Consider the following 288,358-nt stretch of genomic DNA (forward strand, 5'->3'; position numbering starts at 1 on the left):
CGGCGTTGTGGCGGGCGCCTGTAGTCCCAGCTACTCGGGAGGCTGAGGCAAGAGAATCGCTTAAGCCCAGGAGTTGGAGGTTGCTGTGAGCCGTGTGAGGCCACGGCACTCTACCAAGGGCCATAAAGTGAGACTCTGTCTCTACAAAAAAAAAAAAAAAAAATGCATCCATCACGGAGTCCTTCACGGTGGCTTCCACCCAGACAGTGACAACACACTCACATCATCCATGAGTGTCCCCAGCAATTTTCTGACAAGCCCAGAGGAGGGTGGGAAGAGGGCAATCAAGGGAGGACTTCCGGGGGGCTGGCTGCCTCACTTTCAAGACCAACACATTTTACCTCCTTTTTTTTTTTTTTTCTTTTGAGACAGAGCCTCAAGCTGTCGCCCTGGGTAGAGTGCTGTGGCATCACAGCTCACAGCAACCTCCAACTCCTGGGCTCAAGTGATTCTCCTGCCTCAGCCTCCCAAGTAGCTGGGACTACAGGCGCCCACCACAACCCCCCGGCTATTTTTTGGTTGCAGCCGTCATTGTTGTTTGGCATGCCTGGGCTGGATTTGAACCCATCAGCTCAGGTGTATGTGGCTGGCGCCTTAGCTGCTTGAGCCACAGGTGCCGAGCCCATTTTACCTCTTAAATGGACTGGTTGAAACTCTAAAAAGAGTGAGAAAAGAAAAAAATTCCTCTTAACTGTGGAGTAGAAAGAAAAATCCAGATATTTATATAATCCAGAATTCTAGAGATACAATTTCTATCAGTAGAATCTTCCTGCAAACAATAACAGAATAATCAAAATAATCAAAAATAATTCTAAAAAGTTTATGCGTGTGTGTTCCCTGGTGTGTGTGTGCACATGTGTGTGGAAGGCATAGGCCGAAGTCAGGAGTATGGTGGTAACAGTGACAGCAGTGCTAAGCTCTCCCCTACCAGGCCTGTTCTGGGCACTTTATGGTCCCATCAGGTGGGTTATCATTGTGATATCCAGTGCACAGAGGCAGGTACTGGCCATAGGTCTTACCTAAGTTGACAGCTGAAGCCAGGCAGCCTGGATTCAAACCCACGACAGAAGTGTTTGTTCTACAGACCACTACAGCACAGGGGCGTGCAGCACTTTAGGTGGGGAATGGGGAGTTATGCCTTTTACTACTTCTTATTATTATTCTTTTTTTTATCTTTAAAGTTATTACTTTATGAAATGAAAGAACTTAGGTTTTTTCCTTAAGGTAAGACAGTGCTTTGGGCTTTCCCTTCTCCAGATGAGATGGGCTCATTGAAGAAACGCCACCTGTAACTAGGTGGTGACGCAACCCAGCGCACCTGAGATCCTGATGTAATCCCAACAGCCTGGAGCTGTCAAACGTGGTTTTAAAACATAAAAGGAATACACCCAGCCCACACCCTGACTATGCAACCTATAATTAATTAGGGGAAAGAAAGAGAGATCTGTCTGTCTGCATGACTTCAACTTTCCACCCAGCATATGCTCTAAGAATTCCAGGCAGCTTCCCTACCCACTCCGTTTTCCTCTTGTCCCCCCCAACCATCATTTCTCTCTCAAGCTTTTGATTTCTATTTTCAGTTCTGCTGCTCCTAAAATAAGAATGCAAATACATTCCACATAACTCCTAGGACGCACTATGCATGTAAGAGTGTCTTTCTTGTATTACAGTCACAACGCACAGGCGGACTCCATCCACCACTCTGTCTCCCTCGAGTTCCTGAGCCAGCTGAGGGTGTGTGAAGTTAGACTTGCACTGTCTTCCTGTTGACCTTTTATTCTCAAATCTTTTATTTCATTAATTAGAGAAGTCTGTGATGTGCTACATTCAGGTGTGTCTTTTCCCAGGGAGCCTGGCCAGTTTGTCGGCAGGACACGTGACTGGGGACTCCCACAGGCTGGCAGTAAGCTCTGGACACCTCCGCGTCCTGGGAACCCAGCACCTTCCTGTCTGTAGTTGGGCTTTTAGAAAGTGTTAGCTGACTAAAATTTTAACACACTTTCATTCACTGAATCAATGACTCTTACCAGTCATGGTCACTGGCTGTACCATGACAATCACTTGGGAGGTTAAAAATACCCACTTAAGGGGCTAGAGCTGGTTTAGGAGGCCTGGGTGGGGGTATGTGCAGAAACTTCCCCGGGGGGCTGCACTGTGCAGCCAGGGGTGAGGTGTTCTGCATGAGGGTCTCCTTGAACAAACCTCCTTTCCCTCAGAAGCTGCCCCCTCAACTGGGTGCCCACCCCAATCAGCTGTGGGCAGATCCTCTTCCTCCTGTAGCCACCCTGACTTTCCCAGCTGGGTGAGCAACTCCAGAGGTGACCTGCTTGTGGTGTTGCTAGCAGCTGCCAGAAGCCCTCTGGGGGGAGCAGGAAGTACCCAGATAAGCCCTAAGAAATAAGAGTGTAGAGAAAGGGCTGGAGGGTGAGTGTCACGTCTTAAGGCAACAAGAAGAAGGATGAACTACTCTGCTCAGAACATCAGTGGCCCTGGGAGGGGAGCAAAGGGAAGGGAAGGACCAGGTGGTCATGAGCAGGTGTGAGGCTGTCCCGTGGGGCAGCCCCGGTGGCCCAAGAGTCATGAAGAACAGGGATGTAAAGGGGCCCATGTGAGTTTATTGCTCGGTCTGCCATCTCAGCCTCAGCCTCCATGCCACTCAGGGCCGTTTCATTCTCTTCCATCCAGGTAAGCCCAGTGAGGTGATGTGACACCCCCACCTAGGCCAAGCACCCTTCCCCCTGCCTGGGGTGAGGCTGGGCCACAGGTCCTGGGCCAAGACCATGTAGGATGAAGACAACAAATGCATGCAGAAGGGCCCAGCACCATTTGTAGGATTGCAGAACTTTGGGCCAGGATCTGCCCTTCTTCTGCATGTGGGGCGTGGAGCTGCAAGACATTGTTTCTAGATCTAAAGTGACCAAGAAGTACCACTGATGTTGGGCCCTGTCCACCTTCCACAGCCTGTTCCCTAGAAGTGAGTGCACCAGGAGCATTAGCTAACGACTGAAGGGGCACAGCGAGGCCAACAGCTGCCATGCACGGGACATTTCCTAATGCGAGGCTCAGTGCATCGTGCTTTGTTTATACAGCATCTCATTTAACCCTCTGCTCTGGCTCTGGGGATCTAGCATCTCCCCTGCTTCTCTTTGTCCAATAGAATGTGGTAGAAGTGGCCTTCTGAGCCTTTTGAGCCTAATCCTTCAGAGGCTTTGAGCTTCCACTTTCTCTCAGTTACAGCCACGCCACAGGCAGCCAGCCTAGACCTCTGAGTGACCAAGGTCATGTGGAGGGGCCCCGGAGGATGGGAAACTTGGACATTCCAGCCAGGTAGAGCCCCCAGATGAATACAGCCATGGGAGCAGCCCCCACCAACACCAAGCAGAACACTGGAAATGCCCAGCCGAGCCCTGTCCAAATTCTGATCCACAGAATCTCAAGAAAAAAGAAGTTCTGCTGTTGCGAGCACTGTGTTTTGGGATGTTTGTTACACAGCAATGACTGAAATGCCGCCAGGCTCCTCTGTGCCTGAAGGCTCTCTGCTGACCCCAAGCACTCAGAGAAATAGACACACACATCCCTGAGGGACTCCTGCGAGGTGGCTTCCATCCCAATGATGACAATGAACTCACATCACCAACCACATGTCCCCAGTGATGCCCCAGTGAGCCCAGCAGGGGGGCAGGAAAAGGCAGTCCGGGGGGTCTGACTGCTTCGCCCTCAAAACTAAATCATAAAAAACCAAATTGCACTTCTTAATAGGACTGGCTGAAGCTCTAAGGAAAATTCTGCTGAACTCTAGGGTGGAAAGAGTAAAATCCAGAGATATTTAGCTAATCCAGCGTTTGAGAGATACCATTTCAAAAATTCCGTAACAGAACTCAACCCTCTTCCAAATGATTCATAAAACCATTTAAAAGATAGAATCATTCACACTCTTAAACGTCATACATGAGAGCCTTGGTTACATGCAGCCCCCTGTGCCCCGATGAGTGATTTTCACCATGGTCCCAACAGTGCTCACTGCTTGCCAACACCTACAGCTCCCGCCTTCCCACCTTCCAGACAGCCAAGATGCCCCAGAAGCCACTTTCTCATAGCAACACCGTGGAAGGCCTGCAGGTTTAAGCCACCCATGCCTCTGGCAGCCTTTACCAAGAATGAAGTCCTGGCCCAAAGAATCAGACATGTATCTGGCAAGCCAGAAGGAGAGGGGCTTCCTACCCCTTTGCTGAAAGCCCATGTCTGGCCCAGCAACTCCTTATACTGTTATTTAACATCTTTAAGGCTCCCAGTGTCTCCAGAGAAAAGTCACTTTTTTCTCTCTAGAAGGAAGGCTTCCTATTAGTAAAAGTTTAAAATGAGGCTGGGTACAGTGGCTCACAACTGTAATCCCAGCACTCAGGAGCACCTTGGCAGGTGGGTGGATTGCTTGAGCTCAGGAGTTCAAGACCAGCCTAAGCAAGAGCAAGACCCCCATCTCTGCTAAAAACAGAAAAACTTGCCGGGCATTGTGGTGGGTGCCTGTAGTCCCAGCTACTCAGAAGGCTGAGCAGGGAGGATCACTTGAGCCTAGGAGTTTGAGGTTGCCGTGAGCTGTGACGCTACAGCACTCCACTGAGGATGACAGATTGAGCCCCTGTCTCAAAAAAAATAAAAATAAAAAAAATTGAAATGACTTTAGGAAAGGTCTTGCACCCCCACCCCCAAGAAGTAAAATGTTAAGGAATAGCGTCCTATGGATGAAGTGAAAAAACGAGAAAATGCGGCTTTGGGTTGAAAAGATGATCTGGGTGCACCATCAATGTCCAGGCTCACACAGCAGCACTGGGCCCAGCCAGCCACGGGGACTTTATTGCGTTGGTAGCTCTTTAGATGACAGCTCTTCAGTGGCCTCGGCTGCCATTGAGTCAGCACCCCTTCCCAGGTGAGAAGCCTAAGGACCAGAATCGGGGTCGGGGGAAAGAAGCAGGCGTGCTGGCTGCCTTGATCCCAGACCTGCCTTCTGTCCCAACACCATGGGCTGCACAGCCTGGGCTCCGGTGCTCTCTGCCCTCCAGCCAAGGCACAGACTGGATCAGAGGAGACTGGAGGGAGTGAGGAGGGCTCAGGGCATTTGCTCCCTACTTTGGTGGCACCATCCTGGGAGCCGCCATGCCTACCACAGGCCCAGGGTTGCTATCAGCCCCTCCCTGTTTGTCAGGGTGTTGAGTGTGCCACCAGGATCCCCCTTCAGGACGGATTTATTTATTCCTCAGTGTGAGAGGTTGCTGGCCTCAGGTGTCAGCCATCCTCTCTCTGGGAGTTGCCTGTGCGAGAAGCACATGTCCCCATAAAGTCCCCTTACTCAAACTTGGAGCCCTCTGAAAAGCCAGTCTGCTCAGACCTCCCAAGGAGGTCAGTGGCAGCCCCATGTGACTACACCACAGGCCCTCTAACTCCCTCCCCAGATGCTGACACCAGGGGTGCTCCCAGTCTCAGGACACAGCTCCTGTGCACTGCAACCACGAGGCCCTATTATTACCACCTCTTTTTTGTTAAATCAAAAAAAAAAAAAAAATTGTAGTGTAGGGACACAAGACACTGGCTGAGCCATCAGTTGATAAATGGCAGAGACAGGTTGAATTCCCATCCTAGGATTCCACAACCTCTGTGTAATGCGGTTTATCTGCTTGTATAGAGGATGTGCCCTGATCAGCCTGCTTGCTGGGGGATGGGGCTGTAAACACTTCAGGTGAAGTTCATTCCTAAAAGCTAGAGGAAACGGAAACAATTTTAAATCTTCCCTTCAAGGTATTAGAAATACATCTTCTGTCTCACAAGAGGAAGAAACAGGAGGAAATACAAAGTAAACGTGGCCTGCACAGAAGGCTGGAAAGACGGAGTTTCTGGGAAGATGCAGGAAGGAAGAATTAAACCCCCGGGGGAAATGCCGAGCTCACCCTTCACCTTCCCAGATGTGGATTTTCCCAGATGCTCCGACCCCCTCCTTGGAAACTTAAAACTGAGCTCTCCTTTCCTGTGCTCTGGGAGTTGACAAAAATTTCTTCCCCAAAACCTTACAAGTTAAATTCCCACAAAAGAGCAACAACAGAAAAATAAAATACCAACCGTGCTCAGAGTAAGAAGGTGGCTCAACTGGCACCCTATGTTCAGAGAGAGACATGCCCTAATCCATAACACACCCCTTGCATTTCAGCCACCCAGGGAGATACCTCGGGGGGGGGGGGAGCCCCTCGCCCCAGGGCAGACTTGTCTTGGAGGGAAGGATAGCTGAAAGCTGACCACCCCAGGACGCTCCCCCAACAACCCCCCACCCTCGCCCATCTTGAGCACAAACAGATTTTGCCACAGGAAACAATAAAGATAATAAAAAAGAAAGAAGACAAGGCCTGACCCGGAGATGGCCTGGGAGTAGGACACCTTGGGCATCTTGTTTTAAGGGTCCCCTGCACCACGGATGAGTCATATTTGGGCTAAACCCCAGAGGGCTGCCCTGGCCTTTCCCTCCTTGGGCTGGGAAGGGAGTGGAGCAGTGGCTGGAGCAGTGGACGGAGCTGGAGTCCACTCCAGACTGGGAGCTTAGGAGGAAGGGCCTGTGGGTGTGACTGAAATACCTCAAACCTATGTGGAATGTGGCTAGGTTTGGGGTATCCCCAGAACTGGCCATCACCAACATGGCCGGATCAGTTTTCTGCTGTGACAAAAATTTAGTGGCTTCCAATCAAGGATTCTGTGCACAACTGACATCTTACCAGCAATGCGTAACACTAGTAGAATCAGTCACCAGAGAGGGAAAAAGAGTGCTGAGAACTTGATAATCAGTTACGTCATCGCTCTAGTTAAAGACAATAGACATGTATTCTCAAAACTGCCAGATTTCAAGAAATACAGAAGCTTCTAGGAAAACTAAAATCAAATTGCCTGATCAATCAAGAGCATACAAATGGAAAAGCCATGATATGAAATGAATAAGATTGAATTCATTTAAATGTTAAACTAGAGCTGAGAACGATAGGAATTACAGCGACAGAAATGAAAATGAATGTTTCTAGCTGGAATGAAAATCATTTCGAAGTGACCAGAGCTTTCCTAGCCCTTCTTGGCTAATTATTAATAAAATAAGGTGTACACATAAGCAAGTGCTCACCCCCAAAGATGTCCACGCCCTCATCCTTGAAACCTGTGAATATGTTAGGTTGCATGCAAAAGGGGATTTAGGTTGCTAATCCACTGACCTTAAAATAGGGAGATTATTCTGGATCACCTGGGTGCGTCCAGTGGGATCACAGGGCCCTAAACTGTGGGTGAGGAAGAGGAGGGAAGTTCCACCTCCCGCTGCTACTTTAAGGGGAAGCTGGACAGGTGAAGGAAGGGTCCTTCCCAGCCCTGCCCACACCTTCCTGTCAGTCCAATGAGGACCCTTCCAGACTTCTGAGCGGTACAACTGTCCAGTATGTGTTGGGAAGCCACTTAAGTGTGTGGTTACTTGTTTCAGCAGCTATCGAAAGATAATACAATTGTACAAACAAGAGAATAAGTACATGTATTTTGTTATATACATATGTGTAATACAGTGGTTCTCAACCTTCCTAATGACGCGACCCTTTAATACAGTTCCTCATGTTGTGGAGACCCCCAACCATAAAATTATTTTTGTGAAGTAGCAACGAAAATAATTTTACGGTTGGGGTCACCACAACATGAGGAACTGTATTAAAGGGTCGCAGCATTCAAAAGGTTGAGAACCGCTGATGTAATACATAGACCTATTTTGTGTGTGTGTGTGTGTGTGTAAACAAAACATCTCTCCAGCCCCCAAGCCTCCAGTGCCTTTTACAAACAGGTCAAATTAAATGAGCTCGCCATCTAAAAAAGAACCTTCTGATGGGTGGGCAGTTCCGCAGGAGACTGAAAAGGTAATATCTTCTATCCAGGCCTAACTTATCACCCTGTGACAGTGACAGTGACGGCCACCTGACCTCACAGCTCCTTGGCCTTGGCCTTCTTGGTGACTCAATAGAACTGCTGGTTCTTAGAGCCCCAGACATCTGCAACTGCTGAGCTGGCCAGGTCTAGATCCCTGAAGGCCTCACAGCCCCTGATCATCTCTTTTCTTCCTTTTTGTCCTCAGGCATGTTCCCATCCTCAGCTCCTCTCCTCAGCACACAGTGTATACGTGTGTGTGCCTCTGTGTACACACTCGTGGGCTTGGGAGGTGGGAACTGGGAGCTATTTCCATTCTTTCCAGAGAGCACAGGAAGGTTCAAACACAGTCAGAGCTGAGTGGAGAAAGTTTCTAAGCAGCAGAACCCCAAATCTCCCTGATGACAATCTGGTTTCGGGGGAGAGATAGCTAGATTGGAAGTGCTGCTCAGAGGTGGAGAAGGCATGCTGGAGTAAAGACGCAGGGTGAGAGGGACTCTCTCGGGGACACCTGCAGGCCCGGGCTTTGCTGAGCTCAGCAACACTCAGTCGCTTTGTTTCCCAGGCCAGACCGGTTGCTCTCACCTGGACACCCAGAACCAGCAAGTTCTGGATCAGGCGGGCAGCCCAGGGGCAAGCCTGGCCTGCTCAGGCCTGGGTCATTGGAGCTCGAAAGGGGCCTGCGTCTGGGGCCTGGTCTGCTCATCCCTCTTCACCCAGAGGGGCACCACTTCTGTCTTCATTTGGTTTCTCATTCAAGGGAGCCCCTCTGCAGCATGAAACAATAGGTCCATTCCACATCCGACTTCCCTTCAGGTCGTACGCCGCTCCGCTCCGTTAGCGTGGGGGATCATTTTCCAAAAAAAAAAAAAAAAATGATGTTGATGGACCAGGCTGGGAGGACCATTGTTACCCGCCACAAAGGCTACACAACACGCCTCAAAGAGAAGGGCTGAGTCTGGGCCAGGCCCATCCTCAGAGGGCACATCATGGTTCCCCAGCAGTGAGTAGGGAGTGGGGGCATCCATCTGAGAGTCTCTAGAACAACAGATGGTAATTTGTTGACACTTAAAGATGTAAGGGGACTCAATTACAGTCCTGCTGAAAGGCTTCTCTAAAATAAGAAAGTATACAGATTCCTCCACATGAAGAAATTTGCTGACAGCTTTGTTTTCAACCCAGCAGGATAAAAAGAAGCTGACAACTTATTTTTGCAGGTTATGCTTATTCAAGTCTATTTTTAGATCTTTTTCCTAAATAAGTGCACCAGAATAGCACTCGGTGTGCAAATCGCCATCTGTTCTGAGCGAGGTGGTCCCTGGTCCCGGGCTGCATACCTACCTCGCGAGGAGAAAAAGGGGGCCTTTCCATGTCTTCCTAACTGGCGCTTAGGGAATGTACTAAAAACAGTCACAGGCAGTTGGCATTTTAAATGCCCATTAAACAACTATTAAAATATTTTATTTACGAATTGAGAACCACACCAAAAAAATGCCTTTGGCTTTAAAAAAAAGTTCAAATAATCCCTAGTATTGAAATAGCTTTCTTATAAAAGGGCCATCCAACCTTATCTTGGTTGTTAAGGTAAAAATTAACCTATGGAAAAGACAGCCAGCTCAGAACTCTATAAAAAGGCACTGTCCCCACCTCTTTTTCCGGTTTATGGCAGCCGCTCCCTCCCTTAAGTTTACGGCCACTGAGTAGTGACTCACACTTTTCTATGGAAAAGCAGTTGTTGCATGAAACACAAGAGAATGGGAATCAGACATATGAGTAACTGAGCTGAGACACCTCTTAGAAATGACATTTGCACACTGGTTAGAATTACATACTGGGCCCTCTGAGAGTGTGGGCTGCTGGCGTGAGCCGGAGGAGGAGGGAGGTCCCAGCCCCCAAGGCCAGTGCTGGGTCTATTTTTAGCCTCAACTAAACTTAGCTCACTCCACCCTCTTGAATAACCCAGATCTTAAATACCATTTTTCCCCTACAGGTCAAAAGACTTCTGCAAGAAGGCGCTTAGAGGAAGCTGCATTTAAGTTTTACAGCTTAGGTGATTAACCTATTCTCGTGGGCACCTCCTTGGTGGCAGGTGTCTCTGGGGGAGCCCTGGGTCACGTAGTGGTCAGTTGCAGTTTCTCAGCACACACACCCCCTGCCCCCCTGTGTGCCCAGAGACACCAGGAACCCATGGAGCATAGCAGGAGCCTCTGAGCTTGTCACCATTTTTGGCCTCTGAACATTTTCCAAAATAATTACCAAAAAGAGGCGCCCAAAACACAGAACGTCCCTTTGGGGGAAGCCAGTGCTAGAAAAAATGCTAAGTGAAATTATGACACAGGATTTTGTAACCCGCAGTGGAGTTCTGAAACCCAGCAGGCGGCTTCTTATCTGCGTGGCTTCCAGGAAGCAGCTCCGGGTGTCGTCAGCGCCAGGCCACCAGGCACGTAGGTGCAGGCTGCAAGGAACTGGAATGCGGGAACACAGGTTCCTGGGGTGACACGGTTCAAAAGCCAATGTTTAACCACTGTACGTGAGAAGGGAGCCCGGATCAGAGGAGCCTTGGGTTTGCAAACACCTAGCCCGCACACGGAGGCCAAGCAGAGCACATGCAAGTGTGCCTCAGTGAGGGGGAAAGAAAGTCACAGCAGCCACCTCTGCCTGAATTTCACACTGGCCGGCCACTCGGCCATTAACAACCCCGCTGCTGTCACATGAAGCAATGAAAAGTACCAAGAAAACAAGGCTACTGTAAAGTCTGTTCTTGGAAGGGAAGAGCTGGGGTTCAGAGCTTTGGAAAGGAGGGGCTGGCTTCCACCTCCGCTTTCTTCCATCTTTTCTCATACAAGAACTGGGTGGCAGCGCTGGGAGGTAACCGATCTTGCACATAAATTGTCCAAAAGAAAAAAACCCAAGTGCTCTCTTCTTTAGAAGCTGCATTTAGGAAACAGTCTATGTTATTTAGGAAAAGGTCCCTTTTGTGATCATCTTGCAGCAGAAAATGATACAACTGCTCCCAACCAGTAGAAAACAGGGGCTCCCATTTTAGGGGCTCCCGTTGTTCTACATGTGAACATCAAAATTTTTGAGAAGCCCAACATGAGAGTAATGGGACATTTATCATGTTCCGAGAAAACAAAATGACAAACCACCAGCATGAGCTGAGTGATGACATAGGGTGAATGGTGCTTCACTAACACAACGCCTCTCACAGCATTGGGAGCACAGGGGACACTGGGAAAACAGCTGACCGGAGCATATTCATTTACTTAGTTGGTAGCGGCAGGGATTTAGAGAACTGTGGGACACCCAAGTGGCATCCTGGAGCCCGGGGGCCACACACTGGGTGTTCCGAGGCAAAAAGACACAGGACATGGACAGGCCCCACAACACTACCTGCTGTAGCCTCAATAACCCCCTCCGCGGGCCTTTCTCTTTTCCCAAACTTCTCCATGCAGGTGGCAGTAAGGGCACCCTGCTCTCTGGTGGGAGGCGGAGAGCTAGGGAACATCCTCTCCTGCAGAGAAGCCCAGTGGCAGGGAGGGGAAGGGATGGAGCTCTGGGAACTCCTGAGACTGCAGGTCTGGGGGCCCCGGAACCTGGCCAGGCCCTGGAGTCGCTTTCTCCAATTGCCCCTGAAGAGTTGCAACACAGGCATCAACGCCTTCTCAATCCCTTACCCACTTCCCTGACAGTGGCCAGCCCAGGTCCTTGCTGGGGACACATGCTGGAGCAGCCTCAGCCCTTCTCCCTCACCGGCCTTGTGCTCCCCAGTAGAGAGAGGGCAGAACCAAGGTTGCAGCTGAGATTCAGCCTCATCTTTTGCCCCACCAGTCTCAAAAACTGGAATTGGATGAGAATCGCATTATTGGCTGTTAGAGTATGGCCTCCCTCTCTGCTTTAAATCTAAGAAAGCCAAGTAAGGTTTAAGAGGTCCACTCTCAGCCAACGACAACATCCAGAGCACTCTGAAACCGCCCAAATGAAAATGAGGTGGTACATGGACCTGTGTGGTGATAAAGACCGCAGGGGAGGAATTCTCTCCGCTATTCCTTTTGGAGGGCAGGAATCCCTGAGGGCAGAACCTCAGTAGTGAAATTAACTAAGAGACCGATGGACTGTCAGGGAAAAGGGTCAACAAACAGATGTCTGAGACCTGCCAGCAGGGTCAAGTCCTCTCCCCACATGTGGAATACAGTGTGGACGGAAACCGCAATGTGCTTTCTCCCCATTTGCACACGGTTCCCTGGCCCACTGTCTGCCAGGAGGACTCAATAGCACTGAGGCCGCCGGCTGACTCCTTCTGTGAAGCCACACTGGCCTCAAGAGGAGTGGACATGTCCTAGATCTGGACTCAGAGCTGGGCAGAACTCTTGGTGGTCTTACTGGGCCGGAGGCCAGCAGAGGAGATGCCCTAAGCGGGGCATCTTGGGGAAATGATGGCGGACTGAGTCACAGTTGGCCCTCGGTGGCTGCTTCAACTTTGGGGCAGGACAGCAGCCCTCTCTTCTCTTGAAGAGGTCCCTGTCCTCCGATTATAGCACCCCACCTCCCTGGCAACAGATCTTAGCGAGGCCTGTCAGAGGCTTGTCCTGGAAATTTCTTAGTTGAGAGTGCAAGAGAGATGCCCTTAGTCACCGGTGCCGAGGCACACATCTGGGAGCTGCAATTAGGGGGAGCTGGTCTGCAGGGACAGACATAGTGGGTGCAGCTACCCACAGAGACCATGTGCAGTGGAAAGTGGAGAGTGTCCCCACAGCTCTGTGACCCAGTTCCCTCCTCCCTGAGGACCCCTGTCCTCCCAAAGCTCAGGGCCACGTTGGTTGAGTGTCTGCCACTCACAACAAAGAGTCTACACACACCCAGCATTTCAGACCGAACTCAGCTGATAAGATTCAAAAATCTGCAGAAAATGCAAAATAGAAGTAACAGAAGTAATAGAAGTAACTTCAGTACCAGAAGTTATCACCATTGTGTGTGGGGATATGAAAGTGGTATCTTTGTGACTCTGAAAATGCTTAGTAAAAAAGCAATGTATATTCCATACTTGGCTGACAAGATGGAGCATTGTAAAATAGAGCTGACATTTTCAACAACAAACTAGAATAAAGAAAGGCAAAATTACAATAAGGTAGAAGGGTGTTCACATATGAACCCATCAGACATAAAACCTCTATTCGAAAAAAAAAAATTCCCAAATAGGTTTCTCAATTTCACTCGACAGCTTTGAAACAGTTAACCATGTACATGTTAGGAAGCCAAACACATTTGGGTACTTCTGAAGCACATTATGTTGGAGCTCCGTTTGAATCGCCCTTCTCTGTGTGATGAGAATTATGTCACAATGTTAATCATTCCCAGGATGTTTGCAGTTAGGGTAATGAAAAACTTCTTGTGCAAGTGACCATTAATCAGCCGCGTGACATTGCGTAACGTGCCCCAAAGCACGTGTCGCGGGATCAGAGTACTCGGCTGCACAGTACAGGCTGTGTCGGGGCCTCCTGCTGACCTTTCTGAGGCAGAACTGGAACCATGTGACACATGCCTCTTGCCAAAAGTTACTTATTGCCAATGATTACGTTGGATGATATGGAAAAACATAAATTTCAGTTCCTTTAGAGTTCTAAAAGGAAGCTCTTTGAAGTCTCTGGTTTCTGGCACAGTGGTATGGCTGGCTTGGATCTATTACTCTTAATCATTATATAAACTCTCCCCATTAAAATGACAATCAAATATTTTACTCAAGGAGTTCCTGGCATTTGTCTTAGAAACAATAGACATACCCCCACAATAAGATTATTTTACACATAAGAAAAGCAAAGGTTAAAGATGCCAGGATCCAAAGACTTACGTATTAGACTACATCAAACCTCAATCCATCAAGTTAGATGTTCTTGAGCAATAATGTGAGTGAGAAACTATTACTTAACCTTGCCAGTATTATCCACAGAGAACACTTGCGAAATACTTAAGACAAATACGCTGTAATTATTACATGAATAAGGAGCTTGGGTAGCATAAACAGTTTTTGTAACAGCAACACAAATTCTGTGGAGTGGACTAATAATTGGCCACGGTAACAACAACAGCCACAGAGTTGGAGAAGCTCTGAGGGGGAACAGTGTTGCAGGACTGAGTTGAATCACACAAGCCTTCCACCCTCGGCGCTGCCCCATATACAGTGGCTGTTCTCCGTAACAGAAGATTCTTCTGAAATGTGACCAAGGGTTCATTATATACTCTAGTCATCAACTAGAATATACCTGAATCTCCAACATATACTGGAAATAATAAATCATCAAATTTCATCTCTCTCTTTTTTTTTTTTTTTTTAGAAAAGGACTCTTGGATTTCATTACTAGAAAACTCTCACTGTACTTTGAAAGCCTATCCAAGGTCTGAAAGTTCAAATTAACACACGGTTTTATCATCAGAGTCTAAATGTCCAGTGATGGAACATGAATTTAACAGCATGGAAGAGAAGTTTTCCTACAACAGAAAACAGTGCTGGGATCTCAATAACTAAGTTTTTATTTTTACTACTACCCTGTTTCCCCGAAAATAAGACAGTGTCTTATTTTAAGGTGTGCTCCCATGAGCTAGGTCTTATTTTCAGGGGACGTCTTATCTTTCCTGTAAGTAGGTCTTATTTTCGGAGGATGTCTTGTTTTCGGGGAAACAGGGTAGAATGCTGCCTTTATGCGTTGATTTATTTGCTTTGGTTTCGTCACCGAGGGCTGAATGAACACAAATCCCTCCCAGACTATCCAAGTTCATGGCCAAGGAGGGGAATCTGCTGGAACAGCACATTTGTGTTTCCTGGGTCTATCTTCAGAGCACACATTTAAAAGACAACACAGCAGCACTTCCTGTCCTTCCTAGACTAAACTAAGCTTGACATTTGGGAAGTGAGAAATATTAAATATTTGGGACTGTGACAATAATAATTCAATAAACGTCAGTTTTAAGGTACTAGAAGTCAGACAGCTACTCTGCACACCTATTTGTCAGTCAAAGTCCATGGTATAGATGGTCGCCTTCAACTCCGCTGGGAGGGGGTGACGTCCGTGAGTGAAGTGCAAAGAGAACCTCCCAAAATCCACTCCTTCCTATGAGCAGTGAGAACCAAAGATTGTGTTTTTTAAAAAACTGTCAAAATTTTATCAGAACCCTCGAAATGAGCCTTTGGACTTGCAAAAATCTGAGGCGCATTTAAGAAAAATGGTTGAATCTCAGTAAGAACAACGTGCTTCGTGGTACTTTAACTCACCCCATTCCCTGCCCTCTTCCCAGAGCCACGTACACCTTAAAAACCAATAACCATATAACCACCATAGCCATGAAAACCAGCAGCCACCAGAGAAGAATGGATGTGTTTACAGCTTCTCCAAAGCGCTATTCCTAGAAATCTGTCATTCATTATCTGATGTGTCTGGCAGTTCTTTGGAGATTTAAATAATGGGGAAAATCCCCACTCACAGGGCTTGTCTTTATTTGACCTTACTCACTGGGAGCAACTTTTTCCTGCAGGGAGTCTAAGGGAAATAATCCGTGACAATTGTTTAGCATCTGAAGCTGCCTGAGGTGGTGATAGCAGTTGAGACAAATAAGACAAATAAGAAGCTGAGCAAAAAACTCAAAAGGAGAATGATATGTCCATAAGGGGCTACAAAAAGCTCTAACATATCCGCACGAGTCTGGAGGTTTCTGTGCACATGCAGGGCTGGAGGGGGCTCAGGAAAGACCTGAGAAGGCCCTAGCTGTCACCTCTGGCTGACCTTGAAACTTTGCACAAGAAAGAAGTGAAGGATAAGGCAGAGTTGTCAACTGTCCGCCACAGCACTGAACATATGCCCACCACACACACAGAGCCCTGCAGTGAGAAACTTACAGGCTCCCGACATTTAAGGAAATCTCAGTCTGGTTACTAGCTGACCATTAAGATATCCAAGCAAAGACTTCAGTAACCTCATGCAACAAAGCATACAGAATTAGCCCAAAAAAGTCAACATATAAACAAATTGTAACAACAGCCAACAACAACCGCGAGCCTATGTCCAGAGGGTAGGAATCTCATTTCTAGAGTTGCCACATTACATTATTTAAAATGTCCATTATTTTACAAAGCATTAAAGACATGCAAAAAGATAAGAAAGTATGACTCATAAAGGAAAAGAAACACTCAATAGAAACTGTCTCTGAGAATGCCCAAATGGTGAGCTTACTAAAACTTATTTTATTTATTTATTTTGGGGTGGGGGGGGTACAATGTGCTGGTTTTACATACCATTTGACACATTTTCATCACACTGGTTAACATAGCCTTCATGGCATTTTCTTAGTTATTGTGTTAAGACATTTATATTCTATATTTACTAAGTTTCACATGTACCCTTATAAGATGCACCACAGGTGTAATCCCACCAATTACCCTCCCTCCAACCTAAAAATGATTTTAAATCAGCCATTTTAAATATGGCGAAAGAACTATAAAAATGATAATCTCACCAAACAAGGAATATTGACAAAGAGAAGTTCAATAAAGAGAAACTATAAAATTAACAAAAAATTGTTTATAAGACCACAGAATAATTCTAACATTGAAAATACAATAACTATAATGAAAAAATCAGGAGGTCTCAAAAGTGTATTTGAGATGGCAAAGAAGCAGTAAATGAGCAGACTTATTAATAGAAATGATCAGATCAGAGCAGAGAGACATTAGATGGAAGCTAATGTCAGCTTCAAGGGACTTATGGAAAACCATCAAGTATACTAACATGCACAGAGGGGAGAGAGAAAAGAATACTCAGGAAAGAAAATTGGGAAAGATAATGGCCATCAAGTTCCAAATTTGACAAGAGACACAAATGTTTACATCCACGAAAGCTGACAACACAGGGTAAACCCAAAGAGCTCCACACTGAGACCTACCTGCATTATACATAATCGTCAAAAGACAAGAGAATGAAACCATGTAGGCCACAGGGTAGTGAAATGACATTCTCAGAGCACTGAAGGGAAAAGAACCCCATACCTAGCAAAGTTATCCTTCAAAAATGAAAGAAAGATCAAGACATTTCCAGTTAAACAAGAACTGAGAATTTGTCACTAGCAGACCTGCCCTACAAGAAATACTGCGGGGAATCCTTCAGGTTAAAATGAAGGACAGGAAAAGTTACTCAAATCCACATGAAAAAGAGCAAGAGCGCTGGTCAAGGTATCTACATATACAAAAGTATATTTTTCATTTGTAACTTCTTTTTCTCAGACCAGAATTAAAAGACAACCTCATAAAGAAATAATTATAAGGCTGTTCTGATGCACTTGGGATGCATAAAGATTTCATTTGTAAAACACTAGTACAGAGGAAGGGGAAGTGCAAAGCTATGTAGAAGGGAAGATTTTCACAGGCTGCTGAAATTAAGTTGGTTTTATCCAAAATAGATTTTATAAGTCAAGATAGTAATTTTAATTCTCAGGAAACCCATTAAGAAAACAAGACAGGCTTGGTGCCTATAGCTCAGTGGTTAGGACACCGGACACATACACTGAGGCAGGCGGGTTTGAACCTGGCCCAGGCCTGCTAAAACAACAATGACAACGGCAACAAAAAAAATAGCCAAGCATTGTGGAGAGTGCCTATAGTCCCAGCTACTTGGGAGGCTGAGGCAAGAGAATTGTTTAACCCCAAGAGTTTGAAGTTGCTGTGAGCTGTGACACCATGGCACTCTACTGAGGGTGACATAGTGAGACTCTGTCTTAAAAAAAAAAAAAAGAAAACAAGACAAAACAATAGGCATCCAAGGAAATAATAAAGGAATTGAAATGGTACACTAGAAAATAGCTATTAAACACAGAGGGCAGTAACAGAGAAAAAAAGAACAAAACTGACATGGCATATAGAAAACAAATAGCAAATGGCAGATACGAAGTCTATCTCATCAATAATTACATTAAACAGGGCGGCGCCTGTGGCTCAGTGAGTAGGGCGCCGGCCCCATATACCGAGGGTGGCGGGTTCGAGCCCAGCCCCGGCCAAACTGCAACAAAAAATGGCCGGGCGTTGTGGCGGGCGCCTGTGGTCCCAGCTGCTCGGGAGGCTGAGGCAGGAGAATCGTGTAAGCCCAAGAGTTAAGAGGTTGCTGTGAGCCGTATGACACCACGGCACTCTACCCGAGGGCGGTACAGTGAGACTCTGTCTCTACAAAAAAAAAAAAAAAATAGTTAAAAAAAATAATTACATTAAACATAAATGGTAAAACACTCTCAGGAAAAGGCAGAATGGGCAGAATGGATTTTTAAAATGACACAATGTTACGCTGTCTACAAGAGAAACCTTCAGATTCAAAGCCACAAATAGGTTGAACGTAAAAATATGGAAAATATATACTTTGTAAAAAGTAATCAAAAGGGGACTGGAATAGCTATGCTAATATTAGACAAAATAGATTTTAAGATAGAGTGGTTACCAGAGAAAAAGCAGCTTATTTTGTAATGATAAAAGGGTTAATCCATCAAGAAGACATAATAATTATGAACACGTATGCAGCTCTACCAAAGCTGCCAAATACATGAAGCAAAAACTGACAGAATTAAAAGGAGAAACAAAAGACTATTATTGTTGAATGATTAAAAAGTCAAAGGGCGGCACCTGTGGCTCAAAGGGATAGGGCGCCGGTCCCATATGCCAGAGGTGGTGGGTTTAAACCCAGCCCTGGCCAAAAAACACACACACACAAAAAAAAGGTATGGGATTAAAAAGTCAAAAATAATAGTTGCCTACCTTACTATGTCCCTTTTAACAATGGAGAGAACTAGACAGAAGATCAATAAGGAAATAAAAGAATGAAATAACACTATCAACCAACTAGACCTAAGACATTTACCGAACATTCCAACAACAGCAGAATTCACATTTCTCCCAAGTGCACATAGAGCCTTCTCCAAGATAGACCATATGTTAGGTCATAAAACAAGTCTCAATAAAATGAAAAAGACTTAAGTCATACAAAGTATGCTTGCCAACTACAATGAAATGAAATTTAAAATCAATAAGAAGAGGAAATTTAAGAAACACACAATTGTGTGGATTGAAGAATACAGTCCTAAAGTAACAAAGGGTCAAAGAAAAAAGTTTCACAAGGGACATTTAAAAACACTCTGAGATGAATGAAAGAAAGACCACATGTGCTGGAGGTTTGGTAATTCACTAGGAGGACACACAGGATGCGGCTGTGATTTATTACAGCAAAGGGTACCAAGTAGAAGCAGCAAAGGGAAGAGACGGGGGGCAAAGATCAGGGGGTCCAGTTGCAAGATTCCAACAGGGTAGTCACACGGATGCACTTAATTCCCCCAGCAACGATTTACAGCAACACATGTGAAGTGTTGCCAATGTCTTGTCAAAGCCCGGGGTTTTTCCTGGAGGCTAGCCATGTCGGCATGTTCCACCTTGCAAACACCTGAATTCCATATTCCTAAAAGGAAAGCACAGGTTTGGCACGAGCCATATTTTGTAGTTTAGGCACGACTCTTATCAGGTCTGGAAATAAAGGAAATCTCTTCAAATCCAAGTTCCCAATGCCAGCCAGGGACCAGCCCTACAATCAGTCCTTCCTGGGGATGGACATTCAGGCCTGCTATGTTAACTCTTGTCTGCAAATGACATACCAAAATTTATTGGATGCCACCAATGCAGTGTTTAGAAGGAAATGTATGGGTGCAAAAGCCTATGTTAAAAGGAGGAAAGATCTGAAATCAATAACCTAAAATTCTGTATTAAGAAATTAGAAAAGTAAGAGTAAACTAAACCCAAGGCAAGCAGAATGAAGGGTATGATAAAGATTAGAATGGAACGAAATTAAAATAGAGAGTAAGAAAAACGGCAAAGAAAATCAATGACATGAAAAGTTGGTTCTTTGAAAAGATCAACAAAACTGATAAACCTACCTAGACTAAGAAAGAGAAAACTAAACTCAGGAGTGGAAGTGGAAACACTACCATTGACCTTATAGAAATAAGCATCATAAGGAAATACTATGAACAAATTAGATAAGATAGATGAAACGGAAACATTCCTAAAAAAGACACAAACTTTTATTTTTTTTTTTGAGACAGCATTTCAGTCTGTGTCCTGGTGACATCATAGCTCACACCAACCTCAATCTCTTAGGTTTAAGAGATCCTCTTGCCACAGCCTCCCGAAAGACTACCGGCGCCTGCCACACGCCTGGCTAATTTTTCTATTTTTAGTAGAGACAGGTCCTCGCTCTTGCTCAGGCTGGTCTCAAAACAATCCACCCACCTAGGATTATAGGCATGAACCACCACAGCCAGCCCCTAACACAAACTCTTGAAACTAACTCAAAAAGAACTTTAACAATTCTGAATAGGGTTATAACAGACTGAGTTAGTATTCAAGTATTTCCAACAAAGAAAAGATCCAGGTCCACATAATTTCACCAGTGAATTCTACCAAGTGTTTAAGGTAAAATTAGGATCAATCTTTCAGAAACTCTTCTAAAAATAAAAGAGAAAGAAATACTTCCCCCCCCCAAAAAAAACTTTCTAAATCATTTTGTGAAGTCAAAGACATCACAAGAAAATCACAGACTAATATTTCTTATGAACACAGACACCCAAATTGTGAACAAAATACTATCAAGGCACACCCAGCAGCATAAAAAGGAGGATATATCATAAACAAGCGAATCATTCTAGGAATAAAAATTAGCTTAATATCTGAAAATAAATCAATGTAATAGACATACCAATAGAATGAAAAACAATCACCACACAATCATCTCCACAGGTGCAGAAAAAAGCATTTTTACAAAATCCAACACCCATTCATGATTAAAAAAACAAACAAACCAAACTCAACAAACTAAGAACAGAAAGGAACTTTCTCAACCTGATAAAGGCGTCTATGACAAATTCCATAGCTAACATCCTACCAGGGAAATACTGAATGCTTTCCCCATAAGATTAGGAATAAGACAAGAGTCTACTCTTGCCACTTCTGTTCAACATTACACTGGAGGTTTTATCAGGGAAATAACACAAGAGAAAGAAATAAAGGCATCCAGATTGGAAAGCAAGACTTAAAACTACCTCTTTGCAGATGACAGGATCTTATACATAAAAAAAATCCTAAGGAAGCCACTAAAAAACTATCAGAACTAATAAATTAGTTCAAAGGAAAGGACACCACTCCTGCTAGGCATCATGATGTAAAAATCGATTGTATTTCTATGAATTGATATTAGACAATTCAAAAAAGAAGAAAGCAATTCCATTTGTAACAGCATCAAAGAGAATAAAATACTCAGGGATGAATTTAGCAGAATTAGTTAAAGATATACACTGGCAACTACAAAATGCAGTTGAAAGAAATTAAAAACTTCTTCAGGAAGCAGGGCAAAACAGGAATAAAAGAAGGCAGTGGTCCCTAAGTTAACCTACAGATTTAACAATGCCTTTCAAAATCCTAGATGCCTTTAGGGGGGCAGAAATCGACATGCTGATCCCACTATCCATATAGAAACACGAGGGAAACAGAGTAGCCAAAAAATCTTCAAAAAGTTGAAAGGCTTGCATTTTATAATTTCAAAACTTGCTTCAAAATTACGGTAATCAAGGCCATGTAGTACCGGCATAAGGACAAACAAAACGTGAATAAAGTAAACTTTAGAGTTTAGAAATAAACCTTTACATTTTGGGTTGATTCTTTTGTTTGTTTGCTTTTTGAGGGGGGGGTTGATTTTTGACAAGCGTATTAAGACAACCCAATGTGGGGTAAATAGTCTTTTCAACAAATGGTGCTGAGACAACTGGATAACAACATGGAAAAGAACAAAATTGGACCCCTACCTCACACCATATACAAAAATTAAGCTAAAATTGATCAAATCAAAAACATAAATATAAAAGTTAAAATCGTAAAACCTTTGGATGAAAACACAAGTTTTTGTCACCTGGATGAGGCATTAGTTTACTTTTTACTTTAGGTAAAGAGTACAAGCAACAAAGGAAACAATAAATGCCCCAGACTTCACCAAAATGGAACACTTTCATGCTTCAAACAATAGCATCAAGATCAGGAAAAGACAACCTATACAATGGGGAAAAACGATTTGCAAATCATATATCTAACGAGGGACTTGTTTCCAGGATAAAGAACACTTAAAACTCCACAATACAAATAACTTCATTAAAAACGAGGAAAGGTTTTGAATAGACATTTCTCCAAAGAGTATATACAAATGGCCAACAAGGAAATGAGAATCTGTTCGACATCTTTAGTCGTTAGTGAACTGGAAATCAAAAGCACAGAGACATCTCTTCATACTCACTGGAATGGCTATAATCAAATAGTCAATCACCAGTATTGGTGAAGATGTGGATAAATTGAAACTCCCATACGTTGGCGGTGGGATTGTAAAATGGTGCAGCTGGTTAGCTTTGCAGTTTCTCAAAAAGTTCAACAAGGTTGTCATATGATGCAGTGATTCTACTTGTAGGTAAACCCAAGAGAAATGATAACATATAGCCATACAAATACTTGTACACACACGTTCCTGTTGGCATTATTAACAGCCTCCAAATGGAAACAACCCAAATGATTGGTCAATGGATAAACAAATGTGATATGTACACACAATGAATGATTTTTAGTCATTAAGAAGAAAGAAGTGCTGATACATGCTACTCTGTGGACAACCTTTGAAATTTTTATGTGAAATTAAAAGAAAAGCCAGACACAAAAGGCTACATATTATAGATACACATCATTCATTCATTCATTTGGAATGTCCAGAATAGGCAAATACATAGAGAAGCAAAGTAGATTAGTGGTTGCCAGGCTCTGGTGGGTGAACGGGAAGCGGCTGCTGATGATACAGGGCTTTTTTGGGGGACAATGAAAATATTCTGCGATTAGATAGCCATCATGGTTATACAACTCTACATATACTAAAAAAGTAATGATTATATAAAGAATGATTTTTATGATAAGTGAAATATCTCTAAAAAACTATCATCACCAAGGTGCTTTTTGATCGGAAATTATGAAATAGAGTCCAAGAATGGGATCCCTTTTCCAGGTGCCAGAGGCTCTGGGCGTCCCCGCAGTCAGGCCTGCTGCAGAGACAGAGGCCTCTCACAGACGGGGTCCTCCACTTGGCACCCGCTGCAGGTCACAGAGCAAGAGAAGCCAGGCTGGGCCAGGCCAGGGCAGAGATCCAGCTCTTTTTTCTGGTACCATAACCTCTATGCTACTCATCATGTTTACTTTTGAAGACTTGACTTATTTCTGGGTGAAAATGGATACAGTTTTAAATGTCAGATCTGTGAAATTTTTCAGGAAATTCAACATACATCTCCCTATCTACACATGCAAACTTTTTTTAGTACACAGGAAGCATAAATGTGTGTATATAAACTGCAAGTCAAGGCCAACTACAGCAAGCACAGGGGGCTTGGAGTTGGAGGTAACCTGTCCATTCTAAGTCTGGACTGATGGCAAGTACACTGACGTCACACACCGTCTCTGAACTCAGAAGTTCCAGCACCGTGGATGAGCCAGCACAGAAGATCTCCTGTCGATCTTTCTAGAAGAGTGGTTTAACAATCTCAAGTCACACTACATATTCCCACAAAGACTAAAGGAAAAGCAAGGACGTTTTCCATGTTATGGGCACGCCACTGACAGGTGTTAAAAATAAACATTCCATACTGGTTGATGTTGGTATATATATTGGGAGAAAGATCAGAGATTTTTTTTTTTTTTTTTGTAGAGACAGAGTCTCACTGTACCGCCCTCGGTAGAGTGCCGTGGCGTCACACAGCTCACACAACCTCCAAATCCTTGGGCTCAGGCGATTCTCTTGACTCAGCCTCCCAAGCAGCTGGGACTACAGGCGCCGGCCATAACGCCCGGCTATTTTTTTGTTGCAGTTTGGCCGGGGCCGGGTTTGAACCCGCCACCCTCGGCATATGGGGCCGGCGCCCTACCCGCTGAGCCTCAGGCACCGCCCAAGATCAGAGATTTTTATATAAAAACCTTATATATCATTATTATCTTATATCATCAAAGGAAGATGATTATGAGTTTTTTGTTTTTTGTTTTTTTTTGGTAGAGACAGAGTCTCACTTTATGGCACTTGGTAGAGTACCATGGCATCACACAGCTCACAGCAACCTCCAACTCCCGGGCTTAAGCGATTCTCTTGCCTCAGCCTCCCGAGTAGCTCCGGGACTACAGGCGCCCGCCACAACGCCCAGCTATTTTTTGGTTGCAGTTCAGCTGGGGCCGGGTTTGAACTCGCCACCCTCGGTATATGGGGCCGGCGCCTTACCGACTGAGCCACAGGCGCTGCCCCTGATTATGAGGAGAACAAAATTATTAACTTTTGGAAAAAAAAAATAAACATTCCAGGCCTGGTGTGGTGTCTTTCACCTGTAATCCCAGCACTCTGGGAGGCTGAGGTGGGAGGATTGCTTGAACTCAGGAGTTTGAGACCAGCCTAAGCAAGAGCAAGATCCCATCTCTACTAAAAATAGAAAAATTAGCAGGGTGTCCTGGGGGGCACTTGTTGGGAGCTGAGGAGGGAAGATCACATTAACCCAAGAGTTTGAGGTTACTGTTAGATAGGCTGAGGCCATGGCACTCTAGCCTGGGCAACAGAGGGAGACTTTCTGAAACATTAAATAAATAAATAAATAAATATTCCAATTATGCCTCTCCAATAATTAGAATTTCCTTCACCACATCAGTTATGGCCTGCCATTTCCTGTCTCTCCTTGCATGTTACACTTTTCTTGTACTTACTTTTTTTTTTTTGGCGACAGAGTCTTACTATGTTGCCCTCTGTAGATTGCTATGGCGTCACAGCTCACAGCAACTTCCAACTCTTGGGCTTAAGCGATTCTCTTGCCTTAGCCTCCCAAGTAGCTGGGGCTGCAGGCATCCGCCACAACACCTGGCTTTTTTTTGTTGCAGTTGTCATGGTTGTTTTTGTTAGCCCAGGCTGGGTTCGAACCCTCCAGTCTCAGTGTATGTGGCTGGCACTGTAACCACTGTGCTATGGGCACTGAGCCTGTACTTACATTTTTAAAGCACTCAAATAATGGTTGCTCTCAAGCAAGTTCTAGCCATCATAAGAAGTGTATTTCAGGAAAGTGTTAATAGACAACTCAAAAGAAATGTTACTCAATGCAGGAGAGGCTATTAGGAATTTGAACTTGTCTGCCAAACAGTTCTTCACTTTCTGTAAATTGCACAAAAGACTCATTCAGCACAGTTTGGAGGCTGAAAGCGAAAGTGACTCAGACTCTTTCTGAAAAGGTCGAGAAAGTGCACTTGCCAATTTTCAAATCTCTCTGAAACCCTTTCCTGTGAACATTGCCACTAAAACTATGTCGTCCCTGAGCTACAACTTGATGACATGGTGATTGTACCACTTCTCTCTGAAGCTTTCGGGATGGACTTGGTGCACTGGGTTCCTGAGAGACTGCATTCAGAGAACATTCTATGCGTCAGTCTTTCTAATGCCTTATGAGACCAAACCATCACGGGCACCTTGGCAGCAAGATGTGGGAATGGGCTGAAGCCCAGGCAGGAAGCCTGCCCTAGTCTGGGCCTGGCCACGGCCCAGAGGGACTGGCATCCTCTGATGTGGGGTTGGCAGCTGGGCGACCATGGGAAATCCAACAGTGATGAGAACGTGGTTGCCTTCCTCAGGGCAATCTTTCACCCTGGCCTCCCAAATTGGAAATTGGTACTATAAACATGGCATTCAAACATGGTGATAATTTTTTCCTAAAATAGTGAAGAAATTAAAATTCTTTAAACTGTAAAATTAGTTTTTGCCCTAAAATAGTTAACCAGACCTTACAGATATTTGCTTTCTTTGCCTCTTAAGACCCAGCCTCCAGCAAGCAGTGTTTGTAACCAGACCCCATATTTCACATTCTCCCAAGTTTGTGCCAGTGCCAGGGGGACACTACCTGGTTCCACTCCACAGACAAGGGCCGTCCACATTGGAAGACCTGTTCCCTAACCCCACCCCTACACTTCCCCCGGCTGTGGCCCTGATAAAAAGACAGCCGCCTTCTGCTGCCACACAGGCAGTGGCAGGTGTGGACCTAGTCCTGACCCTTGTGTCTCTGGACAACTGAAGAGTGACAAGTAGAGGCTGGGAGTCCTGCATGGCTTCCTCCCCTCCAGTGGCAGCTCTGAAAATCCTGGCTGCAAACTGCGGCTCCTTGGAGGCAGCTGCTGTGTCTTCCTGGACTTCTCCTCTCCAGGGTGAATAGTCCACATGCTTATACCTGCCTCTGACCCGGCCATCACTGTGAGAATCACATCCCTGTCCAAATGGTCTCTTCAGAAACAAAACACCACCACCGCATTTGCATAAAACTTTACAGACTTTAAAGTACTTTTATATAGACCACATCTGCTCTGACTGGGTCCCTGCTGTGCTCACCAGCAGCCCTTTTACAAGGAAGAAACAGGCTGGGAGGGATGTGATGCTTCACCCACAGTCTGATCACAGTTTGGGTGGAGCTGAAACTTGGCTGAAGAGCCTGTGTGTGCTTTCCAGAAAACAGGAGTGAATCAATGGTCATCTAAAATCATGAAGCTGAACACAATACTCCAGGAGATCTCTGAAGGTACCCGGGATGCTCTTGACTCAGATGGAGCTCACCTTGCCTTTTTTTGTTGAGTACCTGTGTCACACAGATGGCACTCAGGGAGCTGGTTTGAGGTGGAGCCACGCTGCAAGGTTCTACACTGATCACTACCAGCACCTCGACAGTCCCAGGGTGACGGCTCCCTGTACTCAACAGCAGTCATTAACATCAGAACACAGAGGGCCAGGCTCAAATCCCACTGCATCAGTGTTTTAAACCTGTGTCCCCACTCCCTGGGCTCCGGACCAGTACTGAGCAAGGGCTTGTACCAGTCTGTGTCCTGTTAGGAAACAGGCTGTTCATCGGGGGGTGAGCAGTAGGGGAGCAGGCACAGCTTTGTCTCTGTTCACAGCCACTCCTCATCCCTGGCATCGCCACCTGAGCTCTGACTCCTGTCAGTGGTGTTAGATTCTCGTAGGAGCGAGAATCCTGCCATAAACCACACAGGGGCGGAGCTAGATTTTGTGCTTCTCACCACGATCTGCTGCCTGGAGCACAGGTAATGTGCTTGGATCATTTCGAAACCATGCCCCACAACCCCTGGTCTGTGCAAAAATTCTTTCATGAAACCAGTCCCTGGTGCCAAGAAGGTTGGGGACCGCTGTTTTAAACATAAGCTGCCAAACCCATCTCTAAAGGTTTTTGTTGAGTATTAGGTGTGAAAAAGCACATGAAGCACAGAGAGGTGCTGGTTGGGCATGAGCTCCAGCAGCACACCACCTGCCAGTGTCACCAGGTCGCTGGATAAGCACACTGTCGGTGTCTATCCAAGTCACGAGAAGACTGATCCCAACAGGGCAAAGGAGAAGCACGCTACTCCCTCTGATTGACAGAAACACACCTCTCAGCAGCTCCGCTTGTGCTGTTGGGCTGTTTTCCAGCTCAACAGTGACTAAAAGGTCAGGAGCTCTAGGTCCAATCTCTGTCTCCCCCACACACAACCACCCTGGGACTCGGTCCCCTCCCTGGGTCGTGAACAGCCTTGGTGCCTGTTCTTTCCAGATGTAGTGAGAGTACATAAAACCGTCTTTCAAGGCACCTGGTAGGCATTAAGGGCTTCGCAAATGTTAGTAATCATTATTGTGACAACACACAGCCTTATTCTCTCATCTTATTCACAGGGTAAACAGGCCTTTAAAGTTTAAATCAAAACATATATATAATGCTGTGTTTTCTCCACTAGGACTTGACAAGGGGACTGATGCGCTGCTTCCTAGGAGCTCACCTTGCTGCCTGCCACGGAAGTGTCGGCTCTCTGAGGGGCCATCTCCCCACCTGGTTGCCTTTCGGCGCACACGGGTGATCCCCAGGGCTGGTCCTGAGCCCCACAGGGGGGCATGTCTCAGCCTTTCCTTGGCATCTCTTATTTTCCCTGTCAGGCCTCCATTTCTCTCACGTTGTCCTGCCAATTATTTTGAAAAACACTGCACACCACGTTGAGGATTAGGCCATCCTTCTAAGGAGTAGCTGAATTTTGGAAGGTTCCCAAAGAGGAGGACTATGAAAAAGCACGGGAAGACGCTCGGAACAGTGACTTTGAGGCCCTGAGGCACACAGACATATTTCCAGCAGAGGGTTTGAAGCACCTCTACCCAAATTTTAATCCGTATCCTGCATCATCTATGCAGAAAAGTGGCAGTTATGTTGCCAAAATATTAGTAACAACTTTAAAATGCTTCCTGTATTATTTCCTTTGTGACATATATGCCATATATCGTTATTCTCTTAATGTGAGAAAATCTTTATTGCCCTTTTGATAAAACCCAATAAATAGTAACATACATACATATTAATTCGTATTTAACCAAGTTGGTAGATACATAATGGCATGATTATTTTTAAATATCTGCCTGCCAGGATCTTTGAGCCCCCAATAAAAATAAATGTAGAGCATATCATTAAGAGTGGAAGTCAAGGTTGAATGAGAAAAGTGCCAGCAACACACCCAGATGAAAATGTGTGCATGTTCCCTAAGGGGGCGTGCCAGTGCTGAGACACCCTGACTGTGGGCCACACCCAAGGCACTCTTGTCAGGGCTGCTGGAGCAGTAACACCTGTGACAAGCCAGTTTTTTGATAGGAGAGAATAAAAAAAGACGACTTGATGGATGGGAAAACCAGATCCATTATTACTGAAACCAGACCAAACTAGACCAGGACGCTCCAAAGCACAGAAAATCTTTACTTTGGTCATTACTAGAACGTTTCTCTTGCCTCAGAACTTTAATACCTTAGAGACTTCTTTTCCATTTACAGATAAGTTACAAACAACGAGCATCAAACTACTTCACAGTTACTTTATCGCTAAGATAAAGCAAGATGTGTTTCCCTCTTTGTTTTCACTCTCTGAATTACAGCTGTGCCAGACTAGTCAGCCTTTCCAAGAGCTGTCTTTGACCTCATATAATGTAAGGGCGCACCCACGGCACCTCCACCAGGAAGCACAAACACGTGCCACAGGAGTGAGAGGCAGGGAGGTGGCCCTTCCCGAGGGGCATGGCCCTGAGAGCACTGGCCAGGACACCAGACTTTGGAGTACGGGGGCTGCTCTGGGGAAGAGAAAAATCAGGAGAACGGCGGACACTGGTACAGAGAACTGGACAGATCCTTTTGCTATAACACACGAAGTCTGCGATTCCTATCTATTTGAAGTCACTGCAAGACTTTGCTTTCAGGCACATTCTGGTGACTTTCTCAGAACTTGTCAGGAAATTAAATGATGCTCATTCAGAACAACGAACCAGACTATGAATCCACATTAAGAGACAAATCATTTAGCACATGCTTCAAATGTTTTTCCTGTTAACGTAATTATTTTCTTCTCAGTCAAAAAGGAAGTGGCACTTGGCCTGTCAAGGACAGGACAAAATGAACTCTTTAAAAAAACAAGGAAAACAAGTACCAGCACTCTGTGCACAAAGTATCATGCATGACACGAACAGCTCAGCAATGTGACGGGTAAACAGGTGTGCAAGCCACCAGAGATGAATTTTAGTAAGCCCCTTGATATTACGCTCACCAGCTGGGCAATCATACATCCACCAGGCCTCAGCATCTCAGGCGGCAAAGAGACCACTGGCCTCAGCGGACAGCCTTTAACAAAGCCGACCCCCTCTGTCAGGATCAACGCCAAATGATGTCCATGTTTGCCTCTTTAAAAATTTCAGAATAGAGGTTAAGTTCAAATTCCCAAAATAAAAAAATAAGTTTCAGATTTTAAAAATCACAAGTCTATATTCTTTCAAACGGCAGTGAAATTACTGTGACGAGGAGTTAAATCCATGGTAAAACACACAGTCATCCAGCATGCTGCATCAGGGGAGTACGCTGGGGATGCAGCTGGACTGCGCTATAACTAGGCAGGGCTGCAGAGCGCTCAGGGCAGTGTCAGGGCTGCCCGGTCTCTGGCACAGCAGGCTCAGACCCAGAAACAACCTTGAAGGAAGTCTGGTTTGATAAAATGAATGGAAACTGAAGCTATCTCAAGTTATTTCAGAGTTCTATAGTGTTCTCCTTCCTTTTCCCCAGTGAATTCTACAGTCCCGATTTCCCACCTATGCCACCCTCCAGAGACCCTCCATGGGCAGCCGCCTTGCCTGGTGTGGGTGGGAAGGTCGGATGTGTGTGTGAGAAGAGGAGAAAGGGTTGTTGTGTTGCCTCTTCCCCTTACAGAAATCAGATGCAAGTGGGTGGGGTCAGGAAGCAAAGAAGTTCCCACTCCACTCTCCACCTGCCCTCCTCTTGGCTGCACCATTTTCTCCTTTGTGAAAGGCCAGGAGGCCCCCAGTGGCTGGGAGGTGCTCTCGGAAGTGCCACAGCGCCAGACCTCCACTGGCTTCACCAGCAATTTGGCCCCAGCCTCTGACTGGATTCACCCTTTGCCTTTGATGCTGTGCTATAGGACTTTGTAAAGAGGTCTCCTGATAGAATCCGCAAGGATAGGTCACTTCTTCCAAAAGCCAACAGGTAATGATAGTCAATTCAAAAAACAATGGGGTAAGAGAAAATTCCCAAGTTTTCTTTTCACTGATTTTATTTATATTAGGTAATTTTCACTCAGAATATTTATCAATTCGTTTTCAAGTTGAGATGTATGTATATGTGTCTGTTCATATGTACAGAATACTTAGAAACTTTATTTGGTATAACGTCACATTTTTGGTATATAGAAATAATTTTACTAATGCAGCACAGTAGACATACAATCATTATTATTCCTAGAGTGTGCAATATATAAATTATTCACATTAAAAAATTAAGAACAAAAAGCCTCATATGCAGGAAATATTTAAAAACGTATACCTAATTCTGAATCCATTTCTGACAATATACACTACTAGCTTTATATAAATCTGAATGATTATGACATTTACACATTTGAATGAAGTACATATGGGTCCATTCCAGATGCTTAATACATTATATGAATAATTCATTCTTCACTTTGGTCATTGAAATTCCATGTGCTGAGGCATATAGTGTATCTGAAAGATACTTCCATAAGTACATTTATTACACCGGCATTTCAAGAATTTCTGCTCCTTCTATTCTCCTTTATAGCGAGGGGGCCTTTTCTCTTTAAAAGCAAGAAGACCTTCAAGCCTGTCTTTTGTTGGAATGGTCTAAGAAACAAAATATTACATATGTCAAAAATTAAGAAACAATTATAAAAGTTTATCATGTGTCATCCAAGAAAACTACTTAGAAGCATTTCCTTTTTTTTTTTTTTTTTTTTTTTGAGACACAGTCTCACTGTGCTGCCCAGCTAGAGTGCCATGGCATTAGCTACCTAGCTCACAGCACCCTCACACTCCTGTGTTCAAGTGATCCTCTTGCCTCAGCATCCCCAGCAGCTGGGACTATAGGAACCACCACAACGCTTGGCTAATTGTTCTATTTTTAGTAGAGTCAGGGTCTCACTCACGCTCTCTTCAGATTGATCTTGAACTCCTGAGCTCCAGGGATCCTCCCACCTCAGCCTCTCAGAGTGCTAGGATTACAGGCATGAGCCACCGCACTGGACAAGAAATATTCTAATACTTTAAAATCTACTAATCACTTAAACAATTCTTCTAATTGTATAACCAAATTGATCATTTTATTCCAAATGTTTTTTTAATTTCAAATGTATTTAAAAAAATTAAGCCTATTTTTAAGAGTAATTTAGGTTTATTAAAAAATGGAGCAGAAAGCAGAATTCCCATATGCTCCCTCAAACTTGGCCCAGTGTCCCTGTGATGAACATCTTACATTAGTGTGACACGTCTGTTACACATGATGAACCAGTACTGAGACCTTCACGCAAATCCACAGTTTCAGTAGTGCTCACTTTCGTGTTGTATGTTCTACGGGTTTTGACAAATAGGGAATGTCATGCCTCCACCATTACAGCATCAGATAGATGGTTTCACTGCCCTAAACATCCCTCGCGTGCCACCTACTCATCCCTGACACCACCAAAACAGACACAGCTTTGTCTTTCCACTTCACTGACAGTGAAGTGAAATCATATCACATGTGGCCTTTTTAGATTGAATTCTTTCACTAAATGATAGGCATTAAAGGTTCCTTCACACTTTTTGTGGCTTGACAGGGCTCTATGCTTTTACCACTAAATAATATTCCACTATATTTCTATACACAATAGATATACACCTACTGACGGACATCTCGGTTGCTTCCACGTTTTGGAAATTATGAATAAAGTTTGGTGTTCAGGTTTCTGTGTGGAAATAAGTTTTCAACTCATTTGGGTAGATACCATGTCCACACCACGAAAGATAAGATAAGCCTAGAGAGACAGCCACAGCACAAATGCTACCAGTGCAGATTCTAAGAGTTTTCTAAGCAATGTAGACAAGGCCCTTTTGTCTATGGAATAGAATCAGTCATAAGAGCTGGTAACAGTCAAATAGCAGAAACAACAAATAAACCCATTTGTATGTCTTGGGATGGGCACAAGGATAATTACACTCAGTGATACAGAATTCATTTGAATTATGCAGAATGTAAACACAATTTGTAAAGTGCATCCCCACTGCATTTGTGATTATATTACATACCTGAGCATAACAAGCTTCTTCTATGGCTAACCCTGTCACTAAATCGACCTGAGGATAAAAACATAATTCATTTCAATAGAAATTGCGTTTTAAAATATGAACTATTTAATATCAATTTAAATTCAATCGTTCTATCCCCAAAGCACAGAATCCTTTGATATAAGTAGGTCACTAGATCGACTAGCATGAGAGACTTGGAACCAGGCTTCCTTGATTCAAATCCTGATTCCTCCACTTCCGAGCTCTGTAACCTTGGGAAAGTTACTTAACCTCTTTGTGCTTCAGAGAGGCGTGTCTGAACAAAGGGTTAATTAATTACAATGTTCACCAAATGGGGTACTGTGAGTAGCAAATAAATTAATCTGGGTGCAGCATTTATAAAACATGTAAACATATAAAAAGCGTAGTACTTAGTAAGGGCTATAAGGTGTCTGCAATTAGTATTATTGCTATTATTTAACTAAGCCAACCAAATACATTTGGAAATTTATAAAACTGCATTTATTGCTAATAAATTCATTCTCTTTTTACAGCTGTGAAGCCCAGGAAGCTATAGTAGCTCCTAGGTCTGCAAGAAAAGAGGTATTTTTCTTCAAACTATGCATAATTTAACCAAAATGTAACAGCTGTAATTAAAAAGTTCAAAGTACATGGGTGCCTGCACCATTCCCTCCTTGCCCCCGGGTCTCACTCCTTTGGCGTCCTCTCCCAGGGCAACCTGGGACACTCTGCAGTTCACCAGCTTACACGTGTCTCCCTGCAGAAAGCACAGTGAGATGCCAAAGATGGAGAGCCAGACTCAGCTCTGCGCTAGGAGTTCTCCTCGGAATGTTATGTACAATATGACACTGATGCTAAGAATATGTCCTTTTTTTGTTGTTTTCTGTCAACTACCAGACAATAAATCTGTCTACTAACTCAATGGGAAAAATAATGAACACGTCATAAGCTGTAGGGCATGAACAAAATTACTGAGTTCTATGATTTCGACACTAAGTCACCAATAACCATAAGAAGAATGAATGAAGCAGCTGAAAGAAAGCTCAGCTGCATTCAGTAATGACAGCCTTCAAACAGTGGTATTTTAGAACAGTGGTTCTCAACTTTCCTAATGCCGCAGCCCTTTAATACAGTTCCTATGGGCTGAGAACCGCTGTTTTAGAACGTTAAGAAACAATATAGACATCTAAACACGGTCATTTAAATTGAATCTCTCCATTCCCAAAACAAATCTAAGCATTAAGGAACTTACCTCCATCCCTTGATTAATTGCTAATTTTGCCACTCTCATTGCAACAGGTCCCTAAAATTCAAATTAAAGAAACACTGACTTTACTTATATGCAAATTCGTTTGTAAGTCTCAGTAAGATTCAGATATTCCTATTGCTGGATCTGTGGGTACAGCCAACAATAGCTGTGAGACACTGATGGTAACAGCTGTATGGCATCGACAAGTGACTGGGATGCCACAGCGTTCTGTTACACTGCAAAGTGGTTCCTCCAGGCGCGACAGGCAAGTCACGTTTACATTCTGGCTTCCTACTCTCCAACAACCCTCCCTGGAAGGTTAAGTAGGGGAAAGAAAAGGAGGCAGCCTTTGGATCAATGCCACACGAATTAGGGCTCACTGAAAAAGCTAAGGCTGCTGCTTCAGGTCAAGGTGGGGTCCAGACATCATCCATTTCAGACACGGGCTCTCCAGCTTTTCTCCCTCACCATCACTAACTAAACACAGTGACAGTGGATTAATAAAAATGTGTCCTCTAGGCAGTGCTCCCACATCACAAATACGGTAGAACCTCTGTAAGTTGACCACCCGAAGGACTGTAACAACCTGGTCGGCATATGGAGGTGGTCACCGTCAGGAACTAGGCCTGCTGTACTGACGTGTACATGTGGTACATGTCCTGTCTATGAACATTATTTTAATGTAAGGAGGCGGTTGGTGCAGGGAGGTGGTCAGCTGGGGAGGTGCTGCTGTGTAAAGTCTATATAAGTCCTTCAGGATGTGGGAGGGTCAGAGGGAAGAACTGGATATCCTCTGGGAGAAGGAAAATGACTTGTATCTTGTGGAAGCCAAACTCTTACCAAGGTACCCTACAGAAAACCACAATCCCCGGGATGGAATTTAGTTACTTGGTGTTTTAAATTCCTGATGAATGTGAATTCAATGGCTTATTTCAAATTGAATGGTCTTTGAATGAAATACAAGGTAGGCTCTAAAGAGCAGGCTCAGCAAAGGACTCTAATAAGTGAATGGAGAAATAAATGAATGTATGGAAAATGCCACTTTTTCCTATCTAGGGCTTTCAATGATCAGAATCTAACCTATCTTAATTCTCTTCCTAAGTGACGTGCTCAATCTTTTTCAGATGCCAAAATTTTCCAAGACTATAATCTCAATTGTAAGTCTTCCAAAGTAATTTGCATGAGGGTGACACATACTAGTATCTTTATTTATTATTTTTTTTAATAAACATCAATCTGTTTTTACAACAGTGTGCTCTTCTCTGGGAGAATCTATTCTGTTTTTATCACCAGCTGATGAAGACGAGGTGCTTGTCCAGCTCCTGGAGGCTCACAAATCCCCAGACCCTGTTAAACTGCGGGTGTGGAGTCGGTGAGTCTGGGACGGACCTGAGATTCCGCATGTCTAACAAGCTCCCAGGAAGTGCCCAGACACCACACTTTGCAAAGCAAAATTTAGATTACCATGGGGAAAAAAAAAAAACAGAAACATTTTATATGTTAGTAGAGATAACACTTGATGCAATTAGTTTTCCCTTTAAAACATAACACCAATGCCTCGTCTTTTTTTTTTTTTTTTTTTTTTTTTTTTTAAGAGATAGAGTCTCACTTTATCACCCTCGGTAGAGTGCCGTGGCCTCACACAGCTCACAGCAACCTCCAGCTCTTGGGCTTAGGCGATTCTCTTGCCTCAGCCTCCTGAGTAGCTGGGACTTACAGGTATCCACCACAAGGCCCAGCTATTTTTTTGTTGCAGTTTGGCAGAGGCGGGCTTTGAACCCGCCACCCCCATTATATGGGGCCGGCACCCTACCCACTGAGCCATGGGTGCCGCCCGCCTCGTCTTCTTTATAAGCCTTTTTTCTCAGAGAAATTGAAGAAATATATCATACCCCCCCCAAACCCCCCCGCAAAATACTAAATTTACAGAAGCTTTCTGATTATCTGGAAGAGTAATCATTCAGTAACAAAGCAACAAATGTAAAAATGAAAATTATTCCACTCGAACTTCATTTGATAACTCCTGCATACATTACAGTACCATATTTTCTGAAGTCATTCAGTATCTCTTTATGTATTTGTGTGACCTGGAGAAAAATTAATTTTAACAATTAATGTTCTTCTCAGGAGTGTCCTTCAGAGGAAAGGTGAAGAAAGCATGTGCAGAGATGGAGATGATGGTGCTGACCACCTGATGGAACGGGAAAGGTGTAAACGATGGCGCCCAGGAGGCCAGGTTTATTGAAAGGGGAATGTGACCTGCCTGGACAGTGCAAAGGTGGCATCTGTGCCAGGGGGTTAGTTAGAGAACCCTTTTATATGGGGTTTTGAGGGGTGGGCACATTCCACAGCTTCCCTGGCAGGTTAGGCTCTTTTGGGAGAACTTCTGGGGGGTGGACAAAGATCCTTTGTGTGTTTGTCTAGGGAGGACAGGAAGAGGAGTGGAAGGGGAAAGGGTTTGTGTGTGGCTGCGTTAGGCCCCCACCAGAATGCAGTTCCATGTTACATCAGTAGTGGAGGCCGCAGAGGAGAGGACAGTGCCACACGTTCTCAGTGGACCGCGATGGCAACCATTGCCTAGAAGATTACAGGAGGGAGATATATGTATATCTATATATTTATCTGAGAGACAGATTTCACGACCTTTCCAAAGGGATCCATGGCCCCCAAACAACTGATGAGTGCTGTTTGAGTAAAGTGACCCTGAGTTAGAGAGAACATTATTTTGACTCTAGAAATGGTTAGGGGGTTATAAAACGTTAAATTCTATTAGGGATAAAGAGATATTACTAATTGCTTACATGGCAAAAGCCTCTCCCTCTTAAGTTAAAGTCCTTTAATCTGCGATTTCAGACCAAAGGGACACATGAAAAATGTATCTGAGTGGCAGAACAAAGAGTCCCTTGAAACAGTACTGTCAATGCACTGTCACTAATATTACTCATGACTGCAGTCACACTTGAATAAACGTGTCATGTGTTTTGGATTTTCAAAGTGTATTTGTAAAGTACAAAGGAGTTTTCAAAAAAAGCCTACCACACATGCACACACACACAAAGACAAACAACTCCTGCTTTATAAGGAGGTCATCTCAAATGAAGTCATCTCAATGAAAGCCCACTTTGGCACAACAGACTGTGGTCTCCTTTATTATAAGAAAAGTGTGTATTTCAATGTGTTTTGACTCGGGGGCGGCCCAGTGTGACAGCCGCCCATCTCTCTTCCTCTCTATGGCCATGACTTAGGTTAGGGCACTCAGTTGGTGAACAGATTAAAACAACTTGTTAGAAGGTTGTGCCACACATGAAACACTGTTCAGGTGATACATTATCAAAGTGTGGACACAGCACGTCCCTCCTAGTACTTCCAAATCTTAATTTCCTGCAGGATCTTATGTTTATCTGGTGTATTTCTAGTTTCACAGGCCCCATGCATCCCTTCACTTGAAAGCAAGCAAAGATCCTCTCAGGTAGTCCAGACAACTGTTATTTTAGTCAATGTGTCACAAAGTAATTTAAAATGAGAAAAAAGGAACTCTAATTAGAAATACCTGAGGTAAAAACTCTCTGGCCAGGTCCAGAGCCTTTCTGTAGGCAGCATCCCCCTCCTGGTTCTGTTCCAGAACGTGGCTGATCAAGCCCACTGCTTTGGCTTCTTGGCCATCGAGGACTCGTGCAGAGAAGATGAGCTCCTTGGCAAGGGACATTCCAATGGCACGTGGCAATCGCTGCGTGCCCCCTGAGGGGTGGAGGAGAGAGAAAAGGCAGGCAATGATTAGAAACCTTCTACTCGTTTGAAGATGCTCTCTCACACACAGACATGTTCTCTTCCTAGCTGCTGGGGGAAGTCCACTCAGTGCAGTCGGAAGCCATGCATTTGGTTTTGATTTTGCCACTTACTACTCTGGGGGCTTTGGGAGTTGATCAACTTTTCAACTCTCAGGGATGCAGTGGTATAATAGCACGTTTTGGGTAAACTTAGAACAGAATAGTTGTATTTTGCTGAAGACCACCTAACTAGTTATATCCACCTGTCCATTCACTAGTGTCTTCTAATGAAGAGGCCGGGATCTCATTATATAAAAGGTAAAGAGTCCAGCCTCAATTTCTCCCAATAAGAATATATATGAAAACAGATGCAATGTTAGAAGGATTTGCCTAAATCTTACCCTTAAATAATGCCTGCTGGACTCCCTCGTGGCCACAAGTGCCCTGGAGAGTCCAGCAGGTGTTGTTTAAGGATAAGACAGGAGGACTGCCAAGTTTCAGAGGAGAAAATGCAAACTGATGGTGCGCTGTCCATACAAGCTCACTGGGATTCAGTTGGCTCACAAGGTTTAAACTTGTTCTTTCTGTATTAGTTAGCAACATTTAAAAGTAGATGGGTGGGGTGGTGCCCGTAACTCAGTGAGCAGAGCGCTGGCCACATACACCGAGGCTGGTGGGTCTGAACCTTGCTTAGGCCGGCTAAAACAACGACAACTGAAACAAACAAACAAAAAATAGCCGGGCATTGTGGCAGGCACCTGTAGTCCCAGCTACTTGGGAGGCTGAGACAAGAGAATCTCTTAAGCCCAAGAGTTTGAGGTTGCTATGAGCTGTGACACCACAGCACTCCGAGGCCAACAGCTTGAGACTCTGTCTCAAAAAAATAAAAAAATAAAACATAAATAAAATAAAAATAAAAGTAGATAGGTGATATTATCCAAACACCAATTTCCACCTAAAATTTAACTACCACTGTGACGTTCAGCCCAAATGCTCTAGCCTGCCACTCTGTTTACTGCAATAGCACAGACTGTAAAGCTCTGCTTTCCAAGGAAATCAATTTTTGTTCACATCTCTATGAAAAATAATACAAAAATAAAGACCACAAACATCAAGAAAGCGTATTTCCCTTCAGTAATGGACTACATTCCTACGTATTTAACAAAGCATGCCAGAGTTGGAAGACTGGAGTTTAAGATGCTATTATGAAGCAAACCACATTCAGACCCATGAATGGTATTTAGAAAATATGAGAAACCAAAAAAAAAAAAAAAAAAAACCTCACTGAATTGTAAAAGGACTTCTATTTTTCAATACATTGTTTTCAAAAATAAATAAAATGGGTGATGCTTCTGAAAATGCAGTTAAGTAACTAAACTGCCCAAGTAGTTAGAAATGCCAAGTTTGTAAGAGTGTATACTACTTGATACAGCAGAAAAAGTATCTGAAAAGAATGGAGCGTTTTGACAAATTTAAATGTAATCGTAAACAGTGAAGCTGCTCAGTGTAGTAAAGATAGGTCTGTCAAATTACAGGAGAAGCTATGTGGAAAACATAAGTTATTTGTGGTATTTCCAATGACTGTTAATTAGAACATAAATATAACCCAGATAACTTTACTTACTCATGGAGCTAACGAGAATTTTGACATGAGAGATTGAAGAACTTTATGAGTATAGTATTTATAACAAGCACGTTTAGAAAATGGTTCTTTTTTTCCATTCTGTGAAAAGTTTAATGTAGATTGCTCAAAATAATACATGTAATTCACATTGTTAATTTCATACTCATTCAACTGAAACGTTTTGCAAGTCCATGAAGCTCTTGTTCCTTGATCACCTCACTCCATTACACCATAATTCTCCAGGAATGAGGATTTTGCAAAAACTTAAAGTATCTGTCAGTAGGTGGTAACCAACATTATGAAACAGATCTACCCCTTGAAGCTGAATACCATTTAATTGGCTGATTTTGCTCCATGAACTGGATGTACAAGGAAAGACTGCTGGAGGGCTGGGTGTGAGCCTGAGGCAGGGGGCTGAAGACAGTTCTGATCCTTGAAAACTACGCATCACAGGACCCAGGGAAAATTCCTTAACCTGGCTCATCAATTAGCACTGCAGCAAGTACTTGGCATTCTGTGGTGACATCACAAGCCATCTACTCAAGCACCTCACATAATGGAAACTGCACAGTATTTGTCTTGTTTATGACTATCTAGTCTTACGTATAATGTCTTCACATTCACCCCCATTGTAGCATGAGTCAGAAACGCATGGCTTTTTAAAGCTGAGTAACATTCCACTGTACAATACAGACCACATTTTGCTTACCCATTCATCCATCCATGGACACTTGGGTTGGTTCCACCTCTGGGCTATTATGAATAATGCTGCTGTGAACATGGATGTACAAATAACTCTTCAAGACCAAGCTTTCAAGTTTTTTTGGTATATATACCATAAGTACACTGTGGGATCACACAATAATTCTAGATGTTTAAGAAATCACCATAGTGTTTTCCACAGTGGCTAAACCATTCTACATTCACACCAACGGAGAACAAGGGCTCCTATCTCTCCGCATCCTCACCAACATTTATTTTCTGGTTTTCTTTTTTCCTTTTTCAGATAGTAGCCACCTCAATGGCCATAAATTGGTATCTCATAGTTACTCCGATGCCGAACATCTTTTTCCCTGATGACCAGTGACAATGAGCAACTTTCCATGTGTTTATTGATTATCCATATATCTTCTTTGGAAAATGTCTATTTAAAATTCTTTGTCATTTTTTGTGCTGTCTGAGTTTTGTTTGTTGGTATTATTCTTAATATATTCTGGACACTAATCCCTTAGCAGATATATGATTTGAAAACATTATCTTCCACTCCATGGGCTGCCTTTTCACTATCTTGATACTTTCTGATGCACAAAAGTTTTTAATTTTGACGAAGTCCAAATTACCTATTCTTTTTCTCTTGTTGCTTGTGTTTCTGGTGTCATGTCCAAGAAAACATCTCCAAATCCAATGTCATGTATTTCCATATATTTTCTTCTAAGAGTTTTATAGTTTTGGCTCTTACATTAAGAGCCATTCTGTGTTAATTTTTATATAAGGTATAAAGTATTCTCAATACTATTTGCTGAAAGGGACATTAAACAGTTACACAACTACATGATTTCCCTCATTTATTCCTACTGAAATTTTACCTTCAGAAAACTTGTTTGGTAATAAACTATCTCAGTTTACAGAAATCATAGACTGATGGCCTGAAGTACACAGTGTATTTTTATATTTGTGGAACTCAAGGTAACCTTCCTCTACTACCCCTACTCATACAAAATTTGTAATTTCGAAAGTTGTAAAAATGATAACAATCGGTTCAGTTTGCCCTTGTCAATTAATAATAACAAGCAAAGAGCTTTGCAAATGAAGTTACAATACAAAATCACACACACACACACAAATGAATATGATTGGTATAGAATCTCAGATTTTTACAAATATGTCTGGAATAGTCACCCTAAATAGCAAACATTCTTACATTAACATTGTCCTCCACTTTGGAAGTATGCATGCTTATAAACATCTATTTCCTATTATTAAATTAAATAAAACTCAACAGTCCTGCTGAGTAGAGGAGTCAAGGTTCAGTGCAGCACTACACCCCAATCCGAAAGAAAAGATGCACCACTGAAACCGTGGTGTGGACAAAAAGAGATCAGACTGTAAGCTCCAAATGGAAAGAGGAGTACCACAGAACATTTATTTCTTAATTCTGAGTATCAAACTCCAACGTTGACTTAGAGCAGGTAAAATGAAGATAGTGTTTCATGTTTGTCAGCTGGTTTCTGTACCAGGCTTGCTTCCCTAGATCCCATACCCTGATAGGTCCCCGTTGGCATTTGAGTTCAGGATTCCTAAAGTGCCATTTCTGGAAACAGTCTTGGTGACTGATGAAATTAAATAGCAAAATTAAAAATAGGGTTGTCTTCAATGGAATTAAAGTTCTTCTAGGCTGACAGCAGCCCTATGTATCCAAGAGCACAGAGGTCTGTAAAACCCTGTCCAAACTCACTCCACTGTCCATCCCATAGCTTTCAAGTCAGAGCCTGGCTCCTGGTCAGGCCTGCTCTGAGGCTCCTGGGGCTGTAGCCACATTTGCAGGGATCATGACATTTGCAGGGATCACGAGATCAGCAAGTAACACTTCCAGGACATTCCTGCGGGCACTCAAGGAGAAATGGGGACCAGAGCCAAGGACTTTCAGGATAGCTCACAAGGCTTCTGCTAAAAACTAAGAACCTTGTGGTGACCACGGTTAATAACAATGTACCATGTATTTCAAAATTGTTAAAAGAATAGGTTTAATAACCAGAATCCACAGAGGACTCAAACGTATAAGCAAGAAAAGAACAAGTGATCCCATCGCAGGTTGGGCAAGGGACTTGAAGAGAAACTTCTCTGAAGAAGACAGGCGCACAGCCTACAGACATGAAAAAATGCTCATCATCCTTAATCATCAGAGAAATGCAAATCAAAACTACTTTGACATATCATCTAACTCTAGTAAGATTAGCCCATATCACAAAATCCCAAGACCAGAGATGTTGGCGTGGATGTGGAGAAAAGGGAACACTTCTACACTGCTGGTGGGAATGCAAATTAATACATTCATTTTGAAAAGATTTTTGGAGAACATTTAGAGACCTAAAAATAGATCTGCCATTCAATCCTATAATTCCTCTACTAGGCATATACCCAAAAAACCAAAAATCACATCATAACAAAGATATTTGTACCAGAATGTTTACTGCAGCCCAATTCATAATTGCTAAGTCATGGAAAAAGCCCAAGTGCCCATTGATCCACGAATGGATTAATAAATTGTGGTATATGTACACCATGGAATATTATGCAGCCTTAAAGAAAGATGGAGACTTTACCTCTTTCATGTTTACATGGATGGAACTGGAACATATTCTTCTTAGTAAAATATCTCAAGAATGGAAGAAAAAGTATCCAATGTACTCAGCCCTACATGAATCAAATTTATGGCTTTCATATGAAAGCTATAACCCAGTTATAACCTAAGAATGGGGGAAGGGGAAAAGGGAGAGGAGGGAGGTGGTGGGTGTTTGGTGGGATTACACCTGCGGTGCATCTTACAAGGGTACATGTGAAACTTAGTAAATGTAGAATATAAATGTCTTAACACAATAACTAAGAAAATGCCAGGAAGGCTATGTTAACCAGTGTGATGAAAATGTGTCAAACGGTCTATAAAACCAGTGTATGGTGCCCCATGATCGCATTAATGTACACAGCTATGATTTAATAATAAAAAAAAAGAATAGATTTTTGATGTTCTCATCACACACACACACATAAAAACTATGTTGGTGAGGTGATACATTAACTAGCTTGACTGAATATTTTTACAATGTATATACATAGAGAAAACATCATATTCTACCCTGGAAATATACAATTATTATTTGTCGTTTAAAAATAAACTTAGGCCATGTAGCGGTTCTATAATCTTAGCACTCTGGAAGGTCTGAGGCAGCTGGACCCCATGAGCCCAGGGTTTCAAGGCTGCAGTGAGCTAAAATCGCACCACTGCACTCCAGCCTAGGTGACAGAGCAAGACCCTGTCTCTGAAAAAAAGAAAACAAAAATAAATTAAAAAACAAACTTAAACAATTACTTCAAACTTTCCTAGGGATGGTTTATAGCAACTATCTTTGAGTCACCTCATGACTTACCAAAGGCATTTTGTGCTATTACATAAACCTGCATGGGGTATGTCTAGATTAGTGAGCAGAAACAGAGTTCCAAAGCCACATTACTTTCACATGAGGCAACGAAGCACCTGGCTACTGACCTTTTCCTTTCTAATGTGTGAGTGCTTAGAAAACACCAGTGACTACTAAGGCTTTTTTTTAGCTTGGTTCTGTCAACTTGGAGACTCTGCTTCAGTGGGCGGAGGTGGCACCTAAGACTGCACTGGGATCTACTGACCCACTGCTCTAAAGCAGGAGATGGGTGATGATTCTTCTTAAATGAAGCCACAGAATTCACACTGCCATTTGGGTAATTGCAGTCAATACCTCCAATGCATATACTCGTTATTCAAGACCATTTTGGAATTCCTCCTTTAGAAACAATTTCAGAGATGGCAACACACTTGCTCATTCATTCAAGTATGTACTGAAGCGTCACTATGGAGGGGCCCTGCTCTCAACTGTCAACAAAACAAAGCCCCTATCCCCTGGAGCTTAACACTGTCATAGGGAAGCCCATAATAAGTAAACAAATACCTACTGTCAGAGAGTGAGAGAGACACTGGGCAAGGGGTGGGCACAGTCCAGACAGGACGGTCAGGGCCAGGGCCAGATTCTGAGCAGGTCACACTGGAGCAGGGGCCAGGAGGAAGTGAGGAACCCCATTAGTTGGGGAATGGGGAGCACATGGCACACAGGTCCATGGGGAGAAGCACAGCACAGTGAAGCCAGCATGGCTGAGGCACAGGACAATGCCAGATCCTGTGGGTCTGCTGGACTGAGAAGAAGCTGGGGTTACTCTAAGGCAGTGGTTCTCAACCTTCCTAATGCTGCGACCCTTTAATACAGTTCCTCATATTGAGGTGACCCCCAACCACAAAATCATTTTCATTGCTACTTCATAACTGTAATGAATCGTAATATAAATATCTGATATGCAGGATGTATTTAGGCAACCCCTGTGAAAGGGTCGTTCGACCCCCAAAGAGGTCGCAACCCACAGGTTGAGAACCACTGCCCTAAGGGGATGGAGAAACATTGCTGTGACAGTGTCATTCTCTAATGATAATGTGGGTTTGTCAACCTTAGTAACAGAAAGGGAGAAGCTCTCTGAAAGAGTATTTGGCAGCAAGGCACTCCAGTGGGGACATGCGTGCCATGACACATCACACGCATTCAGAGGTAAAGGAAGGCAAAGGGTTTTAGAGGAAAAATGAAGGGGATTACATAACTGTTTTGAAATAATTACCCTTGGCTACAAAGATCAATAACAAGGGTGACGCGAGCCTGAGGTGAGACAGGCAGCTGCTGGGCAGATGTCCTTGCAGCAGTGTTTTTGTGTAAGATTGCAATGGCCTTTGTGCAAGGTTGTGGCTTTTGTAGTCTTTTGTGATTTTTTTTTTAGCATATAAGCATGAAAACCCTGTCCTGGCTCTATTTGGCAGGGATTTTTAAAGTTTTTTTTTTTTTTAAAAACACTAGTGACTACATTTTGCTTCTGACATCTTTCATGGACTTGAGGAACAGTTGTGGTCCCTGGGAGCCAAAAGGATGAAAGGGGGCAGGCAGATGTCCATACTACTTATGGTAGGGTTCCAACAAGCTCAAAGAGAAACTTCAAAAACACTCTGAAGATGCTCTGAATGTTTGTCATGTTTTGGCTGCTCAATATCCACTGTCATGTTTTGGCTGCGCAATATCCACTTAAGTGGGGCCCAAGTCTTGCTTTCGGACACACCTTCCCTCCACCTTACATAACCCAGACAACAGAGGATCCATGCAACTGAGCCTCAGGAGGGACCTTCCTCCTCTCTGCCCAGCCTGGCTGGGCAGGCACCTCCACCAGGCCTGGCTTATTAGGTGCTATTTCCCAGGATGGAGAGGCTTAAGGGGCAACCTTGTAGCATGGAGACTTGCCCAGGTCACAGGCAGCTTGGGGTCCGCAATGCACAGACCTACCACAGGAAGACTGTCTAAAGCCGGGCTTTGGGCTCCAGTTTGTGCTCTAAGCCTTGTTCTCTATCCAGCTATTGACTCCAGAAGCTTCACAATAAATTTAGCCAGAGTCAACGTGCTTGCTCTCCAAAAACACAAATGGTACAATAACATAGCTGTTTTCTCTCTCTCTTAAAAATGGTCAGATAAAGCTGAGTCAGGGATTATCTGTTTTACTGTCTGCAAATACAATTTCTTTGTTCAATTATTAATTGGTTGAGTGGGCTCATACATGACAGACACTGTCCTAGGTGCTGAACACATAGTGGTGAACAAGACAAACCCACCTCTGCCCCCACGCCCAGCCCCCAGCTGATCTTACAGAACTTACTATGCTACAGAGGGGAGCAGAGAACAAAGGCAGTAAGCAAGCACATGGACACAAGAGAAGGGAGATTGCGAGAAGTGTTATGAAGGTAATTTCCAGCAAAGGAAAAGGTTCCGAAGCAGTACACTCACTTAGCTTGGACGGTCAGGGAAGGCCTGCTGGATAAAGGTGAGGCCAGTGACTGAACAACAACCAGGCACACCAAGAGCAAGCAGGAGATGAGTGATGAGCCCAGGGTGTGAAGGCCTGGTGGTAAGGCTGAGTTTGGCAGATTCTAGAAGCAGGAGGCCCCTGTGGCTCACAGGAAGAGATGTGAGGGAGTGGTAGGACACGAGGTTGGATGGGCAAGGTCAAAGTTACATTTTACTCTATATAAGGTGATGCAAAAACACTGGAGGCTGTTGAGCAGTTAATGACATAATTTGACTTCAATTTTAAAAAGACCCTTTTTAAGCTTGTTAGAATACAGGCTATAGGGGCACTCTAGGAGGCTTTGGCTATGGTCCAAGTGCAATAATAATGGTGGGTTGGGCTGAAATAGGCCAAGGTAGAGAGAGATGTGGACGAACTCGGGATAGGTGTTATCTGAAATTGCTAGTCAAATGGATGTGGAGGGGAAAGAAAATCCCTCTGATAGCTGGATTTTTGGCTTGAGTGTGTGTGTGTTCCGTGTTGCTGACAATGACAAGACTGGAGGAGGAGGTGTGCTCTGGCTGTAGTAACTGTCTTTTACACACGTAGTGGAGTGGTCATGCTGAGACTGGAAGGTCAGCATCACAGAGATGACATTTAAAGCCAGGGGCCTGGGAAAAATCAGTTAGGGGGACTGTTTAGACAGAAGAGTCAGCAAGCCCTTGAGAAGTGCTCCCAGAGGCAGGAGAAATGCAGAGGGCACGGCCACGCAGCTAAACCCAGCCTCGTGTTATGGGTTACCCTGCCCACCACCACTCGCCCCACCCTTTCTCCAGTGAAGTTTAAGTCCACAGGGGTCTTCCAGGGAAGATTTTCTTCACTGAAATAAAGACATCCAGGAATCAGCAGGTCTTCCTCTGGGATGCTGTCATTTCTCCATGTGACGTCTGGAGCTACGATGCCACTTTCTAACCAGAATGGAAGCCAGCAAGGGCAAAGTTTCCACTCAAGATGGCGCAGCAGAAAGACGTCACCACACTGCTGAATTTACCAGACCCAAAGACGCCTTACCCTGTGACTTCTTGTGATATTATTATAGGATATCTTGTTAATGAAGTCCCCTAAAATAGGATTTCCTATTATTTGTGCCTGAGAATGTTTGGAAAGAGAGCTGAACACATTTTGGGAAGTGGAAAAGCAAACATACTAGAGTTTTGTAGTGTCACTGGGTAAAATTAATCACACATTTGAGATAATGTGGTCAGGAAGGAGATGAGTTAGTACGGTTATCTATTTGTTTCAAGCAGACAGAATAGGCAGATAAGCTGGAACTTAGCCAGGCAAGAACAAGAAGAGAATGGAGAGCTAGTAAGAGCAATAGTTGACATCTACTGGGCAGACAGTATGTGATAATACTACACAAATGTAGTACTTTAATCTTTACAATTAATCCTTATAATTCTCCCGTAAGGCTGGTGGCAAGGTTGTTAGGGTAATTTGCAAGGAAGTGATTATCACAAAGGACCATGAAATCTAAACTGGATGAGGGGGACAGAAAGGACAAAGATGACTGAGTGAAAGTGTCCCTTGATGTGACAACTCAGTGAGGTCTGAGAAGTGGAAGGTTAGGACACTGCCGAGACAGATCCAGGAAATCAAGATTCAGAATGGAGTAGCTGGCCCTGTCATGGCCACAAGGTCACTGGGCTGGAGTGGGAAGGAGGAAGAGCCCTGCAGGTGTACTCACAGACAGCTGAGACTCAGCTCAGAAAGTGCCTGTCACAGTTTCTCCCAACAAATTCTCTGTGGTTTAAAAGTCACTGAATAGCAAAATATCTGAATACTGGGAATCTAAGTGGAAAAAATAATGTTTTATTCTTGGCTCACCCAAAAGCTTCAACATCTTCCCCCCAAAATCAAAAAATAGCTGGAGAAAAAATGTTGTTAAACTACTATGTAATAGTTTACCACAATTTCTGCATAAGATTTAGCATTTTAAACACCAATCACCTTATTACTTTTTTTTTTTTGAGTATTTTTTCAAATTAATGTCAGGGCACAATTTTTAGGTTACATTGTTCTCACTTCCAGGGTAAAGTTCCATCTGTAGAAGAGCCCCTCACCCAGGGGTAATTACCTAATTACTGAACACATGATGAATTCAGCATATTCACACATATTCAGATATGTGTGTGTGCAGAAAACAAATCCATCAGGTATGAATTATGTTTCCTTCTATGTGGCACCAAACAAATAATGTAATGAAAATAAACAATAAGCGATGTCAAAGTTAACGATGGAAACACGTAATGCTCAGCAAAATGACCAGAGACTTCTAACACTGTTCACTTATCAAATGAAGAATCTAGTGGTGCCAGCCAGGGGAGGGAGAAAGGTGAAGTCACTGCTGCTCCTGAGGATGGGACAAAGGGAAGTGGCTATGAGCTGGGGCAGGTGTGAGCAGAACTGTAAATAGCCAAGTTTTATTCATACTCATTCTGAATTCACTCAAGATTCTGGAAGTGGGTGATTGTGAAACATTGTCTGAAGCTACAGATAAAATAAGAGAATGAAAACACCCAAAATGGATATCTTTGTTTCCTTTGCTGGTGTGATCTACAAATAACATAGAAATGAGTATGTAATTGTAGTTTATAAATGGTTGATTCTTCTCATTCAACAGCTTTTAAAATCACAGTGTGAATCCCTAGCATCCTCTAAAGGTGAGTAAGTTTTTAATTTTGGAAAATCATCACCTTACAGATTTTAGCCTATTTGATGTATGACAACCCACTGCAGGTATTACCTTTATTGATGCTCAAACCGCCCCATCTTTGGGCAGTGGAAACACACTTAGATTGACTCTGAAGTCCTTTTCACATTACCCAAATAATCTTTGAAAACGTCCTATTACCTGTTGCCACAAAATGTTCTGAGCACATCTCGTACATTTGCTCCCCACATCCTGGTTCCTTTCAGTGGACTTACATTTTTATACACAACACTCCTGCTCAGATTGTGGTCAAGTTTACTTATAATAGCCAGGATTTCATATGCATGTTCTGAATTGTAAGATTCTGCATTGCTTTTCAAGGATTCAGCTTTCCTCCAATGGAGGATGAGCATTAATTAACAAATGATGGGCCAGGTGTGGTGGTTCACGCCTGTAATCCCAGCCAGCACTCTGGGAGGCCAAGGTGGGTAGATTGTTTGAGCTCAGGAGTTCTAGACCACCCTAAGCAAGAGCAAGACCTCATCTCTAAAAACAGTCAGGCACTGTGGTGGGTGCCTATATAGTCCCAGGTACTTGGGAAGCCAAGGCAAGAGAATCACTTGAGCCCAACAGTTGGAGATTCCTGTGAGCTATGACACCACAGCACTCTACCAAAGGCAACAGAGTAAGACTCTGTCTCAATAAATAAATATATAAAAATTTAATAATAAGTGATGAGCAAGGGGAGCAAGTCTCTTGGCAGCCAGTACTTCACTATGTGAGCTGTCAGATCGTCGAGCTTTTCACTATCCACTATATTCTAATTTTACTTGCTTTGATCTAACCATGTCCTTGAAACTTTGGAAGCTAGTTTTCCCAGGGTGGCACAAAGATCACATATACCAGAAAACAGGCTCCCTCACTCAATGTTCCTTCTTTGCTATCCTCAGACTACATCTTCTTTACTCCAGGTTACCTCATAGTCCAGAAAGGTTGCTTAAGTCTTACAATTGTGCCTGCAAACCAAGCAGAGGGAAGGAACAAAAGGAAAATGGGAAGAGGATGCCCCATTTTCAGAGTCACTGCCTGAACTGGCCAACAACTTCTTGCATCTTACTGGCTAGGAATTGTATAGTCATGTGTAGTTGTAGGAGGAGGAGAAATGAGTCTCTTTGCTGAGTGTTTTGCCACAACATGGAGATTAAAATTTCTAAGAGGAAATGAAAATGGTAGGCATCTAGCAGTCACTACTGCAAGTGGCAAAATAGTTTCAGTCATGTAACAAAATGTCTTTATGTTTATGTATTATTTGAATGGAGTGAAAATATATTTGAAATGTCATATTCCTGTTCAAATTTGTTTCATCATTTAATCTAATATTTTGAAAAAAAAAATCTAATATTTTGAGGAGGCATCAAGATTTTTTTCATCTAGTCTCCTGATACGACTTAAAACAAACTTACATTCAAGTAACAACCTGTACTAGTAAAGGCTTTAGAATAGCAAGCTTTTGCTAGACAAGGCAAGAAATATAAGTTTTTAAACACATGGTGATCTCCCCCACCATCTGCATTCCCTGGTGCCTCTTGGGAGCTACGGGACCCTTCAATGCCAGGGGGAGATGCTGGCAGCAATCTGAGACCACCAGCTCTTCTGCTTCCAGACAGAATTCCTAAACTCAAAGTGTAAAATAATACCAAATACAGATGCTACTTTCCTCCTTTATATTTACATATATTAAATAACTTAAAGCAAACATTGACATTTCACAATCAATTATAATATGTAAATAACTCAACATAATCTATGATTTGGGATTATAAGGCACATTTCACTAACATTTAAAGGTGGGAAAGGACACGCTTTGTTTTTTACCCTTCATCTTTTCCTTCTTTTATGACTTCATGGAGAAAGAAGCCATATTAAGAAAGGCGGAAGGGGGACACTTACCACAAAGGCTTCAAGTGGAAAGTCACACAGATACCACACTGTGGGCATCTGCTGGTGTGATTAGAAGTGATCTCTGACTTCTAGAATTTTATCACTTTTGAATTACTTATAAATTCTCTCCCATAAATAGAAAGGCCCACTTAAGCTCGTTTTTTCCTTGAACTGTGGGAGGAAACAATGTGGTAAAATGTTAGCTTTGGATTAGAATGTCCATTGCAGCAGATTCCTGTGGAACTCTGTGTCAGAGGGCTTAGGCAAGAGCTTTCTTCACAGATCAGAGGTCCATGCTTACCAAAATGACTTCCTCTCATTTTTACAATGCCAGCGTCAGGGTCAGAGAGGAGTGAGCGGTGTGAACAAACATGGCATATTTACTGCTCTCATAACAGACCATGTCACAATCGTACAAAACCCATAAAAATATTTATTCTTCAATTTGTGATCAATGTTTAAAACGTTGTAACATTTCCTATTCCCTGAGGTTTCAGCATATTATAAAGCAATGAAAACATACACACACGTGCACATACATACACACACACACACAGACAAGGCAGGGGAATGTGTGAAGTAAGACACCTAGTCGGTTCAACCCCAATAGAACTCACCTGAAATGTATTAGTTTGCGTTCTATGTGGGTCAGGCTAAAGAGGCACTTAGCAAAAACTTTAAAACTTTTAAGGATTAGGGTAAGGGAAGAAAGGCTGGGCATTCCCCCCAAAAAAAAGTTTCTTCAGAACAAATTAAAACATTTATGATATAGCTTTCATTAATATTGATTATAGAAAACTTTTAAAACTACCATCTTATATGCTGTTAGAGAAATAGGCACATCTAAGTTTTATTCATTAACAAATTATTCTTATTTTTAAATGTTTACTTTTTTAATGTTTGCTTTTTACAACAAATATTTACTAAAGCATTGTTTACTTTTTTTTAGCGTTTGGAAAAAAGTATAGGTATATACCAAATGAACACAAAATCTTGCATTTAGAAACTACTGTCATGATGAACATCTGTGCATTCTGGGTCACCAGCGCCAATAGCACTGCACACTCCTCTGCTGCTGGGAGCTGCCTGGGGGGCTGTGGACTCAGGTGCTTGCCCTGATACTTCTAAGGGTCTCTTGCCCAACCTTTTCCGCCACCCAGGAGAGCCAAGAGGTGGGCAAATGACTTTAGTCAGACCAGTCAATTCTCTCTTCCACGCTGGATCCTGAATGGAGCAAAAGGAGGAAGGGTTGGGCTCATAAATTCAGGTGAAGGCCTCCATGTAAGGTGGTCTACAGGTGCTGCCAGAGAGAACTTTGTGTGATGTGGAAATGGCCTGTATCTGCACTTTTTAATGTTATGGCCATCAGCCACACACAACTACGGAGCACCTGAAATGTGACTAGTGTGGCTCAAGTTCTTAGTTTCTTTTGATCAACTTACATTTAAACAGCCATGTGTAGTTAGAGGCTATGGTACAAGATAGCACTGGCCTAGAGTCTCCTGCCACTGAGAGTCTCTGGTGGCTCCTTCAGCCTTCCATGAGCTCCCTTTTGTAACTTTGGTTTCTGTTCAAAACCAAGGAAACTCTGACATATCTTCCAGCTCATTTCAACATGCCTGATGTCTTAGACACTGACGCAGCCGAGGTGAGGTCTGCATGACATCTGCATAGTCCACCTGCCAGGGTAAGAGGATGCCGCACGGCACAAAGGTGGACAGTGACAGTTGTTGCTAGTGACGGCCGTGTGTTTTACCGTTTAGGCGATCTTTGTCACGCAGAAATGACCCATGGGAGGCAGACACCTAGAAACCAGAAGATTACCTTAGACTACAGCTGCCCCACCATCTGCAGGAAAAGTGATATCAGCAAACCTGATCTCAACTGAGATCTTTCTAACATCTGAACAAACCTATCCTAGGTTTACATGAAGTTAAACCTGGCAATTGCCCAGAGAAGTAACACCTAGAGAAAGAAGTGATCCAACGGACCCATCTGTAGCTGCTACGTGCATCAGGCACATTACTACTGCTACAACAACAGAATTTCCTGCCCATAACAAAAATATTGTAACATGATATGCCCTACGATTATGTCTGTTCATATATGCATTGCATTTTCCCATTTCATATTATAATTGATTTACAGTCATATTAGCATCTATATTACTAGGATAATGACTAGGCTGGATATTTTCTCCTTTTGAGATTACTAGGTTTTGTGGTATATATGAAATATGTATCATGTATGTATAACTTACTTGTGGTGTCAATGAATATGAATACATAAATCAGCCTTTCAAAAAAATTTTTGATTAAATTATTTTAGCATAGTGATGTTTGCTAGGAATGCAATGTTTCATGTTTACCTATTGGATAAATCGTCTAACTAGTAAAATGAGTTGTCAAACTTAACATTTTGATATCTACAGATTCTACCCCTTTATAAGCTGTGTTTAACATTTTACACTTTAAAAAATTGTATCTCCCTCAAATATTAAAAACAATCTGATCATGCAAAAATGTTTCCTAATCCAGCTGGATAGTGAATATAGTAAAGTATAAACCATGTAGCCTGTCCTGAATGAAGAAATAGTTTCATCATCTAAGGAAATGATTAAATCATTAGAATTATATTAGTCATGTATTGCGTGTTGCAAATTACCCTGAAACTTAGTAGTTTAAAACAACAAACATTTACCTTTCAAAGGTTCTATGGGCCAGGAATTCAGGCAGCGCCTGGCTGGCTCCTCCAGCCAGAGTCTCTCGAGAGGATGTGGCCCTGGCGCCCAGGTCCCCTCCCCATGGTCCTGCCCACATGAGCCACACCACAGGGTGCTTCTTGACATGGCATTGCCAGGGCAAGAGAGTCAAGAGAAACAAAGCATATGACAGAAGCCACAGTCTCTCTAACATCCCATCCCTTCTGAGTCACGACCCTCAGTCCCTGGAGCAGATACAGTGTGAGCAGCAGCAGCCCTGTTGCAGGCTGCCTGCCACAAGGACAGAGACGCATCAAATAACACACCAAAAAGCAGGTTTTTCTATGGAGCATTCAGGGACTATTTCCCAAAAGTTCAAAATCATCTGTCTTTCAAAATCAAGGATAAGGAACAGAACATGTTAACTGCTTAACTTTAAATAATAACAGAGGAAAAGTGGGGACAAGAATAATGGGGAAAATATTCCTTTTGGAAAGCTCATGAAAAAAATACTGTATCTGCCAAGTCTAATCCAGTATAAAATAAACAGTGACACCCACACATCCATGGTTTTTCTTGCCTTTCTAAACTTCATTGGTTTAATTGTAACAATTCAGAGTAGACACTCAGTGTATCTCATAACAATGGACCTTCGTGCCTTCATGAAGTAACAGCTCTAATGAAGGGCTTTACTTTAGGTGAAGTGGAAAATCCTCAATATCCAGATGTCTCTCCTGCTATAAACACAAAACATCTGGGTAAGCACTTTTCAGCATTTATCAGGTGTTACTCTTTTGGACAGATAATAAGATATCGGTGATAGAGACCATGTGTGAAAATATTTAATGTTACCTAAACATGACCAAACAATGGAGTAAACATGAAGACATGAGTACTTTTGATTTTCCTCATCCAAAGAAGCTCAGAAGATAAAAATCTGAAGATTCCAGCTTGGCAACACCATTATTAATAGATATTTAATCACCATTTACCGAAAACTTACTATGTACTATGTATTTAACACACTTTTGCTTATAAGGTTTGAAAGAATCCTATGAGGCCACTATTATTATGTTCATCTCACAAATCAAAACAGGAGGCTCTCTAGGCTCAGTGGCTCAGGCCAGTAATCTCAGCACTGTGGGACACAGGAGGACTGCCTGAGCTCAGGAGTGCAAGACCAGCTTGAGTAAGAGCAAGATCACATCTCTACTAAAAATAGAAAAACTAGCGAGGCATCTGCAGTCCCAGCTACTTGGGAGGCTGAGGCAGGAGGATTGCTTGAGCCCAGGAGTTTGAGGTTGCTGTGAGCTGTGACGCCACTGCACTCTACCTAGGGTGACAGAATGAGACTCTGTCTCAAGAAAAAAATAAACAAAAAAATCAGCAGGCTCAGAGAGGTTAGGTCACTGAGTCCTCCCTGTGCACTAGTATATCAGTGGTGGATGAGCTGAGTGATTCTGCAGCTCGCCCGCTTCTCCTAATGGCCAGCTACTCCCACTAGCAGAGACCAGAGACCGTTTGACAGGGCAAAGCCTCACTGAGAGTTGGTCAGCATTCAGATTGTAACTGGATAACCAGAACAAAAGGAAAAATGAATTATTACCTATCTTATCTGGTACTGGAGGCAGTGACAATGGCAGAAACCTTCAACATAAAACACCCAGAAGTCGGCTCCCATTATGCAAGTGGTGCTGGAGCGAAATGATCCGACAGCAAGGCCCACGGATGGAAGGATGCACAACCTGCCAGCGCCTTTACACTGGGCTGCAGATCCTCCGCCTCTCAATCTCGTTCTCTGCTGCTGGCCCACCTGCACCCTACCCTACAGTTTTGAGGACTAGTACTATAGGGAAAGGTCTGAAGTGTGGACGACAGGGAGCTGACCCAGGCAGGAAACCTGGCAGAGGTGCCCAGGCGATGCGTCATGTGCCCTGCCCTGCACCCTCTGAGGTCTCCTACTCAAGTGGCCCACTTTTTTTTTTTTAACCTTCAAACAGAAAATAAACAGCAAAATGAACAGATTTTTAAAAAAGCATGGTATTTAATGGTGACTAAAACTATGCAGGTGAACTAATTAGCATTACTGCTCATTGAGCAAATCATCAAACGTTTTGTAAAAGGACAGTACTCGAAAATTTTGTTATTTAGAGAACTTGTCTACAACTGTTTCATATTAAGAAAGTGGGACGAGCCATTCTTCAGTGCCAAGCAAGATGAAGCAACTCCAACTTACTGGAAATAAACTATTTTTGTAAAGTAAATCCAACATCTAGTCAGTTTTTCAAAACTGTAAGCCATATCTCAAGAAAAATAAAACCCACATAACCTTCTCCTCTCACCCAAAACAAAAGTAAAAACAAAGCATACCAAAAACAGCTAAAATCCATATCTAACCCGGCAAGACACACTACCCACAGCATTTAGCAGCAGAAATGAATAAATTCCCCCACACCTATTGCTTTTTCAGGTTCAGCTGGCTAATCACTAGACATGTACCTGTAAGGTGCTCACTGTATAGTAGTAAAACAACACCAGTTAAAATAACATTGGCAAAACTGCACTCGTAAAATGTACAGGGAACCTCACGACACTGGCCAGCTGTAGGCTTCCGCTACTCATGTATGAATATAAACTTAGGCACAGGCTTAATAAACCTGCTTTTATATATTCTTTAGAGTTTCATATTTCCAACCACTTTAAGGCACAACTGGAAATAAAGAATATTTGAAGTTAATCTGTTTACATGTTGGCAGTGTTTTCTCCCGGTTCGCAGCTCACAACTGGCTCCTATGCTCACGGTTGAGTGTGTGGGTAACAAACACGGCAGGACAGATTAGTCACTTCCCTTGACCAGCTCACCACTGTCCTGAGGATTATACTCGTACACCCACAAGTGGAAGGCTCCACAGGGGCAATCACTGTCCTCCCACCCTGCTACAGGAGAACGTGTGAAGGGAAGCTCGGGACGTAAGTATGTGTAACTCTTATCTTAGCAAATATGTATGTGTAAGTACGTGTAACTCCTTAGTAAGTATGTGTAACTCCTATCTTAGCAAGAGCCATCAAAGTTCTTTTACCATCATTATGTAAAATAGGGCCTACAGCAACAATGGACTTACCAATGTGTACCTCTGAAAAACTGCTTGAAATGCAGAAATTAAAATTGAGCAGTATTTTAAATAGAGAACTCTTCAAACATTGAAAACATAATGTGCACCAATTACAAATTTGAAGTGTATATTGTAGATTTTTAAAGGATATTTAGCTACCTCAACCAACTCCTTAGCTCTTTCTTTAAACCTAATAAAAGCAACAAAAATTAGCTGAAAAACCAATGATGGAGGGAATAGGGGGTGGGGACAGAAAGAGCAATGAGGAAGAAAAAGTGACAATCTTACAGCACGATTGATCATGGAAAGCAGGAGCCAGGGAAGGTGCACAGTGTGGTGGGACCCTGGAACCACAGCCCAGCCTCAGAGGCCCCCTGGGGCAAAGATGGCAAATGGGCAAAACTTTGAAAAGTTTTAATACTGCTGCAACATCTCTTCCCATTTGAAGAAAAAGAGGTGCAAAGGATGCCCAAAGAAAAATTCAAAACTTGAAACACCTTTTGAGAAACAAAGCTTCTCATCAGATGAATGGCAAGAGAGCCATTTTGGTTTTTATCGGGTAAGAGGAAAGCTGGAGAAAAAAGAAAAAAATACCATAATCATCAAATCACTAATCATTCCCAACAATCAGGCAAGGATTTAGTGCAACGTAAGACAAAAGTGAAAATAAATGAAACACGATCAGCAAGACCAAAATGACTGAGTAGGAAAAGTGTCTGAGTGAGAGGTCTGTGAAAAATCAATCACTGGAGCTGACATCTGTTGAGAGCAGCAGACTGTGTGCCAAGTGACGCACACGCATTATCTCATTCAAGCCTTCCATCTACCCTAGGATGCAGGGACTCTGATTCACCTCCACACAGACAGGGAAGTGGAAGCCTGGAGTCAGGGCCTGCAAGGCTATGCTGGCCCCTGTGCTCCTTCCTACCTTGCACCTTGGAGGGAGGGCAGCCTTCACCACTGCCCTGTCCCCTCACACACGTGTGCACTCACAGACTGCACCCATCCCTCCTATCTGCAGTGTAAAAAGCTGTGCCAGGTGGGGATGGGAACAGAAGCAAGGCGAGTAAACACCAGAGACCCACTGTCCTAAGGTGGGGAACGATGTCGAGCAAAGAGTGTGTCTCCAGGGAAACAGGTACAACCTGCGTGGGTGGAGGAGCCCTGGGAGAGGACTCTGTGGAGCTTGTGTAGTACAGGGAGCACCTCTCGTTCTTGGACACAAGACAAAAAGCTACACTGAGTTCTCAACCCAAAGTGTATTCAGTGTGTCAGAGAACAATGGTCCTAACAGAGGCCCAAGCCAAGAACATGTGGGAGACAAAGGATAGCACGATAACTCCACCAAAACACACCAGCTTCCCCACTCCTCGCAGCAAACCAAAGGAGCCCCCCACGGCGAAGGCACACACGGGGCACGCCAAAGACAGCACTTTATTCAAGGAAGCCCCATGCAGTAACTGAAGGAGAGTTCCCAGAAGTGCTTTTACCATGAAATAATTCAGAGATGACATGAAATCAATACACACAGTTCAAAGAGGCGATGATACATAACTGGAAGGAAAACGAGACTGCAGAGCTGTGGAAACACTGGGAACCAAAATAGCATTACTACAGCACTAACAAATGAATTAGAAATAGCACCATGAAAGAAATAAACCTACAATAAGGCAAAATAGTGTACGCAAAAAAAAAGAAGCTATACAAATAAACCTAAGGCAATAGGGGTGGGGGGTAAAGAACTATTTAATAAGAAAAAGTGCCATTCCTAAATACAAAATCCAAGCACTGGCACTTAAGACGGGAAGGCTATGGGTGAAGAGCCACATGACGAGGGTGGCAAAGCAGCAGGCTGGAAAGGGACTGGGCACGTCTGCGTCATCCCTGAGCAGCTGAACCATGCCAGTAACTGCTCCCCAGAGGTCTTAGGAGAACATGCCCAACCTCCCGGGCAGCGACAGTAGGCAGAGTCTTCGATTTCACCTGCAGCTGGCTCCTCTCCCCACCGTCCCTCAGCCTGCTCACACTTTCGCTTCTCTTCCATCCAACTTGTTCTTCCCACTCCTGCAACTTCTCAGCCACATTCTTACCAGTATCCTTCGTTGTTCATCACACACAGCTGGCAAACTCCCTCCCCCCAACCCCCAACCCCCACCACAAGTACCACACTGTCCCTTTTCCCTCTCTGAATCCACACTTGGACAGTGCCACACTGCTGCAGAAAAATCACTAGTTCCATCGGACAGTGTCACTCTGAATCCAACCCAGGCAAGGGAAGCCTGGAGAACAGCTCACTCTCTCCCTCCCCTGCCAGCCCCTCTCAGTTACACACCCCAAGGCAGAACATCTCTCCTGCCACCCACACCCTGTTTGGCTGGCTCTCATGTGTGCCTATGAAACATCTCAGTTCCCAGACTCTCCATCTCCTCAGATCATACCTTGTCTGCCCTGTTCCACGGGCTCAGAGGGAGAATCCCTTCGCGGATTTAAAAATGAATCCCATCTGTATCCTCTAGGACTAGAGTCCTTGGGTCACGATACTGTTATCATTCTCTATGTTTTACTATTTTCTTCGTTAGAGACAGTAACTCGCTCTATCACCCAGTAAGGATGGTCAGTCTTTACAGTGAAATAATAGAGAAATTATTAACTCAGAGTTTTTCAATGAGGGCAAAAATCAATCTCACTCTCCATCTGCTTTCTTTCTCTGCCCTCTCTGGCAAGCAGGCACCCTGTGGATTTGTTTTCACAAACCAAACAGAAGCCCAGCAGACAGAAAGGAAGCGTAGTAAATTTTCTTTACCATTGCTAGACTTAGCGACTAAATCTGCCTTTTAGAATCTGTTCTATGGCCTCAAGGGTTCCTAAATTGCCTCTGAATGAACAATAGGAAGTGAGTTGAACGTCTGGCCTCAGAGTCTGGCTGAGATGATATCTCAGGGCAGAATCAACAACAGGATCAGAAACACCTGTGAAAAGTCTCTCCAACAGCAAAGACCACTGCTTATCACCCTCCAAGAGGGAAAGTAGATGGACCAGTTTCACAACATCAAGACTCTGGCTGCAATTACCTTTGTTTTCTTTGCCCTCCTTAAATTCAGTCACTGCTTGATCTGGATATGGTCATTCTTCCTTTCTTTCTTTGGGATGCCACACCGTTTCCCTGCTCTATTTTCTCTCTCTTTTCCTCTTTCACTCCCTCTCTCCTTCTGAGAAGATAAAATAAACTTTATACTTTTCTATCCTAATCTTGGTCTAGAGAACTTTTCTTCTCCCATGTGGAGCACCTACTAAGCTTTCCACTCTAACAAGGGACTTACTCTGTTGCCCAGATTGGGAAACAGTGGAGTGACCATAGTTTACTTCAGCCTCAAATCCCAAGGCTCAAGCACTCTTCCTGCCTCAGCCTCTCCAGCAGCTGAACAATAGGCACATACCACCACCAGATATTTTTATTTTTGTAGATGCTGGGGTCTTGCTATGTTGCCCAGGCTGTTCTCTAACTTCTGGCCTCAAGAGATCCTCCCACCTCAGCCTCCCATAGGGTTTGGGATCACAGGTATGAGTCACTGTGCCTGGCCTCCCTCTGACTGGCAGTTTTTCCTCTGACTGCTCCCCTCACTTTCAAAGTTAAAACAGTCACTATCCTGGGCATGCTGGCTCACACCTGTAATACTAGCACTCTGGGAGGCCAAGACAGATGGATTGCCTGAGCTTAGAAGTTCAAGACCAGCCTGGGCCAGAGTGAGACCTATCTCTACTAAAAATAGAAAAACTAGCTGGGTGTTGTGGTAGGTGCCTATAGTCCCAGCTACTTGGGAGGCTGTAGCAAGAGGATCACTTGAGCCCAAGAGTTTGAGGTTCCTGTGTGTTAGTTATGATGAGCCCCAGCACTCTACCCAGGGCCACTGAGACTCTGTCTCAAAAATAAAATTTACTAGGGCGGCACCTGTGGCTCTGTCGGTAAGGCGCCGGCCCCATATACTGAGGGTGGCGGGTTCAAACCCGGCCCCGGCCAAACTGCAACCAAAAAATAGCCGGGCGTTGTGGCGGGCGCCTGTAGTCCCAGCTACTCAGGAGGCTGAGGCAAGAGAATTGCTTAAGCCCAGGAGTTGGAGGTTGCTGTGAGCCGTGTGAGGCCACGGCACTCTACCGAGGGCCATAAAGTGAGACCCTGTCTCTACAAAAAAAAAAAATAAAATAAAATAAAATTCACTAAACCCTGTTCGCCAGTGTTTTTACACAAAATCTAGCAAGACCTTAAAATATAATGGTATAAATCAGCATTTTAAGAATGATTTATGCTTGTTTACGTGGCAGCAATATCATATATTCTGATTCAAGTGGGCTGATTTCATAAAAACTAAATTTATATGTTTTGTTATTTTGATTTTAGGAAATGACTTGTCAGAATAAAAGGACATATGAAAAACTTCAGGTTGAAAAAAGTATCTGTTTGGGGGAAAGAAAAATATTGGATAGAAAATAACTATTATATTTTCCCTGTTCTATTTTTCATACTTATTTTGAAGTAATTCTTAGAAGCTTTCCCTCAAAATAAAGAGGTATAATAACAGCCAATTCTATATTAAAAACTAAGAATGGTGTAGAAAAAAACTTTTGATGAAATGGATCTAAGTCTACACCTGTCACTGGCCCTGCTAGTGGTTTAGCCATAACTGTTCCCTCAGCAGTCACAGGGTGCCTCACAGACTGCCATGGGAGTGTTTTCCAAGCTATATTGCTTTAGTTAAGCCACACAACTTCAAAAAGCGGTCCTTTACTGTTACTATTTTTTCTTCTATTTCAGCTCGGTATAGAAGAAATTGCACTTCTTTGAAAACTTGAATCTTGGAAATACCTTCGAAATATAAGTACTCAGGAATAAGAAGAAAGAAGGAAGAGGGAAAAAAGGAGAAAAAGAAAAGTAACCACAATAAACTGAGAACATTTATTTCTATGTACCTGAGGTCAAAGGAAGAAAGAAAAACAGAAGTGAAGAAAGGGAAGGATGCAAATAAGAAAAAGAAACACAGCAGAAAGCTGCCTTTAAAACACAATTAATACCATCAGAGTCTGCCTTGACAGACCCAACACCCCACCCCACCCCCACCCCCGCCAGGCCTAAGGCAGGTGGTGCAGAAAGCAGGGTGTATCTAGCACTCACAGGCTTCTGACCCCACCTGGAGCACAAGCTAACCCAGCCTGCAGCAGGGCAGAGGGCAAACAGCACAGGCCCCCAGGTGTCCATCCCACATGCACCAGCCAAGCTGGCCAGCTACCAGGCCTGCCTGATGGGCACTCACCCACAGGGAATCAAAGACTAATAAATTTTTATGCACTAAATAACTCTTAAAAGCCAAATAAAGAAACAAGAAAGAAAAAAGAGGCAAAGTTAAATGACAGGCAAATAGAAAAATATTTATAACTACAAAAAAAAAATCACAGATCACAGATAAAGAATTCTTACTATGTAAGACATTCTTAGTATATAGTCTTTAATTTTAGCCATACTAATAGGTATTTTGTAGTCTCCTAGGGTTTTAATTTGTATTTCCTAAAGACTCAGGATGCTGAGCATCTTTTTATGTGCTTATTTACCATCTTTAGTGAAATGTCTGCTCAAATCTCTTGACTTTTTTTTAATTAAGTTGCTTTGTTTTCTTACCATTGAATTTTGAGAATTCTTTACATATTTTGGATATAAGTCTTTTATCAGATATATAATAGGCACGTATTTCCTCTTAGTCTGGGGCTTGTCTTTCCAGTCTCCTAATGGTGTTTTGTTTTTTTTTTTTTTTGTAGAGACAGAGTCTCACTTTATGGCCCTCGGTAGAGTGCCGTGGCGTCACACAGCTCACAGCAACCTCCAACTCCTGGGCTCAAGCGATTCTCTTGCCTCAGCCTCTGGAGTAGCTGGGACTACAGGCGCCCGCCACAACACCCGGCTATTTTTTGGTTGCAGTTTGGCCGGGGCCGGGTTTGAACCCGTCACCCTCGGTATATGGGGCCGGCACCTTACCGACTGAGCCACAAGTGCCGCCCTCCTAATGGTGTTTTTTGAGAAAAGTCATTCTTAATTTCTATAAAGTCCAATGTTTCCACTTTTTTCTCTTGTGAATCATGCTTTTGGTGTCTCATCTAAGAAAATTTCAATTTCTAACCCAAGATCACATCATAAAAGATTTTCTTCTCTAAATTTTGTTGTAGGAATTTCTGTTTTTAGGTTTTATATTTAGGACTGTGATCCATTTTTGTTAACTTTACATGTTGTAATGGATATGCATTGAAGTTTTGCGTATGGAAACCCTATAACTGAAAAGACTATTCTTTCCCCCAATAAACTGCTTCTGTACCAAATTTTATTTTTAAATTTTTAAATGTGTATCATTTATTATTTTTATCTTTAAGGAGCCTACTAAAAATGCCTCAAAATAAAGTACATACTTTCTTCCTTAAAATGCCTACAATTATTAGAAATATAAGAGGAAAAAAGCAATGTTGGATGTCTAAGGAAACCTGCAGAAAGACAGGAGTGGCCCCGGGTGGTAGAAATGTAGCTTAGCTGTAAATACAGGCTCTGAGTTGGGACAGGAGAAAATTAAATTGTTGTCAGGTATACCTTAAGCTTACAATACTAGTTTTTGTTCACATTAAAATACAGTTAAAATATATACAGAAGTACTCACTTCAAGTTTCTGATAGGTTCTTGGAAACTGGACTTCAAGGGAAACATCCAAGAAAACCATTTTCCCCCCGCTCATTAATGTTATCAGGAAATGATGCTGAACAACAGGACATTGTTTCTCATAAAGTCGCAGTTTCTGAAAACCAATGGACGAGATTAAGTGAGGACTTACTGCGCGTACATGTTATGAGGAGCAGGCTAGCACGATGGCATGTTTTTGCTCATGGAGAAGTATAACCAAGATTCTGTTTTTACAGTGGATAGCTCTACATAAATAATGAAAGAAGAGAAAAACAGAAATAAGTAGACTAAAATATTTCTGAAGACTGATGTGGAGTTTTCTAAGAGGGGCCTCTGGGCCCACAAGGGCCACGGTGGCTCTGTGACACTACCAAGGACAAAAATCTCAAAGCATCTCGTTAAGTCCCCTTTTCCTGTAACCTCACCCCTAGAACTGACCTTTCAGCTGATGACACAAAAGTTGTTTGTTTAGTAGATACATTTCTAGTGACATGAAATCAGTCACATAAGGAACACGTTAAAATCATATTGAATGCTCAATCTTATATATCTTTGCCCATGAATACGAATATAAGAGACAAAAGTATACCTAAAGACTATATTAAAAAAAAATTTTGTATTAATTTTTTAAATGCTTTTTAATTACTTACTTAATTTTTATTTAAATTTTTTTTTTTTTAGACAGAGCCTCACTGCATCGCCCTGGGTAGAGTGCCACAGCAACCTCAAACTCTTGGGCTTAAGCGACTGATTCTCTTTCCTCAGCGTCCCAAGTAGCTGGGACTACAGGCACCCACCACAACACACGGCTATTTTTTATTGCAGTTGTCACTGTTGTTTAGGTGGCCTGGGCCGGGTTCTAACTCGCCACCCTGGGTGTATGTGGCTGGCTCCCTACCCACTGAGCTATGGGCGCCATCAAATGCTTTTTAATTTAAAAAATTCATGAGTTCTTTAAAAGTTGTATTCTACTCTAATCTCTTCTTTTAGAAAGAAGGAAACAGCCGGGCACAGTGGCTCACACCTGTAATCCAAGCACTCTGAGAGGCTCCAGCGAGTGAACTGCTTGAGCTCAGGAGTTGGGAGACCAGACTAAGAGTGAGACCCACCTCTGCTAAGAAATTAGAAAAAACTAGCCAGGTGTTGTGGTGCATGACTGTAGTCTCAGCCGCTCAGGAGGCTGAGGCAGGAGGATCTCTTGAACCCAGATTATAGATTGCTGTGAGCTATGACGCCACTGGCATTCTACCCTGGGTGACAGAGTGAGACTCTGTGTCAAAAAAAAAAAAGAAAAGAAAGAAGGAAAGAAGAAAAACATTGAAAATATTTAGAAAGTTATCTTCATGTCAAAGAAGTTGTCAGGGAGTTGGCTTCTACCTGTGAGGGTGAGCTTGGAAATCAGGAGTTCTGAGGCTGCACGTCTCCCCATCATGTGGGAACTGTACCTGGACACACACCTTACACCTCATAACTCACCCATCCCAGCTTGTTACGATGCACAGGGTTTTCTTACTCCTCTGAAAAATTCTTTCAATACCACAGTCATGTCAAACCGCCCAGCAAAGGGCCTTAACAGCCACTATATTACTCAGCAAGCACAACATTTATTTATCAAATGTTTACGGTTCTTGTTCTCCCCATGACCTAAGTGAGGATCCCTGATGACAGGAGAACTTGCCCCACACCTGTCCACACATGCATGTAGGTGAGTCTCCTGTATCTCCAAGGAGCTGCCAGATGTCCGACCCATCAACTTCAGTAGTGTGTTTGCTAACAAATCAGCACAGACTCACTATAGAAGATTTGTGCCACTACTATGTATTGGTAGCAACTAGTTAATATAAACACTCTTTCTATTCTACTGCTAAAGCAACCAATTAAAAACCTAAAAAAAAAGTTAAGGATATATTCATTATATTTCTTCTCTCTGGAAAATAGCACCCATAATTTAAAATTCATTAAATAGGAAATTGCGAGTCTTTCATAATAGCTAAGGAATCACTGATATTCTCTCTTTTTGAATAGCAGATGGACAGTCACCCCCAAGACAAGCCCCTATCAAACTGTAGACAGCCAGGTTGGGAGCTCTTTGCTTCCTTCAACTTCTAAAGCAGTGGTTCTCAACCTTCCTAATGCCACGACCCTTTAATACAGTTCCTGTGGGTCGACCCACAGGTTGAGAACTGCTGTTCTAAAGGATTTAGACTTCTGTTTCCAAAGACTTCTAATACTATATTAATATATACATCAGCACCCCTCTGGGTGTTGTGAAGGCAAAGAAGTACTTGACAAAGAGTAGAAATCCCTCAGGAGCAGACTGGCGACCTCCTCGCACTCAGGGAAGCTGTGGGCCTACCAGCACACTGCCAGGCAAAGAAAGGCACCAGCCAGGGAGCCAGACCCCAGGCTGCCAGGGCGTCACAGGGCAGTGTTGTACATCTGTGAATCTTAGTTCTGTCATGACCTTCCATGTAAATATTCTGGGTAATCACCCACCTCCTTTCCTGGCCAGTACCCTCTGGGGGGCAGCAGCAGTGCTGCGAGGCCCCACAATGACAGGAAGGACCTCCCAACATTTGGGGTGCACTGACACTGTCAAGGTGCTGAGCTCTCATCAAAACATGAAACCTATCTCTCTCCAGTAAAGAAGTGTCACCTCCTCTCACAGGTCTTTCTAGAATGCAGAGGCTGCCAAGGTTGAGTCATGCCTGTGCCTGTGCCTTCCCAGTGTGAATACTCATAGGAGATTTACTTGTGATGGGTCTTTACTACTTACAAAGTAGCTGGCTTTCTGAGAGGAGTCACTGGAGGAGGGTAAATACAAGTCAATCATTGGCTGATCATGTATTCATTATAAAAGCCAGAAGCTGTGGTTTCCACTGATATAAGCTCCCAAAGAGCCTGTAAAAGAAAAAGGGAAAGGGAGCCAAGTGTCGAGAACATGCCAGGACAGAGTAAACTTTCCACGTATTCCGGCTGCTCCTGAAGCCTCTCTTCTCCCTGATACCACTGCCGCTGGGCGTTCCATTCAGCAACTCTTGGGATAAATTAATTCTTACATAGATGAAGCAAGGAATAATTCACATTGCCTCTCTAAGCTCTGTAACTATACAATTATAAGGTGGTGAGGGTCAGGTAAACACTTTCTTTTTCTTTGAGACAGTCTCACTTTCTTGCCCCTGGGAGAGTACCCTGGTGTCATAGCTCACAGCAACCTCAAATTCCTGGGCTCAAGTGATTCTCTTGCCTCAGCCTCCCAAGTAAGCTGGGACTACAGGCGCCCGCCACAACGCCTGGCTGCTTTTTTGAGACAGGGTCTGGCTCTTGGCTCAGGCTGGTCTTGAACTTGTGAGCTCAAGCAATCCACCTGCCTCAGCCTACATTCCAGTTCCTTTAAAGTCCTTTCTAATGTCAAATGCCTTTTAAAAATGTGTAACTAAGCTACAAAAGCTGTTGAGGAAATCTATTCATCTACCAGCTGTTCTACTACTCTTTTTTTCACTTTATTTTTAGCAGAAAAAGCAGAAGTCTTTTTTTTTTTTTGAGACATAGTTTTACTATGTCACCCTCGGTAGGGTGCCGTGTGGCATCACAGCTCACAGCCACCTCAAACTCTTGGGCTTAAGCAATTCTCTTGCCTCAGCCTCCCAAGTATCTGGGACTAGAGGCGCCTGCCACAACGTCTGGCTATTTTTTGTTGTTGTTGTTGCAGCTGTCATTATTGTTTAGCTGGCCCAGGCTGGGTTCGAACCCGCCAGCCTTGGTGCATATGGCCAGCCCTGTAACCACTGTGCTACGGGTGCCGAGCCGCGGAAGTCATTTTTAAAAATATTTACATATGATCAAGAAACGGCCACACGACAATTTGGTGCCGTGGAAAAAAGCACAGCAGGAAGTTGGGAACTGTCCTGGGGAAGCACAATGGATAAGCCATACCTGTATTACCAAGGAGTCAGACATTGGAAATCAAACGCAAGCGTACTTAAGTACACCACTAAGATAAGATAGCACTGGATGTGAATATAATACATATTTGGGCTAAACTGCAATAAAGGTATCGCGAAAGCCTTAAGGCAAACAAAGCCAGTAACACTGGCCTTTTACACAGAGGTACCAAAACAATCTTTTACTTTTCATCTTCTTACTGTTAAGACTATAATCATGTACAGTACAGCTGTATATTTAATGAGAATAGACAAACATTTTGCTTCTGTATTAGTTGTTACTACCAGTGTTTTTTATTCTTTATCTTTTTCTTTAAATCCAATGTATTATTTTCTAATTTTAGAAAGTGCACTAGGGTCCATTACTCTTCAGAAAATAATTCATCATATGGTTCCTCCAACAAGGTCATTTTGTTATATGAAATGATTAAGCTCACCAAGACTCTATAATCTTTCATAGACACAGAATGAAAAGCAAGCTCGTCCTTAATAAACATTTCAAACTCAGACGACATATGATAAATGACTTCTTACTCAAAGGAAAGTTGAAAAAATTAATTTGGCCATTACTAGTCTAATGTTTAATATGAGGCACAGATTAGTGCTTTCTACACGGTGAGCAAATAAATAGAACTTGGGAAACTGATCAGATACTCTGATTTCAGAGACTCATATTCATCAATAAATCATGACTTGTACCCTAAATACTAACCCTGTAAATACTATTTTTCTTTGTATTACATTATGTTTATAAACACATTCCACAGAACCTCTGCAAAAACAGAAAATAAATTACAGGGTATAATTAAAAACCAAAGAGGAGACAAACCGACAAAGTCACTTCACAATACCAAAGCCGCACTGCGCACGCGCTCATCACAGCATACCTCCTTGCCCAGAATAAGCACCTGTTTATTTTTATTTATTTATTTAGAGACAGAGTCTCATTCTGTCGCCCTGGGTAGAGTACCATCAAGTCGTTATAGCTTACAGCAGCCTCAAAATCTTGGCCTTGAGCAATCCTCTTGCCTCAGCCTCCCAAGTAGCTGGAACTACAAATGTGCACCACCACGTCAGGCTAGTTCTTAGTAGGGACGGGGTCTTGGTTTGGTCAGGCTGGTCTGGAACTCCCGAACTCAGGCGATCCGCCCTCTTCAGCCTTCCAGGGTGCTAGGATTACATGAGTGAGCCACACGCCTGCCCCTCCACATACATACAAACTATTAAAACTGTTTAAACTGCATCAGTTTTTCCGTCAAGAGTAGTGAGAAGCTGACTCTCATGGATTTGTGGCCCTCCTGTAATCCCATGTCTTGGCATCTCAAGGCTGGGAAGGATGTGCTGGCAGCAGTGGCTTTCCCCGCTGCTCCCTGCAACGGCTTCCTTCCCCCTTCCAGTGACCCCTTGTAACTGACACGTAGAACCTCTTTTCAGATTAGTCCATCAAGGTTATCTACATCTATCTATGCAGTAGATAATTTTTATATACGAGTGTTAAGACAAGTAATTCTGCATACAAATTGTATTTTAACAGTATGAAATACAGCATAATTTAAGAGGCCAAACCATATATATGTGAGAAGAAATTAACATAAGAAGTCAAGTAAACAAGCTAAGTAAAGAGTGAAAATAATTACATTTCCAACTAATTAAAATGGAAATAAAACTAACCGTCTTTTCTGGCGTACTTAAGATTCTTCCATAAACAAAATAGCAGAAAAAATGTTAGCAAAGTAAATTTGGATCATCTTGTGCACATGAGGCCTATATCAGAAACCAGACGAAGGAAGGACGGCCAGTGTGTGAAGAAGGTCATCTCCTCGCACTCTGGGAGGCCGAGGCGGGTGGATTGCCTGAGCTTTGGAGTTTGAGACCAGCAAGAGTGAGACCCTGTCTCTAAAAAAAGCTGGGTATTGTGGCAATTGCCTGCAGTCCCAGCTACTTAGTAGGCTAAGACAAGAGGACTACTTAAGCCCAAGAGTTTGAGGTTGCTGTGAGCTATGACGTCATAGCACTCTACACAGGGCAACAGAGTGAGACTCTGTCTCCAAAAAACAAAAGAAGGTTATCTCTGGATGGTGTATACAAACTTACTCCGTTTACCTATATTTTCTACATTTTGTGGTTCAGGGATAAACTATTAGGTAGCAAAAGAAAGAGAGAAACAAAGGGCTATAGGAGGAAGCAGGGAAAGTGATCCCTGAAGAGGGGCATCTGGGACAAGCATAGTCCTCCTCACAACAGCAGCGGATCTCAGACAAGGCAGGCACAGGGGATGGGAAGGGCAAACTGGGAAGCAAACTCTTGAGTTTGCAATGCCAGGATGACTTTATGCTCTCTCTGGGGTAAGCAATGTGAACCACTGGAGGTTTGGGAATAAAATTAACCTGGCAATCATATGGACATAAACATACTGATGATAAAATTCCAGAGTCTATTTACAAGATGCTAAATTAGTTCAAGTGGCAGGCAACAGAAATCTGAATTAAGAGGATAGTAGTAGAAATAAAAATGAATGCTAAACATATGAGATGGTTGATCTAAAATAGCAAACTGTCCATATAGCTTCAGTTAATTAAAAATGTCAAGGACTGTCTACATCAGCAACCATTTATGTACCATCAGTACACCAGAATGTTTACACTGTGAAGATAATTTTCAGAGCATTTTTCTTAACAAAAATCTGGAATGATAGAATGGGAATCAATATATCTAGGCTCAAATATCCTTAATCACCTATGTGATCCTAGAAAGGTTTCAGGACTCAGCGTCCACATCTTTGACATAGAGTAACCTACCTTTTAACCTTGCTGTAGAAATAAGAGGCAACAGAATCATCTCTGCCCCAGGACCTACCCTCCTTTAGCACAAACTCAGAGGCCAACTGAATCTGCTGTTCACAGCCTGGAATTGAAAGTGTTTCAAACCCTCTGTCACACAAGAGCTTGAATAAAGTGTAAGTTTATGCTTACAAAAAGGTTTATATATTCAAAAAATTCCCATTAGGGCCAGAAGCTTGGGGTTTTAGACTTCTGATAACCTTATGAAGTCACGAAATATATATTTTACGTGTATATATTTCTCACATTGAACTAGGGAAATGTTGGCATGGTATTAACCCTCAGAATAATAACAAGAGTACTCCACTAAGAAGTTTCATGTTCAAAATAACCTAAAAGTGATAATCTATATTACAGACTGTATCTTTGGATATAATTTTTAAAAAATGAACATTCATTTTAAATAGTCCCAAAATAGGAGTTGTTTTGTGACAGTATTGTGAAATGTAGTGACGTCAAGCATTTCATCTAGTTCTACTGTTTATTTGCTTTTGATTTGCTGCCCAAATGTGTAACATGTGAGTGATGGCAGCACTACAAAAGAACGTAGTTTTTAAGGGGAAAGGCTTTACACAGCTGCTTGTAATATTAATAAAATAACCAAACCTCACAGCAAAGGCTGATTAAGATAAGATAAATATAGTAACAAATGCGTAGGTCTGAACCAGATCTGGAGAAAACTGTTACAAAGAGACATTTCCATGCTGTCTTAATGAGCTATTTTTAATGATGACACACGCCTATGCATGTACATGTTTTCTATATAAAAGCAATTTATGATGCTTCCTTACAACCTAACAGTCATAAAACAGAATTTTTATTTTAAACTATCAAATGCTAACTTGGTACACAACAAAGTTATTATTTAGAAACGACTTTTATTATTTAAAACCAAAAGGGTAATGTGAATTAACTTGAGAGCTGCCTTTTTCATTTTCAAAAACAATGTAATTGTTAATGAAGCGAGGTCCCATAAGTTATGTAGTTCTATTTTAAAATTGGATAGATAATTAAAGCATAAGCACTAAGTTCTGGCATTTTATCTTCCATTTTATAAGAATCGAATATAATCAAATTTAAATAATGTCACACAAACATTTCAGTCAGCTTAGAAACAACAAAGATTGATCATTTCTAATAAATGGAAGTATCTGAAATTGCTTTTGGCTTCTCTATTAAATAAATCAGTTCAGTGAGGCTTAAACTATAAAACAGACTTCTACCCTGCCTGCAGCAATTAAGCTTATGGTTTATTTAGTGGCATAAAATAATCCTTCATGAATTTTGTCCTAAAATAACATTGTTAATAAAACTATGACCCAAGATTATTCTGAAACTCTACTTCTTGTACTAAGATGACAAGCGGGACTGCACAGTTGGCCCAACCTGGAGACAGAGATTCAACCTGAGGGCAAAGAGAAGGTCTGAGCCCAGCCCCCTCCAGCTGCACTGGCTTTGCTGCCTCAACCATCAGCCAGTCACCTACTTCCACTCTGGGCATTACAGGCTGGAAAGGAGAGGGGGTGGGAAATTCATTGTGGAGAGCAGGCCTTTTCTCTTCCCTTCTCACCTTACCCTCCAGCTGCACTGGCTTTGCTGCCTCAACCATCAGCCAGTCACCTACTTCCACTCTGGGCATTACAGGCTGGAAAGGAGAGGGGGTGGGAAATTCATTGTGGAGAGCAGGCCTTTTCTCTTCCCTCCTCACCTTACCGCAGCAGGTGGGGAGGGGTGGGTTCAAGGGAAGAGGCTGAGGAGACTGGGATGCCTGCAAGAAGGCACATGAGCCCTGCTGTCACAGCTGTCACGCAGACGACTTGCTGCAGAGCCCCTTGTCCACACAAGCAGGGAAAAGAAAAGTGGGGTGGGGAGTGGGGGTGGGGTTGGGAACGCTGGTGGCAACCTGCACCCTGCTCTCTGGTAAGGACAGGAAAGTCTCTTCTCAACACCAGGGAATGTGCCTGGACCTCTACACAAGGAGACAGCCTGTTAGGCAAAGACACATGAGTTATGATTATTCAGCTGATGAAATAACAATGACGCTTATTTCTCCTTTTAAAAAAATCCCAAACTTGTGAGGCAAGAGAATCGCCTAAGCCCTGGAGTTGGAGGTTGCTGTGAGCTGTGTGACGGCCATGGCACTCTACCAAGGGCGATAAAGTGAGACTCTGTCTCTATAAAAAAAAAAAAAAAAATCCCAAACCTGTAAGTATTCCTGAATTCTCGTTGTTGTTTGGCCACCCACACCCCAACAGGGCGTTGCCCTCATCTGTGGGGTTGACAGGAAATGTTCCCCACCAATTCCCACTGCAGCCAGCAGAAACTGTGTCACAGGGCCACCTCTACGCTATGTGGGAGACTAACAGGGTTGTGCTGAGCTAGCTGGATCCCAGCCAGGTAGAACTTAGCAACATTATTACAGGCAGTTCCTGACTTACACACAATTCACATTTATGACAGAGGCTATTACAGTAAGTCAGATATTGCGAACATCTGACTAATGTACGACTTGCACTTACAAACAGGGGCAATGTTGAGTAGGAACGGGAAATGGGCATTCTTGTTTTGTTTTCATTTTTAGCAGTAAAGTGTTTGGCTTTTCATCATTAAATATGATATCTAGGTGGTCAGGGAGAAAGAACCCCCCCTAGAAGGCGCATCCTGTGGGCCATGAGGCTGCAGAAGGAGGGAGCAGCGGCCGGAGCTGCCCTTCCAGACCACCTTGTTGGCTCCTGAAATCCCCTGCTGCTTCACTGTGCCCCTGGAGAGATGTTTCTGGATATACTCCTCCAGCCAGCGGTTGCTAAGTCCACGTTTCCCATCTCACCATAACTAGTTGAGTGAGTCTCTTGACTGATGAACTAGGAGTGAGGAACTAGGGTTGTATCAGCTCTAACCTTCCAAACTACAGTTGGCACAAACTGCTCCTAGGAAGCCCAAATTCACTCTGTTACTCCAGTGCTCCACTCTGGGAAGAGCAGATTTTTTTGCAAGGAAAGCCTACCCTTGTGCCACATGGGCTGGGAATAGGAGTTGACACAATCGGCGCCCGCCTGGACCTCTGGAAGAGCTGCACCGCGACCTGCGACCCTCCATCAGCGCCCACCTGGACCTCTGCAGTGTGATTGCAACCCGCAATCAGTGCCCACCTGGACCCCGGTAAGACCTGCACCGTGACTGGACACCGGCGCATGCCCGGACTTCTGTACAAGCGAGGCCATGACCCACGACCCGCGCCCTGACCAGGAACACCGGAGCCGTGCAACCCTGCATCCTCCCTCCTGTACTGTCCCTGCCTCCACACCGCCTGCTCGCCTGGCCAGGAATTCTGGTAGCCGCGTGCCCTCTGGCTCTGCGCAGAGCCCTTCTCCTGGCCAGAGACTGCTGGAGCCTTCGGCACTCTGTGCCAAATTCACTGGGTGCCTGGCACTCCCAGAACTGTGTGCACCACCACCCGCCCTGTTGCTGGATCCAGGTGTGTCACACTCTGGAGCTGCCCCCGCAACCAGAACACCCTGGCTGGGGCAGCCCCAGAGGAGCTACACAGGGTCACTCCCTACAAAGATCCAGCAACAACAGAGTGATCCCGCTGGGGTCTACTCTTGGAGAAACACCTCCCCAACTCTGAGGACGGCCAGAGGCAATGCTGAAAAACAATCATGAGGCGAAATCAATGGAAAAACTCTAGCAATATGAATGATCAGAGTAGATCAACTCCCCCAAGGAACAATGGGGCAGACATAGCACAAAATCCTATGCACAAACAAACAGCTGAGATGTCAGAAATCGAATTCAGAATCTGGATAGCAAATAAGATCAAATTAGAATTCCAAGCAGTAACCCAAAAGATGTGTTAAGAATTCAACAAATTCAAAGACCAAATGACCAAATATTTTGACACATTGAGACAAGAAGGTGCAGCCCTCAAAAATCTGAGAAACACAGTAGAATCCCTCAGTAACAGAATGGAGCAAGCAGAAGAAAGGATTTCTGACATTGAAGACAAAGCTTTTGAACACTCCCAAACTCTAAAAGAGGAAGAGAAATGGAGGGCAAAAACAGATCACTCCTCAGAGAGCTCCGAGATAATTCGAAAAAAAAAACAATATTCGTCGTATAGAGATCCCCGAATGCGATGAAGTGGCTTCACAAGGCACAGAGTCTCTTCTCCATGAGATTATGAAAGAGAACTTTCCAGACATGCCAAGAGATTCTGAAATTCAGATAGCAGACAGTTTCAGAACTCACACGACTCAACCCAAATAAGACATCCCCCAGACACATCATAATCAATTTCACTAAAGTTAATATGAAGGAGAAAATTCTGAAAGTAGCCAGATGAAAGAAAACTGTTACCTACAAGGGGAAGAATAGTAGAACAACTGCAGATCTCTCTGCTGAAACCATTCAAGCTAGAAGAGGATGGTCATTGACTTTTAATCTCCTAAAACAAAATAACTTTCAACCCAGGATCCTGTACCCAGGTAAACTGAGTTTCATTTATGATGGAGAAATTGAATACTTCAATGACATTCACATGTTGAAGAAATTTGCCATAACTAAACCAGCTCTCCAGGATATTCTCAGACCTATCCTATCCATAAAGACCAGCATAATCCTCTACCACAAAAGTAAACCCACCCAGAAAATTTTGATCAAATTCCAACTTCCACAGTCGCAAAAGGATTAACAATGTCCACTGGACTCTCAATAGGCTTATCAATATTCTCAATTAATGTGAATGGTTTAAATTGTCCTCTAAAGAGGCACAGGTTGGCTGACTGGATACAAAAACTCAAGCCAAATATCTGCTGCATACAAGAATCGCATCTTACATTAAAAGACAAATATAGACTCAAGGTGAACGGATGGTCATCTATACTCCAGACAAATGGAAAGCAGAAAAAAGCAGGCGTTACAATCCTATTTGCAGATGCAATAGGCTTTAAACCAACTAAAATAAGGAAGGATAACGATGGACACTTCGTATTTGTTAAAGGTAATTCTCACTATGATGAGATTTCAATTATTAATATTTATGCACCCAACCAGAAGGTACCTCAATTTATAAGAGAAACTCTAACAGACATGAGCAACTTGATTTCCTCCAGTTCCGTAGTAGTTGGAGATTTTAACATCCCTCTAGCAGTGCTGGATAGATCCTCCAAAAAGAAGCTAAGCAAAAAAATTTTAGATTTAAACTTAATCATTCAACATCTGGACTTCACAGACATCTGCAGAACATTTCATCCCAACAAAACTGAATACACATTCTTCTCATCAGAACATACCACTCTCACCACGAAACATACTCCAAAATCGACCACATCCTAGGCCAAAAATCTAACCTCAGCAAATTAAAAAAAAAAAATAGAAATTATTCCTTGCATCTTCTCAGACCATCATGGAATAAAAGTTGAACTCAATAACAACAGGAATCTGCATACCCATTCAAAAACATGGAAGCTAAATAACCTTATGCTGAAGGATAGATGGGTTATAGATGAGATTAAGAAGGAAATCACCAAATTTTTTGAACAAAACAACAATCAAGACATGAATTATCAGAACTTCTGGGATACTGCAAAGGCAGTCCTAAGAGGAAAATTTATAGCACTGCAAGCCTTCCACAAGAAACGGAAAGAGAGGAAGTTAATAAATTAATGGGACATCTCAAGCAACTGAAGAAGGAAGAACACTCCAACCCCAAACCCAGAAGAAAAGAAATAACCAAAATCAGAGCAGAATTAAATGAAATTGAAAACAAAAGAATTATACAACAGGTCAATAAATCCAAAAGTTGGTTTTTTGAAAAGGTCAATAAAATAGATAAACCTTTGGCCAACCTAACCAGGAAAAAAAGAATAAAATCTCTAATTTCATCAATCAGAAATGACAAAGACGAAATAACAACAGACCCCTCAGAAATTCAAAAAATCCTTAATGAATATTACAAGAAACTTTACTCTCAGAAATACGAAATTGACCAATACTTGGAAGCACACCACCTACCAAGACTTAGCCAGAATGAAATGGAAATGTTGAACAGGCCTATATCAAGTTCGGAAATAGCGTCAACTATACAAAATCTACCTAAAAAGAAAAACCCTGGACCAGATGGCTTTATGTCAGAATTCTACCAAACCTTAAAAGAAGAACTAGTACCTATATTACTAAACCTCTTCCAAAATATAGAAAAAGAAGGAATACTAACCAACACATTCTACGAAGCAAACATCGCCTTGATCCCTAAACCAGGGAAAGACCCAACAAGAAAAGAAAATTATAGACCGATATCACTAATTAATATTGATGCTAAAATACTAAATAAGATCCTAACAAACAGAATCCAACAACACATCAAAAATATTATACACCATGACCAAGTGGGATTTATCCCAGGGTCTCAAGGCTGGTTCAATATACGTAAATCTATAAATGTAATTCAGCACATAAACAAACTCAAAAACAAAGACTGTATGATTCTCTCAATTGATGCAGAAAAAGCTTTTGATAATATTCAGCATCCCTTCATGATCAGAACCCTTAAGAAAATTGGTATAGAAGGGACATTTCTTAAGCTGATAGAGGCCATCTATAGCAAACCCACAGCCAATACCATATTGAATGGAATTAAATCGAAATCATTTCCACTTAGATCAGGAACCAGGCAACATTTCCCATTGTCTCCATTGCTCTTTAAGATTGTAATGGGAGTTTTAGCCATTGTACTTAGGGAAGAAAAGGCAATCAAGGGTATCCACATAGGGTTAGAAGAGATTAAACTGTCACTCTTTGCAGATGACATGATCGTATATCTGGAAAACACTACGGATTCTACTACAAAACTTTTAGAAGTGATCAGGAATACAGCAATGTCTCAGGCTACAAAATCAAGACCCATAAATCTGTACCTTTTATATATACCAACAATAGCCAAACCAAAAAAAAAAAAAGTCAAGGACTCTATTCCTTTCACAGTAGTGCCAAAGAAGATGAAACATTTGGAAGTTTATCTAACAAAGGACGTGAAAGATCTCTATTAAGAGAACTATGAAACTTTAAGAAAAGACATAGCTGAAAATGTTAACAAATGGAAAAACGTACCATGCTCATGGCTGGGAAGAATCAACATCGTTAAAATGTCTATACTACCCAAAGCAATATATAATTTTCATGCAATTCCTACCAAAGCTCCATTGTCATATTTTAAAGATCTTGAAAAAATAATACTTCATTTTATATGGAATCAGAAAAAACCTCAAATAGCCAAAACATTACTCAGAAATAAAAACAAAGCAGGTGAATCACGCTACCAGACCTGAGACTGTACTATAAATCCATAGTGATCAAAACATCATGGTACTGGCACAAAAGCAGAGAAGTAGATGTTTGGAACAGAATAGAGAACTAAGAGATGAATCCAACTACTTACCGTTATTTGATCTTTGACAAGCCAATTAAAAACATTCAGCGGGGAAAAATACTTGAAGAAAAGTGCAGGGAAAACTCTTGAAGGAATCGGCTTGGGTGAGTATTTTATGAGGAGGACTCCCCAGGCAATTGAAGCAGTATCCAAACTACATTACTGGGACCTGATCAAACTAAAAAGCCTCTGCACAGTCAAGAACATAGTAAGTAAAGCAAGCAGACAGCCCTCAGAATGGGAGAATATATTTGCAGGTTATACCTCTGAAAAAGATCTAATAACTAGAATCCACAGAAAACTCAAACGTATTAGCAAGAAAAGAACATGTGATCCCATCTCAGGGTGGGCAAGGGACTTGAAGAGAAACTCCCCTAAAGAAGACAGACGCACGATCTACAAACACGTGAAAAAAAGCTCATCATCCTTAATCATTAGAGAAATGCAAATCAAAACTACTTTGAGATATCACCTAACCCCTATAGGATAAGCTCACATAACAAAATCCCAAAACCAGAGATGTTGGCGTGGATGTGGAGAAAAGGGCACACTTCTACACTGCTGGTGGGAATGCACACTAATATGTTCCTTTTGGAAGGATGCTTGGAGAATACTTAGAGATCTAAAATAGACCTGCCATTCGATCTTATAATTCCTTTACTAGGTATATACCCAGAAAACCAAAAATCACAATACAACAAAGACATCTGTACCAGAATGTTTATTGCAGCCCAATTCATAATCGCTAACTCATGGAAGAAGCACAAGTGCCCGTTGACCCACGAATGGACTAGCAAATTGTGGTACATGTACACCATGGAATATCATGCAGCCTTAAAGAAAGATGGAGACTTTACCTCTTTCATGTTTACGTGGATGGAGCTGGAACATATTCTTCTTAGCAAAGTATCTCAAGAATGGAAGAAAAAGTATCCAATGTACTCAGCCCTACTATGAAGCTAATTTATAGCTTTCATATGAAGGCTATAACCCAACTATAGCACAAGACTATGGGGAAAGGGCCAAGGAAGGGGAAGGGGGGGGGAGGGGAGGGGGGAGGGAGGGTAATGGGTGGGGCCACATCTACAGTGCATCTTAGAATGGGTACAGGTGAAACTACTAAATGCAGAATACAAATGTCTACTTACAATAACTAAGAAAATGCCATGAAGACTACGTTGAACAGTTTGATGAGAATATTTCAGATTGTATATGAAACCAGCACATTGTACCCCTTGATTGCACTAACGTACACAGCTATGATTTAACAATAAAAATAAAAATAAAATTGTGAGGAAAAAAAGCAAAAAAAATATATCTATAAGTATCTTATAAAGACTCTTTTTCAAGTTGAGGAAGTACCCTTCTGTTTCTAGTTAAGTTTTTTTTCTATCATGAATCGATATTTAATTCTACCAAATGCTTTTTCTGCAAATATTCAGATAGCCATGCATTTTTTCATATGGTGGATTACATTAATTGGTTTATAAATGAGATAAATCACACTTAGTTATGATATATTATCTGTTCATGTATCATTGGATTTGATATGCTAAAGTTTTGTTAGGACCTTATATCTACTTTCATGAGGGGTATTTGTCTATATATATTTTTCCTTACAATATTTTCATATGCTTCTAGTAGGAAGGTAATGCTGGGTTCAAAACACGAGCCTGGAAGTATATACTCCCTTCTATTTCCTTGAGTAGGACTGGCAATATTCCTTCCACAAACAGCTGATAGAATTTACCAGTGACATCATCTGGGCCCAGAGTTTCCTTATTGGAAAATTTTTACTTACAAATTCAATTTCTTAAAAAAGTGCTGCGGGGGCAGCGCCTGTGGCTCAAAGGAGTAGGGCACTGACCCCATATGCCAGAGGTGGCAGGTTCAAACCCAGCCCCAGCCAAAAACTGAAAAAAAAAAAAAAAAAAAAAAAAAAAAAAAAACAGTACTGCGGTATTCATATTTCTTATTTTTTCTTGTGTCACATTTTCGTAATCATACATCTTGCAAGTTGGTAAATATGTTCATAATATTCTCTTGCTCTTTAAATGTGTATAGGGTTTATAATAACCTTTCAATCTTGTTACTGGTAATCCTTCTCATCTCCCTCCATCTCTGTCTTTTGTTTCCTTGATCTGGTTGACCAGCAGTGCTTTTTGTTTGAACATTTTCCAAGAATCAGCTTTAGTTCTAATTTTTCTGTATGGTTTGTGCAAAACCTAATTCACTAGTTTCTGCTCTTAAGGTACATTAGATTGTTGATTCTAGACCTTTCTTTTTTTCTAATGTAAATTTTTATTTTATTTTGAGACAAGAGCCTCACTTTCTCACCCTCGGTAGAGCACTGTGGTCACATAGCTCATAGAAACCTCAAACTCTTGGGCTCAAGTGAACTCTTACCTCAGCCTCCTGATTACCTGGGACTACTGGTGTGCCATGACACTCGGCTACTTTTTTTATTTTTTAAGAGATGAAGTCTTGCTCTGGCTCAGGCTGGTCTTCAACTCGTGAGCTCAAGCAATCCACCCACCTCAGCCTGCCAGAGTGCTAGGATTACAGGCATGAGCCACCGCACCCAACCTAAGTTTTTAAAGCTATAATTTCCCTTCAAGCCCTGCTTTAGCTATATTTCACAACCTTTAATGTTTTCATTTTTGCTAAATTCAAGTATTTTCTAATTTGTGATTCCTTCTTCGATCCACAGCCTAATTAGAAATGCATTATTTTAATTTCCAACTTTATTGGAAGGGAGAGGGTCCACATACTTCTCTTGTTATTTAATTCTGTTGAGGTTGGAGAATATATTTTGTATTATTTCAACTTTTTAAAACTTGAAATTTAATTTACAGCCCATTATTCTACTGTGATGAATATTCCATGTGCAACTTGAAAAGAATGTGAATTCTGTTGTTGTTGTTGTTGTTGTGTAGAGTTCTCTGAAACATCAGGTCAACCAAAATAGTGGGTTTATTCATTTCGGTGTTGGAAATTTTCCTGATGAATTCACTCTATAAGCACGAAACATCTCTCTTTATCAGGCAACCCTGTGATAGTCTGGTACTAAAGTAGTTAAGTCTAGCTTTCTTTTCTATTGTTAATGTTTCATGTTTTCTTCCATCCTTTCAATTTTAAACTATATTGTACGTTTATATAATAAAATCTGTCTTTTATAAACAGTATATAATTGAGTCTTACTTGTTTAATCAATCTGACAATCTCTTCCTTAATTTTACTGTATAGGAAATTTACATGCAATGTAACTATCAATATGGTTGGGTTTTAACTTACCAGCTTGCTATTTTTTTCCCATTTGTACACATCTGTCCTTTGCCTTCCTTGGATTGAGCATCTTTAATATTCCATTCTATTTTCAGTCCTGGTTTATTAAATGTATTTCTTTAAATATTTAGTGGTTGTTCTACATTAGCCTTTCTTACCTAGGGTTTTGTGAGAGAATACAAATTACATGAAAGAATATTTTAAAATCTCCCAATGACAGCGCATACGTCTTCATGGGACAGATGTTAATTCATCATGTACAAGAGATGTCTTAGGTTATTAAAACTGAATTAGTTTTCACTAAATTGTGGAAAATTTTGGCCATTATTTTTTCAAATATTCTTTCCATCCCCTAACATCCACTGTTATTGTTGGAACTTTAATTACAAATGTTAGACCGTTTAATACAGCACCCCCACTTAGGTCACTGAGTCTCTCAGTTATCCTTTTTAAGTCTTTTTGTGTGCTCTGATTTTGATGGTTTCTATTTCTGTATCTTCAAGTTCACTTAACTTTTCTTCTACAGTATCTAGCCTGGTGTTAATTCTAGCCAGCAAATTATTTACTTGTGAGACTGTAAATTTTAACCCTAGACAGTCCACACAGTTTTGTTTTACATTTTCCATTCCTCTCCTTAGGTTCATTTCTTCTTTTAAAACTTTTCTTCTTCTCATTAGGTTCTTATTTTCTTTTAAACCTTCTTTGAAATCCACAGCAGTTTTGAGGTCCTTTTCTATACTACAAATTCCATCACTTCTGTTGTATCTGTTTCTAGTGATTGCATTTTCTACTGGTTTGTATTTTCCTGCTTCATAGCGTCTACTAATTTTTTATTGGTTACTAGACATAACGAGGTTTAGTTGTGTGCTAAGATTACACTGCATTCCTTCAAAGCATATTGGATGCTGTACCACAAGCAGTTCTTTACTAAGCAGGTGGATCCTTTTGAGGCTTGTTTTTAAGCTTTGTTAAGATAGTCTAGAGAACTCTTTAAGGACAGTTTGGCCCTACTAACACATAATCCTGGATTTCTACTTAATTCACAGTGAGTCCTATAAAGCCTTTTTAGTCTGCTATTTGGAATGTTTTCCAGTTCGGGTCTATGCGAACTCTGGGAACTATTCTGCTTAAGGTTCTCTGGTCCTTCTTCGTCTGGCCTTATGGTGTTTTACCATATGAAAGTATAGCTTTGCACTCAACAACAAACTCAATGTCACCCCTGGAACATTCTCCTGTGTAGCTACTTCCTCTCCTTTGCTACATCCAACATATTTGATCCACTTCAGCCTCCTCAGAGATACTTCTATGGACTGTGAAGGCTTCTCTTTCTTCACTGTCATCTGGGAAAGTGCCTCTAGGTGGAAAGCGACAGCGATTTCAGTACTTCCCTTGTTGGATTCTTTTCTCTTTTTTCTCTTCGGATTACAGACCTGTAATTCAATGTCTGAAAATAGCTGTTTCAAATATTTATCCAATTTTCTAGTGACTTAAGATAGATGGGCAAAAATGGTCTCTGTGACTCCAACATGGCTGGAACTAGAACAAGGGTACACTTCTGAATTGAACATGACATCACAGTTTTTAACAGAGCTAAACCAAGGGGCTATTTTTCTCTCTTGAACCACCAAAAGTGACTAGAAAGTTATTGGGTCTGTCAGTAACACATGAATGAATTAAAAAGATTTTAATGTCAGTTAAAAGCAGTAACTGGAGAAAAATAAAAGCATCTCATGTTTATAGTCCACTTAGTTCATACTGTTCAACAAACTGCTTAGTTCTCTAAATATCATTTCTGCAAAATGTCACCAAGATAAATTAGAGTTATCTAACATTTTTAAAAGGTGGTTTGTATATTCATTACTTCCTAACCATAAATTTACATTAGCTATTTTTCTGTAAAATTTGGTGTAACTTGTGATGACCTATTTTCTAATGCAAATATTTTAATACAGTATCATATTCCTAATCATGAAGAGGTTACCTAACAAGGGCAGGATCATTTACAAGAGGTAGCAAAGACCTGGCCCAACTACCATGGTCTTTCCTCCACCCCAAACACAGCTAAGCAGCAGCCTTATTTCCACAGAACGTGACCATGGCTGAACACTTCCAGGCTGAGTTAGCATCTGAGAGTAAACGTTAACAGCCACCTGTGCCCCATTTCAATCACAGCTCAAACTTAAGAGAGCAATTGGTGGTGTCCGATATTGCTCTGAGTACTCTGCATACTCCACTCCATTTAATCCTCACAAAACTCCATGGAACTGGCACTTCTGTGCCTTCATTCTAAAGATTAGAAAACTAAGTCCCACAATTAATTAATAGGGGAGCTGAGATCTATATATAGGTGGTCTCGGTCCAGACTGCATGTTCTTAACTACTACACAAAGGACCAGCAAACTATGGCCAGTGAGCCAGTTGCTTCTTTTATAAATAAGTTGTTTCCGTCAGATAAAAGAATTAGAACTTCTGGATACAGTTGCACAGTAGAAATTTGCTTGGGAAAAATAAATAGGAATTATTAATCCCACTTAAAGCTATAAAAGTAGGCCAAGCACAGGGGCTCCTGCCTTTAATCCCAGCATTCTGGGAGGCCAAGATGGGAGGATCACTTGTGGCCAGGAGGTCGAGACCTGCCTGGGCAACACAGTGAGACGCTGTCTCTGTAAAAAATTTAAGAAATAGCCGAGTGTGGTGGCCTGTGCCTGTAGTCCTAGCTACTCAAGAGGCACAAAAGTGATGTGTGGCCTCAGCAACAGGTACTTTTCTTGAATGTGGGAGACACTTTGGTTTTGCTGAAGTTACCACAGTGTTTCTGTGTTTTTTGAGGTAGTTCTTACCAGCTCACTCTCCTTTGGGCTTATCTTTAGAGAAGAAACAATGTTACCAAGATTACAAATTAGATTTTTGCTTTTTAGCCAACTCCAAAGGATGATCAAATGTTTATTTATACATTTTACACATGGACTACAGTGTTGGAAAGAATTCTGAAGCCCCATCCTCACTCCTATACCCCACACCACGGTTTACAACGTAAGGTATCAATTGTGTTATCAATGACATGGTTTACGTGACTCAGGACTAAATTGCAAATCTATTAAAAGTGAGCTAGATTCACTTATACTCTGTATCCATACAACTGATAGTGTAAAAGCACTAGTGTTTTCAGGAAAAGAAAGTGTTAGGTTTAATAACAGGAGAAAGAATTGTTCATGTGACTTTTTGTTGTTGTCAAAGAACAACTCAGTTATAAAAGCCAAGATCCAAGGAATAGTTTTGTATTACTTTATTTCCTAAAGTCACTCTCTAATAATTCAAACAGATAATTACTTCAATTAACCTTCTTTAATAACACTTCATTATAGGTCTGCCTTAGCAAAACACTAGATCAGAACATACTTTCAGTGTTTGTTTTCTCAAAATATGAGAACATAGGAAAAAATTCTAATAATACATAAGAATTTATGTGCTTCCACTTTTCCTCCCCAAACCGTGTCTCATTCCCCGGAATAAAGTTTCTGACTATTCTTATTTTTCATTCTTCTGGTAGTTATCTCTATATTTCTTTTTTTTAAAAAAAAAAAAAGTATATCTAGGTTTCTGGAATTATTAACTATATATGTCTATTGATTCTCCTAAATTTAAAAATTATACATTAGCACTTCTACACCTATCTTTGACTGCCTCTCCCACTTTCAGCTTGTACTGGTTACGAGTATATAGAATATACCAATTAAATTTCCTGTCTCACTAAGTCAACCACATATGTCACTTCCTTGCTGATATTGGAGCCACAATACTCTTTTTCCCTTGAGCTTCCATAACCCACCTTGGTCAGCTATCCTTTTTCCTTTAACAGCATTGAGACTGTAACCAGTCATCTCTGCAAGACTTATTCATCACAGACCAGTTCTACAAGTTGAAAATCAATAATTAGCATCTACATTATGATATATAAATAATGCTGGGCTGAAGGTGTGCTAAAATTCCATTTCATTCTTTACAAATCTAATGTCTCTTGACAACCCTGAATAATTATAAAATTCTTTTAAGATAAATGGATCCCACTTTTCTTGCTGTTTGCCTAAAAGCATGGCCTTCCCCTACAAACTGACACACCACTGGAGGTTTTCTTGGGGTTACCAACTGCTTTCTTTCTGGGAGCACAGGGTTGTGGAGAGACACAGGTGATCCCCAAGTTGTCAGTTCTTACTTTGTTTCAACATTCTTTGTGCTCCTGGTGCCACTTGGAATGGCTGTTATCTGGATCTATTTTACAATCATTATTCCTGAAAAGATTTACTTTCACTGTCCATTTAGGTTGATTCTATATTTCGTGAACACCTAGACTCTCTTTCTTGGTTATTCCTTGTTTTACTGATGTACAAGCTCAACTATCTTCTTAGTAGGGGTATTAAAAGGATAAGTCTTCTTGGCCTTATACATACAAAAACATTTTTATTATGTTACATGTCAGGTACAAAATACCAGATCAAAGAAGTATTTGGGCATCTAGTATTGTAGATGAAGCATCTGACGCCAGTTTGATACTTCTTTTTAAACAGGCATCTTGTTTTTTTTTTTCTCTCTTCTGTCTTCCCTTAATCCTTGGAGCACAAATACCCACAGTGACTCTTTTTAATACCCAGTGACTCTTTTTCATTAATTGCTCTTGCTTTAAGCAGGTCCTTTTAATATAAAGATGTATATATCTTTTCCATCTCTGGGAATTATTTTCCCTCACTGTTTTGATAATTTCCTTTCCTCAATCTTCTTCTAACTTCTCTAAGTCAAATGTTGAATCTCCTGTACTTTTTTGGTCTTTGCTCTATATTTTTAGAAGACTACTTCAATTTCATTTTCTTATTTATACTTAAATTTTTTCACTTCAGCAGTCTTTTGAAATAAACCTAATCGCTCTTTCTTGTAATATCACTGTTTGTGCACTAGCTCCTTCCTTTCAGCTGTTTCTCTTTCTTTTTTTTTTTTTTGTAGAGACAGAGTTTCACTTTATTGCCCTCGGTAGAGTGCCGTGGCGTCACACGGCTCACAGCAACCTCCAACTCCTGGGCTTAGGCGATTCTCCTGCCTCAGCCTCCCAAGTAGCTGGGACTACAGGCGGCCGCCACAACGCCCAGCTATTTTTTTTTTTTGTTGTTGTTGTTGCAGTTTGGCCGGGGCTGGGTTTGAACCCGCCACCCTCGGCATATGGGGCCCACGCCCTACTCACTGAGCCACAGGCGCCGCCCACAGCTGTTTCTCTTTCATGCTGCCAATCCGTAGGTGCTCAGTGACCCCTGCCTGGTGTTCATTTAAGACAGTAACACAGGAGAGCGGGAGGTGCTCTCCCCTGCTCCCGCGTCAGCTGGTGTATTCCAGGGGAAGGCCTGTCTCTTGAGTGGGAATTCTGAACTCTGTTTGCCCAGAATAGGCAGACTTGACTTGACATGAACAGAACAAAGCATGGGTATTGATTGGTGGACTCACAGAATGGGGAACATTTTATTCTTCAGCACCAAGATTCACATCAGAAGTCTTAGTTTTTGTCTGTTTTGCCTGAGAATACACGCCAGCTGCCTGCATTTCGGGAGTGTGCGCACACATGCTGGGAGAGTGAGGAGAGGGCACTGAGCCTACTACAATGTAGTAAACAGTTCTTCAGTTATACCGTTTTGGAAACCTCACTTCTAAATTGTGCCCTCTAAAACTACTGCTGACTCTGAGCCCCTCCAGGACAGTGCTCCCAGAGAGACCAGCTTGCGCTGACTGGAAGCCCCATGCAGTCTGTTAAGACAGCCTTCTGACTTGCCTCATCTGTAAAACCAATCTGACCTTCCAAAACAGCATTACATCCTACTTGTCAAAGCCTCCATTCCCCACTTTCCTTGGTCTTTATTGGTTTATGTTATACTTCTGCCGCCCGCCCTTTTTAGTCTATGCTTTCATCCTGGTGAAGCCTTCAAGTGGGAAAGAGGCCAGTGGCAATGCTTAGTGCCCAGTCTGCCTTCTTGACCCAGAAGCTTTAATGATATTTAAGGTTATAAAGGAAAGTAGAGCAGAAACCATAATGAAATGTCATGTATGGATGGCTAACCATCAAGAATATTTTAAGCAAATAAAATCTGTTAATTTGTGGCCTCTACAATAATAAACCCTGAGCAAAGCCCTCTCTGGCTGGCTTCTATGGATAAGGATTACACACTATGTAGAAACCGGCTTGTAAAAATGAGCGTTTCATACAATTTAATTTTGTAATCAGGTCAAGAGTTCCTTGCAATGTCTGTTACACAGCATTTCAAAGAACAATTTCTCAGAAGGGGTCACCAGGTCTTCTAGAGTAAAAAGAGTTCAAGAGTTGGGTGTGTGCGCCCCTTAAGATGAGTGAAACCACAGGCTTGGGCAAACTCTATCCTGCCCACAGGCAAGGCCCCATCCAGCTTGTTAGTATCTTAACCATAAGTAAATTAAAAGGTACACATAGTATAATAGAAACGTATATTATATAGACTGGATGGCAAACTTTATGTAAAATTACTAAATAAACTGAAACTTTAGAGAAACTATGAACAAAGTGCATTCTGTGTTCATGTTTTAAACTAGTCTACTTTGGTGGTAAGTTTGAGAAGCAGAGCTAGTTAGGAGCAAATCCATATCTCAGTTTCATAATCCAGCCTCTTGCTTATCAGTCTAGAGAGCAGAAGAGGAAGTGTCAGCTTAACCCACTGATGCATCACCAAAACTCAGAACTAGCCACGCACGTGCTGGAAAGGTGCCTGTGTACAAACGTGAAACCCCATGAGATAACTGGCATGTATATGGTGTTTTACAGTTTTTACTATACAAAGCAGCTTTTAAAAGGTAACAAATACAATAAACCTTAAAATAACTTTGTAATCACTTTCATTTTACAAAGAAAGGAAAGCCCAGAGACCTAAGCAACCTGCCACACAATTAGTAAATGGCTTATACCCAGTGGCCTTAACTCCAAACCTTGACAATGTGGGATGAGTCCTGTCTTGCACTCTGACTGTTCACTCACTCTCTTTCAAGGTGTCTTATTCTTGTTTAATGGCTATAATAGCCAAGTGAATTAATTCAAGCTTCTCATATTTATATTTTCAGATGCCTACGTTTTCTGATTCCTTTGGGCATCATCAGTTTGCCCCTCAGGTTGCTCCGCGAGTAGAAAGCACATGTGACATTACCATGAGGAGGCTGTGCCCTTCTCCCTCAGTAGCGGCTGCACTTGAAGGGGTAAGAGCACTCCACTGCAAGGCCCCACCCACTGTCAGTGGTTAAAGGAGTCAGGTCTTCTCTGGTGCCCTGGGTACCCTAGACAGAGAAGACAGAAGGGTGATGGCATTTGTCTCCCCTCTCTACTCTCCCTTCCCCTCCCTGTGAATGCCTTTGTTCACCTACAGCTACTATTACCCTTTGCTGGCTACTATCACCCTTTGCAGATGGGTCCTTGAAAACAGAAAATGGTGTGGATTTCCTTTTCCAGCCCCTCCATCTAAACAAATATTGCACTCCTGCCCAGAACCCTACTCCTGGACTCACAGATCTTCCTCTTAGCTTCCAGCTTCAGCTGTGAGCTGCTCTGGTTTCAACCATTAACTTCAGATAACTATGGAGATGCCCTCAAGCAAGGAAAATGGAAGCCCATCTAAAAATCCATGGAGTTGGGGGGGGGGCATGGTGGCTCACGCCTGTAATCCTAGCCCTGTGGGAGGCAAGGCGGGTGGACTGCCTGAGCTCAGAAGTTTGAGACCATCCTGAGCTGGAGCAAGCCAGAGTGAGACCCTGTCTCTACCAAAAAAGGCCAGATGTTATGGCAGGCGCCTATTAGTCCCAGCTACTTGGGAGGCTTAAGGACAAGAGAATTGCTAAAGGAAGAAGAGGGAAGAAAAAAAAAAAAAAAACCCTCACACTAAGATGAGTGAAAGCCAGTTGAAATCAAAATTCAAAAAAAAAAAAATCCATGGAGTCAACCTCCCCTCAAGGACCAACAGTTTACAGTCATGATGTCATTCCAAATTCAAGTTGCTATTGTCCATTAAAAGTTCATTTACACAGAGTCACTGTTTTTCTTTTATATTTGAGAGCAAAAAGTATATCATCTAAACTTTGAGTTAACACCTGTGATCCTGGCACTCCGGGAGGCCAAGGTGGGTGGATTACTTGAGCTCAGGAGTTTCAAAACAGCCTGAGCAAGAGTGAGACCCCGTCTCTACTAAAAATAGAAAAACTAGCAGGGCACGGAGTCCCAGCTACTCAGGAGGCTGAGGCAAAAGGATCTCGAGTTCAAGAGTTTGTGAGTTACAATAAAGCCATAGCACTCTACTCAGGGAACAGGGTGAAATTTGTTTTAAAAACAAAAACAAAAAACAGAAAAACAACTTAGGCTTTAGTTAAATTAGGCTTTAGCCCTATCCTATCAGTGTCCTCATCCAAGACGACATTTCTATATTGAGAATAAACTTATTCCCACCTAACTCATTTCTATGACGGGAGGGGGCAGAATTGAAAATGTCTGCAAACCCTATCTCTGAATGTGCAAAGAACACACACACTGAGAAAAACATGAACCTTTCTAGCTTTATGTTAATAAACCAATTGCAACTATTTCAAGGTCTTCTTTTGAGGTAAATCCATACATATTCAATTGTGATCTCTAAATATATTCAAGGATATTATGCATAATACAGCATCTAAGCATACACTTAATAGACAAGAATATAAAACAAGGTGTGTGACTACTCTATCGAGGCTTATCCTACTGAGGTGATTTGATTCAGATAATTAATGTTTTCTATATATCTGAGAAACCATTTTTCATGAACTATCTCATAAAAGATTGATGAATTTACAGAAATACATACCTGTCTAGAAGGCCTAAGATAAAAAGATATGATAGACAGTAGTCTAATACAAAGGCTATGCAGTGACAAATCTAAATATAAATGCTCAAATTTTCCCTTTCATTAGTTCATAGTCAGATTGAAAAAAAAAGTTTAAAATCCTTTCAATACATAATTTTCCCAGCAATAGTCTAATTTCAGTAGGAAACAGATACCTTCAAATATAAAGGTACATTTTATTCAGTATTAAAGAATTTCAAAATGTAATCCTCCAAGTTTAGTAATCTTATAGGTCCTTTAACTTTAATAATGTCATTTTAAAATTACAAAAGGGAAAAGAAGGACTTATTTATTTTAATAAAACCACATTATACAGAAGCTCAGTTTAGCTGGGTGCAGTGGCTTATGACTATAATTCCAGCTACTCGGGAGGCTGAGGTGGAAGGATTGCTTGAGCCTAGGAGTTTGAGAACAGCCTGGCCAACATAGTAAAATCATGTCTCAAAAACAGAAACACCTCTGTTGAAGAAATGTTTTAGTTTGGCTACCCCTTCATGATACACGGCATCCAGTGATCAGCAATGACTTTAAACACATGGGTATAAGAAATATTCCTAACATTTTAAATGCAATTCAGCAAAACACTGACAAATTTCTTCATGGCATACTATTCAGATTTGTACAAACTATAATCATCAAAATCTAATGACAAAGAGAAACAAAGCATTCACCTGGCTGGGCATAAAGGGCCAGGATAAGAGCTGTCTCCCAGTCATGGGGTTTTAAATGGCATCAAACTCTATCATGTAAGCCAGAATAACACTTTTACTAAAACAAGGCCTCACTTTAGATTTTAAAAGGATATGCTTCTTGAGTCAATTAAAGTTGCTGTGAAGGTTGTAAGCAACTAAAATTGACTGTGGTTCCCATAAAGAAAAGGGATTTTTGGAAGATTCACAGAGCATCGAACAACGGCTCTGGAAGATAACAGGCAGGGACAAGAAAGCCCATTTGGCAATGTTCAGGGAAAGGTCAGAGCATCTCCATGGAGACCTCTACTGTGGCCACTGCTCTTTGCCTCCACTAGAAAACCCTGTGGAAGAGCCCCAGATTGCAGAAACTCAAGATTTCACATCCAAAGGTAGCAGTGGTGGGGGGGAGGCTCTGATTTCCCTTCCTACTGGGAACAGGCCCTGTATTTTCCTCACAGAAACGGATGCTTTCAGGAGGAGGGACAGATTCTGGGCAGCCAAAAAGCAACAAATGTCTACTTCAGATTCCCACCAGTCTAACTCTATTGAAACATTTCTTGGTGTAAGTATTTAGATGAATTTAAGCAATAGTCACACTGTTTTGGTTCCTGCAGGACTCAAAATAATGCTCCCTATAGAGCCATAAAAGGAATAAACACCTTCTGTCTGGGGTCTACCTAGAATCTTTGTTCAATTCAGATTGTAATCAATATGAATAAAGAATCAATCAATACTTGACAGTCTGTAGCGTAGCCTGCCTGGGCCATATGTGGTATCTGTCAAATCAAACACTGTAGTTATTCATCCTCCAAAATACACTTGTATGCAATCCAAATAAACTCCAAACTGGTATTCATCACTTTGACATAGAAAATAATGTTTGTCTCAATGCTTTTTAAAATACTTACATTTTATGAAGACTAATATTTTTCCTAGAAAAATTTCATTTGGCGATTGCTACCTTCCAATTAAAAAGAATAAAAAAGTGAATATTCTGTTATGATCAAACTGCTTTATTTTTTTTTTTTTTTTTTTTTTTGGCCGGGGCTGGGTTTGAACCCACCACCTCCGACATATGGGACCAGCGCCCTACTCCTTGAGCCACAGGCGCCACCCGATCAAACTGCTTTATTAAAAATGTACTAATGTATAAATTAGAATTCATGTCTAGAATAAGTCAAATATTAACAGTACAAAAAAAGACATAAAAAACCTTTATTAGACCATGTTTCAAAACACTTCTTTAAAGTAATATTTATAAGTTCCTCTCCCTCAAATGCTCAGTTATTACAAAATTTGGAAGTACTTCTTATATGCAGGTACTTAGGATTTAGCTAAAGGGACTTTTGTTTATTTGCAGGAATTGAAGCAAAAGATAAATCTGAACTCACAGCAGCATTCATCCAAACCCAATCATAAAATGCTTTACAACAAATTAAACAGAAAAGAGCAAGCTTCCAAATGGTATGTGCATTTGCTTGCAGAGACAATTAATGCGTGCAGCTGGTGTCAACCTTCAGTAAGTTTCAATCAAAGCCTGACAGCTACCAGTTATATTTCACACCGGGTAATTATAGCAAATGGTGTTCAAGCTTAATGTTCTGCCATTTCTTTTCTTTTTGTTCCTATAATGTAATCAATAAGATACTAAGATTGCTTCTACTTAGCCTTTTCTTCACTATTCATATTGACAAAAATAAATATTCCATCATAAGTCACTTAGTGAAAAGCACAGAGGTGAGGAAGTAGGATGTTTTCCTATGACAATTACTTCAGTGAAAATATATATACATACACATAGCCTTTCTGCATAATAAAATATTATATTAATCCTTTTACAATAAAATACAAAATCTTCGATATGCTTCAAGTTTTCTACAGTTCCTAGATTTTTCTACATTTGAATGTATCAGGTGTCCAAATTCTTTTGTATGTTAAATAAGGAAACACAACAGCAGCTCCCCTGATCATGCTATTCTAAAAGCTGGCAGTCCTCACATTCTTTGTATGTGGTGGGACAAACTAAAATAGACATTAGGATAACGAGCATATGGTCCAGATTTAATAGACCATGTGCTTACATTTTCATAGTAAAGTGTTTAAAATGTTAATTCTTATATATCTGAATGTACTTTTAAAACTACACTCTATAGTAAGTACATGTTTACTCTCTTCGCACCTATACTTGCACAGTTTAAATTCAGGGCTGCTCTCACGTCCCTCCAGCTGGCTGTTCTTTAAAAATGCTGCTTCCACCTGACCCATTGGGGCCCTGGACCAATGCATCTCAGGAGTCAAAGGAAATCTGGAAGCTAAGCACCACTACGTGAACCGTGCTCCTTCCTAGGCCTCCGAATCATCCTGGCAGAAATCAGAGCTTATTGTGTATCCGTAATAATTAAAAATTAGAAAAAATTTTTAAGAAGAAACAGGAACAGAGCCCGGCACTCTCCCAGCTCTATCTTGAGGCCACAAGATTCATCTGATTATATCCTCCCAGATCATCCTAATGGCCTTTCATCATTCACAATCTTTCTTTCATCCCTTGCTTAATTATTTCATCATCACATTTATCATCTAGCACAATATGTATTTTATTTGTCTCCCTCCTTAAAAGTAAGCTCCTTGAAGGCCAAGGATTTTGCTCCTTTAACTTCTGTATTTCCAGCCTCTACAAGTGTCATAAACACTGCTCAATAAAATGCTTGATGCAAACTAACATATGTCACAGACCTATGAGCCAGAAGAATACTTCATTGGAAAATCAGTAAGACACACTCGACAGACAGCACACTCTGGAAAAAAAAAAAAAAAAAAAGGAGAGCCAAATTCTGAGTACCTGACACGTGACTTTAACACTATAAACAGCTGTGATACCAGTCAACCTTCTTCGTGGCTAGCAAAGGAAAACAACTTTGGCTGATTTACACAGAAAAGGAATTTGCTGAAAAGTTTCTGGGTGGCCCTAAGAATGACTAGGAATACTGAAGAATTATGTTTCAAAATCAAGCAGAAACTAAGACGACACCAGGAACCAGGACTGCAGCCTCAAACCATACCCAGGAGGCTACCAAGGTATGGACCAAGACCCCACAGCCCCACACAGAAGGAAAGCACTCAAACTCAGCAGTCGCCCATGCAGACAGACAGACAACAGGGGCCCACAGACTTGGAAAGAGGGCTTCAGATGCTGGCAAGGCCAATAAACAAATAAACAAAAATAAGGTTCACCACAGTAGTGGAGTAGAACAGGAACACCAAAGAAACAGACAGCTTTTCCCTGTATTCCCTGTAAGGTAGATAGCGCCTTACCTCTGCATGACAAAGGGATTCTGGCTGGTATTAAAGTGTTGGTTAGTGGCTATGAATCAGCACTGTAAGTGAAAAGAGTTGAAACGCTAACACACTACATTTCACATATTTGACCAGAAATTAGTGTTCTGCAATATCGACTGGCATTAGAAGTATTATGCTAATTTAAGGTCACATAAAATAAAGGGACCAAACTGAAGCATTTTTTTTTTTTTTTTAAACAGGCTTTTATTGTTTTTTGGCCAAGGCTAGGTTTGAACCCGCCACCTCCGGCATATGGGACCGGCGCCCTACTCCTTGAGCCACAGGCGCCGCCCCAAACTGAAGCATTTTAATCCTGTGTGTCTTCATAACAATTTTTTTAAGGCATCAAAAATAATGTGCATATGTATACACTCATGAAGCAAATCAGTAAAGTGTAATCATACAGTAGCCCAAATAATGCACAGCTCCAGTTCCAGGGCTACCACTCTTCATGAACACTGACTGAAAAAGCTTCTATGCTCTCTAATATTACAGCTTTAATTTTACACAGCCATAAAATACAAGTAACTCCAGAATCTTAATCTACTTTCTTTTCTCTCTTCTCAGAGTTGAAAGACAATCTGTTCCTTTTTTCTTCAGCAGCAGGGTCAAACCATGGGCACACAAATTAAGAAGACCTCTCTCAAGGTCTATGATACACGGAGCAGGCAAATGGTTTTTATATGTTCCCCAAAATCAGTTGTTCCTAATGGGCACTGAAACCATGCTTATTTAAAAACAAACTTCAGAAAAAGCAACAGAAATAGGATACAAATGAGTCAAACAGACTTATCAGCAGAAACAAATCCAAAGAACATATAAACATCTTTTCTGGGTATGCCTCCTAAAAATCCTTGAAAATAAAAAAACAAAATACAGAGAAAAATAACCTGATTTCATTTAACATTCACTAAGCACCTATCGTTTAATAGCACTGGGCTAGATACTGCTGACACAGGAGTCAACCAAAAGGCCCAGTTCCCTCCTTGCTGGTGCTCAGAGTGCCATGACCACATACTAATGACATCATCACCCTTAGCAAAGAGCTGCAATTGCAAACTGAAGAAGACAGGACGGGAGGAGGTTCTTATTTCAATACTTAATGATGCATTCTTAATATGCTTAAATAAAAAATTAAAATCTTTTCAGATCTTACAATATGGTACTTACTTGCCAATGAATTACCAGTAGTTGTTGTGATTGTTATGAATAATTAGCAAAAATCTTATAACTGCAAAGTCAAATGTATAAAAATTAACAGTGAAGTAAGTTAGATTAGCAACTCAACTTAGTATTTCTAAATAATACAGGACTTAATCTACATTAAATAAATCTTAAACTTTATGTAGGTTAACAACAGTGATAAAAGATGAAAGTGAACTTCTGATAACTCAAGGAAGAAAAATATCTACCAAACAGACAAATACATGAAATTAGAGCATAGAAAAGTCCCCAAATCCATAAGCCTGCCTAAGCTTCCCCCTTTAATGCCACAGTTTGCAAAATTCCTGCTCTATTATGCTAAGGTAGGCCATATGGCCAATACTACAAGAATTACACTTTAGGAGTAGTTTGAAATGATACTTACTATACGCTAAAACTGGCCCTCTCGAGTAATTAGACACAACTAAGTAGCCCTAACCCCACAGAAGAGAGTCAATAATTTTTTCGATAAGGAAGGGGTAGGAATGGCAAAAGAGAAAATAAGACATCTATAAACACTAGAACACAATTAGCAACAGTAACTCAATGATTACTACACCACAGCAGAACCCTTTAAGCCACCACACGCATTCATTCCTGTCATCTTCACAATGCCATTATAAAACACACATGACTACTCTTGCACGTATGGGTTAGGGGACAAAAACAAAGAAAGGCAAGTCACTTTCCCATGGCCACAGAGCAAGGATGCAGATCCAGGCAGCCTTGCTTGAGGCCCCAGATCACCAGACACCTGGTGGGGTTAGTGGTTGGTAACACATGTATTTCACATCTCTCCATATCTTTTTGAAACACTGAAGTGATACATGACTGATTCCAAAGTAGCTCATTTTAAATATTAGGTAATACTGGACCTACAGATAATTAATTTTAGAAAAGCCATATGGTTATTTCCCATTTTCCACAAACTACCTTCTAGCTAAGAATGGAACAAAAATCTTTTCTAAGTATGTTTAAAGTTGGCATAAGGGAGCATAATCTAAAAATACGTTTAGATGATCAGGTGAGTTTCTCAAGCACTTGAGACAAATCCTATCATGGAATCAGGTAGAAGTTTGCTCCTTGGTTTTCATAAAATGTCAACCACTTCCATAGCTAAAACTCCAAGCTAAACAGAAACCCTGTAACTTATCACCTAACATAGTGACTATGGATGTGTCCAGAGGCTTCTTCTGCTTCTGAAATTCTAGTGTAATTATTAACAGGCCGCAGAATGAATTAATTCCAGGGCACTGGAAATTATGTTGATGAAATGAAAAGTGGCCTTGCTGACAATGCATCACTATTTCTAGACAGCACATATGAACATCAAATCTCACATCATGGAGACATGCCAAAAGCCAGTGACCTAGTTTCATAAGGATGGGGAAAAAATAGCTATCAACCCTTTCAGGCTAGAACCAAAATAGCTTCCTAAAGCACAGTTTCATGCATTAAAAAGCTTTAAATAATTTTCCATGCAAAGGCAAAAATAACAACCAAAGCCGATACCAAGCACAAATTTCCTTTATGTAACCCATAAGTTAATGTGAGCTCTCATAAGGTTACTTGCATTTTCAAAATTTGAAAATAATCAGGATCAGTAGAATTAAATTAAAACATGTTTTTAATAACTTACAATTTGCCCTAGGTAATTTGAAATAATGTTTACTACAAAATGAATACTGCATATACCATGTATAAATTATTATTTATGTGAGTTCTCAAAAATATGGCCTATCCTTTTCTACAGAGTAATATGACTTAAATAAAAGTGTTTTGAACTCTTTCTAAATAGTAAAAAACAAAAACAAAACACCTTAACAATTGGTCATTATTTTTGAGAAACTCAACTGACTTTCCCAGTGCCACATCTAAAGAAAAACGCAACTAATGAAAGACAAAACTTGTAAGAAGAAGTATCATAGGTTACACATCCATAAAAATATAAGAAATACTGAACTTAAAACGTAGTGCCACAGAAACAACATCTAGCACAATATACATTGGCAAGACTTAAGAACAATAGCTTACAGAAGATATTACAGGACAAGAAACAAATCTAGAAGACACTGGGCCCCCAAATGTATATATACCATATGGTGTTCTTCCTGAAGTAAGTAATGTGAAAACAGGATAATATTACCTGTTACAAGAAATGTGTTGTACAACAGCTACAAAACTCTGTATAATATCTTTTTTTTTTTTAAGGCAAGCATGGAACAAAGTTTATTGAGGAAGAGAATGGTAGGTTTACAGAGTTAAGAGCAAGATATATATAGGCCTACAGAGCAAGATACATTCGCCATAGACAGTGACCGAGCCTCCGCTGCCAGAGCAAGTAGGCAAAGAGGCCCTATATAATATCTTTGAAACACACACTTTTAAAAGCAAGTCCAAGATAGAAAATGAAAGGCTGGGTAAAGATACATCAGGTAAATGATGCTCAAATGAATTTGGAGTCATAGTATCATAATCAATAAACAGAATTTAAGACAAAAACATTTAATAGAAAAATAAGAGCATGTCATAGTGATAAGGAGTATAAATCATAATGAACACATGAATTCTTTCATCACCAAAAACATGGAATCAAAATATAGATAAGAAAATCTGATAGAAAAACAAGAAATTGACAGGAATACAGTAACAAGTAATACTTAATAATTTACTTCTCTCAAATCTGACAGATCAAGAAGACAAAAAAACTAAAAATATATAATTAGTAAGATATATAAAACTATAAACTCTACAAACTAAAAAGGATATTTCCTAGGTAAAGTCCCTCTTGCAATCATGTCTTGCCCCCATAAAGTGTGACACACACCAAGCTTATTGTACCCTCAATGAATCCCCAACAATAAAAAAAAAAAAAAAAGGATATTTCCTTTTCAACGGCCCGTGGAATATATTTATAAAAACAGGTCAATGCAGGGCGGCACCTGTGGTTCAAAGGTGTAGGGCGCTGGCCCCATATGCCAGAGGTGGCGGGTTCAAACCCAGCCCTGGCCAAAAACTGCAAAAAAAAAAGGCCAATGCCAATTTACATTTTTATTATACAAAAATGAAATTGCAATCATTTCCTAAAGTAGGGCTATGGAAAACATTATTTGAATGTGTTATACTAGAAATTACTAGTTGGAAATATCAAAAGTAACTTGGAAGCTTAAAAAAAACTCTAAACACAGATTATAAACTAAATAAGAATAAAAATTTGAATCAAAAAGTATTATATGAAAATGAATAAACAGCTAAAATAAAATGTAAATTAAAAGCTCTTTCATCACCAAAAACAAAGATGATTTCATTAAATACGTGAATTATTAAGTTCTCAAAAACAATAAAAATAATGAGGCAAAGAAAAGGTACAATTAATCATACAAGCAGAAAGTCATAAAATAGAAAAGAGAAAATGAGTAGAATAATAAAAATAAAAATAAAAGAGCTGGTTCTGGGAAGAAGCAAATCATGAGAAGATGGAAAAACACAATAAACACAAATTAAGGAATTAATAAGGGGACACAGACATATCTGAAAAGAAATCTAAGGAGTTATAGGAAAATACTACATACAGGTCTATGTTATACATTTGCAAACCTGAAAATTTCCTGAGCAATACCAGTTATTAAAAGAGAATTTTTAAATTTCCAAATTTATCAGGACACACAGGCAAATTTATTAATAACACAAAATTTCAAGGAGGTGCAATTCTACTATCCTTTCAAGTATTCTAAAGATCAACCAATAGAGTTTCCAAATTTTTTTAAATGTTAATATTTAAGGGCTAATAAGATAACACACAAAACAAAACTTCAAACTAATCTCATCTGTAATACTGGATGCATAAAATACCATTCCAATATAGGCATAACAGAATCCGGAATTACAATTCAGCATGGAAGAATCATACACCATAAAAAATGTATGGTTCATTTAAGAAAAGCTATAATTTTTCAATAATAGAAAACCTATCCATTCAAGTATCAAAAACTTCAACATGATCAATATCTCAAGATATTTCCTTAACACAACTAAGGAAGTATATCTCAAATTAAAAGTCAGGAGGTTTTATGATGAAATACCGTAAGTTTTTCCATTTTATAAATAAGACAAAAAGAAAAAAAGTCTCAAATTGCATACAAACAGAAACTTGCAAAAAAAAATCATGTATATTATAATCAATCATATATTTAGAGGTTAAGTCTATGTATGTATGTATTAATATATCAGTGGATGTGTTAAAAATTTTTTGATTCAAAGCATCAACAATAATTATTTACTAGGACTAATATTTCCTTATGGTTTGAGTCAAAATCAAGTGACAAGAGACAACACAGAAAACTACTATTAAGAAATGTGGTTGAGTGCAGTGGGAACACCAAAAGCACAATCCCTGAGGAACAAATTGATAAAACTTGGTCAAAATTAAAATCGGCTCTTTGAGACACATTGTTGAGAGAATGAAAAGTCAAATCACAAATGTAAAGAAAACATTTACAAAGTACATATCTGCTACAGGACTTACATCTATAGTATCCAATAATAAGAACACTCAGTAAGAATTCAAAATTGAAACAAATACTACAATGGAAAGCAAGCAGAAGATCTGAGTAGGTGTGTCACCAAGGAAAAAATACAGATAGTACATAAGTACATGAAAAGATGCTCAACATCATTACACATTAGGGAAATGCAAATTACAACCATAATGAGATGTTACATACTTAAAACCAAAAGACGGACCATACCAAGTATTGATGAGGATGTTTTTAAAAAGTTAATAAACGGGACTTAATTAAACTGAATAGCTTCTGTACAGCTAAGGAGACAACCACCAAAGCAAATAGATAACCTTCAGAATGGGAAAAGATATTTGCATATTGTGAATCAGATCAAAGCTTGATAACTAGGATCTACAAACAACTCAAATTAATCAACAACAAAAAAAAGCCAACAATCCCATATACAACTGGGCAAGAAACATGAATAGAACCTTCTCTAAGGAAAACAGACAAATGGCTAACAAACATGAAAAAATGCTCAATATCCCTAATCATCAGAGAAATGCAAATCAAAACCACGCTGAGATATCACCTAATCCCAGTGAGAATGGCCCACATCATAAAGTCTCAAAGCCACAGATGCTGGCGTGGATGTGGAGAGAAGGGAACACTTTTACACTGCTGGTGGGACTGCAAACTAGTACAACTTTTTTGGAAGGCAGTATGGAGAATCCTCAAAGCACTCAAATTAGACCTCCCATTTGATCTTACAATCCCATTACTAGGCATCTACCCAGAAGAAAAAAAATCCTTTTATCATAAGGACACTTGTACTAGACTGTTTATTGCAGCTCAACTTACAATCACCAAAATGTGGAAACAGCCTAACTGCCCACCAACCCAGGAATGGAGTAACAAGCTGTGGTATATGTATACCATGGAATACTATTCAGTCATCTAAAAAGATAGAAACTTTACATCTTTTGTATTAACCTGGACTGAGTCGGTTCTTCTTAGTAAAGCATCATAAAAACGGAGAAGCAAGGATCCAATGTACTCAATTCTAATATGACGCCAATAATCTAATACAAGGGAAACGAGGGAGTAGGGAGAGGAAAGGAGAGAAGGGGTTGGGGGTCACGGTGTATGGTGCAACTCTGGGGGGTGGGACACAATGCAATCAGTATAACCTAACTCTTTGTATCCTCAATGAAAAACAATACATATATACATCATACTAAAATCTTTGTCCAACATCTTTGTCATACTGGTTGCCATCTGTTGACCATCTTCTTTTATGCAAGTTAAGGTTTTCCTGCTTCTTCACAGGCTAGGTAACTTTGGCCTGATGGTAAAACCATTTTGATTGTTTTAACATTCAATCAACTTGGTTGTATTCAGGGTGCACATTCCAACTAGCCTTTCGTGGATTACGCTTTCCATGTTATGTTTTCGAGATATGTGGCCAGCCTTGGACCTGGGCAGCTGTCCATCTCTTGGTTCAGTCTGCTGCTGCACATCACAGTCACACATGCACAGCTCCAGAGAGCGCCCAGGGAGCTCATCAACAACTTCATGGAGCTTTCCCAAGGCCTTTCTCTTCACCAGATCCTCAGTTGTTTCTAGTTCTCTGAGCTGCCCCCTTTTTGGTCTCCTGGATAGAATACTGGGGCTGTATTCACCTTGCTGTTTTGAAATCCCAGTGACTATGCCAGCACCCAATGCCAAATGGTAGAAAGACAGAGAAAAGGAAAGCTATGAGGATTTGCTTCACCTTCCTAAGCACACAGCTCTTATGATTAAAGAAAGCTGCTCTCCCTCAAAATTTGTGGGTCCTGCCCTGCCACTGCTAACACTTTGAGGAAATATGTTTTCAAATTTCTCAAGCCTGAACCAGAAAGACTCTCCTGAGTTCTCTCTGTCTACACCAATGTCCATTTCTGTGTTTCAGGATGCTTTTAGATCAGGCCAAGAGATCCCAGGAAAAAATGAATCCCACTTTTTTTTTTTCTCAGCCCAGATTGTTCTCCTAAAATCCCACATTTGCATAATAAACTTTCTATCTAATTACATGGCATTGGATATCTAATGATCGTTTTCAACAAAACATGTCCAAAACAATAGTCTTGATTGTCACTTTCCAACCTGCTCTTTTGATAGCTTTCTACATCTCAGCAGAAAGGAACTTCTCTTTCCAGTTTCTATAGACCAAATCCTCTAAGTCCTTTTTACATCTCTTGTGTCTTTCATGCTCCCCATATGGTCTGTAAAGAAATTCTTTTGGTCCCATCTTTAAAAGATACCCTAAACCTAACCACATCCCACTGCTTCCACCACTCCCACCCCAGTCCAACCCCCCATCACACTCAGCTACAGCAAAGGTTCCTAGCAGGAAAGGCAGGCATCCTGCTTCTGACCTGGCCATCCCACCACCTGCTCTCAGCAGGGTGATCACAATGAACCTCCAGGTATCTAAGAACACACCATACCTCTGCTGATAAACCTGTCTTGAATCCCCTTCTCATAGTGGCTATTAATACCTCTATGACTGCTTCTCTGGGGGCGTCTCCTATCCCTTGCTATAGTTGCAGTCATGGGTCAGTGTCCCAAACACAGTGTCCCAAACACAGCCCTTTAGGGTGTTACCTTGTCTGCAATGCTCCTCCTCGTATCTATAGGATTAATCTCAACTCCTCTAAGTCTTTACTTCAATGTTATGTTCTCAGTGAGACTTTCTCTGACCTCCCTGTTCTAACCTACAAACCCCTAACCCTTCTTAGACTCTTACCAAATTTCTTTTTCTATACCACTTTCCGCTTCCGACAAAAAGCACAACTGACCATTTGCGTGTCTAGTGTTCCCGTGCTAGAATGCAGCTGCTTGGTGGCAGTCTTGCCTTGCTTGTTCATAGCTGTATCCTCAGTGTCTGCACCAGCACATGACTCAATAAATGTTTACTAAGGCAAGTGAAGAAATACGCCTGGAACACAGTGTACGAGCAAGGGGAGCAGCAGCAGTGGGAGCTTTAGTCAGAGAGGTAGCCAGGCACCCACCTGTATGCCTTGTCAACTAGATCTATTATTTTTTTCTTTCATGATGGCTGCTGGAACACACAACTATCTTTTCCCGAATTCATAAGTCCTAGTTTTAAATTGCCTTACTCCTGTTTGATTGTAACAACTTTATTATAAAGGGCAGTTGCAGGGTGCAGTGGCTCATGCCTGTAATCCTAGCACTCTGGGAGACCCAGCAGGGTAGACTGTTTCAGCTCAATAGATAGAGATCAGCCTGAGCAACGAGGAGATCCCATCTTCACTATAAATCAGCGGTTCTCAATCTGTGGGTCGCGAACCCTTTTTAACAATGAAAATACATTGCGGTATTAGGAAGGTTGAGAACCACTGATATAAATAGAAAGGTGAGCCGGGTGTGGTGGCACACGTTTGTAGGCCCAGCTACTCAGGAGGCTGCGACAGGAGGATTACTTGAACCTAAGAGTTTGAGGTTCCTGTGAGCTATGATGACTCCATGGCACTCTACCCAAGGTGACAGAGTGAGACTTGGTCTCAAAATAAATAAATAAATGTATATACATATGCATGTATATTTGTGGGCAATTATGATACTTGTACACATTTTTAATCTCTCCTACCAGATTTTAGGTGGTCAATTCCAAAGGAATACTGCTAAGTGCTACATATACCCGTTTCCTCTACAGCAACTAACAAAATAGCCTATACACAGTGAGAAGTGGACAAGTAACTCCTGAGACCCTATTTAAACATAAAAAAGTATCACCAAAACTTTGCAGTGGGTGCTCATGTATATGTGAGGTATTTTAACAAATATATTAGACTTCAGTAAGCTGAACGAGTGTTAGTTTTTAAGGAAGTAACCTGAAGAAGCAATACACTAAACCCAGCAATGCTGTTCGTTACTCACATCATTGGTAAAATGTTTGCTATCATATAAGGCTCTTTAAAAAAAGAAAAGGCCTTATTTTTGTTGCTATGCTTTTCTTGCTCTTGAAATAGTATGACCTTATTAATCAGGATTTGGCACAGAAAGATCTTTTGCTATTTACAAATCAAATTCACTCTCATGGAATAAAAGATGAGTCACTGGTGAGGGTATTCAAAATGATAACCTCAGATTCTGATGGAAATTCTAAAAGGATTTCGACAAAGGTTATAAACAAAGCTTTCCAAAATGACTACTGTATTCAGGACAAAATACACTCACAGAATTTAAAACTCTGTCCTTATGTCACAGTCACACCTTAAAATAGAGTTCCTGGAAAACATGCCAGAAGACTGTCTTATTGCTAAACACGGCCCACGATGACGTACAGTGATGCCCTTGAGTCTCTCCCTCTGGGAGAGGGAAAACACGACAGAGCTGGAGGCGTGAACACCCACACTCCCACACCCGTGTGCTCTCTCTGTCCGGAATGCTCTCCCTCTCACATACCCAGGCACAGAATTAGGGGAATAGTCGAGGTCAATAGTAATTAGTAAAGATTTATTTTCCCACAAAGTTTCTAACACAATGCTAAAAGTACATCCCCCTTAACCAAGTGACCAAGATTGTCGTCAGCACAAGTGGGAGAACCTAAAATTAAGTGACACATAACCAAATAGAATAAAATACACAACATTAACCACGTAGAATTCTTGGTAAAACTTTTCAAGCTACATCTAACCATGAGGATTTCTAGAATGTGTAAACCTCAGCAAGAAAATCTGCCTTAATTCTGTTAAGAAGTTAGTGGGGGGAGTATAAGTGTGTGCGGCAATACCTGTTAATGAGCTTTATTTAAGCATTCCATACTGCATGACTATTTTAAAACACCATAATGAAACTGTTACTGTTAGTTAAAAAGGGAAAAACTTAATCCTATACATAATTGATAAATAAATAAATACTTTATTTCAAATTAAAGAAAAGTCACCATCACCAGGAATGAGGCAATGGGCATCACACCCTCCCGACGTATGGCATACCCCAACGGGATGCCCTCAACAGAAGCTGGCATCACTACCATGGTGCTTCAGCAGTGATTCCAGCGACAAGCACTTTCCTGGGAAAGCTTCTGCTCAGCAAGTTTACAAGTTCAAAGTGCCTTTTAAGTGGGCTGAAGAGAGATTTAGGGTGTCTACCTGCTGGAGTTTCAGAAATCAGCAGCCTTCAGTCGTATCAGAACTGTGATTAACATCTCATACCCCAAAAGACCATGTGTTCCCCAGACAAAATTCAACAACATATACATACTGCTTTGTTTTTGGTTGTATTTTTTTTGGGGGGGGGGGCAGTTGGTTGTTTTTTTGTTTATTTTGATGTTGTTGATGTTGTTTTGTTTTTTAATTTTAACCTTTTCCATACAGATCTCTTCTCTTTCTCAATTTTTCTAGTTTAATTATAATCTCCCATTGCTGCCTTTTTCAATCAGTAGAACTTCATTTCTGCTAGTGTTTCTACCACTATTATTTGGTTTTTCACCCAATTTTATCCCGTAAAGTTTTCTGTTTGCTTGTTTTGGTTTGCTTTACAGCATTTTTGTCTTTCCTCTATACTTGGTGGAGGTGGGGTACTGTGTCTGATCAGGTTAGCAAAGACCTGCTGACCACAAGGGAACCACCCACCTGGGCACCCCCAGAAGGTGGGGTTTTTTTAAGGTTGTGTCAAAGTACCCTACTGTACACCTATATTGCCCTGTCTCCCTCTTTCTGTGCCTCTCTTCTTTTTGTTAATATTCCTTTTACTGACATCCTATCCTTTCTCGATTTTTTTTTCTTCTTTTCACTTGGTCCTCCTTTCTTAAATCCCTTTCTTGCTCTTCAACCTTCTCATCCTTCTGGTCCTGTACCAAAAGGACTCACCGAACCCTTAGGGTCCACAGGCACGAGAACTTAAAGAGCAAGAGGAAGTGAAAGGAAAATTAGGGCAAAGAAACAGATAAAAGAAATCACTCATGAGGAAGAATCAGCAGAAAACTCCAGGCAACATGAAGAACCAGTCCAGAACAACCCCGCCAAGGGACCATGACGTAGCTACTGCAGAGGATTCCACCTATACAGAAATGTTAGGAATGACAGAAAGGGAATTTAGAACACACATGTTGAAAACAATGAAAGAAATGATGGAAACAATGAAGGAAACTGCTAATAAAGTGGAAAATAACCAAAAGGAAATCCAAAAACAGAATCAAATAAGAGATGGATGTTATGAAGAACATAAAAAGGATATAGCAGATCTGAAGGAACTGAAACAGTCAATCAGGGAACTTACAGATGCAATGGAAAGTATCAGCAACAGGTTAGACCATGCAGAAGAAAGAATTTCGGAGGTAGAAGACAAAGTTCTTGAGATAACTCAGATAGTTAAAGAGGCAGAAAAGAAGAGAGAGAAAGCAGAACGTTCACTGTCAGAAGTATGGGACTTTATGAAGCGTTCCAACATACGAATTATACAAATCCCAGAAGGGGGAGAAGAATGCCCCAGAGGAACGGAAGCCATATTAGAGAATATTATAAAAGAAAATTTCCCAAACATTAACAAAGATTCTGACACCCTGCTTTCAGAGGGATATCGGACCCCAGGTTGCCCCAACTCTAACTGAGCTTCTCCAAGACACATTGTGATGAACCTGTCCAAAGTCAAGACAAAAGAAAAGATTCTCCAAGCTGCCAGGAGTAAGCGCCAGTTGACCTACAGGGGGGCAAATCCATCAGAGTGACCACAGACTTCTCTAATGAAACTTTCCAAGCAAGAAGACAATGGTCATCTACCTTTAATCTATTTAAACAGAACAATTTCCAGCCCAGAATTATGTACCCTACTAAGCTAAGCTTAAAAATTGACGGAGAAATCAAATCATTTATGGATATACAAACATTGAGGAAATTCGCCACAATAAGACCAGCTCTACAGGAAATACTTCAACCTGTTCTGCACACTGACCACCACAATGGATCAGCAGAAAAGTAAGAACTCAGAAAATAAAGGACAGAACCTAACGTCCACACTGATGCAAAAGATAAAACTAAGGAATGGACTCTCACAAAATAAGATGAATAGAATACTACCACACTTATCAATTATCTCAATAAATTCAGATTTAAAATAGATAAATTGAATTCCCCACTGAAGAGACATAGATTGGCTGACTGGATTAAAAAACACACGCCATCCATTTGCTGTCTGCAAGAAACACACCTGGCTTCAAAAGACAAATTAAAGCTCCGAGTCAAGGGTTGCAAGACAATTTTTCAGGCAAATGAATTCAGAAGAAAAGAGGAGTTGCAATCTTATTTTCAGATACATGTGGATTTAAAGCAACTAAAGTCAAAAAAGACAAAGATGGTCACTTTATATTGGTCAAGGGAAAAAAACAACAAGAAAATGTTTCAATTCTAAATATTTATGCACCCAATTTAAATGCTCCCAGATTCTTGAAACAGACCTTCCTCAGTCTGATCAATATGATTATCTGATAATACCATAATAACAGGGGACTTTAACACTCCTCTTACACAGCTGCACAGATCCTCTAAACACAAATTAAACAAAGATATAAGAGATTTAAATGAGACCCTAGAACAACTGTGCTTGATAGACATATATAGAAAACTCCACCCCTAAGATAAAGAATATACATTCTTCTCATCACCCCATGGAACATTCTCCGAAATTGATCATATCCTGGGACACAAAACAAATATCAACAGAATCTAAAGAATTGAAATTTTACCTTGTATCTTCTCAGACCATAAGGCACTAAAGGTGGAACTCAACTCTAACAAAAATGCTCGACCCCACCCAAAGGCATGGAAATTAAACAATCTTTTGTTTAATAACAGATGGGTGCAGGAAGAAATAAAACAGGAAATCATTAACTTCCTTGAGCATAACAACAATGAAGACACAAGCTACCAAACCTGTGGGATACTGAAAAAGCAGTTTTGAGAGGAAAATTTATTGCTTTAGATGCCTACATTCGAAAAACAGAAAGAGAGTGCATCAACAATCTCACAAGCCATCTTATGGAATTGGAAAAAGAAGAACAATCTAAGCCTAAACTCAGTAGAAAAAAAGAAATATCCAAAATCAAATCAGAGATCAATGAAATTGAAAACAAAAGAATCATTCAGAAAATTAATGAAACAAGGAGTTGGTTTTTTGAAAAAAATAAATAAAATAGATAAACCATTGGCCATACTAACGAGGAATAGAAAAGTAAAATCTCTAGTAACCTCAATCAGAAATGATAAAGGGGGAAATAACAACTGATCCCACAGAGATACAAGAGATCATCTCTGAATACTACCAGAAACTCTATGCCCAGAAATTTGACAATGTGAAGGAAATGGATCAATATTTGGAATCATATCCTCTCCCTAGACTTAGCCAGGAAGAAATAGAGCTCCTGAACAGACCAATTTCAAGCACTGAGATCAAAGAAACAATAAAAAAGCTTCCAACCAAAAAATGCCCTGGTCCAGATGGCTTCACACCAGAATTCTATCAAACCTTCAAGGAAGAGCTTATTCCTGTACTGCAGAAATTATTCTAAAAAATTGAGGAAGAAGGAATCTTCCCCCCAACACATTCTATGAAGCAAACATCACCCTGATACCAAAACCAGGAAAAGACCAAAACAAAAAGGAGAATTTCAGACCAATCTCACTCATGAACATAGATGCAAAAATTCTCAACAAAATCCTAGCCAATAGATTACAGCTTATCATCAAAAAAGTCATTCATCATGATCAAGTAGGCTTCATCCCAGGGATGCAAGGTTGGTTTAACATACACAAGTCCATAAACATTATCCACCATATTAACAGAGGCAAAAATAAAGATCACATGATCCTCTCAATAGATGCAGAAAAAGCATTTGATAAAATCCAGCATCCTTTTCTAATTAGAACACTGAAGAGTATAGGCATAGGTGGCACATTTCTAAAACTGATTGAAGCTATCTATGACAAACCCACAGCCAATATTTTACTGAATGGAGTAAAACTGAAAGCTTTTCCTCTTAGAACTGGAACCAGACAAGGTTGTCCTCTGTCACCTTTACTATTCAACATAGTGCTGGAAGTTCTAGCCAATACAATTAAGCAAGACAAGGAAATAAAGGGAATCCAAATGGGAGCAGAGGAGGTCAAACTCTCCCTCTTTGCTGACGACATGATCTTATACTTAGACAACCCCAAAGACTCAACCACAAGACTCCTAGAAGTCATCAAAAAATACAGTAATGTTTCAGGATATAAAATCAATGTCCACAAGTCAGTAGCCTTTGTATACACCAATAACAGTCAAGATGAGAAGCTAATTAAGGACAAAACTCCCTTCACCACAGTTTCAAAGAAAATGAAATACCTAGAAATATACCTAACGAAGGAGGTGAAGGACCTCTATAAAGAAAACTATGAAATTTTTCCTCAGAAAGAAAATAGCAGAGGATATTAAATGGAAGAACATACCATGCTCATGGATGGGAAGAATCAACATTGTTAAAATGTCTATACTTCCCAAAGCAATCTACCTATTCAATGCCATTCCTATCAAAACACCAACATCGTACTTTCAAGATTTGGAGAAAATGATTCTGCGTTTTGTATGGAACTGGAAAAAAAACCATATAGCTAAGGCAGTTCTTAGTAATAAAAATAAAGCTGGGGGCATCAGCATACCAGATTTTAGTCTGTACTACAAAGCCATAGTGGTCAAGACAGCATGGTACTGGCACAAAAATAGAGACATAGACACTTGGAATCGAACTGAAAACCAAGAAATGAAACTAACATCTTACAACCACCTAATCTTCGATAAACCAAACAAGAACATACCTTGGGGGAAAGACTCCCTATTCAATATATGGTGTTGGGAGAACTGGATGTCTATATGTAAAAGACCGAAACTGGACCCACACCTTTCCCCACTCACAAAAATTGATTCAAGATGGATAAAGGACTAAAACTTAAGGCATGAAACAATAAAAATTCTCAAAAAAAGCATAGGAAAAACACTGGAAGATATTGGCCTGGGGAAAGACTTCATGAAGAAGACTGCCATGGCAATTGCAACAACAACAAAAATAAACAAATGGGACTTCATTAAACTGAAAAGCTTCTGTACAGCTAAGGAGACAATAACCAAAGCAAAGAGACAACCTACACAATGGGAAAGGATATTTGCATATTTTCAATCAGACAAAAGCTTGATAACTAGGATCTATAGAGAACTCAATTTAATCCACATGAAAAAAGCCAACAATCCCATAGATCAATGGGCAAGAGACATGAATAGAACCTTCTCTAAAAATGACAGACGAATGGCTAACAACACATGATAAAATGTTCATCTTCTCTATGTATTAGAGAAATGCAAATCAAAACAACCCTGAGATACCATCTAACCTCAGCGAGAATGGCCCACATCACAAAATCTCAAAACTGCAGATGCTGGCGTGGATGTGGAGAGAAGGGAACACTTTTACACTGCTGGTGGGACTGCAAACTAGTACAACCTTTCTGGAAGGAAGTATGGAGAAACCTCAAAGCACTCAAGCTAGACCTCCCATTTGATCCTGCAATCCCATTACTGGGCATCTACCCAGAAGGAAAAAAAATCCTTTTATCATAAGGACACTTGTACTAGACTGTTTATTGCAGCTCAATTTACAATCGCCAAAATGTGGAATCAGCCTAAATGCCCACCAACCCAGGAATGGATTAACAAGCTGTGGTATATGTATACCATGGAATACTATTCAGCCATTAAAAAAAAAATGGAGACTTTACATCCTTCGTATTAACCTGTATGGAAGTGGAAGACATTATTCTTAGTAAAGCATCAGAAGAATGGAGAAGCATGAATCCTATGTACTCAATTTTGATATGAGGACAATTAATGACAAGTACGGTTATGGGCGGGGGAGGAAAAGCAGAAAGAGGAACGGAAGGAGGGGGGTGGGGCTTTGGTGTGTGTCACACTTTATGGGGCAAGACATGATTGCAAGAGGGACTTTACCTAACAATTGCAATCAGTGTAACCTGGTTTAGTGTATCCTCAATGAATCCTCAACAACAAAAAAAAAGACTATTGACAAAATTACTGTTATTAAAAAGAAAAAAACACAGGGTGCCCTTCTAGATTTGAAAAACCATACATCTGCCCAAATGCAAATCTGGATGCAAAATTCAAACAGAAAGACCAAACCAAAACAAATCCAAAAGAAGCTACAAAAAAATTGGAGAACTCTGAATACGGCTCAGATACTAAATGATACCACTGAAGAAATTAATGCTAATATTTTAAAGGGTGATAATAATGTTGGTTATTTAAGAGATAATTCTTATTCATAGAAATAACAAGCTGAAATATTTAAAGGTTCACGTTGTTGAGACAACACAACTTACTGGGAAAAACTTAAAGGTTCATCTTCTTGTAACAGGGCAACTTACTCTGAAATACTTAAAGGTTCCCCTTTTTATAACCATGCAACTTACCATGAAATACTTAGTTTCACCTTGTTATAACCACGCAACTTACTTTCAAATACTTAAAAGTTTCACCTTGTTATAACCACGCAACTTACTCTGAAATATTCAAAGTTTCACCTTGTTATAACCATGCAACTTACTCTGAAATACTTGAATGTTCTCCTTGTAATAACCATGCAACTTTCTCTGAAATACTTAAAGGTCCACCTTACTATAACCATGCAACTTTCTCTGAAATACTTAAAGGCTCAATTTGCTATAACCATGCAACTTACTCTGAAATACTTAAAGGTCCACCTTGTTATAACCACGCAACTTACTCTGAAATATTCAAAGTTTGACCTTGTTATAACCATACAACTTACTATGAAATACTTAAAAGTTTCACCTTGTTATAACCATGCAACTTATTCTGAAATACTTAAAGGTTCTCCTTGTTATAACCATGCAACTTGCTCTGAAATAATTAAAATTTCACCTTGTCATAACCACACAACTTACTTTCAAATGCTTTAAGTTTCACCTTGTTATAACCATGCAACTTACTCTGAAATATTCAAAGTTTCACCTTGTTATAACCATACAACTTACTCTGAAATACTTAAAGTTTCACCTTGTTATATCCATGCAACTTACTCTGAAATATTTAAAGTTTCACCTTGTTATAACCACGCAACTTTCTCTGAAATACTTAAAGTTTCACCTTGCTATAACCATGCAACTTACTCTGAAATACTTTAAGTTTCACCTTGTTATAACCACGCAACTTACTCTGAAATACTTAAAGTTTCACCTTGCTATAACCATGCAACTTACTCTGAAATACTTTTTAAAGTTTCACCTTGTTATAACCTCGCAACTTACTCTGAAATATTAAAGTTTCACCTTGTTATAACCATGCAACTTTCTCTGAAATACTTAAAGTTTCACCTTGTTACAACCACGCAACTTACTCTGAAATACTTTGTTTCACCTTGTTATAACCATGCAACTTACTCTGAAATACTTTAGGTTTCACCTTGTTATAACCACGCAACTTACTTTCAAATACTTAAAGTTTCACCTTGTTATAACCATGCAACTTACTCTGAAATATTCAAAGTTTCACCTTGTTATAACCATGCAAATTACTCTGAAATACTTAAATGTTCTCCTTGTTATAACCATGCAACTTTCTCTGAAATACTTAAAGGTCCACCTTACTATAACCATGCAACTTTCTCTGAAATACTTAAAGGCTCACTTTACTATAACCATGCAACTTACTCTGAAATATTTAAAGGTCCACCCTGTTATAACCATGCAATTTACTCTGAAATACTTAAAGGTCCACCTTGTTGTAACCATGCAACTTACTCTGAAATACTTAAAGGTCCACCTTGCTATAACCATGCAACTTACTCTGAAATACTTACAGGTTCACCTTCCTATAACCATGCAATTTACTCTGAAATACTTAAAGTTTCCACTTGCTATAACCATGCAACTTACTCTGAAATACTCAAAAGTTCACCTTGCTAAAACCAGGCAACTTACTCTGAAATACTTAAAGGTCCACATTACTGTAACCATACAACTTACTCTGAAATACTTAAAGGTTCCCCTTGCTATAACCATGCGACTTACTCTGAAATATTTAAAGGTTCACTTTGGTATAACCATACAACTTACTCTGAAATACTCCAAGGCTCATATTGCTATAACCATGCAACCCTCTCTGAAATACTTAAAGGTCCACCTTGTTATAACCATGCAACTTACTCTGAAATACGTAAAGGTCCACCCTGTTATAACCATGCAACTTACTCTGAAATACTTAAAGGTCCACCTTGTTATAACCATGCAACTTACTTTGAAATACTTAAAGGTCCACCCGGTTATAACCATGCTTCTTACTCTGAAATACTTAAAGGTCCACCTTGTTATAACTATGCAACTTACTCTGAAATACTTAAAGGTTCCCCTTTTTATAACCATGCTTCTTACTCTGAAATACTTAAAGGTTCACTTTGTTATAACCATGCAACTTACTCGGAAAAACTTAAAGGTTCACCTTGTTATATCAATGTAACTTATTCTGAAATATTTAAAGGTCCACCTTGTTATATCAATGTAACTTACTCTGAAATATTTAAAGGTTCACGGTGGATAACCACGCAACTTACTCTGAAATACTTAAAGGTTCTCCTTTCTAAAACCATGCATTTACTCTGAAATACTTAAAGGCTCACCTTGCTATAACCATCCAACTTACTGTGAAATACTTGAATGCTCACCTTGTTATAACCTTTCAACTTACTCTGAAACACTGAAAGGTTCACCTTGTTATAACAATGCAACATACTCTTTAATATTTAAAGGTTCTCCTTGTTATAACCATGGAACTTACTCTGAAATGCTTTTGAGAGGGAAGTATTTGGGTAGTGGCACGAGGAAGAAAATAGGAAAGACAGATCTTGTTGAAGTATATAAAGATCTATGTTTCATTGCATTTTGGATTTCATAATGTTTGAGAATTTCCCAAAAAAGCTGGGATAAATAAAAAATTATTGGCAGAGCAGTGGAAACGCTAGGTATCTTGGCCACAGTTCTGTACACCAAAGCAAGAAGCCTTAATAGTGGTTATAGTTACATTTCTTGACACTAAGCCCAAAACCTCCAGTAGAAGAAGAAACATAAGAAATAAGGGGCTCTGACACTACTTTCTGTGTCAATTTTTTTTTTTGAAACAAGGTCTCACTCTATCGACCTGGGTAGAGTGTCATGGTGTCACTGCTCACAGCAACCTCAAACTCTTGGGCTCAAGCGATCCCCTTGCCTCAGCCTCCCAAGTAGCTGGGACTACAGGCGCCCACCACACACCTGGCTATTTTTAGAGAAGGATCTCACTCTTGGTCAGACTGGTCCGAAACTCCAGAGCTCAGGTAATCCACCCACCTTGTCCTCCCAGAGTGCTAAGATTATAGGCAAAAGCCACCTTGCCTGACCCTGCAGTGTACATTTAAAGAAACTTCCTAAATTGTCAAAGATCTTAATCCTCTGAATTTGTTGTATTTTGTTCTCATAAATGCATTAAAGGTTGGTATTGGTTTAGGAAATATTTCTAAAAGAAAGTTTTATAATATTTGCAAATTCCCTCAGTTGAGAAAAGATAAAAAATGTAAATGTCTTCTGAAAGGTGAGAACAATGGAGAAAAACCGAGGGGAATATACTGTACAAAAATGCCAAATAAAATTTGAAATATTATAGGTAAGTAATTGGAACAACAATTTTCATTATTTTTAAATTGGCTAGTGCTTTTAAATCAGTAACATTGTATTTTGTATTTTAAATTTGTTATCAAAAATATATTACAAATAAAAGTACTGAATTAGGTATTTAACAGTCAATAATATTCCATCTTTTAAATGTATTTTATATAATTACTATTTAAGAAAGTTCAATTTTGTTTTAATGTTTCTACCTTCCTTCATAACTATGTACTTTTTTTTTTTTTTGAGACAGAGCCTCAAGCTGTCGCCCTGGGTAGAGTGCCGTAGCATCACATCACAGCTCACAGCAACCTCCAACTCCTGGGCTCAAGCGAGTCTCCTGTCTCCGCCTCCCAAGTAGCTGGGACTACAGGCGCCCGCCACAACGCCTGGCTATTTTTTGGTTGCAGCCGTCACTGTTGTTTGGCGGGCCCGGTTGGATTTGAACCCGCCAGCTCAGGTGTATGTAGCTGGCGCCCTAGCCGCTTGAGCCACAGGAGCCGAGCCCATAACTATGTACTTTTAATGTTACTTGGTACTAAAAATATCCTTTCTAATAATAACTGAAATTGAGAGTATAAAGTTTAAAATTGCATGATAGCTGTGGTCCATTAATACTCACATTCATTGGAAATACTACTATCTCTTCAAAATAATTATTTTATAATGGAACTTTACAGCAGATTATAAAGCATACCTTTCAATAAACCTATTCCTATGCAGGTTCCAGTAAAAATAGAAAACTAAATGCTATTTTGTTATTTTTTGATAAATTGTTTCCCTGTAGACTGCTATTACCAAAGGCCAGCAGTGATGATATGACTACCAGTAGCATCGTGCTAACTCTTTGGTCTTTATCAAGTGTACAGTGAATTCAAATGGGGAGATATAGCTTCCTTTGGATTAATTATCAGATGCTGCCCAGTATGGAACTATGGACCTGTAATAACTTGGAGGAACATTATTTGCCAGACTTATAACACACACATATCCTAAATTAGCTACAATTCATGCATTTTACCCAAATGTATATTTATTTCCTCCATAGTATTATAAAGGAAAATGAAGGTCAGGAGCAGTGACTCATGCCTGTAATCCTAGCATTCTGGGAGGCCAGTGGAGGAAGACTGCTTGAGGTCAAGTTCCAGACCAGCATGAGCAAAACGAGACTTCGTCTCTACTGAAAAATAGAAAGATCAGCTGGGTGTTGTAGTGGATATCTGTTAGCCCCGTCTTCTTGGGAGGTTGAGCCAGGAGGATAGCCTGTGCCCAAGAGTTTAAGGTCGCTGTGAGCTAGGCTGATGCCATGGCACTCCACCCAAGGCAAAAGAGTGAGATGCTGTCTCCAGAAAAAGAAACAAAAATGAAGCATTGTTTATTTCCACAATACTCCCCCTGTATGCGCATTCTTCCCACTTATTTTCTAGCCACCTTTTGGCTATTACCAGCTGCTCTCATCTGAGAGGAGAAAGCACTGAGGCAGCTGGCAGGGGAGGAAGGCTCACTGGTAATGGCCGAACCTCCCTTGAAGATCACACCCTTGGCTGCTCACACAAGCATCTCTCACAGAAAGCAAGTGCAGCACCTTCTTTTAGCCTACAGAGATCCACTGAGAAGGAAGAAAAAAATTAAGTATCATCTACTGTGTCTATTATAAAAAAGTGCTTTGTAACAGTTAACAGAAATGTTTTATAGCAAAAGAGAAGATCAAATCTGCAAATCTGCAATCAAATCTGCAAACACTGGGTTCTAATTAAGCCATCCACTATTGAAGAAGATCCCAAAGAACTTAAGTATATGGGGGGAAATATTCTAATTTCTACACCTCATATGGCACAGCACAGTGAAGCTCTTGAGAAGATAGAAGTTCACTTCCAGAACTATCACTCTCGTTGCTTTAGTATTAACCTTTCTTCATCTAATCAAACCAAACAATATTCTCATATGACCAGTCGCCTTCTGAGGGTAGTAATACAAAACACTGCATATTCAAGACACAGTAAATACCCAAATTACCAAGTCCCTCTTGTTCCCACCCCTAATCTTTGCCATTTATTAACCCCCCAACCAAAAAAAATTACTTAAACGTCATTAAAAGATCATTTTATTAGTTGCTAAAACAAATTACTGCAAATCTGGTGGTGATGAACAGTGGAAATTTATTCTCTCACAGTTTGGGCGGCCAAAAGTCCAGAACCAAAGTATCTGTCTGCAGAGTTGGTTCTTGGGGAGGCTGAGAGCAAATCCATTCCGTTTCCCTCCCCCACAGGCTTCTGGGGGCTGCTGGCAGCCTGCGCATTCCTGGGCCTCTGGATGCTTTACTCCATTCTCTGTTTCTGCCTTCACAACTCCTCCGTCCTCTTTTGTGTCTTGGCGTTGGATTTAAGGCATTCAGAAATAATACAGGATGATGTCATCTCAAGATCCTTATTTATACCTGCAAAGACCTTTTCTCCAAACAAGGTCATATTCATGTTCCACGTTGGCATGTCTTTCAAGGAAAGAGGGGTGGCACCAGTCACCCCACTACAGCCGCTGTCTTTCTCGGATTAGGTACATCCAAATTTCCAATAAATGCTTACTTCTTTAAAAATTTCAGAAACATGTCATGTCATCCTTTTTCTAAATCTTGTTTTATTTCACATGTTAGTTATCTGATCATTCTTTTCATGTGGATTCATTTCCTTATAAATCCTCCTCCTTGTGTTTTCATTAGTCACAGTGAAAAAGGTAGACCTAATGGAACAGGTAGGTATCACATGCATTTGGCCTACAAGAATAGCATTTTCCTCACTTACCAAAGTAGAAAAGGTACTGAGTCTTTGATCTAGGCAGTCTTCAATTTCACTATAATCTATGTTTTAATTTCTATTTATATAACCTAGTTGGAATAAATACTCTTATAATCACAAGGTTAAATATTGTTTACCTTATTCATATGCAAACATATCTGCAACCCAATACTGGGTTTCTATAAACTTGATGGTCTGTAGTAACCTGTCAATTTAACCTGTCAATATTTAACACTGACCTTAATTTTTACAGTTACTATTAGTTCATTCATACACTAATAAGGGCCATTTATGGTACATAAAAGGTACCAAAGGAGATTACTATCATGTGTATATCCTTAAATGAAACTACTTTTTGAAAGAATGACTTCACAAAATGAGAATATCTCCAAATTCTCCAAATCAGAAGGGCAAACACTTCAGATGTACTGGATGATGCAAGATTTCATTATTAATGTTGGAAAGGGGCTTTCTTAAATGGCTCTTCCAACAGAAGCAGCTCACCTATGCTTCTCATAGGAATAGAAGGACCAACACCTCTTTAGCTCCAAATCCAGGTTACTCACTAACCCCAACTTTTGTCCTGCTGCCAAAACACAATAAAGATGGCATGAAGCCTGGGAAACCCTCTCTCTTCTCCCACTCAGGACTCTGTGCAAGAAGCTCTTGGTGAGGGCACACATGTTTAAATGTAAACTTAACAGTTCAAAATACCCATGTCACATGTCATCCTTTAGGAAAACAGATCCAAACAGTGCTAATGTAACTAGCACAATAATTTAAAACTTAAGAACCATTGTCTTCACCATTTGTATGAACTAACAAGAGCACACTGGTGTACCTTGTTTTACTGTGCTTCACAAATACTGGGTTTCTATAAACTTGATGGTCTGTAGTAACCTGTCAAGAATCAGCACCATTTCTCCAACAGCAAGTGCTCACTTGAGGTATCTGCGTCACATTTTATTCTTTTTTTTTTTTAGAGATAGAGTCTCACTTTATCTCCCTAAGAGTGCCGTGGTGTCGCAGCTCACAGCAACCTCCAATTCCTGAGCTTAGGCAATTCTCTTGCCTCACCCTCCTGAGCAGCTGGGACTACAGGCGCCCACCGCAATGCCCAGCTAGTTTTCTGTTGCAGTCTGGCTGGGGCCAGGCTCAAACCCCCCACCCTCAGTATATGGGGCCGGCACCCTACCCACTGAGCCACAGACGCTGACACAACCGTATCACATTTTAGTAATGCCACACTCTTTCAAATGTTTTCATTATTATTAGATTTGTTATAGTGATCAGGGATTTGTGATGTTACTATCGTAATTGTTTTGAGGCACCACAAGCCACATCCATAAGAAAGTAAACCTAATTAATCAATGTTGTGTATGTTTTGACTGCTCTGCATACCGGCAGTTCCCCCATCTCTCTCCCTCTGCTCAGGTCTTTCTATTCCCAGAGAACACAATACTGAAATTAGACCAATTAATAATGCTACAATGGTATCTATGTGTTAAAGTGAAAGGAAAAGTCACACAGCTCTCACTGGAAATCAAAAGCTAGAAATGATTAAGCTTAGAGAAGAAAGCATGTCAGGAGCTGAGACAGGCCGAAAACTAGTACAGGCCTTTGTACTAGTATGAGTGCAAAGGAAAAACATTTGAAGGAAACTGAAAGTGATACTCAGGGAAAACATAAACAATAAGAAAGTGAAACAGCCTTAACCATGAGAAGTAGAAAGATTTATTTGAATAGCAGATCAAACCAGCTACAACATTCCCTTAAGCCTAAACCTAATCCAGAACAAGACCCTGATGCCCTTTAGCTCTAAAGTAAGAAGGCTGAGAGAGGTGAGGAAGCTGAAGAAGAATGGTGGAAGTGAGACGAGGTCGGTTTATGAGGAAAGAAGCATTTCCATAGCATAAAGGTGAAACAGCAAATGCTGATGGAGAAACTGCAGCAAGTTATCCAGAAGATCTAGCCAAGATTATTGATGAAGGTGGCTGCACTAAACAACATATTTTTGATGTAAACAAAACAGCTTTCTATTGAAAGAAGATGCCAGCCAGGACTTTCACAGTTAGAGAGCAGAAGTCACATCAATGCCTGGCTTCAAAGACAGCTGACTCTGTTGCTAAGGACTAACACAGCTGGTGACTTAAAGCCAATGCTCCTTTACCATTCCAAAAATCCTAAGGCCCTTAGAAACTATGCTAAAACAACTCTGCCTGTGGTTGATAAATGTAACAACAAAGCCTAGATGATAGCATATGTCTTTACAGCATGGTTTACTGATTATTTCAAGCCTACTGTTGAGAATTACTGTTTAGAAGATTCTTTACCAAATATTACTACTCACTGACAATATACCCAGTCTCTCAAGAGCTCTGATGGAAAAGGACAAGGAAATTCAATGTTTTCATGCCTGCTAACACAACATCCATTCGGCAGCCTACAGATCAAGAAGTAATTTCTACTTTCAATTCCTATTACTTAAGAAATACATTTTATAAGGCTATAGCTACCATAGAAAGTGATTCCTCTGATGGATCTGGGCAAAGTAAACCGAAAACCTTCTGGAAAAGATTCACTGTATATAGCATTAAGAACATTTATGATTCATGGGAGAAGGTCAAAATATCAAACTTAAAAGGAATTTGGAAGAAGTTAATCCCAATATCCATGGATGGCTTTGAGGGATTCAAGACTACAGTGGAAAAAGCAACCGCAGATGTAGAAATAGCAAGAGAATTAGAATCAGAAGTGGAGCCTGAAGGTAAGACTCAAGTGCTGCAATCTCATGATCAAACCTGAACAGATGAGCAGGTGCTTCTTACAGATGAACAAAAAAAGTAGTTTTTTAAGAACAAAATCTATTGCTGGTAAAGATGCTATGAATGTTTTGCTTGTTTGCTATGAATGCTTCTGAAATGAGAACAAAGGAATCAGAGCATCATATAAACTTAGTTGATAAAGCAGTTTTAGGACTTGAGAGAACTAACTCCAATTTTGAAAGAAGTTCTACTATGTGCTATCAAATAGCATCACAAGCTATTAAAAAAAAAAAAAAAAAACGGGCGGCGCCTGTGGCTCAAAGGAGTAGGGTGCTGGCCCCCATATACCAGAGGTGGTAGGTTCAAACCCGGCCCTGGCCAAAAACTGCAAAAAAAAAAAAAAAGAAAGAAAAACCTTATAAAAGAAAGTAAGAAAGTAAGAGCCAATCAATGCAGCCAACTTCATTACTACTGTCTTATTTGAGGTAACTGCCAAGGCCACCCCAACTTTCAGCTACCAACACCCTTACCAGTTAGCAGCCATCAACATCAAGACAAGACCTACCACAAAGATTGTAACTCAGTAAAGGCTCAGATTGAGACTGATTGTTAGCATTTTTAGCAATAAAGTATTTTTAAATTAAGGTATCTGCATTATATTTGACATAATGCAGTTGCACACTTATGATAGACCGTACGGTGTCAGTGTAACTTTCCCACGTGCTGGGAAACCAAAAGAATCTGTGTGAATCACTTTCTTGCAATATTTGCTTTATTGCAGTGGTCTGGAACCAAAACTGGCAATCTCTCTAACGTGTTCCTGTATTTTAATAGGGACTTTGCCAGAGGACCAAACAATATAGCACTAGTCTCTTTACTTAAAATATTGCTTTCTAAGTAACATGTTCTTGCCTTATAACCTGTTTCTAACAACACATCAAGCTTACTGAGACATGAGCATGAACAACTCATACCTCCACCAGGAATAATCGCCAACTTTGTTTCAACCAGGCCCATTTTTGCAGAGGAAGCTAAAATGAAAGAAAAAAAATTAAGTACCAACCATATCAGCACATTCAAATGTAACTATTTGAAAAGTTTTAAAATAAGATAATATAAAAGTATTGTTCACTAATACTTTTGTTACTAAAATCACTTCAAAAGGCATTTAGTTGTGGTAACAAATACTCAAAATGACATATTTTAGAAAACTCACAACATTTTTCCTTAAAAATTTGTTGTTGCTGTTTTGAGAGTGAGTCTCAGTCTGCCATCCTAGGTAGAGTGCCATGGAGTCATTACAGCTCACAGCAACCTCAGACTCCTGGGCTCAAACGACCCTCCTTCTTCAGCCTCCCAAGTAGCTGGGACTATAGGCACCCACCACAACATCCAGCTAATTTTTCTATTTTTCGTAGAGACTTGTTCAGACCGGTCTCAAACTCCTGAGCTCAAGCAATCTACCTGCCTCAGCCTCCCAGAGTGCTGGATTACAGGTGTGAGCCACCGCTCCCAGCCAAGGTTAAAAATTTCTTAGCACAGAATTGATTTTGGATGCAGAAAGACTACAGCTGACACTACCTTATTAGACTTGCTATTATTAACCCCTAGTTAAAGGTTTATATTCCATTAATTATTCAGGATCAGGAAAGAGACTGTGTCTGACAAGAATGAATTCTTTAGCTGCCTGAACACAGTTCCCCAGACCAAATAGCTTAATATATCATATCAGATATGGCAACTTTTCAAGCCCAAGTCTCTAGTTATTTTCTGACGAATGGTTTTACTATTCTGAGCTGGATAGGGCTCCTCTTCTCATTTTGTTTTCACAGCTACTTTAAAATATCTTATTTTATTTCTTTATTTGCATAGCCAAATGTCCTTCCCACATCTTAATTCCCAGATCTTGCATTCTTCTAGAAATGGACTGCATGTACCGTAGCTTTTCAATTTCAAACCCAGTGATTTCATAACAAGAAAACAGAGACCTGAAATGAAGTGAAAAGGAGGAAAAAGTACCCCTAGATTGGTAACTCCGAATCCCAAGGAAATGTCTCATAAAATTATTAAAAACTGGATTCTGTTGACTCAACTTTTATTATGTGGCCACATCGGAAGTGACAGTGGGAACCGAGGGAAGATCAGCAACAGCTCTGTCTGTGACGCCCACATCTCAGTCTGGACAGTGAAGACATCAGCAAAGCTAAGACTGTATACAGTACAGTGACCCAATAATACATGGAGAGCGGCGCACATCGCTCCAGTGAAACAGTGTGGGCTGCAAGGCCAGCCCAGTCACTTCTCTGGAGCCGCTGCTTCTCTGTGCTCTGCTCCAGCCTTCACCTGTACCCCCAAAGAACCCACCCTGGGACTGTCAGGGAAATGGAGTGGGTGAGCACGTGTCAAATGCCAGAACAGCATGGGCACCAGTCAGCATGTAGTAAAGTATATTCATATCATCCTCAGAAAACCACTAAGCAAGAGAGCGAACTTCAAAAAGACTAGAGTTATTATTATCGTAGCTGACAGTGACTAGCCTTGGACTAAGTACATCCATAGATTAGTTTACTTAATCTTCATAATATTAACAGTCATTTTCCCCTTTCCCTCTAAACAGAAAAAGACTTATCTAGAAAGGCAGCACCTATGATTTCAAACTCAGTTCTGTCTGACCCAAATTCTCCCAAGCAGCAATAAAAGATCATTTTTTTTAAAGTGAGAATTTCAAATACACCATCTAATAGGTGACTTTTTAAAAAATGTTCCACTAAGTAACAAGAAGCAGAATAAAATATTTACAATTATCTGAAGAATAAACACAAACTTTATTTTTTTTAAATTATGTCTTAACAAGATTAATTCTCACCTGCTACTCGTATGTCACATGCTAAAGCCAGTTCAAGACCACCACCTAATGCAAGCCCATCTATTGCTGCGATTGTTGGCACAGGAAGATTAGCTGAAATGCAAACAAAAACATCATAAGATCATTACCTCACTGTGTGATTCACTTTAAATATTTTTCTGTGAATATATATTTTAAATGGAATATCATGTAAACACTGTTATACCCCTTCAACAGCATATAAGGATTTCCATCATTATTCTTTAAAACATTACATAATGATTGTATAGTGTTCCATCATGAGTGTATAATAATCTCTTAAGCCTTACTGAGTTAACTTTCATAAATATTTTTTGTTGAATTAATGGAATCACAGTTCTATGACTTTTTAATCAAAAAGCCTAAAATTTTCTATGAGATATTTGGTTCATACAAATTTCAAGTTGAAATGACTTATGTATAATAGTGAAATTCATGATCCTTTACTTCAGTGCTCAGAAAGAAAGAGTCTCATTCAAAGAAGTGACATCTGCTCAAACAAGAAAGAAAACACTCAAGTGGTGGTTGTGGCTTCAGCCATCAAGTTCTGTCACTTAGTCGGCAACACTGGCACTACAAATGGAGTTGGCAGCCACCAGGCTCTACCACTTCAGAGGCAAGAAGCCTTAAGAACCTGCCCAGAGGCATGACTAGAAGGGATCAACCAGTCACAGAGCTCAAAACTGGACTTTCGTGAGTCTAGAAAGAGTACTGTGTTAATGTGGCTTTTGTAAATTATAACATACTACATTTCATTTTTATAACTAGTTCAGTAAGTACCTGGCTGGGTTACTTATTCTGTGAAGCAAAACCCTTTCCATTAATTTTATTTCTGACTGTGGGAATGTGCAGCTAGGCTGGCCAAGCTTAATAGATAAACAGAATATGGATTTTAAAAATGACTGCCCCCCCACCCCCAATCTCTCTCTTAGCTATTTCCATACATGAAATTCCCAAACAGAGGCTCACTCCTTGACCCCTTTTAAAACATCCAACTTTGCTGCAGCATACTGAGCCCCATTCTGAGATCCAGCCTGACAAGGACGGGAAGGAGCACACACAGGCACTGCCACAGGAGGCAGGGCACATCTGGAAGAGCGAGGGTGGCCAGGGCTTTGGCTCAGGCCATATTTCACTATTTGTTCCTGTCTGAACATTTATGGGGGAGGTAGGGACTTAAAAGGACAGGACACATTCAAAAGGTGCTCTCCAGCACTATGTGCAAAGAAAATACCAGACAGCCACGTCAGCTTTAACTGCTGGTAAATGAGAGTAATGTGCAAATAATATCTAATAATTTTATGTGGAAAAAAAAGCAAAGAAAAATCAATGGCAAATTAATCCAAGTGGTTCCCAAGGTCATCTCAGGCTACTGTAAGTGAAATAGAACAACTTTGTTATCCTCTCTCGCCCCATCTTCCTTCCTAATCTCTGGCCAGAGAGATTATCTATTTCCAGACTCTCTCAATCTGTGACCTCTCCAATCTCAAGTCTCTCCCATCCAAACCTTTCCTTAGGCCTGCCTGAGGCCCTCCAGATCGCCTTCTACAGACTGGCTTCTGGGAGGAGTAGAGTACATATGTCCATGGTACCTGTACCCACTCACCTCCAAACCACTGGGACTGTTCCTGCATCAGTCACCAGCAACATCCAGTGCACGCTCCCTCCTTTAATTCCTCTCTTCACTTGCCTACTGGGTCCCTCATCTTTTCCTGCCTTCCCACCTGCCTCTGGTGATTTCTCAGCCTTCTCACTGAATACAAGTTCTACATAGGAGTTCTCATTCCCACCTACAAATTTTGCTACTGCCTATAATACCAATGATGTCCAAATCTCTACCTCAAATCTGAATCTCTCCAAACTGCACCTGTACAGCCACCGACCTGTTAGACACACCCATTTACATCTTTATCATGTCCCAATCCATTTATTTTCAATCTTCCTTCTAGATTCTATTTTGGTTAGCAACAACGTTATACACTAAGTCCCAGAAGTTCTCCTTTCCAATACCCTTATATCCAATTATTTTCTAAGCCCTTATACCTCACAAATCTCCAAGCCTCCATCCCTTTTCTACTGCCAGAGTTGAGTCCCATCATTTCATACCAGCAAGAATTCCCGATTGATCCTCGCCTGCAGTTTGCAGCCTTTTGATGTACCTTCCCCATTTCCTATAAAGTAATCTTCTTAAAATGCAAGCACATGCTCATTCCCTATTTAAAACTGTAGAATGACTTACTCCATCGTCAAAAATACAGTAAATGTTCAGCATGGCATGGGAGGCTCCTGGAACTAAGTTCTGCCTACTGTCTTTTTTATCCAACCTCAGAAAGACACTCTATTCGAGCCCCCACCTACGGAAAGCCCCCCATAAGTCATTCCCATCAGGACTCTGCGTGTACAACTTACAGCTCCACCTGGAATGCCTGGCTAGTCCCTACTTGTCTTTATAGGTAAGTGTCTCTTCATTTATGCTTCCATGGCACTCTGTACATATTTTCTGTCAAAGCCTTCACTATCAGTGCTGCCCAATGGCCTCCTTGCCACTCCAGGACAAACCTGCAGAGTTTTCAATGCCTCTGCCCCCTCTATTAAATTAAATGTGGCATTTTGCCTACTTTTCTTTATTATTAACCTCTTTTCTTTGATACTAAAATAAGTAAGTATAGTCCTACAGAGCTACAGGAAAGAATTATGAATTCTAAACTGGAGTGAGTGCACGGAGAAAGTGCTGCATGAGTGCTAAGGTGTTCTCTAAGTAGCTGCCAGAGGCTGTGACATTATGAAATACACGTTTGGTCTTCATCCCTGTTCCCAGCCATACAGCCCCTTTGGAATCTCCAGAGTGGTAAGAGTGTCTTTAGCATGCTAATAAGATGACTGGTGGCTGGGGGACCCTAGACAGTTTCGCAGTGGGGGTTGGTCTCCAGGAAGACCAAGGCAAGATTACAGGATTGGGATTTCCAGCCTCACCCTCAATCTCCTAGGAGGGCACATGGGTAGCAGGTTAAGCTGATTGCCGATGGCCAATGATTTAATCAGTGCTGACTACTTACTGATTTAATCAGTTCTGAGGTCTCCATAAACACCCCATAGGACAGTGTTTGGAAGGGCTTCTGGATATGAACACGAGGAGATACCCAGAGGAGACATGGAAGCTCCGCCTCTCCCCTGCCTCACTCCATGCATCTCTTCCTCGGCTGTTCACCTACATCCTTTGTAACACCCTTTATAATAAACGTGTGGCCATGTGCAAAGTATTTCCCTGAGTTCTGTTAGTGCTCTAGCAAATCAACTGAAACTAAGGAGGATATCGTGGGAATTGTCAATATATAGCCAGTTGGTGAAGTACAGGCTACAACCTACTACTCTGCAGGTCTGAGCTCTCCATTGTGGGATCTGACACTATCTTGCAGGTATGAATTAGAGGACACTCAGCTGTCTCTAATTCGGAGGGAGCGGGCACACACTGAGGACGAACGTTCCAGGTTCCACGTGAATCGAGTGTGGCATTTATTCATGAGTGGAGCGTGAGCGTGAGCGTGCTGAGGCAGGGGTGGGGGGCTCAGACCAGTCAGTGCATGCTCAGGTTTTTGTGACTCTAAATATAGATATCAGAGTGCTTTCTTCTACGTGCTTATATTTTTCAGAATTAATAAAAATTATTTTAAAATATGATAGTTAAGAATTTGAGAAATTAAGTTTCTCAAGGGTATAAAATTTTAAAATGCCAGGGCTTGTTTTGCTTTGTTAAAGGCCCCCACACCAGAGCTGCTGTAAAAGGAGCCAGGGTAGGTGCCAAGAGATACACCAGAGGTGAGGGCTGGGGACCTGAAGATGGGGACAGGAATTCTAAGAGCAACAAGACTCAGGCACCAGGGGCCTGACAATTTGTAAGAAAAATATCAATGGTAAACATAACTTATAAGAAATATATAAGACAAAATAATAAAGAATTGGGGGTCCTTATACAAAAAGAACAAGGAAAACGGGATACTAATATTCTCAAATTATTAAAAAGGTTAACTATTTGGTACTTTCAAATATGAATGAAGTTAGCATTATAAAAAGCTGTCTATAAATTTTTTCCTACTAGAGAATTAAGTAGAACAGCTTAATTAGTATTCAATGAGAAATTAAATATTAGCTGTTTTACCATATCATAAATTCTAAAGCGATACAAAATCCTAATTTTCCCCTAAAAGATGTCTGTTTCAATAAATTGTTTTCAGAAAAACATTCATCATCTCAAAGCACATGCTGGTTTCATAGTTACCTGTTATGCTTGGTTTTTTGTTTGTTTTGTTTTTTTTTACATCTAGTATTTCTTCTACTTGAAAGCACTTAGTCATCGAGGAAACTCAATAAAACCTATCTTGAGAATGGCAGATTATCAGTTTTAAAGAAACAAAGAAATAACAAAATGGCAGTTGTACACGAGAGCAGATGAACATGACAGGACTACAAGGCCACTGAGTAATGGCTATTCCCAACAGCAGTAGGAAGAAATGATGACTCAGTGTGTTATGCAACCAACGGGATCAGATACTATTTTGAGTTCTGTACCAGGAAATGAGCCAGGTATGAGAAAGAAGATAATAATCCTTTGAAATGCTCCTAAAAATATAATTAAAGCAAACAATTAAACTCTTTGCTATTTTAAGGAGGGGGGCAGCTGTAAGGAAGGCCTCTGACTCACTTTGGTAGTTTGTGGGACCCAACGGCCTAAGATAGCTGGAAGCAGAGAGCTATGAAGGTGGGGGAAAGGAAAGTATTTATTTTCAACTCCCAAATAAATACAACACATTAGATATGTTATTTGCTTCTAGAAAAATATAAATCAATTTGCGCGGTGCCTATGGCCCAAGGAGTAGAACACTGGTCCCATATACTAGGGGTGGCGGGTTCAAGCCTGGCCCAGGCCAAAAGAACTGCAAAAATAAATAAATAAATAAATAAATAAAAATAAATATATATATATATATAAATCAATTTTTTATATATTTTGCTATTTTAAGGAGGGGGCAGCTGTAAGGAAGGCCTCTGCTATATATATATATATATACTCACACATACACACATATACACTTATATACATATATACAACAAAATAGCAAAAATACGCTAGAGTCAAACTATGATTTTTTTTTTTAAATTTGAATTTGCTTGAAGTAGAGTGTTCCTATGCAAAACACAGAAACCAAACATTTCAACAAAAAGGCCCCATGTAGTATGCTGAAAGTCTGAACATTTGAAATCTTTCTACAAGAACAGAAATAAAATCAAAGTTCACTCAAAATTACAATGAATTCCTGATTATCCCTAATTTCCATTAATATTTCACATAACATCATTGTGTTCTCCCATTTCTGTAACTGGGTTTTAAAGAAACACAAAAACAAAACAAGGCCTGAGCAAAGCCAGCCGGCTGGCTTGGCCTCAGCTCTCCTGCAGGCCCACACCAGAATTGCTGCAGGGGCCAGTGTGGCTGCCCATGGACACACCAGAGGTGAGGTCAGGGGCCTACAAGACAGGAGTCCCAAGAGCGAGGAGCCTCAAAGCACCACAGGCCTTAATCCACACATGTCCAAAAGCCAAAGGTAACAGTAGTCTAAATATCAGACCTCAATTCCAACGCTAGGTTAAAATCCAAATAAAATGGAGAAATTCTACAACTTGTGATGAAAAATAGCTGGATAGCAGCAATACTCCTTACAGAAGGTGTTACTTGTATTCAGAATAAATTGCCAAAGGCTAGCATTCCCTCCCACATGCGTGTTTACACAGGTATTTTCAGGCTGTATCAATTTATACAGCAAAGAGAAATAAATTTACTTGGTTACTAAGAAAAAAAGATAAAACTTCTTCCGGTACTGTTATGATTTGAGCACTGGTGGTCTGGCTCTTAACCATCACTAATTCTCATACTGCAGCCCAGAGTCCTGAGGAAGGATGCAACAGTATAAGCCACCCATCTCATACCTGTGACCATGTATCTGAGAAAAGGGAAATGCTGAGGCTCTAGGAGTCTGAGCAGCCTGGCTTTGTGCTCCACTAATTTCTAGAGATCTGGAGCAGCATCACAGTTCACTGGGTCCATTTCGGTAACGGGCTCCAAAACACCAGTCGGTTGACCATAATAGAGTTCTGTCTGGAGTTTTCTTTGGGTGTCTCCAAATCCAGTGTGGCAGTGCCCCAGTACACGACTATACAGGATACTAAAGGGTCAACCCTGTATAGGAAAGGGTCAATCCCTTTCCTACCAAAATTCCAAATCAAATAAAGCTTCTCTGGGGGAAATGCAGAGATGAGAGGCAGGCAGGGTTAAATCCCCACACGTTCCCACTCAGCAACCTTACCTGCAAGGTTACATTTATTAATCAAACTGAGTAATGGCTTCTACTGTTGACTGCTGTTCCAACTCTAAAAATACTCTTGGCACTTAAAATGCTATTTAACATGACAAATATAGTTACTTCCAGATACCATGATATTATGAATGAGTTGTTTACTTTCACCTTGCAGGAAAAAAATATATACACCATTACTGCCGTGCTTGATGAACTCTCAGGTCTGTATCCTTGCTATTTCAAAGTGTGGTTTGTAGACCAATAGCATTAGCATCACCTGTAAGCTTGTTAGAAATGTAAAATCTCAGGTCCCACTCCAGACCTACTAAACAGAATCTGTATTCTTAACAAACCCCCAGATGAAGAATGAAGTTTGAAGAGCTCAGATACCTCAGCTACTCCACAGAGAACCAGACAATTTGGCCATCCATTGGATAATACAATAATTGACTACACAATAGTGCTACTTGCCGTCCTGATCTATAAATGTAGCAGCTTTATGTGTTAACAGCCCCAAATGGACACAAGCCCAAGTATCCATTATGTGGTACGTAAAGCATGATGGAACACTACTCAGCAATAAAAAGGAACTATTGGATTATGAGACAATATTGATAAGTCAAAAAAAATTATGCTAGTGAACTACATACAAAAATTACTATGTTCCATTTATATAAGATTCTAAAACATGGAAATTAATTAGAAAGCAAGGGGCAGCGCCTGTGGCTCAGTCCATAAGGCGCTGGCCCCATATACCGAGGGTGGCGGGTTCAAACCCAGCCCCCACCAAACTGCAACCAAAAAATAGCCAGGCGTTGTGGCGGGCGCCTGTAGTCCCAGCTACTCGGGAGGCTGAGGCAAGAGAATCGCTTAAGCCCAGGAGTTGGAGGTTGCTGTGAGCTGTGTGAGGCCACAGCACTCTATCGAGGGCCATAGAGTGAGACTCTGTCTCCACCAAAAAAAAAAAAAGAAAGCAAGTTCAGCAATTGTCTGAGAATAGGCAGGGAATAGTAGGGAGGGGCAAGAAAAAGGTTTTTGCAAATGGCCCTGAGGACATTTTGGGGAGGAATGGATATATATTCATTATCTTGATTGTGGAGATGTCTTCACAAGTCAAAAGTTATCAAAACTGACACTTGTGCAATTTACTTTATGTCACTATACCTCAATAAATCTATTTTTTAAAAATGATATGACCTGGCTTGGCATCTGTAGCTCAGTGGCTAGGGCACCAGCCACATACACTGGAACTGGCAGGTTCAAACCTGGCCTGGGCCCACCAAATAACAATGACAACTACAACCAAAAAATAGCTGGGCGTTGTGGTGGGCTCCTGTAGTTCCAGCTGCTTGGGAGGCTAAGGCAAGAGAATCGCGTAAGCCCAAGAGTTTGAGGTTGCTATGAGCTGTGACGCCACAGCTCTCTACTGAGGGTGACATAGTGAGACTCTGTCTCAGAAAAAAAAAAAAAAAGATATGACCTGACTGATATGAAAATGATAAATCCAACAAAAGAAAGTATACTTATTTCCTAATTTTTTATAAACAAGGTTGACAGAGATTACAATTTAAAACTTAAACCAAGTAATAGAAATATGAGTAAATTTAAAATTATAGTAACTCCTCCATTATATGACGTTTCACATTTTGGGGTTTCGGTTATGTAGGGTCAACTTCAGTTTAAAAATAATAAATAGATAAGTCTAAATATAAACAATGAATAAATAAGTTTTAAATTGTGAGCCAATCTGAATAGCATGATAAAACTGCATGCCTTTTTGGTCTTCATCAGAAGGCAGCGGCTTAGCATAGTACCCCATAAGATATTATGAGAAAGACTAAATTCACATGACTTTTATTACAGAATATTGTTATAAACTGTTCTATTTTATTATTTTTGTTAATTACCTTATTGTTCTGCGTTTACTAATTAAACTTTATGATAGATATATACGTACACAGTTTTTAAGGTTCAGTATTATCTGTGGTTTCCCACTGGTGGGTCTTGAGGCATATCCCCCACAGAAAAGGGAGAGAACTACTGTTAAAGAAAATAGTATTTACTTCTGTTTATGCAGTGAATTATGTTTATAGATTTGCACAACTTGAACCGACCTTGCATCTCTGGGATGAAGCCTATCTATGAACCGACCTTGCATCTCTGGGATGAAGCCTATCTAGTCATGATGAATTATTTTTTTGATGCATAGCTTGTTTGCTAAGATTTTATTGAGTATTCTTGCAACAATGTTCATTAATGATAATGGTCTTTAGTTTTCATTTTTTGTTGTGTCCTTTCCTGATATTTGGTCTGTAAGAAGAGTTGGGGAGGGTTCCTTCCTTCTTAATGTTTTGGAATAGATTCTACAATACAGGTACAAGCTCTTCATTGAAGGTTTGGTAGAATTCAGAAACTGGACCTGCACCTCTTACATTAGATAGAAGAAGATTACATGATAGATAGAAGATTTAAATCTAAGGCATGAAACTATAAAAACCCTAGAAGAAAATGCAGGGAAAAACTCTTAATCTTAACAGACTTGGGAAATAATTTATGAAGAAGACTGGCAATCACAGCAACAACAAAAACAAATAAATGGGATCTAATCAAGATAAAAAAAGTTTTTGCACAGCTAAGGACACAATTAACAAAGTAAAGAGACAATCTGCAGAATGAGAGAAGATATTTGCTTGCTACAAATCCAACAAAGGTCTATGAACCAAATTCTACAAAAAAATTCATGCAAATTAACAACATCAATCAACCCTGTTAAAACCTGGACAAGAAATACAAACAGAAACTTTTCTCATGAGGACAAATGACCAACAAACACATGAAAAACTGCTCATCATCCCTAATCATCAGAGAAATGCAAATCAAACCTACTTTGAGATTCACCTGACCCCAATGAGAATCACAAAGTCCCAAAGCACCAGATTCTGCTGTTGTGGGTGCAGATAGAAGGGAACACTCACCCACTGTTGGTAGTACAGCCCCTGTGGAAAGAAGTATGGAGAGTCCTCAAAGAACCATAAGTAGACCTACCATTCGATCCTTCAATCCCATTATTAAGGGAAATAGTCATTTTTCCATAAGGACATTTGCACAAGAATTTTATAGCAGCACAATTCACAACTGCAAAGATGTGGAAACAACCCAGGTGCCCTTCAACACATGAATAGATTAGTAAATTGTGGTATATGTAGCCCATAGAATACTACTTAGACATAAATAGACAGAGATGTCATGTCTTTTGTAACAAACTAGATGGATTTGGAGAACATTCTCCTAAGTGAAGTATCACAAGAATGGAAAAACAAGCACCACACATACTCAGTACTTTATTAGAACCAGTAGACTAGTAACTGCATGTTCACGAGAGAAAAACTCAATTAAATTCAATTAAGGGGGTGAGGGGGAAGGGGTTAGGTAAATTCCCATTCAACAAGTACACTGCACGGTAATTTCACACTTCCTGCATGAAGGGCGCAACTACAACCCGAATTTTAACCTTACTAAAATAAACTATGTAACCTAATCATATGTATCCCCTATTAATCTGAAATAAAAACAAAAGAGAAAAAAAGAAAATAGTTTAAGAAGATATGGTGGGAGGAAAGACTTTAAAATTGGAAATATAACAATTTTGTCATCACACATTATAGAAAGTAAATAGAACTTTCTTAGGAAATAATGGATCACGCATACTATATAAGAAAGATAACGAGGTAGTACAAAAATAAAATCACTAACATTAGAATAAACCCATACACAGAGCAAACCAAAAAGCACCTAACCTAGTTAAGATGATTTTTTTATTAATTTCTAATTAAAATCATAACTGCATACATTTATGGGGTACAATGTGATGATCTGATTTACAATGTGGAATGCTTATATCAAACTGATTAACATAACCACCACCTCACTTACTTATTTTTTGTGGTAAGACATTTAAAATTTACTCTTAGTTATTTTGAAATATACCCTTGCATTAGGTGAGATCCCACAAATTGCCCTCCCCCTTTTCCCTCCCTCCCTAGAATGTATTTGTTTTATCATTCATATGAGTGTGTGTTTATATATTGGTTTCATAATAATATTGAGTGCAATGGATATTTTTTTCTCCCATTCTTAAGATATTTTACTATGAAGAATGTGTTCCAACTCCATCCAGGTAAACATAAAAAAAGTAAAATCTCAAAGACGATTTTTAAATTGTTAATATCAGAAAGCATAGAAAATTGGGCCAGGTGCGGTAGCTCACACCTGTAACCCCAGCACTCTAGGAGGTGGAGGCTGGAGGATTGCTTGAGCTCAAGAGTTCTCGAACTCAAGAATTCAAGACCAGGCCAGGCACGGTGGCTCACTCACGCTTATAAATCCCAGCACTCTAGGAGGTCGAGGCAGGTGGACAACCTGACCTCACGAGTTCCAGACCAGCCTGAGCCAGAGCGAAGGTCTCTAAAAATAGCCAGGTGCCTATAGTCCCAGCTACTTGCAAGGTTCAGGCAAAAGAACTGCTTGAGCTCAAGAGTTTGAGGTTGCTGTGAGCTATGATGCCACAGTACTCTACCAAGGGTGACAAAGTGAGACTCTGTCTCAAAAAAATAATAAAAACATAAAATTAGTAAAGTTAAAAAAAAAAAAAAAGAATTCAAGACCAGCTGGAGCAAGCACAAGACCCCACCTCTAAAAATAGCTGGGCATTGTGGTGGGTGCCTGAAGTTCCAGCTACTCAGGAGACTGAGGCAAGAAAATTGCTTGAGTCCAAGAATTGAGGTTACTGTAAGCTGTAATGCCATGGTACTCAACCACAAGGTGAATGAGTGAGATGCTGTCTCAAAAAAAAAAAGAAAAAGAAAAGAAAAGAAAAAAAAGAAAGCACGGAAAATCCTGACAGGACTAATACCAAACACTGGTATTTTTAAAAGAGCCGTATTCATCTAGTAAGAAAAAGACTCTATGTAGATCATAAAGCAAAACCCAACTATAAGCAGAACATAAGAGAAATAACAGAAATTTACAGAAAGGGTATGGTAACTCGGTTAAAAACAAAGAAAACATTTTATTGATCTTTTCAAAAAAACAGCTTTTGGATTTCTTGATCTGTTGTATAATTCTTTTGTTTTCAATTTCATTTAATTCTGCTCTGATTTTGGTTATTTCTTTTCTTCTGCTGCGTTTGGGGTTGAAGTGTTCTTCTTTCTCCAGTTGCTTGAGATATTCCATTAAGTTATTGACTTCCTCTCTTTCCGTTTTCTTGAGGAAGGCTTGCAGTGGTATAAATTTCCCTCTTAGGACTGCCTTTGCAGTATCCCAGAGGTTCTGGTAATTCATGTCTTGATTGTTGTTTTGTTCCAAAAATATGGTGATTTCCTTCCTAATCTCGTCTATAACCCATGTATCATTCAGCATAAGGTGGTTTAGCTTCCATGTTTTTGTATGGGTATGCAGGTTCCTGTTATTATTTAGTTCAACTTTTATTCCATGATGGTCTGAGAAGATGCAAGGAATAATTTCTATTTTTTTAAATTTGCTGAGGTTAGATTTTTGGCCTAGGATGTGGTTGATTTTGGAGTATGTTCTGTGGGCTGATGAGAAGAATGTGTATTCAGTGTTTTGGGGATGAAATGTTCTGTATTGAAAAGATCAATAAAATAGATAAACCTTTGGCCAACCTAACCAGGAAAAAAAGAGTAAAATCTCTAATTTCATCAATCAGAAATGGTAATGATGAAATAACAACAGACCCCTCAGAAATTCAAAAAATCCTTAACGAATACTACAAGAATCTCTACTCTTACAAATATGAAAATCTGAAAGAAATCGACCAATACCTGGAAGCACGCCACCTACCAAGACCTAGCTAGAACGAAGTGGAAATGTTGAACAGGCCTATATCAAGTTCTGAAATAGCATCAACTATACAAAATCTCCCTAAAAAGAAAAGCCCAGGACCAGATGGCTTTACGTCAGAATTCTACCAAACATTTAAAGAAGAACTAGTACCTATACTATTAAACCTCTTCCAGAATATAGAAAAAGAAGGAATATTACACAGCACATTCTACGAAGCAAACATCACCTTGATCCCCAAACCAGGGAAAGACCCAACAAGAAAAGAAAATTATAGACCAATATCACTAATGAATATAGATGCTAAAATACTCAATAAGATACTAACAAACAGAATCGAACAACACATCAAAAAAATTATACACCATGACCAAGTGGGATTTATCCCAGGGTCTCAAGGCTGGTTCAATATACGTAAATCTATAAATGTAATTCAACACATAAACAAACTTAAAAATAAAGACCATATGATTCTTTTAATTGATGCAGAAAAAGCTTTTGATAATATCCAGCATCCCTTCATGATCAGAGCACTTAAGAAAACTGGTATAGAAGGGACATTTCTTAAACTCATAGAGGCCATCTACAGCAAACCCACAGCCAATATCGTATTGAATGGAGTTAAATTGAAATCATTTCCACTTAGATCAGGAACCAGGCAAGGTTGCCCATTGTCTCCATTGCTCTTTAACATTGTAATGGAAGTTTTAGCCATTGCAATTAGGGAAGAAAAGGCGATCAAGGGTATCCACATAGGGTCAGAAGAGATCAAACTTTCACTCTTCGCAGATGATATGATCATATATCTGGAAAACACTAGGGATTCTACTACAAAACTTTTAGAAGTGATCAAGGAATATAGCAATGTCTCAGGCTACAAAATCAACACCCATAAATCTGTAGCCTTTATATATACCAACAATAACCAAGCCGAACAAACAGTCAAGGATTCTATTCCTTTCACAGTAGTGCCAAAGAAGATGAAATCTGGGAGTATACCTAACAAAGGATGTGAAAGATCTCTACAAAGAGAACTATGAAACTATAAGAAAAGAAATAGCTGAAGATGTTAACAGATGGAAAAACATACCATGCTCATGGCTGGGAAGAATCAACATTGTTAAAATGTCCATACTGCCCAAAGCAATATATAATTTTAATGCAATTCCTATTAAAGCTCCATTGTCATATTTTAAAGATCTTGAAAAAAATAATACTTTGTTTTATATGGAATCAGAAAAAACCTCGAATAGCCAAAACATTACTCAGCAATAAAAACAAAGCAGGAGGAATCACGCTACCGGACCTGAGACTGTACTATAAATCCATAGTGATCAAAACAGCATGGTACTGGCACAAAAGCAGAGAAGTAGATGTCTGCAACAGAATAGAGAACCAAGAGATGGATCCAGCTACTTACCGTTATTTGATCTTTTTTTTTTTTTTTGCAGTTTTTGGCCAGGGCTGGGTTTGAACCCACCACCTCCAGCATATGGGGCCGGCGCCCTAACCCTTTGAGCCACAGGCGCTGCCCCCGTTATTTGATCTTTGACAAGCCAATTAAAAACATTCCGTGGGGAAAAGATTCCCTATTTAACAAATGGTGCTGGGTGAACTGGCTGGCAACCTGTAGAAGATTGAAACTGGACCCACACCTTTCACCATTAACTGAGATAGACTCTCACTGGATAAAAGATTTAAACTTAAGACATGAAACTATAAAAATACTTGAAGAAAGTGCAGGGAAAACTCTTGAAGGAATCAGCCTGGGTGAACATTTTATGAGGAGGACTCCCCAGGCAATTGAAGCAGTATCAAAAATACACTACTGGGACCTAATCAAACTAAAAAGCTTCTGCACAGCCAAGAACATAGTTAGTTAAGCAAGCAGACAGCCCTCAGAATGAGAGAAAATATTTGCAGGTTATACCTCCAATAAAGGTCTAATAACCAGAATCCACAGAGAACTCAAATGTATTAACAAGAAAAGAACATGTGACCCCATCTCAGGGTGGGCAAGGGATCTGAAGAGAAACTTCTCTAAAGAAGACCGATGCAAGATCTACAAACACGTGAAAAAAAGCTCATCATCCTTAATCATCAGAGAAATGCAAATCAAAACTACTCTGAGATTATCACCTAACCCCAGTAAGAGTAGCCCACATAACAAAATCCCAAAACCAGAAATGTTGGCGTGGATGTGGAGGAAAGGGCACACTTCTACACTGCTGGTGGGAATGCCCACTAATACGTTCGTTCTGGAAGTACGTTTGGAGAACACTTAGAGACTTAAAAATAGACCTGCCATTCGATCCTATAATTCCTTTACTAGGTTTATACCCAGAAGACCAAAAGTCACAATATAACAAAGACATCTGTACCAGAATGTTTATTGCAGCCCAATTCATAATTGCTAAGTCATGGAAGAAGCCCACGTGCCCATCGACCCACGAATGGACTAGCAAATTGTGGTACATGTATACCATGGAATACTATGCAGCCTTAAAGAAAGATGGAGACTTTACCTCTTTCATGTTTACATGGATGGAGCTGAAACATATTCTTCTTAGCAAAGTATCTCAGGAATGGAAGAAAAAGTATCCAATGTACTCAGCCCTACTATGAAGCTAAATTATAGCTTTCACATGAAGACTATAACCCAACTATAGCACAAGACTATGGGGAAAGGGCCAAGGAAGGGGAAGGGAGGGGGGAGGTTTTAGTGGAAGGAGGGTAATGGGTTAGGCCACATCTATGGTGCATCTTAGAATGGGTACAGGCGATTGCACTGATGTACACAGCTATGATTTAACAATAAAAAATAAATAAATAAATAAATAAATAAAAGGAAAAAAAACAAAGAAAACACACCAAATTGCATTAATGTACACAGCTATGATTTAATTTTTTAAAAAAAATCTACAGTCTTAACAAATGAGCAGAACAGCTACGTAAGAGGGATATTCTTCTGTTTGTAAATACAGACACATTCATGTAAAAAAAAGTCAGGAAAAGGCATAAAATGTACATATAAATTAGCATATTAACAATAATTACTTATGTGCAAGAGAAAGAAACAAAGGCTAGCTGCTGAAAAGTTTTAAATGTTTAAATGTTTAAATGTTTAAACACATACTCAACTATTCTTTAAGGAATTAAAAGCTAACACTCATAGAAGGGCCAAAACAATTAAACTGAATTCTTGTCAAATCTTAGAATATTCCAGAGTAGTACTAATATTTTGAAGTGACAGAGCTTAAACACCATTGCTCCTGCTAAAATGATATCATTTTCACAAAAACTGTCAAAAGTCTTTATGCAATTAATGTCCAACGAAAGTGAGCAAAGGCAACAAAATTCCAAAAAAGGAAAGAGAGAGACATAAATCATAAATTATGAAGTTTAACTATAGATGAAACTATGATTCAACAGGAGACAGATGTTAGCAACTTGTAAAGGAAAAGAATTGACGCCTAGATACTTGTTTTCCTTCTCCATCATTCTTGACAAGAGGATAAAGAAAACTAAAATTGAGATCTGAAATCACTATGTGGAAAAAAACAATACAGTTCACCATTGTTCTACCAACCAATCTTTCACACACCTAATACACACCTAATTTCTAGTCATTACTTCAAATTAGGTATATAGGAAAATTAAAAAGTGTTAATAAAATACATGCTGAATTGACTCAACTTTAACTACATTAATTACATATTTTTTAAAAAAAATCTTAACTGTCAAACAAAAAAAAAAACATGGTGAAAAGAAACAAACATTTCAGGTCTACCTGGCAGAATGACAATTCTGCAAACTCTGAAAATGTTCTTTATTAAGTAATTCTTAACACATCTAAAATAAAAGTAAAGTAATAACTGAGGCAGTAGTAAACAAACTACAATAGTGTATAATCTCTAATTGTATTATAACAGTTGCTGTAGCACTGATTAAATAATTTTTAAATAAGCTAGGGTTTAGTTTTCAGATGAAGTGAAACAAAAAATAAAATACCTAAAAAAGCTATTTCTTGTATAAAATTGTGATGAACCACTGAAGTCTAAAAAGATCAATCATCTCTGGATTTTTTTAAGTATCAGATACCCTAAATCAAATGAAAAGCTTAAGAGGGAAAACACACCTAGAATTTACGGAAGCTCTTTCGTGCTCATTATTCAGGAACCTCTAAGTCATAAAGCGAGATACAAGGAAGAGTTCTAAGTGGACAAGCACATCCCTTAGTTTAACATCTTACGAAATCAAAATGAACATAAGGACAATGCTTTGAGCGACAAACGTGAATACTTTAAACCTTGGTGAGGAATTATTCATACCTTACTCACATTCAAAGATTCTGAGTAGTCAGAGATTTCTACTACGCTATGATAAATCAGATGTTATGCTTCACAGAAATGTATATACATACTTCTGAGGAAAAACTTTCCCAATGGCCTCATTAAGTTTATTTATAAGAAGTCAAGTCATGGGAAATACTTATCCATATCTGGGCAAGTTTCAGTTAACCAGTGTTTTGACCCACACCAAAAAGCCCAACAGTCAAAATTAGAGCAGTAGGAGAAGGGGAGGAGGGGAAGGAGGAGGCTGTCAAAATCACCCTAGGGATGGAGTTTCATCCTCGGCCAGCCAGGGAAGCAGCTGCCCATAGCCCCAACGCTCCTCTACAAAAAGTACTTGTTAAAATCATCAGTAACACCCAAGGTGCAAAATCCAGTAGTCAGTGCTTACTGTTCACCTTACTTGGCCCGTCAGCAGCATGTGATGAAGCCCTCCTAACACCTTCTTCACTTAGCTTTCAGAATATTGCTTTTTTTCCTACCTGCCCACTTCTGGCTGACCTCTCTGGTTCTTCCCACCCTGGCCTCTAAACGTCAGGACACCTCACAGACCGCAGACTTCTCTCTACAGCAACTCCCTGGGTGTCTCTCCCAGTGTCATGACTTCACACAACATCCCAAATTTACCTGAGTTCGCACAACTTGCCTACACACCAAACTCCCTCTGCTTGGATGTCCCCTAAGCACCAATGCCTTCCCATGCAAAATCTGAATTCCTAAACTACACCCCCACCCCACCCCAAGCTAGCAAAAAGGCAGCTGTGTTCTAATTTTCTATCACAACAGACAATTAAGGACTGGTCTGTCACGTTCATTCCATCATTCTTGGTCGCATCCTAGGAGCAACAGAGAGCTCGGGTAAAAGAGGAGATCAGATTCAGGCAAGTTTAGCATAATTTCTGGAATTTTAAAGAGAGGCAGACAGAAAGGGATTCCAGGACAGGGTTAAATCTATAGATAAGAGGAAAGAATTACTGTTTTGCTAACACGTCTACCTGGTAAGATCCCAACCAATTTACCCTTTCAATCGGGTACCTACCCTGTGTCTGTCACTATGCCAGATGGTAGGTATAGGTGAAGAAAAACCCCATTTGTGGTTCTTAGAAGATTATGGGGAGTACCAGTTTTATAGAGAAAACTAGAAGCCACATTCTAGCACTACATCAAGAGATTTTTTTTCAACCCACAAGCCTCAACAAACACCACCAAAACAGTTCAGGAGTACGTCACATTTAAATAATGTAAGAAATTTTAAGTTTTCTACAACAAAATAAACATAATCTGTTGGCAATATCTTTGAAAATATGTTAAGCTGAGAAGATTTTGTAACATTCTAAGAGCACCATATATTTTGAAATAATAATGTCACTTCGAGCTTAAGGTAAAGATGACAAACGAAAGATCTTGTGGTTCCCAAAATATTAAAGAACACTCCTTGGTGCAAAGATAGCTAGGATAGAGCAGGAAAAGAGCTGGATCCCAAGAACGAACCTCGGCTGAGATAAAAGTCTGATATGTGTGTGCATCCGTTTACACTGTGGATTTTTTTTCTAATTAGTGACAAATTTTATGTTACTTTGAGCCTTTCAATTCTAAAATTCAAATGTGCCTCAATTCTAAAATTCAAAAACATGCTAGCAAAACAAAATGAGAAACATTGATTGAGAAGAGGTTTATCCCATAAAATTGACCTCAGGTTATCCATACAGAATTTTTCCATTCAGCTTTACAAAAATATTTTCTTGTATATTTTACCCAGAGAGACAGCCTTCTCTTACAGAAAAATGCACATAAACAGATCTTCTATCACATAAAGAACAACTAGCCAGAGAAGGTGAAACTTTCCGAAATTAAATTTTTTTTGTAAAATCTTACAACAAAATCTTTAGATAAAAAATACTAGCTAAGGGCAGCGCCTGTGGCTCAAAGGGTTAGGGCGCCAGCCCCATATGCCGGAGGTGGTGGGTTCAAACCCAGCCCTGGCCAAAAACTGCAAAAAAAAAAAAATACTAGCTAAATAGACAAATTTTGTCATCTGTCCCTTTTAACATAGTTATCTGCATTTCAACACAAATTCAGCTTTGCAATTACACACTAAATTAAAGCTTTTGGGATTTTATCTCTTCAGAGAAAGGAAAAGTAAGCTGGAAATGCCCGGCATTTTAAAGGATTACTATAGAAGGTCATTTATAAAAACACATTTGCCTCATACTAGCTTCTATAATATAAAATTCCATTTAAACATTTCTTTACCATTAGGTAGCAATTATTTGATGACTCCATTTGAGAGAACCTATCCTCTCAGAATTTCTAATAAGAGAGAATTCTACAATTGTTTTCCAGCTATTCATGAAATATTATCTAAGGTAAATCTCTACTAAAGAAAAAAATAAGGTCAAGCGTGGCTTATGCCTGTAATCTCAGATCTTTGGGGCCAGGAGTTCAAGACCAGTCTGAGCAAGGATAAGGCCCAATTTCTACAAAAAGCAGAAAATCAGCCAGATGTGGTAGCTTGTACCTACAGTCCTAGCTACTCAGGGGGCTGAGACAAGAGGATCACTTGAGCCCAGGAGCTTGAGGTTTCTATGAGCTATGATCACGTCACTGCACTCTACCCATGGGACAGAGCAAGACTGTCTCAAGAAAGGGAAAAGGAAAAGGGAAACAAAGGAAAAGAGGAAAAAGAAAAACAGGAAAAGACAGCCACCAGTAACTAACATATCCACCACCCCTCCCATTCCTTATTGCTAAATTTTGTGCTAACAGTGATACACGCGGCCACAAGAGAAAACTGGGAAGAAGATACACACCAGGAAAGAAGTCCTAGAAGAAATGGTAAATTAAGGGACAACAGCTATTAGCAGATCCTGATTTCATGTCTGCAAACCCTTGCTGATGCCTTAGTATTTCAAAATATTATTCTTTCAACCCAGATATTCCATATTTTAATAGGGAACTAGTAGCAATGTTTAACATTTTAGAAATATGAGAATTTACCATCTCCACTGAATAAAATATCTCAAAAAAGAATCATTTTTTTGAAAAGAAGACAAGAACTAAATTTTGTTCTAGGATTTGAGTTACTGCTCTCAAGAATAGATTTTCTAAGAAGTTAGAAAAACTAAAGTAACAAATTCAGTGACTCTGAACAAAATATAAAACTCCTTTCTGATCTCCATTTAATAAAACAGTATACTTTTCAAATAAATCCAGTACCCTTAAGTTCTTACAGAGTCTCTTTCATTAAAAACAAGTAGAGTGCAGGAAATCACCATGGCCAAAAAGAACGTTCATTTGCCTTTCAGATCCCAGGGAGAAATTCTCCAGTTGTGGAGAATATAAATAGAACAAGGAGCAAGAGGGAAAAGTGGTACTCAACAGGCAGGGATGTACCCTGACCTGCACCACTAGGGATACTGCTACAGTGTCTCTTGGTTTAACAGCCAGCTCACATAAACAATCACCTTGAGTCAGTGTGGGCATATCCCAGCACCCCACTGCCAGGGGATTTAATCACTGTCAGGTCTGTATATAAAGCAGCCCCTTGAGAATTGTCAAAGACAAAAGTACAATAAATTTATAGATCTAATTAGCTTTCATCTGAAATTTATGAATGGGGCAGTCTCTATTCTACAAAACAGAATGAAAGCTCCCACAGAACTGAACAGAATAGTGGATTTTGTAAGATGGAAACAAGAAAACAGAACAAGAGAGGGAAAAATCTTGATTAACATCAGGTTACTTCAAATTGTTTTTGTTTAGGGTTAAAGCAGAGGACACTTCCTTATTAAGCTGACTTTGTACACACCGAAATCTCCTGTTTTTAGGAAAAACTGGTCTATTCTGGAGATCCACCTGCTTTCCTAAGTCTTAGTGTGATTATGTGGCATTTAGCATGAGTGTGTCTATTTTGGTTTGGGCTGCTTTGCTGGGGCTAGTACAGGAGCTGAGCCCAAAACAATGGTCTCCAACCATTTTTTAAACACTTCAAGGCAGGACTCCCACCATCAGCATCCGTGAACATCCACCAGCCAACTCTCTTCCTCTGAAGGAAAAAATAAACCTAGGAAGCTCTTCTCTCAGAAAATAAACAGCCCATGTGAGAACTAGTGCAATAAGGGCCGAGAAGAAAAATGGAGTCCTCTGTGCAGTATCTGGTCCATAAACTCATTTTGTCGACATGCAAAGGTTTTTTTCTCTCCCTTTGAATAACCTTAAACCTAAGATATATTTTCTAAAATGTAGAATTCTAACTTTTCTTGAGAATACAAAACAAGAATATAAGGAAAAAATACTCAAAAAATAAGATATGTTTGCAGGTCTCAAGACAGATGAATCTCTTAATTGTATTGTCTAATTTGGCACATATAAACAATATATCCATATACATGTAATTATTGGGGGGACCTAACCCTAACACAGCCCTACACAACCCTCCCCCCCCAAGTCAAAGGACACAAAAGACCATAGTTAGCCCCTGCCCCCAAAGTTCACATCAAAGAACCCTAACTCACCAAAGCCCTTCTGGCAAGCTGTGGAATTTGCCCACCCCCTAAAACCCTATACAAAAGGGGTCTCTAACAGCCCTTTCAATAAACCTGACCTAAACTTCTCTGCTCCCTCCTGGTCTAAACCCCATCTAAACTCTGCTCCCTATGGGCACCACCATCTCTGGGCACATCTTTTAGTAATGAAGCATAGAGGGAAGATGAAGCATATGCTTACATCTTTTAGTAATGAAGCATAATAATAACAAAATCCCACCCAATTGCCACTCAAAACTAGATCTAGGAGAACACCTTCTGCCCCTGTACCCTTCTACCTGCCTTCCAAGACAACCATTAAGTTTGTATGTGTTTAATCTCATTATATACTTACACATCCCTAAACTGCTTTTAGTTTTATAAACATTATACCTCACTACTTTTATTTATTTATTTTTTTTTTGAGACAGATTCTCACTCTGTCACCCTCGGTAGAGTGCTGTAGCATCACAGTTCACAGCAACCTCCAGCTCTTGGGCTTAGGTGATTCTCTTGCCTCAGCCTCCTGAGTAGCTGGGACTACAGGCACCTGCCACAACGCCCAGCTATTTTTTTGTTGCAGTTTGGCTGGGGCGGGATTCGAACCCGCCACCCTCAGTGTATGGGGCCGGTGCCCTACTCACTGAGCCACAGGCACTACCTTACTACTTTTAATTCAACATTATATTTCAAAGATTTTTCCCTGTTGTTAAATGTATATATTCATCATTAATACACAATGCTATCTATTATCCAATTGTACAAATGTACCAAAGCATTCATTCATCCACTCACCTGTCACTAAAATTTGTTTTTTTTTCAGCTTTTTGCTATTGACAGTGAAAGAGCTAAGGAAATTTCACCCCAAAATATGACCCCCTGGGATAAAGAAAATTTTGAATTGAAGGCCATTCAAGGTCAAGAAACACTGGAGGCAACCTTCCCTCTATCTGCATAAACTGGACTGGCCAGATGAGAGGATCAAAGGAGACAACTGACACCCCTTTTCCCTTCCTATTATCTCAAAATATTTCAGGAATGAGGGTCAGGGATGTAGGTGGACCTGGCCCAAACCGTTCGGGTCATAAATACCAGTCTCCCAGGTAAATCTACAAGTCAATCTATTTCTCCCCCATCCATTGGTGGAGAAACCCAGCAACCTCCCTGCCAACTGTTTACCTCAGTTTCTCCCCTCCCCTCTGAAAGGCTGGTATAAAAGCTATCTGAACTCCTTCAGAAAATTGGGTAATTAACTCTTGTGATTTCTCCCCACAGGCATAGTAAATAAATCCTTCCTCTTATTAATCTGCCTTAATTGTGAGTTGATCTTTTGGCAAACTTTTAGGGCAAAGGGTAAATCTCCCCTCACCCTTTTAACAGTGTTAAGTGTCTCTAAGACATACTTGCTAATGGATATGGAATAGTGAAGTTTCAAATCCAAGTAGTAATCCACTCATTAGCAGGTAAAATCAGGAATTTAGTTTTTTTCTTTTTTCTTTTTTTTGTTTTTTGAGACAAGAGTCTCACTTTATCACCCTCGGCAGAGTACCATGGCATTATGGCTCACAGCAACCTCAGACTCTTGGGCTCAAATGATTCTCTTGCCTCAGCCTCCCCAGTAGCTGGGACTACAGGCACCGGCCACAGCACCCAGCTATTTTTAGGGAGGAGGTTTCGCTCTGGCTCCAGGCTGGTCTCAAACTAGTGAACTCAGGCAATCACCCACTCCGCCTCCCAGAGTGCTAGGATTACAGGTGTGAGCCACCACACCCAGCCCAAAATCAGGAATTTTTTTAATAATACGATATCAAACTGTTGTGCACATAGAAAGAAACTATGAACTTTTGATAACTCACCTAGTCCTGTGTGTTTACTGGACCAAACCAGATATGTTTCTTACTTAGAGTCTAGTAAAAACAGTCCTACAATTACCCCTCTAGTTAAATGCTCCACCAAAAGTAATCTTCTGAATTTTATAGACTCTGGATATTCAATTTGTTACTGTAAAACAGTGATAAATTGTTTTCCTAAGCAGTTATAACAATTTAACTCCTTCCTTCCAGGTGATCCACTTCTTCACTAACTCTTAGTGAGGCCAGGCTTAAGAATTTTTGGCTAATCTGGTGGACATAAAATTATAGCATCCCAGGGTGGTCTTAATTTGCATTTCAATGATAACTAATGAAGTTGATCCTCTAGTAGTCACACGTCCTCCCAAGCTCTTTAAGGCTGTTGGTATGTGCGCATGCGCTGATTCACGTACGCAAGTCCATACCTGTCCTCCTACAGACTTTAAGGCCATTGGCATGTGCACGTGCCCTAATTCACTTCCACATGTCCACACATGTCATAAGGACTTTAGGGCTGTTGATATGTGCACATGCGCTTATTCATTTACACAAGTCCACTATGTGTCCTCCTACTGGCTTTAGGCTGTCGGAATGTGCAGCATGCACTGATTCGGGGACGCACATCCATACGTGTCTTCCTACAGACTTTACGGCTGTTGGTATGTGCACATGCGCTGATTCATGTATGCACGTCCATCTACATCAATCCTTTGGCAGCTATTTGTTTCAATTACTTTCTCCAAGTTTGCGGCTTTTCTTTCTACATTATTTACAGTGTAACCGGTTCTAGGACCAAATTTCAATGACCCCTATATTTTTTTTCATAATCCTCTCCATAACTAACTTACTTGACCTTTTGAATGGATTTTCCGCATGACAAAGAAACAGGTTCTAAAGGCCACTGTGTAGACTTCCAGGTGCCAAGATTCACCATCCCCCCAAAGGTCACCTCCACCTTAGGGTAACCTTGTTAGTTACACCATAACCTCCCCCAGGGCATGTGGTCCTTCCTTTAGAGCCATGATCTCTGTTACTCAGAGGGACAGACAGGAGTCAGCTTCTCTTAACCTTTCTTCCTTGGCAATCCTCTTTGTCTCAATAATTGGATCTTTGTGGGACAACCTTAGAGTTTCTACAACACTATCTTTTAATAAACAGCTGCTCTTCAATTTAATTTGGTAGCATTTACCAATTTTTCTTTTTAGGTGTGTTATGTTTGTGTTTTAAGAAAATCCTCACTCCATTAAGATCATAAAACTTTAAGCTTCTATTCCTAAACTTTTTTTCTTTATTTTGAGACAGAGTCTGACTACGTCGCCTTGGGTAGAGTGCAGTAGTGTTACAGCTCACAGCAACCTCTAACTCTTGTGCTTAAACAATTCTGTTGCTTCAGCCTCCCAAGAAGCTGGGACTACAGGCACCCACCACAATGCCCGGCTAATTTGTTGTTGTTGTTTCAGCTGTCATCATTGTCTAGCAGGCCCAAAACCGCCTGCCTCAGTGTATATAAGCTACATACGGGCACCAAGCCTACCTCTAAACTTTTAATAACTCTCTGCCATTCCCCAGTAATTTTCAATACCTCCCTGTCATGAGTCAGGTTCTCCACATAGAGGTTCTGTTGCAGAGTTCTGCTTCCACTCCAGTGGTACACTTGCCCATCCCAAAGCCAGTAACATAACCATTTTAATTTCTATACCATTAAAATAAGTCTGGAGTGCTGATGAGGCAAGACTCCTCATTGACTATTTAAGGTCCTCCTTTTGCTCATCAAGTTCCTCAAAAAACAATCAATGTGGGGAATTTTAAGTGTAATTACATTGAATCTGTACATCATTTGCAAGAATCACCTCTTTAATACTAAAGCTCCCTATTCAAAAGGGTATGCATCTCCATTTATTTTTAAATATCTTACAATAAAGTTGCATAATTTTCCACATACATTAATAAATTCCTAGATGCATTTTTGCTCCCATAGTTAGTGTTATCTTTTTTTCTGTCATCGGTATAGGGGCAATTGATTATTTTTAACATGAGTCTCATATACTGCCCTCTTGTGACACTGTTCTAATTTCCAATAATTTGTGGATTTTTTCCAGCTTTTTGATGGAGATAATCACATCACCTGAGAAGGATATGTTATTTCTTCTTTTTAAACAGTTATTTTTTTATGATTCATATCTATACAGGCCAAGAATTGTGGAACAATATCAAACACAGGTGGTTACAGGGGATCTGCCTATCTTGTTCCTGATTTTCAGAGGCAGCTTTTTTTTTTTTTTTGAGACAGAATCTCACTATGTTGCCCTCGGTAGAGTGCCTTGGCTTAAGTGAATCTCTTGCCTCAGCCTCCCAAGTAGCTGGATTATAGGCACCCGCCACAACGCCCAGCTATTTTTATTTCATTTTTTTTTTTTTTTTTTTTGGTTGCAGTTGTCATTGTTGTTTAGCAGGCCCGGTCCACATTTGAACCCGCCACCCTGGGTTCATGTGGCTGGTGCCATAATCACCTCTATGGGCACATTTTATTAAGAAACAGATACCTGTTGTCAGATTAAGGAAATTTCCTTCTATTCCTAGTTTGCTGAAAGCTTTTTCCAAGAATGGATGTTGACATTCCTCAAATGCTTTTTCTCAATCTACTAAGATAATACATGGTTTTATTTTAATTGGCTAATATCATGAATTAAGTTTAACATTTTCAAGTGACAGCCAGGGATGGTGGCTCATAACTGTAATCCTAGTACTAGGATCCCCTGAGCTCAGGACTTCAAGACCAGGCTAAGCAAATGCAAGACCCTACCTCTACTCAAAATGGAAAAAAAAATTAGTTGAGTGTTGAGGCAGGCACTTGTAGTCCCAGCTATTCAGGCTGAGGCAGGAGAATGGCGTGAACCCAGGAGTATGAGGTTGCTATGAGCTAGGCTGAAGCCACCACATTCTAGCTTGGGCAACAGAGTGAGTCTTAAAAAGAAAAAGAAAAAATTAACATTTGCAAGTGAAAACCACCCTTGCATTTCTGGGAAAGCCCAAAATGATCTTGTGTTGAAACCTGCTGCATTTCACGTATGCTCACAGGTGAGACTGGCTCCTCTTCTTCCTTCCTTGTGTTGTGTTTGTCAGATTTAAGTATAAAGACTATACTAGTTTGAAATAATGAGTTCAGAAATAATCTCTCATTCTACTATAAGTATAAAACTATAATAATCTGCTCCTTACAGGTTAGGTTAAACACCTGAAATGCAACTCTCTAACATCTAAAACCAGGGAGGGCCTGATACTGTCTCCGTGAAAAAAACTTGTAACTGGTTCAATGTCTTTGGTGAATATATGACTTTTCCAGCCCATAATATTTTCTTGAGACAAATTTCGCATTTATTGGCATGAAGTTTCTTCCAAGTATTTCCTTATTACTTTTATCATCCTGCCTTTCTTTCATTTATAACATGTGTTGCTCATTTGTAATGGGCCTGCATTTCCATCTTTTATTTCACTCGTATCTGATCCTTATATTGTCACTTTCCTTCAACTTTCCTTGAATCCATAAATTTATACAACTTTTCAAATACCTTTTTTTAAGGTAATACCCTAGCTATTTGTCACTGGTTTCCCCTTACTAACTTAGGAATGTAAGGTTGTGAATTTCCCTCAAGTACCTCAAGTATCTCTTTAACCAAATCTTATGTAGTATTTGGATACATAGTAATTTTATAACCATTCAATTTTTTTTCATTACAGTTTTTTCTTTGACTCATGAGGTGTCTAGTTCTTTTTAAGTTTACAAATATGTCCTTTTAAAATCTATATATATGCATTTCTGTTTCTTAACTGCACTGTGAACAGAAAACATTGTCTCTGTATATCAATTTTCTGAAATTTAACAGACTTAAGGGTCAAGCACAGTAACCCTTTTTTAAACATTTCATGTGTCATGAGACTACATATTCTCTAATTTAGGGTTAAAAGTCTATTAAATCAAATTTGATAATCAGGTTGTTGGAATCGTTCTTATTAATGTTTATCTTTTCTCCATAATGATAAAATGAGAGATGGGTTGAAACTGTCCATAACGATGGTAATCTGACCAACAAGAATAAATTTACCAAAGTATCCACGTCATTTTATTTGTCTATTTTGAGACTTTTGTTCTAGAGTAATGTTTCCTAAAAACTTTAAATTGTCATATGCAGCAACTGTCACTCACTCATAATGCTTTTTATCTTAAAATGTATTTTGACTACCAATGCTGATATTTCTCTTTCTTTTGGTTAGTAATCTTCTGGTACAAAATAAAAAAAAAACTAGACCAGAGGCAGCTACAACTGATTTTATTAATTCCTTAGTCAAATCTGAACATCTCTGTCTTTCAACAGCCAAGTTTAACCAACTGACATTAACAGTAATTAGACTTATTTCAATATCATACTATTTAATATGCCCTGAATTTATGCTTCATTTCTTTTCTTCACTTTCTGTTAGGATTAGATGAACTTTATTTTTGTTTTGTTTTGTTTTTCTTACTACTCCTCACTATTCCTTACACCTTCCTACTCATTTGCAAGTTTTATGCCCCATCCTTACTTTCTAAATTTTATCAAGAATACACAAACCCCAGTGCAGTATCTTTGGCTCCTTGCCAAAGCAAAGGGTTTAAAACCTTTAAATCTCCAAAAAGCAAAACCCAAAGAAAAAGTCTTAGCCAAACATGAATCAAGTTGTCCAAATTAGAACTGAAGTCAGATTTTTTAAATAAATAAACAGAATGGAAGAATAACTTAATTCTAAATAACAAGGAAACAAAAATAGAAGATACCTGAGATAAACCAAAGAGCAAATTTTATTGCCTATTTTATTGTTTTAGTACAATCTGTGAGCTAAGAATGGTTTTTATATTTTTTCTAAATGGCTGGAAAAAATAAAAATACTATTTCATAATGCGTAAAAATCACATGAAATTCAAATATCAGTATGCATAAAATCTTATTGGCAGAGCCTTACACGTGTTTATACAAACATTGCCTATGGCTGCTTTCATACTATTATGTCAAAGTTGAGTTGCTGCAACAGAGACCACATGGCCCTGCAAAACCTAAAATGTTTTACTATATGACCCTTTAAGATAAAGTTCACCTGCCCCTCGTTTTTAATATATTAAATGAGTGGATTAGATTAAGACAATGAGTTTCTCCATGCCCTTCAAAATCTCACTGGATTAGTTTTAAAAGATAGCTTAAAATGTCATGTTGTAAGAAGAACCATCCTTAATAAATACCGAGGAACAGCCAGGCGCTTAAAATGTCATGTTGTAATAAGAACCATCCTTATTAAAACCTGAGGAATGGCCAGGAGCAATGGCTCATGCCTATAATCCTAACACTCTGGGAGGCCGAGGCAAGTAGATTGCCTGAGCTCACAGGTTCAAGACAAGCCTGAACCAGAGCAAGAACTCATCTCTAAAATTAGCCGGCAACTGTGGCAGCTGCCTGTAGTCCCACCTACTTGGGAGGCTGGGACAAGAGAATCACTTGAGCCCAAGATTTTGAGGTTGCGGTGAGCTGTGATGCCACAACACTCTACCAAGGTCAATAAAGTGAAATTCTGTCTCAAAAAATAATAAATAAATAAATAATGAATACTGAGAAACTCCTAAAGCAAAATTGGAGACAGATCTGGACCTAGAACAGAAATACTATAATCACAGTAAAGAAAATGCCCTGGCAAAGATAAAGTCCCAGAAAATACTCAATTTCAGTATCCATAAAATAGGAAGAAACTCTGGAACAAACATGGGGGTGATTTTAACAATAAGACCAGCCTTATTTACTCTCCCTAACACATGCTATATAAAGTTACTTCCAGGGCGGCGCCTGTGGCTCAGTCGGTAAGGCGCCGGCCCCATATACCGAGGGTGGCGGGTTCAAACCCAGACCCACGTGAACTGCAACCAAAAAATAGCCGGGCGTTGTGGCGGGCGCCTGTAGTCCCAGCTACTCGGGAGGCTGAGGCAGGAGAATCGCTTAAGCCCAGGAGTTGGAGGTTGCTGTGAGCTGTGTGAGGCCACGGCACTCTACCGAGGGCCATAAAGTGAGACTCTGTCTCTACAAAAAAAAAAATAAAGTTACTTCCAAGTTCAAACTCTCCTGACCAACTTCTAAACAAAGTTCATGCTCTATCTCAGGAAACATATGAACATGAAGTTGAAGCTGGAGAGGGAAGCACAGAAGGGCCTAAGATAATAACAACAAAGTATAGAAAGATAACTAAGTTAATAATCATTACAGAAATCAAAACATGTATTTTTTTCATTTTAGCTCTAAAAAAAATGAAGAACAATAATAAAACTGCACAAGACCCCAAAAGATTTTAAATGGTCAAATTCTAATAATCTTTAAAGAAACAGATTGCTCTGTATAAAGCACAGAAAAAGATAGAAAGCTCACTCTGTGAAGGTAGTAGAACAATGGTTCTCAACCTTCCTAATGCCACGGCCCTTTAATACAGTTCCCGTGGGTCATGACCCACAGGCTGAGAACCGCTGTAGTAGAACCTTGACACTAAATTAGAAAGATAATAATACAAACAAAAGCACATAAAAATGACTCTAGAAATATATATTAAAACCCACAGCAATCCCAAACCACAGTCACTGGGAACAGAAACAAATTCCTAACAGCTGAAATACACTATGTCTTAAAAGTCACCAGAAATGGGGGAGGGTGTATTTCTGGATGTGTATTTCTGGACAAACATCAGTCAACAGGTAGGACAACTGGAAAAATGTGCTGTCAATGCAAAAACAAACTTTAAAAGGATGCAACAAATCCTATGAGTTTTGAAGGAATGTGAGGGTCATTATGATAGAAGTTTTCCAAACATTTAACAGAATATGGCAATGAAAAAGTAGGACCACCACTGCATATAATGAGCACATAGGTAGCTGCTGATGCACGTCCTTCAGCGGTGGTTTTTTGAAAATACTCCTTTGTTACCTCAAGTGTGCCATGCAACATTATGGAAGAAGGAATGAAAACTGTTCAAGAAAACGGATGAACAAAAGTAAATGATGAAAATGAATATTTTACTTGATGGTACTAACATCACAATAAACTATGTAGGAAAAAAATGAACAACCCCCCCCCCCCAAAATGAAAGCCATGAACACCATGGATGGAAAGATTCAGTGTCATAAAGATGTCAATTCTTTCTTAACAAGATATAATAAAACTCAAATCCCAGTTCCAGTATTCTTTCTCCTTTGCTTTAAAAATAATAATAATTATAAATTCATTTGGAAGAACTGATGTGTCAGAATCAAAACAATCTTCAAGAAAAAAATAGTGAAGAAAATCTAGTATCCTCTGCAGGGGTTCTCAAACTGCGGCCCATGGGCCACATGAGGCGGTGTGATTGTATTTGTTCCCGTTTTGTTTTTTTACTTCAAAATAAGATATGTACAGTGTGCATAGGAATTTGTTCACAGGTTTTTTTTTAAACCTATAGCCCGGCCCTCCAACAGTCTAAAGGACAGTGAACTGGCCCCCTGTTCAAAAAGTTTGAGAATGCCTGCGTCTAAAGAATAAGTTTTAAATTTAAAGTTACTGAAATCAAATTGGGGTGGCACATCAGAAGATACTGTATCACATTTAATATTAAAGAATTAAAATAAAAAGTCCTATCAATAAATAAATGGTTGTTAAATAATGCTATAAAAGGAGTACGAAGATGTGAAAAAAAGTAGAGAAGGGGAAAAGTTAGTCTAATTTGAAAAGATAAAGTATGAAATAAGTATTTGGGGAAATGCAAATTAAAATATTGAGATGCCTTTCTTGATTTTACCAGGCAAACTTTAAAAAACTGCAGTATTAAACACTGGCAAGGATATAAGGAAATACATAATGTCATGTAACAGACAGAAATATAAATTATCATCATCTTTTTAGAATATAATTTGGTAGGATATATTAAAATATAAAATGAACACCTGATAATTAGGACAGCAATTCTATGTTTAGGAATCTATCCTTATGTACAAGGATAGTTCTGCTTTATTATAAATCACAAAAAGAATTTTTAAAAACCTAAATAACTGTTCATTAATGAAGAAATATTCTAAATTACGGATTAGCATGCAGGAGGAAATTAAAAAGTAATAAACTAACAGATATCATAATACAAAAAACTATAACTTTGTTTATGTCACAAGAATTCCAAACATATAAACATGCTTGTGTGTACAGTTAAGATATATTTTAAGTCAATGGCTTATGCCAAATTATTGTTTTCTAATAAATACCTTCATTTATCATACCATCGTACATGAAAGTTATCTATAGTTACAAAATACAAGTATTTTATATAACTTTTCAAATTAAATACATTAAGTGCTATTTTAAAGCAACCAGCTATAGGTCATGACATAATCTTGGAAGCATTTAACCAAAGCTTATATATATAGACAGCATGTAACTTTTAAAATCTGACCTTAACACAATAACTAGGAAGATGCCGAGAAGGCTATGTTAACCAGTTTGATGAAAATATTTCAAATTGTGTGCAGAACCAGCACATTGTACCCCATGACTGCATTAATGTGCACAGCTAAGATTTAATTTTAAAATTATCTGACATTTAAGATTATCTTTGGCATGCTGAAAAGAGAATGCAATTGTGCTTACCAATGTCATTAATCACTGCTCTTATTTTGGAGACAAAAGGACCAACTTCATTGGAATTCATTTTTGCTCTTTCCTTAAGGTCAGCACCTGCAAAGTATTTATAATCTAGTTATAAACAAAATTGTAAAGCAAAGAACTGAAAACTTACTTAATATATATGTTGAAGATTAACTTAATTCATCTGTTAAAGGAATGACATCACCCAAATTTTCCTTCCCAATGACCACCACCAGCAAGAAGAAAGTATTTGTTTGTACATCCACTTTGTAGTCAGAGGACCCCTTCGCACTTATGTTTTCATTGTATCTATTGATACTGTAACGGAAACATAAACTTTTTAATGTCAATTTGTTCATTTAAAAATACAAATAAACCCATTAACCACATACAACTACAATTGGTGCCACCACCTTGTAAAGGTGGTTCCTGCAAAGACCCTAGCAGTTTTTCCCACCAAAGCTTTTTCAGTGCATAAGCACAAATGCCAACCCAGTCAAAGGGGCAAATCATGCTTAGTGTTATGAAAATCATTCTGATACAGTGGTCCCCCCACCCCGTGACTGCCAATCATTTGAGTGATCATTTGAGGATCACTATGTTTAAAGTGTGAACAATCTGACAATCCCGTAATTATGGCTTTATCACAGAAACATAACATCGAAACAGAGAAAAATCAACATTTGGAATTCCTTAAAAGTTCATTAACTTAGAGCTTGACAAAGACTTTTTTTAAAATTTTTTCTCTCTTTGAGACAGAGTCTCACTATGTCACCCTTGGTAGAGTGCCGTGGCATCACGGCTCACAGCAACCTCAAACTCCTGGGCTAAGTGATTCTCTTGCCTCAGCCTCCCAAGTAGCTGGGACTACAGGTGCCTGCCACAATGCCCAGCTATTTTTTGGTTGCAGTTGTCACTGTTGTTTAGCAGGCCCAGGCCGGGCTTGAACCCACCAGCTTTGATGTGTGTGGCCAGCACCCTACTTACTGAGCTACAAGTGCTAAGCCAAAGACATTTGTTTTAATAAAATTAAAGATCTGAAAAAAAATTGGTCTCCATTTAAATAAACAACAAAATAAATTTATAGTATAGAAGGCACACGCTCAGTTATTTACTCTCTTACTAGTCTGCTATAAATTAATTATGACTATACATAATATGAAGTATTGATTGGGGCTGAGACATTCTGATCACACACTTTTCCAGGAGTCAGAACAAGAGTGGGCAAAGCACATATCCCACACCCCACCGGTTCTTAGGTACGTATATTCCAGAACATCTTTAACACACACAAAAAACTACATACAGAGACATTCAATGTAGCATATACAGAATAGCAAAGTTGGAAATAATCTAAATATCCAATTGAAGAGTAAAATAAGGACATATTTAAACAACAGTGTTACACATATAGCATGGAAATGAAAGAATCTCTCACAGATTCAAAGAATCACAGCATAAATACAGATAAATCTAACATAATGCCAAAAAATATATAATTATGGAAAGACACCCAGGGGTTAATGCAAGAATGCTATTTATAAATGAAGACATTCATGGAAATAATAAATACTAAATTCAGTTGGTAGTTATGGGGGTGGATTGTGACGTGTATCGATTTGAACTTACATGCAAATAAATTACAAGTAATGGGTGTATCTATTCGAACTTACATGCAAATTCAACTTAAAAACAAACTTATAGAACCTATCTCATTCATAACCTGGAGACTGCCTGTAAATAGTTTAACCAGTGTCATTTAAAACTAAGAACATAATTTTAAATTGAAAATATAAAATGTGGCTTACTACACATTACACACACATGGGCTACTAAGAGTAGCTAAATGCTGTACACCATGGGCTGGAGCGCCAGATGGGCGCCACCAACAGGGGCAGAGGCGCTGCAAAGAAGCAAGCAGCCACAGGCTCCGGCAGCCCTCAAGGAGGCCCTCCAGCTGATCTAGCATCTCACTGACTCCCAGAGGGTCACACCATCTGGCTGTATGTGGTCTAACATACCACTGGTTCTGACTTGAGCTTCATAGCACGCTGTGAAAACCGTACCTTGGGACTGACGAGATGGGGCTGCTGTAAGAGCCATGCCAGGAGCCAGAGGTTACCAAGGCTTGCTCCTGACACCTGTAGCCGGCTGGCTTACACCAGTCCTCGGGGAGAGGTCTGGACTACTGGCTGCATTATTCAATGGGGCCTTATCCACACAACAGAAGTATTGAGACTTCTAGATCAGTGGTTCTCAACCTTCCTAATGCCACAACCCTTTAATACAGTTCCTGTGGGTCGCGACCCACAGGATGAGAATCGATATTCTAGAGCCCAGGTTTATTTTAGAAGTAATTACCCATCTCCATGGAATGTTAAAACACTTGGAAACTTAGGACTACTTAAAAAAAAAATCGTTAATATTCATTTTGCTTTTACTTTGGAAAGACATTCTGAAATATCAAACACTCAAAATAATTTCGCCTCTATGATTTCTGAGATCATTTGACAGTCTCCAAAATCTTCTTTGAGGCCTAGTATTTCTCAGTTCCACTACTTTTTAATCAAAATCTTTTGTGCTCATGACTGCTCACTGTGAGCATTTTATTTGCTATCCTACACATCTACAGGCCATTTGACAACTTCTCTCCACAAATCTCAAAATCAATCCTAACATCAACTTACTAAGAAATCAGAAAAGAAATTCTACCAGCACCCACCACTGAAGCTATCCACCTGCAAGGACTTGAACCCATATACTCTGCCTTGTCTCCTTTTACTATGAAGGGACTAACTTGCAAAGGAAGCCAATCTGTCCCCTTGTCTCACTCCTCAGGGACATCGATTCAGCATCTATACACTACCTGGCTGGCATAAAGATTATCTATCCCTCTTTAGAGACTCGTTCTCATCAGCACACAATAATGCTGTGATACTGCCATCTAAAAAAGAAAACCGCACTTAAATTTACAATGCAAACTACAGGTATGATTGAGTAGGTTATTATCAGACCTATTCTTCCATGAGAACTAAGGCAGCCAGGATGTAAGAGGCTAGAAAACCAGGGAGAAGGGAAACTAGAGTAAGCCCCTGCTTTCCCCTCTCAGAGGAAAGGCCACAAGAGTCATACACGTGGGGGCGGGGGGGAACTGAACGCCCTGGGCAGGAAGCAGCAGCACAGAAGTTGATGTGGTCTTCTGGGGCTGGAGAGAGCACCCTAACAATGAGTACTGACTCAGCCAGAACGCACAGCCCAGGATCCTGGAGAAAAGGATACTACAGAGAGAAAAGCCCATCTGAAGGACACACAAATTTAAGAGAATCTCACAGAAATGGGAGGGAAAAAATGGAGCTCAGAGCTTGCCAAGAAAGAAGACCTATAAATACCCTAACCTTTCAACTGAGACCTCTGAAGGTTAAATGTAAAACAGGATAAATACAAAGAAAACCATAACAAGACCAAGGGCTAAAAAACAAAGACAAAAACAAAATCTTAGAAGCTGCCAAAGAAAAAGTGCACCTAAATATCTAGAAAAGGAACACTAAGACTGACAGCTGACTTCTCAACAGAAAATGGATGACAGTAACTGCCAATCTAGAATTCTCCACTAAGCAAACACCTCCTTCAAGAGTGATGATGAAGCAAAGACTTTTACACATACACACAACACACACATGCAATTTGTCACCAGCAGGGCTACACCAAAGAAACACTGAAAGGATTTCTTTAGGAAGAAGATTATGAGAGTAGATTTTTAATTCTTACGTTAATACTGCTTACAAGAGTTGCACTTTGGGCAAAGAATGGCTAAAGTAAAAGAGTATAAAATATGCTAACACCAGCCAAAAAAAAACCTTGTAAAATTATCCTAATATTTGACAAAGGACATCTAAGGAAAGAAACATTACTGAAGTTAGAGGGTCAACGTGTAGTAATAAAATAATCTTCTAAAAAGTCACAAAAGGCCGGGCCCAGTGGCTCACACCTGTAATCCTAGCACTCTGGGAGGCTGAGATGGGTGGACTGATTGAACCTGACAGGAGTTCAAGACCAGCCTGAGCCAGAGCAAGACCCCATCTCTAAAAATTAGCTGGGCACTGTGAGAGGTGCCTGTAGTCCTCTCAGGAAGCTGAGGCAAGAGGATCACTTGAGCTCAAAGGTTTAAAGTTGCTGTGACCTGTGACACTACAGCACTCTACAGAGAGTGACAAAGTGAGATTCCGCCTCAAAAAAAGTCACAAGAACGTTACATTGGCATCACAGATGAGAAGATAGCTCCAAAATATATAAACAAAAACTAACAGACACTAAAAGAAAAACGGACAAGCACAGTGGATTTTTAACAGATTTCTCTGAAGAAACAAGTAGGTAAATATCCTTGTCAGTATTCCCTCCTATCAAGCTACAAAAAACAAGGAAAAGTTAGTGCCAAAGTAGAAGAAGAAAATTAGTGCCAAAGTAGAAGAAAAGAATAAAAACTGGAGCTAAAATTAAGGAAACGGGAAGGAAATGTATAAGAGTACAAAACCAAAGGAGCTGGTTCTTTGAATAAAGTAAAATAAATGGCACACCTTTAGCACAACCAATGGCACAAAATAACAGGCACTCCTGTACCCTAAGAATGAAATGGTAGGCAGTACTATACACTTCACAGACATTCAAATAATGCTATTAACAACTTCGGCCCAATAAATTTGAAAAGGTGTATGAAATGAAAACATCCCTTTAAAAAACCACAACTTATCAAACCTGATGAATTGAAAATCTGAAAATATACATTAAATAAACTGAATATGTAATTAAAAACTTCCCCACACACAAAAAATTGCATGTCCATATGGCTCCAGCAAGAACCTTCAACATAAACAAAAAATGAAAAAAAATTAACATCAATTTTATAAACACTTACATGGAGAGCGGCAAAACAAAACTTGCTAAAAACATTGTAAGAAAAAACATGGCAAGCCAACTTTTCTTATAAACATAGTCTAAAAATTCCTAAATATTAGTAAATCAAAATAGAATACATAAAGACTAAGTTATATTTAGTTCAGGATTCTACATTGGTTTAATATTTAAATGTGTTAATTTATCGCATGGAATAAAGATGAAAATCATAAATTGTCATCAGTTATAGAAAAAGTATTTGACAAAATTCAATACTCATCCTTTAACATCTTCACTGAGGAGTAATTTAGCCACTTTAAGTATATAATTCAATGATTTTTAGTAAATTTAGAGAAGTATAAAACTATCACCGTAATACAATTTTACAGCATTTCCATTATCACAAAAGGCTCTCTCACGCCTATTCCCAGCCCAGCACCATGCAAACACTCATCTATTTTCCTATAAATTTACCTTTCCTAGACATTTCACATAAATAAATTCATATAATAATGTGGCACTGTTTGTCTGCTTTCTTTCACATAGCATGTTTTTTTAGGTTTCTCCATGTTGTAAGCATGAAATCTCTAATTTTTTCCTTTTTATTTCATATTATTTTAGGGTACAGAAGATTAAGTTACAATGTTTACATTTGTTAGGTAAAGTCCCTGTTGTAGTTGTGCCCCTTGCCCAGGTTTTCCATAAACGCTTACATTGTGCCCATTAGGTGAGAGCACGCCCATCCCATCCCCCATCCCACCCTTGAAATAAATTGAGTTTTTTCTCTTGTGTGGGCGAATGTTTGTTCATCTACTGGTTTCATGTTAGTATTGAGTACATTGGATTCTTGCTTTTCCATTCTTGTGATACTTCATTAAAGACAATGTTCTCCAACTCTTATATAGATTAATACAAAAGACATAAAGTCTCCATCTTTCTACGGCTGAACAGTATTCCATGGTGTACATATACCACAGTTTATTAATCCATTCATGGATTGATGGGCACTTAGGTTGATTCCACATCTTAGCAACTGTAAACTGAACTGTAATTAACAATCTAGTACAAATGTCTTTATGATAAAATGATTCTTTTTCTTCTGGGATTGAGAGATCAAATGGAAGGTCTACTTTGAGTTATTTGAAGATTCTCCATACTTCTTTCCAAAGAGGCTGTATTAGTTTGCTGTCCCACCAACAGTGTAAATTAATTTTTTTCTTTTTACCACCAAAGAGTGTTCCACCATATGGCCCTAACAAAAATTTTGCTTATTCATTCATCAGATAATAGATGTCTGGATTATTTTTACTTTTTTGGCTACAACAAATAATGCTTTTACGAACACTTACTTACATGTCCTTGTGTAAAGAAATGTCTTCATTTGTATGGGGTGGATACATAGAAGTGAAATTTCTATGTATCTTTCTTTTTTTTTTTTTTTTTGTAGAGACAGAGTCTCACTTTTATGGCCCTCAGTAGAGTGCCGTGGCCTCACACAGCTCACAGCAACCTCTAACTCCTGGGCTGAAGCGATTCTCTTGCCTCAGCCTCCCGAGTAGCTGGGACTACAGGCGCCCGCCACAACGCCTGGCTATTTTTTGGTTGCAGTTTGGCCAGGGCCGGGCTTGAACCCGCCACCCTCGGTATATGGGGCCAGCGCCTTACCGACTGAGCCACAGGCGCCGCCCTCTATGTATCTTTCTATTCTTTCTATCTTTCTATTCTTCTAGGTCATATTGTAATTTTGAAATTAATCAAAATTAATTCAAATTAGATGCCAACACCAAACTTGCCAAACTGTTTTCCTAGGTTTGCTACTCCAGTGTACATTACTATTGGCAACGCATGAGGGTCTGTTTTCCTACAAAAACACTAACAATTGTCTTTTTGATTAGTCATTTTAGTAGGGGTGAAGTGGTATCTCTAACGGTTTAATTTCCACTTCCCTAATGACTAATGAGGGAAGCATCTTTTCATGTGCTTACTGGCTATTCATACCTCTGCTCTGGTGAATGGCTACTCATATGTTCTCATTTTTTTTAAACTGGATAATTCATTTTCTCCTTATTAAGTTCTAAGAGTTATAACTTAGTAACAAGTCCGTTTTAAAATATATGATTTACAAATATTTTCTCCCAGTTTGTAATCTGTCTTTTCATTTCTTGCTGGTTTTTGAAGCAGTTTTAATTTTCATTAAGTTTAATTGATCAACTTTTTCTTGTATCACCTGTCATTTGGTGTTGGCATCTAAAATCAACACCATTCTTTTTTTATTAAATCATAACTGTATACATTAATGCATTTATGGGGTACAATGTGCTCATTTTATATACAGTGGAATGCTTACATCAAACTGGTTAACATAGCCTTCACCTCAATTATTTGTTCTGTTAAGCCATTTACACTCTACTCTTAATAGACTTGACATGTACCAACACCATCCTTGATTAAATTCCCTTTGCAAACCAGGAAGAAAAGGGAATCTTTCAGATCTAATAAAAAGTTAATGTAAAATACTTACACGTAACAAATCTTTCATGGTCAATTACTGAAAGCTTCCGCCCAGAGATAAAAAGAGCAAAGATGTTTCCTATCAGTTTTATATCCAGAACAGAGGTACTAGAGAGTGTGATAAGACCAATTTAAAACTTACAAGAGAAAAGATATGCTCAAAATGGCCACCTAGACACAGGCAGTACAGCCTCTTCCACAGAGAAGAACCAGACTAGTAAGCAGCTTCCCACATTTCAAACAGATCGTTTAGGAAAGAATGACAGGGAATGGTAGGATTCAAGAGGAAAGCAACAGGAAGCACCAAAACTGAGTAAGGAGAGGCCTCAGGGCAACTTGCCCAACCAGGGGCTGGCTAACAGCCAGGAGAAGCTGGACACAGGGCAACAGGAAGAGAGAAGCCCCCAAGTCTCCACTCATGGCTACAAGAGAAACACACTTTCTGCACACACCCTGCCACCCATGCAGGTCTCGGACCTAACTAGGGAGCTGCATGGAGATCCCACAGAGATGCTGTTCCAGAAAAGGAACTCACATCGAATCCCACAGGCAAGCCTAGAGCAGCCGGAGTTAGGCACCACTCTCAAGAGCCTAGATACTGCAGGCAAACCAGTGGACACCAGGCAGCTCTAAGGAGAGACAGAGGAGCACAGGCACTAGCGTAGCCTTGGTAAGTTCCCCACCGCCCTGATGTGGGCTACTCACTAAGACATGAGCACCCAGCATTTTCCAGTTTCTCGCCCACACCAACTGCCTGGGTACCCCAGCCTTTATTAACAAAGGTTCAGGGCAACATTTGGAAACTCTGATCATGGGCTGTGCCTTCCCCTCAGTCTGACACAATGGCAGCCCCCACCTGGCTGGGGAAGGACAGAGAAAACGGGCTTTCCCAGCCCATATCTGGGATGTTGCCCACCACCTGCAGCCAGCTACTGTGGACTGAACCTCCAGCAAAGTACACTCCCTAGTTTCTTGCCAGCCCAAGAAGGGTTCTGCTCTCTCTGGTCATGGGACAAGAGCATCTCTTTTCTGAAGCCAGGCTGAATTCAGGCTGACAGAGCCTTCCCCAGCTGAGGAGGGACAGGGAGCCCAAGCTCCCCTACACATACCTAGGACAATGCCCACCACTCTGCTATGGGTTGCTGTGGTACCATGTTGTGAGCAGATAGCATCTTACACATGAAGTTTGCCTAGAAGGGGACCCACCCTCCCTGGTCATAGGCCCATGGCACCATCTTGGGAGTTTAAATCTGGGGAGCCCAGGAAGGGACATGGAGACAGGGACCCTCTCTTCCTCTAACCACCCAATGTTGCAGACATAGCTACCTCTGCTCCGAAGCACAACCTTGGGGCACAGTTGAGCTGTGAGATGGCCGGTTCTAGGCATAAAGTTGGGGTACGCCCCAACAGTACTCTGCTCATTACACCTAGGTTCTGAACAAAAGGTACAGCTTATTTCCTTCCCTTCATAAACAGGCAGTGTTTTTACTGCCACCCCAACCCAGGAATCTGAGATCCTAGGACCCTATCATCACTAGATCCACAACCACTACTCTCCAGCACCCACTCAGACCACAGCAGCCTTGGGCAACCACTAGGTCCCAGGGAAACTGTGGGAGATTGGGCATTTAGGGAGCTGATGCCAGCTGAGAGAATAGTACAGTATGCCAAAGGAGCTCTTAAGACAAAGGGGACTAGGGCCCCAACTCTTCACCGCTTAGAGCCTACTCCTCCACCTCCTCCCCTCTGCTGCCCACCATGGCTCTTTCTGCTCAGGACAGGCAGAGGCTCCACAGGGAATAAATAACCCAGCACACTTAGGGTCAGCAGCCCCCACCTCTGACAGAATGCTTATCACACTAATGAGTCCACAGGGCTTGGGGCTCATACTCTTTTCCCTCTAAGAAGCTACAGGAAGAGCTTCTGTGATCTCCCAAGGAAAACAGCTAGTAGTGCTTCCCTTGAGGGAGGGTGGGCCTACCATCCTCTCCTATCCCTAACTACCAGTCCCTTCAGGGAAGAGCCTACCCTCCCTGGAGGTAATTCCCCGTACAATCACACCTTCACCATCTGAGCATTTCAGCCACAGCCCACAGCCGGTCTGAGAACCCTGCACACAGTGGGCTGAGCTGCCTCTACCACTTCTGCTGAAGCTGGGTTGAAGTGAGAGCTGGAAATATGGGCATTTTTTGTGCCCCCTCCCCCCAAAAGGACAGACTGCTGTTACTGCCGAGAGGGAGGTGTGAACAGCTTGTATAACCCACAGTTGCCTGTCTCTGCTCATCTTGCCAAGAGGAGTGCACTGCATCTACTTCAGGGCTCACAGTCCATCCCCCCTTTCCTACCTGAGCATTCTTCTACAAAACACACACAAGCATAGTCACTGCAGCATTCTTCCTAACAGCCAGAACTGACAACACCCCCAAACAACCATCAAACAGAAGAACAGATAAATTGTGAAATTTTCCTACAAGGAACAACACGTCTGTACTGGCTCACTCCTGTAATCCCACCATTCTGAGAGGCTAAGGCAGGTGGATCACTTGAAGTCAGGAGTTGGAGACCAGTCTGAGCAAAGCAAGATGCCATCTCTACTAAAAACAGAAAAATTAGCTGGGTGTGGTGGTGGGTGCCTGTAGTCCCAGCTACTCAGGAGGCTCAAGCAGAAGGATCAATTGAGCCCAGGAGTATGAGGTAGGGTGAGGCCATCACACTCTAACCTAGGCAACACACTGTCTCAAAAAAATAAAAAGAATTCAGCCTGCATAATTCCAGTTATACAAAGTTTGAGAGAAAGCAATATTAGTCTTTGGTGATGAAAAGTCAGAATACCTGTCAATGTCTTTTGGGTGGGACATGCTTTCTGGTAAGGAAAGTATGTGATGGTTGACAGTGGTATATTGGTGATGGTCACTTCTTAATTAACGTGAGAGCTGTACAGGTGATTTCATTTTGTAGAAATTATACAATTACACACATTTGTGCATTTTTCTGAACGTACATTATGATTCAATAAATAAGTTTATGTAAAACCCAATTCCTGACTCCATAAGCCCTACCTCCTCCAGCTACTAATTTCTCTCTTCCTTTTAAGGCCAAACTCCCCAGAAGACCATCCCTCCTGTGCTCTCCTCCTGTACAACCTCCAAGCAAGGAGACACAAAAAGAATGAAGAATAGAGGGGAGACAAGATGGCGGACTGAAGCCAGCTTTCAACAAAGGCTCCCGTCCAGAAGGAGAGTTAAGGGACAGGAATTTAGTAAGTATCCTGGTGGACTTGAGCCTCACCAAGAGAGAAGGCTGAAGAACGCACATCAACACCGCTGAGGCAAGTTGTGATCACAAGGACGCAAACAAAAGCTGAGACTTCAAGCCAGAGTAGAAGTTGCAATAGGATCGAACAGAAACCAGCTGAAAACAAGACAGAACCACTTTGCTCCACCACACCAGACAGGGCCCCAGTTTCTCAGGCCACAACACTGTATGGGCCCTCGATAAAACCCCAGGGGAAAAACCAAAGGGAGTAAACCATGGGGCGGAATCAGCAGAAAAACTCTGGTAACATGAATAACCAGAATAGATCAACCCCCCCAAGAAAAGATACGGCAGATGTGATTGAAGATCCCATTCATAAACAACTGGCTGAGATGTCAGAAGTCGAATTCAGAATTTGGTTTGCAGACAAGATTAATAAAATGGAATTAGGAATTCGAGGAGAAATTCAAAAATTGTCTCAAGAATTTAACAAATTTAAAGACAAAACCACCAAAGACTTAGACACACTGAAACAAGAACTTACAGCCCTCAAAGATATGAAAAATACAGTAGAATCCCTCAGTAACAGAATGGAGCAAGCAGAAGAAAGGATTTCTGACATTGAAGATAAAGTCTTCGAACGCTCCCAATCTCTCAAAGAGGAAGAGAAATGGAGAGCAAAAACGGATCACTCACTCAGAGAGCTCTCAGATAATTCGAAAAAAAACAACATAAGGGTTATAGGAATTTCGGAGAATGATGAAGTGGCTGCCAAGGGCACAGAGGCCCTTCTACATGAAATTATGAAAGAAAATTTTCCAGACATGCCTAGAGAATCTGAAATTCAGATAGCAGACAGCTTCAGAACCCCAGCACGATTCAACCCCAATAAGCCATCTCCCAGACATATCATAATTAGTTTCACTAAAGTTAACATGAAAGAGAAGATTCTCAAAGCAGCCCGGCGAAAGAAAACTATAACGTACAAAGGTAAGAATATTAGAATAACTGCAGATCTCTCTGCTGAAACTTTTCAAGCAAGAAGAGGCTGGTCATCAACTTTTAATCTCCTAAAGCAAAAAAACTTTCAACCCAGGATCTTGTATCCAGCTAAACTGAGTTTCATCTATGATGGAGAAATTAAATACTTCAATGACATTCATATGTTGAAAAAATTTGCCATAAGTAAACCAGCTCTTCAGGATGTTCTCAGACCTATCCTCCACAATGACCAACCCAATCCTATACCACAAAAGTAAACTCACTCAGAAACTTCGGATCAAACTCCAACGTCCACACTGGCGAAAGGATTAAAAATGTCCACTGGACTTTTGAAAAACTCAATACCCAAAATTCCACCAGACTTATCAATACTCTCCATCAATGTGAATGGCTTAAACTGTCCTCTAAAGAGGCATAGGTTAGCTAACTGGATACAAAAACTCAAGCCAGATATTTGTTGCATACAAGAGTCACATCTCAACTTAAAAGACAAATACAGACTCAGGGTGAAAGGATGGTCATCCGTATTTCAGGCAAATGGTAATCAGAAAAAAGCAGGTGTTGCAATTTTATTTGCAGATACAGTAGGCTTTAAACCATCAAAAGTAAGGAAGGACAAGAATGGTCACTTCATATTTGTTAAGGGTAATACTCAATATGACGAGATCTCAATTATTAATACCTATGCACCCAACCAGAATGCACCTCAATTTATAAGAGAAACTCTAACAGACATGAGTAACTTGATTTCCTCCAGCTCCATAATCGTTGGAGATTTCAACACTCCCTTGGCAGTGTTGGATCGATCCTCCAGAAAGAAGCTGAGCAAAGAAATCTTAGATTTAAACCTAACCATCCAATATTTAGATTTAGCAGACATCTACAGAACATTTCATCCCAACAAAACTGAATACACATACTTCTCATCAGCCCACGGAACTTACTCCAAAATTGATCACATTTTAGGTCACAAGTCTAACCTCAGTAAATTTAAAGGAATAGAAATTATTCCATGCATCTTCTCGGACCATCATGGAATAAAACTTGAATTGAGTAACAACAGGAATCTGCATACCCATACAAAAACATGGAAGTTAAATAACCTTATGCTGAATGATAGCTGGGTCAGAGATGAGATTAAGAAAGAAATCACCAATTTTTTGGAACAAAATGACAATGAAGACACAAGCTATCAGAACCTCTGGGACACTGCAAAGGCAGTTCTAAGAGGGAAATTTATAGCACTGCAAGCCTTCCTCAAGAGAACGGAAAGAGAGGAAGTTAACAACTTAATGGGACATCTCACGCAACTGGAAAAGGAAGAACATTCCAACCCCAAACCCAGTAGAAGAAAAGAAATAACCAAAATTAGAGCAGAATTAAATGAAATTGAAAACAAAAGAATAATACAACAGATCAATAAATCAAAAAGCTGGTTTTTTGAAAAGGTCAATAAAATAGATAAACCTCTGGCCAACCTAATCAGGAAAAAAAGAGTAAAATCTCTAATATCATCAATCAGAAACAACAAAGACAAAATAACCACAGACTCATCAGAAATCCAAAAAATCCTTAATGAATATTACAAGAAACTTTATTCTCAGAAATATGAAAATCTGAAGGAAATAGACCGATACTTGGAAGCACGCCACCTTCCAAGACTTAACCAGAATCAAGTGGAAATGTTGAACAGACCCATATCAAGTTCAGAAATAGCATCAACTATACAAAACCTCCCTAAAAAGAAAAGCCCGGGACCAGATGGTTTCACGTCAGAATTCTACCAAACCTTTAAAGAGGAATTAGTACCTATATTACTCAACCTGTTCCAAAATGTAGAAAAAGAAGGAAGACTACCCAACACGTTCTATGAAGCAAATATCACCCTGATCCCCAAACCAGGAAAAGACCCAACAAGAAAAGAAAATTATAGACCAATATCACTAATGAATATAGATGCAAAAATATTCAACAAGATCCTAACAAACAGAATCCAGCAACACATCAAACAAATTATACATCATGACCAAGTTGGTTTTATCCCAGGGTCTCAAGGCTGGTTCAATATACGTAAATCTATAAATGTAATTCAGCACATAAACAAATTAAAAAACAAAGACCATATGATTCTCTCAATTGATGCAGAAAAAGCTTTTGATAATATCCAGCATCCCTTCATGATCAGAACACTCAAGAAAATTGGTCTAGAAGGGACTTTTCTTAAACTGATAGAGGCTATCTACAGCAAACCCACAGCCAATATCATATTGAATGGAGTTAAATTGGAATCATTTCCACTCAGATCAGGAACCAGACAAGGCTGCCCATTGTCTCCATTGCTTTTCAACATTGTAATGGAAGTTTTAGCCACCGCAATTAGGGAAGAAAAGGCGATCAAGGGTATCCATATAGGGTCAGAAGAGATCAAACTCTCGCTCTTCGCAGATGATATGATTGTGTATCTGGAAAACACTAGGGACTCTACTACAAAACTCCTAGAAGTGATCAAGGAATACAGCAGCGTCTCAGGTTACAAAATCAACATTCATAAATCGGTAGCCTTTATATACACCAACAACAGTCAAATTGAAAAAGCAGTTAAGGACTCTATTCCATTCACAGTAGTGCCAAAGAAGATGAAATATTTGGGAATTTACCTAACAAAAGACGTGAAAGATCTCTATAAAGAGAACTATGAAACTCTAAGAAAAGAAATAGCCGAAAATGTTAACAAATGGAAAAACATACCATGCTCATGGCTAGGAAGAATCAACATTATCAAAATGTCCATACTACCCAAAGCAATATATAATTTCAATGCACTCCCTATTAAAGCTCCACTGTCATATTTTAAAGATCTTGAAAAAACATTACTTCATTTTATATGGAATCAGAAAAAACCTCGAATAGCCAAGACATTACTCAGAAATAAAAACAAAACAGGAGGAATCACACTACCAGACCTCAGACTTTACTACAAATCGATAGTGATCAAAACAGCATGGTATTGGCACAAAAACAGAGAAGTAGATATCTGGAATAGAATAGAGAACCAAGAGATGAATCCAGCTACTTACCGCTATTTGATTTTTGACAAGCCAATTAAAAACATTCAGTGGGGAAAAGATTCCCTATTTAACAAATGGTGCTGGGTGAACTGGCTGGCAACCTGCAGAAGACTGAAATTGGACCCACACCTTTCACCATTAACTAAGATAGACTCTCATTGGATTAAAGATTTAAACTTAAGACATGAAACTATAAAAATACTAGAGGAGAATGCAGGGAAAACCCTTGAAGAAATTGGTCTGGGTGAGTATTTCATGAGGAGAACCCCCCGGGCAATTGAAGCAGCTTCAAAAATACACTACTGGGACTTGATCAAACTAAAAAGCTTCTGCACAGCTAAGAACACAGTAAGCAGAGCAAGCAGACAGCCCTCAGAATGGGAGAAGATATTTTCAGGGTATAACTCTGACAAAGGTTTAATAACCAGAATCCACAGAGAACTCAAACGCATCAGCAAGAAAAAAACAAGGGATCCCATCGCAGGCTGGGCAAGGGATTTGAAGAGAAACTTCTCTGAAGAAGACAGGCGCACGGCCTTCAGACATATGAAAAAATGCTCATCATCTTTAATCATCAGAGAAATGCAAATCAAAACTACTTTGAGATATCATCTAACTCCAATGAGACTAGCCTATATCACAAAATCTCAAGACCAGAGATGTTGCCGTGGATGCGGAGAAAAGGGAACACTTCTGCACTGCTGGTGGGAATGCAAATTAATACATTCCTTTTGGAGGGATATATGGAGAACACTCAGAGATCTAAAAATAGATCTGCCATTCAATCCTGTAATTCCTCTGCTGGGCATATACCCAGAAGACCAAAAATCACAACATAACAAAGATATTTGTACCAGAATGTTTATTGCAGCCCAATTCATAATTGCTAAGTCATGGAAAAAGCCGAAGTGCCCATCGATCCACGAATGGATTAATAAATTGTGGTATATGTATACCATGGAATACTATGCAGCCTTAAAGAAAGATGGAGACTTTACCTCTTTCATGTTTACATGGATGGAGCTGGAACATATTCTTCTTAGTAAAGTATCCCAAGAATGGAAGAAAAAATACCCAATGTACACAGCCCTACTATGAAACTAATTTGGGACTCTCACATGAAAGCTATAACCCAGCTACAACTTAACAATAGGGGGAAGTGGGAAAGGGGGGGGGGGTGGGTAGAGGGAGGGGAATCGGTGGGATCACACCTGTGGTGCATATTACAGGGGTATTTGCGAAACTTGGTAAATGTAGAATATAAATGTTTTGGCACAGTAACTGAGATAACGCCGGAAAGGCTATGTTAACCACTGGGATAAAAATGTGTCAAATGGTTTATGAAGTGAGTGTATGATGCCCCATAATCATATCATTGTATACACTTATGATTTAATAAAAAAATTAAAAAAAAAAAAAAAAAGAATGAAGAATAAAAATAAGTATCTTACATAGAAAAGAATAAATGTTTTGAAGGAAAAAATGTGTGAGTGAGGAGGGGTGTAATGGTTGAGGACTGGGTCCCAATACCACTCTTACGAGGGAAATACTAGCTCTGTGCAGGGGCAGTATCATCACCATTGAGGTTTATTCAAGGCATGATTATTGCTAAGAAAAAATACAGCAAAAGTAACTAAGATTTCAAGTGTTCCTTGTGTTTCATGTGTTCTGATAATTTAATATTTGCTTCTGAGTCATTTTTTTTTTTTTGTGGACCATAAACCATTTATTACTGTGTGGACCCAGACATCGCAATGCGTGGACAGTTTCAACACTGTAATTTCTGGGGATGGAACTGCACTCAAGACAGCTGTGCTGTGTATGGTGATACCACGCCGTGCCTGGCCATCATTGCCAGTTGAGGCACTAAAAGTGTCACTTAGGAGAAAACTTGAAAACCATCTAAAGTAGCAGGTGATTTGAGGCATCTTCTCTACAAAGCGAAAGAAATTTATGCTTAAATAAACAAATATAAAGTACAAAAAAGGTAAGCAGACCTGGTGTTCTGTGTCAGGTAGAATCTAAAAACTTCTCAAACTGAAGTTTGTTTCTTTGTTTTACTATTTTATCTCAGGTTAAGAATTAAATGAAGCACGTCCAAGCTCCTGAGTGAGCTCTGCGTGTGCTGGAGGCCCGGGGCTGGACAGCCTTCTCGCTGTCCTCCTGGATGGACTCGCTGTCTCAGCGCCGCCACCTTAGGTGGTGCTGATCCCACACAGCTCCTGCCTCATGTCATCAATGATCTCCTCCTTTACTTTGTCAGGTTTTCTCACGACCTCCTCAACGATCTCCTGTATCATCCCATCCAAATCAAAGGCATTAAGGGCCACATCATTCCCACCCCCGGCTGGTTTCCCCCTAAAATGAGGCTGCAACTGAAGGGGACTCTTAGCTTCGGGGCTCTTTGCCACAGACAGGGTTCTGGCCAGTAACAAGGACAAAGGTTCTCCACCGAGTTCCTCCACTCACAGGACTTCCAGCTGGCTTCTGAGGAATCAGGTGGCTGGCTGGATGCTTAGGTCCCTGGAGATGGGGGGCAGTACAAGGATCTTCCATTTGTCTTTCATCCTCCTTTTTGTGGGTTGGCCTGTTTGGGATGCTGCTTTTCTCTTGTGTCCAGCAGTTTATTCATTTCCTGCATGAGGCCTCCTCCACCATCCCACTGATTGCCCACCTGGCATTGGACTTCCTGCTGGGACTGGAGCCTCCAGATACATCTGGCCACTGAACTCTGCTCACCTTGGCCCCAGTTAAGGCAGCAGCCAGTCCTGACGTGGAGCTCTAATCGTGGATGGCCCCCTGGGCTCCTCTGGCTGGCAATAGGGTGGGGGAGGTGGCACAGGAGGTGGGGGTAGGGGATAGAGGCCAGCTACATAAGGGGGGCATGCTGGCTGCAGATGAGGGATGCCCCTGTGGGAGGATGGGCCCTGAGACTAATCTTCTCTAGAGATTCCTAATTCTGCCGGTGTTGCTGCTCTATCACCTGTCCTCTCTGGATGTCCATCTCATCAGGAAAGGGGCCATTCTGCATCTGATGCTGGCTGGAGGGGCCTCCTTCTTGGGAATTCATGACATTCAGGGCCAACAGCACTGCACTGCAAAGCATGTTGCTTCTTCCTTATTCGCAATGTTTAACCTGTAGACCCGGCAGGCATCGCACCACTGGTGGAAAGTTGGTATTGCCTGACTGTATTTCAACCCTTTCACAAATGAATAATTGATCACAATCGGCTGACCTTGTAGCTTAACTCCAATGACGCTGAAAGTGTTTGCTGGCAGGGTCATGGTAGATGTTGATCCGACTGAATCTCTGCTGACCAGGCTTGATTGCTACCCATTTCTTACTGCTGTCATCATAGACCATCGCGGAAGCCTGAGTTTGGCTGCTCCTCGATTCACTGCCGCTGTTGGGGGTGACCTGGCAGGGCACGGTGGCTCAGCATCTGAGTGGACTAAGGGGGCAGAGGTAGGGGGAATGCTCATCTTCTCTGGGCATGCGTCCAGCCACTAGCTGCAGGGAAGGGCTGCAGCTCACGTTTCTGAGTCATTTTAAACGAATTTTATATCTCCTGTCACATATTTGTAATGGCTTGAATTGCCTGCAGTATTTACTCTACTGCAAACCCTTCAACTACATATGCTGTCAGAAATGTAATAAATTGAATAGATAACAAATGGAGTTGATATATTAACAATTTTAAGGACATATATTTTATTTAAATATCACTCGCTATAATGGCCCTCTCCTAAAATTTCTCACCTTATTATTTTTTTTTTTTTGTATTGTTGGGGATTCACTGAGGGCACAATAAGCCAGGTTACACTGATTGCAATCGTTAGGCAAAGTCCCTCTTGCAATCATGTCTTGCCCCCATAAAGTGTGACACACACCAAGGCCCCACCCACCTCCCTCCTTCCCTCCGTTTCCCCCCCCACCCCACCCACCTCCCTCCTTCCCTCCGTTTCCCCCCCCATAACCATAATTGTCATTAATTGTCCTCATATCGAAATTGAGTACATAGGATTCATGCTTCTCCATTCTTCTGATGCTTTACTAAGAATAATGTCTTCCACGTCCATCCAGGTTAACACGAAGGATGTAGTCTCCATTTTTTTTAATGGCTGAATAGTATTCCACAGTATACATATACCACAGCTTGCTAATCCATTCCTGGGTTGGTGGGCACTTAGGCTGTTTCCACATTTTGGCGATTGTAAATTGGGCTGCAATAAACAGTCTAGTACAAGTGTCCTTATGATAAAAGGATTTCTTTTCTTCTGGGTAGATGCCCAGTAATGGGATTGCAGGATCAAATGGGAGGTCTAGCTTGAGTGCTTTGAGGTTTCTCCATACTTCCTTCCAGAAAGGTTGTACTAGTTTGCAGTCCCACCAGCAGTCTCAAAGTGTTCCCTTCTCTCCACATCCACGCCAGCATCTGCAGTTTTGAGATTTTGTGATGTGGGCCATTCTCACTGGGGTTAGATGATATCTCAGTGTTGTTTTGATTTGCATTTCTCTAATATATAAAGATAATGAACATTTTTTGATGTGTTTGTTAGCCATTCGTCTATCGTCTTTAGAGAAAGTTCTATTCATGTCTCTTGTCAATTGATATAAGGGATTGTAGTCTTTTTTCATGTGGATTAATTTGAGTTCTCTATAGATCCTAGTTATCTAGCTTTTGTCTGATTGAAAATATGCAAATATCCTTTCCCATTGTGTAGGTTGTCTCTTTGCTTTGGTTATTGTCTCCTTAGCTGTACAGAAGCTTTTCAGTTTAATGAAGTCCCATTTGTTTATTTTTGTTGTTGTTGCAAATGCCATGGCAGTCTTCTTCATGAAGTCTTTCCCCAGGCCAATATCTTCCAGTGTTTTTCCTATGCTTTCTTGGAGGATTTTTATTGTTTCATGCCTTAAGTTTGAGTCCTTTATCCATCTTGAATCAATTTTTGTGAGTGGGGAAAGGAGTGGGTCCAGTTTCAGTCTTTCACATGTAGACATCCAGTTCTCCCAACACCATTTATTGAATAGGGAGTCTTTCCCCCAAGGTATGTTCTTGTTTGGTTTATCAAAGATTAGGTGGTTGTAAAATGTTAGTTTCATTTCTTGGTTTTCAATTCAATTCCAAGTGTCTATGTCTCTGTTTTTGTGCCAGTACCATGCTGTCTTGACCACTATGGCTTTGTAGTACAGACTAAACTCTGGTATGCTGATGCCCCCAGCTTTATTTTTGTTACAGAGAACTGCCTTAGCTATACGGGGTTTTTTCTGGTTCCATACAAAACGCAGAATCATTTTTTCCAAATCTTGAAAGTACGATGTTGGTATTTTGATAGGAATGGCATTGAATAGGTAGATTGCTTTGGGAAGTATAGACATTTTAACAATGTTGATTCTTCCCATCCACGAGCATGGTATGTTCTTCCATTTGTTAATATCCTCTGCTATTTCCTTTCTGAGGAGTTCATAGTTTTCTTTATAGAGGTCCTTCACCTCCTTCGTTAGGTATATTCCTAGGTATTTCATTTTCTTTGAGACTATGGTGAAGGGAGTTGTGTCCTTAATTAGCTTCTCATCTTGACTGTTATTGGTGTACACAAAGGCTACTGACTTGTGGACATTGATTTTATATCCTGAAACATTACTGTATTTTTTGATGACTTCTAGGAGTCCTGTGCTTGAGTCTTTGGGGTTCTCTAAGTATAAGATCATGTCGTCAGCAAAGAGGGAGAGTTTGACCTTCCCTGCTCCCATTTGGATTCCCTTTATTGCCTTGTCTTGCCTAATTGTATTGGCTAGAACTTCCAGCACTACGTTGAATAGTAAAGGTGACAGAGGACAACCTGGTCTGGTTCCAGTTCTAAGAGGAAAAGCTTTCAGTTTTACTCCATTCAGTAAAATATTGGCTGTGGGTTTGTCATAGATAGCTTCAATCAGTTTTAGAAATGTGCCACCTATGCCTATACTCTTCAGTGTTCTAATTAGAAAAGGATGCTGGATTTTATCAAATGCTTTTTCTGCATCTATTGAGAGGATCATGTGATCTTTATTTTTGCCTCTGTTAATATGGTAGATAACGTTTATAGACTTGCGTATGTTAAACCAGCCTTGTATCCCTGGGATGAAGCCTACTTGATCATGATGAATGACTTTTTTGATGATAAGCTGTAATCTATTAGCTAGCATTTTGTTGAGAATTTTTGCGTCTATGTTCGTGAGTGAGATTGGTCTGAAATTCTCCTTTTTGTTTGGGTCTTTTCCTGGTTTTGGTATCAGGGTGATGTTTGCTTCATAGAATGTGGTGGGGAAGATTACTTTTTCCTCAATTTTTTGGAATAATTTCTGCAGTACAGGAATAAGCTCTTCCTTGAAGGTTTGATAGAATTCTGGAGTGAATGCTTGGAAGCTTTCTAATTGTTTCTTTGATCTCAGTGCTTGAAATTGGTCTGTTCAGGAGCTCTATTTCTTCCTGGCTGAGTCTAGGGAGAGGGTGTGATTCCAAATATTGATCCATTTCTTTCACATTGTCAAATTTCTGGGCATAGAGTTTCTGGTAGTATTCAGAGACGATCTCTTGTATCTCTGTGGGATCAGTTGTTATTTCCCCTTTATCATTTCTGATTGAGGTTACTAGAGATTTTACTTTTCTATTCCTCGTTAGTCTGGCCAATGATTTATCTATTTTATTTATTTTTTCAAAAAACCAACTCCTTGTTTCATTAATTTTCTGAATGATTCTTTTGTTTTCAATTTCATTGATCTCTGATTTGATTTTGGATATTTCTTTTCTTCTACTGAGTTTAGGCTTAGATTGTTCTTCTTTTTCCAATTCCGTAAGATCTCTTGTGAGATTGTTGATGTGCTCTCTTTCTGGTTTTCGAATGTAGGCATCTAAAGCGATGAATTTTCCTCTCAAAACTGCTTTTGCAGTATCCCACAGGTTTTGGTAGCTTGTGTCCTGATTGTTGTTATGCTCAAGGAAGTTAATGATTTCCTGTTTTATTTCTTCCTTCACCCATCTGTTATTCAACAGAAGATTGTTTAGTTTCCATGCCTTTGGGTGGGGTCGAGCATTTTTGTTAGAGTTGAGTTCCACCTTTAGTGCCTTATGGTCTGAGAAGATACAAGGTAAAATTTCAATTCTTTTGATTCTGTTGATATTTGTTTTGTGTCCCAGGATATGATCAATTTTGGAGAATGTTCCATGGGGTGATGAGAAGAATGTATATTCTTTATCTTTGGGATGGAGTGTTCTATATGCGTCTATCAAGCACAGTTGTTCTAGGGTCTCATTTAAGTCTCTTATATCCTTGTTTAATTTCTGTTTAGAGGATCTGTCCAGCTCTGTAAGAGGAGTGTTAAGGTCCCCTGTTATTATGGTATTATCAGATATCATATTCCTCAGACTGAGTAAGGTCTGTTTCAAGAATCTGGGAGCATTTAAATTGGGTGCATAGATATTTAGAATTGAAATGTCTCCTTGTTGTAGTTTTCCCTTGACCAATATAAAGTGACCATCTTTGTCTATTATGACTTTAGTTGCTTTAAATCCACATGTATCTGAAAATAAGATTGCAACTCCTCTTTTCTTCTGAATTCCATTTGCCTGAAAAATTGTCTTCCAACCCTTGACTCGGAGCTTTAATTTGTCTTTTGAAGCCAGGTGTGTTTCTTGCAGACAGCAAATGGATGGCTTGTGTTTTTTAATCCAGTCAACCAATCTATGTCTCTTCAGTGGGGAATTCAAGCCATTAACATTTATTGAGATAATTGATAAGTGTGGTAGTATTCTATTCGTCTTATTTTGTGAGAGTCCATTGCTTAGTTTTATCTTTTGCATCAGTGTGGAGGTTTGGTTCTGTCCTTTAATTTCTGAGTTCTTACTTTGCTGCTGATCCATTGTGGTGGTCAGTGTGCAGAACAGGTTGAAGTATTTCCTGTAGAGCTGGTCTTGTTGTGGCAAATTTCCTCAATGTTTGTATATCCGTAAATGATTTGATTTCTCCGTCAATTTTGAAGCTTAGCTTAGCAGGGTACAGAATTCTGGGCTGGAAATTGTTCTGTTTAAGTAGATTAAAGGTAGATGAACATTGTCTTCTTGCTTGAAAAGTATCATTAGAGAAGTCTGCGGTCAATCTGATGGATTTGCCCCTGTAGGTCTACTGGCGCTTACTCCTGGCAGCTTGCAGAATCTTTTCTTTTGTCTTGACTTTGGACAGGTTCATCACAATGTGTCTTGGAGAAGCTCGGTTAGAGTTGAGGCAACCTGGGGTCCGATATCCCTCTGAAAGCAGTGTGTCAGAATCTTTGGTGATATTTGGGAAATTTTCCTTTATAATATTCTCTAGTATGGCTTCCATTCCTCTGGGGCATTCTTCTTCCCCTTCTGGAATTCCTATAACTCGTATGTTGGAACGCTTTATAAAGTCCCATAATTCTGACAGTGAACGTTCTGATTTCTCTGTCTTCTTTTCTGCCTCTTTTACTATCTGAGTTATCTCAAAAACTTTGTCTTCTACCTCTGAAATTCTTTCTTCTGCATGGTCTAACCTGTTGCTGATACTTTCCATTGCATCTTTAAGTTCCCTGATTGACTGTTTCATTTCCTTCAGCTCTGCTATATCCTTTTTATATTCTTCATATCGTTCATCTCTGATTTGATTCTGTTTTTGGATTTCCTTTTCGTTATTTTCCACTTTATTAGCAGTTTCCTTCATTGTTTCCATCATTTCTTTCATTGTTTTCAACATGTGTATTCTAAATTCCCTTTCTGTCATTCCTAACATTTCTGTATAGGTGGAATCCTCTGCAGTAGCTACCTCATGGTCCCTTGGCGGGGTTGTTCTGGACTGGTTCTTCATGTTGCCTGGAGTTTTCTGCTGATTCTTCCTCATGGGTGATTTCTTTTATCTGTTTCCTTGCCCTAATTTTCCTTTCACTTCCTCTTGCTCTTTAAGTTCTCGTGCCTGTGGACTAAGGGTTACAGGACCAGAAGGGTGAGAAGGTTGAAGAGCAAAAAAGGGATGAAAGAAAGGAGGACCGAGTGATAAGAAAAAAAAAGAAAAGTAGAGAAAGGAGAGGGGGTGGGTAAAAGGAATATTGACAAAAAGAAGAGAGGCACAGAAAGAGGGAGACAGAGCAATATAGGTGTACAGTAGGGTACTTTGATACAACCTTAAAAAAAACCCACCTTCTGGGGGTGCCCAGTTGGGTGGTTCCCTTGAGGTCAGCAGCTCTTTGCTAACCTGATCAGACACAGTACCCCACCTCCACCAAGTAGAGAGGAAAGACAAAAATGCTATAAATCAAACCAAAACAAGCAAACAGAAAACTTTGCGGGATAAAATTGGCTGGAAAAAACAAATAATAGCGGTAGAAACACTAACAAAAATGAAGTTCTAATTATTGAAATAGGCAGCAATGGGAAATTATAATTAAACTAGAAAAATTGAGAAAGAAAAAGGATCTGTATGGAAAAGGTTGAACTTACAAAAACAGAACAACAATCCACAACATCAAAATAAACAAAAAAAACAACCAAACCAAAAAAAAAAAAAACAAAAAAACACAACCAAAAACAAAACAGTATGTATATGTTATTGAATATTGTCTGGGCAACACGTGGTCTTCTGGGGTATGAGATGTTAGTCACAGTTCTGATACGACTGGAGGCTGCTAGTTTCTCAAACCCCAGCAGGTAGACACCCTAAATCTCTCTTCAGCCCACTTAAAAGGCACTTTGAACTTGTTCATTTACTGAGCACAAGCTTTCTCAGGGAAGTGCTTGTCGCTGGAATCACTGCTGAAGTGGCTATCCACTTACCCTGTGTGTCAAAACTGGTCTCCCTCTGCCCCTGAGGGTTAGGGCTGCAAGGCAGCTCAGACCCCGCCCTTAGGCTACTTGGTCGCTGGGTTACCAGCTCCCACCCAATTCCAGCTCTGCGACCCTGAGGGCGGAGCTTGCCGGGGCAGATTGCTCACAATGTCTGCCTGTGACCCAGAGCCAAACACTATTAGCTCCATCTGGCTCAGCGGCTCAGACTGGGGCCCTAGACATAGGCCAAAGTTCTCCGCACTCCCGCTCAGGCTCTCCCCAAGGCAGTTTAGCTGAGTGCCAAGTCCAAAGACACCAAAACAGTTCACAGGTAAGGCCTTTCTGGTTTGCAGTCTTGCTGCTACTGAACTTACAGTTGCGGGTTTAGACGGATTGAACACACTCAACCACTTGCCGGTTTTCCACTGTTTTAGTCCTCCTCTTGGGGTCCAGAAGTCTTTTGCTGACTCCCATATCCTCTCAGGGGTGATGATAGGCAGATCCCACCAGCCAGAGATGCCTGGAGTCCTATATCCCCAGACTCACGGTGCCCAGATGCAAGGAAGCTGTTACTCGGCTGCCATCTTGCTCCGCCTCCCTCAGCTTATTATTTTAAATACATTTCTTCTTTTAAATATTCTTTAGAATTACTATGTATTAATTTCTATTTTTTTAATTAATTTTCTATTTCTATTTGCAATGCGCTAGCTCAGTGGACTTTAAGGAAGTTGTAAGAAACAGCATTATTCTTTGCTATGCACAGCACTATGTCTATAGCTTCCTTGGCCCCCACTAAGCAAAAGCCAGCAAAGCTTCTTAATAGCCAAAATGTCCCCTAAAATCCCAGTAGGTTCCCCAATGAGTGTTAACTTCCCCCACAATATAATGCTTAAAAAGTAAGTGGTTTTCAACCTTTATTATCATCACTGATAAAAGAACTCTTAAAATTATGTCCTCCTTTGAACATTTTTATGCTGACATCTAAAAATGTTTTAAATAGTTTCAAAGACTGCAGTAAAAATCCCATTTAAAAATACATATATTATTTATTTTCAATGAGTCTAGGGTGTGTATTATACATACCACAGTGATTTGGTCTGCAAAGTCATCCATATCTCAACAGACAAACCCATCCTTAACGATAAAAAATGCTGTATAATTTCTTTCCTTCATGAATGGGCATTTTTACTCCATTTTCCTATAATTATTTTCCTGATATAACTGGTGTTTATGCTTTAAAATCTTTTACTAATCATGTTGTCACATTTCTTTGTAATAAGTACATAAACTGAATTAACTTTTATTAAATTCCCAGTAACTATATAGAGTGCTAAGTTTAAAACTTTTCTTCTGGACTGAGTTTTCACTACTAATATTACTAGCACAGGAATGACTCAAGCATAATTATTTTGCAAATCTAACATACTAAATGTAATCTGTTATTAGAAATGCATCTCAATGAGATAAGATGGGACTATCTTCCCCTTCTTCCATTATTTCATATATCCATGAATGAAAATCACTTATCACTAAAGTCAGGTGGAGTTTATCTCCAGTTTTACTCATGAGATGACCCTTCCAGATAAACAAGAAATCTCAATACAGCATCACTCTTTTAGTGCTCTCTTGAAAAATGACATAGTAATCAGGAAACATTTAACAATCCCCTAACAACTCTAGTAAATTATCTATAAATTGTGTTAAATGCAAAGAATTAGAAAGAGCCAGAATGAAGATCCCAATTAAAATTCAACATTTTTTTTTTTTTTTTGTAGAGACAGAGTTTCACTTTATCGCCCTCAGTAGAGTGCCGTGGCGTCACACAGCTCACAGCAACCTCCACCTCCTGGGCCTAGGCGATTCTCCTGCCTCAGCCTCCCGAGTAGCTGGGACTACAGGCACCTGCCACAACGCCCGGCTATTTTTTTGTTACAGTTTGGCCTGGGCCGGGTTTGAACCCGCCACCCTCGGTATATGGGACCGGCGCCCTGCTCACTGAGCCACAGTAAAGGACTCTTTTTTGGCAATTCAGGAGCTTCTTCCCCTCTGGAATAAGAAAGCAAAGGATTAACTTTCTGCTGTGTGCGAAGCAACTATGAATGGGAAATGGAGAACTGGAACCTCCAGAACAGCCTGAAGTGCCTTATGAGAAGGTACCTTTGTAAACTGTGTTTCAGACAGATCCTTTAAAACCATCTGTGCACCTCCTGAGCATCTGGAAACATCAACAGCCAGGGAGATCATCACTTTTTTTTTTTTTTTTTTTTGTGGAGACAGAGTCTCACTTTATGGCCCTGGGTAGAGTGCCGTGGCCTCACACAGCTCACAGCAACCTCCAACTCCTGGGCTTACGCGATTCTCTTGCCTCAGCCTCCCGAGCAGCTGGGACTACAGGCGCCCGCCACAACGCCCGGCTAGAGATCATCACTTTTAACCACGTCCCTCTGAGTTTAGCTGCCAGGTCACATGGAATGCAGTGGCTCCGCCTGCATGCATTGCCGCCAACAGCAAGCGCCCTGCTCCACTGTACCTGCAGCACTGGGACCGGCAGGCTGACTGTGATGGTTCACTTTACATGTCAACTGGCCTGGGCCATGGGGTGCCCAGATCAGATATTGGTTCTGGGTGTATCTGGGAGGATACTTCTGGCTGAGATTAGAAGGGATCTTCCTAATGTAGACAGCCAAAATAGGGCCCAAAGAGAACAAAAGGCAGGAAGAGGAGGAATTTGCCCCCTTTTTCCTTTCTCATTGTATGAGCTGGGACATCTCACCTCATCTTCTCCTTGGACTGGGATTCACATCATTAGCTCCCTGGTTCTCAAGCCTTTGGACACAGATTAAACTATGCCATTGGTTTTCCTGGGTCTTGAGTTTGCAGATAGACTGTGGAGCTTCTCCATCTCCATAATTGTGTGAGACAATTCCTAATAGTAAACTTCTTACGTCTTATTGGTTCTGTTTCTCTGCAGAATCCTCAAATATTTACTAGACTGTGCCAATCTTGTGGATGAGAAATGGTCATTTTACCTTGCATTTTCCTCAGTAGTAAAAGATGAAATACTCCACAAATCTGTAGCAACTACTGTGCAATGACCAAAGTCATCATTTCTGAATCATCCAGTTTTTGAATATGTCCTACCGATTCCAGTACCCTGGCCTATCCTGATCCCACCCTAAACAGGCTTTTATTCCTCACATTAAAGATAAGTATTGCGTCAAGATAATCAATGATTTCCATATAGCTACATGTGCACCCTAACTACAAGTAGCCCTGGCCGGAGTGGGTTCTCTCTGTACCTGTGATGTCTCCATAGGTCAGGAAACTGGTCTGCTGTTTTCCTTTCCTGTGCTGCTCGAGTGGTAGTTATATTAAGGTTACTCCAGCCTTGTTAAATAAGCTGGGGAAGGGTCTTTTTTTTTCCTCAAAGAATGTATATAAAATTAGAATTATCTGTTTCATTTATGTCTGGATATAACGTTTCCAAAGTCATTATGGCCACGTGCTTTCTCAGTAGAAAGAGCTGTAACTACTGCTTCAAGCTCCATATGGCTCTGAGATTATTAAAATTTTCTATTTCTTAAGTCAGTTTTGTGGTTAAGTTTTATTTTCCATTAATTTGTTCATTTCACATAAAACCCTGACTTTACGGACATAAATTTGTTCTTCATATTATTTTACCAGTTTAATCCCTGTGGAAATTACACCCCAGGCTCCCTTTTCAATCTGAAGATTACAGGTATTTATTTCTTCCCTCCTTGATTAATCTTGCCAAAAGTTTGACTATTTGACTTTTCAGAGAACCAGCTCTGGGATTTATTATCTTTATTACTTACTGTGTGTTTTCCGTATCACTAGTTCATGCTCACTTCCTGTCTTCTCCCCTATTTCAATTTATTCTGTAGTTATTTCTGTCACTGAAGTTGGATACCTAGTTTATTCATTCTGAGCCTTTCTTCTTTCCTAAAGAACTTTAACTGTATTATACAATTTTCAAAATATTTTTGTCAGCAATTAGTTTTAAGTATTTTCTAATTTCTACTAAGATTCCTTTGTTGAGTTACACAGAAATTACCTTAAATTTCCCAAAGTAAGGGACTTTTTCTTTTACCGTTTTGTAAATGACTTCTAAATTAACTGCCTGTGGTGACAGATATGCTCTGTTAACAGCAGTCCTTTGAAATCTGCGGAGGTTTTATGGCCCAGCAGATGATTAATTTTCATAAAGATTCCATGAGTGCTTGAATGCCCAGTCACCAACCACAGTAGATGATGATCACACAGGTATATTACAGTAACCCTCAGCAGCCCAAAAAACCAAAAAAACAACCCACACTCTCTGTTGGGGCCAATGCACTCTTCAGATTTTATTTCATACGTAGCTCGTTTTACTAATAATTTGAGGCAAAAGAAAAGGATAACATAAAATCCCAACTTCAGTAGAAATTTTAATAAAAATTTAAACATAGCAAACCCCTATTTTTATCTTATATTTTCCTGGTATGTGTAGATATGTATATATAAACACACCTACAAATGCTTATATAAGTATACCTATACACATACATACCCGTAAACACACACAAAACAAGCTGTATTATTTGAATGAAATTATTAACCAATTGACATGCATGAACCTAAAACATAGTTTTTAAAGAACTGATTCCAGGGCGGCGCCTGTGGCTCAGTCGGTAGGGCGCCGGCCCCATATACCGAGGGTGGCGGGTTCAAACCCGGCCCCGGCCAAAATGCAAAACAACCAGAAAATAGCCGGGCGTTGTGGTGGGCGCCTGTAGTCCCAGCTACTTGGGAGGCTGAGGCAAGAGAATCGCTTAAGCCCATGAGTTGGAGGTTACTGTGAGCTGTGTGAGGCCACGGCACTCTACCGAGGGCCATAAAGTGAGACTCTGTCTCTACAAAAAAAAAAAAAAAAACTGATTCCAGAATTCAGGTGCATCTTTAATAGATTATTATTACTTCTGGTTCTTCTTATTCTTGCATTATAGAAATGCAATGTTTTTGAAAATGCTGATGGTTCATAATTTTACTGAGGTGACAGCCATATTCTTTACTCCCTAACTGCAAATATTTTGATTTTTAGATTTACAAACATCAGTAAGAAAGAGCAAGCCAATGATTTGTTTTTGTTCCTATTTTCTACCTATCACTTTTGTTACCTCCTTCACTTCAGTTACAAGCTCTACCAACTAAACTGTCACATACAAACATCACACGAGATTCAAACAATATTGTCACACATCCTTTTGGCAAAATAGGATGCCCCCTCCCCACTGCCTATGGAGGCTGCACAGAGCAGAGGTTATTTCTGTCTTCTTTGCTGCTATTATCCCTAGAACTAAGTATTTTTGTTAGCTATTAGTTTTAAGTATTTTCTAATTTCTACTTCTAGATCCTAGAACAGTACCTGACACATGGCAAGAAAAATACTGAACGAGTGAGTGAAATTCATGTGTTTTCTCTACAGGTGAACCCTAACAAAGACAGTTTACAATAGGAGTTCTTAAAATCCATGAATATTGACCATCTACTTAGCTTCGACTTCCCCTCCTCCTATTTCCTAATGGCAGCCTTATTTTTGTTCTGGCATCTGCCTTTCCCACTCTCCACAGGGCTTGTACTTCGTAAGAAGATAAATCCAACTTCACACCTCGGGGTGGGCCCTGGTTAGCTTGAGCTAATCCACATGCTCCATTCCCCTAATTAATCAAATCAAGGTTAATCTAAAGGCTCCGGCTTAGACAGGAGCAGAAGAATTCTCTTCCTTTCAACAGGGTCATGTATGGAGATGGGACTCAGAACTACTAAAGCTTTAGCTGCCAAGCTGAGGATAAAGCTGGCATACAAAGAAGAGTAAAGCCAAAGGAATTTTAGAAAAATCCATAATCACTGGAAACCAGGCAATCCTAAGAGCCACGTCAATTTATGATAATTTTTTATTACATGAAGTTGAGAGTTTTATCATCTACTAGATGAAGGGTGTCCAACCTGCGGGCTGCAGGCTCCATGTTGATTTTGCAAGAACATTTTTGCTTAACTGTAGTGTCAGGTATCACAAAAAGTATGTGCAGACCTTTTTTCTATGTTCATCAGCTTTCTTAGTGTCTGTGTATTTATTGTGTGGCCCAAAACAATTCTTATTCTTCAAATGTACAACAGAGGGAAAAAAGGGTTGGATACCCCTGCACTAGACGATATGTTACCAATTATAACAAACTGGTCCTGCTTCAAGCCACATCAGTTCTCAAGGGATGGAATCTCCTGACTGGTGGGAGCATAGGGGTAGCTTTTAGTATAGGAAATTTCCAGATAAGGTTAGGAATGGGAGATGGGTAGCTTTTAGTATAGGAAATTTCCAGATAAGGTTAGGAATGGGAGATGATCAGAAGTTAAGGAGTATTTACCTTCTTGGTAAGACTAGACTATCCTCACAGCTTCTGAAGCACCAGATATTCAATAACAAGACAAATTCTTTTTTGTTTTTTGAGACAGCATCTCACTTTGTCACCTTTTGGCAAAGTGCCACGCCATCATAACTCACAGCAACCTCAAATTCTTGGGCTCAAGGGATCCTCTTGCCTCAGCCTCCCAAGCAACTGGGACTACGGGCACCCGCCACAACCCCTGGCTAGTTTTTAGAGATGGGTTCTCCCTCTTGCTCAGGCTGGTCTCAAACTCCTGAGCTGAAGCAATAGCAATCTGCCTGGCTGGGCTTCCCAGAGTGCTAGGATTACAGGTGTAAGTTACCACGCCAAGCCACAATACCAATTCTTTTTTTTTTTTTTTTCTGTTGAGACAGGGTCCCACCCTATGCCCCTGAGCAGAGTGCAGTGGGCGTGGTAGCTCACCACAACCTCAGACTCGGGCTGCGGGCACCCCGCTGCCTCAGCCTCCGGAAGCTGCTGGGATTACAGGCGCTCGCCGTGGCGCCCGGCTGGGTTTTTCCATTTTTTTCACGAGTCGGGGTCTCACTGTCGCTCAGGCGAGTCACGAACTCCTGAGCTCAAGCAATTCTCCCTCCTCAGCCTCCCACAGTGCTGGGATTACAGGCGTGAGCCACTGCGCCCGGCCACAATACCAATTCTTAAATACTTTTACTTGTATCTTCTCATTCAGTATCTGAAGCCACCTTTTACTCCAATTAAACATGAAATTTCTATCTTTAAAAAATTACTAATATATTTTATAACTACCCACTTGATGAAAAAGCCCATCTACTTAGCATCTCCTCCTCCCATCTCCTAATGGGAAGCCTTACTGAACTCTATCAAATTTCAAGGCTATAATGTACAGTGTTTCATTTTTCCTCAAATTAAAATGTCTTTTCACCAAAACCCAAACCCTCCATTTCTAACCAGCATCCCAGCCTCTCTGGTCTACTTCGAGGCTTCCTTCCTAAAGATGATGTCATGTCTCCCTCTCCAGAAGGATCAGATTAGCCCCATCAGCATGCAAGCTGTGGTGACATCTCTATCTTAAAAAGTCTTATTAATCCCTCATACACTTCCAGCCCTCACCACATTCCTGTGAACAAATGTGGCATGATCTCTAGGAGGTACTGTTCACTGCAAGAAATAAAGTGTAAAAGAGTATTATGGAATCCTACTCGTATAAGAAAGAATGGAAACAGGGAAATGGGCATATCCTTAATTTTGCAAAGAAACATACGAAGGATAACCTAAAAACCAATGAGACTTCATTAACACCCTCAAGGATTGTTATGAGTTATTCTATGAATGAATGAGGGCCCCTAGGAATCAGAGGTAAGGGATTAGAGGGAGGAAATGGATGCTGACACTTCCACAACCATACCTCTTTATATAGTTTTGACTTTTGAAATCATTTAATATTTCACATATTGAAAACAGGAAGAAACCTAACTTTATTTCAAATTTTAAAAACATAACCAACTGCAGAAGAAATAACTCCAGTAACTTTTTAACACATAGTTTAATAAGTATTGTGGTCATTACAGTATTGCATACCCTAAGTCAAAGGACACAGAATACAGATGCTCCGTAACTTGGAATGGGGTTACATCCTCATTAACTCAGAAAGTAAAATTATCATAATTTAAACATGTATGTAATAGATACTCCTCAGATTAGGATATGGTTACAGTTTCCACTGAATTCATAGTTTCTCCACCACTGTAAACCACTGTAAAGGTTTAAATGGTTTGTTAGGCTGAACCAGCATGAGCCAGGGAACATTAAATAGTAAGCGCTATTTAAAAGATGAGTTTATCATAGTGGCATGAATCAGAAATTCTGAAACTACTCTGTAGCTATTGTAGGAATGAGCAAATGAATAACTATATTGTAAATAATAAAAATAGGGAAAGGAAAAAGATGAGAAAGAACCCTGTGGTGATGAACTGGAAATGGAACTATCAGTGTGAACTCATGGTTTTTAATATAGAAATACAGAAATTTATGTAAACATGTGAGTGTGAATATGTAAAATAATTTATTGATTTATCTACTAATTTCTTACATCTGTCTCAGGACAGAGCCCAGAAGTACACACACAATTAACAACGAGCACATGCAGAAGCCAGCCTTGGTTCTTCAACACCATTCCCCATTAAAGGGAACTGGGCACTTACACCTCTGATTTGGACCGAGTAACTGACAGGTTGTGACAGACTCCATGAACCTATAGCTGTCCCAGCTTTCTTCCTGAAGGCACTTTGTAGACTGATGTGAGGCACAGGGACTCAGGGCACAGTGGCCTTGCTGATCTGAGAAGATCAGAGTTCAGGGAGTCTGAGGCAGCTGGAACTTGCCAGGCAGGGAAACATAAAGGAAAAGAGTCTGTCAGAGAAAGAGCTCAAATAATTTCCATTGGAATTCCCTTATGCTTTAGGCTAAATACTAAATTGTCCATTCATGGGCAATTATCAGAGAAAGAAAAAACTATAAAACAAAACAGAAAGCTGTGGGCTAAACAAATCCTGGAGACCATACTGAGCTCAGCAGCAGGAAGAGAGAGAACTGTGACAAGCAGGTCCAGCAGCTCCTCCAGCACAGGAACTGACCGCTGGAGCAAATCAACACTGTAAGAAAGACACACAGTAGGTGTCTATCTTAGTCACAAAATGAACCAATTTACAGATATTTCTTATAATTTAACAATGAAAAATCATCAAATATGCATAGTTAGGAAGGAACATGCAATACACGTATTCATTATTACCAGCTTTTAATGAGTAAATAATATTGGTATTTATTAATCATGTTGGCTTTACTTATATTTTAGAAAATGTAAAAATACTATCTCCATCTCTCTCAACTTTATTTGGCTACAAAAAGTCCTAAGTTACTCAAATGAAAATTCTAATCAGGGGGATTTTAAGAACCAAAAACCTCAAGATCATCCTAATTGGTTTTGGCCTTTCAAATCTGTCATTCACTCAAATGACATTATCACCAAACAAAATACTTCACAAATTATGAGTTACACAGCTGTGTGCAGATCACTCACCAAGCACACAAGAAAAATGAACACTCTGACTCTATGTCAAGAGACCTGGCCTCCGTGGCCAGGCCTCCCTGGCTTCATCCTGCACAGCCTACTGAACCTCAGTCCAACTCCCACCACCCACTCCAGGGCAAGAACCAGGCTCCACGAAATGGAAGGGAACAACAATGAAGAGAAACAAGAGTCAGCAAATCATGGCCTGCAGTCCAGTCTGCACCCTGTTCTTTAAATCTTCTATGAAGAATTATGAAAATCAACCTAACAATAGGGGGAAGTGGGAAAAGGGGGGGTGGGGGGGATGGGTAGAGGGAGGGGGATCGGTGGGATCACACCTGTGGTGCATCTTACAGGGGTATTTGCAAAACTTGGTAAATGTAGAATGTAAATGTTTTGGCACAGTAACTGAGATAACGCCGGAAAGGCTATGTTAACCATTGTGATAAAAATGTGTCAAATGGTCTATGAAGCGAGTGTATGATGCCCCATGATCATATCAATGTATACAGTTATGATTTAATAAAAAAAAATACCCTGAACACCATAAATGCATCAATGTACAAAGTTATAATTTAATAAAAAACAATTAAAAATAAATAAATAAATAAAAACAATTAAAAATAAAAAATAAAAAAAGAATTATGAAAATAAAATGAATGTGTGATAAATTTATAAGAGGGCACACATGTCTAAAATATCTGGTCCTTTACAGAAAAAGTTTGCTGCCCTCAGTATCAGGAGTGTACAACCTGCAGCCCATGCCTGCAGGCTAATTCTGTGAGGACTATTTTTGCTTATCTGTGGTATCAGATACCACCAAAATTAGGCACAGACTTTTTCTTTGCCTCTAAAGTGTGGCGAAAAGCAATTCTTTCCGATGTGCAGCAGAGGAAAAAAAAAAAGATTTGGCAATGTTTGAACACCCTTGCCCACAATTCCCAGAGAAAGCCCTAAGAAAACAAACTGTGCTGCTAAATGTCAATCTCCAGAAAGAGAATGACAAAAACCTAACCTTTTTCTAATTTTTTCGATTCTGCCTTTCCAGCTGCTGGAGTTCTACCAAATCTAACCCAGGCTCCAAAGTTGAATCACATTCCACTGGCCGCCTACATGGAGGACCCTCCAGCCTCTCACTGCCTCCTCCCCAACCACCAGGGCAGCCTGGAAGAAAGGGACTGAGGAAGAACAGCCCAGGCTCACTCTCACAGGGGAGCCCACTCTCTCCTCACCCTCACAGAGATAACTCTGCTCCTCCGAGATAGCCCTTGTGGCGGATGGAGGGACACAGAAGTCCACTTGGGCATATCTGAGCCACATTCTTCAAATAGTTTTAACAGTAAGTAATAAAGCTGATGGTGTAATCTTCACTGGTCCACTGCAAAAGTGGTTGGATTTCCTGATACCCTAGGTACAACCTTCTATCTATAAGACCCTGACAGTATCTTAAGAATAAATCACTCTTCTTAACCACACAAGCCACCTACATGCCCTCTGTATTGAAGTCTGTTTTATTTAACCATGACACTTGGCTGGTGTTACTTCCTCAGCAACCAAAATGGTTTACAGTCATCCCCTGACTATGTGCACCTTCCATGAAGCCAGCACTGTTCTGGCAACAGGCCTCTGCCCTAATTCCAGTGCAGGAGCTTATCTGTGAGGGAGGTAGACTGATAACAAATAAGTAAAAAATAAATTCAGGAACTGAAAAGTTCAAAGATGAAGCTAAAATAGGAAAATGTGATGGGGCTGGGAAAGTAGAGAGGCCTGCTATGACTTACGTGAGGAAAGAACAACTCTCTAAGGAGATGACATTTGAGCAGAAGCCTTTCTCGGTACAAAGGGAACACAGAGTACAGTGAGTCTAAGGGAGGAGCTTTGTCTAGCAGAGGGCAAGAAGGGCCACAGGACCACATGGAGTGGACAATATACTACAAATACGGGAAAAGAAAAGATGAGAATTAACCAGGTGGCGATGAACTAGAGATGGAGGTATCAGTGTGAACTCATGGAGACCAGCAGCAGGCAGGACAGAAGAAGCCCCCCATGGCCAGAGCATGCAAGCCCTGACACACTTGGTTTCAGCTTCCTACTGCTGCTGGACAAATAACTAATACACCCTGACAGGTCAAGGTCAGAAGTCTATCCTGGGATGGTAGAGTTGCATTCCTTCTGAAGACGTTAGAGAAGAATGAGCTCCTTGCCTTTCCCAGCTTTAGAGGCTACCCTCATTCCTCAGCTCATGGCCTCCCTCCCTGTGTCACCCCAACTTCTGCTTCCCATCACCATTTCCCCTTCTTGGATTCCTCCTGCCTCCCTCTTGTACGGACCCTTGTCTTTACACTGGGTCCACCAGATATATTAGAAAAATCTCCTCAGCTGAATATTTGTAACTTATCTCTACCAAGTTCCTGTTGCACCAGAATTAACACGTGGATAGCTTTGGGGGCCGGGACTGGCCCTCTTACACATTTTATTTCTGAGGACTACCTGAAATAGGGGAGTGAAGTGATCCATGTATTTTTTTAAGATCACTCAAGCTGTTGTAAAGAGAAAGCAATGCAAAGGGGTAAAAAGTGGAAGCAGGGATTACTAATAAATATTTCCTAATTCTTCAAAAGAAAATAATGTCTACAGTCCCTACATTACATATGGATATATATTTTTTTATTATTTATTTATTTATTTTTGCAGTTTTGTTTTGTGTTTTATTGTTGGGGATTCAATGAGGGTACAAAAAAACCAGATTACACTGATTGCATTTGTTAGGCAAAGTCCCTCGGATATATTTTTTTTAATGAAACAAAGTCAGAAATGTATCAGCCAACAGCCAATCAATCACGACTTCACGTGAGTACTCTTGAGACAAAATCCATGATTTTCTTAACAATATTTTCTTAGCTTACTTCTTTTAATGGTATCTCAGACATGTTCAAATCAAGAAATTAAAGTACAGCTGACCCTTGAACAAAATGGGTTTGAACCGCACAGGTCCATTTACCTGCAGATCTGCTTCTGTCTCTGCCACCCATGAAGAAGACCAACCCCTCCACTGACGATTCCTCAGCCTCCTCCCCATGAAGAGAATGAAGATGAAGAGCCTTTATGATGTGCCACTTCCAGTTAATGAACAGTAAATATGTTTTCTCTTCCTTATGTTTTCTTAATAACATTTTCTTAGCTTACTTTATTAAAACACAGTACATAATACATACAACATACAAAATGAGTTAAGTGGTATCTGTCATTGGTAAGGCTCCCAGTCAACAACAGACTATTAGTACTTAACTTTTCTAAGAGTATCAAAATTTATACATAAATTTTCCACAGTGTCAGCAGTTAGAACCCTCAATCCTCATGCTAGTTCAAGAGTCAAGCTGTAACTACTAAATAATAGTGAAAGGTTATATAAGAAAAGAAAAAAGGCCTCAAATCAAAGATCCGAACTTCTACCTTAAGATGACAGGGGAAAAAAAGTAAATCAAACCCAAAGCAAACAGAGAAAAGAAAACAATAAACAAAAATCGGTGCAATAGAAAATGGAAAAGCAAAAGCAAAAGTTTCCCAAAAGTCACCTCTAAGATCACCATACATAGGGAAAATACACAGTTAAATGTATCTAAATTTACAAAATATTCATTACAACATTTTACAAAATATTTACAAAATACTTTCTACATGTTGGCCATCTTTTATTTTATAAAATTTCATAATGATACAGTAGAACCTGCAGCTGACCACCTCCCTACCACTCAAGTTGACCATAGACCGCATGAACGTATCAGTACAGGCTGAGGCCTAGTTCCTTATGTTGACCACCTCCATATGTTGAACAGTTCGCTACAGCCCCTTGGGTGGTCAACTTAGATTCTACTATATTTTGTAAATAAAGGTACATTTAATTACAAATTACCATTTTCCCTACATATGACAACTTTAAATAGACACCCTGAATTATCAACCAATACTTTAGAAAGGTCCCAAGATAATTCAATGAAGGAAAAGTTAAGTCTTTTCAACAAACAATACTGAAAAAATTTTACATATGAATATACAAAAAACAAAAATAAAATATCCCTATATATAATAAAAAAAAATTGGGGCAAACATTGGTAGCTCATACCTGTAATCCCAACATTATGGGAGGCCAAGGTGGGAGGATCACTTGAGCCCAGGAGATTAAGGTTGAAGTGAGCTATAACAAGGCCACTGCACTCTAGCAAGGAAAAGAGAGTGAGACTTTGGACTGCTTACGTTCAGGAGTTCAAGATCAGCCTGAGCAAGAATGAGAGCCCATCTCTACTAAAAATGAAAAACTGAGGCAAGAGGACTTGCTTTAGTCCAAGAGTCTGACGTTGCTGTGAGCTATGAAACCACAGCACTCTGAGTAGGAAAGTCTGTCTCACTCTGTCTCAAAAATAAATTTAAAAAATATATATTAGAAATATGGTCTTTGTCCCAGGTTCCTGGCACAAAGCTAAAACTCTTCAAATTCCTTGAGTGGCAAAGGGTCTTTTGTATTCGTAACAAGCCCCTCTCAACCATACCTGAATTTATACCAATGGGGTCCCTGGGAGGGCCCCTAGATAGCTTATAATATCAGCTGATTATCAGAAAATCAACCCATGATTACTGAGGTAGAGCTTTCAGCCTCTCCCCTGCACCTAACCTCTGAGGAGGGGAGAGGAGCCCAGAGTTGAGCTCGATCACCAATGGCCAATGATTTAGTCAATCATACCCATGGAATGAAGCTTACATAAGGAAAAACCCTAAACCACTAAGTTTAGGGAGCATCCCAGTTGGAGAATACATCAATATGCTGTGAGGTTGGCACATCTGGGGAGCATGTGGAAGCTCTGCAACCTTCTACCCTAACTTTGCATCTCTTCCATATGGCTCTTCCTTGGTTTTATTCTTTATAATAAACTAGTAAAAGGAAAGCACTTTCCTGAGTTCGTGAGTCAGTCCAGCAAATCCTATTCCTGACACCAATTGTGATGCCTTTTCTCTAACACCACTACTGACAACAAATGTGTGGGAGGTGTCTGTACCAAGTCCAGTAATTCAATTTAATTGCGACACTAAAACCCAAAATTAGTAGGACCCCATAGGTTAAGCGAGACTAGCCTCACTTCAGATGACACTCACAAGTCCCAGAGCACTTAGGAACCCATACTCGTCCTAAAGTTAACTCACTAGAATGTTAATTCACAAGATTGGGACCAGGTCCAGGGGCTCATGCTGATAAGCAGAGCACTCTAGGAAGCCAAGACAGGAGGATCGTGACCAAGAGTTGGACACCAGCCTGGACTACATAGTGAGACTCCATCTCTACAAAAAATTAAAAATAAAAAGTCATGCACCTGCAGTCCCAGCTACTCTGGAGGCTGAGACAGGAGGATCACTTGAGCACAGAAATTCAAGGTTACAATTAACTATGATCAAACCACCACACTACAGCCTGTGCGACAGAGCAAGGCCCCATCTCTAAAAGAAACACACAAAAATACCTAAGACTCAGGAAAACTTTATTTACAGTTACTATTCTACTATAAAGTATATAACTCAGGAATAGACAAGTGGAAGTGATATACAGGACAAGGCATGAGAAGAGGAGGTGCAGGGCTTCCATGTACCCTGTGGGCTCACTAGCCTCCCAGAAAAATCAATGTGTTAATCAACCCAGAAGCTATCCGTCTCCCTGTTAGGGATCGTTATGGGGGTTTCACTACACTGGCAGAACTGTCAGAAAAAAAATCATGGACTACTGGTGATTGAGCTCAATATCAGGCCCCTCTCCCTTCTCCAGAGATTGGTTGTGGGGGTAGTTTTAAACATTCTAACCCTCTAATCTCATAGCTGTTTTATTTTGTTTTAAATAATTTATTTTTTTCCTCTTAACAATTTTTTTATTAAATCATAACTGTACAGTACTGCATTTATGGGGTACAACGTGCTGTTAACATACAATTGGAAGGCTTACATCAAACTGGTTAACATACAGTTGGTTTTTCGGACAAACGTAAAGCTATCTAGGGGGCCTCTGCCTTGGGTCATTTCTTTACCAAACAAAAGGCACTCTTCTCACTCAGGAAATATGCCAAAAACCAGAGCAAAGACTCAAATAAATTCTTTATTATACTACAATACCTCAATCCCTATCTCACAGTATGTACAGAACGCATACTAGGAATAAATGTTAGACATAAAAACTACAAAAATACTAGAAGAAAACATAAGAAAAAATCTTTGTGACTTGGAGGTAGGATAAAATTTCATAATTCACAAAAAAGTACAAATCATTAAAAAATGTACATTATCAGGCGGCGCCTGTGGCTCAGTCGGTAAGGCGCAGGCCCCATATACTGAGGGTGGCGGGTTCAAACCCGGCCCCGGCTGAACTGCAATCAAAAAAATAGCTGGGCGTTGTGGCGGGCGCCTCTAGTCCCAGCTACTCAGGAGGCTGAGGCAAGAGAATCGCTTAAGCCCAGGAGTTGGAGGTTGCTGTGAGCCGTGTGATGCCACGGCACTCTACCGAGGGCCATAAAGTGAGACTCTGTCTCTACAAAAAAAAAAAAAAAAAATGTACATTATCAGTCTTCAAATGAAAAGTTTATTCTTCAAAACAAATTACAAAAGAGGACAGGGCCTATGGCTCAAAGGAGTAGGGCGCTGGCCCCATATGCCGGAGGTGGCGGGTTGAAGCCCAGCCCCAGCCAAAAACTTAAAAAAAACAAAAAAAGAATATAAAACAAATTACAAAGGAAAAAAAAGGGCAAAGAATTGAGTGGGAGAAAACTAACAAAACATATCAGATAAAAGAACTGTATCAAAAATACAGAAAGAACTCTTTAACAGCTCAGTAAACACTTCGTCAAAAAAGATATACATGTGGCAAAAAAGCACACAAAAAGATGCCCAAAACCATATTTGTTAGAGATATACAAACTAAAACCACAATGACTGGCTTGCTGCCTATAGCTCAGCGGCCAGGGTGCCAGCCACATTGACCGGAGATGGTGGGTTGGAACCCAGCCCAGACCTGCCAAACAATAATGACAACTACAAACAAAAAAACAAACAAACAAAAAAAATAGCCGGCCATTGTGGCAGGCACCTGTAGTCCCAGCTATTTGGGAGGCTGAGGAAAGAGAATCGCTTAAGCCCAAGAGTTTAAGGTTGCGGTGAGGCTATGACGCCACAGCACTCTACCGAGGGCAACACAGTGAGACTCTGTCTCAAAAAAAATATAAATAAATAAAACCACAATGACTTAAGACTACCTATTCATTAGGATGCCTAAAATGTTTTAAAACTGACATTAAGTGTTGGCAAAGATATAAAATGTATAAAACTCTCATAACATACACTGCTGATATGAATTCAAAATGGTACAGAAAACAGTAGGCAGGTTTTGGGTTTTTATAAGAGATGCAGTCCCACTCTTGTCACCCAGGCTAGACTGCAGTAGTATGATCATAACTCACTACAGTCTGGAACTCCAGGCCTCAAGACAAGTCTCCCATTCAGCCACCCAAAGTACCAAGATTACAGGAACATACAGTTACAATTACACTCCTAAATATTTACCTGAGAGAAATAAAATCATTATGTTCACAAAAAAAATTAGACATGACTGGTCACAAAAGCAGTATGTACAAAAGCCAAAAAATGGACAAATCCATATGACTATCAACTAGTAAATAAACAAAATGTGGTATATCCAGACAATGGACCACTCAGTATATAAAATGAATACTCAGCCATAAAATGAAAATCACACTCAGAAATACAATAAAAATTATACACAGAAAAAAACTACTAAAAGTACAGCATGGGTAAACTTCAAAGTATTATGCTAAATAAAAGAGGCTTTATATAAAAGAGCACCTACAGTACTAGTCCATTTATAGGAACTTCTAGAAGAGGCAAAATTATGGTAGCAGCAGGGAGATCAGTACTTTAAGGGGTCAGGACAAAAGAAAGAGATTGACCACAAATGGATACAAGAAAGCTTTTAAGTGGCAAACATGTTCTACATCATGACTGGAATCATGGTTTAAACTGTCCACAAGACATTACTCAGAAATAAAAACAAAGCAGGAGGAATCATGCTACCAGACCTCAGACTATACCATAAATCGATAGTGATCAAAACAGCATGGTACTGGCACAAAAACAGAGAGGTAGATGTATGGAACAGAATAGAGAACCAAGAGATTAACCCAGCTACTTACCATTATTTAATCTTTCACAAGCCAATTAAAAACAGTCAGTGGGGAAAAGATTCCCTATTTAACAAATGGTGCTGGGTGAACTGGCTGACCATATGTAAAAGACTGAAACTGGACCCACACCTTTCACCGTTAACTAAGATAGACTCTCACTGGATTAAAGATTTAAACTTAAGACATGAAACTATAAAAACACTAGAAGAGAGTGCAGGGAAAACCCTTGAAGAAATCGGTCTGGGCGAGTATTTTATGAGGAGGACCCCCTGGACAATTCAAGCAGCTTCAAAAATACACTACAGGGACCTGCTCAAACTAAAAAGCTTCTGCACAGCCAAGAACACAGTAAGTAAAGCAAGCAAACAGCCCTCAGAATGGGAGAAGATATTTGCAGGTTATGTCTCTGACAAAGGTTTTCTCTCGACAAAGGTTTAATAACCAGAATCCACAGAGAACTCAAACATATAAGCAAGAAAAGAACAAGTGATCCCATCACAGGCTCGGCAAGAGACTTGAAGAGAAACTTCTCTGAAGAAGACAGGTGCACGGCCTACAGACATATGAAAAAATGCTCATCATCCTTAATCATCAGAGAAATGCAAATCAAAACTACTTTGAGATATCATCTAACACCAGTAAGATTAGCCCATATCACAAAATCCCAAGACCAGAGATGTTGGTGTGGATGTGGAGAAAGGGGAACACTTCTACACTGCTGGTGGGAATGAAAATTAATACGTTCCTTTTGGAAAGATGTTTGGAGACCACTTAGAGATCTAAAAATAGATCTGCCATTCAATCCTATAATTCCTCTACTAGGTATATACCCAGAAGACCAAAAATCACATCATAACAAAGATATTCATACCAGAATGTTTATTGCAGCCCAATTCATAATTGCTAAGTCATGGAAAAAGCCCAAATGCCCATCGATCCATGAATGGATTAATAAATTGTGGTATATGTACACCATGGAATATTATGCAGCCTTAAAGAAAGATGGAGACTTTACCTCTTTCATGTTTACATAGATGGAGCTAGAACATATTCTTCTTAGTAAAGTATCTCAAGAATGGAAGAAAAAGTATCCAAAGTACTCAGCCCTACTATGAAACTAATTTATGGCTTTCACATGAAAGCTATAACCCAGTTATAGCCTAAGAATAGGGGGAAGGGGGAGAGGGACGGGGGGGGGGGGGAAGGGGGAGAGGGACGGGAGGGAGGGGGGAGGATGGGTGGAGGGTGATTGGTGGGATTACACCTGCGGTGCATCTTACAAGGGTACATGTGAAACTTAGTAAATGTAGAATGTAAATGTCTTAACACAGTAACTAAGAAAATGCCAGGAAGGCTATGTTAACCAGTGTGATGAAAATGTGTCAAACAGTCTATAAAACCAGTGTATGGTGCCCTATGATCGCATTACTGTACACAGCTATGATTTAATAAAAAATATATAAAAATAAAGAAATAAACAGCTGTCGAAACTTAACCAATTATATAACCTTAAAATTGGTAAGTTTTATATTAAGTAAATAAAAAGTTTACTTCAAAAAATGTTATACAATAAAACAACAAAAAAACCCGGGCTAATTAATACAAATTTGTTGTTATCTATCCCTTCATTTATCAAACTCTCTAAGTGACTAATATTCAAATACATAAATATAACAGCCTAAGATTTTGAAATAGTAAGGAATAGATTATTCATTACTCAGAGGCTTCCAGGTATCTGTCCATGTCCTGACATTTGTATCCATTTGAAAAATACACACACCATTTCGATAACACATGTTGACTATTTTAGTGGGAAGTCTTTAGTCATAACATAATTTACTAGAATTCAAAAGCAGAAGCAAAACTATCTTTACTTTTTTTAAAAAACCCACACTGGCATAATTCAGTAAAACACTCAATTTAGAGTTCTACACACAAGAATTGATTACCAAGAATTGTTTATCATCTATTTTAGGAATTTCAAAAGAAAAAATCCTCAAGCTCAGTAATTCCTCATAAAACCTCATTTCAAAAATGTTATGGTAAAAACAATGTACATGCACCTTGTTGTTTAGTATTAAAACAGTAAAAACACAAAAATAAACAGATGCCTGTGATTGCACATTTACACCCAAATCAAGAGCCCAACCAAAAGGACTTTTTTCATAATTTGAACTTTCATGGTTGACCATTTCCCTACACTGACCACCTCCTTAAGCTTACCTAATATTCACAGACCAGAAAGGTACCATAACTATCACTATAGTAGGCCTACTTCCTTATATGTTGACCACTTCTGTATGTTGACCAGTTTGTTGCGGTCCGTAGGGTGGTCAACTTACACAGGTTCTACTATATGTTAAAATTTTGACTACCTAAACATGTTGAAATGGCAGAATTATTTCAGCTTTCATGTGTGGGGGGTGTGTGTGTCTAAGAGAGAGAGACAAGGTAAACTTTTAAAATGGGAGACAGAACTCGTCCCATCGCATCGGCCAGTGCGCTCATCGCACCCTTCCAGGCTGAGGCGCTACCCGGTGCTCCCAGAGCAGCCAGGGCTCAGCACTTCTCCCTGGCTGCTTGCGATGTGGTAGGCTTCGACCTGGACCACATTCTGTGTTGCTACAACCTGCCCGAGAGCGCCCCGCTCATTTATAATAGCTTTGCTCAGTTCCTAGTTAAGGAGAGAGGGTATGATAAGGAATTGCTCAATGTGACCCCAGAGGATTGGGATTTCTGTTGCAAGGGTTTAGCACTGGATCTAGAAGATGGGAACTTCATTAAACTTGCAGATAATGGCACTGTGCTCAGGGCAAGCCATGGCACCAAGATGATGACTGCTGAAGCACTGTCAGAGGCATATAGCAAGGAGGAGTGGAAACACTTTGTATCGGACACGGGAATGGGTTGCCACTCAGGAAAGTACTATTTTTTTTTGGCCGGGGCTGGGTTTGAACCCTCCACCTCCAGCATATGGGACCGGCGCCCTACTCCTTGAGCCACAGGCACCACCCAGGAAAGTACTATTTTTATGATAACTATTTTGACCTGCCAGGAGTTCTTCTATGAGCCAGGGTGGTGGACTTACTAACAAAGAACAATGGTCAAAAAACATTTGATTTTTGGAAGGATATTGTTGCTGGTATACAACATAATTATAAACTGTCAGCTTTTAAGGAAAAACTGTGGAATGTATTTTCCAGAAATAAGAAGAGATCCAGGCAGATATTTACACAGATCTCCTGAATCTATCAACAAGTGGCTTCAACAGCTAAAGAATACAGGCGAAATTCTTCTGTTAATTACCAGTTCTCACGGCGATTACTGTAGACTACTCTGTGAATATATCCTGGGGGACAATTTTGCAGACCTTTTTGACGTTGTGATTACAAATGCATTGAAGCCTGGCTTCTTCTCCCATCTACCAAGTCAGAGGCCTTTCCAAACACTTGAGAATGATGAGGAGCAGGAGGCACTGCCATCTCTGGATAAACCTGGCTGGTACTCCCCAGGGAACACTGTCCACCTCTATGAACTTCTGAAGAAAATGACTGGCAACCCTGAACCCAAGGTTGTTTATTTTGGTGACAGATGCATTCAGATATTTTCCCAGCCCATCACTATAATCATTGGGAGACAATCGTCATACTGGAAGAACTCAGAGGGGACGAAGTTGTGAGGAGTCAGAGGCCTGAGGAGTCAGAGCCTCTAGAGAAGAAAGGAAAATATGAGGGACCAAAGATAAAACCTCTAAATATCTCATCTAAAAAATGGGGCTCATTTTTTACTGATTCAGTTTCGGGACTGGAAAACACAGAAGATTCCTTGGTTTTCACATGGTCTTTTAAGAGTCAGTACTTACAGTACCATTGCAATTCCAAGTATTGAAGCAATTGCAAAATTACCTTTGGACCACAAATTTACAAGATTCTCTTCAAGCTATTCAAAACCAGCTGGCTACTATCCAAATCCTCCCTTGATCTTATCAAATGATAAGATGCTGAAAATCAAATAAAAAAATCTTCACAGTTGAAGTGAAGAAGTACATATGTAGCAAATGTACCGTAAAAAGAATTGTTAATTTTTTAAAAATACTTTAAATGCTTTAGTAAAATCCTTTATAGAAAAAAGTTTGTAATGAAAATTGAACAAGAAATTTATATTTGTCCATAGGTCTCCTTTCTATATATCATCTTAATGTTTAACAACTCTTACTAAAATTCAGAATTAAAAAGAATCTTATTAGTATTTTCTATACAACTAGTTTTGAGATTAGAATCCAGTGGGGAGAGATACACAAACGCACAGGCACACACTTATTTACACATATGCCCAGTCCAGTGCTTTTCAAAGTGTGGTGCAGAGACCAGTGGCATAGCAGTACCCGAGAACTTACAGTGCATCTCTGTCAGTGATGTGGGCCCCATCCAAAACCTGCTGAATCCGAAACTCCAGGAGTGGGGCCTTGCATTTTGGGTTTTAACCAGCCCTCCTGGTGATTCTGATTTATACTACTATTTGAGAACCACTGACTAGACCGTATCCTCCAGACATCAGCTCTAGGTAGACGGATAGCTGAGCACTGATATTTTTTACACGCCTTAGGAAAGTGCAGCCAGAATTGAAAACAACTGATCTATACCAATCCCTTCAATTGATAGCCAAGAATGCTGAATTCAGTGAAATTAAATGATTTTTCTAAACTATTAGGCTTTATGCTATTTGTGTGTTTTCTAAAACAAGAAAATAAAGAGACATGATTTCTTCTGAGATCATACAGCCAGTATGGACCACATAGAGTACTGGAAGTCACTTATCTCAAACTCCATTGTTACCCATTAAGTTCCACTCCCCCCAATATGTTAAAGTCTGTTTAATTCATTTTCATTCACTTTAAGCCATGCATTTTGAATGAGGACAAAAATTGGTTCTTGGAATTAAAAAAAACTCATAGATAATATAGTGGACTGTAGACTTCCAAAAGCATGACCCTGCCCAACAAAATCTTATTCCTTAATATTAATCTTTCTCATTGAGGAGGAGGATGATAAAGAAAAAAAAAAGGTTGAGAAAAACTGCTTTAAGAGGTTTTAGAAGTATACTATAATCCAGAATTGTGTTCTCTGTGGTATGTGTCATATTCATAGCTATTTGTTGCAAGGTATTTGGACCCAGATAATGTTTACAGTATAAATTCCTGGCTATACTTTATACTGTAGGTTCACTCCATCAGGGAAAATATGAGAAAATACACTGGTCACTATCATTATTTTACTTGGATTATAGAAGAGAATTTAGTAGTTCATGTGCACAATGAAAAGAACAATATTTTGTTAAAATTTGTAAATGTCAGATAAATCCCAGATATATTGTGGAGATGGATGTCTCAGGGTAGGTAAAAAATTGTTGATATTTTTTTCCTCAAAGTCACTAGCTTTGTTTGTTTTCTACATGGTGATGTACTTGATATTGATTTCCATAATGTCATTGGAATGTTATAATGAGCATACATAGTCAAGCTTATGGCTAAATGAAGGATGCTATCTCATGTATGTTTTAAATACACATTTGATTTATTTTAAAAATAAAGCTATTTTCCTTTAAAAATAAAAAATAAGAAAATAAAATAAAATGGGAGAAAGAGAGGCAGGTAAACTTTTAAAATGAATAAACAGTGTCTAGAACATTTAAGGAAGCAGCACAATTCAGGTCAATCCCTTGTATAATCTAGAAGCCAATGCTTCACAAGAAGCTTTAACTCCATGATGTTTCCTAATATTCTAAGAAGTACAGGTAAGCCATGAGCCCAAAAGCAGTGTTCTATACAAGAAACAGTGAGCTTCCCACCCCTAGAGCTACACCCAGGACATGGCATATGAAACCACACATGTATGGGAAACACTGTCTACAGCCAAGACAACTGTGACACAGTTTTATCTGTAAGTAGATACTGCTGTGGTTGATAACATAAACATTCATTTTAATACACCACTATAACAAGGATATTTTGACATTACACACATCTTCTGAATTAGTGTAGGGCCACAAATGTGTAAATGTAAAAAATTTTAAGAACCTTAAAAGGAGACCTCACACTCTAAGATTTTAGATTAGAAGCCACTGTACAATGAAAACCCTGTTCTAAGAAATCAAGAGAAGTAATTTCAGCTAAGCCACCACCTTTAACCAGATCCTTCACCTCACAGAGATTCTATAAAATTAAAGGGCCTAAACTAATCCATAATTTCTCTTTAGTCTAAAATTTTTCCTCTCAAATGTTATAATAATAATTCAGGAATTCAGCTAATAGCACAATTTTAGCTTCCAATATATACTTTGTAATTTTTTCAAAACTATTTATTTTGTATATATTTGGTCAATATGATTTATTAATAAAGTTAACAAGTTTAAAGATAGAAAAAACAAAACATCACCCCAATCCATGATCTTATTTGTAGACACAATTTATACAGCTATAGTATGTAGTGATAACTGGCACAACATTTTGTATACAACTCTTGCTACTAACATGCCTGACCACGTCTGTCTCACTTTGTATGTATCATATTTATGTGTTCTCATAGGTACTGCTTTAAATAGCTGCTTAATATTCTAACAGGTGATCTAACATCCCTTAATGATAAACAATTTAGTTCTAAGAAAGGCGTCATTAGGTAATTTCACCACTGTGCAAGTATCATAGAGCGCACTTCCACAAATCTAGATGGTACAACCTACTACACACCGAGTCCACATGGGATAGCCTATCGCTCCTAGCCACACAGTAACATTTACAGAATACTGTAGGCAACTGTATTAGCAACACAATGGGAATTATTTATGTATCTAAACATAGAAAAGGACAGTAAAAATATAGTATTATAATCTATGGATCACTGTAATTTATGGTCTATCAAAATGTCATTATATATCACATGGGCTATCTATATTTTTATATATTAGTATAATAAAATTTTAGAAGATCAAACAAAAATAATAATTGCTTTATTTTTTAATGTTCCCTTCATAATTCTGTTGAAAATACTGCTTTAGAAGAATGGAGTAGAAAGTGAATAAGACTTCTCTTATTCATATATTTTGAGCTAGCCTCTCTTTTATATATTTTGAGCTACCTATTTTTTTAAACTAAAATTTGATTATAAATTAAAAATGTAGTGTAGTTATTAATCCTACATTAGAAATTAAAATGAGAAGTCAGAAATCACTTAGCCCAATCTTTATTAATTTTTTTTTTTTTTTTTTTTGAGACAGAGTCTCACTATGTCACCCTCAGTAGAGTACCATAGCATCACAGCTCACAGCAACCTCAAACTTTTGGGCTTAAGCAATTCTCTGGCCTCAGCCTCCCAAGCAGCTGGGACTACAGGCGCCCACAGCAATGCTGGGCTACACTTAGCCCAGTCTTCAATGCAACATAGGAATCTCTTTAATAGTGTTTAATTATCTGTTTTCCTACCATTTGCGAAAAGAAGATGTAGAGAAAATGATCTAAAGTTAACAGCCAGAGACACCAGCAGTGGACAGAGGGTGGTCTGAGACAATTCAGAGAGCTGCTTACTGTACCCCAACAGTTCCTGAAAAAAGCATCAGTGAATTAAAGGACAGTTTAAAGGCTGATTAACTTCAGCAAAAACATGCTGAGTCCCTCACAAATGTTATGTTGTGAGAATGCAAAAGATTCACAAAGATTAAGAGACGTTCCTCTGCTCAAGATATTAGAGGCAAGACCACTTTTTAAGTGGTAAGTTTTTAGAAATGAACAAGGTTATCAATAGAATACAGACGTCTATATACAGAAGACAGGGCGGTGCCTGTAGCTCAAGGAGTAGGGCGCCGGTCCCATATGCCAGAGGTGGCGGGTTCAAACCCAGCCCCAGCCAAAAATCACCAAAAAAAAAAAAAAAAAAAGTAATATATACAGAAGACAAACCTTTGAGGAGCAGAAAATGAAAAGGAAAAAAATGATAACTCTGGGGAAAACAGAGAAGGTGCTAAAAGGATAACCAAAAAAATGGGTATAATCTTTTATGAGTTTTGTTTTTTAATATTACCACTTCAAAATACAAATGAAAGCTTTAATTATGTGAAAGGCTATCAATAATTGATAATCTGCACATGTTGCAAAAGCTTCTTTCTAATGCTGACTAAGCATATTTTTTTTCTTGTGAACCTATTAAAAATTTACCTGATCATAATTAAAGTGTTTATGCTAACATAGGCTATGATAAATTTAAATATTCTTTTACCATGTAGAGAGATTTTATTCATCCAGAATTATTATTTCATGTGTATATATTAAAAGACAGACCTACTAGACTATTTATTTCAAATATATGTAAGAAAGGACAACCTTTCAGAAAGAAGTGACAAGAACAGTTCCATTATACACACGGATTTACTAAAATAAATGATTTGCCACAATTTTTCTGTAATGAAAACATTTACTTCTGTTGACGAAATATAGCAACAAATTTTGCAAGTTAAAATATAAAAGATTATCCTATGCAAAAGTTTAAAAGCACATAAAGCAAAGAAAATAGATTTGATTAACTTAGAAATAAGGACTCTAGGTTATTGTGTTATTCTGATTACAGCAGAAACTCTACAGCTGGTGACCTCCTCCTTAAGTTGACCTCATTTTCAAAGACCAGACATGCACCAGATGTGTGTATCAGCACAGGTCTACTCCCTTAACGATGACCACCTCCATATCTTGACCAGTTTATTACAGTCCCTAGAGGTGGTCAACTTGCAGAGGTTCTACTGTAATTATAAAACACACTGCCAATAGAAAGATGATAATGCCAGGATGATCATTAACCCTTATTTTTAAAGTCTTATTCTGCCTTCACATCAACACTATCACTCCTTGAAGATTCATATAATTAGACCTTCCTTTAAAACCCTAAAACTACATCCTCCCAGTAAGACACCCAACAACCCCTGGAAGACCTCTCAGCCATCAGTCTTGGTGTTAAGACTCACTTGCCTCAAGACTATGTTCATCTGGCCCATACCGTTACAGATATAAGAATCCTAATTTCCTTGCTTTAAGTTTTTCATTATTGTTTAAGAAAAAATAAATATATGTGTGTGTGTATATATATATATATATATATATATATAAGAATTATTAAGGAGCCAGGCACAGTAGTGCACACCTGTGATCCCAGCACTCTGGAAGGCTGAGGCAGGAGGATTGCTTGAGCTCCGGAGTTTGAGACCAGCCTGAGCAAAATCTCTGTCTCTGCAAAAGACAGAAATAATTAGCCTGGCAGAGGCAGGAGGATCACGAGCTCAGGAGTCTAAGACAGCAGTGAGCTATGATGATGCCGCTGCACTCTAACCAGGTCAAGGCAGGAACAAGAAGACTATTAACAGCTACCATTTACTGCATGTACTGAATTACTACACTGTGCTTTACACACACTGTCACATGCAAGTCTCTAGCAACTCTACTACTAGACGGACAGTACACATACTACTTGAATTTGACAAATGCAAAAACAGAAACCGAAACTGCATAATGCCATTACCCAAGCAGGGGAGGGTATTCTGTATTTGATTACCCAACTGGAGTTAAAAGTGATTCTTTTAAATATGGTACACTTTAAGAACTGTCTTAAGAAAGCAATAAAACTTCATCAAAAGCCAAAACACAACTCACTGACAATGAATGTTCCAAAATACCATAAAATTCTGCAATATTTAAAGGCGGAAGCCACAGAGATTGAAGTTGGAAAGTACTGAGGATCCTTAGGAATGAAACTGAAGATTGGCCACAATTAAGACACCACAAACAAATACTGTACTACATAGACTACAAATATTTAATGTCTCATAGTATTTTTTTCAACTTCCTAAACAATGCTCAAGTTGCAAAAGCTTCTTTCTAATTCTGATGGACTAAGCGTATTTTTTTTCTTGTGAACCTGTTTAAAAAAACAGACAAAGGATTTGTTGGTAATGGAGTTCAAACCACAGAACATTTTAGTGGAAAACAGACTATTACTGAGGAAAAATTAAACTATACTTTTAATTCTATAAAATTTTTTACATACCAGCACAGAATATCCCTGGGACTTCACTCCTGATTATTACAGTCCGCACTTTCTTGTCAGATTTTAAAGCATCCACAGCTTTTGACAGCTAAACAGAAACAGGAAGAGAAAGGAGGAAAAAAGAGAAAAAAATGATTTTCAGTTTAAAGTCAAAACTGTATCTTAATATTAGAAGCAAACAGTTAAATCTTTACACTCACCATCTTTATAAGATTTTTACTGAGTGAATTTTTGCCATAAGCTCTGTTTATTCCAAGAACCACAATTCCTAGTTAAAGGGGAGGGAAAAAAGCACAAGCACTTACGTTAGTGGGGTATTCAGAGAGCAGACTCTGCAACATACAGCTAGCTAACTTGCAACTTAAATCTACCACCTTTGGAGGTTCACTGCAAGAACTGCATGTACCCTTATTCTCAGGTTTATCCTTTTCAATATAAGCACATTTTTAAAGAATATAGTATTTCTAATGCTTATAAAGCTAACCTAATGTTTAATATTCATTGCTTTTCTTCAACCTTTTTAATGGGAAAAGAACTCCACGACATCATGTTTCCTTCAAGTTACCTCTTCTTAAGCACCACCAAAGTACTTTACAACATTTTGGCAAATTTTACACTAATACCATGGAAGGCCATGCTTATTAGTGAAAATTATGAATTAATTATTAATTAATCTTCTGCTTTTTGCTAGTACGCCAGATGTTAACTTTTCATTTACTCTTTTGGTCATACTACACAGTTTTCAATATCCCAGGCTGTTTCTGTCCCACCCACCCAACTTGAGGGCACCACCATTTCAAAGTTCAACAAGTAATTCCAACTCAAATAAAGCTCTTTGTCTCTCCCACAAAATTCAACTCTCCCTCCTAACTGCCCCATGTTATCATAGACCCTTATCTAATCCCAGCCTTACATTCCAAGTGCCAGTTATATCAATTTTCTAAAAACAATTCTATACACAGAATTCATCCTCCACTTAAAATCTTTCAGTTATTTATTGCAAAATATCTGAATTCAAAGATCTTTATTTGATATTCAAAGTTCTATCCAAGCTATACTGAAGATCTTTTACATAAGTAAGCACAAATTTTCATCATGTATCAGAATTACCTTCCAGTGGGTTAGAGGTGGGTATGGTTCTAATTTGTAATTGGGTTAAACTGAAGACAATGAAATGAATATATGCCCCCTCTGTGCAAGAAATGATGCAAGCCTATTTTAAAAGAGGGTACAAAGAGGAACTTCAAGTCACATAAGAATAAGAATTCCAAATGCTCTCGATATGGAGAAAAGCAGGAAAGAGGACCCACATCTCTCTGACAGGGTGGCTCTACATTAAATAGTTAAATAAGCTTGGGCGGATCCCAGTCAGCTACCACTATCCCAAGACTAAAGACAACAGCTACCACTAAGCCTTCAGTATGCCTCAGGCACTGCGCCGCACGGCTTTTGTGTATTAGCTCATAGTAATCCTCACAACCACCCAAAGAGACCATGTTATTTCTATCCTCAGTTATCATATAAACTAAGACTGGAGAAGTGAAGTAACTACTTTCACCTAATGAGTGGCAGTCTAACTCCACACTTGAACAGAATTATGCTACACTGTTCAAGCTTCAGTTTCCTCTTGAAGAAAATCAAGGAGCAAAGACTACATGTGGAAAGGCAAACATTAATAATCATAAAAACGTACAATTTAAAATTCTTTTTAAATGGTGCTACAGTAACTTATAAGCAGAATTCAGATGGTCTGAGGGCAAGGGGCGTTGGTCAAAGAAAGCTTACCCCAGACAGCCCTGTTTGAGTTGAGATCCTAAGGACTGAGTAGGACTTAAGGTGGAAGTGGGGAGGGGAGCAGAATTCTAGGAAGCGGAAACATGGGAGAAAACATAAACTAGCCAAAGTCCCAGTAAAGGTTCTGTCATCCAGGAGAGGGAGAAGACTGACCAATGACAGTGGCATGGTCAGCAAAGCCACCAAAAGTCCTTACAGGCCCTGCTTAAAGGTCCAGTCATTATCTTAAGAACAAGGAGTAACTACCGAAGGAGTGTAAGTAGGTATAAACACATACCTATACACATAGAAAATGGAGAGAGAGGGCATAGTTTCTGTACGTGGAGATCATATCAGAAATGGATAGGGGTGCAGAGTTCGAGGTCGTAGCGTATAGCCAGGCAAGGAGATATTAGGTGTGGCTGAGATTGGCAGAGGTACAAATAAAGTGAAGTGAAAAAGTCATTCAAACTCTAAAATGAGTTAGTGGCTCGGAGCCTGTACCTCAGTGGCTAGGGCGCCAGCCACATACACTAGAGTCATCGGGTTCAAACCTAGCCTGGGCCTGCCAAACAACAATGACAACTACAACCAAAAAATAGCCAGGCACTGTGGCGGGCACCTGTAGTCCCAGCTACTTGGGAGGCTAAGGCAAGAGAATAGCTTGAGCCCTAAAAGTTTGAGGTTGCTGTGAGCTGTGATGTTATGGCACTCTACTGAGGATGACATAATGAGATTGTCTCAATAAATAAATAAATAAGTTAGTGACAAATGGATCAAGGATTGATTCAACTGCAAGGACACGTTAAGGAATAGCTATCAAGGTTTCTGGCTTTAGCAACTGGATGGAAGAAGATAACATTTAATGAGACATAACCATTAAAAACCACCAAGGTAAGGATAGAGGGAAGTAAAGCTCATGAGTTCCATTTTGAACTACTGTGAATCTGAAGCGCCTTTAACACATTCAAACTGGTACCAACTCCAAGGGTAGAGGCTAAGAATGTGGCTCTCAGTCCAAATGCCAGTGTTAAAATCCCAGTGGCCACTTACTATCTGACCCTGGGTAAGTAACTTAAACTCTCTGATCCTTGGATTCTTACTTTGTTAAGACACTAATAGTTCCAAACTCTGTGGGACTACGGGAGGATCATAATGTAATACACATAAAGTTTACAAGTACCCAAATGTTATCATCCCTTCTAGCATGAATACTTTTGATGCAGTAAGTACTGAAGTTTTAAAATAATTTCTGTTAGATATGGTACTTCCAACATCATTACTGAAGAGTAAAGTACCATCAAAAATGCTTATACCATAGTCAATTCCAGCACTTTGGGTCCCACAGTAGAGGCCTGATGCTTTGGGTTATCAATAAATAATAACTGTACCATCAAATATATCAGTAGGCTTCTGATACTGAAAAATGAAATAAAACCTTACTTTATTCAGCAGAACCTAAATTTTTTTGTTTTGTATCTCTCCCATTTTATGTTACAATTCCGTATCTTCTGAAGAACTCAGATATCATGTACCCCTCATATAGCCCAGCCTAGCCAAGTTTACACAAACTCAGAAAGCTTAAGCATTCATATGCCAATCTTTAATTACTATTTCACACTTTTCCTGCCTTTTGACAAAACACATAAAAATCTTTGGTAATCTGTACCTGGTTCACATTACAACATTAACCCTGCTCTATAAGGCCTATACAAATAAAAGATGAACGTAGGAACTCTGCTGAAACTTAAACAAAAAAGAATACATTTTACTTGTACAAAATTGAAATTATACACAAAGTGAACGTCCTTCCCTGGGCCTATCTCATTCCTCTCCCCAGAGATAGCCATAGTTATCTGTAGATACATAACCTTCAAGAAAATGTTCAAAATATACAAGATCTGACAATTAAGTTTGCAAACTCATACTAGGAAAAGTTCTACATGCTTCACTCCCGAATATTGGGTCACCCTCAAAGTAAACCACTTGGGAACCTATGCACCAACACCACCTTTCAAAGCAATTTTCAAACTCTTTTTCCAGAATGGCCATTAGAACTGTGGGCATATTACCTTTGATGTCCTGAATGTCCCATCCAAACATATTCCTTTTGATATTTCCTTTATCCTCAAGTAAAGAAAAAAAGTCATTGGGGGCCAGATCAAGTGAGTAGGAAGGGTGTTCCAATATAGTTGTTTACTGGTTAAAAACTCCCTTACAGAGGGAGCCGGGTGAGCTGATGAATTGCTGTGATGCAAGAGCCATAGTTGTTGATGAAAACTTCAGGTTGTTGTTGGCTTTTTCATAACAACTTTTCAGCTCTTCCAAACAGTAAACTTGGTTAACTGTCCAGCTGCTATAAATGCATAATAAACAATTCCTCTGAAAAGATCAGCAACATCATTTTGACTCCTGATTTGAACTGATGGAACTTTTTCAGTCATAGAGAACTGGCTGCCTTCCATTGTGCACTTTGACACTTTGCTTCAGGGTTGTTTTGGCACATTCATGTTTCATCACCACCAATAACATGGCCCAAAACATCATCTTGCCTCTCCAAAAGCCCTTGGCAAACTTCAACACTTCTTTGCTTTTGTTCATCGGTGAGCTCCTTTGGGACTATTTTTGCACACACCTTTCTCATGCCATGATTTTCTGTTAAGATTTTCCTAATTGTTTCTCTACTGATATTTACTTGATCTGCTATGCTTCTCACAGTCAGCCAATGATTCTGACGCACAATGCAATGAGTTTTTGCAATGTTTTCATCAGTTCTGCTTGTTACTGGCCCCCTTGACCTCTCTTCATCAGTGATGGTTTCTCTCCTCTCAGAAAAACATTTAATCCATTTGTACACTGCTGTTTTTATCATGGTATTATCCCCATAAACTTGAACTAACAAGTCCCTGATTTCACTTTCACTCTTAAGAAGGTTAACAAGAAATTTAACGTTTTATTCACTGCTCTAATTCAAATTCTGACATTCTTATGACAACACACAAAAATACACAACAATAAACAAGGCCACTCAATAAGACACCACTACACATCAATACAATACAAGCATGTTAAACACTTACATACACCTATGCCAAGGTTATGAACCTTTGCTGAGTTGTGTGTACAGTGCTGCTAACAAGAGCACACAGTGACAAGTCTGCAAACCTAATCGTCAGACCTCGTATTTACCTATGGAAATAGAGTTCTATACTACAGTTTGGGTTATTGCTACTTCACATAAATAGATCACATTTTCTTTTTTTTTAGAGGCACAGTTTTACTTTGTCGCCCTCGGTAGAGTGCTATGGAGTCACAGCTCACAGCAACCTCCAGCTCTTGGGCTTAGGCCGATTTCTTGCCTCAGCCTCCCGAGTAGCTGGGACTACAGGTGCCCGCTGCAACAACCCAACTATTATTTTTTTGCAGTTTGGCCAGGGCTGGGTTCAAACTCGCCACCCTCAGTATCTGGGGACGGTATCCTACTCACTGAGCCATAGGCACCATCCAGATCATATTTTCTTTTGATGCTGTTCATACATATTTCATTTTTTTAATTCAGTCTTAAAGATAATTCTATATCAAAATAAACAAAAATTCAGGGAATTTGCTGCCAGCAGACTTGTCCTACAAAATGTCAGATGAAATTCTTTAGGAAGAAGAGAAATTAAATAAATCTAATAACTCAAATCTACATAAAGAACGGTAGAGCTTCTGGGAAGCAATCAGTAAAGATAAAATAAAAACTTTTATATTTCTTACTTTTAATTGATCTAACACATAATAATTTGCTCAAAATAATAGGCACAATGCATTCAATTATGTGTGTTTATATATAAGTAAAACAGAAAGAGGAATTAGAAATGTTTGGTTACCACCAAACAAAAGCCAAAAATAGTTTGTTATTAACCCATCTATGCCTCATGTTACATTATTGAAATGATAATCAGGTGGGAGTTATATCCTACTGCTCAAAGTCATCTCCAAGGTCTGATTTTTCACACATCTCTACCTCCTGAGGGTACATGTTATCAAATGGTGCACAACTGGTTCACTGCTATAGACCCTGACACGCTGGGAGTTTGTCAAAAAGTTATGAAAAAATTCAAAAATTTCAACCTCTGGCATAAATGGGTTAAAAGGTACTTAACACTACCCATGAACTGGTACAGTGTTGTTTGGAAGTATATTTGGATTAGCTGTAAATGCATACTGTAAACTCTAGGGCAACCACTAAAAACAATAAAAAAAGAAGTATAGGTGATATACCAATAAAACAGAAAACTGAAATCATGTAAAATTTTCAATTAAAACCACAAAAGGCAGAAAAAGCAAGACAAAAAAAGGACAATATCACTTTGAACATCAATGAAGACAAAGATTGCTACAGTAGATTAAGAAACAAGACCCAATCACATGCTATCTACAAAAAACTAACAAGGGGGGCAGATAGGGAGCACACAAACTCAGAGAGTTTTTTCCTATTCTCTCACTCAACAACAATAATCACCACAGAAGACTTCTGTGACCAAATGAGTATTTCTCCCTACCAACAAACAAGCAATCAAGTCTGCAGTGAACATGGCTGAATGTCCTCTAATTCAATTCTGACACTATCTACCTGCAGACACTGTCAGATCCCAGAGGTAGAGGGCTCATTCTTTAAACCTTCCCCTCGGGTTGCTCCCTTTGCCAGAGTTTCCACTCGCCCTTAACTTTGCGCTCCAGCTTCTGGTCAGGTGTCTGGTCCCTTCAGAAACATGGCGGAATATTCCTACGTGAAGTCCACCAAGCTCGTGCTCAAGGGGACGAAGGCAAAGAGTAAGAAGAAAAAAAGCAAAGATAGGAAGAGAACTAGAGAAGAGGACGAAAAAACCCAACTTGATATTGTTGGAATCTGGTGGACAGTAACAAACTTCGGTGAAATTTCAGGAACTATAGCCATCAAAATGGTTTAAAAAGGAACCTACATACATGCACTTGACAATGGTCTTTTCACATTGGGGGCCCCACATAAAGAAGCTGATGAGGGCCCCAGTCCTCCAGAACAGTTTACAGCTGTCAAATTGAGTCCAGAACTGCCCTGAAATCTGGCTATGGAAAATATCTTGGTATAAATTCAGATGGACTTGTTGGGCGGTCAGATGCAATTGGACCAAGAGAACAGTGGGAATCAGTCTTTCAAGATGGAAAAATGGCTTTGTTGGCCTCAAATAGCTGCTTTATTAGATGCAATGAAGCAGGTGACATAGAAGCAAAAAGTAAAACAGCAGGAGAAGAAGAAATGATAAAGATTCGATCCTGTGCTGAAAGGGAAACCAAGAGAAAAGAGGACATCCCAGAAGACGACAAAGGGAACGTAAAGCAGTGTGAAATCAATTACGTAAAGAAATTTCAGAGCTTCCAAGACCACAAACTTAAAATAAGTAAAGAAGACAGTAAAATTCTTAAAAAGGCTCGGAAAGATGGATTTTTGCATGAGACCCTTCTAGACAGGAGAGCCAAATTGAAAGCCAACAGATACTGCAAATGACCAGGATTTTTGTTTCTGCCCTTTTTTTTCCTGAATAAAATATTAGAAGTGCTTTTACAGAAAAAAAATAATAATAATAATAAAATAAATAAATAAAGCTTCCCCTGCTTTGCCTTCCCCTACCTGCAACCAGTTCCAAGGCCAGGCTTCCAGAATGTCTTACCAACCAGCTTCAATCTGGGTTTCCCATGACCCGCTTTTGGATTTGATTTATCTGCTGAAGCAGATTTCTTTATCTCACAGAACTCAGGGAAACACATTTACTGGTGTAATGTAAAGGATATTACAAAGGATACAGATGAAGAGACACACAGGATGTGGTTCCTCTCTCCTAGAAAGAGATCCTCCAGGAAATCTCCAAAAGGCCTTACATTTATGGTCAATTGGTCTTTTGACAAAGATATCAAGCCAATTCAATGGTAAAAGAAGTTTTTTCAACAAATGCTGATGGGAAAACTATATACTCACACACAAAACAATAAAACTGACCCCTTCCTAATACTATATGCAAAAATCAACTAAAAATGGATCAAAGATACAAATGTTAAGAGCTAAACTATAAAACTGTTAGGCATAAATCTTCACACTGGACTAGGCAACAGATTCATTCTCAAATATGATTACAAAAGCACAACTGAAAACAGAAAAACCAATAAATCAGACTTCATCAAAATTATCAAGAGAATAAAAAGATAACCCACCAAATAGGAGAAAATATTTGTAAACCATACATCTGATATGAAGTTAACATCCAGATTATATAGAGAATTATTACAACTCACAAGAATAAGGCAAACATTCAAATTTAAAAAATGAACAAAGTGTCCTAGCACTCTGAGAGGCTGAGGCAGGTGGACTGCCTGACCTCAGGAGTTCCAGCTACAGCCTGAGCTACAGCTTCATCTCTAAGGGCATTGTGGTGGTGCCTGTAGTCTGAGCTACCCAGGAGGCTGAGGCAAAAGATCACTTGTGAGCTGAAGAATTTGAGGTTGCTGTGAGCTATGACACCAGAGCACTCTACTGAGGGCAACAAAGTGAGACTCTGTCTCAAAAAAAAAGGGCAAAGTGGCTAGGTGTGATGGGTCACGTCTGTAATCCTAGCACTTTAGGAGGTACAGGCAGGTAAACTGCCTAAGCTCAGGAGTTCCGGACCAACCCATGGGCATTGTGGTGGGCACCTATAGTCCCAGCTACCAGGAAAGCTAAAGCAAGAGGACTGCTTGAGCCCGAGAGTTTGAGGAGGTTGCTATAAACTATGAGGCCACAACACTCTACCAGGGGCCACAGAGAGAAACTGTCTCAAAAAACAAAAGGGGGTGGGGAGGAAGTATACTTGGGAAGACCAATCAGAAGGCTACTAGAGGAGATGAGCATGCCCAAGTTTCAGATGACAGTACTGAAGATGGGAAGCAGATGACTGCAGAGGCATACTGAAGGTGATATCAATATAACTACCATCAATGCTATAAACACTTCTTACCCTCAATTTATAGATAAGGCCTAACAACTGTGATAAAAGTAAAATGTCACTCTTATAGACCCTGATAATGTAAACCAATGCTGTGAATGACAGAAAAGAGAAGAAAGAAGATGGAATAAACAGCAAACATTCTCTCATGTTAGATCAAAAGGAGTACTGAGACTATCTAGAAAAATAATAATACAGTAACACAAGTCAGAAAGACAGTAAGTAAAATTATCATTCACAGCCAAAACTCAAGAGATGTTTTAGAAGTCATTATTTTCGATGAAACGGCACAAAAATGAAGGTGTGGCACCTTGCTGTAATGCTTTCTATTTAAATTTTTACCATGAGTATGTATAATTTTTTTTACTTTTAAAAAAATTACTTTAAAAAATGTGTTACTAATAAATAGCATGTAATAAACAAACTACTAAAAGTCACTAACAGAACATTTTTGATAAACCACACATACAGGAATGTAAAATACTACAAAAGGGGGCAGGGCACAGTAGCTCACTCCTGTAATCCCAGCACTTGGGAGGCCAAAGCAGGTAGATTACCTGAACTCACAGGTTAGAGGCCAGCCTGAAACAGAGCAAGACCTCATCTCTAAAAACAGCCCAGCATTGTGGCGGGCGCCTGTAGTGCCATCCACTTGGGAGGCTGAGGCAAGAGAATCGCTTAAGCACAGGAGTTTGAGGTTGCCATGATCTATGACATCAGAGCACTCTACCAAGGGTGACAAAGTGAGACTCTGTCTCAAAACAATCAAATAAAATAGGCTCAGTGCCTGTAGCTCAGTGAGTAGGGCGCCAGCCACATACACCCAGGCCGGCGAGTTTGAGCCTGGCCCTGGCCTGCTAAAACAACAATGACAACTACAACCAAACAATAGCCGGGCGTTGTAGTGGGCACCTGTAGTCCCAGCTACTAGGGAGGCTGAGGCAAGAGAATCGCTTAAGCCCAAGAGTAGGAGGTTGCTGTGAGCTGTGATGCCACAACACTCTACAAACGGCGACATAGTGAAACTGTCTCAAAAAAATAAATAAAATAAAACACTACAAAAGTACTAACAACCTATACTGAAATATAGTAAGATACGCATAAGAATTTTAAAAAGGCAGCCAGGCACAATGGCTCCCCCTGTAAAACTAGCACTTTGGGAGGCCAAGGCAGGTAGATCACCTGTGCTCAAGAGTTCGAGACCAGCCTGAGCAAAAGTGAGACCCCCATCTCTAAAAATACCCAAGCATTGTGATGGGCACCTGTAGATCCCAGCTACTTGGGAGACTGAGGGAAAAGGATAAAATGAGCCCAAGAGTTTGAGGTTGCTGTGACTATGATGCCACAGCAATCTACTGAGGACAACAAAGTAAGACTCTATCAAAAAAAAAAGGCCGGGCGCGGTGGCTTACACCTGTAATCCCAGCACTTGGGAGGCCAAAGTGGGTGGATAGCCTCAGCTCAGGAGTTTGAGACCAGCGTGAACCAGAGTGAGACCTTGTCTTTACTTACCAGCCAGGTGTTGTGGCAGGCACCTGTAGTCCCAGCTACTCGGGAGGCTGAGGCAAGAGAATCACCAAGAGTTTGAGGTTGCTGTGAGCTGTGAAGCCATGGCACTCTACTAAGGGCAACAAAACTGAGACTCTGTTTCTCAAAAAAAAAAAATTGTAAAAATGTCTTAAAAGCAGAATCTTAGGAACAAGTTAGAAATTCATTAAAAGATGATGATTATAACCTGAAAAACCCAAGGATCCAATTTTTTTTAAAAAGCATTTTTTAAGAGACATGAAATTAATATATCCAGAAACAAACACAAAAGTTGGCATGATAGAAGCAGACTATAGAACTGAGGTTATCAGAGATTGGGGACAGGAGAAGTGAAAGGGGAAGAGGTAGGAAGTTTGTTAGAAAGGAGGAATAAATGCTGGTGTTCTACTGCATAGTAGGGTGACTACAGTTAAGAGAGGTTTTTGAAGGTTCTAACCAAAAAGAGTGACAAATGCATGAGGTGATGGATATAAGTACCCTGAATGGATCATTACACAAATAACACAGATATGTATCAAAACATCAAATTATACCCTATAAATATGTACAATTACAATGTGTCAATTAAGAAAATAAAAAATTTAAAAAATATTCATATCCAGAAATAATGACCTTCATTAAAAAAAGAAAAAAAAAAGATAAGAAAAGACAACCTCTTAGAAAACATATTAGGAGAAAATATCCTATTTTTATTTATTGTTGGGGATTCATTGCAGGTACAAAGAACAGGTTACACTGATTGCATCTGTTATGGAAAGTCCCTCTTATAATTGTGTCCTGCCCCAGAAGGTGTGTCATATACTGTGACCCCCCCTTACTGCTTCCCTCTCTCTGCTCTCCCCGTCCCCCATCCCCCACCGTGTACTAGGTAATTAATTATCCTCATATCAGAATTGAGAGCATGGGATTCTTGCTTTTCCATTCCTGTGATGCTTTTATAAGAATAATGTGTTCAACTTCCATCCAGGTTAATACAAAAAATCTAAAGTCTCCATCTTTTTTAATGGCTGAATAGTAGTCCATGGTATACATATACCACAGCTGTTAATCCATTACGGGATTGGTAGGCATTTAGACTGTTTCCACATTTTGACAATTGTAAATTGAGCTGCTATAAACAGTCTACTGCAAATGTCCTATGGTAAAAGGTTTTTCTTCTGGGTAGATGCCCAGTAATGGGATTGCAGGATCAAATGGGAGGTCTAGTTTGAGTTCTTTGAGGGTTCTCCATACTTCATTCCAAAAAGGTTGTATTAGTTTGTAGTCCCACCAGCAGTGTAAAAGTGTTCCCCCCCCTCCACATCCATGCCAGCATCTAGAGTTTTGAGATTTTGCGATATGGGTCATTCTTACTGGGTGGTTTTGATTTGCATTTCTCTAATAATTAGGGACGATGGCATTTTTTCATATGTTTGTTAGCCATTCGTCTGTCTTCTTTAGAGAAGGTTCTGTTCATCTCTCTTGCCCACTGATATAAGGAATTTTTGGCTGTTTTCAAGTTGATTAATTTGAGTTCTCTACAGATCCCAGTTATCAAGCTTTGATCTGATTCATAATATGCAAATATCCTTTCCCATTGTGTACGCTATTTGTTTTGGTTGTTGTCTCCTTAGCTATACAGAAACCTTTCAGTTTAATTAAATCCCATTTGTTCATTTCTGTTGTTGCTGCAATTGCCATGGAAGTCTGGAAGTCGTCTTCATAAAGTCTTTCCCCAGGCCAATATCTTCAAGTGTTCTTCCCATGCTTTCTTCAAGGATTATTATTGTTTCATGGCCTGAATTAGGTCTTTTACCCATCTTGAATCAATTTTTGTGAGTGGAGAAAGGTGCGGGTCCAGTTTTAGTCTTTTACATGTGGATATCCAGTTCTCCCAGCACCATTTAATGAATAGGGATTCTTTCCCCCAGTGTTATGTTCTTGTTTGGCTTATCAAAGATTAGGTGGCTGTAAGATGTTTGTTTCATTTCCTGGTTTACTATTCTATTCCCGATGTCTATATCTCTATTTTTGTACCAATACCATGCTGTTTTGACCACTACGGCCTTGTAGTACAGCCTAAAGTCTGGTAGGCAGATGTCTCCAGCTTTGTTTTTATTTCTAAGAACTGCCTTAGCTATATGGGGGGTTTTTTGGTTCTATACAAAACGAAGAAAGTACGATTTTGGTTTTTTAATAGGGATGGCACTGAATCTGTAGATTGCTTTAAGAAGTATAGACATTTTAACAATATTGATCCTGGCTCGGTGCCTGTAGCTCAGAAGTTAGGGCATCAGCCCCATACACCAGGGCTGGCAGGTTCGAATCCAGCCCAGGCCTACTAAAAAACAACAATGATACCTACAACAAAAAAACAGCCTGGCATTGAGGCGGGCACCTGTAGTCCCAGCTACTTGGGAGGCTGACGCAAGAAATCACTTAAGCCCAAGAGTTTGAGGTTGCTGTGAGTTGTGACACCACAACACTCTATCAAGGATGACTCAGTGAGACTTCGTCGCAAAAAAAAAAAAAGTTGATTCTTCCCTGCCATAAACATCGTATGCTCTTCCATTTGTTAGTATCTTCTGCTATTTTTTTTTCTTAGCATACTAATTAGAACACTGAAAAGTATAGGCATAGGTAGCACATTTCTTAAACTGATCAAAGCTATCTACAACAAACCTACGGCTAATATTTTACTAAATGGAGTAAAACTGAAAGCCTTTCCACTCAGAATTGGAACCAGACAAGGTTGTCCTCTATCACCACTACTATTCAACATAGTGCTGGAAGTCCTAGCCAATACAATCAGGCAAGAGAAGGAAATAAAGGGCATCCAAATGGGGGCAGAGAAGGTCAAACTCTCCCTCTTTGCTGACGATATGATCTAATACTTAGAGAACCCCAACGTCTCAAACCACAAGATTCCTGGAAGTGATCAAAAAATACAGTAATGTCTCAGGATATAAAATCAATGTCCACAAGTCAGTAACCTTTGTATATGCCAAACAGCAAGATGAGAAGCTATTTAAGGACACAATCCCCTTCAAAATAGCTTCAAAGAAAATAAAATGCCTTGGAATATACTTAACAAAAGAGGTGAAGGACCTCTATAAAAAAAATTATGAAACCCTAAGAAAATATCACATTTTTATTAACAACCCGAAAGGAGGCAAAGAGACAGGGAGGATAACAAAGGGATACACATAAGAAGAAATGTACAAATCTTACTGGCAGATACTTGTTAAAACCCTCCTAAAAAAACCACACAAAAAGTAAAACAAATGGAAACATGTACCATGATCTTACCTAGAAAAAAACAGCATCACAAATATCCCCTAATTTATAAATCTAACGCCACCTAATTTTCAAACTAGACATGAGGATTCTATAATTCATATGGAAAAATAAGAATGCACGAAGAGCCAAGAAAACAATGAAAAAAGAAAAGGCATTGGTAAAGGAGGAACCAGACCTATTGCAACACAGCACTTTAACAATTATAATGTTAGAAGTGTAATATGTAGAATCATAAAACAGAATACAACATCCAGATGGAAATTTTTATGATAAAAGTGGCATTTCAAATCAGTGACATAAAGATAAACTAATGGTGTTGGGATAACTGGGTACCCAACTGAAAAGAGAGACAGGATGGGTATCTCACACTTGCCATGATAATGCCTTTATTATTATGCTGGTGTTGCCAAAAATGGCAATTTTCTATCATTTTACTATCATTCTTCTATAAAAACCTTTTCCCTCCTTCACTATTTTAAGTATCACTATGAATTCTTTGTGCAATGTGCTATAATCCATAACTATTGCCACACATTATAATATTCAAATTAGCCTATATATACCCAGAAGGAGCCTTTGCAAGCCTGTTTCTATGTCCTTCTAATATGTTCCCTTCAGTATCTGAGCACTTCCTTTCTTTCTATTTTTTTGAGACAGTCTCACTATGTCACCCTCAGCAGAATACTGTGACATCACAGCTCACAGCAACCTCAAATTCTTCGGCTTAAGCGATTCTCCTGCCTCACCCTCCCAAGTAGCTGGGACTACAGGTACCTGCCCCAACATCTGGCTATTATTTTTGTTGCAGTTGTCATTGTTGCTTTAGCCGGCCCGGGTTCAGTATATGTGGCTGGTGCCCTACCCACTGAGCTATGGGCGCCACCCACTTCCTTATTCCAGAAGAGATTCCAGGTTCCCCCTGTTCTAGACCTGCAAACAACTATATCTCCAAAAAGCCCTGGCTTCTTTTAGTCAGGGAACAATACTCAGAAACAAAGATCTGGATATTAGGCATGTTCACTGCTACTGTGATATGACTGCTTTTAGACTCTTTCAATGCACAGAAGTAGGAAATGTGTATTAGATATGATAATATACTTACAGTTTTTCAATTTATTAGAATCATAAATTCATCCTGATAGCCCCCAATCAAATACCACATAACAGCATTCTTTCTCACCTTCTCCCATTCCGTATTTGTACTTTCCATAATGAAAAAAATCCTGGTTCTCTCATTTGCTCTAACCCACATAGAAACAAAATATATTAAGAGCTATTACTGGTTCGGCATCTGTAGCTCAGCAGCTAGGGTGCCAGACATATACACCGGAGCTGGCAGGTTCTAATCCAGCCTCGGCCTGCCAAACAACGATGACAACTACAACCAAAAAATAGCCGGGCGTTGTGGCAGGCACCTGTAGTCTCAGGTACTTGGGAGGCTGAAGCAAGAGAATCGCTTAAGCCCAAGAGTTTGAGGTTGCTGTGAGCTGTGATACCATGGCACTCTACCCAGGGTGACAGCTTGAGACTCTGTCTCAAAAAAAAAAAGAACTATTACTGGCTGGGCTCAGCTACTCATGCCTGTAATCTAGCACTCTCAAAGACCAAGGCAGAAATATCCCTTGAGCTTAGGAACTCAAATCAGCCCAAGCAAAAGCAAGACTCTGCCTCTACTAAAAACAGAAAAATTAAGACAGGCATTGTGGCCTAACCCGGTTGTCCCAGGTACTCAGGAGGCAGAAACAGGAGGATCACTTCAGCCCAGGAGTTTGAGGTTGCTGTGAGATAAGCTTGACTCCATGGCACTCTAGCCTGGACAACAGAGTGAGACTCTGTCTCAACAACAAAAAACACTAACAAACCTGTTACAACCATACTATTGCCAGCAACAGACCTACTAAATAAACTGACTTATAATTCTTAATTAATCCAAAAGATAAAAATTTCTTCAAAATAATAGCCAAAATGTATTAGGCAACTATAGCTTACAGAAAAGGGAAATGAACATGGGACAAGATGGAAAAATTAGGGTGGGGCCTTGGTGTGTGTCACATTTTATGGGGGCAAGACATGATTGCAAGAGGGACTTTGCCTAACAATTGCAATCAGTGTAACCTGGCTTATTGTACCCTCAATGAATCCCCAACAATAAAATAAAATAAAATAAAATAAAATAAAATAGATGGAAAAATTGAAAATACTGCCCGGAAGCAGTGTTATTTTAAAGTGGACTTGATTAGGTATAAATGTATATTGCAAACTCTAGGGTAACCACTAAAAGAAATTTTTAAAACAGTATAATTAATATGCTGAGAGGTGTGAAACTAGAATCATAAAATGTTTGATTAAAAAGGGACAGAAAAAGGAAAAAAAGTCCAATGAATAGAAAAGTTACAAATATGACACATAACAGTCCAACTATTTCAATAATTACTTTAATTGTAAATGGTATAAATACACCAATTAAAAGAGATCATTAAAGGAGATTAAAAAAACAAGACCCAGCTATATGTTGCATATGAGAAACCCACTTTAAATATAAAGATACAGACTGACTAAAAGATAAATCACTAAAGTAAATTTATTAATTTCAGAGAAAGCTAATTTCAAATCAAGGAACAGTTTATGAGAGAAAGAGGAATTATGTAAGAAAAAAAGGGTCATCTCTAGAATGGTGGGTACCTGCAGTCCCAGCTACTCAGGGGGCTGTAAGGAGGAACACTGGAACCCAAGGGTTTGGGTGTCAACTAGGCAGAGGCTATGACACTCTAGTCGAGACACTCTATCTCAAAATAAATATGTGTGTGTAGGGGTATACATGCATGTATATATATAATTTATAAATATTTATTTATATATTTTTTTGGCCAGTCATGGTGGCTCACGCGGCAATTCTAACACTCTGGGAAGCCAAGGTGAGTGGACTGCCTGAGCTCATGGGTTTGAAACCTGCCTGAACAAGAGCGAGATCTTGTCTCTAAAACTAGCCAGGTGTTGTGGTGGGGGCTTGTAGTCCCAGCTACTTGGGAGGCTGAGGCAAGAGAGTCACTTGAGCCCAAGAGTTTGAGGTTGCTGTGAGCTGTGACACCACGACATTCTACCGAGGTCGACAAAGACTATGTCTCAAAAAAATAAAAAATAAACAAAATGTGTGAAAGGAATTAACCAGTTAAAGAACAAAAGGAAGTAGATATTGGAAGACCAGCTAGCAGACCTGCAGTAGTCCACTTGACCTGGACAAGGGTGGTATTGATAAAGAAATACATGGAAAGATTTCAAAGACATTTAAGGAGAGTTGATAATCCAGATGTGAAGGATAACTTGAACTATAAATTTGCTTGTTTGCTCCGTCTCCACCAGAAGTTGTTCCAAAATAGTTCACAACAATGATCTTTGAAAGGGTCATAATTATGAATTATGCGTAGAAGCTTGCCAGACTGGGGGGGAGAGGGAGGTGGTAGGGCAAGGGGAGGAACCATTTCAGGAGGTACCTCTCCTGAACAACCTGCAGCCTTAGGGGTCACATGTGGCCTTCTGAATCCTAGAGTGAGACTTTTGACTGAATCCAAATTTTATAGAACAGTTCCTTTTAATAAAGGGATTTGTTCTGTGAAGTTTGGATTCGGCCAAAGGGCTACACTTAGGGATCTGGAAGGCCACTGGTTTTTCAAGCAGGAAAAGGAAAAGCTCAGGTACAGCTGCAGGGAGGAGAACTGTGAAAACTGAACAGTCGAAAAGGCCCTGCAGGCAATGGGGAGCCATTAGAGGTTTTTAAGCACAGAAGTGCTTCGTGACCTTGTAAGAAGGTAACCCCAGCATCAGCATGAAGAATAAACTAGGAAGGAGAATGACTGGAGTCAGGTGATCTATGAAGCCACGACCAGGACTACTGCTCTAAAACTCTTGAGTAGGATAGATTAATAATGCAAGAAATAACCACTAAAGAAACTTGGATATAACTGTGCCTCCACAAGAAATTCCAAATATGGAAGGAGCTCAAACAACAGATGAAGTTTGTATTCTGCATCTGCCCACCCTCCACAAACCTAAAGAGCTGCAAATGCAGTAGGGGCTCTTCTGACCCAGGAGAGTTCTCATATTCCAAAGGCTGCTTAGAACACCAAATTTGGGGCTCTATGAGAAACAAAAGCACCTCGGAGACTCCTTCATCTGAGTACCCTGACCTCACACTACTTACTGTTCATTTAAGTAGTGAAGCAAAGCAAAATATAAACGTTAGCCAAGTCTGAGTCTTCATAGTTGCCAATCCTTAGAGAAGGCTGGGTCAATTTTAAGAAACCATGATGTCCTAATAGCTGATTCTTACATTTCAGAAAAACTGAAAACATCTTAATGTATTAAATTGTCTTTTATGTTGATATCTTTTATTTTAGTCCATCCTGATCCTAACTTAAAGACTCTGCAGACATTTCAATTTGCATTCAAGTCATAAAGACAAAAAAAAACAAGATGTAGTGCATATTACTACCTGTACTTGCGATTCCTAGTATCAAACAGATTGTTGGTACACCTAATGTAACTGAAATCCCAGCATGACTAAGCTTACCCAAAAGATGGTGGCATTCAGGCTCTAATCACTCCAGTGCCAGTCTACGCTTCCAGCTGAATCTCTTACTGTTCTGCTTATCATGCCACACTACAGCCACACAACACAGCCTTATGTTATTGCCCAAATACATCACACATGTTCACATCTCCATGCTTTTGACCATGCTCTTGTCTCTGGAATAATAAACAAATAAGGAATGATGTAACTCATACTCCTGCACTCCTATTATGAGCTAGATAATTAGTGGACAAATTTCATTTCATCTTCACAGTAACCCTATAAACTTGGTATCATTTTTCCTATTTTACATGCAGTTGAGGCATAAAGAAGTTTGCCCAAGAACACTAATGACAAAAATCTATTGACTGTTAATGAATGTCTTGGAACCCCTTTCAAATGGTGAGACCGGTCAGGTATTACAGCCTTTTCTTTGCTCTCACCAAGCCTTTAAAGTTAGAAGCATTAATAATCACCAGAATCTGCTTCACTATACTAAGACAACACTCATCACTTACTCGTTTTTCACCTCTGCTTAACAGATTATAGGTGCTCAATAAATGCATGTCAAAATTAAACGACTGGTCCTGTGGCATAACTCGGGCAAATGGTTATTCCACTCTTCACGATCCCCTTAGCTTTTGCCAGCACTGAAAGATAAATAAACTGAGCATCATCAGTATTCTCTCCGAATCTCTCCCTCTTCCAAAACCTGCCACCCTCAAGAATTGTATTGCTAATGCACCAGTTTACTCCTCCTGTGAGTAGCACAAGGGCGAAATCAGATTCACCCACATTCCAGTCCCCAGAGCTTAGCAACACAAAAAATGCTCAAGACTGTTAAGATGAAGTAGTACAGTCTCTCACAACTAACTTTCTTACAATGGACTAGAGAAAAAAATGTTCCAGCTGAACTGCCTCAAATTTAAGATTATACATCATAATAAAGGGCGTTCTCACTGCAGCTTCTACAACTCTGCACTGATACCTGAGTTGATAGAAAGCCATTACACAGCAAGAATAAAGCCTAGAAGCAAAGATTAAATGCTCAGCGTATGCTTTGACCTTGACTAGACAAGAGCGGAGGGTGTAAACGGCGTTTCTGTTTTCTGCGCCGAACGTGGCCACTTCACAGCTAAGCCGCTCCGGATACACGTTTCGGAATCAAAGCACGAAGGAGGTGACTGAGGAGCCCGCCCCCGGTGGAAGGGCGGGTAGTACCCAGGTTCTGCAAACCTGCCTGACCTATCCCCGCGTCCTGCTGCAGACTCTGCACCCTCCGCCCGGTCCAGAGATCAGCGACCACCGCCCGCCCGCACCCCTCACCTCGGTTCTCATCCTCCAGGTGCCGCACCCGTAGCTCGTCCTCCGTCTTCACCTCAGAGCTGTAGCCCCTGCTCGGGGTGGGACCCCTGGCCGAGGGCGCCCAGCCCTGGGCCCATATGGCCGGGCCCATCTGTCGGCCTACCAACGAGCCGGGCAGCCTCAACCCCGAGCCAAGCTGCGCAGAGCACGCGGCCACTAGGCGGGCGCGGCCAGCCTGCAGGGCACCTAAAGCCCCCGGTGCCGCCGCCGCCGCCATGTTGTCTGTTTACGGCGTGGGCCCACGGCTGCTGCTCCGCCCCCGCCCGGCGCCGACCTTCCGCGCGCACGCGCACGGCGCCCTGACCCCAGGGCCTCGCCCCGCCCCCGCAGCCTCGCTCCTACCTGGCCCCGCCCCCCTGAGTCTTGCACTCGCCCCGCCCTGTCCAGGCCCCCACCTGAGCGCTGTGCGTGCCACCACCTCTGGTCGCGGTTCCCCAGAGAGTGGTTTAATGGTCTGTAAAACACAGAGGGAGAAAGTAGTTTTCCAAAGCTATGGAATAGTGGAGGAAAACGTAATTCTAAAAGGACGACCCACAGGGAATCATCTCCCCGCACTCCCTATATGCGTTCTCTGTGTTAAGTAAGCTGCAAAAGTGAGCTAAAATAATTTATCTCCTCAGGTTTGGCTAGAAGTGTGACAGCTCAGTGTGGGACACTGTTTTTCTCACGTAGGTCAGAGCCATTGATTGTAGGGTAAACGTGCCTGGTAAACGTAAGTGATGTTTACTACAGGCATTCAGGAAGGGCTGAGAGCACCCAACCAAAGGGCCCTGTAACCGCTGACTTCTGCTGGTAGATAGATAGCCCTGTCTGGGGGCAAGAGTTTTAATGAGGACCATTACCCAAGAAAGGGGCCAAACCGTAGGATGAGGTGAGATTTGGAGCTTGTGGCTCTTCGGAAACCGGAAACTCAAAACATCAATTTAATGTGTAGGTGCCTATCAAACCACGTTATTTTTGAATTTTCTGCTGCCTAGCTTTTATCAGATCTCAACTAGGAAAGCATATGTTGGGAATACAGTTCAAAAGTGTGCTATGGGCCGAGAACTGTGGCTCATGCCTGTAAGCCCAGCACTCTGGGAGGTAGAGGTGGGTGGATTGCCTGAGCTCATTTCAGACCAGCCTGAGCAAAGTGATTCTCCCTTTCTCTACTAAAAATAGAAATATTAGCCGGGCCATTCGGGTGAGTGCCTGTAGTCCCAGTTACTTGGGAGGCTGAGGCAAGAGGATAGCTTGAGCTGAGGAGTTTGAGGTTGCTATGAGCTATGGTGGGCATAGCACTCTAGCCTGGGGCAACAAAGTGAGACTGTCTCAAAAAAAAAAAAATGTGCTAAGAGAATATAAAATTGGACAGTTAAGTTTGCCAACTCATCCGCGAAAGAGTGCTACGTTCCTCGTTGCTGACTATCAGTAAGGTCACCTTCCAGTTCCTCCCCTTGGGAAGCTATGTACTGATGCTAGCACCTAGTACAGCCTTCAATTCACTTTTTCTAGGATGGGTTCCTGAACTTAATTGACCTGGTTCTACTATTGTCACGCAAATTTCTGCTTCCTTCATTTTGTACCCTCAACTTTTATCCAAAATGGAAAGAAAAGGCCTATTAAATTCCATTACTGTTAACTGCTGTAGGAATGGAGTTGAAGGCACATTTTGTTGTTATCTCTTGTAAAGTGTCATGTGGGAAATTCTCTTAAAGTTTAGGACAAAGAAAATTTTTCTGCCTTTGTCTCTTTCTTCTTTTCTTATAATGATATTCACTTTAGTGGGTATTGTGATTTTTTTTTTTTTTTTTTTTGGCCAGGGCTAGGTTTGAACCCGCCACCTGCGGCATATGGGACTGGCGCCCTACTCCTTGAGCCACAGGCACCACCCGGGTATTGTGATTTTTATTGTTATGGTTTCTTTCTAATTTTGTCCTGAGGTCTTTCTCATGAGAGATGGGAAGTTGGAGGTGACTGAGAGCTCAACCAGTGAAAGGGGAGCAAGGAGGAGGTACCTATGGGGCTAAAACCTTTATCAGGGTCCAAGATGTTATCCAAGCAGTTTCACAGAAGGTGGTGTTAGGGACTTCAACCCTTCCCCCTCCTTGCTTCCCAGAACTCTCCCTGCCCCAAAACTTCCGCTGGAAACAACCTAGCCTGCCAAAACCTTCCAGCAACCTGTGGAATCTTCCTTCTCCTATGCCCAGTATAAAAACAAGCCCCAACTATTCTCACCATCTGTGCCCAGGTGGGTCTCTGTCCCCGTTCATTAAACTTGGCCTGAACCTCTCCTGGCCTTGTCTCTGGGTACACCACCAAACTCCTTTCAGGTGGTCTTGACGCAAGTAGCCATGCGTGTTCCATGAAATCACCCTGAACTTTCAGGTGATCTTGCAGCATATCTGCACCGTCCAAGAAGGGCCCGGGGGTCGTGGAGAGGGTCAAGTAAGCTGCATCTGGCTGTCCATAACAAGATGATCACTGGGGTGCAGTTGTATAAGGCAGATAGCTGGATCAGCCACACTGATGAACTGGGAGTGGGTGGAGCCACTGTAAGCTGTGGCGAAAGTGCCTGAGCCTGTTTCTGGTACAAGAAAGTTACACATATTCAAAATGGATGCCAAGCGGTGAGCGCCTGTAATCCCCGCGGCTTCCCGAGGCTGAGGCAGCGGGGTGCCCGCAGCCCGAGTCTGAGGTTCCTGTGAGCTACCACGCCCACTGCACTCTGCTCAGGGGCATAAGGTGGGACCCTGTCTCCAAAAAAAAAAGTAGAGAAATAAAAAATAAGCAACGAAATAAAAAAAAAAAGCCAAAATGGATGCCAAGGCAACATAAAATTAGAAACAGTCACTATGCCAGGAAACTCAGAATTTTATTTACAGCTCAGCCATGGCAATTATTGCACTATTTGATTACTATTCACTTGGTCTCTAATTGTTTTGATATTGTTATGCTAGCTCATCAGTAGACTGTGAATTTAAAGACAGCAGTTACATAGCGCACCTAGCACAGCGCTATTTAAAACAATATAACCTCAGGTAATACTTGTTATTGTTTAGGAAACTATAGAAAGACAATGGTAAATTGTCTAGGGTATATAAGAAAGCAAAGAAGGATTGCCCGTTGTTTCAATGAACATAGAACGTGAATGAAATTTGCCGCATAGGCTTGGCACCTGTAGCTCAAGCGGCTAAGGTGCCAGCCACATACACCAGAGCTGGCGGGTTTGAATCCAGCCCAGGCCTGCCAAATAACAATGGCAACTACAACCAAAAAATAGCTGGGTGTTGTGGCGGGTGCCTGTAGTTCCAGCTGCTTGGGAGGCTGAGGCAAGAAAATGACTTAAGCCTAGGAGTTGGAGCTTTCTGTGCGCTGTGATGCCAGGGCACTCTACCCAGGGCAACAGCTTGAGACTCTGTCTCAAAAAAAAGAAAAGAAATTTGCCATATAGAAGTCTGTCCCCTTCCCTGACATTTGTGACACTCAGGCTTATTTAGAATAGTCTTGTGGCTTTCCCAAGTGGGTGGCCAAAGTTGATGCAAATAAATAAATATGCAATAAAAATAAATAAATAAAGATGCAATAAAAAAATAATGCAAATAAAAGTTAATGCAAATAATAAATATCACCATGGCCATTACAACCTGGCAGGACTGACAACTTGTTGTGAATTGCTAAATACCCAATATGTAACAAATTCCAAAGCAAATAGACATGGCTTTGATTCCCAGCTCCATAACAGCTTCCCTTCGAGGCATCAGGGAATTATTTAAATACTTCATGCTTACATTTCTTCAGAATAGCTAGTATAATATCTATTCACCTCACGAATTCTTTAACTTCAGTTTCTTCAACTATAAAATGAGAATAATTATGCTCATTTTATTGGGTTGATGAGATAAGTATGTAAAATACTTGGCACCAGGAAATGGGAACAGAACAGATAATATTAGCTACCATTTGCCAACTTCCTCCTTAGTCTATTCCAGGAATTTTAGACATTTAATTTAATCATCAGAAAATTTCGAAGTTGGCATTGCTATCCCCATTTTTATGGATGAGGAAACTGAGGTTGTTACTTAGAAAGCCAGCAGCTAAGAAGCCATAGAGCTGGAATCCAAATCCCAGGACAACTAAAGACCATGTTCGTAATCACTGTTTTGCACAGCCTTGCAATAAACGTTAAGAGGTTCAATAAAAGGTAGTTCCCTCTGATTCCTTTCTACTTTTTAGTAAAAAAAAACTGTCCGATATGAGACAAGAACAATGAATTTCAGTTTGGGAAAGGAGGGTGAGGCTTGCTGTTCAAAATGGCAAGGGTAGAAAAGCTGGGGTATTCGGAGTACTACACCCAGTAATATCCTGATCTAAATTCAAATTTCTAACAACTCTCTATAGGATTGGGACCTTTGCCCCTATCCAGTTGTCAGCTAACAGTCTTTCTGATTTGCCACACCTTTGACATTTTTCTAATGCTTAGTCAACATAATGTGAAATGTGTGTAATACAGGCTCACCCACACTAAGCTTGTGGAGCACAGCCCCAACCGCAGAAGCATTCATTACCACAACCCAACTCTGTTGCGCAAGACGTGTACCAGGCAATGGGTGTCACCTATAAAATGAAACAGTTACCACATGTTACCAGCCACCACTGGAGAGAAACAAATAGCTGAACAAACACAATAGGAAAAATTAATCTGTGGCTCAGTGAGTAGGGCACCGGCCCCATATACTGAGGGTGGCGGGTTTAAACCCAGCCCCAGCTGAACAGCAACCAAAAAATAGCTGGGCATTCTGGCAGGCGCCTGTAGTCCCAGCTGCTCAGGAGGCTGAGGCAGGAGAATAGTGGAAGCCCAAAAGCTAGAGGTTGCTGTGAGTCCTGTGACGTCATGGCACTCTACCGAAGGCAGTAAAGGGAGACTCTGTCTCTACAAAAAAAAGTAAAAAATAAAAAAACTCTGGACTTTTTGAAAATGGGAACTTGTCTTAAAACTAATTCATCCAAAGCAATCAAAGAGAAAGTAATGTATTAGTTAGCATAAAGGCTGGCGCTCTGCATTAAAGACACTCATGAAGGTGATTGCTTAAATAAGAGAGAATATTAATAGTCTGTGAACAGTAGGGCAGCTCTGTTGTTTTGGACATGAAGCTTTCGTCTCTGGGTTTAAGGCAGCTTCTCCCGGCTACCAGCAAAATGGGGGAAAGACAAGGCGATTACCCAGTTCTCTCAAGGGCAAGACCTAGAAATGGCATGTATCCTTCTACTTTACTCACATCCCATTGGCCATGTCAGTAACAAAGGGGCCTTCAGGCCAGGCATGGCTCATGCCTATAACCCTAGCACTCTGGGAGGCAGAGGCAGGTGGATTGCTTGAGCTCACGAATTAGAGACCAGCCTGAGCAAAAGCAAGACCCCATCTCTACTAAAAATAGAAAAACTGAGGCAAGAGGATCACTTGAGCTTGAATTGGAGGTTGCTGTGAGCTATGACACCGTGGAACTCTACCCAGGGCAACAGCTTGAGACTCTGTCTCAAAAAAGCGGGGGGAGCTTAAAAAAATGTGACCTTTCACTGGCTAGAGTTCTATTATTACTGTGTACAAAGGGATTATAGATATTCAGGAACACAAACTGCCTCAGAGTCTCTGGATTTTTTACATTTATTTGTTTGCTTATTTACAGAGACAGAATCTTGCTCTGTCACCCAGGCTGGAGTGCAGCGGCGCCATCACTGTTCACTGCACCCTCAAACTCCAGGACTTGAGATCCTCCTGCTTCAATCTTCCAAGTAGCTGGGACTACTGGGGCACACCACTGCAACACCATTGATTTTTCATTTCTTTGTAGAGAAAGGGTTTTGCTGTGTTTTCCAACCTGGTCTTAAACTCCTGGGTTCAAGCAATCCTCCCTCCCTCCTTGGCCTCCCAAATGCCATTTTTTACTTTTAAATCAAAACGTCCATGAGTCTTAAGATAAAGTTTTCAGTCTTAAAGTATGTTAGGTTTTACAAGAAGTGGCAGGAACTACATACAAACTGAAGACCGTCTTTCTATGTGAGCTATCTAGGAGTAATGGTTAATTATATCTTCAGAGTGGAGGGATAATGTAAAAAATAAATGTAGGAAATCGTGTAGACAAGACTGTAACAACTATGTTAAATGTGCGCTGTGATATAAAACTATGAGAGGCTATTTCAGAGCTATATATAGGATAACGACTGGCAGATGATAGAAAATGCATATATAATTGTGTTCAGTCACAACCCCTAGGTCTTTCATATTTCTGACCAACCAGCTATAAATTGGGGGCTCCCACAACCCCTTCCTTGGATTCATTAATTTGTCAGAACCAACTCCCAAACTAAGGAAAACATTTTAGTTACAGTTATCGGTTTATCATTGTCAAAAGACAAAATTACAACAAATTTAGTTTATCTTAGCTGGCTTTTATTTGTGATTCTAGAATCAGGCAGCACCTCATCTATAAAATAAAAGGAATGTTCCAATAAGGCCAACAGAGAAGGTTGGTTTTTTTTTTTGTTTTTTTTTTTTTTGCAGAGACAGAGTCTCACCGCATGGCCCTCGGTACAGTGCCGTGGCCTCACACAGCTCACAGCAACCTCCAACTCCTGGGCCTAAGCGATTCTCCTGCCTCAGCCTCCCGAGTAGCTGGGACTACAGGCGCCCGCCACAATGCCCAGCTATTTTTTGGTTGTAGTTCAGCCGGGGCCAGGTTTGAACCCGCCACCCTCGGTATATGGGGCCGGCACCCTACCAACTGAGCCATAGGCGCTGCCCAGAGAAGGTTGGTTTTTATAGACGGAGAAGTGCTGAGGAAAGCAGAAAGAAAAAGCAAAAAACAGATGTGTTCTCACAGGGTTACTTTCCTTGTAAAGGTTAATGCAAAGGATACTTCTTTATCATGCTGGCTAAAACTGGCTTGACTGGGGATTTTACTACTATATCTTTCTCTCTCCCAAATTCTTGGAAGGCCAGGTAAAGACCTTAGTTTTGGTTGGGGGACGTGGAATTTCTGCATGTGTAACTCCATTTTGGTTTGGTATTTGGGGCCTAGTGTAGAAGCTCAGTCCAAAGTCAGGGCCTTGGCTTGGTGCCCGTAGCATGGTGGTTACAGCACAAGCCACATACACCAAAGGTGGCAGGTTCGAACCTGGCCTGGGCCAACTAATCAACTATAGCGAAAAAATAGCTGGGTGTTGTGGTGGGTACCTGTAGTCCAACTACTTGGGAGGCTGAGGCAAAAGAACCGCTTAAGCCCAAGAGTTGGAGGTGCTGTGAGCTGTGACTCCACGGCACTCTACCAAGGGCGAAATAGTGAGACTCTGTCTCAAAAAAAAAAAAAAAGGTCAGGGCCTTCTATAAGTGTTATTTAACATTAACTGTGAAGGACACTGATGAATAGCCAGAGGAAGAGGTACACAGGGTGAGGTCTAGAAGAGTCTCAAGAGCAGAGGTTCTGTCCTGTGGAGCTGGGGCACACCACTGGCAGGTGAGTGTATTTGCCAACCTCAGAGCTCTCTGAACTCCACAGTTCAGGAGTTTTATGGAGGGGGATGGGATGAGGAGAGAGGGATTGAAAGTTCCAAGCACATTTGTTTCCTCTGGCAGCCAGTGCCCATCTTTCATCTCATTCCACACCTTGGGAGTCACTTCATCAGCACAGACTCAGGGATGGTACTCAGGGATGGTAGGAAGGGGCTTATTATAAGTAACATAAGATGCTCCTCTAGCCTCATCACAAACAAGTCCCAGGGTTTGAGGATCTCTGTAGCAAGAACTAAGGATGAAGGCCAAATATATATGTCTTAGTTTATCATAATATCACAAGCCCAGTAGAGGGTTTCCTCTTCAAAGGTTATTTTCCCATCTACTCATCTCCAAGAGGGAGGAACTATATGCTGAACCCAGAAAATCCCATCTCTAGAATCAGAGGGATCCAATAAGCCTTACCCAAGGACACGATCCCCAGATAAAAAGTATGTTACAGGACACTCTCCATCACTCTTCCCTGTAAAGCCTCCTTGACTGATACTGCAAACCACCCTCACCACAGTTATAGGCCCCCATTTAGGTACTGGCCATGTGTGCCTATGAGCACCATGACCTCTGAGGTAGAGAGTAACACAGACAAGGAAACAGAGGCTTAAGAGTTACCTAGAGTTATGGAGCTGAGAATCAAACACTTGACCTTGTACTTTCTGCTTTTCTTAATTAATCGTCAGGACTTCATCTTCCTCAACCCCAGCAGTAGGGAATTTTATCAGTCTCTTACCTCTCTTGGGAGTTTCACTTTCTTTATTGGATCCTGCATGGTCACAACTTCCCACATACTGCTGACAGTATGTCCCCCCCCACACACACAATCCCACAGTTGTCTATTGCAAGTATGATACATACATACACATATACATTCTGAAAAATAAAATGAAAATCCTAAGCCCTCTGACTGAACAGACCCCCTCATGGCCAATGGATCCCCAGAGAAGCCTTAAAACCTGAGTTCCCAGCCAGGACGGGATGGGAGGTCCAGCACGCTCATGATGCCCCTATGTCACTAAGCACCATTAGACTTTCTTTCCTTAGGGTGGAACAGAAACCAGCACTTTGAAAAGACTTGCTCCACCTCTGATTTCAACCATCAGCCTGACACTGCCCCTCCCTTTTTTGCAGTTTCAACACAGCACTGACCAGCATTCCTTTCAGATAAGAGACCACTGACCGTGGATGGTTCTGGCCAGCCCTCAGAGGCTGTGCACCAAATGCCTTCGTGTCCTCTCCTTTGCCTTCTGATGTGCAGAGCCTAACTAATCGTAATGTATTTACAGTTAAGGGTCCACCCCCAAAATGAACAAGGGATGCACGAACTGCTCACTACATGTGTGACGCCCCTCTCCGTGGATATTTATAACTCCTTCTATAACCTGTTAAATACATATACATGGCCAACCCATTCAGTATAAATTCCTATCTTACCCTTCCCTCCCTTGAAGTGCTAGCCTTCTCAGCCTGTGAGGATGACCACCTTGCAGGTTGTAATCCTTTATAAGAAATCCAAATTTGCCTATAAACCCTATGATTCTTAAATTGACAATACAAATGCAGGCACCATGGCCCCAAAGATACATGCCTTCATTATCTCAGTATGGAAGGGGTGGGGAGATTGTGGGACAATATCTAAAGAGTGCATAGGGCTCGGCTCCCGTAGCTCAGTGGTTAGGATGCCAGCCACATACACCAGAGCTGGCAGGTTCAAATCCGGCCCGGGCCTGCCAAACATTGACAACTACAACCAAAAAATAGCCAGGCCTTGTGGCGGGCACCTGTAGTCCCAGCTACTTGGGAGGCTGAGGCAAGAGAATCACTTAAGCCCAAGAGTTTGAGGTTACTATGAGCTATGACACCATGGCACTCTACCAAGGGTGACATAGTGAAACTGTCTCAAAAAAAATAAATAAATAGTGCGTGGGTTCTTTGGGGGATGATAAGGATATTTTACAGAGTGTCCCATAAGTCACCCATAAAGTCACCATACAAAAGGAAGATGGGAAATTATGGTTAGATATACATTTATTTACAAAATATTCATTACAAAATTTTACAAAGAGATGTCCAAAACATATAGAATATTTTGTAAACCTTTGGAGACATCCTGTAAATTGATTGTATGATGGTTGCACGAACTGAAAATATACTAAAAACCATTGAATTGCATACTTTAAATAGGTGGAAAACCATGGTCTATGAATTATATCTCAATAAAGCGGTTGCAAAAAAAGAAGAGCAAGGAAGTAAGAATCCTTGGAAATACAATGGCTTCAGTCTCTGAGACAGAGAAAACACAAGGTGAGATCAGAATCTCTCTTTGAACTTTTCAAAGAGCTTGAAAGGGATCCCCCAGCCATGTCTGGGTTAATTAGAGCGCCAAAAGAATCAAGCCAGGAATTGATATGAACATTTAGCATTTTTTTAAGACATCAGTGAACAATTAAGTAAATGGAGGACAGATGGTGGGAGCCCATTTCTCACAGATGGTGTGAGAGAGTACAAGTAAACAAGGGGAAAGGCTAGAACGAGCCGCATGATAAGGGGTTAGAGTTGGACACATCACTGTCAACTCAAATTCAGCTAAACATAGATGCAGGTGAGATGCATAGAAGCATCTGTGGGAAAGTTTATATACATGGGCCAGTATACACATGTTATTTCCTTGTTCTGTCAGCCAAGATGTCCTAGAAGCAATGACACCTCAGTTCCAATGAGCACACCCAGTGCCCAAATCTTGGTTTCCAATACTTTTTTATACGGTCACGAATTCTCCATTGCTCCTTGGAGAAATGGATGATTCCAGGACTGGGTGAGCCTCAATGATATTATGATGCCAAAAAAGTTAAAACAAGTTCAAAGTAACATTTGGAGGTGTTTGAAAGAGACACAGAAACCAGCTGAAAGGGTTCCCAATGGCCACAGCTGGAACAAGATAAATAACATAAATAAAGTAGTATAAGATCATAACCAAAGGTTTATAATAAATATACATGCATCCATTCCAATATAAATGATTGAATAAATAAATGGGAGAGAGGAGACAAATATACCAAGCAGAAGAGTTTGAAATAATTTATGTAGATAATCTGCTCTCAAGAAGGGCATCAAACATAAAGTCAGACACTGAAGTGGTGAAGACAGATTTTAATCAAGAACACTCTGTTGCAATAATACAATGCAGTATAATATAATGTCTCCGGCTTTCAGGAAGTCTAGGATGAGAACTCACCACACAATTCTGAGATCAAGAGACCAACCTTACTCCTCTTTACCTCTCTTAGGTTGTAAAATAGGTCGAAACTCCCCCTACCTCTCCAAACAGGTAAAAAGAGGCCTCACTCGTGGAAGTATAATTAGATGTCCGTGGTTTTAGCCCCTGCTGTTTTACTGTCTTGTGATTCCTCTTGGCTTGTCCCTTAGGCACGTGTCTGTGGGTGGGGATCTTATTCTGTCCTCTGAATCAACGGTCTCTCAGTGGAGTAAAGGGCACTGCAGAGGGTGTGTTAGTTCTGCCTGCCACAACAAATACTGGGCAGCTTAAAGAACTGACATTTATTTCCTCACTGTTCTGGGGGCTGGAAGTCAGAGATCAGGGTGTGGCAGGGTCGGTTCCTGCTGAGGCCACTTCCTTGGCCAGCACAGGGCCTCTCCTCTGTGCATGCCTGACCCTGTGCTCTTCCTCTTCTTAAACGCTCACCTTGCCTATCAGATTAGGCCCACTCTGATGATCTCGGTCATCTATTTGTGTTTGTTTGAGACAGAGTCTTACCATGCTGCCCTCGCTAGAGTGCTGTGATGTCACAGCTCACAGCTACCTCAAAATCTTGGGCTTAAGCGATTCTCTTGCCTCATCCTCCCAAACAGTTGGGACCACAGGCACCTGCTACAATGCCCGGATATTTTTTATTGTAGTTGTCGTTGGTTAACTGGCCCCGGCCAGGTTTGAACCCACCAGCCTTGATGTATGTGGCTGGCCCCATAACCACTGTGCTACAGGGGGCTCTGAGCCTGTTTGTTTGTTTTTAGGCCAGCATCTCACTCTGTTATCCTGAGTAGAGTGCCAAGGCATCATAGCTCACAGTAAGCTCAAATTCTTGGGCTCAAGCAATTCTCTTGCCTCAGCTTCCTGAGTAGCTAGGACTACAGGTGCCTGCCACAGGTGCCCAGCTAGGTTTTTGTTTGTTTGTTTCTGTTTTTAGGAGAGATGGGGTCTCACTCTTACTCAGGTTGATCTCCAACTCCTGAGCTGAAGTATTCCACCCACCGCAGCCTCCCAGAGTGCTAGGATTCCACACATGAGCCCCCGTGCCAGGCCAGTCTCGTTAATCTTAATTACCCCTTTCACGGCCCTGTGTTCAAATGCAGTCATATTGAGAGTTAGGGCTTCCACATATGAATTTGGAGGGGGGGCACAACTCTATCCATAACAGAGAGATTCTTCTTCCTCAGTTCTGCAAGCAGCTCTGCTGACCACCCCACCACCACCACGGTACCTGACCCCTGCAGATCTATAGCAGCTCCCACACTGCTCCCTCCTGTGCTCACATGCACCCTCTCTCAGATTAAGGAAGGCAATTTGCCAACAGGCACTTAGCCAGCAGGCTGCAAACCCTTAGGCAAATCCATGCCAGGTATTGTGTCGTGACTTCCCCCTACTCCTCCCTACTCAGGTTCTCTGTTTCCCCAGCTATTCTCACCGAAGTCTTTGCCACCATCAGGCGTGAAGCACCGAGAGTAGACGCTGAGTAGACGCACTGACAGCATCATGCTTCCTTCTGCTCAAAGAATAGGCATCCTCTAATCCACCGATCATTAGAGCTGTCAGCAGCTTCAGAAAAAGCAGCAGATGACAGTGCAGTTGGTCTCTGTGATTCGTGACTATCCTGAAATTAACTTAGGGAAAAAAACCATCCAACTTGATTCTATTTCTCAAGACTTTACCGTGCTGTTCTTTTTGTACTGTTATACCAGGGTCATAATTTTTTTTTTTTTTTGAGGAGTTTTCCACTTGTAGCACGGAGAGAAAAATCATTCAGTGAGCCTTGCTGAGAGGCTCTAAGTCCAGTGATACTCAGAACCCCCTGTGATGCGGCTGGCATTGCACCCACATTTATGGGACTGGCCACCAAGCTTTGCAGGGGTTAAGTCTGTGCTATTTTAGAAGCTAATTTTTCCACCATCAGAAAATGATCTTGAATCACATTTGTTCTTGTTATTTTCATTTCTTTGATGTAAAAACTGATCACCCTAGATAAAGGTTGGTAGTAGCAAAGTCATACCAGACATATATATATATTTTCTTTTTTTTAACCTGCCACCCTCATGAGATTATGTTTTTGAAGGAAAGGATCAATATACCTTACCGCATAAATTTTCAAACCTTCATTTGTAATGTGGGGGATGTGAAGAGTTCACCTTTTCAGATTATAAAGAATAAATGAAAAAACATTCATGGAGATCCATTCAAAGTGCAACATAGCCAGGTGCAGTAACTCACACTTGTAGTCCTTGCTACTTGGGAGGCTAAGTGGGAGAATTGCTTGAGCCTCAGAGAAGATCTGCCTGGGCAACATAGTAAGATCACATCTCCAAAAAACAAAAAATGCAATATAAAACATTGGATTTTTTTTTTTTTGCAGTTTTTGGCTGGGGCTGGGCTTGAACCCACCTCCCCCGGTATATGGGGCCAGTGCCTACACTGTACATGAAATACAGCAGACATGATATTACTTCAGATTCCACACTGTAACCTTTAAGAAACCTCTACTAGTCAAATTTTAGTATGATATTAAAGATTATCCACAATTACCTGTAATGTTATTAAAGTTAAGTCTTCATAACTTAAACCAAACCAAAATATAGCAACAGATTGAAATGCAGAAGCAGGTATGAGAATCTTGCTGTTCTTCTATTAAGTCAGGCATTAAAAAGATTTCAAATAAAGTAAACAATACCACCCTTCTAAGTGTATTGCTTTGAAAAACAGTTATTTTTCATGAAAATATTTTTTGTTAACATGTATTAATTATTTTAAATAAATACATATTTTACTATTTTGTCAATTTTAATCTGTAATGGTTAAAAATACGTATAGCCTAGCTAACAAAAACTTACTGGGGAATTTAATTTTTTTTGAGACAAAGTCTCACTCTGTTGCCTAGGCTAAAGTGCCATGGCCTCAGCCTAGCTATCAGCAACCTCAAACTCCCAGGCTCAAGTGATCTTCCTGCCTCAGGCTTTTTTTTTTTTTTTTTTTTTTGAGACAGAGTCTCACTTTTTCAGAGGGTTGTGTTGTTCTAGCTCATAGCAACCTCAAACTCTTGGGTTTAAGTGATTCTCTTGCAGCTAAACTGGGAGGCTGCCCCCTATGCCCCGCTATTTTTTTTAGAAACAAAATCTCGATTTGGCTCAGGCTGCTCTCAAACTTGTGAGCTCAGGCAATTCAGCTGCCTCAGCCTCCCAGAGTGCTAGGATTACAAGTGTGAGCCAACATGCCCTACCTCGTTTTCAATCATTTTTAAGAGTATCAGCTGGGCTTGGTCTCACAGGTTTGAGACAGCCTGAGCCAGAGGAGACCTAGTCTCTAAAAGCAGTTGGGTATTGTGGCAGGTATCTGTAGTCCCAGCTACTTGGGAGGCTGAGGCAAGACTTTATGGTGCTTTGGAGTGTCTGGCAACCCACTCCCCACTCGCCTTGGCCTCCCAGAATGCTGGAATTACAGGCATGAGCCACTGCACATGGCCTCTGATAATTTTTTAAAAAGTAAAAGAAAGTGGAGCCAGGTACAGGGCTCACACCTGTAATCCCAGCACTCTGGGAGGCCAAGGTGGGTGGATAAGTTAAGTTCACAGGTTCAAGACCAGCCTGAATGAAAAGCAAGACGACCCCACCCCCACCCCGCCATCTCTACTAGAAAAACTGAGGCAAGAGGATCACTTGAGCCCAAGAATTGGAGATTGCTATGAGCTATGACACCATGGCACTCTACCCAGGGTGACAGCTTAAGATTCTGTCTCCAAAAAAAAGTAAAAGAAAGTGAAGTTAAAAAGACATTGCAGAAACTAGGGTCACTAATAGTATGTCCCTCAGCAATTTCCATCTGTAAAATGGGAAAAACGTTAAATATACAGTATTATTTGCTTTGTACAGTTTTGTCTTAGCCTGTTTGGGCTGCTGTAAGAAAGCACCATAGACTGGTGGCTTATAAATGACAGAAATTTATTTCTTACAGTTCTGAAGGCTGGGAAATCCCAGACAAAGTTTCTGTCAGATTTGGTAGTCTGGTAGGAGCCCACCTTTGGTTCATAGATGGGCTTCCTGGCTGTGTTCTCACATGGAAGTAGAGGGTGTGGGATCTCTCTGGGGCCTTCGTATGAGGGCTTCACTCTCATGACCTAGTTACCTCCCAAAGGCCCCACCTCCAAAGAGAGATTGGATTTCAACATACAACTTTTGGGAAGACATGGTCATATAGCTCATAGAAAGTTGTTTGAAGACTAAATGAAATAATATGTGTAAAGTACTTACTACCATACAGCATACTATATGCATTCAATAAATGTCAGCTGTTACTACTTTTTTATTTTTTAGATGGAGTATTCCTCTGTCACTGTGGGTAGAGTGTTCTGGTATTATCATAGCTCACAGCAACCTCAGTCTCTTGAGCTCTAAAGATCCTCTTGCCTCAGCCTCCCGAGCAGCTGGGACTACAGACACCAGAGGGATGTCCAGCTAGTTTTTCTATTTTTAGTAGAGACATGGTCTTGCTCTTGCTCAGGCTGGTCTTGAACTCCCAAGGTCAAGGGACCCTCCACCTCTGCCTCCCAGAGTACTCAGATTACAGGTGTGAGCCACTGTACCCAGCTGTTATTATTACTTTTAGGATATGATAATTTTAACATTGAGTAGTTATTTGCAAGGCAATATATATTGGGGTAAAAAAAATTAGGACTTCTGCTTGTATTATTATCTCTACAAACAATATCTGTATATGTGTTTATACATATACACATACATATATGAGTGTGTGTATATAGATTTGGAATTAGGTACTTAAATTTTTTAATTTATGGAAGGTGTTATTTAAAAAATTGGAGACTATTGGCTCAGAGATTCAGTCAAAAAAAACAGAAACATATCTTAGAACATTTTCACTTGGTCTTAGCCAAAAGGCTGAGAAATGATTATGGCATCTTCGTTCTCAAAACGAAGACTCTTTCATGCAAACCAAAAAACATTTTCAGATCATTAATTAATTAAAGTTTGCCAACCCGCAGTGTAGCCCATGAATATTTCCATTTTAGATGTGTTGCAAGAGCTGGTATGATGCATTTGTCCCCAACCTCAGCACCTAATGAAAGTTCTTTTATCAAAACACCAGATCCAGAGAAGCATATTGCCTAGGATGCTTGGTTTATTTTAAGCAATTGAATTTATAAATAATTCAGGAAATGAGTCAGACCTTATTTTAATCAGCAACATCACTGTAGATTGGTCCAGTAAAAACATGCTATATATGTCATCTTATCTGAAGTCACTTGATAATTATCTACCCAAATTAGAAAACTAAGTCAAATTAAATTGGGGCTTGGGAGAGGTGGAAGGAAAATCTCTTGATTTTCAATGCCTGTTAATCAGCCACTGTGCAGGACCCCATGTATTTCCCGCACGTTTGTCCAGTGCCACATTTTTGAGTGGCTGCCACTCAGGATGCTGATGCAGAGTACCCACCAGTTGGAGCCTCTGATTTCCTTTTCTCTAATAAAAAAATAGTGTATAGTTGCATTTCAAGGGAAAAGAGAGATGTTACCAAAATTCTGCTGGAAATTATGATCACTTTGAAAGAGAAAGATAAGGAGAAAAGAGGAAAAAAGCCTAAGATATCATACATATTGATGAAAGTATTTTTAAGCAACAGAGATGTGCCCTTCAAGTATTTGGGGTTTGGGGGTGTCAAGTCCCAGGGAGAGGAGAGCACAATGAGGAGGCCTTGGTGGCTGTGTCAGCCTGATCACAGTCAATTGATCATAACCCAGAAAATGCCCAGGAATATGCTGGCTTGCAGAGCCAAAAGGCATGTTTAGCTCTGCAGAGAAAGGTGACTTCACTTCCTATTAAATATAAAAGTAAGAACTCATTTGTTTTCTTGAGACAGAGTCTCACTCTATTGCCCAGGCTAGAGTGCCTCAGGGTCAGCCTAGCTCACAGCAACCTCAAACTCCTGGCCTCAAGAGCTCCTCCTCCCTCAGCCTCCAACTAGCTGGGCCTACCAGCGTGCACCACAATGCCTGTCTCATTCTAGGTCTCACTCTGTTCCTCAGGCTGGTCTCCAACTCTTGGGATGAAGCAATCCTTCTGCCTCAGTCCCCGAAGTGTTGGGATCACAGGCGCGAGCCATCATATCGTGGCCAGAAACATGTGTTTTGAACAATCATATCACTGGGCGGCGCCTGTGGCTCAGTCGGGAAGGCACCGGCCCCATATACAGAGGGTGATGGGTTCAAACCCGGCCCCGGCTAAACTGCAACCAAAACATAGCCGGGCGTTGTGGCGGGTGCCTGTAGTCCCAGCTACTTGGGAGGCTGAGGCAAGAGAATCGCTTAAGCCCAGGAGTTGGAGGTTGCTGTGAGCTGTGTGAGGCCATGGCACTCTACCAAGGGCCATAAAGTGAGACTCTGTCTCTACAAAAAAAATTAAAAAAAAAAAAAAACAATCATATCACTGAGGTGCTACTAGTCAGAAAATTATGCCTAAGTGGGGCATTTGGTATAATTTGTATCTTGCTTGGGAAAATGCTTGTTGTTTTTTATGATTGTTTATCAATAGTTTTGGTTTCTAGAAAATATATATGGAATTTGATTAGAGAAAATAATAGTCTAGAGCAGAGGTTCTCAACCTGTGGGTGGCGACCCCTTTGGGGGGTCTCCTGCATAGCAGATATTTACATTACGATTCATAACAGTAGCAAAATTAGTTATGAAGTAGCAACAAAAATAATTTTATGGTTGGGGGTCACCACAATATGAGAAAGTGTATTAAAGGGTTGCAGCATTAGGAAGGTTGAGAACCACTGGTCTACAGCATCATGTTGAATTTTGATATTTGGGCTAAGCATTCTTCTTGTTCAAGTCTGTAGACCAGGACTGATTGCTCCCTCTTGGTGAAGAATGTCTGGGGCTTTTCCATGTACTCTCAGCGACGGCACCTCTTTCCTGCTACCTGAGCAGGCCCACAGGAACAGCAGCCCTGCACATCCCACCAGCCGTGTGTCCCCAGGGATTACTATAATGCCTGAGACAAATTAGATACTTGAAAATACTGTGTCTGTTTATCTCATTGAACAAATAAAACTACGATCTGTGGTTTCCTGGGAGGTCCAAACCCCCTCGAAATTATCACTTAATTTTAAAAGTATATCAAAACTTAGTATTTGGCTTTTAAATTAGAATTGTAGAAATGGAATATTCTTCAGCCACAAAAAAGAATGAAATCTTAGCATTTGCGGCAACATGGATGAAACTGAAGGTCATTATGTTAAATGAGACAAGCCAGGGGCAGAAAGAACACCAATCATGTGTTCTCAGGCACACATGAGTTGATAGTGTGGTGGTGGAGAGTGGAACAGCAGGTATCAGGACTGGGAGGGTCTGTGGCTAGGGCCCGGGGTGTGAAGAGAGGTTGGTGAATGGGCAAAAACATACAGTCAAACAGAAGGAAAACTTCTAATATTTGATGGCACAGTAGGGTGACCATCATTAACCACAATGTATTGCATTTTTCCAAATAGCTAGAACAGAGGACCTGAAATATACCCAACACGTAGAAATTGTAAATATTCAGGCAATGGACACCCTAAAGACCCTGACTTGATCCTCACGCATTCTGTGCCTATAACAAAATTCCCCGTGTGCCCCATAAACATGTACAAATATAATGTATAAAAAATAAATTTAAAAAATGATAATCCTACAGCAGCATTAATTTGTTCCTGTTGTTTAAGTTCTGGTAGTTTAATTAAAGCGTCATTTCTTTGTCTATTTTAAACATTTCATTCTTCAATGGATTCCATGAATTAAATGTCAATAATTAAAAGATTCCTCCAGGTCTCATTCAAGTAAACTGCAAGTCTGGACACCTTGGACAATGAACTCAGACTTGTTGGGGCAGAGCCTCGGCATTAACACCATTGGTACTGTTTGTATGTAGGTCTATCTAAAGGCTCTCACCAGCTGGGCATACACCCCTTGGATGTACACTGGAAGGTTGTGAGAGGGTCAGACTTAAAAAAAAATACTGATACCTACCACCCTCAGGGATTCTGACAGGTCTAGGCTGCAGCATAGACACTGGGAATTTTAAAAGCTCCCCAGAAAATTCTAATGTTCAGCCAAAGTTGAGAACCATTGCGTTAAAATATTTTTAAGAGAGATGAATTTTCAGATTTTATGTATTATTTCCTGTGCAGTACATATGGACATTTAAAAAGTGGAATTTGCATTCATCGAAGCTATGTTCTCTTTTTTTAATTTCATATTAATATGAGGGTACAAATGATTAGGTTACAATATTTGCATTTGTTAGGTAAGGCCCCTATTGTAATTGTGCCCCTGACCCAGGAGGTGTGCCATATACCCTTACATTGTGCCCGTTAGATAGGGACACTCCAATCCCCTCCTGCCTCTTCTCTCCACTCTCCCTCCTCCCATATTCTCTTTTTGAAAGAGAACCTAAAAGATTATTGAAAAATTGATTATTTACTTTTAATAACCTAAAAGATTATTTGAAATTTTACAGCTGGAAGATGCTTCTGCCCCTCAATGCTTGTTACAATAAGTGACTTTTTCCTTATGAAGCAGTGTTTTGGGTCCATTTTCAAATCATGATGGCCACAGAAATTGACGCTGTTTGTGCAGCATACTTAAGGTCACTCGAAGGGCAGAAATGACTAGTCTAATAGTTGCCCTGCCCCCAATCACCCAAAATATCAATGTCTCAGCAAACTGGCAAGGAAGACTGGCTAAGAAGTTATTTCAAACAACTGGGGCTCTTTCAGCCAAGAAATGCATAAAACTGCTATTCTGGGTAATCCTCTGAATTATTGAGCAAGAATGGCAGTCAGGAACCTCATCTATTTTCAGTGGTCTGGATCAGGAAACACAAGCCACGTCCCGATAATAACATTTTCTTTACCTTTATTTCTATCATCTTCTTCAATAAAAGGGGCCGGTGTATCTCTTAAATCACTATGAGGTTCCCTCTCCCGTCCTGGAGCTGATGAGAGGCCAGCCTATTTCACAGTACATACCACTGAGAAAATACAGGGAAAGGGTGCATTGGTGATTTACTGGTTTAGATGTTATGTGGCTAAATGATTGCTCTCTTTATAAAGTTCTCTGCCCCATTACCCAGGAAAGAAAGATTATAGCAAAAATTATAACTGTAAATTATAATTATAAATTATAAACATGTAAGTTTCCTTTTAAAAACTTATACCCAGAGGTCAGATTATTAGTTCTTATAATATACAAAGAAACAGGAATGTAGATGATTTTTTTAAGTTCTGTGGTGCAGTGGGTCTTATAGATAGTAATTTTCTATTTTGAGGCTGAGCACGGTGGCTCACACTTGTAATCCTAGCACTTTGGGAGGCTAAGGCAGGTAGATGGCCTGAACTCATTAGTTCAAGAACAGTCTGAGCTAGAGGGGGACCCCTGTCTCAAAAAATAGCCTGGTGTTGTGGCAGGTGCCTGTAGTCCCAGCTGCTTGGGAGGCCGAGGCAAGAGGATCTCTTGAGCCCAAGAGACTGAGGCTGCTGTGAGCTATGACACCATCGCACTCTACCAGGGGCAACAAAGTGAGACTCTGTTTCAAAATTATAATAATAATTTTCTATTTTATTTTATAGGAAAAAACATATTTGACTGAGAAACTGAGTCTTCATTTGCATGATTTAATCTATTAAATAGTGAGTATTTAATCCGTAATACTCACTATTAATGAATATTCTAAGCTATTAAGGCTGAAACAAGTATAAAGCTTAGTGTATTTAAGTTTAGATCTCATTCCAGTTTGGAAATTCAGATTCTCTAGTATAAAGAGAAGACTGTGATAGCAGATAGATGTTTATTTTTCTCTTACTCCCTTTTTTTTTTTTTGAGACAGAGTCTCAAGCTGTCGCCCTGGGTAGAGTGCTATGGCATCACAGCTCACAGCTAACTCAAACTCTTGGGCTTAAGCGATTCTCTTGCCTCAGCCTCCCAAGTAGCTGGAACTACAGGCACCCGCCACAACACCCGGCTATTTTTTTGTTGCAGTTGTCATTGTTGTTTTAGCTGGCCAGGGCTGGGCTCAAACCCACCAGCCTCGGTGTATGTGGTGGGTGCCCTACCCACTGAGCTACAGTTGCCGCCTCTTACTCCCTTTCTGATCTCCCCAAAGGCAATAGAGATGGAATTGAGACAGAACTTATGAAATACAGGCCTCCACCCCAATCCTTGCATTCTGCTTATGTGTTGGCACACTGCCAGAGTCCTGGGTGACATTTTAAAGTAAACAAAATAGAGTTTTTCTCTATATCTTTAAAAAATCTCTCTCCTGCTTTTCTCCACTCTCTATTTTTAATTGACTTTGTCTTGTCATAATGTTCAAAACTCTATGCTCGGAAGAGTGCCGTGCAATTGTAAACTAAGTGAAGATCTCTGTGAACAGATGGAGTGACTTCCAAAATATACAGTTAAGTAAAAAAAGGCAAAATAAACACGGGCATATATGGCATGCCACCTTTAGTGTAAGAAGGGAGAGGAAATAGGAAGGCATGCACATATCTGCTCATGTTTACAAAAACAAGCAGACAGAAACACAAGAAGGGTGAATTAAAAAACACTGAGGTGGTTACTTTTAGTGACGGTGGGATGGGATGAAAGAGACCCAAGAGATAAAGACATTATTCTTTTTTGTGTCATTTGATCATTTAGAAGCATGTTAATTAATGTTCTATATCTTCAAGAAAAACATTAACTTTTGAGAATGGAAAAGAAGAGGAAAAAAACCCAAACAGAAAGTGAACCTAGACCTAAGTGTATTTCAAATGAATATGATAATCACAATGAATGGGGGAGGGACTTATTCAAATCAATTATGAATATAGTTCTCGGAGAGAACGCCCAGGGCTCAGGCAAAGATGGCAATATGCTATTGTGCAGAAAAGAAGAAATTACTTGAAAAATCATGGGCATCTATCAAATGAGGCTTTAAGGGGCTGCCAATGGCCAAAATGACTAAATCTGGGATAATTTGAGCACCAAAATAACTAAGATTAGTAATGAATCATAAAGCATTGAAAAACAATACGAGGGTGGCGCCTGCGGCTCAAGAAGTAGGGCGCCGACCCCACATACCAGAGGTGGTGGGTTCAAACCCGGCCCCGGCCCAAAACTGCAACAAAAAAAAAAGAAAGAAAGAAAAAGAAAAACAATAGAAATCCGTGAGCCCATAGTGATGACAGATCATAGATAGATGATTGATAAGTAGACATACAGGTAGATGGATATGAATGGATGGATGGTTGTAAAGAGAAAGCTCTTGCTTACAGTGGCATGCCAAGTGCTGAGTGTTAAATGTGGAGGGAATACTGAAAATCATCATATTACAAATCCTAAGTAAATACTGATTCCGTCAAGGAGCATCCGTGACACTAGCACGACTGAATGAACAAAATTAGTGCTGCTGTGAGTGACATCACACACCACTAGGTGTGCATCTGAGAAGGGACAGATCTCCTGCCTAGTATCCAAGAAACTTGACTGTAATATCGGATAAATCTCAAATGAAAAACATTCTAAAATATATACACTTGCTCTTCAAATACCTCACTGCCATAAACGATAAAGGCTGAGGAACTCTTTTAAATGAGGTTTGTTAAATTATAGCAACCAACTGAAATTACAATGACAACTAAAATCGTTTATTACATTTCTGTGCTGAAATACTTTAAACATACAGAATAACATAATGGTACCCCATGCCCCACAACCCAGTCCTTTCAAAGCCTCCTATTTTGCCCTAATTTAAATTATTTTAAGGGTACCAGAATTAAAACAATTAAAGTTCCTTAAGAAACTCTTCATTCTAGGGCAGTGCCTGTGGCTCAAAGGAGTAGGGCACTGACCCCATATACCAGAGGTGGTGTGTTCAAACCCAGCCCCAGACAAAAACTGCAAAAAGAAAAGAAACCCTTTATTCTCTCTTTCTGCCTTCCCAGATATAATCACTTTTTTTTCTTTTTTTTTTTTTTGTCTGGGGCTGGGCTTGAACCTGCTATCTCTGGTATATGGGCCTGGCGCCCCACTCCTTTGAACCACAGGCGCCACATGGATATAATCACTTTTTAAAATTTTGTTCTTGGGCCAGATGCAGTGATTCACATCTGTAATCCTAGCACTCTGGGAGATCAAGGCTGGTCAATCGCTTGAGCTGAGGAGTTCAAGACCAGCCTGAGCAAGAGCAAGACCCCATCTCTACTAAAAATAGGAAAACTAGCCAGGCATTGTGGATGGTGCCTGTAGTTCCAGCTGCTCAGAAGGCTGAGGCAAGAGGATCACTTGAATTGAAGAGTTTGAGGTTGCTATAAACTATGAAGCCACAGCATTCAACCCCAGGGTGACTGAGTGAGACTCTGTCTCAACTCCTTCCCCAAAATTGTCCTTCATTGAGTGCGAGTTTTTACACTTATAAATCTTTTCAAATTCAGTCTTCTTCTTCTTCTTCTTTTTTTTTTTTTTTTAACTCAGTTTGATTTTGAATTGTACCATTTCAAACATTGCTCTGGCTCACATTTTTTATTGTATTTATTTATTTAGAGACAGAGTCTCACTCTATTGCCCTTGGTAGAGTGCTCTGGTGTCACAGCTCACAGCAGCCTCAAACTCTTGGGCTTAAGCGATTCTCTTGCCTCAGCCTCCCAAGCTGGGACTACAGGTGCTTGCCACAATGCCTGGCTATTTTGTTGTTGTTGTTGTTGTTGCGGTTGTCATTGTTGTTCAGCTGGCCCAGACTGTGTTAAAACCTGCCAGCCTCAGTGTATGTGGCTGGTGCCATAACCACTGTGCTATGGGTGCCAAGCCAAAAATAATTATTAAAATATTTACATTAATAACATTTTATCACTATATCAGTTATTTGTTCTGGGGGGCCAGCTTTAATTTGTGGATCTAGATTAGGGAAAGGAAATAGTTGTCAAACACTTAATTACATCAGGGTATGAACATACATGATAGTTTCCTAAAGACATGAAATTATTAAAGCCAGAAAAATAATATTTATATTAAGCATACTAGTAGGTAAATTTACCTTTTGGAAATGAGAGACTTCTGTTTAAAGTGACAAATCAGTGCAAAGCTACAAAACAGAGAACAGCATCTCAGAGGGTGACTCTTGTGAGAAGAGCTAATTATGGGATTCCATCCTCCATAAGACAAAGAACAAAATCACTTTCTTTAAAGAGCAGCTTGTATAGTCAATGATCATAATAATATGTACCCAAACAATTCAGCCCCGCCTTTATGATTCATAAACTTTTTCAGTTTAACACCTTTCACATACTTTTATGTACATTTTTGTTTAAATATACATATGTAGTTAAATATTCAAAGTTTTAACTTCAGCTTTTTAAGATAAATATTGATAATGAAATATCAATGGCCAGGTACAATGGCTCATCTATAATCCTAGCACTTCGGGAGGTTGAAGCAGGAGGGTTGATTGCTTGAAGTTAGGAGTTCAAGACCAGCGTGGGCAAAATAGTGAGCCCCATCTCTAAAAATGATTGTTTTAAAAATTAGCCAGTCACAGTGGTACTAGTCCCAGCTCCTAGTGAGGTGGATGTTTGGAGCTCAGGAGTTTGAAGCTGTGGTGAGCTATGATTGAGCAACTACACCCCACTCATAGCTCACTGCAGCCTGCGTTCAAGGGATCCTCCTGCCTTGGCCTCCCTAGCAGCCGAGTCTATGGGCATGTGTCACCATGGTTGGCTAATTTTTTTCATTTTTTTGTTTTTCAGAGATGGTTTCTTGCTGTATTGCCCATGCTGGTCTCAACTCTTGGTCTCAAATGATCCTTCCTTACTGGACTCCTCTAAGCAGCAGGGATTATAGGATCGAGCCACTGTACCAGCCATTATCTTAAATTATTGTTAGTCATAGGTCTTGAGGTTAGTTAAGGATCTCAAAAATGAGATGTAAAGTTTAATATAATCATTGTTGATTTTTAAAATCTGAAGGACAATGTTTAAAAATCACATGCAGATAGCAGAAGTAAAATAACCAAGTTAAAAGGATTTGCAGTATTGTTTGGAGTTCACAGGAACAAATCTTTTTATAAACAGCAGTTATTTAAATGTAGTTAAATACATATGTTTATATTTTCATGCCTTCAAATATTTTGACCCATAAAACCAACAGAGGAAATTTATAAAGTGTAAAATAATGGGGTTAGAGAAAAGACAAATAGCTGTTTTTGAATCCAGAATTGCCAAACTAATATGATTTGTCCAAGTTTTGTCTCACGTTAAGTAAGAATATTACCCATGTTGTTCTTAATAGAATATGTAAGTCTGTGCATTTACCAACAAAATTTTAGGACTTGTTTAAATTGTGTTTAATAGTATTGACTTTTTAAAGTGCCTCTTTGTGCTTTGGTTTATCCAGTTATCCAGCTATTTAGTTGTTGGTATGAGATTTCTCTTGGTTACTTCTGTAAGAATGAGCTTACATTGGGCGACGCCTGTGGCTCGGTCGGTAAGGCGCCGGCCCCATATACCGAGGGTGGCGGGTTCAAACCCGGCCTCGGCTGAACTGCAACCAAAAAATAGCTGGGCGTTGTGGCGGGCGCCTGTAGTCCCAGCTACTCGGGAGGCTGAGGCAAGAGAATCGCTTAAGCCCAGGAGTTGGAGGTTGCTGTGAGCTGTGTGAGGCCACGGCACTCTACCAAGGGCCATAAAGTGAGACTCTGTCTCTACAAAAAAAAAAAAAAAAAAGATTTAAAAAAAAAAAAAAAAAAAGAATGAGCTTACATTGAAAGACCAGAACCTTAAAACATTACAAGTGCATTTTGTCACCTACCCCAATTTTGTTTTTTGGGGTTCTTTGCCCTCTGGCCTATTTTAAATTGGTGCTTTTAAAATCTCTACAGATCCAATCAGTGAAAGGAACTTCATCTAAGGAGTTCTGTAGTGGAGTTTGAGGCGGTTGAAATCCCTAAGTGCAGAGCCCTTGCACCTATGCCTCCTCCTGGACCAACTGAGCTGGCAAGTGTGCTCTCTGGTCATTTTCCGCCCCTGAGCAAGACCCATTTCCAGAGAGACGACAGGTGGCCTGCAATGGTGCCAGGAACTGCAGATCCGGCAGACGGCAGATGCCCATGCTAACTTTGTATCCAAGGTGGTTAGGTGGCGTTTCTCTACCCCAAGACCTGGGTCTGTATAACACCAGCCCATAACCTGGCTGCCACCGCTGGACCTGTTTATCTCCTCTGATGATTCAGTTTGTCCGTTGGCAGAAGAGAGGCTTACTCCGTCAGCTTGGCGTGGGTCACATTTTGGAACAGCTGTTAAAACAGCTTTGTTTAAAGGAGCATGTCTTTGTTCAACCCTTGTTATAAGAGAATTTACTCCTGAGTGTCCTGAGGCTTTGGGAACTCAGTTTGCTGCTTTCTGTGCCATAATTTGTTCCTGTCCTATTAGTGTACAGTAGTTCCCCACCCCCATCTGTGTTTTCATTTTCCATGGTTTTTATTACCCACAGTCAATTGTTTTCCAAAAATAGATGAGTACAGTACAATAAGATATTTGCAGGAAGAGATCACATTCACATAACTTTTATTACAGTGTCTTATTATAATTTATTATTATTGTTGTTGTTAATCTCTTTTTGTACCTCATTTATAAATTAAACTTTGTCCTAGATACGTACAGAAAGGAAAAAATACTATATGTGCAGTGTTTGATATTATCTGTGGCTCCAGGTAACTGCTGAGAGTCTGGGAACACCTGCTGCAAGGTGGGGGAACCTCCTGCTCTGTAGAGACTCCACCCACTGCCTCCCATTGCATCGCTGTGGATGCTCCACCCACTGCCTCCCATTACATCGCTGTGGATGCTCCACCCACTGCCTCCCATTGCATCGCTGTGGCTGCTCCACCCACTGCCTCCCATTGCATCGCTGTGGCTGCTCCACCCACTGCCTCCCATTGCATCGCTGTGGCTGCTCCACCCACTGCCTCCCATTGCATCGCTGTGGATGCTCCACCCACTGCCTCCCATTGCATCGCTGTGGATGCTCCACCCACTGCCTCCCATTGCATCTCGCTGTGGATGCTCCACCCACTGCCTCCCATTGCATCGCTGTGGCTGCTCCACCCACTGCCTCCCATTACATCACTGTAGATATTTCCTTGACATGAACGTTGGGTTATGTCCGTATTTTTTTTTAATTTTCGTGATTTTTTTTTTTTTAATTTTAGGTTAATGGGAGGGTACAAACAACCGGGTCACAATATTTGAATTTGTTAGGTAGAGTCCCTCTTGTAGTTGAGTCCCACACCTAAAAGATGTACCATACACCCCTACCCTGTGCCCCAAACCCTCCATTTCCTCCTTCCTTCTCCCCGCAAAATTGAATTGAAATGTATTTTTCTCCTATGTGGGCATGAATTAGCTAGTCTACTGGCTTCATATTAGTATTGAGTACATTGGATATTTGGTTTTCCATTCTTTACTGAGAAGAATGTGTTTCAACTCCATCCAGGTTAATACAAACCATGTAAACGCACTGTCTTTTTTATGACTGAATAGTATTCCATGGTATACATATGCCACAAATGCCCATCAATTCAGGAATGGATTTTGTGCTATTTTTGCTAAATTTCTCCTCCCTTTGGCCTTCAACTTCCCAGTTTAGTCTGTCAATTTTCAGAACAAACAGTTACACCACTTGCTACTGTTTAGGAATCAGTGTAAAATATGTTGCCAGTGATATCTTTCAGCACAGTTTGCAATTCAGCAAACTTGATACATTTCCCACCTTTTGGTTGATTTATAGGTGAGAAGCGGGGTTTTCAGGCATGATCCTGAGAGTGTCAGCTTAGTGTAACCAGGGCTTTGGGTGTTGTCCCTCTCAGACTTTATTTTTTAATGTCTCTTTAAAAAAGTTCAGATTACTATGTATAAGGTTACATATGATTAGGCTACAGTGTTTGCATTTGTTAGTTAAAATCCAAGTTGCAGTTGGGCCCTTCACCCAGGAGGTGTGCCGTGCACCCCTGCATTGTATGGGTTAGGTGAGAGCTTTCTAATCCCCCTCCCTTCTCCCTCTTTCCTCCTTCCCTTCACTCCTCTCCTTTTGAGAGCTTTTAACAGGGAGGCCTCAAGTCCCCAGTGGCTTTGCCAGACTCCAGGAAGCCCACACAGAAATGACACATCACAGGGTCTCAGCCCACTCTGATGTCCTGTTGTGCCCTTTCATTTTACATGATTAGAGAGACTGGGTCTGCCCAAGTCTGGTCTGGGCTAAATCTGGCCCAATTGCACGTGGAGTGGTCTACATTGCTGGCTAGCTTCCCCATTGTTGTAGACTCAGACTTGTTGTAATGCCCAATATATTATCATTGTGTGTGTGTGTGTGTGTGTGTGTAAATTGGTGCATTAGATTCAGACTGTCCAATCCCCTGTTTGTTGATGTCAGAGATGAGAAAGTCCAAATTAGTGACTTCCAGGTAAAGGGAGGGGGAGAGAAGGAGGGAGGGGAGAAGGGCTTCCTTAAGTGGCTCAAGGGGTGAACTGTTGTGAGGGTGCTTATCCAAGGTCCTGATCTTCTAAGTAGCAGTGTAAAGCGATTACCAGGGGTTAAGATATGTATCTTCAATAGTCTCACGTCTCCATGGCCTTTGTGCCATCTTTTTGTCATGTATGAAGAGCCATTACTTTTATTTTTCCTTTGTAACACATGGTACTAAATGATTCTTCACACGATGCCTGGAATTTTTATGACTAAACGGCAATAAAATGGCTGTATGGATTCCCCCCCACCTTCCCAGCTACTTTCTATACTTTTTCTTTCAGATATTTAATAAGTTACAAAGTAGTTTTTTTATGAGTAATTAATTTTCAAGGTTTCCCAAGAAATAGAGAGAAAAGAAAAAAAAAAAAGAACCACTAGACACCTATCAGAATGATTAAAATAAAAAATAGTGACGATGCCAAGTGCTGACAAGGGTACACATCGGCTACAACCTCATACATTTTCAGGGAATACAAAATGGTACAGCCACTCCAGGAAATTGTGTGGCAGTTTCTTATAAAGTTAAATATACACTCACCTTACAACCCAGCAACCCCACTACTGGGTTTTTACCCTAGAGAAATGAAAATTTCTTTCCATGCAAAACTTTGCACAAGCCTTACTTGTAATAGCCCCAAACTAGAAACAACCCAAATGTCCTTCAGTGAATGACTAAATAAAGACCATGCCACCGCCATACGGCCCCCAGTGAAAAGGAACAAGTTGTTGATGTGCACAGTGACTTGGGTCATCTCGAAGGCACGATGCTAAGTGAAGGAAGCCTTGCTCAAAGGTCAAATACCATGAAATTCCATTTGTAAGACATTCTTTTTTTTTTTTCCTTCACTCTGCTGCCCAGGCTAGAGTGCCTCAGCATCACAGCTCACAGCAACCTCAGTCTCTTAGGTTCAAGTCTTCCTCCTGCCTCAGCCTCCTAAGCCTCCTCTAGCTGGGACTAGAAGCAGCCACCACCACCCTGGGCTAATTTTTCTATTTTTAGTAGAGACAGGTTCTTGTTCTTGCTCAGGCTGGTCTCAAACTCCTGAGCTCCAGGGGTCCTCCTGCCTTAGCCTCCCAGAGTGCTAGGATTATAGGCGTGAGCCACTGTGCCTGGTCTATTAGACATTCTTTAAAAGACAGAACTGTAATAAAGGGGTGGCTTTGAGCAGAATGTTTTTAAATCTACTCTGGTAATCTTCAAGTTTCATAAGATGTGATTCAATTCTTGCTTATTTAAGTCAGACCTAGTAAAAGTTCCTGTTTTTTTGTGATTTGAGTAACAAGACCATGTGCATTATTTCTGAGTTTTGAGGATGCTACCCTGTTTCCCCGAAAATAAGACAGTGTCTTATTTTAAGGTGTGCTCCCAAAGATGCGCTAGGTCCTATTTTCAGGGGACGTCTTATCTTTCCTGTAAATAGGTCTTATTTTCGGAGGATGTCTTATTTTCGGGGAATCAGGGTAATTGGTCGATCATAACGAGCCTCTCTACGTCCTCCAGGCAGATACAGAGGTGCTGCCAGACTCCAGGGTCAGCTCCCAGAGCCTGATTTCTGCTACATACTTCTGCTTATGCTAGTTACCAAAGTTCCCACTAATGCTGAAGCCATCTCCTTTTGTTTTAAGTTTTTCATTTGTTTTTGTTTTACCCTATGGATTTGGTCAGGCCTGCACTGAGTTTTGTTTTGTTTTGTTTCAGTTGAGGTCTTTTTCTGTTGCCCAGGCTAGGGTGCAGTGGCATGATCGATCATAGCTCACTGCACCCTAAAACTCCCAGACTTATGTGATCTTCCTGCTTTGACCTCCCAAGTAGCTTGGACTATATAGGTGCTTTGCCACCATGCTTGGTCAATTTTTTTTTTTTTTTGAGACAGAGCCTTAAGCTGTTGCCCTGGGTATAGTGCTATGGCAATGTCCAACTCCTGGGCTTACGCTATTCTCTTGCCTCAGCCTCCCAAGTAGCTGGGACTACAGGCACCCACCACGATGCCCAGCTATTTTTTGGTTGTAGTTGTCATTGTTGTTTGGCAGGCCCGGGCTGGATTCGAACCTGCCAGCTCTGGTGTATGTGGCTGGCACCTTAGCCGCTTGAGCTACAGGTGCCAAGCTGCTTGGTCAAGTTTTAATTTTTTCTAAAAAGATGGGGTCTTGCTGTGTTGCCCAGACTGGTCTTAAATACCTGACTTTAGGTGATCCTCTTATCTTAGACTCCTATACCTAAGATTACAGGCCACTATACCTGGTCTCTGAATTGAGTTTTGACCTGAATTTATTTCCTAAACTCTTGTTTAATTCCTTTTCTACACTAGATCATAAGTTAGTTTCCCATATTCCTCCTAGATTGGAGTTTTCCTCCTTATTATTGCTTTAATTTTACAGAATATTTCTGCAGCATGATCTCATTTTTTTTTTTTTTTGAAACAGAGTTTCACTTTGTCACCCTTGGTAGAGTCCTGTGGTGTCATAGCTCACACGCAGGGGTCCTCAAACTATGGCCTGTAGGCCACATGCGGTGGTGTGATTGTATTTGTTCCCATTTTGTTTTTTTACTTCAAAATAGATATGTGCAGTGTGCATAGGAATTTGTTCATAGTTTTTTTTTTTAACTATAGTCTGGCCCTCCAACAGTCTGAGGGACAGTGAACTGGCCCCCTGTTTAAAAAGTCTGAGGACCTCTGGCACAGCAACCTCAAACTCTTGGGTTCAAGTGATTCTCTTGCCTTGGCCTTCCAAGTAGCTGGGACTACAGGTACTCACCACAATGTCAGGCTATTTTTAGAAACAAGGTCTTGTCCTGGCTCAGGCTAGTCCCAAACTCCTCAGCTCAGGCAATGCACCCGCCTTGGCCTTAAAAAGTGCTAGGATTACAGGTGTGAGTTACCGCTCCTGGACCCTCATTTTTTTTTTTTGTTGTTGTTGTTAATTTAGTTGAGATTCATTCTATAATCATCACCAACTTAACATCTTTAGTCAAACAGCTCCAGAAGTCACAGAGCAGAAAGACTTTTAGCCAAATTAAGCTGTTAAAAGCACTTAATTTGTTAAGTCAATTTAAAACACACAGGGAGACACAGGGTAAAGAATAGGGTTAGTGAGCAGACCTAGGGCAGAGTGTGAGCAGAGTACAGGACATGTTCTCTGAATCCTAGTTCAGGACAGTGTCCATTGATGTGTTTGTCATTTGTCTGTATCATCAGCTGTCCTTATGGTGATGTCATGGGGACCAGAGTCAAAATCTGAGCCAGGGGGCCCAATCAGACAAGGTGCCCATGGCTATAGGGACAAGGATGCCTGGTTCCTTGGCAGCTGGTCAACTAGCTGGCTGAGAAGCTATGGGTGTCTTTTTTGTTTTCTCCTTATTATTAATTCACATTCATTTTGATTGGAGATTATGGGTTTCATTTGCATTTCTTAGACAGAGGACACATAGGGCCAGAAAAGATGTCACCAATGGGTGGTTAGATTAAAACCTTATGAATATTTAGTGCCTCAAGTGTCTTCGCATATTTAAAGTAATGAATTTTGGGTATCTCCCAGTCTTTCCATCGCCCTGTGTGTGTGTTTAACACACACATGCTGTGCTTGCTAATTACTTTTTTTTTTTTAATACAGTCTCACTCTCTTGCCCAGGCTAGAGTGCCGTTGTGTCATCATAGCTCACTGCAATTTCAAAGTCCTGGGTTCCAGTGATCCTCCTGCCTCAGCCTCCTGAATAGCTGGGACTACGGGTGCCGACCACCACGCCTTGATAATTTTTCCGTATTTTGTAGAGGTGGCTGATCTTGACCTCCTGGCCTCAGGAGATTCTCCTGGGGGACGCACAGTCTTGGCACGGCTTTCCCAGTCCCAGGCAGCGGCCTCTTCACCCGTGGCGGGAGCATCTACGCTCTCAGAGACGCCAATGTGCGTCCAGTGATCCGGCCAGCAAGGCCAGCGCGAGCCTGGGGCAGCTGCAGACACCAGGTCACCGTGACCCCGATTTTGGATTTACCGCGGTGGGGTGGGGTGGTGGGAGCCTGAATTTGACTAGCGACTGTTTGCGGGGACGCCAGACGCCGTGTTGTGGAACATAACCGATCGTGTCAAGTCTGAAGAGGACTGAGAGGGTCCCCACGACGCGAGCCGCAAGGGGAACCAGCGAACCCCCCGCCTCTCCTCCGGCTGACAGCACCTCGACAGCCCGCGCCGCCCCTCTGCCACACTGGGGTCGCCGACTGCCAGCCGCCACCTTACTTTCCACCTCCCTACCAGCAGCTGGCCGGCTCGCAGTCGGCCGACCCCTCCTCGCGTCTGGGGAAGGCGTGGGCCGCGGCGGTCGACCGCCGTCCACCCCCTGCGCCAGCCCGCGCCCGCCGGCCGGCAGCCAGCAGCAGGGCGCCCGGCCGGCCTGGGCCCCACCTCTCCGGACTGCAGGGCGCTCGACTGGCCTGGGGCCCACCTCTCCGGACTGCAGGGCGCCCGGCCGGCCTGGGGCCCACCTCTCCGGACTGCAGGGCGCTCGACTGGCCTGGGCCCCACCTCTCCGGACTGCAGGGCGCCCGGCCGGCCTGGGCCCCACCTCTCCGGACTGCAGGGCGCTCGACTGGCCTGGGGCCCACCTCTCCGGACTGCAGGGCGCTCGACTGGCCTGGGGCCCACCTCTCCGGACTGCAGGGCGCCCGGCCGGCCTGGGGCCCACCTCTCCGGACTGCAGGGCGCTCGACTGGCCTGGGCCCCACCTCTCCGGACTGCAGGGCGCTCGACTGGCCTGGGGCCCACCTCTCCGGACTGCAGGGCGCCCGGCCGGCCTGGGGCCCACCTCTCCGGACTGCAGGACGGTGTGGTGAGCGCCCGCAGGGATGCCGCCGCCGCCGCAGTGCACGCCGCAGATGCCGAGGGCCTGGCCGGGAACCTGGGGCTGAGCGACCTTGGGCTCCAGACGCGGGAGGTGCAGAATGTCCACCACCAGCGTCTGCTGCTGCACCAGCGGACTGTTACTCGCCAAGGTCCTACTTCGATGACCAGCGTCCCTCTGAGCCTCCTTGTCAGAGGAGTTGGTGGGAGCCATGATGAATCCCGGAGAGGTCTTCTGCGCAGTCCCCGGAAGACTGTCCCTGCTCAGCTCCACGTCTAAATGTGAAGTGACAGTGGCGGAACTTCAGAGGCCACTGTCCCCTCCTGAATGCTTCAATGCCTCATTACTGGGATGTGTTCTCAGAAGAGCCAAATCAAAAAATGGAGGCTGGTCCTTGCAGGAGAAGGTGGACAAGGTGGGGTTGAATCTTCCAGCCGGCGACGCCTAGCTGCTCCCGTGACTCTCCTGACATCGTTAGAAGAAGGTGAAGCCGTTCATTTGGCTCTGGACTTTGGGTACGTCTGCGAAGCCGAATTCCCTTGTAAAACGGTGGCAGCATATTTAACCAGACCACCCCACCTTGGAGGAAGAACAGGCTGCTGGCGGCCCAGCAGGTGTGTACGAATTCACAGACCTTCTCAATCAAGACCCGACACCCGGTGCGAACAGCAGGCCTCTCCCTGTCCTGGACCAACGTCCAGAACTGCTGTCTCACTGCAGCTTGATCACCCGCGGGCCTGGCAGCTAGGCCATCCGGAGTGCCCTGTCTGCCCTGCAGAACTACATCAAAGAAGCCCTGATAACCACGGACAAATCCTTCCTAAACCCCGGAGTCCAGAATCCAGCGGATTCTGACAAAACCTTGGAGAAGATGGAGCAGCATAGGAAGTAACACAGGGATGAAGACAGGGCCTGAGACTCAGTGAGGCCCAGGCCTGGAAATCCTCCCAACCCGGGCACACCTTGGCCTGGCGAAAGTCTGTTACCTACTTTACTATTATATTATTATATTAAAAGGCCTCCCTTGGTTTCTGGATCAGCAAAAAAAAAAAAAAAAGGATCCTCTTGGCTCAGCCTCCCAGAGTGCTAGGATTACAGGCATGAGCCACCACACCCAGCAGAACGGCCATTCTTTGTCTAACATGTCCTAGACATTTTGCAGGTGTCTTCCAAGCTCCACACTTACTAACTTCTTATCTGAACTTCCATCTTAGGTTTCTTCCTTTGCATTTTTCTTTCTTTTCATAGCAGCATTGACTATTAGCAAACAATACCCCAAAACACACACTATACTACGCTACCCCTATCCCAACCTGTTGAGAAATGGGGCTGGAGAGAGCGAGGGAGTCAACATGGACTTCCCTACTGTCTCGGGTTCTCTTCTGTGACTTTCTCATTAATAAGGCTGTTGGGGGATGAGGCTTTCCACGTGCAGCCTAAAGAGCTGCCGATGCTGGACTCCAGGACAAGACCTGTCCACGCAGTCACTGAGAGCCCTGGACAGCTGGTATAGGAACCGTTCAGCTCCTCACTTTGGGGGGAAGTGGTCTCCTAAGACTCAGGCACAGGGAAGCAGAGAGTGAACACTTCTGAAGATGGGCAGATCCTGAAGAGTGAGGGAAAGGACAGACAGGAGGTGAGCCACAGAGACTTGGTGCCTTAGTGTGCCGAAACAATGCAAAGCTATAAAACAGAGCAGCATCTCAGAGGTTGACTCTTGTGCAATGAGTTAACTGGCATGCCTGACCGTGGAAGCTGAGAAGTCCCATGATCTGCTGTCTGCACGCTAAAGACCAAGGAGCACCGTGATGTGATTCAGTTCAAGTTCAAAAGTCTGAGAATCTGGGATGCCAGGGAAGGTGGGTAGGGTGATGGCCTAACCTCTGGAATCCAAGAGCCTGAGAACCACAAGTTGTGATATCTGAGGGCAGGAGGAGGCAAATGTCCCACAGAAGAGCCTGAATTTTCCCTTTCCCTCTGCTTTTTGGTTCAATTTGGGTATTTGGGCTCCAATTAGACAATGCTGACCCACACTGGGAAAAGCAAATTTCTTTCCTCAATCTGCCAATTTAAATGCCAGTCTCTAACACCCTCATGGACACACCCAGAAACAATGTTTTGCCAGCTCTCTGGGGGTCTCTTAGCCCAGACAAAGTGACATATAAAATTAACCATTACAGTGGCCAACTGACAAAGTCTGCGTAGGAAGAAATTGAACACCAGGGCTCATCAACAAGTAAAAGACACATTATTTGCCATCCCCCGACACACAGACATTGAGATGCATTGATTATATGTAATTTTTAGATGTTAATTGTAATTCCAAATTACATCAGGAAACTGAGATAGTATGATGGGTGTGAAAAAACCTCCATTTGGAGTCTCCATATGTGCATATGTTTTTATAGAGGTTTGCATATATAAGCATTTTTAATATGGAAAAATAACACACTAAAACATTTAATATTGATCTTCTGAGGATCGGATTGAGAAGACAAAGTTTTAAAATTTTCTTTCTGTAGAGTCTATGTTTCTTTTATATTTTTATAACTTCAAAAATATTGTAAAATCCTCTTTATCCATTTGAGTCATGTTTGAGTCATATCCTACTTACCGAGTAGGAACTCTTGGCTCACTATTATTAAATCAATGGTGCTTGCATTTCTGAAATGGCCTTCTGCTAGGAAAAGTTGGGAACCCTAGAAACTGGCTGAACTTATGAAATGGTTAGACCATGTAGGAGGTACCTTAGCTTTATTAAAACTCCACCAAATACTTACTGTGCAAAGTTACATAAGTCATTATTATGGGTCCAATTGTCCCCTCAAAATTCATAAGTTGAAGTCCTAATACCCAATACTTTAGAATGTGACTATATTTGGCGACAGGATCCTTAAGAGGTAATTAAGTTAAAACGAGGTCATTAGGGTGGGTTCTAATCCAATCTGACAGATGTCCTTATCAAAAGAGAAAATTAGGTCGCAGAGACATACTAAGGGCAGGCCATGTGGGGACACAGGGAGAAGATGCCATGTAAGCCAGGCAGAGAGGCCTTATAAGGAATTAGCCCTGACAACACCTTGATCTGAGACTTCTATTCTTGAGCACAGTGGGAGAATAAATTTTTGTTGCTTAAGCCCTCCGTAGGGCTTAGTTATAGCAGACCTACAAAGCTAATACAGCCACCTGACGCTCATATGTGTTATGTTTTTATTCTAATGAAATGTTAAAAAGAAAGATTACTGCCTCTTATTTATGTTTAATGATTTGTTTAATGTTTCAGCTTTTAACTTTTTTTCTGGGAGGATAGCATCTTGCTCTGTTGTCCAGGCTGGAGTGCAGTGCTGTGATCACAGCTCGCTATAGGCTTGAACTCCTGGCTCAAGTAATACTCCTGCCTCACTCTCCAGAGTGGCTGGGATGAGCCACTGCAGCCAGCTCAGCTTTTAACTTTTAAAACTTTTTCCATATAGGCCAGGCGCCCTGGCTCATGCCTGTAATCCTAGCCCTTTGAGAGGCCAAGGCAGGTGGATCACCTGAGCTCAGGAGTTCAAGACTATTGTGAACAACAGCAAGACTTCATTTTTACTAAAAATAGAAAAACTAGACAGGCATGTGGTGGGCTCCTGTAGTCCCATTTATTCAGGAGGCTGAGGCAAGAGGATTGCTTATGCCCAAGAGTTTGAGGATGCTGTAGCCATGATGGCACGCCACTCTATCCAGGGCAACAGAATGAGACTGTGTCTCAAAATATAAATAAATAAACAAATAAATAAATAAAAATAAAACTTTCCCCATAATTCTTTGCTTTTTATCCTCAGGATAATCCAGTGCAGGAAGGTATATTAAGTATTTTTGTTTTACAACTAAGGAAACTGAAGCATAAAAGGATTAAGGAACTTCATAGAAATCTCCTAATGAGTGGTACCCTGAACCAACAGCCTTTCTCTTTATCATTTTCAACCTATCAAATGGAGTATTTCATAATACCTGTCTTAGATGGTGCTTATTTCCAAATAGGTCACTTTCATTCACCCAACATATTGATCAACTTGTGTGTGTCAATCTCGCTTAGGAGTTGAGAAAATGATGGGGAGAATGTGGCCTCTGCTTTTAAAGCCCACACTGTCTAGATGTGTTGACAGACATAAGCACAAAATTTTATATAGTACTTGGAAAGTGCTATGATCACAGCAGGAGCACAGCAGTGTAGGAACACCACGGAGGATGTCTCTATAGACACAGTGCAATGCGACTGGGCCTTGAAGAATGCAAAGGAGTTTGTCAGACAGTGATGGGGGTTCCCAGGGTGAGAGGTCTGACATGGGATGGTCCTGAGTTGTGCGAGGTGGGGACCAGAACAGGGTCCCTGGAGAACACACTTGCTGGGGGGTGGGGACACTACTAACTAGCCTTCCTTGCATTGAGAGGAGCTTGGCCTTTGCCCTGCATAGCAGTGATTCCCAGACTTCTGCATTTCTTTTATAAGATGAAAAAAAAAAATTAACAGGAAGCTGACTTAATAAAAATTATATAAATTTTCATTTTACTAAGTAAAAAAACAAATTACTACTATCTGCAGTTCGACATCTTTTTTTTTTCTTTTTTTGTAGACAGAGTGTCACTGTGTCACCCTGGGTAGAGTGCTGTGGCCTCTTAGCTCACAGCATCCTCAAACTCTTGGGTTTAAGTGATTCTCTTGCTTCAGCCTCCTGATTCTCTTGCCTCAGCCTCCTACAGGTGCCCACCACAATGCCCAGCTATTTTTAGAGAGGGGTCTTGCTCTTGCTCAGGCTGGTCTCCAACCTTTGAGCTCAGGGCAATCCTCTTGTGCCAGCCTCCCAGAGTGCTGGGATTACAGGCGTGAGCCACCACTCCTGGCTGCTTTGGGCTGGTCTTGAACTCCTGAGCTCAAGCAAGCCTCCCACTTCGGCCTCCCAGAGTGCTAGGATTACAGGCATGAGCCACCGCTCCTGGCCTCTGCATCATTTTATACAAGGTACAATACCAAAACTATAAGAGGGTTGTAATTGTCTGCTAAGAACAGTTGAATACCTTTAGGTTTAGGAAAAACTCCTAATATTTTTCCATTTTTCACTCGTTTCACCAAGACAGACTTTCAGGGGGCCATTCCTATAGATCCTGTTTCCCAAACTTCAATGAGCTTGTGTGCACACCTGGTGTCCTGTCAGAGTGTGGATTCCAATTCTGGGTTTCTAGGAGCATCTATGTCCGGCTTTCACCACTGGGGCCCAGACCACATTTTGAATAGCAAAGCTTAGTCTGTACATAGTACTAAGAAACCAGAAGACTGCCTTGACCATACTTGTATTTTAAAAAGTTAAGCTGGGCAGTTGTGTGTGAATTAGGAACATTTATATCACACTGGTTAATATAAACATCATCTTGTTTGCTAAATTATTGTGTTAAGACATTTATACTCTATACTTCATAAATCCAACAAGTACCCTCGCATTATGCACCATAGGTGTGATCCCACCCTATTAATACATTTCCTGGTGGTAAGAGACGTGCTGTTGGAAGTCATACAGCAAAAGTCCTGAAGATCCAGGGTGGCCATAAAGTTCATGTGGGATTTGGCTACTTTCAATTACACATGAACTTTATGGCCACCCTGTCTATATCCTGTGGTTAGGAAAGATTAACTTATCTTTATAAGTCTTCTGACTCATTTTAAGAATTCTTCACATGGCAAGAATACGTCAAAGATTCACAAAATATGCATTTCTTTAATTTACTATGTGTGTGTCTTCTGGGTTTAATACTTCGGTCTTAGTGCAGAAATTGAATTTTACTAAAATTCTCATAAATAGGTAGTATATTTCAAGAACAGCGTATCAACAGCAAAAAAGAAAATGACTTAAAAATGATACTAATAAAACCAGTAGTGGTTGATTCCTCAGGGACTTGAGTAATGATGGAGTCCCATCCGTGGAGAACAGATTGCTCTGTGCAAGGCCTATGAGAAGTTAACACTAAAGCAGATGTTCTTGAAGTTTCTGTTACCATGATAGATGCAAATCTAGACAAGCTGCTCTCATTTTATGGAAAAAAATGCAATAATAAATTATCTTACTTATTTTAATGGGTTAATAAGAATTCATTAATGAACATTCTTAAAAGAGGATAAGAAGATTAAAAAGGTACTACTTAAAATAATTAAAACTTTTTCATTTTTTTAATTAAATCATAAGCGCATAGATCATGTATACATTAATGCATGTATGGGGTACAATGTGCTGATTTCATATAGAAGTAGGAACATTTACATCACACTGGTTAATATAAATCTTATCTTGTTCACTAAATTATTGTGTTAAGACATTTATACTCTATACTTAATAAATCCGACAAGTACCCTTGCATTATGCACCATAGGTGTGATCCCACCAAATTAATACTTTTATAGCATCAGAAGCCTAGGACATAGCAGGAAATAACAGATGGTACATTTTTAAAACCTTATAAATATTGTGATGGCTGCTGGAATCCAAGGTAGAAAATCACAAATGAGAGTTACTTTGGGGTCAGTTGTAATTGTAAAGAAGCTCTAATATCAGAGACCAGGTGGGATTCCTTAAACATTTAATCCAGAGATGTTTCTCACAAAGAATTTAATAGGTAATTGCTTTCTCCCAAAATATATTTGAACATCACTAGTCCTGAAAGAATTTACAGCCATTAAAGGGGGTCTTAAGTTCTTTGGCCCTATATTTGATAAGGGGCTATTTGGATCTTGAATAAACACAATTCCTGATGTAGTCAAAGCCCAACTTTATGTGGTTTTTCGCCGCCTTGTAAAACTTCGCTCAGCTGTGGAAGCTTTTCCCTGAATATGGGGAGGAAACTCAACAGGCCCACAACTTTCCTGGCTCTCTTTCAGGTAATAAAGGCATTCTAGGCCATTTATGAAACAAACGTAGCCTCAATTTCAGAATGCAGTATATAGGTGTCAAAAGAGTTCAAAACTAGAAAATATCTATAGGGTTATTTTATCCATTACTATCCAAGCTTGTAAGAAATAATAGGGAGAAGAAGAAAGATGTATGTATATCTTCTTTGTTTAGAAACATCTAAGAGCTTTGGACTGAGATGCTAAAATATACTTAAAAAATTATTTTAAGAACCCTCCCAATTATATGAGGAGCTATCCCACCTCTGAATTTACTTTTTACATTTATTTGTCCAAAAACAAGATACATCAGGCTTTACTAATATTTAATGTTTTGACTGACTTTAGTACCTGCATTTTCACTCTCATCAGATAGAGGGATAAATAAGCAGAAGGATGTACATATGGATGGATAAATAGATAATAGCTAGAAGGATGATTGGATGGGTAGGTATGTAAAAGATAAACACAGAGAAAAATGCACCTTTTTGTTTAACAGCTAGGGCTGTGGGATAAACAAACGAAGGTTGAGTATCTTTGGTCTAAAACATCAGGACATTTTTATTTTGCATTTCTAGAACCTGATCGGGTTACACAATTTATTCAAATTGTCTTCAAGGGGTACAATGTAAGAGAACTAACTTTTTGATGGAAAGATCAGTAACACCAGCAGTATGAAACAGATTCTGTCAAATCTATAAAATAATAGCTTTGAAAACTCAGCCCTAATTTTCTCATGCCAGAATTTATTTTGGATAATGCTATTGAGAAGGTGGCCACTCTTTTAGCTGGAGAAAAGATACCTAGGACAAGACACAGTGTGACCGGTGCTGGGGCAGGGGGGCGTCAAGGCCTTGGAAGCCAGAAGAGCAGCCAGGACTTGGGGTGATGAAGAACATCTTTACAGAGTAGGGAGGAGCACAACCATTTCACCGGGTGGAAGCCCAATACCAAAAGACACCAAAAAGACAAAAGAGAGGTGCACTCATTAGAGGGGCCAGCCTGTGACACCTCTCTTCCTTTCCTCCCAGAGGCCAGTGAAGCTTCTTTGTGGAGCCTCCTGGGCTCCGGGGAGCAGGGCTGCCATCCCTGATACCAGTGTCTCTCCCTGCTTTGCTCCAGGAGACACATAAAAAGAGATATATTGCACATTGTGAATGCCAACATACAGGATATATCTTCCACAAAACCGCAGTTAGCCTCATTCCATAAAGTGCACTGCCGTGAGTCTGTCCTTTCATCGGAAGCGCTGGCTAGTGTCCCTGGCATTAAGGCTACAACCCTGCATGGCTGAAACCCACAGTTTGGACGATACATGTGGTGGGAGATAAGTGGGGAAAGATTAGTGTCAGCAGAAACGTTGAAGGCCTTGAATTCCAGGCACAGGGATTTGGCTCTTAATATTTGTACGCTAGAAGGTCTCCTGAGGTTTTAAAGGTGGGTGATGTGATTTGAGTGGGTCTGGGGGAGGTCAGGCTGCAGCAGCAACTGGGCCCTGTGCTCAGCACTGGCGGTAAGAGACTGTGGAGGTAGTTTATGGACATTAACCAACTGTGGCCTTAACTAACTGCGTAAAATATATGTCATGCTCCCTTCCCCCCAATTTCCACCTTTTAAAGCAGGGCCCAATGCTCGCCCTAAGGTGGTGCTGCATAATGATTAGGAGGGAGACTCTCAAATCAGTTCTGCTCCACTCACCCCCAACTGGGATGAAGGTGAGCTGGGGCAAGTGGTTACCTTTCCTTTCTGAGTGCCACACAGGACCATTGCTGGGAGCCAGGAAGAGCTCCCGTTCAGGCCAATAGCATGTGCAGAAGCCCAGATCCCCAGACGTCCTCATGTGTATGTGCTCACTGTGTCCAAAACAATTCCCCTCCATACAGGCACAAAGTTCTATGCTGTCACCTGAAGCCTGGTCCCCTACTCTGCAATCACAGTTGTGGGAGGGAGCGGGCAGAGGAAATAAGGCCAGGGCTCTTGCCTTAGCACTCACTGTAATTGTGTGTGTTTTCAGTGTGCCTTGAGTTCTCAGAAAGGCAAACTCAGAAAAAAGTGACCAGTTGTTAGTCCATTCCTTATTACGCTTTCAACATAAATACACATTATCGCGTGTTTAAGGCAGAATTCAATTTTTGCTACTCTATTCATGGCATTTCTGTGTAAGAGAACTTGGCCAAGATGCTAGACAGTGACAAACAGAAGTAGAAGGAGCGGGTCCCAGCTGTGGCTTGTGTTTTCTTTCTTTGCCATCATTTATTGCTTTCACTGGTTGTATCCATTGTATGACATTCCGGCCTGAGGTCAATTTATTTTCAAACTCAATGCATGGGATGAATGACACTTTCCTCACGTCCATCTTCCTGCATGACGCCCAGGAGGTGCTGAGATGATTCCTCCAACCTGGAGAAAATGAGTTCAAGTGCTTTGCAAGTGTTGTGCCTAATTTGCATGTCCACAGCAAGTGGGGAAAACAGACAGTAATTATCTTGATTTTCTAAAAACACTTATTCATAATACCAAAAAAAATCAGAATTCTTTCACTTGAATTATCTAAATAATTATCCCACTTTCATAGATTACAAATGGGTGGCGCCTGTGGCTCAGTGAGTAGGGTGCCGGCCCCACATACCAAGGGTAGCGGGTTCAAACCCGGCCTCGGCCAAACTGCAACCAAAAAATAGCCGGGCGTTGTGGCGGGCGCCTGTAGTCCCAGCTGCCCAGGAGGCTGAGACAAGAGAATTGTGTAAGCCCAAAAGCTGGAGGTTGCTGTGAGCCGTGTGACGTCATGGCACTCTACTGAGGGCAGTAAAGTGAGACGCTGTCTCTACAAAAAACAAATGCAACTCCAAATCAAAGAAGTAAAAAATACTTTATTGTAATACTTATCATACTTGGTGAAAGATGAGGAATTGATTCATTACAATCTACTTTCTTCACTGACCAGGATTCAGCCTATTCATTGTTGAAATGGTCAGAAAACGCTGACATAGCCAGGCTAGGGAGAGTGTTGCAGCTACACTCCAAAGGCTTGTACTAGTCACAACATGTAATAATACGGTTTTAAGTTTCCAGGAGGGGAGAAGAAGCAAATGTCTGTCTGTTAAAGCTCATCCTGAGTCCAGAGTGGCTTGAGACATGTTGTCAACAACTGAGAAGGAGAGGTGGTGTTAGAGGAGGCAGCTGCTGGGGAGAGCGAGCGTGTACGTCTGTCCCCCTCCCAGGCCTGCTGTGTGGCCCAGGGACACAGCCATCTCAAGGCTCTCCAGATGTAAACTGCTTGGTAGAAAGGGTAGTTTGTATGGCAGCAGATTAGTTTGGCACTGCTCTCCGGAAGCCCTCCCACCCCTCACATCCCCTGGGCAGGGGGGTACCCCTCCTCCTGGCGAGCGTTCCACCCGCGCTCTCCTCTCTCTCAGTACTGTCTGGTGTTCAGTCCTCCTCAAACTCTTTTTCTGGAGAAACTGGCCCCTGGGGAAGGACCAGGGGTAAAGAAGCAGAGAAGTCAGAAACCCAAACTTCAAACTGGAAGCTCTTGGCTCCACAGTGCCTTTGGGGACAGTGCCATGTTGTGACACCATGGGTGAAGGTGGTCTGGGAATTCCCTTACTCCTGCTGGGTCAGGAGGGTGGCTCAGGGCTACAGCAGAGATCAGTGACCCTTGCAGTTCTCCATGGCACAGATGGGGCTCACGCTGCATGTCCTTGGCTGGGACATTCCCAACCTGGAGGCCCAACCCCTGGACTGCCTTAGTCTAGCTCCCCACTTGACCTCTGTTTATCTGTTCATGCACAACATCCTTTTCTTTTTACCCTTTTGCAGACTGTTCCTGCATCTTTCCCTCAGATCCCTCCCTGGCTTTCTCCCCTCCTTGACTCTCCTCTGCCCACCTGCTCTCCTGGCCTCACACCTGGCTTCCCCTTGAGCTCAGCCCTACCAAGACTTTCAACCAGTTACAGGATTAAGTTTCCCACAGCCCTTCCTAAGTAAACCAAGGACAATTTCTTAAGCCTGGAATTCAAGGTCCTTTGGCAACTAGTTCTGTTCATCTTTGAATTTCCTATTTACTAATCCTCCAATTAAATTCACTTCTGTGCTGGTGCAGCATACTTTATGTTCTCCCCAACCCCCTGAATGGTAGCATTCTCCCTGCCCATCCAGGCTCTAAATCCGCCCCCCCTGCCCTCGAGCTTCTTTAATTGTCAAATTGTCCTTTCATCCCTGTCCATGGGCTCTTTGGTAGGCATAGTCTTTTCTACATATTCTGCCTCTCAATAGTGTCTTCTCTTGGCTGTTACTTTTAGAGTTTTGGTCTTTTTTCACAAGCAAATTTAAAACTCCTCAAAAGGACAGACTTCCCCCCCCGCCCCCCGTTTCCTCCATAGCACATGGCACAGAACTGGATATTCACCTATTAGGTAATTAATTAGGCTCATAATTTGTGGAGGAGGGAGGGCAGGGCTCCTTTACCCTTGAGATCTAAATGGGATGATCTCCAACAAGTCACATGCGTTGTCAAAAGTCCAAGTGTCCTCCACCCCCGTTCTGCAGGTTTCTCAGGGGCATCAGCCTCATGGTCATGGCCTTGGCTCTGCTGACCAGATACAGGGTCTAGCAAACAAAAACTCACTCACAGAAAGTGTCAGTCTAGTAGGACTTGTTGAAAATCTGAGGACAGGGAAGCAATGTTTTTGCCTATGCTTCCCTTAAGCAATGGAAATGATTTCAAATCTCCTGGGTGGTGCGGCTGCCCACCCACAGGGATGGTGCACTGGTTCTTCAGCCAGGAGGGATCCTCGCCCTTCTTTTCTCCACTCCCTTCCTCTCATAAGTAACTCTTCCCTCTCCCAAAGAGCACAAACCACCACCATCTGGTCCCTTCTTTCTCTGCAATGCAACTTACCAGGCACCATCAAACATCAGTACTTTTAGGGTTTTTCTTGTGACCTTTCAAAAGAGCCTTATTCTTAACCTTTAGAACCCTGGACATTATTCACATACTTCCCCCAAGGTAAACTTTTCCTTCTCAAGTGGTTAAGATCAACCAAACTGAGGTATGAAAAACAGCTGTCATACCTGCCTGGGTGACTTAGCTGAAATAGTTTGCTTTATAAGCCTCTATGCAAGTATTTCTACTTATGTGCCAAGGACCTTAGTGATATTCAACAAACAGCTACAGTTCTTTGACAGTCACCAGCATGACTCAGCAGAGACAGTGGCTCTCTCCTAAGTAATGCTTCTTTGTTACCTTCAGGTGTCTTCTGTTCTCCATCACTCACACTGCTACCAAGTGTCTTATTTCCATTAGTTCTTGGCTGGGACTGGGTTTGAACCCACCACCTCAGGCATATGGGGCTGGCGCCCTACTCCTTTGAGCCACAGGTGCGGCCCTTTTCCATTAGTTCTCGTATTTTCTTCCTTATGTCCACTAGAATCAGACTAAGTTACCTGTGTGGAAAATAGTGCCAAAGTCTTTAAACCAGTTGCATTTTATTTTATTTTTTAAGATGGGGTCTTGCTCTGTGGCTTAGGCTGGACTTGAGCTCCTGGGCTCAAGCAATCCTCCTGCCTCAGCCTCCTGAGTAGCTGGGATTACAGACATGTGCCACTGTTCCTGGCTCTGTTTATATGGTATATTAACTTCCAGTTAAACATCTTCACATTTTCCTAGGAAAATTTAGTTCATCATTCTGAATTTTCTCTTATTTCTCTGTCCTTACTGGTGTTTTGACTGACCCACAATTTTCATCTTTGTAAGTTTTTTTTTTCAATTTTTCTGGTGCAAGTAGCTAGTGGGACTTGGCACAAATCATCCCAGTGACTATACCAGGCACTACTTAAATAGTTCTCCATCCCTGCTCCCAAAACACAAAAGGAATCTAAACCAGGTTGGTGCTGCCAATGATTCTCATTTCTCAGGGATAATCTCTAGTTTTCAAAAACAAGCTTAATACCCTGTTTCCCCAAAAATAAGACAGTGTCTTATTTTAAGGTGTGCTCCCAAAGATGCGCTAGGTCTTATTTTCAGGGGACGTCTTATCTGTCCTGTAAGTAGGTCTTATTTTCGGGAAAACGGGGTAGCTACTAGTTTATATAAACAAACAAACACAATTTATTATTTTTCACAAGTTTTTAATTAACAATGGCTGTGTAAAAAATGTATCCATTTATGAGGGTTCAAGCTTAAGGATATATGTGTAGCTATCTAAAGATATTTATGTGTATATAGGTGTAAAGTAGAAATCGTACACACACATTAGCTGTTTTTATTTGGGACTATTTGCCCATTGGGGATAAAAAATTAAAGTTCTTATGCATCTACCACATCTATAGAACTAGATGCTTAAATAACAGTTTTATCAAATTAAGAGAAAAATCTTGGATACGCTGGATACTTAGGTTCCTTCCTTTTCTCTTGCAGACAGTGTAGGGACTCCTAAATCTCATTTCCCTGGGTTACAGCAGGGGAACAAGCAAACTGCCTGGTGGCTGCTCTTGCTGAACTTCCCTGGGCACCTGGCCTACGTTCTGATGGCACTGCACTGCTGGCTGGCAGGGTGAGCGTCAATAGATTAACCTGAGTCTCAGCATTCTTCTTTATAAAATGAACACACCAAGCAAAAAAAAAAAAAAAAAAAATCCAAACAATGAGATACTGTTTGCCACAGGATGGCTATGCTGTTAGGCAGAGCTTCTTGGGGGACACCCATGTCAATGTGCAGGGAACTGTCCGCCACCGGGCCAAGACCCCACCTGCCTCTGCTCCCAGCTGCTGGTCTCATGGTCACTGGTCCCACAGTCAGTGCCTCTGTGGGCAAGTCAGGCTCTGTGTCCTCTCCTTGTGTCCACCGTCACCCGGCCAGCAGGCCTTTGAGGACTCTGTGGTTTGTGGCCATCTGTGGCTTCCTCTTAAGCTAGGTCTACCTGATAGCCACATTTCTGGGAATTCTTAAGAATTTTTTGAGCTCTGAGGTTTGTTTCTTATTTTTGAGTACAGTTTAGACTAATTTGATTTTAAAGACATTTTCTACCATTCTAGGGGACTGTGAGTGGGCAGGAGAGTGCACAGCATTTCCTCATGAAAACCAAGTGTCATCCTGTAATTTTACTTTTTTTCTTTGTTTCTTAGTGGGTTTGGAATTGCTTATGGCACTGCTTTTATTTCCAAGGAGTCACATTTTAAACACTGTCCTAATTATAAGGCAAAATGAAACAAAGTTAAGAGAGTTCTAGTGATGATGTCCATGGGAGACAGTCACCATGAGAGCTGACGTTCAGCGCTGCTTGCTTCTGCCCTGCTTCCAGAGACACAAACGTCTTCCTTTAAAACCTGTCTTGCGGCCCTGTGTGGTGGCTCACACCTGTAATCCTAGCAACAGTTTTCTTATTTTCTTTCATTTCCTGATTGCAAAATCTCCTATCTCCTCTGGAATGTTTGCTGGTGCGCCTCTTACCAAAAGCACAGCCCAGGTACAGAGGACAGTTATCTCTGTGTTTAGACATTATTTGTGTTGACACAACCCACCATTCCACTGGTTATTCATGCATAGCAAGCTTGAGGGAACAAAAGCTTTCTTTTAAAAGTAGTTATTTTACTGCTTCTCTCTCAGTTGTGAATTTGAATAGTCTTTTTTTTTTTTAAACATACAAAGTTGGGTTTACATTGTATCCCTATTATATTACATATTGCTTGATTCATTCCATCTGTTCTAGGCTGTCAAAGGCTTTTGGATCCTGACTCCCATCTGATATTTTAGCCCTCCTGCTCTACTTTATACATTCACAAAAGACAGGAGTCTGCCTCTGGGCCTCAGTCAGGTGCTGATAAAATACTGAAGAGAGAAGGCCAAGGGCTGAGCCTAGCAACACATTTCTCTCAGAGCCAGATCTCAGAGAGAAAAGTGGTCCTCGTGGCCATTAGGACAAAGTAGACGGTGGTGAGTGTGTTACTGGCGTTGCCTTCAGGAAAAACCACCACACTTGTTTTAATATGAAGATTTAGGAAATATAGCACACTAAAACTCAGGCTTTTATGCAAATCAAGCAATCAAAAAAACTGTGGCCGCTTAAAACGGGATGCTCCCATTGCTTGGCCTGCCTCCACTTTGCCTCGGTGCCAACATATGAGATGTGGGCAGGTAGTGAAGGCTGAGTCACTCTGCACCTGTCTTGGACTACCCAAGTCCTTTACCCTCTTCTAGATGGACAGTGCGGAAATTCAGGATTCTGGACAGGGCTCTGGGGAGGAGCAACCTCTGGCGGAAGCTGTGCCTAACGTCCACCCCACCCATCCCAGAGGTGGACGCAGATGGCAGGTAAGTGTTGCAACAGAAGTGCTCCTGGGCTGTGTTTATCCATACTTGCTTCTACAGAGCAACTGAGGATCTCATACAAGTTTACTTAGGAAGATGCTTTTTTCTGGACTTTTAGGTTATAATTTCTAAACCAATACCTGAAGATACAGAGCTATTATTCATAGTCATCATTAGCAAATCTTTAAAAAAGGGTCATTCTATGTATGTTGGTGTGTGGGAACTAATGTGTTTTTTTTTTTTTTTTGAATTTTGGAAACTACATAAAAAGAGTAGTTTCTTTGTTACACTCTAGAACTGTTAAGACTTAAAATAACATAAAAATGCCTCCATCCTTAGTCTTTATCCACTCTTAAAATAGCCTTGCATCTAAAAAGTGGGTCAATGACTCAACTACCCACCTCGATGTGTCACACTTAAGACAGATGACTAAAGAGAGGCTGTTACCAGACTTGGATTTTTCCACTTAAAAAATTAATCTTAAGAAAACATAAAGAAAAATACAAATTGAAGAGTAATTCAGCAAAGTAGTCTCAAATGCAAGAAACTTCAGTTATTTTCATCTCTCTCTTTAGGAGGCTTTTAAACCTAAATTTGTCTGCAAAAACAAATGATTTGTTGAACTTATACTTCAGTTTTCCCTTACTCTAGGGAAAAAAATTCCCCTACATAAGTAAAATATAGAATGCCGTAACACCTATTTTTTGCAGTTTAAATCCCACCCCCAATAAATCAAGTGCAATGGAGCAGAAGCTCTGTGTTTGTCACCAATCTTTTATTGAAACTGGTAACTTACACACTTTATAACAGAACAACAAAAATAATGTTCACTATATACAGCCTTTGTATGGACTATTTGACTATACACAAGGCAGAGTGATAACACAAGCTAATCTTCATCAATTTGTGCACAAAAGGACACCAAACAGACACCATGTGCACATAACAGTGAAATGACATCACAGGTCCAGTGAAAATTCAGCATAATACAAAATGTACTGATCTATTGCAAATGCCATCTTTCTAAATGCCCAGCTCCTGCTCAGTAGTGATTTACGCAGAGTCTGATGCAGAGATTGGCTGTGTGGCCATAAGTCTGTTGAGTGAGACCACCTCTGCAGATAAGTTTGCTATGCCCTGCTTCAAATACAGATTCTCTGGGTCAGAAACTCTGTAGCCACTGTCTTTAATTTCAACAACTCCAGTTTTGAAACTACTCTGAGTTTTTCCACTCAGCTCTTTTTGATGCCAGTGCTCCGATTTGAGAGCCCAATCTTGAATGTTAGTCACCTGCACTGAGAAAGGAGTCAGAGAAGAATGTACCATATTTGGGCCACTATGCTTTTCCAGTTCGAAATGTCTCTTAGATGACATGTCAATAGGGGAGGAGAGTTTTTGCGTGGCATCAAACTCATTATCAAAGGCTTCTACTTTGATCTGCATGGCTTTGGCTTTGATTCGAAGTTTGTGTGGCAAGGCAGAGGAATTCACTTCTGGGACTTTAACCACCGTTGGGTGCACGTGTTTACGGTCGACTGGAGAATGGAGAGGGCCCTTGGGCACCTGCTGCTCATCTTCTCCATCAGATGACTTTCCCACAACACCGTCATCGGTTTCTGACGTTCTTGGAGAGTTGCTGGAGGAACGGTTGACTTGCAGCAGAGGGGGAGAATGTGAGTAGCCAGAAAAGGAATTCCCCATGTAGTTCTGATAGATGGACGCTGTGTAGGCGCCTCGGTCATCTCTGGGCTCCCTGGTGTAGCCCTCTAGTTCCGCCGGCTCTTGCTTGATGACTTGGAACTTGCTTTCAGGACTCCTGCAGCTTGCCTGCACGGGACTCTCCTGGGTGTGTTCTACTGAGGACACTTCTGAAACATCGGACAGAGAGCTTTGTGGAGAGTGTTTAATGACAGAAATGCAACTACTCGCCACCATCGAGGGTTCGTGATCATCCACAAAGGAGCTCATGTTGGATTTGGAAGTCTGATAGTCTTGGAAGTACACAGCTGTGGAATTACTGAGTTTCTGAATCTCTTGAGCATATGCTGTGGAGCTAATTAAACCAAACTTTAATTTTAGTGAGAGCAGTTCAGCCTTCAAAGTGGCATTTTCTTCTCCCAGTGCAATTAGTTTGTTCTCCAAAACCAGGTCATTCAGTCTCCGCTTCTCACGAGATCTTTTGGCAGCTTCATTATTTTTCCGCCTTTTTTCCCAATACATAGCATCTTTCTTTTCATCGGGGATGAATTCCCGTTTCCTCCGACATGCAGAAGATTTGTTTTTCCCCATATTTCCTTCACTCAGAAGTAGCTCTTCACCAGTAGTCAAGTCCTCAGACACTTCAGTTAAAGCGGAACTAAGTACCATCATCTTGTCCACGTTGCTACTAGTGTCGAGAGATGCCTGCTCCTTTTTGATGGTCTGCATTTTTCTCAGCTGCATCAGAAACCACCTTACCCTGTGGTATCGGAGAACAAGTTATTTTCCCAGTATTCTCAAACTCTTCAGAAACCGTGGCTTAAAATCCATCAATATTCTTTCTTTTGTTCTCCTGTCCAGGATAAATCTGTCTGGCTCCTCTTACTGAATGGAGTAGGGTCTTCTTGGTTATCTGCAATACAAGAAAAGAAACAGTTACCCATGTGATAAATGTTTACTGCCAATTATGTAGTAATTGGAAATGTGTGAAGCATTTAGGGCACAGAGCCACAAATGAGGCATGGTTCTTCCTTTCAGGGTTTGCATTCTCAAAAAGGAGATAAGTGCCCAGTATCTATACGATGAAGCTATAAAGGACAAATCCCCAGTCAGCCTGTCAGCAAGGGACCACATGGCCCTGGAGAGAGAGAAAAAAGAAATAGAAAAAGGCTGTTTAATAAGGAGATACGGAGAAATGGCCAGGCGTGGGCCACTACAGGAAGGAAATGACAGATTGCCTCTGGTCGGTAAGTCTCTAAACACTACTTACATATTGTGATGCTTCCTCACAATTTTAGATAACATTTATATCCCTGCCAAGCAAACATGCTCACCTCTTAAAAGGAACTTTACAAAGTAAATGCCTTTAACATCAGTGAACATGTTCTGTGATCCTATATGGAATAAAATATAAATAGAGATCATTTTTTTCACAAAGACCAAAGTAAAGCCTCTTTAACAACTGATTTTTTTGGTTTTAATCTGCACTTTAAGGCAGACAGAAACCTGCCCATCACATCTCTGACTGCTTGGTGGGCTAACATTCGACCAAATGTCTACCAGATGATTCACAACAACTGGATAAAAAGGATTCCCCTCAATAAAGCCATCTCTTTGGAAGCATCTCAGCTTAAGAGATTAAAAATGTTCTTTTTTCTGATTCCTTCAAATGGATCTATCAAAACATTCAAGATTGAGCCTTCAAAACACATTTTGGGGGGTTCTGAAAATCTATCACAACAGACTTCAGTTTCATAGTAGCTTTGAACTAAAATAAACAGTAACTATTCAAAGGGAATTTTTTTTAAGGTACAGTGCATTCTTGAAACTTAAAATTATTTTAAGCTAAGAGAATGTAATTATGGAAATAATTTTTTTCCAGTTTCACTAATTAGTTTCAAGTAAAAAGAACTCAAAAACAGAAGCATCAATTAGCTTCCTCTTCTACTGATGAAATGTGTATAGATTTGGCCTGACAGTTGCCTTGACACAAAAGAATAAATGCATATTACGTTCCACTAACAATCTTTTCATGGTGGTTTTTGGACCTAAACTTGTGTTTTTAGACACTGATTCTCCACTAATTTTCCAGTTGGTAATACTTTTCAAAAACAGAGGTGGTACAACTGTTCATTCAGCACTTCCTCTATACGGTAGCACTCTCTCCTGCCATATTAAAAACCATAATCATTTTTACTTTACATCACTATTTCCTTCCTAGGCATAGTTTTATAATGACTAATGAAATTAAGTTTAATTTTATCAATTGGAAAATACTGCCAGCTTCTTTTGTCTTTTCCAGAAGGAATGGAAGGAATGATGTAATAATTTCAGGAACATAAAGAGTAAGGTTTCACGCCATGTTTTTGTTCATTAAACTGAGCCAACACAGTTAAGGGAACAGCTGGTCACAACTCAGAAAAATGTGTGATTATTAATCCCAAGTTTGTTTGCTTTTTGATAATGAAACTTTAATGGGAAACGAAGGCAAGGAGTGACAGTTGGCAGTGATGTCGTACAAAAGGAATCTTCCTATTTATCACTAAGCAAAAAAAGACTCGTCTCTATGATTTCCATTTAGGTTTTCTCTTCTAACATGAAAACCCACTTTTCTCTACATATTGAATGGACCCTTTCCTCCTGTTAAAGTTTGTATTCTGCTACCCAGTGAGGTCCTCCCCCCTTAAGTAAAATGAGGGGGGCAACGAGGGAAAAGATAAAAGACAATGCCTTGATCTTTCCCAAGATGCCTCCAAATCTCCACTCTATTTTTCAACTTTCAGTTTTTACACAGCATTTGGTTCCTTGCAAAGTATTATTCTGGTTATTTTCTTCCCTTTACAATTTTTCTCTCCCATGCATTACCTTATTTGTCCCTTTGTTAGAAAAAAAAAATCAGATTCCTTTTACATTTCCCCTCACTGACCAGTTCTCATAGTAATGCTTTTGAAATGCCCCATTGTTCTGTTCTAGTTGTTTTTCCTAAACTCTGAAATGATTCCTTTACCCATTGAGTAGAATTGGGCTGTCTCCAGGCTCCAGGCCCAGAGGTGTGCACCGCGGGCATGTTTCTGCTGTGGGGGAGGCAGGTAGCCATCACCACACCACACAGAAACATCAGTCCTACCTCCACTTAAGGCAGAGTGCCCATTAGTCTTAAATTTCTTTAGCCCTTTCTTCTAGGTGTCTAAGTACTACTTGTCCACTTTGTCATCTCTACAACTACAGAAAAATTTATTTGTTCTTAATCTCCTTCCTGTATAAATCTGTGATTCTTCTCTCATCTGCACGTTCATTGTTTCTTCTACAACTCAACTGGCAAATCACCACGTTCTACCCTAGGATATTTTCTGTAATATTTATCATATAATCTTGCAGTGTCGACAAGAGTTTATCAGCTCTGTGGATGACGCAGAGAGAGGTGCTGATCTCATGGAGTGAGTGTCTTCCTACATGTTTGTATTCTGTACCCAACCAGACTGAAATTACTTCAGGAAGGAGATGAAAATATAGTTGGGGTCTTCTAGCAACAAACCAAAGATATCAGGTGCTCAGTGTTTGATTGATAGTCATCCATTTACCTGTTATAATAATAAGTTTTATAACCAGAAAATATTTCTGATGCTTTCTTTTTTTTTTTTTTTTTGTAGAGACAGAGTCTCACTTTATGGCCCTCGGTAGAGTGCCATGGCATCACACAGCTCACAGCAATCTCCAACTCCTGGGCTTAAGCGATTCTCTTGCCTCAGCCTCCCGAGTAGCTGGGACTACTGGGCAGCGCCTGTGGCTCAGTTGGTAGGGCACTGGCCCCATATACCGAGGGTGGCGGGTTCAAACCTCAGCCCGGCCGAACTGCAAAAAAATAGCCTGATGCTTTCTTTTTAATCTAATGTTATTGTGTGAATTCTAAAAAAAGGCACTTTACTTACTAATTAATTGGTTTACTCAACATATATGGAGCACCTATTGTGTACCGAGTACTGAGCCTGATGGGGGTGGGGGGCACCTGATGAGGGAGGAGGAAACCAGGCTCCCGGGACTCCAGGCCTTGACAGTGGGGGCTGCATGCAAGCACTGAGCATGCGCACAGGGCTCCAGACGCCGGCAGCACAGGGTTTCTGGCAGCTTGGTTTACGTATGGAGGCAGCAACAACAAAAACCGCCACTTACTGAACATTTGTTGTACAACGGGCACTGGTGGTCTGACCTGCTTTATTCCACTAACCCTCACAATGACCGTTTTGGGATGAGAAAACGAAGGCTCACAGAGGTTACTTGCGGGAGTCCCAAGCTAGGCAGTGGAGCGCTCAGATTCCAGCCAAGGCCCCTTTCCTGCACCAGCATGGAATCGCCATCTAGAACTTCCCTCCACCTTTCTCAGAGTTGTTTCATACCTCATTTGATGAACTGAGAAAACATTTTTTTAATTTTCATGTCTCTGCTAAATTTTAATCTCCTGGCAATCCTGTTTAGGTCAAAATAAATAGAGGAAAAGAAATATGGTAGTTGTGAACATTGTTACCTCTAACTTTTTTTTTTAAACAAAACTCGAAGTGTGTCCGTTTTCCACACAGGGAGGACAGGGCCTCTCTGACTCTCCCATTTTGCAGATGAACCAGCTAAGAAAGACGTCAAGGCTGTCTTTCCCAAGGTAATGCAATAGTGAAAGGCAGTCAGGCTGGGGGCTCTACTTCCATCCCTCAACAATGGACTTAAACTAAGGCAAACGGAAAGCAGCTCACCGTGTCCTCTAAACACGTCAGTACTTACACTAAACTAACAACTGCATTTCAAATCCCGATGTTTTCCCCTATGATTAATTTAACAATTACTTCACCTCTGTGTCATCTTTTCAAATCAACATTTAATGCTGTGGTACATTAGTCACTGCCCAAGTTTCTTTTTGGGTAAATAACAGACACTACATGCCAATTCTATGATGCTAGTGTATTCAGCATGATTAACTTCATTATCCCCATTAAATAATATGACTGTTTCTTAAAAACACAAATAAAAAAAAATTTAGGCCCAGGCGTCATCACATGCTGGTTGACATATTTTTCATATCTAGTGTGAAGGTGCCATCACCAATTAATGTTTTTCTTACACTCTCTCTCTAAACAAGAGTTATATTTCATAAGTCCAGACTTTTAAAATTTAAGTCAGATGACTTAAATATTATTTTTAATTAAGAATAAGATTTGATTTAGAAAATTCTCTAAAAGAATACAACTTCACAACATGAATTCTAGACCAACCTTATCTTTGAGGAGTTATCTCATTACTTACATGCACAAAGATACACCTTTATCTTTTCTGGTCTCTACCTGAGCTCTCAAAAATTATGTTTGACAATTCAAATTCTTTACAAAAAAAAAAAGAAAAGAATAAAAATGCTTTGTTTCAAACATCTAAGATCTTACTAATAGTTTAGACATTAAAATCTACTATGAGAAAATTGTGTTATTAATTATCTCTTTAAAGGGCAAGTTTTACTGCAAAATGCTTCTGTTTATATTTTGATTTGAAAAAATTTTATAGAAATATCTCATTTTCTCTCTATACTCTGAAGGTACTGTTTACTTCCTCAGATGTATAGTATAGATAACATTAAAGAAAAAATAGCTTTCAAGATAAACCTAAGTTAAGTAAAACCATAAACCATCTCTCCAGGAAGAAGGCTTGTTTTTGAGGTAAGTGCCATTTTTCATGAAAAAAATAATCAATTCCCAGCTTTTTATATTTTTAAACTATTAATATTAGCTAGCAAAATGTTAACCTATGTTTTCTTTCTGTGGGTAAAATCCATGATGTTTGCATCAGTGAAATGCTTCTCTTCTTTTCATAGATAAGGAAAAAAGATCGAGTATTTAAAAGCAGAGACAAAATAAGAAAATAATCCATTTTACGGCCAAGGGAGTATGGGGGATAAAAAACTCAGTTAGAAAACACTGAGGTTGTAGTAGAATTTTCTGATCCTGTTGAAAATGAAAAGGCTTTTTAAATTAAGAAAACTATATTAGACATTTGTAAGTACTAAGTGCTTCACATTAATAACATAATTTTGTCTCCAGTAAGCAGCTAACCCTAAAGTTAGAGAGAAATGTTACTTGATCAAGACAGGGAATGCACACACATAAACAGACTCCAGACTTTGCCAGAATCTATCCTATTATAGCAGCAAATTGACCTACTTTTTCTATTTGGGTGCATCTGTAAATAAACCGGATGGAGTTTATGATAAATGAAAATATTTTGACAAAGGACTAGTTGAAAATTAGAGTTAAACTTAACAGGATACCAACATTGCATTTTATGATAGCATCAATGTAATTTAATTGAAATATGAAATAGTATAATGACATTCTTTTATAAGAGGCCAGGGTTTGTAACCTAATGCACAATGAAAATATTCTGAAGACTTCACAGGGTGAGTCTGTGAGATACTAGCACAACCAAACAATTGCATGGTTTGAGAAATAAAGATAGCTCTCACTAACGAGGGAGCGTAGCTAAGGGGTGGGGGTGGGGAGAAGAGCAGTAATGCATTTAAAAAAAATCTACAGAAACTTCAAAATGGGGACCATTAATGTCCTTGATTTTTGAAAAGATAATTGATCAGTCTAGCAACTAATCTGAAATCTTAAGGGACGCCAACAATCACAAAGAAGGATTGCAAGAAATTCTGCAATGGATAAGTAATACATGTAACATGGTGTAATGATGACAAAAATGGCATGGCTTGGGGACTGGGAGGGCAGTATGGTGGAGAAAGTCCTTGAATGTTTTTAATGATACTGTAGAATCACCCCAACTCTCCTCAGTTTGGCTTTGTAATTTCTTCTTCCACTTCCCAGTCAGTGGGTGATTGTAAATGTCATTTACTTTACTGTGTACCTTATGAATAGAGTGGATTGTAAAAAAAGGGGGGGAAGGCTTATTTTAAGTGTTTATTTGAAGACTACTAACAGTTTAAGACCCTCTTAATTATCAATCTTAATTAATAAAAGACACCATGTTCTGATAACTAAAAGGCTTATCAAAATCATTCTGATTCCAAACCAACTGAGTTCTCAAAGCAGAGATTATTAACAAATGGCATCCAGTAAATCCCCACTAAACTTTCTTATCATAAAAACAAGCTTATGCTCTCTAATTAAAACCATATGAGAAACAGTTTTTTTTAACTACAAGAAAGTTACTTGTAAGAAATTTGAGAGCTAATTGGAGGTGGTGGTAATACAAATTCATTTTGAAACTGAAAAATTCTTATGTAATGTCCGTGATCAAAGGTTAATGTCTTTCGACATTCTCATAACAAGTCCAATCTGAAAAAAAATCAACTCGATATAATTTAGAAAAAAATAACAGGATACCAAACAATGTATTAACCCTGTGAAATACAGCCATACCTTACAAAAACAAGAAATGAATATTAAAGGAAATTTCAATGACATTGTTTCTTTCACATTTTGAATACAATCCCAAGAGTGCTCTCATTCCTCAATACAAATTAAAAATAAACAACTTTAACAGCATCAATACCATCTTGATTACAATGGAAATAATGAAGCTTCATGTATGAGTTTAACTTGGGCAAAAATAAAGCTTAGGCAATATGACTGCACCTTTTCCATTCCCTGCTGCAATCACATTTGCATCTCGGAATTGACTCTAATGACCAAGGCAAGGTCAACTAGAAAAATCCACTCAGCTAGTGAGTCAGACCCATTGCTCAATATGTGAAAGGGCTCTCACAAAGGGCTTTAATTTTCAAGCTGTTGCATCACAGTGATGTTATAATTGCACTTCACAAAGATAAGCCTTTAACACAGAAGAGGAAATTGTTTCAAAAACTACAGTGAATGTGAGAACACATTTTGGTTAGGTGTAACTTTCCCCATCTTCTTTTCAGGCTAATCAATTTCTCGGAACTCTCATATGCTACCATGTAAAATGAAGATGGTTACAAAAGCCCTCAACACTGTGCCTGGCCCACACGGAGTAAGTGTGGTCAACACTAGCTCTTCACATCTTTTCTGAAGAATGACCAGAATCAAGGCAAGGATGACTGCCATCTGCCACTTCATGATTCTTAGTAAACCAAATGAAATTTCTTCTGTCAGTCAAAGGGATTAAAAACAGTTTTACAGGGTTTGGCTGTAGTTTGGGGGCTACATACATTCCTCTAAGAGAGTTCATCTGTGGGGTCTGGCTAGCCGCTGTGATCTTAGACCACAAAATTCTAGGTGATCATTCAGGCTGAAGAAAACAAGTCACAGAAAGTTTGAAGGAAATGGAAAATGTTGAGCCATCCACACGTGTTACCTCATTCCTGCTATCAGCCCCTCATCTCTCTGCTCCTTCAAACAGTTCCCCAAAACATCAACCCAATGATTTGGGAAGTTTGAAGTTCTGCAATCCTACTGTCAAGAATTCCTTTCAAACTGAAATTAACACTGAATGTATAGGCAAACAGTTTTCAGAAAAAAATAGTCATTATTAGAACAAAAAAGGATCAAGAAAGATCTTTATAGCCTTAATTCCAGTATCAACCCTTACTATTACTGCACAGAGTTTTTAGGCATTGAAAAATGAAGGTGAGGGAGGGGCCTGTGGCTTAGTGAGGGGGGCCCTGGCCCCACATACTGAGGGTGCCGGGTTTGAACCCGACTCCAGCCAAACTGTAACAAAAAATAGCCCGGCGTTGTGGCGGGTGCCTGTAGTTCCAGCAACTTGGGAGGCTGAGACAAGAGAATCGCTTAAGCCCAGGACCTGGAGGTTGCTGTGAGCTGTGATACCACAGCACTCTACCAAGGGAGACAAAGTGAGACTCTGTCTCTAAAATGAAAGAAAAAAGAAAAAAGAAAGAAAGAAAAATGAAGGTGAATATACACGTTATGTACACCTAAAATTATCATTCCTGGCCAATTATACAAGCAAGCATTTCCTGACCTTCTCACAACTGCTCAGCTCAACAAGTTTTATTCATAACCTCAGTTTACCCTGGAGGCTGATGGAAATCAGGCCAAAAGAGGAGGATCACAGCTGGGGCCTGGGACCCAGGGTTATCGTGAGCTCTCTGCACCTCACCAAAGCCGGTCTCTAATCTTTGAAGGCAGGCCAAAAGAGAAGGCAACTGATGAGGGGACAGGGCTGCGGGATGAGCTGCCCCAGGAGCCAGCTTTCCTGTTTTCAACAAAGAGCAGACTGCATTGGTGCTTTCAGAGACGTCTTCCTGAATTCATTGTGAATTACTGCATGAGCACAATCCTGAGGTCTTTATGCTAAGGTGAAAGTAATGTAGTCTTACAGCAGCGTCTATGTGGGCATTTTAATTTTATTTTGAACTCTGGAGATAGGAGTTCTCTCTATGTTAGCTTTGAACCACATAAGCAGGTTAAAAAAGAAAATATCGGCTCTACTAGCCAAAGTCAAGCTGAGACCTTCATTTTTAATCACCGGAGCGCTCCTACCCCTAATTTTTGTGGTCTGTGGACATTTGGAGGTTTATCTTAAGGTCTATTTCACTTCTCCAATGTAGAAGCGTTTGACTCAGAAATACAATGAGGACTCCTCGAACAAAGGTGTCTGCCGGTTTCAGAGCCTCCCGGTGCAAAGGCATGGAAGTCAGGCCCTGGCTTTGCCCCATCCGAGGGCGGCCGCCGTGACGCGAGCTCTCTGGGCCTCCCGGACTGACCCTCTCCGCCAGTGCCTGCGCCCGGGTCCCTCAGCCGCCAGTCGCCCGCGGCCCGGGCGAACCTACTGGGCACCCGCCAGCCCAGGGCCCCCGGCCGGTCCCCAGGGCCCAGGCTACGCGGCCGCGCCCCCACGCGGCGCCTCCCCAAGACCCTCCTCCCTCCGGGTGGGCGGCGCAGCGGGGCCTCGGCGCCGCGAGGACCCCCCGCGCCAGAACAAAGGAATGTGGGGAGGAGGTGGGGAGGAGCGCAGGCCACGGAGCAGCCCGTGTCTAACCGTCGCCCAGAGGCGTTTCTCAGTTCCAGCGGGAGGTCCCCGCCCGCCACCCTAAGACCCACCCCCAGCCCCGCGGTCTCAGCCTTGGCTTCCTGAAGCCCCCACGGGTCTGTAGGAGAGAGGGGCGCGCTCGGAGTCGCACGACGCGCCACTGGAGGTCGCGCTCGGAAGGTGGCGCCACGCGGCCTCCTACAGGCGGGGGACTCCCACTCAAGCTCGCAAAGTAGGTTAGGTTCTGCTGCTGGGGGCCCAGAGCAACACTAGCTTCTGGGAAAGGGATTACGGTTATTTGGGGGCAATATACTGTGTTCCAAGATGATGCTCTCTAATACGTTCCCACGCCGCCACCCAAAAAAACCTGCACTTTATTTAAATGTTACGTTAGGGGGAAAAAAATCCCTTCTTATACATATCATCATATACATACATTCCTATGTAATTATCCTATGTAATAGTCCAGAAAATTTAGTATCTGGGCAAATTACATGTTCGTGTATCTTCACATGAGTAAAACTAGGGTATCCAAACAAAAATACAATCTACTAACCTATATCTGTTTCCCATAAATCTAGTCTGGGGAAAATACGACGTGAAATAAATACTTCTGACCTCATTTGTTGTTATTTACAAAAACCAAGAACAGAAGATGACACTTGGCCGTTCCCTGCTGTTCTCAGAGGACAGCAGTTTCCTAAAGTGTCCTTAAAAAAGATAAATGGGAGTCAGCGTCCAGCAAATCACCGGGCGCTGTGAAATGCCTTCCTAAAAATACAATCTTATCAAAGGTCTCCGAAGGCGTGGAGTTAAAACTACAGCAAATGGCCTTGAACTTGTATTTGCACACAGCCCTGAAGAAAACACCAGAAATAGCACTGCCAGGCCACAATTGTTAAAATGTGATAGTTCTAAATTTAGAAGAACGCACATTTCATTTAGGGCAAAAGACACATTCGGCAGCATGAGCAAACTCAATGCTTACCCGGTTGTCTACTTTCCTGTTTAAAATATCTTTAAGTGGGGGAAAAACAGTTACAGTGACATTCTTAAAGGCTGAGAGTGTCCTACTTTCTTTGTAGCAAGATTATAAAATCACGTAATTACCTCCCTCTCTCTACGTTCACTGCCAGCAAATTCGGCAGTTACATAATGCAACATTTCCAGGAAACTATTATGTGATCTGTCTTGTCGTGTCTGAAAAAGCAATGACAATAAGGTGAGAAAAAGGGCTGATCAAATGGCATGCATTAAAATTAGGAAGGTGGGGAGGCACACGTCACAATGGTTCGTCCCAGATTCAAAAATAACAGTTCAGAACACTGAAAGGGCGAACCCCAGTAGTACCCAACATCAGAATGTACCCAAGATCAGAATTCTGGCCGAGGCATTCTTCCTTTTACGTTTTGCAGGATCGTTTTAAAACATGTTTATTTGGGACGTAACGTAGATGTAAATAAGTATCTAATATCCAAGGCTGCGCTAAAATTAACGAATCATCGCACACACGCGCGCATATTCCCACATCAGCCTGTAATCCCTGCCAACATTTCACCGCCGGCAGATTATGCAATGTATGAAAGGACAAATCCCACAACCTTCCTGAGGGCTTGTAAAATACGCTGACGACAAACAGGGTGGAAAACGTCTGTGCAGACACAGCCTCTGACACAAACAAACGCCGCGCAGGCATTCTCCGAATGCTGTCACTGTTCACGCTACCAACCCTCTTTCTCAATAAGCAAATCAAGACTATGCCCCATTACTCAACCCTCTCTTCTCCCCGCACGTCGCCAGCCCGGGAGAAGGGACGAGAAAGGAGAGGCAGGAAAGAGCATCTTCCTGCTCGGAGAGGGCTCAGTCTCTGCTCAGCCTCCCCGGCGCTCTTCTCTACCAAAACATCAATTTTCCTGAAATCAGGAGACATTATGCAACAGTGGCGGGGGGAGAGCGCAAACCAGCCAGGACTACGTGCCGGCGCTAGGGCGCTGCAATCAAAGCAACCACCTAAAGGTGGCGAGTCCCATCCTGACAAGGCAGCAAAAGTTTATGTAATGAATGCCCCGCGCACACTCGTCGCCGCCCGCGAGTTCCGCGCGCAGCCCGGCCCCGCACGCAGCCTGGCCCGCACCCCTCGCCCGCCCGCCGAGCGTCTAGGGAGCGGGCGCGGGGCCCCCGGCCGGCGGTGGGCGGAGCGCTTACCGTGTTCCTGCTCTCGGGCCGGCGAGGAAAGAAAGGGGTGGCCGGAGCCGGGCCGGCGGAGCTCGGGGCTCGGGCCGGGCCTGAGGGGCCTTGGAGGC

The 288,358-nt window shown here is 40.8% G+C and overlaps 2 protein-coding genes and 5 pseudogenes across 10 annotated transcripts in view; 4 read left to right on the forward strand and 3 right to left on the reverse strand.

Annotated features, from left to right (window-relative positions):
* Window positions 1-30,628: 30,628 nt before the first annotated feature.
* AUH (AU RNA binding methylglutaconyl-CoA hydratase) lies at window positions 30,629-226,250 on the reverse strand. 3 transcript variants are annotated; one of them, XM_053579025.1, is made up of 10 exons: window positions 225,917-226,250; window positions 206,626-206,693; window positions 206,426-206,513; window positions 154,083-154,169; window positions 122,456-122,548; window positions 120,564-120,620; window positions 37,483-37,670; window positions 33,936-33,986; window positions 32,684-32,731; window positions 30,629-31,243 (listed from the first exon to the last, which is right to left on the reverse strand). In XM_053579025.1, exons 1-10 carry the CDS (start codon window positions 226,170-226,172, stop codon window positions 31,166-31,168), a joined length of 1,014 nt encoding a protein of 337 aa, XP_053435000.1. In that variant the 5' UTR covers window positions 226,173-226,250; the 3' UTR covers window positions 30,629-31,165. The 3 variants fall into 3 exon arrangements, 2 of the variants coding, with proteins under 2 accessions (XP_053435000.1, XP_053435003.1); XR_008377495.1 differs by having other exon boundaries at window positions 31,155-31,243; window positions 33,936-34,009; XM_053579028.1 differs by lacking the exons at window positions 30,629-31,243; window positions 32,684-32,731; window positions 33,936-33,986 and adding an exon at window positions 34,023-35,371.
* Window positions 170,357-170,507, forward strand: LOC128579943 (uncharacterized; annotated as a pseudogene).
* LOC128576883 (ena/VASP-like protein) lies at window positions 171,001-172,181 on the reverse strand (annotated as a pseudogene).
* LOC128569104 (5'-nucleotidase domain-containing protein 1-like) lies at window positions 198,808-200,358 on the forward strand (annotated as a pseudogene). Its single transcript, XR_008375275.1, has 2 exons — window positions 198,808-199,265; window positions 199,349-200,358. The product of XR_008375275.1 is annotated as a 5'-nucleotidase domain-containing protein 1-like (transcript).
* Window positions 212,899-213,787, forward strand: LOC128576872 (protein FRG1-like; annotated as a pseudogene). Its single transcript, XR_008377496.1, has one exon. The product of XR_008377496.1 is annotated as a protein FRG1-like (transcript).
* A 29,522-nt stretch (window positions 226,251-255,772) lies between the features above and the next one.
* On the forward strand, window positions 255,773-260,061 carry LOC128598205 (transcription factor AP-2 gamma-like; annotated as a pseudogene).
* A 15,084-nt stretch (window positions 260,062-275,145) lies between these two features.
* Window positions 275,146-288,358, reverse strand: part of NFIL3 (nuclear factor, interleukin 3 regulated) — a 15,287-nt gene continuing 2,074 nt past the window's right edge. For 3 of the 5 annotated variants that reach the window (XM_053579036.1, XM_053579043.1, XM_053579039.1), the window contains exon 2: window positions 275,146-277,002. In XM_053579036.1, coding sequence (XP_053435011.1) covers window positions 275,445-276,833 — 1,389 coding nt within the window. In that variant the 5' untranslated portion in view covers window positions 276,834-277,002 and the 3' untranslated portion in view covers window positions 275,146-275,444. Of the gene's footprint in view, window positions 277,003-287,829; window positions 288,125-288,260 lie in introns of those variants that run through there. The other 2 variants (XM_053579034.1, XM_053579046.1) reach the window with 2 other exon arrangements.

The sequence above is a fragment of the Nycticebus coucang genome, chromosome 2, assembly GCF_027406575.1.
Source record: "Nycticebus coucang isolate mNycCou1 chromosome 2, mNycCou1.pri, whole genome shotgun sequence".
NCBI classification, from domain to species: Eukaryota; Metazoa; Chordata; class Mammalia; order Primates; family Lorisidae; genus Nycticebus; species Nycticebus coucang.

Coding starts and splice junctions, on each gene's coding strand:
- AUH (XM_053579025.1), bottom strand. CDS start 226,172: ATGGCGGCGGCGGCGGCACCGGGGGCTTTAGGTGCCCTGCAGGCTGGC. Junction 154,170..206,425: donor CCCAGGGATATTCTGTGCTG/GTATGTAAAAAA, acceptor AATACTTTGCAG/GTGCTGACCTTAAGGAAAGA. Junction 32,732..33,935: donor CAATTAATCAAGGGATGGAG/GTAAGTTCCTTA, acceptor TTTTATCCTCAG/GTCGATTTAGTGACAGGGTT.